Source organism: Dreissena polymorpha, chromosome 6 (assembly GCF_020536995.1).
Source record: "Dreissena polymorpha isolate Duluth1 chromosome 6, UMN_Dpol_1.0, whole genome shotgun sequence".
Taxonomy (NCBI): Eukaryota; Metazoa; Mollusca; class Bivalvia; order Myida; family Dreissenidae; genus Dreissena; species Dreissena polymorpha.
In genome coordinates this window covers 89,506,228-89,775,713 of record NC_068360.1, presented here as the reverse complement: position 1 = coordinate 89,775,713, position 269,486 = coordinate 89,506,228, and the positions used below count along the sequence as shown (strand labels likewise).

Genomic DNA, 269,486 nt, shown 5'->3' with positions numbered 1-269,486 from the left:
AATTACAATTAGCTACACAAATACCTAGATTTGTTCACCTCACCTCTGTAAATATTTAGTCAGCAGCATTATGTATTTGATAACAATTTTATTATAACCAGATTAAAGTTGGTATTCAATGAATTCTGAGCGTAAAAAGGATATCATTTACCGACGAATTTGAATCTTTTCCTAGACAATCGAAGTCCATTAAAAATATCGGAAAGTGTAACTGTCACAATTTTTTTTGCCTACCAAAATCTCATCGAAAAGAAAATTTATTTCAATTTGTAAAACGTATTTGTGTGATTATGGTTTGCTCAAAAAACATATTTATTTTTTTTTTATTAGGTTTCACAATGAATTTAAATCTTGATAAACACTCTCAAAATGCAGAAGTATTGATACCAATATATATTACCTTTTAATACAAAAAGGAACAAAGACCAAACGGATTTTTACAATATTAAGAATATTGTGCTCTTGATGTTACATAAAACGTATTTTAATAGATTCATTCGTGTTTAAATGCACGGGAGAAGCGATAGTATTGTTTTTCATATTTAAAAAGGGAGCGTTGTATTATATTAATCATAAAACAGGTTATTAGGTTATCATTTTGTAATATATTGGGCTGGGCATGTAAACCATAGTCGGTATTGTCTTCTAAATATCACCCGCTTTATTATACAATATTGCAAAGGAAAGCATTATTTTCTACGTTTATGAATGCTGGTCGTGTTATATTACTTCTGATCAATCAGCATTTGAACAAAGACATTGCATTACATAAAGCATGGCATAATGTAAACATGTTAAAACCCAACTTTGATTTTAGCTCACAAACGCTTATTCCGATAAAAATGACTTATTTTGTTTTAAGTTGCCATATTTTCCTGGGGGAAGCGGACAACGACAACGAGCGATACATGGTATTGTGATGCGCATGGAGGTTAGAGGGTTAGGGTAAGGGTTAGGGTTAGGGGTCGGGTTCGGGTTAGGGTTAGCCTTAACCCTTACCTTAACCCTAACCCGACCCCTAATCCTAACCCTAACCTAGCCATAACGCAGGGTTATCTCCCCTATACCATGCCTCGCTCGTTGTAATAGTCCTCTTCACATTTTCCTGGGCATCAACCTTTAAAAAAAAACTTAGGTAAAAAACCGACGCAACGACTTGTGTAATCTTATCAAAATAAATAACTGATAATTCTTTAACCGAATAGTATGGGAATTATATTGACACATAAGCGTAAGGTAAATGCAATACATCAACAATACCATGAAATGATCACTAAGCTATACTTAACGTGCTGTAAGTAATATGTAATACAAAGGCCAACATGAATAAAACTTACGTAAACTGTTGACAACCAAGCCAGTTGAATTTTATTGTGTTATCGGAGATTGCTTTGTTGGCTGTATACAACTTTTGGCATTGCAGATGACCCGGTCTGTGTCTTCACGTTGCTCAAATCTTAGTTCAATCGCTTTAGTGTAAATCACCGAACCATTTGATTAAATCCATGAAATGTTTGGCGTTGGATTTCCAGAAGAATTACATCCTATGTACACAGAGTGGTTTTATATCACCGTAATTGTATTTATAATTGCAGTCTTGTAGAGAATAGTCGGCTTCATAGGAGAACCTATAATCGCCATAATAAGATTGTCTTGTTCTTTATGTCCTAAACATATTGATATCTAAATTCTAAAACCGCGTGCGTATTACTTATTGATACAGAATAATACTTGTTTTGTCATGTTTATCTTAATGATATTTTATATAAAAAACTTTGTATCGGTCTGATATTTACATGTAAACACAAGTCTGAAGATAAATTAATTAAAAGCGATATAGATGCTGAACATTTCTAACAAGGAAATATATTAAATAAACATGTAGTTAAAAAGTACAAAGTTTTTTTTAATGCTTTCTAATTAAAAGAGATATGTGTGAATACATGTTGCAGTATATCACCAAAGCATACTTAAAACATCAAATTTCGGTGTCCTATCGGATAGTATTTTTCCGTATCCGTTTGATGCGTAGCAGAAGATCCACGCTCCGTTATATGTATTGCTAAGTGTAATTGTAAGGATACTTGTCATAACATCAGCCTCTGTTGAACTTCTGCTATTCCTAGTAAGGTCCACGTCATCACTGTATTCAGAAGGCGTTCTGATATCCAGGTACCATGTGATGTTGGGTGCTGGACGTCCAACGGATAATACACAGCGGACGTTGCTTATTGCCAAATTGGAAAGGACGGAAAAATGTGGTACGGTTGGTGTCAATGTAACATGTTTCACTGGAACTTTAGAAAAGCAAACAAATGGAATCAGAGACAAAATTGAATTTAAATGTAGCAGGTATACGTAAGTTACAAAAAGACTTTAATAAACAACAATATTAGGTAAGTTAAAAGTGTCTGCGTTTTCATATTTAAATTCATATGAAAATCAAAATAACAAATGTTTTCGTTGGTTATATTTAACATAGTATAAAAAAGTTTTTGCAGTGAATTTCTGAACATTTTGTTGATGTTAAATAAATTCGGCAAGTTAAGGAATTGTTGTCTGCTTTGCAACTTTTAAAATAATCAATGCCAAATGTTGACGACGGTACTTTTTAAATGATTGATGTGTGTTTTTGTTCTTTTTTGGTAGGGAGGGGTCACATAGCTACTTATTGTAATCGATATAAAACGTTAATATTCAAGCCATTTTCGTCCATATTTTTTTTTAAATATTAATATATAATAATACAAATACTATTACATCTAAAAGAGGTTAACAATTCTATTAGTAAACATATACATATAAAAGTATATGTTTCTATATGTTTCAACTGGACACAATATCATAGATACTATGTACCTGTTTTCATTATTGTTATATCATTGCTGAATATTGCTTGCGATGCGTCGCCGGCAACAGAGCACATCCACTTTTCTCCATCAATTGTTGTGTTAAAAACTTTAAATGTGCAAGTAAATTCTGTGTTGCCCATACAACTGCATGTCGGAAGATCATACAACGTCTCGAAATTAACAGTGGTACATTGTTGATTCTTATATCCAATTGAGAGAAGTAATTCGAGCTTACTATTGCCAGCTTGTTGGACATACCAGTTTACTATCGTCTTCGATGGATGCGTGCATGTTAATTGAAGAGTTTCGTTGATTTTCACCAAAGTTGAATAGGTTGTTAATACAGGAGCTTCTGCGCCTTGAAAATAAATTATTTTTATTGCATGCATTATAATATCGCCCAACTTTCTGTCGTATTCGTACAATGCTACCTCGAGACAATACACTTCTGTACTCCTAGATTTGATTTAAACTGCATGGTCATTCGCTTAAAAAACTGTGCTTAAGAGTTGGCAATTATAAATAATCTTTCTCAAAAATACTGAATACAAACCATGTTCTTATAACATTTATAAACATATTTATCAACCGTGAACATTTATCATTAGCACTTTCCATCGTAACTCAGTACGAAAAAAAGTTTGATTTTTAGACATTTTTCAAACATATTAATGATGGTTCAATTGTTGTCATCTTGGCATACTTTTGTGAAAAACGTTGTACTTAAAGTCTGATAATCTTTCCTCGTTTGAGTTGTTTTCCTGTTGTATTGCTTACACATGTTTTCCTTTGTTATCAAAAACGTCCCAGCGAAGACAATTTTGAAAAATAAAATGTTTTTTTTTCACAAACATATACATTGTCATAAATGCATTCACACTAGTTACATATTCAGCACTCGATATTGATTGTATAACCTATAAGATTTCTACTTCATTATTCATCAGTCCAGAAATATTGCTGACGATAAAAGTATGCCGAAATCGTTTCCTAAGAGTCTCTTTCCTAACAAAAGTAAACAAACACAACTGCATCATAGCAATGTATACCCACGCTTTTTAATGAAATTTAATATGCATAACATAAGAGCTAAATCGGTTGTTCATTTCAAGCATTCGTGCAAATAGTTTTCAAACATAAACATTGAAAAATGGGTTTCGGGACTAGAAAACAGTTGGCGTCTCATTAACATCAAAAACAAATATTGGAGCATGAATATTTCGTTTTATAGCATAAACTGTGTTTTAATAATTGGGCGACATACCTATATTATATATATTTGACATAAATCCTAACGTGATAATCGCCGATTTAAACCACATATATATATTCAAATACGCACCTAAATAGCACATCACATTATAGGGAAGTTTTAAAGCTAGAGACGACGAATAACTCAGTAGATAAAAGTAGAACTACCTGGTGTGCATAGATTTAATTCAACTGTATGCTCCTCGCCAATAAAAAAAACAAAAACATGTTTTATTTATTACACTATCTAACAAATGACACAAAGCAAACCGATGTATGTATACCATTCTGTTATTACAAACTCACTTGTTCTACAAAGACGTCTGCATTCGGGTTATAGCCAAAATATGATTTAAATACATTTGTTGCTTATAATGTCACTTGGTTCCTGTAAAAGCAAAATGGGAACGTAATGCATACGATGAAAATCATGTTTTTAATGTACCAGTTCCTCCCGAGATAATTTCAGCAATGTAATTTCAGATAAACTCATGTTGATGGAACGTTTATTGATGCTCGCTAATGTTGACGTTATTATAATTAATAGAAATCTCTCCGGACAAGGATGACCCCGCTGAGTATCACTCGACACGAAAAATAGTATTTTATGACAGATATAGTATTACGCTATTCATCTGTGTAAAGTTTAGACAACGACATCTAGCCGAGCGCAATCATTATAACATGAGACATATCGCCTATAAACGATGCTTAAATTTGCTATTTTATTTCAAAATTCCTATCGTGCATGATAAAGAGATAGGCTTTAAGATACAAAGAACATGTATAGCAAGTAATATATTTAAGGGCTAAGTTCACGTTACAACCGTGCACTGTGACATTGATACGCAAAACATTTTCTTCAATAAAGCAATAATTTAATCAGTGCTACATCACATATTTGGTAGCATGGGATGCGTTTGACTTTGTTATCGTTAATCGCCAAAACAGTCTGTTATTTTTGTTATAATAAGTATATTTTTTATTGAGGACATTTCGGGATAATTAATTAATTCATAATTTCCAAGAATGGTACAGATTTGATGCAACAAGACTGCAGAGCCTCGTGCTTCAATTCTTTAACATGATTTTAGGGAAAATTACTAAGCATAATTTACAAGCAAAAGGTTGTTACCAAAGAAACGACTCATTGAACATCGTTAAGATAAATGTATCTATGAAACCGATAGTTCAATAATGAATGAATGTAATGTTTTCAGTTGTTAACAATGGTTAAACAGAAGTACATTAACAAACTAAAACGGATCGAATATTAACAATCTACAAGAATCATTGAAATTGTATATAAAATTTGCAAATTCCCCAAGCTACAAAATTAAAAATAGTATAGAACATACTTCTTAATATTAAAAACAATATCATTTCGTTACATTCCCATTAAGTTTCATAGAAAACATGTTCTGAGACCAACTGGTGATTCCATCTAGCAGACCCCTACAAACTTTACATCATGGATATTTAAAGTGATACAAAGGTTACAAAAATACAAAAACAAGGGAAAACCCTATTTAAACCATCAGGTAACATATACTATATAGCCACAGTTGTGTGGCTTTCACGGAAACAATGTGTGCTTGCTATACTTTAATGGTCCAAAAATATGTACACATATTTTTATGAGAAGAATTTCTCCAAAATGTTTAAAGTATGCACAGCTAGAACGTTACGGTATTTGCGAGACAGAAGAACACATAATCGTGGTATTTGATCAAACTATAAATGAATATTTCTAGTTCATAATATCACTTTATAACTAGTTGCTGTCTGAATCTTGCACAACGGCCTCGGGGAGCGTTTCATTCTGGCTTGTGGTCTGGTCGGACAATTTTTTCTGTAAAAGAAACACAAACACTACAGGTTAATAAATAACTGAATAACTTTATCAATCCGCAAGTCCGTTTTTTAAATGGAAGAGCAAACACGCATGTTATTCTGAACACAAGTTAGATTAAACAAATGATTTTGATATATATTTATTTTTAATTATTTAAAATAGCTTTTGATGTTTTATTTTATCACACAAATTATGCTGTAATCCGCCGTGCTGTTATGGTGCTTGTTTTAAGAAATCTGTAACGGTGACTTCTACCTCGGATCTCGTCATGTTCGATACCTTACGTATTCATGTTCGATACCTTACGTATTCCATCTGCAAAGATATCAAAATACAGGTTAAAATTCAAATGTTTGTAACAACTATTTAAGTATACAAAGATGAAACTTCAGCTGCCCCAATGTTTGTCCAGGTAAATGTCAGTATTTCTGGAAGTTTTAAGACTCCCATAGTTGCAATTTTTTCGACAAAAACTGGGGGCAAATAACTACCAAACTTCCTTTAAAGAAATGCCTGGAAATGCATAAATATTAACGATGCATGAAATTAATATTCTATGATTCTAATATTATTATTATTTTCATAATTCTAAATTGTATTTTCACTTCCTATTATACGTTTACAGGGCGAATTGACCGGGTGCGAACGAGTATAAGGATCCAACGGAGTCGTAACCATTATTTTAAAAGTTCAGGTTAACTAAATCATGCCAACCGCGATCATATATGCAAATTAATTAAATCTAATTAAGAAAACGCATGTCGTTTACCTGTAAATGTAATTATTTATCAAACACGTTTTCTGGAATTAGTGATTTTTCGTCTATTTTCACACCACGTCTGTGTTTCTTTGTTCCATTGTTGTGTCGCACGCGCCAAAGAGGAAGCGAAAAACCGCGGTTTCGTATTCAGGATATTCAAATTTATTGAGTTGCAAATACATATTTTTGCGTACAAACCTATATTTTTTTTATCTTGTATGCAATGTTTTTGTGAATATTTAGTATAATTTATTGTTTACAAGTTTATTTTATACCCCCCAACGCAAAAAGTCGCAACTAAAACTAGCTCTAAAAGCTAGTTAAAAATGCTTAAAAAACTGTTGAAAAAGCTATTTCTGTAAAATTATAGATGGGATGGTATTTTTATTTAAATCATTAACCAAAGATAACAGATAATAATTACTACAATAAAAAAAGAACATTATATGGTATGACCAAAAACAACGTTGGTACAACGTTATGTTATAATGTTCGATAAACGTTATAAAATAACGTTCTAAAATAACGTTTAAACAAAGTTATTTTAACGTTATTGCAAAGAAGGTACAAAAACAAAACAAAAACTTTGTTAAACACTTAAATCGGGTTTAAAGAGACTGTCAACCACGAATGACGATAACAGAAACGTTATAAAATACCGTATTTTTTACATTTATTAGTTTATATTGATTAAAATATCACGACTGTTATATTACATTACTGGAAATAAGTTCATATATTCGGTAATACAATTTCGCGATTTGAAATCGAAAGTACATCGCGAAAATAGGTGCAATAACGATATAAGCATAATAAATAACGCAAGTAGATTGTTCATATTATATATAAAATATATTCAACTCACTACGCATGCACAATTTGCATTCCTGGGTTTACCATGCGACGATGATTACAAATCAACTGGCGTTATTTATAGTTAACTGGTAGTTATTTGGTAGACATACCCAGTAAAATGAATTACCGAATATACTCTAAATATGAAAACTTAACAACTTTTTGCAAGTAATGTAATATACCAGTCGTGATATTTTATACAATATAAACTAATAATTGTAAAAAATATGGTATTTTACAACTTTTCTTTTCTTCGTCGTCGTGGTTGACAGTCCCTTTAAATGGAAAAAGTCTCTATGTTTATGGACAATGTTGTATGAACTTGCACTTATATTATTTTTAATAAAATGTAAGATGACCATTCGCTGAAGATCGTTCATCTCATGTTTTGTAGATTTTGCACTGTTTATAAAGCTGGTCAATGAATTACTAATGTTATGCCAATTTATAAGATATCCAATAAAGTTACCTGATTAATGTTTGCTAGCTAAAAGCTGTTAAAATAAAAGTTTATACTGAAATGCAAACAAGTCTCATCAATTGTTTGAGGTGGGCATTATGTACAGACTTTACATGTAAATATCGCTTTATCGTGTATACAATTGTAGGAAACGTTTCAAATTAAAAAACGAAATTTTCATGTTTTTTCGATACTTTCGAAATTTCCATAAATAGTTTCCCACATTTTCTAGCTTACAAGCAATTAAGTTTATTGTTAGAACGTATTGGTGAGTCATAAATAAAACAAAGCGCAGATATGATGTGGTAAGTTTATCAGAGTTGACCGCGCTGTATTAGCCCTCAATATTTCTTGAAAAGTTACATATCATATCAACTTATTTCAAGTAGTGATTGATGACATAATTATCAGTCATGGTTTTGCAAGCTGTATCACGGAAATTAGATAACAGTATAATCATGTGTGTGTTGCTCCGAAATGAAATAGAGAGGTATGTATACGGAACCTCCAGTCAGAGGTTAATCACGAACAAGACCAAAGTGTATAAATAGGAAAAAACAGCCATATCAAATTATTGATTTGCCATTATGTATATTTTCTAATAATTGTAAAACAGAAATGAGCTATTGAATGGTAAGTAATATTGACTTCTTTATTTTGAATGTGTATTTGCTGTTTATTATGAAACATATGTGACGCACGAATTGTGAATTATTGTTGTTTTAGTAAATAAGAAACATGGTTTCGCTTTAAATAGTGAATTCAATTTGATCATTGTGTATGCTTTGTTCACAACAAAATAATCTATATGGTTTGGTCATATAGCTTTATTGGATTTAAACAAAATCGTAAGGGTGATATGCATAATAATATATTTTATTTTTAAAGTTATTATGGACGACTTATATATAATGCGATATTCAAATAACAGCATTACATTTGCTATCAACGTAATTTATTATTAGATTTGGTTTCAGATTGTCATTTTATGTAATTACAAAATAAATAAACTGGGTGTACATTTACAATCACATATTTTGAAAGATTATATTGATTGTGACGTCGGCAGCAATCCTATCGCTCCACTACAAGGTCATTGAAGCGTACTCATTTAACTACGGAATACCGTTAGGACCATCGTGGTTACACATTTAAATCCAGACGGCGACAATGCGATATTACGATGGCGACAATGCGATAGTACGATGGCGACAAAGCGATAGTACGATGGCGACAATGCGATAGTTCTATGGCGAAAATGCGATTATACGATGGCGACAATGCGATAGTACGATGGCGACAATGCGATAGTACGATGGCGACAATGCGATAGTACGATGGCGACGATGCGATAATACGATGGTGACAATGCGATAATACGATGGCGACTATGCGATAGTACGATGGCAACAATGCGATAATACGATGACGACAGTGCGACAATACGATGGCGAGAGTGCGAAAGGGCGATATTGCGATAGTACGATGTTGACAATGTGATAATACGATGACGACAGTGCGACAATACGATGGCGACAGTGCGATGGTACGATGGCGACGATGCGATTATACGATGACGACAGTACGATAACGCGATAGTACAATGGCGACAATGCGATGATGTGATGGTAACAGTACGATATGACTATCGCATTGTCGCCATCGTACTATCGCGTCGTCGCATTGTCGCCATCCTACTATCGAATTGTCGCCATCGTATTATCGCGTTGTCGTATTGTCGCCATCGTACTATCACATTGTCGCCATCGTAATATCGCACTATCGCATTGTCGCCATCTGGATACTATTGTGTAACCACGATGACCCTAACGGTATTTCGTACTAAACATCGCGTTGAATCCATCGAATATAATCCATAATACATTTAGATCTCCAATATTAACTTGGTATTGACCTTTATGCATATATGTAATCAACGTAATGCAATTTAAATTAGTAATTAGATCGATACGTCACTAAGTATGCTGACACGGTCTCATTAAACTCGTGCAAATCGTGCACAAACAAAACTGAATGCACATACAATACACAAGCCAAGCGTTTAATGTTATTCTGAAAGTTTATCATTAGCAATATTTTGATTTCTTAAATCAGGTTCATATTTATTTGAATCGTTTTATTTGGATAGTTGGCTTTAAATATTTGTGTAAACGGTTCAAACTATCGCTTAACAAGTCTTACACTTGTATTAAAACTAAACTCTACAATACCTATTGGTAGCTGATGCAAAGATTATTCAGACATTGCGATGTATAGTCACGCGTTAGTGAAAATGTAAAAGAAAAATGTATTTACAATAATAAACTTTACGTTGTATTATATACTTTGATTCCATATATAAAACACACTTTCATTTTAATTTTATTAAGTTTTTAGTTTTGCGGCACCGATCGTTTTCTTGTATAAGTGCATAGGCGGATCCAGGGGTGGAGGCGGACGCTGCGTACGCCCCACCCCTTAAATCGCCAAAGTAAATCAATTCATTTGATGTTTCACAATTAACTAGATCTAAATCACCTATTTAAACTTGTCAAAGCCTTCAAAATCACTAAAATCATGGACCTCCAAAACTTTAAACTTAGCACATTTTTGGCATTATAAGAAGGTACTTTGATGAAAGTATATAAGGCGTGACATGCTCGAGAAGTGGTTGTCAAAGCCTTTAAAATCATTAAAATCGTGAAGCTTCCGGGGGGCTTCGCCCCCCCCCCCCTGTATCCCCTAAACGATAAACTTTGCAATTTTGGGGCATTATAAGAAGGTACTTTGATGAAAGTATATAAGGCGTGACATGCTCGAGAAAAGGTTGTCAAAGCCTTAAAAATCATTAAAATCGTGAAGCTTCCGGGGGACTTTGCCCCCCTGGACCCCCTAAACGATAAACTACGCAATTGTTGGGCATTATACGAAGGTACTTTAATGAAAGTATATAAGGCGTGACATGCTCGAGAAGTGGTTGACAAAGCCTGAAAAATCACTAAAAGCGTGAACCCCCTATAAGGGCTTTGGACCCCCAGCAAATCTTTCAATATCCCGGCCACCCCACCCAAAAATCCTGGATCCGCCCCTGAAAAGGTGTTCTGTTTTAACAAATGTTATGACATAAAAAATGCTAAATTATACACTATATAAACAAACAAAACAAAAAGTAATTTGCTTGCAATACACCGTTCAATTTGATCTTCAAATGATCTACATTTATCACCTACAGAGATGTTAAATACACTGGACATGAACCCAAATGTGTATTACTCTAGACCTAAACAAACAATCTGATAATCGATATGAACGTTTAACTTGTGTACAGCAACGCATACTCCTGAACCTGTGCATTAACATACATGTTAAATTACTCGACCTGTGTGTTAACATACATAGTAAATAAAGGAAGTGTTTATTTGTTTACTTAATTGACAATTAAAACAGAAATGTCGATAAATATGTGTTACTTTTAAAAACAGGAGACACATGACTGTCAATCTTTGTAAAAAAAAATGGATTTGCGTGAGTGTTCGATTTAAGATTAAGATGTTTATCTTCATTTTTTTTCTTTATAAATAGTCGATGTATTTTTCTGGGTATGTATATTTACTTTTCTTTGATTGTCCTCTTCGTTTGTCCTTGAATCCTTTTTAAGAGTAAAAACATATAAAGAAGTATAAGAATTATAAATTTAAACAAATCATTATAACATGTGACAAAACACTTATGTCTCGTTAATCCGTGAATTTGAATTGAGGTATTTGTAATAAAAATGTCACGCTGAACGTTATATTTCGCAACAAATTTAATATAATACAGCGTTTCAACACTCACTAGCAGATTAACGACATTACTTACATTAAGTTCGTTTTGTTAATTAAGGGTTTGTTTAAGTATGATATTGATTAACAATTTAATGTCTATAACTATATGCACATATATAATAGCAATACAAATGGTGGGCATATACTGCAATTATATGTTTGAGATGCAGACATATGACATATTAAAACAATGATATTTATTTCGTTAATCAACAATGTTACCGTTTTAAGCTCACATAAACACAACATCCTCATTGCGAGCAAATATTTTTAACTTATGTCCGTCGCCCGTCGTCCTCACTCCTCAGTTGTCAACTTTAAGCTCGTAAACTCTCTGGAGGCTTAGTTGTTTTTAAAATCAAAATGTTTAGTTTTTCTGGAACTAAGTTTTAATAACAAACCACTTTTATTCTCAATTGTAGCGCATTTGCAAGCACTTAAACAACTTAATATCCCTATTTTTTTTAAAAGGGCACAATTTTCACATTCTAAATGACCCGACCTCATTTTCAGGTTAGTGGAAAATCACTTTAAAAATATTACAGTGAATTGCAAATCTGGGTTATGTGTTACGAACAATTATGTTACGCGGTCAAAAGTTAAAAAAAACTCTTTTGAGTCCACATGTTGTGTACTTAATATTTTGGAACTTGATAAGAATATTTATTTAAAAAATACTAAAGACACCTTTATATCTGTGTCCATTGGGTTTAAAAACTGTGCTATCAGGTCAAGTCCCCCATACACTCTCAAACATCTATCGATACAAAATCTCTAACCAATCTTATATTCCCCAACCATGTTTCCTCTTTAATTTGTGCAATACTGTTTATATTCTTGCTGGATAAACAGCGTATGTGCATATTTCAGTTGTATAGTAACAACTATCCGTTGATTGTTCTATTTATACATGTAGATTGTGTTTTAAGAAGAACTTTATCAACTTCTATGACACTTTGAAAACATATGGTAATGATATAATTGCATATAAACCGATTGAATAACACTCTTATAAATTTGTCTTACGAAAATATGAGCACCAAATGTTGTTGCTTTAAAGGTAATGTGTACATTGCGTTAATTATTATAAACAAATGAATATTCGTATGTTTTAAAAATATGGCTAGTTTTATGCATATGATTTAATGCTTTGAAATTATACATTTTATCTATTGCAGTTTTGAGATAAGAAATATTGACATGAAGATAATATTGAGCTGATACTTCATTTCAATATGCATAAGAAACTTGTTACTTTGTCGCTTCGGTATTACTTAAAGATTGATTATAAGTGCGAGATTTAATTGAATTTATATCCTTTAATAGTGTATTGTTATTGATTTTTCACTGAGAATTTAGACCGTACTTAAACAATCGAAATAGCGGCGATGCTAACATTATTATATATATATATATTAGACAATACATCTGAATAGGTGCAGAAAACCCGGAATTGACTTCCAATTCAACATTTGTGACGATCAATGAAGTTTTACAACTAGCATGCAAGCATGCATCCAAAAACGTTTTAGACTGGTGGATACAACCCAATGGAAATAGTATGTTTACACACATCCTATCAGCTGGTTTTGTTGGTACAAAATGCACTTTCATTCCTATGACGTTACCTGTTGAAATATTTAGCTGTGAGTGCACAGCAGCGACCACATTTACGTGTACATTGAAACCCATAACGCCAGCTAATTACGGTGACAAGTGGAAATGTTCAATTTCTGATTCAAATGATATCGCAACATTCAGCTATGAGATAACAGTTACTGAACGAGGTAAATTCCATACATATACGATTCATATAAGTAGCACCTATTATCAAACGTTATCTTATTTTTAAACAAGTCGAAATAATCGACTTTCATAAGCATCGTCTTTGCTTAAACGGATATTTTAAAGAACCATTTTTTGTGAAGGAAAAAAACACATACCGAAAGTTTAAATGTAGAGACCAGTTAAAGGGACTTTATATGTAAAACGTTTAGTTTCAGTAACATTATGTAGCTGTGACCCCAGTGCTGCCACTAATATACGTCCTACCCAGTGTGGTAATCAGCTACATCCGCTGTGAGTCATCAGTATGACGTCCAGCACCCAGAATCCTCTGGTACTTGGATAACAAAACGCCCTCTGACTACAGTGATGATGTGAACCTTACTGGGTATAGCAGCAGTTTAACAGTGGATGATGTGGCGACAAGCTTTCTCACGTTGAAGCCAACCAATAATTATCATGATTCAAGGATCTACTGTAATGTCTCAAACGGATACGGAAATATCATGTCCAATAGGACTCTGAAAATCAATGTGTTGAGTATGTATTTGATACATTTAGCTGATCATATTATGAATATTATGTTGCTTCTTTGAAGTGTACCTCCTGCCTTTGATACAATTTTCTTTCGATAATTATATGATACATTTAACGCCGCACATGTCTATGACCACGGCATGCAACTACCGTATGCGAATAAAACATAGTTTTCAAATAGTATCAATACATGGACTGGTGCTAAACTATTCTCATTTCATAATCGAATGGTTGAATACACAATTGAATTGGAATGTGTACATGAAAAACACACCATACAGCTGCAAGTTAATTCTTACTTAATAGTCCTATTTCAAAATAACAGTAACATTTATTCGAATAACACCACTATAAGCATATCATACTGTAACGTAATGTTTGTATGTATTCATTACTCTTCTAGTCTATCCAACTAAGCCGACAATAATGTTCAACACGGCATAAGTACCATCACGTATCTCTGTAATACAAAACAGTACTTTGATGCTAGAATGCTTCTCCTCTGGAAACCAGGCGCCGAGCATCTCATGGACTTTATTTAACGGCTCTCTAATCAGCAGCTCGGCCATAGCACTAAAAGTTGCAACAGTTAACAACCGAAGAACAAATAATATGCAGAGCCACCAGTATATTGGATCAGACGAATGGATTAAGGAAAACAGCTGTAAGTACAGCAGTGTTAACTGTTAAGATTTTATGTAAGTACTCGTATTCCAGACAAAAAGTACATTTTGCGGTAATAGGAAACTAATAGATTCAGTTCAGTATCGCGTCGTCATTAAATTATTCTAACTAATCCATTTAGCATTATTATAGTATCATCTTGTAACAAATAGTTTCAAATAAAACGAAAAGTAATTCTTTTATATTTCTGTCCTCTAAAGTGGAATTTGATCGTATGTTTTTATAAATCACAATGTTCTTCGGTTACAGTTTATAACACAAAAGTGTTTTTTTCTCTGTGTCCGTAGCGAAGTAAGTACCCGAAAATGAATTTTTATTTTACTCATTATCAAATGCCAATTTCATCAATAATAAAAGTAGTCACATTAAACAATATTAGTGCTTTACAATATGATTCTTTGGGAAGTTAAATGAAAATTCAAATTGAATTTAATAGTAAGTTGAAATCAATAAAGTAGAGGATTATTAAAACTTGCAGTCAGAGACTATTGTGCAAAACGTTATTCAACAATCCATGTGACTTGCTTGTTCGCAGTAAAAACGACTTTGATAAATACAGATCCTCCGTCCTCTCCGTCCTGTCAAATCGGAGCATTTCTGTGACAATCAAACATCATACGGACTGTCGTCAATAAACCCTTTACAATGTCGTGTGCCAGTAGAAGCAACCCTCCTCTTTCCCGGTATATATGGACATTTCCACATAATTCAAAACAGACTGGAGCAAAGCTTGTAGTTCAACGTATGCAGCCAATCGATAATAATCGATACACACTTGAAGTGGTTAATGAAATGAATTAAACTTTCGCAGAGGATTGTGTTTACGGAAATATCACTGACTTCTTCACGTTTGAACTTTTGTGTGGGTATGTTTTATGTAATAGATGAACATGATTAATTTAATGGTTTGACGAAAGTTTAACTCTATCAAATTATATCATTCAGATGGAAACAACTATATTTGAAATCTCTACCATCATGGACAAACCGATAAACACATAGCAAGTCCAATTATCAGCGTTATTAGAGGTTGCGAGGTCAGTTTCGGATGCAATGCCTTTTCCTATCCGGCTCCGCGTTATACATGGAAATTGAGTGGTGCTATAGCTGCAAATGGTTTTTACTGGAAAACCACATTCATCGAAAACACTATTATGGAATGTTTTGCAACAAATAACCTCGACCCGACTCGGAAAGAACCTTTTGACTCTTTTAGTTCTTCGAATGTTTACATCCATGTTTTGTGTGAGTAGCTCTTTGCCTTTATGCATAGTAAATAATTGGTAGTTTATTCGCCAAAAAATGTTGAATGTTGCTTGGATTGTAACATTTTTTTAATTTAAAGTATCAGACAGAAATGCATGATTTTGATTTATATTGATCTTCATCCTTCGAATATTGATATTTTACCATGAACCTTCTATTTTTGTCGGACAATAGCATGTCGATATATTTGTATTTGTCCTTTTAATCTCGTATACGTAGATGCTCCTGAGAGGCCAAAGTTAACGTTTCAAACGTGTGCAACGTATTCCCAAACTAATCTTAAGGTGATCCGAGGTCATTCCGTCTCGGGCAGATGTACTTCGAAGAGTGAACCTGGTTCCAAGTTTTACTGGACACCTATCAATAGTGGAAATGTTGATGGCTTCTTAATCACAAATGTCAGTAGATTCCACATTGGCAATTACACGTGCATATCCGATAAAGAAATGAACACAACATTTGGTGGGATTATCAACGGAACAAATCAGTCTAGTTTTTTATCTAGACGTCTTATGTAGCCTGCTATTTGTAAGAAATTTTGTATTGATTTGCATTTCCTAAGAAATCAATCTCTGTGTTTTTTTATTGCAAAAAGTACTTGATAAAAATATAACCCCGCTTTTCAGCACCCGCAGAAGCTCTGTTCATTTGTAATTTTACGGTTTTATTGAACACAACGTTATCAGTTACTTGTCCCTACACGCCTGGGAACCCAGCGGTGATCAGATTCACGTGGTTCCACGCCAATACCTCAGCAATTGGATCTCATCAAAATCCGTCTCTGTTTTATGTGCAGCTCTTAGGCGAAGGATACTATAAATGCAGAGTTAACAACACTATGGATCCTACGGGATGTGCCACGCAGGAGGCATACGACGAAACAACATTTTACGTAGATGTGCAATGTAAGTAAAAAATGAAAATTTAGTACATGAGATTATCACATAGGAAGGATGCATGTAATACCAGTGTCTTAAGTGCGAAAGGCAATATTACGCACATCTGTGTATTATACATTTGTTTATATTTTAGACCTTGCTAAGATACGTAGATTTTATGCCGACGGGTCAGTTTTCGCATCTAGTGTAACTTTCAACGAAAGTCAGACTGTGACACTAAACTGTGAAGCTGACAGCGACCCTTTAGCAAAACTAGAAATCGTTAATATTACAAAAAGTTGTGAGCGCTTATTGGTTGAAGCGCAAAATAACACAATATCCACTCGTGTGGCGAATGCGCGATGTGAATTTGATATCGGAGTCTATTGAAGGAAAGAACATTCATAATGCAGTTCAACAGGTTCGAGAAATAGAGATTAGAATAACATGTAAGTAAAGTTTGTATATGCCCTTTCTCATTCATATCTCTAAACTTACGATACAAACAAGCTGCATCATGTTTGTTATTTACATACAATCAGGTTCACCAAGATTTTCACCCTTTGCTCCAGCAGTTACCACAACATATAGAAGAATAAATTCATCAGCTATTTTATCGTTCACTATCGTGGCCTATCCTCCACCAAATGACGCCTCAGGATATGTTTGGCGTAAGCAGGTAGATGGTGAATGGGTAACACTGCAAAATAACAGCAGGTTTCAAATTCGTATATCAAACGACAGTCTGCAGACGAGCCTTTCCATATCGCAACTGCAAATTGACGATTTTACAAACTATTCGGTCCGTGTGAACAATCAATTCGGATCTTCAGAGAAAATGGGTTAAGAGAAAGAATTCTGAGCTGTACTTATGTACTTGTAAAAGCTCATAGCATTCAAGAAAAACTATTATGTAACTATGCTAAAATAATTATTAAAGACTCTATATGCAAAATCGTCAATTATTGAGAAAAATGGATTATTTATGGATTTTAAAGGATTATTAAAGTTAAGATACTAGTTCGAACGTGTTTTGGTTTTTGTTTGTACTTTGGCGTTCCCTGTTCTCGGAGAAATGATTTTAACATGGGCGCCATTGATGCATCGGATCACACACGGCATACCCATAACAGAATATAAAAAACACGTCCTTAAATTCGAAGTCCGAAGTCGGAAAACGTATTGCCCTGTATAATAAGTCAAATAAAGTGGCAGTCGCTGCAATTGTCTGTTTACTCGTCGAAATTGTCAAGGTCGTCGATGGTTAGCTTTTATAATGTCGCGCGACTTGGCCAATTTCTTTAAGTTACCTCTCGGTTACTTGTACATACCCACCTTGAGAAGCAGGGTATGTTTTAACTAGGTTTTAACCGATCGGTATAACTAACCCAATTTTATACAAACGCTTACCGACCAGTAACCAACAAGTTACCGACTTTTAACCGCCGGTTTGTGGTTAACCGCCGGTTTAACTGTTTATACAATCGGGTGCAGGATTTCATGAGGATGTGTAAACAAAATTAAAACTTAAAAAGTAGCTAATGCTCATATGAATATTAGTGCTTTTTACAAATGTCTTAAAATAAATAAATAACATCACTGTATGTAATATTTAGACAGTGTATTATTGAAAAAAGAAATTCAAACAATTTTAAAGTAAAACCTTTACATTGATTTCAAAATGTCAAGTGTATTTACTATGCTAATTGTTATTGGGACATTCCCGATTCTGCAATTAAGTTCTAAAAGGTCATTAAAAATCCGTGTTATTGCCAACCTATTGCATTATTTGTTTAACGAGAAATTGTATTTAAAAATGACATGAATTTCAGGAGATACATATGTAAATATTAACTCGCACTGCTTATGCATTTAATAAGATAACGGACCATCTCCATCTGCTGTGGCTGCAGTTGGTGGTTCTGTTGCTGGAACTCTCGCGGTAGTCATCTTGGCGGTTATGTGGACATATAGAAAAGCGTTTAAACGTATGAATAAATGTATACTTAATAATCATTTATAATATTATATACATTTCTAGCTTTAAATAGTTTATATACGATTTTTTCTGTTTAACAGTAAATATATTGCTTTATTAAGGTTTTATATACATATTCGAATACTTCCATTTACCCCAATCCAAATCTTTGGTTCGATATTCCGAAGTTCTGTTACCATGCATTGATCTCAGTGAATGCAAAGTGTTTGGCATACTTTCATGGGGCGATCAATACTGTGTTGTAATTGAAACATTTCACTGAACAATTGCTTAGATAAATATGCCGGACAATCATACGTTAAATTGGACCAATACATGCAGCGTCTTATAACCTTTCAGACAACATCTTGACTTTTGTTTTACGAGAATATAAGTCCCATACTTCGACAAAATGCAAAATGCACATAAAAAGTAATTATTGTGAATTGTATTTATTATGTTAAAAGCTAACTTCGCATATTATATAGCGGAATACAAAAAACGAGAAATTAAAGGGTTTGACGGTAGTTTGGTTTATAAAAAACAAACTGTACACGTTCAAATATTTTCAAATGAGTTCTTTTTATTCAAATTATTTTTTAACAAGCTTCCTGTATAATTAACAATTACAAAAACATAATGTTTACAAATTAAAAAGGCCGTTTTACAAATCAATTTTTTGCTACAATAAGTTGAATACTTTTATGTATTATAGGTATGAATTGACATAATTTTAAACTAAACGTTCTCGTTTAACAGATTATAAAAATGATTTAAAAAAAGATTGGCCAAAACTTGGAAGTCATTTTCATAGGAATTGATATGCCAGTTTGAAGTCGAGAAAGCCTCAATAGCCATAACATTAGCAGATCCATGTGGCATTTTTGAATCTTAAATACAATTTTGTAATTAATTCATTGTAACGCAAAGTAATATACTTAGTATACATTTCGTTGAACATTTTCAGGTAAACCTGGTGAAGAAGCCCAGTACGATGACTTGATCAATAGACAATATGTTACCATTTTTATTTGCTTACATCAATAAAATTGTACAGCACGTTGTTATTTTGTTTATGCGGGAAAGAATCAACATACGCAATATGCCATTTCTTGCTCCAGAGTTGATGTCCCTTCGGCCAATACCAGTTCCGAATATGAAGCCTACCGAGTCGGTATGATCTTGAATATGTAAATGCGTGTCATTTTTGCTTATATTTATATTAATAATGAAATTAACACAATGTTGTTTAATTTAATGAGAAACGTAAATGAATATAATAGATAATACAAAATGAAATAGTAACAAGAAATATAAAAACCTCAGATAATCAGCATGGACAACACTATTTAGATGACAGGCTTAAAATGCTTATTGTTTCCTATATGCTACATACATATCGTGGTATTAGTATGTAAAATAGTGTAATCATTCTACGCAAAGGAAGAAATGTACATGAATACAATGTCGAAATATTCGTTCAATGTGATTTTAACTTTCGTTTGACTTGCATAATGATGTCAAATTCTATTTTATAAATTAAATAGAATCTATGTAATAAAATGAAGGAAATGTGCAATTATGCCGAATTTTAAAAATGCAATCACAAGTCAAGAATAGATGATTATCTAGTAAAGTAACTCATTTGGAAGGCATCATTTATAGAAATTATTGGATTCGTTAGTATGTGTACTCGTTTAATAATTAGTGTTTCCCATTTTTCACTTTAAACTATGTAATTGTCAAACAACTCCATGTAAATACCACTGACAGGAAATTTAGAGCTCATTGTGCACTGACCTTCATGATAGACTTCGGCCCCTTTGTCAGCATCGACATTCTTATTCATGCCGCTTATGTACAGGCCATATAAAATACATATTTCATTAAATCGACGTGCATTACTTGCTAAATGTTTTATCACTATCTTAGTGTTATCATTAGAAGAGGAAAGATGTGCTAGGACATGTTCATTTTAAGAGTTTATGATACAATTATGTATTCTAGTTAGTTATTGGATGTGTTTAACAGTCGCAGTCAGTTCTTTTTAATTGGAGAATATCATCATTTTTATTGACAAAACTGTTGCCGCTGTATAAATTATTGCAAGAAATCTACACGAAAAGTGATCTTAATAGAAATATTAGATTTCACATAAAATATACGAGGAAAATAAAATACTCCACTCTAGTGTCTATTGGATTCGATGGCCATTGCCACCAAGCACGTACAATACAACATCAAACATTAAGAATTCAAATTGGAATATTAAATGTAAATCATTTTGTGTCTTCAACATTTGAAGGATAGCGAAACAATATGAAATGAATTCAAACCATTGTTTCATTTCAGAACCCCAACAAACAAACCAGTACGAGACACTTGCGGAAACTTCGTTTCATGAATATTCGGTTTTATCACCTTGTGGTAAACTGGATTATAGTGTAACAAACCGTGGATATAAGGTTTCTGAAAATGATTGTGCAAGTATGAATCAGGAAAACGACTATGTTGATTTGTCATTATCAGAAAGATAACTATTGTGTCGCTTTGTAATTAGAGGGAATTACATTAAACAATACTTATAACGCAAATCAAACTATGCATAAATTGAACGTTGTTTGATTAAAATTTTTAATGATAGTTAGTTGTCAGAGTGTGTAGAACGTGCATTGATACAACATTGTATACAATTAATATTTGAATTTATATTGTTTAACATTTGTTTTATTCATATTTAAACATTTAGAGATAAATTTAATTGACCATAAACATATTTAATCTCCCGATAAGAATGCAACTTTTACATTCAATTAATCAACGCTTGTTATTATCCAACCGTGTTTCGATAACGTATAAACTACTCTATTCTTACAAATATGAACATAAAAGATATATAAGAGTAAAATAATAAGTTTACGATTTTAATTGGAACCTTTAACGAAACAAGTGAATATAACAGTAACAGATAATATAATAAATAATTGCGTATGGTTAACATATGTGTGACGAAACTCCGTTTACTTACTTATATAACTCTCTATTTGACGCCACCTTCCACAAAATAAAGTACCATATTCTTGTCAACATGTTATCTGTTGTGGTCAAAGCGTCAGCTAAGACCAGCTGGCCTATTTTTTCGCATAAATAATTAAAAGTGACTCAATAAATGACAAATCTGAGAACGCATAATACAAACAAGGTAAACTAGTTAAATCTCGATGGGAAGGTCTTATTGAACAAATATATATCTTATAGTATGTGTGAATGAAATTAGTTTATGAAAGCGTTATGGGCATACAATTCAGAATAATGATATGAATCCGCTGTTAAGTTGATTCTATGTTTATTCCACCCTTGTTAAAAATATGTTACAATGTTGAATAAGTTCTTTCTTACACGGAGTTCAGTACGCGAAACTCGCGGAAATTGCATATCACGAGCATTCGGTAATATCACATTGCTTAAATACAGGATTACAATGAATAGAGCCGTGTCTCTGACAGATCAGTAAATGATTGCACAATAGGGAGAGACTAAAACGCATGTGTAGTGGATGTGTGATTATCGAAACCATGAACATCGTACGATTTTGTTCCTTGAATGGTCATCTCAATAACGATTTACTTGTATTCACACTATGCAATGTATTGGATTGCAATGGTCAGTGTTTGTTAGCTTTACATAATCGATTTTTAAAGTATTGTTTGTTGACATATGTACTATGCATACTGCAATATGTTATTGAGAGTTTATTGACCTCATAAAATATTTCATTATTCATCGCGAATGCAGCGTCTACATTCTTTAAGAAAACATTTGTTTATTCCGACGAAATGGACAATAGTTAAGTGTTTGTTCACTCCGTGACCAACGTATATCACATGGCTTAAATGTGAAAATTATCAACTTCATCATTAACGAAACATTTGATGAAAGGATTATTGCAAGTTTTTAACTAAATTGTATCATCATTTACGAAACTGGTTTATTACCGATCAAACCATTTTGAATTGCAGACAATATACATATTCTTTTTAGTGAACAAAATCATTTATTCTTTATTCTTCATAACAAATAAAGGCGTTTATTACCGGGAATGGATAAATGCCGCATATATTTATTCATGAACTTCGATATCTTTATGATATTATGTTTGATTATATTTTTGTTGAGTATAGACATGGTTTATTTTGTGGTTATACATGTTCATATTTAACTTATAAAACAATTGTCTTAACGGTCATTCATGTTTTATTTGTACGCGGGATTTGAACCGTAAACGTGCTACTTATGTTTGGAGGTTACTTAAGCACAAGGATGTTAATTCAATATGCTTGACATAACAAATATGATAAAACTTCAATATTAGTTTTGCTGGTGTTCACTTAGGTGTGTACATTTAATCTAAAATGTGTGTCTTGCATTTCACTGTTAACTTATATAAAGAGGTTAACAAACGCCGTTTTTCATGTTTGTGCAAAATCGCGCAGTAATTTAAGATGTATGATATTTAATTCCCAAATATATAAGTTATGTCATGTTTCAATTGACATACCGTCTGAGTAGCTTAACCAAACTTGCAGCAGATAACTTTAAACGAAAATTGAATCTGTAGATGGGAGGTACATATTTGTTTTTGTTTTTCGTCCATTTTGAAAAGTAAATTCATATAATTATTGTATGCATTCATGAAATTAACTCTGAAAATATTAACTATAAAATGATCTGTAATAAAAAGTTTTATTACAATTAATATTAAAAATATATTTGTAAAACACACGATTGCCAAAGCAGCGTTGTTATGGGTTGCTATTCGTTATCTATATTTACAAACACTGAAAAAAACTGTTTCAAAGAAACATACAATGTCAGTCATCCGTTTATCATTCGATACGGCATGGGATAAAATCATTCATGGCACGGTGTGTTAATTTATCGAAAAAGCTTAATGTTAGGAAAAGAATGTGTAGATGAATTAAAAAATAAACGTAAAAAAGCTCAACCTGCGCGTGAAATAGACACTTTATGCAAATGAACGTCAATTATCGGTGACTTATTATAATTGCCTTCAATTAGTAAAAAAAGCACTTGCATTTTAAAAATGTAATAAAAAGATTATACAAATATACACATGATATAATATTCAGTATACATTTCGAATGTATGTGTTATTCAACAATTTACTATATAAATAGAAGGACACACAATATATGCTTGCAAGTGCACACATATTTTTTCGTAATAATGATAAATGAAGTGTATTGGTAAGAAAAGACTGAATTCTAATATTACACATATAATATAACAATTATCATATAAACACTGTTTATATGTTTCACCATAAATATTGCGTGTGTTCAACACTATCAATTCAAATATCAATCGTATGCTACCAATGCGCTTTTCACATATCCACATTTGTAACTAGCACTTCATATTATATATGCAACTGTTCCATTTGTTAATTTTACTGGTGCAACAAAAAATACGTTACTTTGTTTAATTTTCACTTTTCGATAATACTAAATGAACATTGCATTTGTCTTCTCTCCCCACTGCACAATTATTCTCTGAAGTTTCAGATACACTGTTAAGAACACTAACTCCCTCTGTGCCGCCATTTGATGTGACCGAATACTGATGAAACGAATTGTCTCGTACTCTCGTACTGGTTTCTGTACTTTGATTCTTAAATAAACAATGATTGAAATTGCATGCGGTTCCGATAGTTCTCAAGCGGTTTAAAAATCCCGCGTTTGTTTTGTTCAATAGGCGCTGACTCTTTTTCTTAATCGTCATATATACTGTTTTGCTTCATGTTTATTCGTGGGCTGTGCGGGCAATATATTACTAGTCTTAATTGATATTTGTATTGTATGATTGTATGAACAAACGAATCTCCAATAAATATGTAAACGTTTAACACTTTCAATAGTGTACTTATTTAACTTAAGGTAGCGCACCTCCAATGATTTCCCGCGATTTATTTTACGATCAATGCCGATCTTCAATGATCGGTTATTTCCGAGAGATGCATTTTATTTTTTTCAAACTTCGAATTTTGATATGTGTTTACCTAATTCATTTAGAATACATTATTTTCACTATAAATATTGACTTTGATCCAATTATCATCTGAAAAATACGATTTCGCGATTTCTTCAAAGATCGACTAGCCTTTTTAACTGTTAATATATGGATATCTCATTTAAGATTACACTGATGTGAAGTTGTCATGGCCGAGTGGTTAAGGCGATGGACTTTAAATCTTTTGGGATCTTCCCGCGCAGGTTCGAATCCTGCCGACATTGCAATCCTTTTTGCGACGCGTTTTATTTCTTTTCTAACGTAATTTGATTTAATATAGCATATAAGCTATGTTTATTGTTAAATATGTTGAAAATTGTATACACATCTTTCAATTTTTAAAATTAAAACAACGTTATGGCTAAATTGGGTAATTTACTGCTGAAAATACAAATGATGTATGTTGCATTTTTATTTTTATTTCAAAAAGTAAACGGTAAATCTGTCTATTTCTTGGTATTTTTGCTGTATATAGTGTTTCTATAAAAATTAAGTTTAAACTATAACTTGAACGACACTATTTAAAATTTTATGACACTTTGTTTTTAACCGACCCAATTTTTACTTGGCTGAAATCACTCACATTTCATGGCGCTATTCCATAGATAAAAATTTGTAAAAAATAAATGTCTGTAAAAGAATACTTATTTCATCGTGTTTAAACTTAAAACACCTTTACTGCATCTGTACACACCAACTGCATGCCCATATTTGGAAATTTGAATGAATTATTGAACTTTTATATACCCCAGGGGTGAAAATAAAATGGACAAAAGCAGAGCGTGAGGGTGGTTTTGAAAAAATCGGTATATTTTTTTTTTTAAAAGCATGGAAAGCCTACCTACAAATTGGCATGTAGTTAATAATGATTTGACGCTCCAAAAGTGGTCTATCCAAAAGTATATTATCTGTACATTTATTTGTACATTTATGTAAGCGATTGATGAGTGACATATGTAAATAACAGCATTTGATTGATCCACATTTTGATTGCAGCATGGTACCAGTGATTTCATTAGATTGGAAGTAACCGAACTGGGTATGTATTTCAATTTAGGCATATTTCTTACTATTTACCCGATATATTTGTATCGATTATGCTACACAATAATATCAACTGTAATTGCAGAACATACATACATTCAAACTTGTTCCAAAGACCCACTTAGATGACTATCATAAGAGCTCCGCCTACAGCACCTCCCACCGCAGCTGGCTTCGTTACTTATTAAATATAAACATATTTTAAGTTGATACGCGCGCTTGGTGTTGTTGTGTTGTAGCCCCGTGATGAACAAAATCATTTGGCAGGTTTTCTGCTTATATAATCACATCGTTTCAATATATTGTCTGTATTTCAATATCTGTAGCTCAAAGTGGAATACAAGGAGACAAGACGTACATATTGAGTGCACTGATTCACCTATTAAATTACTTCATTCAATGTTATAATGTTATTCATTCTTAAACCTATTTTATAATTTATTTTATGATATACAATAAAAAGTCAGAATATACGTAGATTGTCTTTATTTCTATGTTGAAACTAACCAAACATTCAATTCACCATTGTATGCCAAAGTTATCAAAAGCCTGGGATAAGTATTGGCGTAAAGGCCGCAGTATCTGGCGCAAAACCCTGTGAGCACTTGGTGTGTTTACAAATAATTTCCTAGACGTGATGGTTACTAACTTGTTCTTGCACGGAGCGTAACTGCGTATGTATACCTGTGCCAGTGACCCACTATATAACCCTCTGGAAGCCACACTATATAACCCTCTGGCATACACCAACCTTTACCGGTTACCCATATATCTCACCAGTAATACCATTTGCCAGTAACCATGACACCACACGCCGGTAAACACAATTTCACGCTGGCTGCTACTGCGGTGCCAGTAACCACCAAACTTTACCAACAGGGTGTAGTGCCGGGACGATCTAATCTACCTGACCCCTGCAAGTCTGGGTAACCAACTAACAATGCAAGCAACCAACCAACCAAACCTCGCCGTGTGCAGTTAGCCTTTTGCTATAATGTTAACGTTAAGAGATGGTTTGTGAGCCCACTGCGTCATTGCGGTGTTATCCCGAAGGAGCCCCAAACAATGGTAGCAGAGTGCTCAAAACCCTTAGAATATACTTATTTATTTATAAAGTTATACTGATTAACGAAAATGAGTGGAATAAACACATTCAACAACTGTACACACAGTATTTTAAGCCACAAATAAATTGAAACAATCTTTATTTCTATGTTGAAACTAACCAAACATTCAATTCACCATTGTATGCCAAAGTTATCAAAAGCCTGGGATAAGTATTGGCGTAAAGGCCGCAGTATCTGGCGCAAAACCCTGTGAGCACTTGGTGTGTTTACAAATAATTTCCTAGACGTGATGGTTACTAACTTGTTCTTGCACGGAGCGTAACTGCGTATGTATACCTGTGCCAGTGACCCACTATATAACCCTCTGGAAGCCACACTATATAACCCTCTGGCATACACCAACCTTTACCGGTTACCCATATATCTCACCAGTAATACCATTTGCCAGTAACCATGACACCACACGCCGGTAAACACAATTTCACGCTGGCTGCTACTGCGGTGCCAGTAACCACCAAACTTTACCAACAGGGTGTAGTGCCGGGACGATCTAATCTACCTGACCCCTGCAAGTCTGGGTAACCAACTAACAATGCAAGCAACCAACCAACCAAACCTCGCCGTGTGCAGTTAGCCTTTTGCTATAATGTTAACGTTAAGAGATGGTTTGTGAGCCCACTGCGTCATTGCGGTGTTATCCCGAAGGAGCCCCAAACAATGGTAGCAGAGTGCTCAAAACCCTTAGAATATACTTATTTATTTATAAAGTTATACTGATTAACGAAAATGAGTGGAATAAACACATTCAACAACTGTACACACAGTATTTTAAGCCACAAATAAATTGAAACAATTTATTCCCCAACAGTCTGATAGCACACCAGTACTAGCCACTTTGTCGATACAAATTGCAATATTTAAAATATATTTTAAATAAATCTGAAGGGTTAGGTCTAATGTACTTTTTGTAAGTGTCTGATGACCATCTCCCAAGTTTCACGATGACTTCGGGAGGAACTCCTTTCCTTGACAGATCCGTTAGGCTTCAAATTCAAAAGCTATGAGTGTTAAAGAAAGCGTTGCCGAATCCAGTGCGGCCGAGGCATTCTGCTAGTACCGCGTTAACCTGCTGTCTGGTAACTGGCATACCCCCTTTATGACAAAATGCTGCTGGACCTACCGGTGACATAGCATTCTCTTGAAAGAACATTGATTCCTCCGAATTTGGAATTTTGAGTGTGAACGCCGCGTTGTATTGAGTAGTTTTTGACTTGGCGATGCGGATTGAGATGTATGACTGGTCTAACGCCAATTCAACGTCGGAGGGTTCTGATTTGGTTATACATTTCTGGTTGTTTAGGTGATACCAACTCGCTTATACGATATAGCCCAAAATAGGCGAGGGAAAATATCGCAGCAAATAGAGTTGCCTCATACGAATTATAGCATACGTTTGGCAATTGCTGTAATACTTTGAAGAGAATTCCGGATGTGATCGGGCGTTTTCTGTCCTTGTTTATACCAATTGATCGCAAATAACCTTCTATAACCTTACTTAGCCTAAATGCTTCGGAAAACGATTTGTGTCCTTGTACTTGTTGCCATTTGTTAATTCCTGATAAGTAAGTTTTGACCGTGCGGGTCTCTACGCCTTTTTCAAAGCAGTATGCTATGAACCAAAAGATAACCTGTTCAGGTACTGGTTTGGGGTATATGGTAAAGATCGCAAAATGCGTTAAAGGCATTAACACCGGTTTCGTACGCTGCGCTAGTGTTTTGTGATATCGACATCCTCATTAAAGAGATTGCTCTGTCTTGAAGATATTCAAGAGGTTATCGGGTACCCTTTGTGGTTCCTCCTCTGCTTCCGGTGCCAAGTTTCTGAATTTTGCCATCTGAAATCGGGATAGTGCGTCACATATTGTATTTGTTGTACCTGGAACGTGGGCTGCTCGGATTAAAATATTAAATTCCAAACATTTGAGAGTAAGGAGGCGCAACAGTGTCATAACTTTGTCCGATTTCGAAGAACATGATTCAAGTACACCTACAACAGCGGCATTGTCGCAGTTGAACTGAATCTTTTTGTTTTGTAACATAAATCCCCATATTGCAATTTGAACCAATATCAGGAACAGCTCTAAGAGCGTTATGTCGCTGGTATGTCAGTCTGTGTGTCAGTCTACTGGCCACCTAGCTGCGCACCAGTGCGACTCAAAATAAATAACAAAACCGAGCCCCATTCCTGATGGGTGGTGCGGTGGTCGAGTGGTAACACTCTGGTCTACCATTCCAGATGTCCCCGGTTCAAATCCCGGCCGGGGCACTGGAAATTTCAGAAATGCTTCAAGTGTTTCCCACCCAACTAGAGATGTACTGGTATGATACCCAGGTAATTCTCGCGTGTATCGGTGCTATACACTGAGCACGTAAAAGAACCAAGGTATCTATTCGCAAAGAGCTAGGGTATCGCACCCGGATTCCTTGTATCCCAATACTGTCTCTTCTGCTTGCTGTCTCTTCAGCAAAAACCAAAGGACCCCATTGGAAATAAGTGCTTGCACTTTCATGGGTTATCCTTGACCGCAAGGTCAAAATAAATACATACATACATTCCCGCCGCGCTATCGGTGAAAATATTGACATCCTCATTAAACAGCCAAAACTGATCGTGGAACATTGATATCCCGTTGTAATTTGCAAAAAACTGCAACCACATGTGCAAGTCCAGCTTAATATCTCGCCTGATTCTAATTCGATGAAAATGTTTGGTTAAACCGCATGTCGCATTAATGAGCCGACGACAGAACGGTCTACCTGCTGGTATAGCCCGACAATATAAGTTAAGGGAACCTTTGAGAGACTGTATATCGCGCAACCTTGCTTTTGTTTTTGACAGAATTTGGTTGATCTTTTCCGTCAATTCATGTATTTTTTCCATTGGTATGCACACTTGCATTTTTGCGCTATCTAACTCTAAGCTTAAGAATGTTAAAACCGTCGTTGGACCTTCCGTTTTTTCAACTGCCACTGTGTCACCTAGTTCGACCACAACCTTGGAAAAGACGGATATCTTATCACCGCACAGTGGGCGTGACTTATCATCAAGATAGTGAATAAGCAGTCCCGAGTTCACTCGGGAAACGACACAGTGTTCTAAAACAATACTAAAACTTTCGAAAGTAGCACAACTAATTGATGCACCGAAAAGTAATATTTTATCAAAATAGCACGATCCGTTACATTGCAACCCTTATAACTGAAAATCTTCAAGCTTGATTGGTATGATCTTTAAAGCATTTTTGATATCCATTTTAAATAAGAAACAATTTTTACCCAGACGTTGTATTAACTCAACAGCTTTATCGAAACGTTTGTACTGGATCGATGTCATAGATTGGTCTACATAGTCATTGACGGATTCCCATTCTGGGTAAGACAAGTGATGTATCATGCGGTACTCCCCGGGGTCCTTTTTTAGAACAAGACCTATTGACGATGCTATGAATGAATTCGTTGAACAGTTGTGAAGAAATTGGGCATGCAACTCACCCCTCCAACAGTTCTATCGAAAATATTTCAGAAATAACCTCTGGTGGTTCGTAAGCCGATTTTAATATTTTTGCGACGCGTATTTATCGCGGCCCCTGATATTGAAGTGAAAAACCGTATTTGAAACCATAAAAAAGAAACTCTGCCTCCGCATTATCATACCCTCGAAGAAATGTTTGTAAAGCGTCTAATTAAACCGGCGACGGAGCGATGTCTACAATGTTTTTGTTTTGACAGTTACTGCGTGTATCGACTAAAATTGCCTCGGTTTTGTCCAAATTGACGCTGCCCGAACCTGTGTGAATTTGGGTTATTTCTGCCACGAAAGGGAGCATCAAACCTCGGTGTATTTGTGCGCTGGGCGACTCCCGAGGCTTCCGCTACGATCTGACAGTTTATTGCTGGATGGTTACCCCGACAACGCACGCAATTGTGAGGAAAACGGCAGTTTACCAGGCGGCAACTTCCGTGGTTAAAATAATTACACGTGTACTGGTCGCGTGATGGGCGTAGAAACTTTCCCAATGTGCGTGCGTTTCCGGGTTGTACAAGCATACAGCGCCACCAAAGGTCATTATATATTTCCTACCAGGGTGAGGGTGAGATGCCCTGACGGAGCCTGAACTGCTCGTCATACGTGCGCCAAGCCGACCCACCCTGGCGGTACGCGGCATCTCTTATGGTCCAAAAATATTTCAGCAATTCTTGTGTTTTTGATTTGTTATGATCAAACGATAAATACACAGACATGAAGATAATGAATGCGTCTGACCATTTCTCGATCGAACCAATCGTGTCTTTGCATTCTTTTTGTTGCGCCACCAGGCGGCCGTCCGCTGAAACTGAAAGTGTTGCCCCTGACAGATGACTTTGGAGCTCTACGGACCCTTTCAACAATAATGCGAAATTGACAAATTCATCCCACCCGATTTGTTGTTTTAACTGATCGGGGATGTGGGCCGCTAAGTCATGCGAACTTATCCGGATGTTTGGCATAGCCGCGCTCGCTGTTGTGATGTTCGACGCGGCGGGCATTGTTTACTGGCTCAGTTGCTGCAAACTAATAGTGGGTACACTAACATTCAGGGGTTCACTTGTAACGATACCGGTGCTTAAACCATTTGGCACGTTCTCGGCCTCTCTAAGTAATTGCTCAAAATCGATAATTTTTTTACCTTTATCCCCTTCGTTTAGCCTGTTGCCATCTGGGCTTACCGACCTAGGCCTCTTTTGGGTCCCTGCCTTTCGTCGCGCGCCTCTACCTCTCATGCTGATTGAGATTAAATGCGATTTTATACAAAAGTTTTAAAGTTTGTCTGAACTTAATTTCGTCTCGACGGAAAAGGAAGTAGCATTCCAGAAAAGTCACGAGTGCAAATTCGGAGAACCTAGGCGTTAGCAACCAGTTAGCGTCCCTTGATACGAGGAAGCGAAAAACCATACCCGTTTTGTATTAACAAATAAATGGAAATTATTCCTTATAGATATACATAATTTGTTTTATTCATTTATATTTGTCAATTCAAAAGGTGTGAGATATGTCAAAATATTACAATATGCCAAATGATACGAGGAACGAGGGTACATGATTCTATGAAACGGATTCTGAAATGTGACCTCGGGAAATGTTTGTAAAACCGGTTAATATATTTGAGACATGGTTATAGGTATCATGTCTTCACTATGAGAGTGCGGCAGGCATTTGATAGGCTCGTAGCAAAACGCTTTCGTAAACCAGCTGCTTGTGAAAATAATGAACTATAAAGAATATGCACAATATTGTGATAGAGTATGCTTTTAGGACACATTTGGAGAAACAATATCGTAGAGTTCATGTGACGTTTGCACTGGCTGACATAAATATTGGATACACAACTCTTCATATTGGATACATTTTTGACATACAATTATGGGGATTTTTTGATAATCAGGTATAAAGAACTTAAGGCTTAACAGTTACATAAACATACGATTTCGTGGTTGAGAGGACTGACAAAAATCCGCGAACATTAGTGTGCGTCAAATAATATAGGTTTCGGAGTATACCTTCAGCCTTTAAAAAACGCTGTACAATTCCATGCTTAATTTTTGTTATTAAAAATCCCTGCAATATGTTATTTTGTAATTGCAAACATTATCTTAGGTGGCAAACTATTCAGTCAACAGAAACAAACCTTCTACGGCTAGGTCGTAAGCTTGTTTTGCCTGTTCATTCCCGGCTTGTTGAATGTGTCCAATGCCAATTCGTGTGTGATCTTCTATCTTGTCGCCATCACTTGTGGTCTTTTCAACGCGCGAGAAAGTATGTTCTGTCTGCTCTAATATTCGGCTGTGTGTGACGTATCTTCTAGTAACTTGTTAAACTGTTGTGTTCTCTCATATATTACATACATGCTATCATTCGTCTTACTTTCTATGTGGTTATCGTAATGAATGAATTTCAGCATGATACTTATCACGCCATTAAAGTCGGATTTCTGAACGGAGGAAATGCCGCTATATCCGTCTGGTGGCAGAAAACATTTTGCAATTTCCCATCAGTCGGTAATCCATAATTCCGCTGAAGTGTTTTTTCCATGAAGGGACTTTATATCGGTGGCTTGCTATAATATTTTGCTTGACTCAGTCACATATTTGGCATTGATGACGTTGATTGGATTTGTGTAATGTGCAAAGATTTCTTATTTTTCTTTTTAAAAAGGTTTTGAGTTGGACATGGCGTAAGGTTTGCTATAGCACACTTTCCACAACTTCTGCAGACTGCTGCATGGACCTTCCGCATCTCCGTTTCTATAAAGTCCTTCCTTTGTAATAGTAAGTGCTATGGTCGCTTCCATCCAATTGTTTGTTTCGCTAAACATGTTGGTGCTACATGCCATTGTTGAGAATTTTATTTCATGTACTAAGAGATAAAAGCCATATGATCTAGCCCACAATAGGCCATCGCAGCCTCGGTCATCTGAAACATGATCAAGAATATTTAATGATAAACATATATACATGTGTCATATAAAAAATAATGCCGTCTTCTTTTAGTTAGCGTTTCCTATTCAAACATAATTATTAAAAGATGTGTATTGATTATCTTTTATAATTTAATGCATATATTTGCTCATTCACGCTAATTTGTTCTATTTCAATGTAGTGCATACAAGTAGAACTTGTTTATATGAAGCATGTTGTTGTGATGCACTCAGATACATTTTAATTGATATTTTATGCAATTATTAATGGAAATAAATAGTTTATGTATATATAGGTAAATACGTTTCATGCCAAAAAAATGTAACAGATTAAAGGGCTTAAAGTGCGACTTTCTGTTGCATTTTAGATATTATAACATGCGGAAGACGCCATTACAAGACACCTTAAATCTGTTAATATGATACAATTACGAAACAACACAAACAATACAGCAAGTCAGTCAGTCGATCACAATAGAAAATTGCACGCGAGGCGTACGACCTAAATACCCGTGCTATTATAAATATCTGCCGGTATAACTAATGGTTAAACAATATCAAATTTTCGTCGGTTAATGTAACGATTAAAGTGGGGAATAGTCCACGTGCTCATTTTTCTCTTTTTAATTTTGGAAAAGGAATTGTTCATATAGTTCTTTTTATACGACATAATAAAATAAACTCTTCCACAATATTGTGACGACTATAACAATCAGTACATACTATTAACTAATTATATTTGAGTTTTAGTTGCAAAGTTAAACAATCAGCATTTTCTGCGTGTATAGACCATTCATGCATTCAGTTCTAGCTGAACACGATCGCATCCTTTATGTGTTTGAAATATAAGTAAAACAAGGTATCTTAAGCGTAATACAGTTTTTGTTTCATAAATTCTTTTTTGTTGTTGTTTACGACAACACCTAATCGCAATAAAAAGTGTTTCAACCACTACAATATGAAGTGGAACAACTTAAATGAAATATTAATATTTATAGTTTTTTATAGAATTCCTGCAACTTACCTGATGGTTAAACGCTAATTATAGGAGTTGATAAATATGTTTGTTATCGGAAGTTCACTAACTATTGGTTAAATGTTTTAGTATTTCGCTATGACACACAAACACACAAATATATATAGCATTATTTTATAATCAACTATACTTATTTAACCGCAATTTTTAAAAATGAAAACAATTTGCGAACAACTGCAATTTTCACTCGCATATCGTGTGATCTCATGGTCCCATGAACAAAAACAAAAAGTATTTCCAACTTAAAACGCCGCATGAACAAATCAAATTTTATAACTCACTTTTACTTATCGTACATTTTCCTTCCAATTTTAAAAAGGCCCGAGGAAAAACGATCTAATTCACACATTTCTAGTTCCAAATTTGCTTTGCTACACCTTGCAAATGAACAACTTTGTCTTACAGCAGTTGATAGGGCGTCTAGGTTGCACGTGGTATCAGTACGGAGATTAGTTTGGTCAATATTTAGGTTCTGCAATTGAATGTTTTTAAAGAATATTATAATTATATGACTGTCACACTTATTTGGATTGCTGGGGCATACGAAATCATTTTGATAATCACCCTAATTTCTAACTGGGTTGTGACTGTTAAAAAGGGTGCACGCGGTTACAATTATATTGGGGCCGCGGCTGCTTTAGATATTTGAGCGCGATCATTATCAATAAACCAATGCACAACGACATGTCACAAGTATAACATGTCAATGAGCTATGGCGATTCGGTCGATAAGTGCTTTAACTTTGTCTGAAACACGACATTATTTTCAATGTTGTTTTTTGTAACCAACAGGTGATTGTCCATATTTCTCGAAATAATGTCCATTAAATGTTTGTTCCTATAATTATATTTGTCCCATGAAAAGGCCTAAACACTTGTATCAATTCTTTAAACACGATGTTTTGCATTCAATGTCCTTAAGCGGCTGCCCCATTTCGAATGTCATTCTGCAGACCAGTCAAATAGACGTTAAATTCTCAGTTAAAACTAGCTTCTTTGTTTTGCGTGATGTGCGAAATATTTATTATAATGAATGAAATGTCAAGATTGAAGCCGTATGTATATGATCGTCTCCGTTTAGCCTTTAAAAATACATAAAAAACAAGCAAACTTATTTCCGAATCTTTGGTACTGCATGTGCGCACATTTTTACTTCATAATTTCTCATTGTTCGAACTCATAAAAAAGACATAATTTGTTTTCCCTCAAACGTATTATTTAACAGTGTTGTAAACGCAACGGTGAAACACAGCTGATATATACCATATTGGAGGAATCGATAGATTTGTAACGGACAGTCATACTATTGACAGTTTCTGATTTTAATGCCTCGCCTGATTTTAAGCACGCTAAGTTAAGAAATTAAGTAATATGTTTTATTTAGGAATAAAAATAACATTTAATAAAAGGTTGAGTATTTCGCTGTTTAGTTTTAAAATTGTACTTTTAATAAATGGTAATGATTTAACCACCATAACGGAAATGGAAACAAACATAAAAATGACGCTTTAAGAATGTTATAATGGACAACGAGCATACTTCATTCTTTGTATACGAATACAATATGCAAGGTTAAACAATCTATTTACATAAATCACTAATGTATAACTAAAAAGACACAATGCAGTCTTAAATAATTACGTCGATATTTTAAACTCACTTGTATTTCAATAATGATCCCCTAAACTTCATCCGTGCTGTAACAAATATATATTTCTGCGTAGTTACCTTGTTTATTTTGGCATATAGTTAGCACGTGATAATAGCTCGGACGTTTGATTTTTGTCGACATGTAGCCACTGACGTCAAAACTGACGTCAGCCACATTAATTGAAAAAAGGGAAGTTTATTATATGGTTAACAAAATCTTAAAACAATTTGTATTTTATCACGGGATCCTTAGTAGGGCATATCAAATAAAATATATACAAATTTATTAAATACAATGACAAAGCTTATAATATGAACTAACTGAACTTTGACCAAAATAATTATCAAGGATATGATGGCATCGAACAACCATTACATAACCAACTTTTGAGAATTAAAGGTTCAACACGATTTACTACTTGGTACGAGTACAATAATGTTATATTCATTATTATTTTTATTAATGGTCAATCACAAAATAGTATCGAATATTGTTTTATACTCAGAATATGCCCCCTTCCTTCAACTGCCCGCTTAGGGAGGAGAGGAACGTTTATCAATGAAAGATCTACGATTTAGAAATGATTCTCAACTTTGTTGATAGTTCGGTTATTAACAAAGTATTGAACAAATTCAAATTGTTCACTTGATATTGATGTTAAATTCATATACCGGAATTTGAATGGATTTTCAAATGTTTATAATTGTTAAAGTATGTTTGTGTTGAGAGTATATGGCGTTTAACTTAAATTGATAAACTTGATGAATAGTAAGTTATCTTAAATGAAGAGAAGAATGGTATTTCACGTATTTGTTGTATGTTTGTTTGCGTTTGTCTCTTACACATGAACATACCCCTAAACTATTATCAGGCAGAAATATTAATTTATTTTATTTTATTTTACATACCGCGCATGTCATAGATCAATGTTTTTTCAAGGTCACTTAATTCAGAAGAAAAAATAAAATAAAAATACCATCGGAATATATTCAAATGAATAACAAAATAATAAGTGAAACATTTAAGATAAACAAATCCGTATAAGTATTGCATTATAGTCGCAACATGTATTACGAAATAAAAGTGTTCGTTACATATACACCATAAAAAAAAACCATAAAAGGAAAGGGGGGAAGGACGGCGAGAGAGGCGAGGCGAGAAGAGCGGAGAGCGAGAAAGAGAGAGAGGAGAGAGGGCGCGAGGAGCGGGGCGAGAGGAGGCGAGGCGGGCGAGCGACGGGGGCGCGCGGCGGCGAGAGAGGGCGGCGACGAGAGGAGGGAGACGAGGAGCGAGAGGAGGGAGAGGGCGAGAGAGGGCGCGCGAGCGCGCGAGCGCGGGCGAGCGAGCGAAGAGCGAGCGAGGGCGAGAGCGCGACGCAGAGGAGAGCGGAGCGCAGACGCGGCGAGCGCGCGAGCTGCGAGCGCGCGCGAGAGCGCGCGCCGAGCGCGGCGAGCGCGAGCGCGCGCGAGCGCGCGCGCGCGAGCGGCGCGCGAGCGCGCGAGCGCGCGGACTCGAGCGCAGCGCCGCGGCGCGCGCGCGCGCGCGCGCGGCGCGCGCGAGCGCGCGCGGAGGCGGCAAGGCGCGCACGCGCGCGGCGCGCGCGCGAGCGCGAGGGGGAGAGAGATAGAAGACAGAGAGAGAGAGAGAGAGAGAGAGATAGAGAGAGAGAGAGATGAGAGAGAGATATAGATATAGATATAGATATAGAGAGCGATATATATATATATATATATATATATATATATATATATATATATATATATATATATATATATATATATATATATATATACAATATGTAACCGCTTTTATCGATTTAACATTTGGTGTTATATCAGATGTACATATTTACGAAGCCTCTCGGTCAGTGACATTATGTTAGAGCGCAATAGTCGTAGCCTAACAGAAATACATGAACAATTATGATTTTTTTTACAAGAATACTTTATTCACATGCATATATGTATAGTTTTTGTTATAGATAAGAACAGTTTTTGATACAGCTAATTGAAAAGATGCGACATTTAGAATATTATCATGAACTATTCTCAAATGTTTGCTACTTTCACTTTTTTGTTGGAATGCAGACGTACTTCATTTTTGTGAAGTGAACACACAACTTACAATAATTGAATTTTTGAACACATATTTTTGTAACAAGTACACAGGTATAGAAATCAAAAGGCAAAAGTGCTAATAAGTATTTTGCAAATTTTCGTTAACTTCAAACGATTGACTTGCTTCGGCATAAGACAAAGAAACGCTGCAAGGGAGATCACTGTGACGATTTTGTAATGAATCAATTGGAATTAGTTGCCTTCAACGTCGATCAAGGCAGAAAGTACCACAGACTACCATGAGCGAGCATCTCATACGTATTAACTACTCGTGCATGGTGTATTATTGAAGATAAATCTTCAAGTTAAAACATATCAAACATTATCATTTAATCAAACCGATATTAGTCATGTACATATTTAATATAGGATAGTATTAATCATTTATATTTCTATAATGCGAATCAAAACGTCAATATTATTATTTGAAATTGCGATGTGCTTGTATCTTTGATTCGATACCATTGATAACTTTATGATATTGAACAATATTCAATTATAAGAATTATTAAAAATCACCGTGTGTGGAAAACAATAAACGGAACCCCCGATTTAAACGCTTGATATACAAAAAGATTTAAGTCTGCGCTCAACAGGAAAACATACAAAATCAAACAAGAAACCTGACGTAGTTAAATGCTTAGTTTTATGATATTTATTTTTACAAAAACAAATCAGTCATAGAATGTCAATTTTTACTCTTTTCTGTGGTTAATGCATTACAATAATCACCACGTTATTTGCCATTCAACGCCGTCTAGACATAACAGTGCTTCCCTTTTTGTTGAGCTATTGTAAAACAGCGTATCGTATCTGTGTTGATGGGCGGTCTGTCGTCGCAGACATGATTCCTATAACATGTACTCTATAAATTATTTAATCGTGTGTGATACCATCCAATCGATTCCGTCTTGTACATCCAGTTTGATATCAAGACAACTAGGAACAACATGCTACGCATATAAAGAAATTATGAGAGCAATATGGCATTTAACGAGCTCTCACATTCTGTCGTTTTTTTGTTTTGTACGAATTCATAGCAATTTAACATATTAATAGTAAAACATATATACATCAAAAAAGAGTTATTTTTAAATAAGTTGTTTATTTTTTTACAAGATATTATGTGATGGCCGATTAATATTCTATGTAGAGAACAATCACCGATCTTTTATGTTCTGAACTGATATATATATATATATATATATATATATATATATATATATATATATATATATATATATATATATATATATATATATTGTAACTTTAAATTTAAAACAAACAGACCGGAATAAGTTAGAAGAAATAATAATACTGATACTGTTAGCAAAATAGTAACTCGTTTTATGTTGGATATATGTGGCCGTGCAGGAAGTTGTATTATGTAAACTAGGTCCTTTCTCTAACGAGTTAGTATAATTTAAGCCGCGTCATGCGAAAATCAGCCTTATGACATATCCGAGAGGTTTGCTTTAGAAATGCCATTGTATCCGTATACTCGGATGAGGAGAGAAAATTACGAGACCACTTAAGCTAGAAAGACATTATATCAAACATAACATGAAAGCTCATGGCCAGACTACGCGAAAGAGCTAGCTGCTCCGGAGGTACGCTGTGCGCAGAAGACCCGTTTTCGCCTTATTTCTCGCCCGGCTTCTTGAATTCATCAATGTGATTTGATTGATGCCTATGCATATATACTTTATATTAATATAAACCTTAACTTAAGAAAAACAAAACAGTTAAAAAAGTAGCTCGAATTTTATAAAATGATATTACTGTTAACGGGTAATTCTGGGCGCAAAAAGCTACGACTTAAACTCCAGATTTATATTTGAAACACTTTTCTATTTTTAATCTTCACGTTTAATTGATGATTTCACATAAAGAAAACGGTACATGAATTACATCATATCTTATCGTTGAGCTTTTTCACTAAATATTTGTAAATAAGTTAATAAGTCTTCATTGAAATGTTGTCAATTTGTGAACATCTCCCTTTAAAGTGTTACAGCTTATTGTGATCAGGAGCACAAAACTGCATACTTCAATATAATGCTGTACGATATGGTTATTTCCCCTTACATGTAAACAAGTTAGCAATTATCAAATTAATTATACACACACGTCGTATATTTAAAATCACATTAAGTGTTATTGTATTATTGTATGGGTATTATATGGGTATACATGCATATAAAATATGATAAATACAAAAATAACGCACTGATCTTCATTTTGATTAACACAACCATAATCATAAGCACTATGATTTGCACTCGGCCAAGGACAATATTTCAATATATTTAAGCTAAATATAGCACACGGAAAATGAGCTGTTCGTATACGAACAACTTTGGTGTAGGGTTTCAAGTATTACGCAGTTAGCAGGTTTTGAAAAGGACGTCCTTGATTGCAATCGGCGATCCTATTCATTTGCAACTACCACAATGAATGCATTCAGCAACGTGGAATAATGCAGCTATTGCTGTTTTTTAAAACCTTTTCAATCATTTAGCTTGTAAGACAGCCAATACAGATTTAAATATTTCTTCCGCTTTCAGCGATCTAAGCATTCATTAAGCAGTAGTTGCGGCGCTGTGCAAATAACTGGTTCATCATTCAGTTCATTTTTAAGTGGTTATTCATTTAAAATCGGTTATGTGACTGAATTAAATGCTAGCCTTACATATTAAGTTTTATATACCTTAAAGCTAGCATTCCTTATAACAAAACAAGAAATGCAATTAATTCTTTAAGAATTTCGAGTCGATTTTTAAAACATTTAAAATACGAACGAAAAGGTCATGTTTGCTTTGATTTATTGCAAAATCAAACAATATTCGTGACATACTTAAGAATGTGCATGTATTAGTGTACCGCAAACTACTTGAATAAGCCATCGTCAGCAACATATGATTCATAAACACGCGCTAGTGTTCGTTTGAACTGCAAATGTTTAAATCACTATCGAAGCAAATTTTGTTTGGCCTACGAGTCGTCGAATACTTAAGAAAATTGTTGAAGTGTCTAATGGTTACAAGGAACACCACTTAAAGCAGGAATGAATTCTCATTTTATATTAATTATATTAAATAGATCACATGCTTATGTGATATTATATATCAAAGCAATATAATAGCTAATATAGATAGGAAGTCGGTATTCCTAGATATTATCAAGTGATCACTACTATGCTTCTCCAGTCCATATTTCAGTTGTGTTAGTGCACATGAATTTTAATCTAAATCACCTGCCTTTGTTTTGTGACAGAATGGCACAAGGTTGGCACGCGCGAACCCGATCGCCTACAAGGTAAACACAATGACTGACGATACTCAAGTGACAGCTCAATCATACTGTGTGTCATTGCAGCTGATAATATAAACTCGAGTGCGTTTTGAACAGTACACACTGTTTGCAATTTGCTAAAATCGATTAAAAGTACTTCCCTTATTTTATATTAAATGTATAGAAATAGCGAAGCTCTATAAATATTATCAGGTGTGTAATTCTTGTCCGATAATTTGTTATGTAAGGCAAATGGCCGATTACCTTTACGATACGCGACATTATGTACAATAAGACATTAAATAGAACATACTGATTAAAGCTGTGGTCCCTGACTTGAAACGGTGGATGTAAACAAATCGGGGGTTAAATCGGTTGAAGGGGTCTTTCACACGCTTACACAAACACATGAAAATACAAATTGATATTTTCTAATTTAAGCAATAAAAGATGAAACATAGTTCGATTGAACAACCATTTAATTACTTTATGGTTTGTATAAACCAAAACAACATAATTAAAGTTTGTTAAAGGATAAAATTAAATAAATAAGTACAAGGATAATTCAATCTCTTCTTGTTAGCAAGACTTATAAGGAACACATTTTAGATTAAAGTCTCAGGATAGTCTCTAGTATAGAGTGTAAATGCAATGTAGTCCGGATAGCACGAAACGAGCAAACGGTTATTGAACACATTGACACATATAAAATACTATTCACATTTGTGCTATTACAATACAAAAAAATAGCTTTCCATTTTGATTATTCAGCCATTTATGTAACAAAGAAACTTCCATCTTCTGTTTTGTAGGTTACTACATAAAAGACGGTATGCAATTGTTATAGTTTACTTCAGTAAATGTATCACCGAAAGGCTGATTGAATTACGGCAGTGTCTAATTTACTACTACCTGCTCAAATCTTGTCTAAAATTTGGACATAAAACATTTGCATTAAAAAAACTGTATAAGTAAGTTAACACCCTGCCCGGAGCGATATTTAATTTGTTTTGTTGATTAACAATATCTATGTTTGAACTTATGGCAGATTTTTTTTTATCCTGTATATTTTATCTTCCTTATTGTTGTTTTCATACATTTATTGTGAGCCAAATGTCAATTTATTACATATTATGTATATCTGTTCATTCAAAACACATTCTTTATACAATATTTCAAAACTGATCCTGTAGAGTTTGTTTAAACCATGAACATGTGCACTTAAAATCAAAATAGGCCAAGGACAAGTGCTAAATATAACAATCAGTTAATACTTGTCGGTGTAGTGCTGCAGGCTTTTTATTTGCATAGTTTGCAGGGTTTGCAAAGGAAGTGTGATTGCACGCGGCGATCCTAGTAATTTGCAACCGCTAAAATGAGTATTCATAACGTTTCGACATAGCTATTATCTTTCTTAAAAAGATTGCAAAACTTTGTCAAGCATTGATTGTGTTCATTAGCCAATATCACATCTAAATATATCACTATCGCGTTATACATGCCATGCTGGGGCGGCGCTGAGTAGATATATCATTTAGTTTCTATCTGAGGACGGTTTCCTGGTTGAAGGTTATTTATTTTTCAACTTAAAAGATCATTAACTTTTATGATTGATGACATTTCAAAAAATGTTGTGTCATGTTAACTTGTTCGATATTTCATAATACCTTTTTTAAATATAAGTAAGACACATAGGATTTAAAAAAGACTATATCTATATTATTTGTAGCCAACGATTGTTTTTGAAAATAATTGTATTAAAATTGTTTGCGGATGATTAAGAACTGATAAAATTACATAAAATCGACCAGCTTAAATGTGAGGCTATTGTACGTCTATATATTGCTTAAAAGAACAGATCGATAACGATAAAGAGTCACACAGATTATGTATTTTCTAAAAGAATTAGAATACTACTTAAAAGCCAATATAACAGAAAATGCGGTCAGTCACTTTTGTCTAAGAAAGATCTAACGGTATACCATGTATGAACGGCGTGCTTTGCTCATGTTTGATCTACATATACAACGAAACATCCATTTAGCCTTGGCCGACCAATATCAGATGATTGCCGCGCACCCAATACAGCTTGCAGAAGTATTGAGGATTCGGTTTCAGAACACACTCGTCAGGTTTATTTTGCCTTGACCTGATAAAGAGCCGGGCGCAAAAAGCGTGCGACTTATCAAACCGAAACTGGTTTGAATACATAAACTTCTTTAAATATTTTTCTTATTTCATGTCGTTGATCTTAAACAAACACTTAAAACTGTCGTGTCACATAATTGTGAAAATAATTGTAAATTAACAAATCGTGCATGTGCGTTAACATCTTCAACAAATAGGAACATACAGCGTTTGCAAGATTTACCGTTAAATATGCATGTCGAATCTGTTAAGCACACTGTTTCGCATATGAAACTGATACATGTAAATTTCGATCTTTGTGGAAAAAAGGTAATCTGACCACTTGATATATATGACTAGAAACATAATAATTAAAATAAAATCATGCTAAGCGACATGTTTGCATAGTTCACATCTTTACAATCAAAGTTTTGTCTTCCACGTTGTATAAATCAAATATAATCGTTGCAAATTCGTAATGTCAATAACACAATGTCAATGAAAACAGCAACGCCATGCAATTGAAAGCCATTTATTAATGAGAATAATCATGTTACAAAAAATAACGATCATAAATAATAAATTATCATAAATTCTGATCATGTATTAATGTTATCCCACTCTATTAGATAAACGAGTACGCATATGAAGTATCTTATTGTATCGAAGTATTTGCCATACATATGCGTAATATGAGACTTGTGTGTTACATGGATACAATTAATATGAACATAAATACACGCTTGCAAGCATCTTATATGAGTAATTTGCATGATTTCAGTAACACGTAACGCTCTCGTGGTAACTAGCACCAATTAGTTTCTACATTAGCAAATTAGAAATTATTAACCAAACACACTGCTTTACACACGGGTTGATTTGACACAACACTCTTCTGAACGATAGATTGCACGATATTGAGACCTCTTTTTATGTAAACCATTATATGTATTTAAAATCATGTTGGCACATGATCTGTTGAACTTCAAGTGAAAAATACAGACATGATCCGAGTGCATAACGCAGAAAGATGATAAATCGTACCATACTGGTCAAAACTAAGCTACCTGCTCATAATGTATTGTATATTTAATCTGCTAGTGCGAGAATAGATCCACCGACCAGATTCATGCCTTGCGTATATCCATAAAAAGTTTGATCACTTTGGCAAAATACATCCATAACATACATAGATATGTACATTTTCACGTTAGAAGTTCAATATAAACAATATGAAGCATAAAACTAATCTGTATGATCATCATTCAAGAGTCCTCTTGTTTTGCTAACTGGATGCCATCAATTAATGTTGATTAATACCAAACTCCGCAACATAATTGAAAAAAGAAATCAGCTGATTATGAAACATACTAGCAAATACATATACAATATAGATACGGCTATTGAATCCACACGATTGAAAAATAATAATGATGTTTTTTTATTGTCATTATTATTACCATCCTCATCGGCTTTTAAAAGTTAAAGTATATATTGTTCCTCAATGGTTTAAATTTTTGTTCTGGTTTCAGTTCAAACAAATATACTTATATGTGTAATATAACAGTGCACACAATAGGAACATAACTAAGGGTATGATAACAATAAAAAAATACTTAAACATTTTACTAACAAACATTTTATACTGAAGTAATAATATTTAAAAGAATTGTATCGACTGTGTCATAAAATAAAGTATAGCAAGCATTTTTTGTTGCTATTTTATGATTGGGTTCAGATGTAAAATTGTTTGTAAAATAGTAAGGAAACAAATGTAACATGTACTTCATTATACACGACCCGTAAAACAGTACACGTTTATTTTAATAAATTAACAAGAAGTTTCGAGGCGGAAGTTTGAAATACATCTTTTCTAGAAGGTTTTATTGGTAGTTTTCTTTTACAATAAAATACAGGACGTAATTATAAACGTTCTCATGCGATTGTAGGTTTAAATCCATTTGAGATTTTTCCGATTTGAAAAGTTATATTCTTAATATTTTGACTAATTTATTAGCTGAACTGCTTTTAATTCAAACCATATGAGTTTGGGTTTTTTATAACAAATTAATCAGCCCTCTGTCCACTATTGTTTAATGGAAAATCCAGACAGAATCTAACAATAGTAAAAAGCTGCTTTGTTTGTTTCTTTCGGTAACAAAACATCCTAATCCCTATGTTGATCAGATGCATACAAGCTTTAAAAACCAAAATCAAACAAACGGAAACAATATCAACGTAAAAGCTTATTGTACAAAAGCATACATTCATACATTTGCATGATCCTTATTATGATCAAGTACATATCTAGTTATTTATATCTAGCCTTGAAAATGCTTTTGTTGACTTATGTCATATGGTTTGAATTAAAAGCAGTTCAGCTAATAAATTAGTCAAAATATTAAGAATATAACTTTTCAAATCGGAAAAATCTCAAATGGATTTAAACCTACAATCGCATGAACTATAGCTTGAAATAAAACATAAGTTCTTATAGATCCGGCGCACATCAATAGAATAAAAAAGGTGTAAACAGAATACGTTTGACAAAAAGCATGTACAAAAACATCAGTTAACAATGATTTTAGTAAGTGATGACTCAACCACAAAGCAACAATTTACAGATTAATCTAAACTTAATTGAATTAGTTATACCAAATTAATATGTGTTTAAACACAAAACTAATATGCATTAAGCCGCCCAAAAGCAGAGCGATGTTGCGATGCACTATTAGAAATCTCTACACGTTAAGCCTCATTCTGGAATTCTGCGAGTCATTTGACTACGCGCTATTGGCTTATTGTGAAAAGGGTCTATTCACTTCTAAATACTTTAAAGAAGTAGATTTTCCATCACTACAGCGGCTGCGCTTTCTTAAAGGAAGTTTGGGAGTAAAACAGATCTACTCCAAGGTTTTGTCACAAAAAACTTCCAACATACAACACTTTCAAGTGGAGAATTAGCCGCATTTAGTGAATGATTGAGAAACATGATTAATTTAAATCACATGTAATAGCTATTGAAAAGTTAAGTTATCCAGTTATTCTTGCTGCAATGTGGATAAGAATAATACAAACCAATAGCTGACAAACCTGATATCACTGATATGTTGACCTTTGAAGTCGAAATTGAGACCTGTTATCTGTCTGTATAGAGTGGCACAATTTGTTTGGCATATCTTCAACCATTATGGGCAAAACACACCTACAAAATTTATAAATTTATAAGATATAAAAAAATAAACTAATTAATAATTTTATTTATTAACTTATGACAAAATGTTTAAATCTATGTCAGCTATAACGAAACTAAAAACGGATTCGAAACAATACCTTATTTTAACTAAAAGGTTGAAAACAAAAATAAATTTATTAATATATTGACGTTCAATTGAACAAATACAAGACACAAGTACATAACATAACAATAAGTTATTATTTGAGTCGGCTCCTGAGAAAACTGGGCTTAATGCATGTGCGTAAAGTGTCATCCCAGATTAGCCTGTGCAGTTCGCACAGGCTAATCAGGGACAACACTTTCCGCCTAAACTTGATTTTCGGTAAGGAGGGACTTCCTTGAAACTAAAAATACCATAAAAGCGGAAAGTGTCACCCCTGATTAGCATGTGCGGACTGCACAGGCTCATCTGAAACGACACTTTACGTACATGCATTAAGCCCAGTTTTCTCAGAACGCGGCTCATTTAATTAACAATTGTCAACATTATTCATTTTATCGGATAGTTTTACACAATATTAAATATGTACAAATACAAACCTGGTAATACATGTAAATAATCGTATGCAATAAAGTTATTGATCCCAATCTGATCTATTTCCGAATTATCTGCGAATGCATCGAGTAGAAACAATAACCATGCAAATCGCTCCGCCATCTTGAAACGTATACTTACTGATTGTGTTGCATTTGTTAGAACGTTTCTGATTGGTTATTTATAAGTATCGGAACCAATCAAATGTTTCGGGTAACTAGGGATTCTAACACCTAACAACCCGAGATTTGTACAGTAATTCAATGCTTAAGGTAGCGCACCTCTAATGGGCACATATCCAAATATTATCTAATTAATTATTTTCTTAATCAGCATCATTTCACTGAACTACATGCAAATTTGTAGGTAGGCTTTCCATGCTTTTTAAAAAAATATACCGATTTTATCAAAACCACCCCCACGCTCGGCTTTTGTCCAGTTTATTTTCACCCCTGGGGTATATAAAAGTTCCATAATTCATTCAAATTTCCAAATATGGGCATGCAGTTGGTGTGTACAGATGCTGTAAAGGTGTTAAAAGATTAAACAAGATGAAATAAGTATTCTTTTACAGACATTTATTTTTTACAAATTTTTATCTATGGAAGAGCGCCATGAAATGTAAGTGATTTCAGCCAAGTAAAAATTGAGACGGTTAAAAACAAAGTGTCATAAACTTCAAACTAGTATCATTTAAGTTATATTTTAAACTTAGTTTTTATAGAAACACTATATACAGCAAAAATACGAAGAACTAGACAGATTTACCGTTTACTTTTTGAAATAAAAATAAAAATGCAACATGCATGGTTCGTATTTTCAACAGTCAATCACCAATTTCGCCATAACGTTGTTTTAATTTTAATAATTGAAGAATGTGCATAAAAATTGCAACATGTTTAACAATAAATATAGCTTATATGCCATATTAAGTCAAATTACGTTAGAAAATAAATAAAACGCGTCGCAAAAAAGTATACGTCGTCGGCAGGATTCGAAACTGCGCGGGAATATCCCAAAAGATTTCTAGTCTATCGCCTTAACCACTAGGCTACGGCACCTAATAGTAGGCTCTTCAACCTTCGAAGAAATCGCGGGAAATCATTAGAGGTGCGCTACCTTAATTTTCGCGGACACTATTTGTGTTCCGCGCTTTTTGGATCTGGTATTTACTGGATCTTCTCTCTTTAATAGACTTCTTAAAATAGCATTCTACAATCTTCGCGCGATTTTATACGCTACTATTTATACAGAGTAGATAATATTAAGGTTCCGCGCGATTAATTGAGCCTGCTTTTTCTACAGGGTTGAAAGATATATGTTCCGACTGATAATATATGAAAGTTTCGCGCTTTTTAGATTTCGATTTGTATGTAGTGTTTTATGGCCATGCTGGCATTGGTTTTTCGCGGAAAGTGAAAGTTCCGCGAAAAATGAAAATCCCGATATTTACTATATAAGTATATGTATTTTAGAGGGGGTCCCCTTTGGCTTTCCATAAAAAATATATGAAAGTTCCGCGCTAGATTTCGATTTGTATGTAGTATTTTATGGCCATGCTGGCCTTGGTTTTTCGCGGAAAATAAAAGTTCCGCGAAAAATGAAAATCTCGGTATTTAATATATAAGTATATGTATTTTAGCGGGGGTCCCCTTTGGCTTTCCATAGCTTTCAGTGTGATTTTGTGTGAAAGATATATCTGCTTATTGAAACAATTAACAGAGGTACCCAACACTGACACAAAGAATTTAGTTTCACTTAAAACTAACGGAGTTTTAACGAATATACAGGTGTTATATTTTGCATCGTACATTAATAGTCGAAAGGAAATTTGCACGCACAAATAAGTAAACAGAAATCATAATGATAACGAGTTACGTAACACGCTAAAATATTAATTAAACAAAATCAATACGCGTTTTTCAAGCATTGCGGAAGACTTCGGACACAGCTTAATATACATGTCAGGTAAATATTTGATAACTTGCTGACGTCAGACAAGGTGTATAATGGGATCAATCGTTTACAAGTATGCGAGCAGGTTTACACGCATGTAATGTCGCTTAATTAGATCGTTCAGCAGGGCCACGTGTCGGTCTGTCTATCGGTCGACTTGGCTGCCAGTCGAGTAGGGGCAAACATGTTTACAACACATCTCTTTCTTAAATACATAAAACAGCATTCCTAGAATCTGTTGGTTCATAACGAATTTCAGTGAATGACCGATAGGTTTTAAGTTTAACGGTAAAAAGTGTGTGTTATTTGTATATTTTGTAGTTGGCTACAACAAAAACAAAAATTGTATACGGCAATTCATTTTGTTGATTTTTTACAACTGTTCTTTTTTCTAGAGCGAAACAAGGTTTTGGGAAGTACGAACTGTGTTTGCGACAAAATGAAAGTGGCCAAAATATATTTTAGTAAATTGTACATGATTTAGAACATAATTTTACTGTTTCTTGGTATGATAGTTTAGAATAATCTGTCCTTTTATACAATATGGAAGCAGAACAACCCAGTGGATGTATGCTTGAAAAGTGTATCATGTACTCTAATTATTGTGATTGACCAATTAACATTGTTATTGCATGTTGTTGTGATTACAAATCCGTTTTTGTGTGTACCTGTTATCCTAGTAACTGTTTCTTTGTGATGTACATGTATATTATTTGTGATGCCATTTATTTCTCTAATTTAATCCTGAATAATCTAGCAAATCATGTTTAATTTAACAAACTTATTCATTATATAAATTTTAAAGTGCATATAATGTTTTGTCAACATAAATAATGTTGATTACGATGAGATACGATATACCTATTTCAACGCCCAAAATGTTATCACGGAGTAATATGTTCTGCACTATGTCCCCTTTTGTACATGGATTGTCGCAACCCCTGGCACATGATGCTTGATAGGTATTTCGATAAAAACCGTGGTTATCTAGTAATGGCTGAATCAGTGAACAATGACACTCTCACAGTAAACGAATAATAATTGATTTTAATTTAAAACTGCAGGGACGTTTCAATAGGCAATACCTTTGTCTTTTGAGTTTAACTGGTTGATCTTGTTCATGCGTGTTTTATATGTTGAAATGAGACTCAGAGTCCTGAACTTTCCATTAACACCAATCGACTGTACACGAGGTGGAATGTCCTGTTTCAATATAAGATAATTTACTCCAATTATAAGGACATTGATATATTATTTACGCTGATATCCGTTGATTCAAATACATTCATCCACGTACACGTACCCATGGTGGCATGCATTAATGCATCCATACACGCACCAATGGTTGCATGCATTAATGCATCCAAACACGCACCCATGGTGGCATGCATTAATAAATCTATACACGTACCCATGGTTGCATGAATAAATGCATCTATACACGTACCCATGGTTGCATGCATTAATGCATCCATACACGCACCCGTGGTTGCATGAAATAATGCATCCATACACGTACCCATGGATGGATGCATTAATGCATCCATACACGTACCCGTGGTTGCATACATTAATGCATCCTTACACGTATACATGGTTGCATGCATTAATGCATCTATACACGTGCCCATGGTTGCATATATTAATGCATCAAAACACGTACCCATGGTGGCATGCATTAATGCATCCATACTCGCACCAATGGTTGCATGCATTAATGCATCCATTCACGCATCCGTGGTTGCATGAAATAATGCATCCATACACGTACCCATGGTTGCATGCATTTATGCATCATCTATACACGTACCCATCGTGCCATGCATTAAAATATACCTACACGCACCAATGGTTGCATGCATTAATGCATCCAAACACGCACCTAAGGTGGCATGCATTAATTAATCTATACACGCACCCATGGTTGCATGAATAAATGCATCTTTACACTTACCCATGGTTGCATGCATTAATGCATCTATACACGTACCCATGGTTGCATGCATTAATGCATCCATACACGTACCCATGGTTGCATGCATTTATGCATTTATACACGTACCCATGGTGGCATGCATCAATACATCCATACACGCAGCAATGGATGCATGCATTAATGCATCCAAACACGCACCCATGGTGGCATGCATTAATAAATCTATACACGTACCCATGGTTGCATGAATAAATGCATCTATACACGTACCCATGGTTGCATGCATTAATGCATCCATACACGCACCCGTGGTTGCATGAAATAATGCATCCATACACGTACCCATGGATGGATGCATTAATGCATCCATACACGTACCCGTGGTTGCATACATTAATGCATCCATACACGTATACATGGTTGCATGCATTAATGCATCTATACACGTGCCCATGGTTGCATATATTAATGCATCCAAACACGTACCCATGGTGGCATGCATTAATGCATCCATACTCGCACCAATGGTTGCATGCATTAATGCATCCATACATGCATCCGTGGTTGCATGAAATAATGCATCCATACACGTACCCATGGTTGCATGCATTTATGCATCATCTATACACGTACCCATCGTGCCATGCATTAAAATATCCCTACACGCACTAATGGTTGCAAGCATTAATGCATCCAAACACGCACCCATGGTGGCATGCATTAATTAATCTATACACGCACCCATGGTTGCATGAATAAATGCATCTTTACACTTACCCATGGTTGCATGCATTAATGCATCTATACACGTACCCATGGTTGCATGCATTAATGCATCCATACACGTACCCATGGTTGCATGAATTTATGCATTTATACACGTACCCATGGTGACATGCATTAATACATCCATACACGCACAAATGGTTGCATGCATTAATGCATCCAAACACGCACCAATGGTGGTATGCATCAATAAATCTATACACGTACCCATGGTTGCATGAATAAATGCATCTATACACGTACCCATGGTTGCATGCATTAATGCATCCATTCACGCACCCGAGGTTGCATGAAATAATGCACCCATACACGTACCCATGGTTGCATGCATTAATGCATCCATACACGTGCACGTGGTTGCATACATTAATGCATCCATACACGTACCCATGGTTGCATGCATTAATGCATCTATACACGTACTCATGGTTGCATGCATTAATGCATCCATACACGTACCCATGGTTGCATGCATTTATGCATCTATACACGCACCCATGGTGGCATGCATTAATGCATCCATGCACGCACCAATGGTTGCATGTATTAATTCATCCAAACACGCACCTATGGTGGCATGCATTAATAAATACACGTTCCCATGGTTGCATGAATAAATGCATCTATACACGTACCCATGGTTGCATGCATTAATGCATCCATACACGCACCCGTGGTTGCATGAAATAATGCATCCATACACGTACCCATGGTTGCATGCATTAATGCATCCATACACGTACCCGTGGTTGCATAAATTAAGGCATCCATACACGGACCCATGGTTGCATGCATTAATGCATCTATACACGTACCCATGGTTGCATGCATTAATGTATCCATTCACGTACCCATGGTTGCATGCATGAATGCATCCAAACACGTACACATTGTTGCATGCATTAATGCATCCATACACGTACCCATGGTTGATTGCATTAATGCAGTTACACGCGTATCCATCGATGCGTAATTGAATGCATTCATACACGTATTAATGGTGGGATGAATTGATTCATCCTTGCATGTATCCATGGTTGCATTGCTGAATACATACATACACGTTTCCACAACTGAATGAATGGATGCATTCCTTAACATATTGATAGTTGCATGCATAAATGCATTCATTCACGTATCCATGATTGCATGAATTAATTAATAAATTGTACGTATCCACTATCCACTATCGTATACCTAAACAAAGTCCTATAGAATACAGTTATCTATAGGTCTTTGACCTAAATTGAGGTTAGTAAATGTGCAAGACAGAAATGATAAAGAGTTATTATAACCTATAAGTGGAATGATTTGATAAAACTTGTCATGTGATTCAAAAACAACTGTATAAATTGGTACGTTACGAACACAGAAGAAACATAACTGCGCAGGATTTTTATACGTAAGTACCTTTGTGTGCCTGCTTCACGCCTCTTTATAGAAATAAATCTTCATCTGTTGATATTATAATGCGAAAAAAACTTGTCATTTGTGCAGCATAATCTAATTGATCTGATTCTATTTGGCTAGTTTTCAAACTTCAGTAGCTTTATTTAGGTACAGAGGATGTGCGTCGCATTTTGATCCTTTAGTCATAGGATTTTTATTATCAGAGAACATTATCATTGTAAAAAACCAACAATGTTAAGTTTTTGTGCATTAACAACTGTTGGTACATTTTTAAGTGAATGACTGCATGTACACTGTGTTTGGCTTAATGATAAAAGTGGCAATTTGTGACCATTACGCTATCTCACTATCAGTCGCGTGATCAGCCATTTTCTCTGAAGAGTGCGTTATATATAGAATGGCTGAGTTGATGTCATTTTCCGTAAATGCACATTAATCGAAACTAGACCTTATTGGTTTAGTTTATATTTAGATAATAAGTATACAACCGCTAATGTATTGTTTGTCAAACCAAACATTAATTATACTTTTAATATGCTGCATATAATATTACGAAGTGGATGTGTGTACATGAGTTTATACGACAAGCCTCGTCTTGTTTAACTGGTAGAATAAAGGCACTAACCCCATATTCTATATAAGGTAAACAAGAATTGCTTTTACAATAAAGGGCAATAATCATATTCAACGTAACGGGCAATGCGATTCACTTTTGTCTTTCAACCGATTGAAATACTAGTCGAACCTCACATTAAGAGTAAAATAAGGCAATTAACGGCCACGCATTAATGCACATTAACGTTATAATTATAATCGAAACTAATGTTTAACAGCAATACACGACAGAGAATTTTAATTCATTCGAATAACAATTTGCCTAAAATGTACTCCATATTTCTCTCTTTAACAAAGCAACATTAGTGCAAATGTATGCGGCGCGATGAAATTTAATAAATGCAAGAATCAGATGAATCCCTGCTCATTAGACAAGATTTCAATAACTAGTATGTTATAGTATAAATCCCAGATCATGGCCGTGCGTCTCCGTAAGTTTTGTGAAAGGCAAAATAAAGTTGTTTGGTGTATATGTTTACTATTTTTATTTAATTTGTTTGAAGCGTACAGTTAATTTCGATTTCAATCCCATGTTCCTGTGCATAGTTTAAAGCTCGTCTGAGTATAAATAGCTCTTGGAAAGATATTAGGATACCGTTATATCCGTGATTCGTCCATTCGTTAGCGTGTCAGTCCATCTACATTTACACGCTTTCCGACGGCGAGCTGGTACCGGACTCCACCTTTATTTTTTACATTTTAAGGTGGTTAATCATATTAAACATTACTTAAAACACATTTAACACTCTTTATAATGGAAAGTGCATAACACAAATCAGTTTGGCCATTTTCTGGAAGAAATTCACGATAATTTACAGGGATTTCGGTAATTCTGCATATCGGAGGTACTTCTCACAATTGTCGATATCTTGTTTCGATTTCCATAATAGTATATATGCATCGCCTCCAACTAAACCGACTTAACGTGCTGCATAAACACTATTGACACCGTTAAAGGGACCGTCAACCACGAATTGCTAAAAAAGAAAAGTTCTAAAATACCGTATTATTTTACAATTATTGGTTAATATTGATTAAAATATCACGAATGGTATAATACATAACTTGAAACAACTTGTGAAGCTTTCATATTTTCAGTATATTCGGTAATAAATATTACTGGGTATGTCTACCAGTTAACTATAAATAACGCAAGAAGATTGATAATCATCCTCACGTGGTAAACCCAGGAATGCAAATTGTGCATGCGTAGTGATTTGTATATATTTTAGATATAAAATGATAAATCTACTTAAGTTATTTATAGTGTGTATATCGTTATGTCACCTATTTTAGCGATGTCCTTGCGATTTTACATCGCGGAATTTTATTACGGACTGAAAATGTGATTTTTTTTTCAAGTAATGTAATATACCAGTTGTGATATTTTAATCAATATAAACTTATAATTGAAAAAAAATACAGTATTTTAGAACTTTTGTTTTTTCGTCATTCGTGGTTGACGGTACCTTTAAACCATATTTAATTGACGTTTTTCGAAGGCAATTGACCCATTTCGTTTAATGTGAACCTTGGAATTAAGCTTGTCGAGGAAAAGTGATAGCAGCCGGCTCTGCGCTTAATTGACCTTAGATTGGTCCATCGGTATTTAGATCAAGTTTAGCATATTGATTTTATTTGATTTTAATTTATTTTAATTGATTGATTGATTGATTCATTCATTCTTTCATTGATCGAACGATCGAACGATTGATTGATTGAATTATGATTAATTCATTGATCGATTCATTGATTGATTCATTGATTGACTCATTGATTGATTCATTGATTTATTTATTGATTGATTCATTGATTGAAACATTGATTGATTCATTGATTGATTCGTTGATTGATTATCATCTTCATTTATTCATTCATACAATTGGCTTTAACTAAATTAGTTAAGTTTTAGTATATTACTTGCATAAGAATAATAGAGAGAAAATAAATTAAAAATTCAATTCACTGATATAAAACATGGTATCAACAATGAATAGGCAATTCAATCTAATTTGATTTATTTAAACATATAAATAAGTCGTTATTAGAGTTAACAGTTCTTATCATGATTTGGCAATACAATCTACTAATAATTGGATTTGTTGTAACATTAAAATGAACATTTTGTAGATTTTACAATTTGCTTTTTATTCAAATTTATTTTTTGCAAATCTAAGACTTGACATGTAGTCTGTTGAAATTGCGTGAATTTTGTACCCCGCAAAAGTGATTCCCCAGTAAAAAAAGTCATGCTTATGTCAAAACTTACCAGGCGAATGGGTACCCAAGTTTCCTTCTAATGTATTATGTTCATTAATTATGTGACCTATAGAATAAGCCTATAAATTTACTTTGCCAATCATAGATGTTTTATCTAATAGGATGTTTTTCACTTAACCAAATCATTGCATTAACAACAGCTATTTTAACAAAGGTTGGTATGTTGTGATCGTTTACTATAGTGTGTAATATATTCAGACACTTGGAAACTTATCCAAATATGCACACTTTTAAGTATACAAAATCTTACTTCAATAAAGACTTGTTTCTTGTTGCATTGGGCATTTTATCCACTGAACATTCTGAAGCCTCTTATAGCAATCCCAGTTTGCACATCGTCAGCCTCGTTCTTGATTCATTTTATTGAGAAAGGCAACTTTGGGAATGTGTAAATGTACTTTTTTTGCGAACCTCAAACGGTGACTCCACTGAACATCGTATTTAGGTCCTCTGCAAAGTTGTTTAAAAAATTCCCCAGAAGTTCAAACTTGTCATAACTGGTATTACACAGGGATTCTACTGGACAAAATTCCCTTTAAAATGTTCTGCTCTAAAATCTCAAGGCCTAGCGCTTTTACATTTAGTATATAATATAAGAGAGTTTTCCCCCATTTTTTTAAAATTACGAACATGGGTTAAAACTTGCCATAGCCCATTGGTTTTTATAACAGCACTAAAACTTCAAAAAAAATCTCTGAAACTTAAAGGAACAGACTATTGATATTTTGTATGAGACAAAAGATCCTGGTCTTCTATGAAGTTTGTTGAAAAAATGCCCATGAATTCAGATGTTGCCTTATCTTAAGGACAATTGGGTTATTATAATCTTTATAAGAATATGAATAAATTATTTTTTCCACTAGATCCATATTAAAAAAATGCTATTTTAAAGATCAAGGGTCCTTGTGACCCATTTGTAATTATATCAACCCTACATCGAGTATTCCAAGGTTATAAGGACTAGTATAATTTGAAGAAGCATAACATTATAACTATTTCGTAGTCTTTCGGAAACTTGGCCAGAACAATTTGAACGCAGCGACACACTTAGGCACATAGGGTCAAAACATAAGCAACGAAGGTTGCTGAAGTCGGTAGAATGCTTTAGATTTGCCTAATATTGTTAAATCACAAAACAGTTATTGAAAAGAGTCATGATGTGGTCAAGTACTATTTCGACGGTAAATAGTTTAAGATGTATGTAACGACTCTAGATTACTTCTCAGCGTATAAATCATATAATATATTCAGTACATTTATTTTGATTATACATTTTAAGCGTACTTTGAAACAAGGAATTAAATGCATCTGTTAATAATATGATGCATTGATCCATTTTGGATGAAAATACATAAATATGTTTTTATAAATAACGGGAATGGATAGGGATATGTGGGAAGGACGGGAGTGAGCCTCTATGTGCGGAATGCCATGCGAAAAAAGAGCCTGATGTGTATTGCAAAGATATCGAGGGAGAAAAAGGTACAGTTATTGAAACATATAAATGCCCAATGTGTCATTTGCGCACGACAGACCAACACTGTTGCTGTGAATCGTTTGTAGAAAAACTAAATGATTGTGTTTTATTGTGTGCGGTACCCTTTTAGTAAGTAATTTGTTACATTGAAACATTTTGAGCGTTTTCATGTTTTCCAATCTTAAAACCTGTATATAAGACTCTAACATTTTATTTTCTTAATCTTTAACTAATATCAAATATGAACGTGGAAGTTATTAACTTGGCATTGTGTAAATTACATTTTGTTCAAAGCAAGGGTGTTCATAATGACAACGTATTAGCCGATAACGACAAGTTCACTCGCATTTGAAGCAGAACCGAGATATTGTCTGTGTGTCTTTTTAATGAATCTACATAACTCTCTCGTCCGCATTTGATCTCGGACACTAATCATCAGAATTTAATTAGACTTTCTGTTGAGCATTTATATCGGGTAGACATAATTTCAGGTCTTTTCTCTCTAATGATTTTCAGGGAGTAATTTTCCGTTGAATAATAATCTGATATTTAATTTTGATTTATTTCGTCTTTTGCGCCAGACCACAGTACAGAATACATGTGAGTGTGCGTATATATGTGCGTTTATTTCGGCTGAGGCTGCAGTATGTGCAGCCCGGAGTGTTTGCTGGAACTTTTACCTCATATGCTTACGATGCTCTTATGATCTCTTATCCTCTTATTATCGTATGAATATAACTAATTAATTATAGTAATAATCGGCGAGCATCTATCTGTTCCACTGATATGCTTGTTTTGGGGATAGGTGTCGGTACATGAAATTGATTAACATGTTGAGTACTGATCGCAAGCAATCTCTGTTTGAAGGTAAACAACTTGCTTTGAGACTACAACTTATTTATTGAATATTAGATTTTTGTTAGGTCAGTTTTGAACACAAATGATACCTCAATTTTTATTTCATGTGCTTTTTAATTAATACACCATGCTTTTAGGCTAAACAATAGTAACACGGTGTTTCCGAAAACTCCTTCTCTTGATTTTATGTACGATTTTTATGTACGGCTTGTTAAAAGTACTTCATATTTGTTGGATATAATAAATATCATAGGCATGTTTCGGGGTATAGTAATGATTGCCCCAACGGCATCTATAGACAATTATACCCCTTGCACAACAAAGCTGATGTGTGTGTGGGGGGAGGGGGGGAGGGGGGATACTGGAGCCGTCGGTCGTCGGATTTGTGTCCGTTTGATGACTAAAAAAATTTATGTCGTATCAACTTGAATATTAATAGTTAATAGATATTTGTTGGGGTCAAATGCACTGAAAATTGACAATAACTCTTACTTTCATATGTTGAGAGTTATTACCCTCTGTTAATTGTATATTGATTTATAAATTAATTAAATTAATTACATTAATTATATTGGTCAGGGGTATAACTATAACACAATTATAAAGGTATCAAATTTAAACTTCACAGGTCCTTATTGTGGCATTGCTTCCATGTGTGAAGAGTTATTGCTCTGTCTTAATATATGAATACGTACCATTGTATGGAGCATGTCTTAAACATTACAATATATATCATCATGAAGCTGTATATGTTGACATATCTTATTGAAGGAAGGTCACTGCACAAGAACATTTATCTTGCTTTCAACTGTTGATTCCTTATGTACTTTTTATACGTGCTCATACTTTACTTTGGTGTCTCCAGTCTTGCTCTTTCCGACGCCGTAAAGATAAAACACACTTTCTCATCGATATCTTATCAATAATATCAAACAAGTAATGCCCTCTTACAAAAAGGAATGCGGGAGTATTTTATTAAAAAACGATAATTACAGTTGTGCAGTTAAACTAAAAATTAATATCAATTCACTTAGTTTAGACATGCTATCGAAAACGAATAGGCAATGTCATTTCCTTTGATTTATTTAAACATTTACATTAGTTGTTATAAGAGTTGATACGGCTTAAAATGAGTTGGAAATGAAATCTACGAATAATTTGATTTGTTGTTACATTATTATAAGCAGTTTGTAGATTTATCAATTTGTTTTCACAAGTTGGCATACTTATTAGTATTATCCAGTCATCCTATGAAAAAAAGCACCTAACCATCAACTAATTGCAACAGAAACGGTTTCACGTGTAAAATCATCTATGACGTATAACAGATGACAGAAAAAAAGTCTAGCGAAATATTTCCAGGGCAAACCTGTTAAAACTTCATTTTATTTATGCCCCTCGCGGACGTTTTTTTAAATAAAGTATATTTTCCATTTTCTATTCAAACAACACATTTCGAGCAAACCACCCGACAAAAACAGTATTCAGTAATACATCAGTTATGAAAACAGTATTATTTTTCTATTACCTAAGTGTATCATGAAGTTTCTTAACATATTTACTCATGTAAATAGTGCATTTATAGGGGTAAACTTACCCCACCCACCCATTAAATACATGTTACTATTAAATCATTGTTATTGTTGCTTTAATATCCTTTATATCAGTTAGCAATAGTTGTGCTGCTGTTTTTATTATTTCAATTTTATAAGCATCAGAATCGCTACTAGACTTTTGGTAAAATGAATGAAGAATTGATGATGCAGTGTTTCTAAATGTGATTACATTCTGCTTTCCATTTAATTCTGTGATGACAATAGAGGACCCAAAATGCTCTAGTAATCTCTTCTTCATATGAGTTAATGTATAGGAGAGTTCTCCACATATTTCCTCCATTTTGTCAACAAGGTCTTTTAGTGTTATTTGTTCGTCATCATTTTCAATCAAGAACTTTGCTATTTCCTGGAAAGCAAATTCCTGTGCCATGTTCACTGGTCTTCCACACTTCTTTCCTTTTTCATTGCCTGACTGTGGTATATTTTTACCTGTCCTAAAATTTACGCTGCATGACTAATGGTATATAGCAACAGCAGCCGCTAAGTCATGTATTGTTTCCAATCTGCTCTTAATATCTGAACCCTGTTTGTCATCCCTATCGATACATATTTGTTCTATGTTCTTTTTAAATTCAACTGTTCTAACAGGGTATACATTATAGCCTCGTTTTCTTCCAACAAATTTGGCACGTTGAGCACAAAATAGACAATTTGTACTGAAGTTAAATCGTTCAGTGTTAGATCGTAATGGTGGAGATAATACAGTCTTTGTTGGCTTTTTATTTAAGGATAGCTTGATTCGAATTGGGTTACAATAATCTTTCCGACAATGTACGTATGAACGGTCTGTCCGGGTATGGAAGTAATCTTGTCCAAGCGAACTTCGCTGGCAGCATTTATGCTATCACTTCCTTCTGGCGTAACTTAACATGGTCTTGGTCATCTGCAAGTGATTGACATCATATCAGGAAGGTATTGCTGAAAGAATATATGAATACATGCTGTTTCAACCATTAGGCAGATTAATCTTTTGTGACATTCCCAATTGTGACAAAAGGAGCATTTGCTCATAACAAGCAATTTCTTCATTTGACACAATGGATTTTAAAGCCGTCTGCTGCAGATGCATTCAAAAGCGTTTAATAGAATGAAGGGTTTATGTTTTCATACATATTGTGTATTTCAGAATGCAAGTACATGTAAATGCATTGTTGAACTTTATGTTTATAAAAAAGCTATTTTTAAGAAACAACAATTATCGATATTCACGCAATATTGTGTTTATTTTTTTTTCAGAAATAACAATAGTGGATATTCACGCAATGTTATTTTTGTACTATGTACAAATGTTCACAGTTCCAGTATGAATCCTGTAGAAAATTTTGTTTTGCACTCATTAATAGTTTGACTGTACTGTGGGGTTAATTTATTAATATGTTTGTCATTGATGCTTTTGAAAAATGAATTATTATTTAATTTTGCCTTCAACTGCAAGCTGTAAATGTTGAGTATTTACTAGCATTGCGTGTAGAATAAATGGCTATTACTTTTCCGATGCAGCTGCAGCAGGTTTGGTGCTGATCAGATTGTTTGGCAGTTCCATATTAGCATCTGTAATAGATGAAACAAATTAAAGTCTCTATAACGCTCAAAATCAACCAAAATTACGTAAAGTCTTTCTTAAAATAAAATTAACACCTAAACAATCTGTGTTCCTTATAGCAATAGCCATGATTTCAACACTAGATGTGGTATGATAACATAGATTTTTGTAGATACAAGATGCTCGTTTTTATTTATTTGTGACACAATAAACTCCATTTTAATATATATTCATAATACACACGAACACCATGTTAGTGTTCATGTGTCGTATGAATAGATATCTTTGAATTTAAAATGGAAAAAACAACGAGCATTTTGTATCTACAAACATCTATTTTACCAGACCAAATCTGGCGTTGAAATATCGGCAATTGCCATAAGGAGCACTGACGTTTAATTGGTTAAGTTTATTTTACGAAATATTGTACGAAATTTTCGTTGATTTTAAGTTGTAATGTTACTTAACATATATTGAGAAAATAGAGAAAACAGAAATGGAAAAATTAAACTTAAGTTTGATCAAAGCTGTACTTATTTACCTTCACATGGTATGGCAGATTTTTTTTAACACACTATCTTTTGTTTATATAAATTTACATTATCCTGTAGCATTTTGTCATGGCATATGAATCATTAATAAAAACACTTTTAAATGAATATATATTTATACCTTTTTTTGAAATTCTAAACCCACACCTTTGACATCGTTGATTGTTGATCTAACATCTGTAATAAATCAAACACATGTATTCAAGAAAATAACTGTTTGATATGTGTGTAAGAGAACAACTTATTTATTATAAACAGCTTTTGATTTTCTGTTGTAATAATACGAAATGAAAGATTTACGGTATAGCTTAACTCAATATTTCGGATTATATTTGTTTATAGTTTAGAATTGTAAATTTAAGACCATAACTTATTATTTCTATTTTATATATGATAATTATTCATCATGAAATCATTAAAATGATTCAAATATGTGGAAAATTGAAAGCTTTTTTAACATTAGGTAAGAACATTCTCAACAGTTTCAATCAGTAGAATATCTTAAGAAGTCTACATCACGGTCAACAATCCCACTGAACAAAATACCCTGCAAGAAGATCTAGATCGGCTACAAAAATGGGAACACACTTGGGATATGGAATTTAATCCTTCCAAGTGTACGGTTATGAACATCCCCAGGTCAAAACGTCCCTACAAATCCACTTACACACTCCACGGTCATATTCTAGAAACAGTTAGTGATGCTAAATACTTGGGTGTTAGCATCACATCTGACCTCAGCTGGAATAAACACATAAACCAGGTTACTGCAACAGCCAGTCAAACACTAAACTTCATCAAACGAAACATTCCCATAAAACACCCACGCATTAGAGAATTTGCCTTCAAAACCCTGGTCCGCCCACAACTTGAGTATAGTAGCTCAGTGTGGAGCCCACACACACAACACAACATAAACAAGATCGAGATGGTCCAACGCAGGGCCGCTCGATGGGTTACAAATGATTACTCATATCACAACAGTGTCACACACATGCTAGACAAATTAGGGTGGCGTTCACTTGAGAACAGAAGGTACGACTCCCGGCTACTGATGTTCTATAAAATTGTCCACGGACTGGTTGCTGTACCAATGCCTCCCTATGTCACTCCTCCGACCCGGCTCACTAGACATTTGCACCCTCTTTCATTCAGACAAATCCCTACTCCAAGCAACTACTATAAATTCTCCTTCTACCAGCCACTATTGTCCTATGGAACTCTCTACCAGCCAATATTGTACAGGCACCTACCCTGGACCAGTTTAGGCTGGGGATGACCAAACTAGACCACAGTTTCTAAGCAGGTTGGCTGTTTTTAACCTTTTATCTGTATATTCCTTCTTTTAACTAACACTATCACCTTTGTTTCTATGTCTCACAAATACATTATGTATTACTTTTATCTCCTATACACTTCTTCCTTAATTTCCTAGCACTGACACGCACCTGCTTGTAATGCTTATTGTTGGCGACTAGCAGTATATATAGATAGATAGAAGTTATAGGGAAAAAGAAGTAATACGAAAACGTTATGGTACAAATGGCCACAACAAAAACGTTATGGTGCAAATGGCCTTCCGTAGTTTAAAAAAATATTAAAATCTCGATCTTTTCTCGTTTATTTTTCATATTTGTTTGTGTGTTTAAAGCATTCCTTAGATGCCTACATATGTATATTTGTGTAAAATGTGTGTTTGCTGCTGACTTTATTGCATATTTGAAGAAAACTTTAAGTTCCTGCATCATCCACGAAAACTAATTACAAAGTGGTACGTAGTCTATTACGTAGGCAACCTTCTATGACTGACGCATTTGTTAGGAGAAAAACATTAATTTCCAAGATGAAAAGAATATTATTCAACAAAGACATCTTAACTTACCTCCAAAAATGATTTAAATCTAGGATCTTTCATCAAAAGCAGACGATCACATCATATCGCGCGAACGCTTGTATACCGTGCATCTGATCATTTTATCTTCTACGGTGGTAATTTAGGGCCATGAAAATCTGTCATATTAAAAGTCATTTTTCGGTAGTTTGCCCTGGCTAGACTTTGCTAGACTTTTGATATGTTGAAGAGGTGATATTTATCTACAATATTATCGAAAAATTATTTCTGTTGCAATTAGTTGTGGGTACAATTACAGATTGACTGGACTATAAGTAAAGGATAAGCACGTCTGATCTATAATGCGTCTCTGAGTCGTTTTTAAAATTAAAAAGATGTCAGTTAAACATAACAATATAAACATTAAATTTGATTTTCGTATTGTTATACAAACCTTATTATTCACAAGCGGGGATGTGAACTTTTGCAAATTAAATGGTTAATCTATTACCGAGTGTTAACTGCGATAAAAAAGTGTCAAAACAGTGCCTTCCATGGGTGTTCTTCCAGTCCCAGAATCAAATCTATGAATTTAAACTATATTACTAAAACGCTTTATTCAAAATCAATTGATTTGCAAATGAATGACTAAAAATGATGGCAGTTGTAATTTCGTGAGTTTTGAACCCCGCAAAAGTGACTCCAAAATAAAAAAGTCATTGTTATTTTGGCAATTCCCCGACTGATGGGTACCCAAGTTCACTTCTAATTTATAATGTTTATTAATTATGTGACCTTTTGTGGAATAAGCATATCAATTTACTTTGTCAATCATACATGTGTTATATAAAGTGATGTTTTTCACTTAACCAAATCATGACATGAACCACTGCTATGTTAACAAAGGTGTGTATGTTGTGATATATACAGACAATTGGAGTTGTGATATATGCAGCCAATTGGAAACGTATCCAAATATAAACAATTTTAAGTATACAATGTCTTACGGCAAAATATTATTTTTTCTTATTGTATTGAACACTGTATCCACTGAACATTCTGAAGCCTCTTAAGACAATCCCAGTTTGCACATCGTCAGCCTCGTTATCGATTCATTTTTTTTGAAGAAAGGCAACAACTATAGAACTCGGGAATATGAAAATGGTCAATTTTGCGAAACTCAAAATGTGACTCCCCTGAACATCGCATGAAGGTCCTCTGCAAAGTTTAAAAAAAAACATTTCACCGGAGTTCAAACTTGGTATAAATGGTATTACAAAGGAAGTTACTGGACAAAATTCCCTTAAAATGCTCTGCTCTAAAACCTCAAGACCCAGCGCTTTTGAATTTAGTATTTAATAAGAATGTTGTCCCTGAAAATTGTGTTAAAATTATGAAATAGGGTCAAAACTGGCAACGACCCATTGGTTTTGATAGAAGCACTCGAATTTCAAAAGTTCTCTCCTTTGAAACTTAAAGGACGACCATTGCTTTTTTGTATAAAACAAAAGTCCTCTATACAGTTTGTTGAAGTTATGCCACTCGAATCAGAAGTTTCCATATCCTTAGCAAAGTAGGGTTATTACAAGCTTTCTTAGAATATGAATAAGTGAATGATTCAACTAGATCCATATTAAAAAAACATTTTAAAGATCTAGGGCCTTCATGACCCATTTGTAATGATATAAAACCGACAACGAGTATATCATTGTAATAAAGTCTAGTGTAATTTGAAAAAAAATATGGATATCCGTATCGCGGCCATATCTTTTTCGTCGTCTTTCGGAACTTAGCCAGACCATTTTGAACGCAGCAACACAATACGGCACGTGGGGTCAAAACATAGGCAACTAAGGCTGATGAAGTCTGTAAAATGATTTAGACGCAAACGTCTTGTCTAATATTGCTAAACCACTCAACAGTTATTGAAAGGAATCATAATGTGTTCAAGTACTATGTCGACGGGAAATAGTTTAAGAAGCATATGCAAACTATGGATTCATTTTCAGCGGACAAATCATCTAACATGTTCAGAACATTTGTTTAATGATACATTGTATGCATAAACATATGTCAAGTTAGTTCAAGCCCTTAGTCATAAGGGTAGTTCTAGTGCATTTTGCGTAATTGGTCAGTAACCACAATTATGTGTCAATAAAATAGCAAGAAAAGGTTCGTCTGTAGTTTAAATAAAAAATCCATAAAAATTACGTTTACGAAATATTTTTGCCTTGTGATGTATCGTTGGTTTCAATGGTACTTTCTTTTAACAATTTAACAGGACATGTCAACATAATAATGAATTGATACATTGTTTGATAAAAATACATACATATGTATTATAAATATCGTGAATGAATACGGATATGTTTTTTACAGTTTTAATTTTCACATTTTTTCCTGAAACGATATCATGTTGTTTTAAATAATTCTGAAAAATATATTTATTGTATTCTTTGCTTTTATAAACATTAATGTCATTTATTACTAGCAGTGAGCTATCGTTAGGGCAAGATATTAAATCATAATGATGCGTTGTCTTTAAATCGTAGTTAACCAAGACAGGCGAAGTAATTAATAGTAATTGTAATAATCGAAAGTTTTAATTACTACCCGCTGTTGATTAAATCTGTCCATATCTTCAACTCAATTCAGAAACAGGGAGAACATATTGAAACATATGTTCACTAGTTCTTTTGCAAATATATGTATATGCAAATAAACAACATTGATGGTATCGTATTGGTGTTTGTGGACAGAATACTTGACAGATGTTTAAAGCATTGAACATATTTGAGTAACTCAATTCTTGACTGCAGGAATTTATTTTACTTGACAAGCACATCCAGTGCCCATCGTTAAATTATTTATTAAAAATAATGAAAGAATAAGAGCATTTGTTTCGCAACCGAAGAATATTCTTATCGGAGTCACTGACTTTTTTTCAAGATAGCGTTCGCAGAAATTACCATATTTGTTGACGTTGCACAAAATTGCGTCTACTAAATTGATAAGCTAAAGCATGACCAACAATCGTCAGAACAGGTGTCACTTAGCAATACTTTTCTTATAATTATTGTATCGAATTTTTAAGATATCACGAATATTTTTATAGATAAACATGTATAATCTTCTTGAACATTACACTTACAAAATATTGCATAAAGTTGATGAATTAATCTTTTTAAAATTATTGTAAATTTGCTCCCAAAAATGTTCTTTCAAGTTTCATAACCGGAGTTTGTTTTCTGCTAAATATGTCGTTGATTTGGAACATATTACACAATTTTTGCTCAACTATATTATTTAGATACAATATGGAACGCGGAATTCCCTTGTACCATGAAGTGCACTAACTGTGGGAAGGACGGGAGTGAGCCTCAATGTGCGGAATGCCATGCGAAAAAAGAGCCTGATGTGTATTGCAAAGATATCGAGGGTGAAAAAGGTACAGTTGAACTTATCAATGCCCAATGTGTCATTTGCGCACGACAGACCAACACTTTTGCTGTTGATCGTTTGTAGGAAAACTAAATGATTGTGATTTATTGTGTGCGGTACCCTTTTAGTAAGTAATTTGTTACATCGAAACACTTTGAGCGTTTTCATGTTTTACAATCTTAAAACCTGTATATAAGACTCTAACATTTTATTTTCTTAATCTTTTACTAAAATCCAATATGAACGTGGAAGTTATTATCTTGTCATTGTGTAAGTTACATATTGTTCAAAGCAATGGTGTTCATAATGTCAACGTATCAGCCGATACCGAAACGTTCACTCGCATTTGAAGCAGAACCGAGATATTGTCTGTGTGTCTCTTATTAATGAATCTACATAATTATCGCATCTGTATTTGATCTCGGACACTAATCATCCAAATTTTATTAGACTTTCTGTTGAGCATTTATATCGGGTAGACATAATTTCAGGTCTCATCTCTCTAATGCTTTTTCAGGGAGTAATTTTCCGTTGAATGATAATCTGATTTAACTTTGATTTATTTCGTCTTTTGCGCCAGACCACAGTACAGAAGGACATGTGATTGTGCGTATATATGTGCGTGTATTTCGGCTGAGGCTGCAGTATGTGCAGCCCGGAGTGTTTGCCGGAACTTTTACCTCATATGCTTACTATATTCTTATGATCTCTTATCCTCTTATTATCTTATGAATGTAACTAATTAATTATAGTAATAATCGGCGAGAATCTATCAGTTCCAATGATATGCCTGTTTTGGGGATAGATGTCGGAACATGAAATTGATTAACATGTTGAGTACTGATCGCAAGCAATCTCTAATTGAAGGTAAACCACTTGCTTTGAGACTACAACTTATTTATTGAATATTAGATTTTTACAAGGTCAGTTTTGATCACAAATTATACCTTAATTTTTATTTCATGTGCTTTTTAATTATTACACAATGCTTTTAGGTTAAACAATAGTAACACGGGGTTTCTGAAAACTCCTTGTATTGATTTTATGTATGATTTTCATGTACGGCTTGTTAAAAGTACTTCATATTTGTTGGCTATAATAAATATCATAGGCATGTTTCGGAGTATAGTTATTATTGTCCCAACGTCATCTGTACAAAATGATACTCCTTGCACAAAAAAGCTGATGTGTGTGTGGGGGGAGGGGGGATACTGGAGGCATCGGTCGTCGGATTTGTGTCCGTTGGATAACTAAATAAGTGTATGTCGTATCAACTTGAAACTTCATAGTTAATAGATCTTCTTGAGGGCAAATGCACTGAAAATTGACAATAACTCTTACTTTCATATGTTGAGATTTATCACCTTTTGTTAATTGTATATTGAATTATAAATTATTTAAATTAATTACATTTATTATATTGGTCAGGGGTATAACTATAACAAAATTATAAAGGTATCAAATTAAACCTTCACAGGTCCTAATTGTGGCATTGCTTCCATGTGTGAAGAGTTATTGCTCTGTCTTAATATGTATATGTACAATCGAATGGAGCATGTCTGAAGCATTAAAATATATATCATCATGAAACTGTATAGGTAGACAGATCTATTTGAAGGGAGGTCACTGCACAAGAACATTTATCTTGCTTTCATAAGTTTTGTTTCCTTATGTACTTTTTGTACGTGTTCATACTTTACTTTGTTGTCTCCAGTCTTGCTCTTTCCGAGTCCTTAAAGATAAAACACTCTTTCTCATCGATGTCTTATCAATAATATCAAACTAGTAATGCCCTCTTACAAAACGGAATGCGGAAGTATTTTATTAAAAAACGATAGTTACAGTTGTACAGTTAAACTTAAAATATATATCAATTCACTGATTTTAGAATGCTATCGGAAACGAATAGGGGATGTAATCTCCTTTGATTTATTGAAACAATAACATTAGTTGTTTTTAGAGTTGATATTGCTTAAAATGAGTTGGAAACGAAATCTACGAATAATTTGATTTGTTGTAACATTAACATGAGCAGTTTGTAGATCTATCAATTTGTTTTCCCAAGTTGGCATACTTATTAATTCAAGGATTAGCTCGCCTGGTCTATAATGTATCTGTATCTCTGAGTCGTTTATAAATTAAAAAAGATGTCAGTTAAACATCACATTATAAACATTAAATTTGGTTTTCGTATTGTTATACAACCTTATTATTCACAAGCGGGGATGTAAACTTCTGCAAATTAAATGGTTTATCTATTATCGAGTGTTAACTGCGATAAAAAAAGTGTCAGAACATTGCCTTCTTTGGGCGTTCTTCCAGTCCCAGAATCAAATCAATGGATTTAAACTATATTAGTAAAACGCTTTATTAAAAACAGATTTTTTGCAAATGTATGACTAAAAATGATGGCAGTTGAAATTTCGTGAGTTTTGAACCCCGCAAAATTGATTCCTAAATATAAAGTCATTGTTATTTTGGCAAATTACCCGACTAATGGGTACCCAAGTTTACTTCTAATTAATTATGTTCATTAATTATGTGTAATTCGATGGAATATGCATATCAATTTACTTTTTCAATCATACATGTGTTATATAAAGTGATGCTTTTTACTTAACCAAATCATGACATGAACAACAGCTATGTAAATAGAGGTGTGTATGTTGTGATATATACAGACAATTGAAAGCTTATCCAAATATAAACAATTCTAATTATTCAATGTCTTACGGCAAAATATTGTTTTTTCTTATTTTTTTGAACATTGTATCCACTGAACATTCTGAAGCCTCTTAAGGTAATCCAAGTTTGCACATCGTCAGCCTCGTTCTCGATTCACTTTTTGAAGAAGGGCAACAACTATAGAACTCGGGAATATGCAAATGGTCTATTTTGCGAAACTCAAAAGGTGACTCCACTGAACATCGCATGAAGGTCCTCTGCAAAGTTTTTAAAAATCATTTAGCTGGGTTTCAAACTTGGTATAAATGGCATTACAAAGAAAGGTACACAGTGACAAATTCCCTTAAAATGTTCTGCTCTAAAACCTCAAGACTCAGCGCTTTTAAAATTTAGTATTTAATAAGAATGTTGTCCCTGAAAATTGTTTTAACATTATGAAAAAGGGTCAAAACTGGTAAGGACCCATTAGTTTTGATAGAAGCACTCAAACTTCAAAAGTTCCCTCCTCTGAAACTCAAAGGACGACCATTGCTATTTTGTATGTGACAAAATCCTTTATACAGTTTGTTGAAGTTATGCCACTCGAATAAGAAGTTACCATATCCTTAAGAAAATGGGGTTATTACGAACTTTCTTAGAATATGAATAAGTTAATGTTTTCATCTAGATCCACATTAAAAAACATTTTTAAGATCTAGGGCCTTCATGACCCATTTGTAATGATATAAAACCGACAACGAGTATATCATTGTAATTAAGTCTAGTGTAATTTGAAAAAAATATGGATATCCGTATCGCGGCCATATCTTTTTCGTCGTCTTTCGGAACTTAGCCAGACCATTTTGAACGCAGCAACACAATACGGCACGTGGGGTCAAAACATAGGCAACTAAGGCTGATGAAGTCTGTAAAATGATTTAGACGCAAACGTCTTGTCTAATATTGCTAAACCACTCAACAGTTATTGAAAGGAATCATAATGTGTTCAAGTACTATGTCGACGGGAAATAGTTTAAGAAGCATATGCAAACTATGGATTCATTTTCAGCGGACAAATCATCTAACATGTTCAGAACATTTGTTTAATGATACATTGTATGCATAAACATATGTCAAGTTAGTTCAAGCCCTTAGTCATAAGGGTAGTTCTAGTGCATTTTGCGTAATTGGTCAGTAACCACAATTATGTGTCAATAAAATGCAAGATTTTCGTCTGTAGTTTAAATAAAAAATCCATAAAAATAACGTTTACGAAATATTTTTGCCTTGTGATGTATCGTTGGTTTCAATGGTACGTTCTTTTAACGAATTAACAGGAAATGTCAACATAATAATGAATTGACACATTGTTTGATAAAAATACGTATATATGTATTATAAATATCGTGAATGAATACGGAAATGTTTTTACAGTTATAATTTTCACATTTTTTTCTGAAACGACATCATGTTGTTTTAAAAAATTCTGAAGAATAGATTTATTGTATTCTTTGCTTTTATAAACAATAATGTCATTTATTACTAGCAGTGAACTATCGTTAGGGCAAGATATTAAACGATAATGATGCGTTGTCTTTTAATCGTATTTAACAACGACAGGCAAATCATTCGATAGTAATTGTAATAATCGAAAGTTTTAATTACTATCCGCTGTTGATTTAATCTGTTCATATCTTGAACTCAATTCAGAAACAGGTAGAAAATATTGAAACATATGTTCACTATTTCTTTTGCTAACATATGTATATGCAAACATACAACATTGATGGTATCGTATTGGTGTTTGTAGACAGAATACTTGACAGATGTTTAAAGAATTTAACTTATTTGACTACCTCAATATTTGACTGCAGGAATTTATTTTACTTGACTAGCACATCCAGTGCCCATCGTAAAATTATTTATAAAAAAATTGATTTATTGAAAAAATAATGAAGGCATAAGAGCATTCGTTTCGCAACCGAAAAAAATGCTTATTGGAGTTACTGACTTTTTTTTCAAGAGAGCGTTCGCATAAATTACCATATTTGTTGACGTTGCACTAAATTGCGTCTACTTAATTGATAAGCCAAAGCATGACCAACAATCGTCGGAACAGGTGTCACTTAGCAATACATTTCTTTTAATTATTGTATCGAATTTTTAAGATATCATGAATATTTCTATCGATAAAAATGTATAATCTTCTTGAACAATACACTTACAAAATATTGCATAAAGTTGATGAATAATTCTTTTTAAAATTATTGTAAATTTGCCATCAAAAATGCTCTTTCAAGTTACATAACTGTTTTTTTTTCTTCTAAATATGTCGTTGTTTTGGAACATATAAGACAATTTTTGCTCAACTATATTATTTAGATACAATATGGAACGCGGAATTCCCTTGTACCATGAAGTGCACTAACTGTGGGAAGGACGGGAGTGAGCCTCTATGTGCGGAATGCCATGCGAAGAAAGAGCCTGATGTGTATTGCGAAGATATTGAGGGAGAAAAAGGTACAGTTATTGAAACATATAAATGCCCAATGTGTCATTTGCACACGACAGACCAACACTGTTGCTGTTGATCGTTTGTAGAAAAACTAAATGATTGTGTTTTATTGTGTGCGGTACCCTTTAAGTAAGTTATTTGTTACATCGAAACATTTTGAGCGTTTTCATGTTTTCCAATCTTAAAACCTGTATATAAGACTCTACATGTTATTTTCTTAATCGTTAACTAAAATCAAATATGAACGTGGAAGTTATTATATTGTCATTGTGTAAATTACATTTTGTTCAAAGCAATGGTGTTCATAATAACAACGTATTAGCCGATACCGACACATTCACTCGCATTTGAAGCAGAACCGAGATATTGCCTGTGAGTCTTTTTAATAAATCTACATAATTCTCTCGTCCGCATTTGATCTCGGACACTAATCATCCGAATTTTATAAGACTTTCTGTTGAGCATTTATATCAGGTAGACATAACTTCAGGTCTTTTCTCTCTGATGATTTTTCAGGATGTTATATTCCGTTGAATGATAATCTGATATTTAATCTTTTGCGCCAGACCACAGTACAGAATGACATGTGAGTGTGCGTATATATGTGTGTGTATTTCGGCTGAGGCTGCAGTATTTGCAGCCTGGAGTGTTTGCCGGATTATTTGCCTCATATGCTTACATTTATTTTATGATCTTTTATCCTCTTATTATTTAATGAATGTAAATAATTACTTATACTAATAATCGGCGAGCATCTATCAGTTCCACTGATATGCTGGTTTTGGGGATAGATGTCGGTACATAAAAAATTGGTAAGCATGTTGAGTACTGATTGCAAGCAATCTCTGTTTGAAGGTAAACCACTTGCTTTGAGACTTCAACTTATTTATTGAATATTAGATTTTTATAAGGTCAGTTTTGATCACAAATTATGCCTTAATTTTTATTTCATGTGCTTTTTAATTAATACACCATGCTTTAAGGCTAAACAATAGTAACACGGGATTTCCTAAAACTCATTCTCTTGATTGTATGTAAATTTTTTATGTACGGCTTGTTTAAAGTACTTCATATTTGTTTGATTTTTAAAATCATTTTAATTTGCTCCCAAAAATGCTCTTTCATGTTTCATAACCGGAATTTGTTTTTTGCTAAATATGTCGTTGTTTTGAAACATATTACAAAATTTATGCTCAACTATATTATTTAGATACAATATGGAGCGCGGAATTCCCTTGTACCATGAAGTGCACTAACTGTGGGAAGGACGGGAGTGAGCCTCTATGTGCGGAATGCCATGCGAAGAAAGAGCCTGATGTGTATTGCGAAGATATTGAGGGAGAAAAAGGTACAGTTATTAAAACATATAAATGCCCAATGTGTCATTTGCGCACGACAGACCAACACTGTTGCTGTGGATCGTTTGTAGAAAAACTAAATGATTGTGTTTTACTGTGTGCGTGTACCCTTTTAGTAAGTAATTTGTTACATCGAAACATTTTGAGCTTTTTCATGTTTCCCAATCTTAAAACCTGTATATAAGACTATAACATGTTATTTTCTTAATCGTTAACTAAAATCAAATATGAATGTGGAAGTTATTATCTTGTCATTGTGTTAATTACGTGTTGTTCAAAGCAGTGTTCATAATGACAACGTATTAGCCGATACCGACACATTCACTCGCATTTGAAGCAGAACCGAGATATTGTCTGTGAGTCTTTTTAATGAATCTACATAATTCTCTCGTCCGCATTTGATCTCGGACACTAATCATCCGAATTATATAAGACTTTCTGTTGAGCATTTATATCAGGTAGACATAACTTCAGGTCTTTTCTCTCTGATGGTTTTTCAGGATGTTATATTCCGTTGAATGATAATCTGATATTTAATCTTTTGCGCCAGACCACAGTACAGAATGACATGTGAGTGTGCGTATATATGTGTGTGTATTTCGGCTGAGGCTGCAGTATTTGCAGCCTGGAGTGTTTGCCGGATTATTTGCCTCATATGCTTACATTTATTTTATGATCTTTTATCCTCTTATTATTTAATGATTGTAAATAATTACTTATACTAATAATCGGCGCGCATCTATCAGTTCCACTGATATGCTGGTTTTGGGGATAGATGTCGGTACATAAAAAATTGATAGGCATGTTGAGTACTGATTGCAAGCAATCTCTGTATGAAGGTAAACAACTTGCTTTGAGACTTCAACTTATTTATTGAATATTAGATTTTTATAGGGTCAGTTTTGATCACAAATTATGCCTTAATTTTTATTTAATGTGCTTTTTAATTAATACACCATGCTTTAAACCTAAACAATAGTAACACGGGGTTTCCTAAAACTCATTCTCTTGATTGTATGTAAATTGTTTATGTACGGCTTGTTTAAAGTACTTCATATTTGTTTGATTTTTGAAATCATTTTAATTTGCTCCCATAAATGTTCTTTCAAGTTTCATAACCGGAGTTTGTTTTCTGCTAAATATGTCGTTGATTTGGAACATATTACCCAATTTTTGCTCAATTATATTATTTAGATACAATATGGAACGCGGAATTCCCTTGTACCATGAAGTGCACTAACTGTGGGAAGGACGGGAGTGAGCCTCTATGTGCGGAATGCCATGCGAAAAAAGAGCCTGATGTGTATTGCGAAGATATCGAGGGAGAAAAAGGTACAGTTATTAAAACATATAAATGCCCAATGTGTCATTTGCGCACGACAGACCAACACTGTTGCTGTGGATCGTTTGTAGAAAAACTAAATGATTGTGTTTTACTGTGTGCGTGTACCCTTTTAGTAAGTAATTTGTTACATCGAAACATTTTGAGCTTTTTCATGTTCCCCAATCTTAAAACCTGTATATAAGACTCTAACATGTTATTTTCTTAATCGTTAACTAAAATCAAATATGAATGTGGAAGTTATTATCTTGTCATTGTGTAAATTACGTGTTGTTCAAAGCAGTGTTCATAATGACAACGTATTAGCCGATACCGACACATTCACTCGCATTTGAAGCAGAACCGAGATATTGTCTGTGAGTCTTTTTAATGAATCTACATAATTCTCTCGTCCGCATTTGATCTCGGACACTAATCATCCGAATTATATAAGACTTTCTGTTGAGCATTTATATCGGGTAGACATAACTTCAGGTCTTTTCTCTCTGATGGTTTTTCAGGATGTTATATTCCGTTGAATGATAATCTGATATTTAATCTTTTGCGCCAGACCACAGTACAGAATGACATGTGAGTGTGCGTATATATGTGTGTGTATTTCGGCTGAGGCTGCAGTATTTGCAGCCTGGAGTGTTTGCCGGATTATTTGCCTAATGTGCTTACATTTATTTTATGATCTTTTATCCTCTTATTATTTAATGATTGTAAATAATTACTTATACTAATAATCGGCGAGCATCTATCAGTTCCACTGATATGCTGGTTTTGGGGATAGATGTCGGTACATAAAAAATTGATAGGCATGTTGAGTACTGATTGCAAGCAATCTCTGTTTGAAGGTAAACAACTTGCTTTGAGACTTCAACTTATTTATTGAATATTAGATTTTTATAAGGTCAGTTTTGATCACAAATTATGCCTTAATTTTTATTTAATGTGCTTTTTAATTAATACACCATGATTTAAGGCTAAACAATAGTAACACGGGGTTTCCTAAAACTCATTATCTTGATTGTATGTAAATTTTTATGTACGGCTTGTTTAAAGTACTTCATATTTGTTTGATTTTTGAAATCATTTTAATTTGCTCCCATAAATGTTCTTTCAAGTTTCATAACCGGAGTTTGTTTTCTGCTCAATATGTCGTTGATTTGGAACATATTACACAATTTTTGCTCAACTATATTATTTAGATACAATATGGAACGCGGAATTCCCTTGTACCATGAAGTGCACTAACTGTGGGAAGGACGGGAGTGAGCCTCTATGTGCGGAATGCCATGCGAAAAAAGAGCCTGATGTGTATTGCAAAGATATCGAGGGAGAAAAAGGTACAGTTATTGAAACATATAAATGCCCAATGTGTCATTTGCGCACGACAGACCAACACTGTTGCTGTGGATCGTTTGTAGAAAAACTAAATGATTGTGTTTTACTGTGTGCGTGTACCCTTTTAGTAAGTAATTTGTTACATCGAAATATTTTGAGCTTTTTCATGTTTCCCAATCTTAAAACCTGCATATAAGACTATAACATGTTATTTTCTTAATCGTTAACTAGAATCAAATATGAATGTGGAAGTTATTATCTTGTCATTGTGTAAATTACATAATGTTCAAAGCAGTGTTCATAATGACAACGTATTAGCCGATACCGACACATTCACTCGAATTTGAAGCAGAACCGAGATATTGTCTGTGTGTCTTTTTTATGAATCTACATAATTCTCTCGTCCGCATTTGATCTCGGACGCTAATCATCCGAATTTTATAAGACTCTTGTTGAGCATTTATATCGGGTAGACATAACTTCAGGTCTTTTCTCTCTGATGGTTTTTCAGGATGTTATATTCCGTTGAATGATAATCTGATATTTAATCTTTTGCGCAAGACCACAGTACAGAATGACATGTGAGTGTGCGTATATATGTGTGTGAATTTCGGCTGAGGCTGCAGTATTTGCAGCCTGGAGTGTTTGCCGGATTATTTGCCTCATATGCTTCCATTTATTTTATGATCTTTTATCCTCTTATTATTTAATGAATGTAAATAATTACTTATACTAATAATCGGCGAGCATCTATCAGTTCCACTGATATGCTGGTTTTGGGGATAGATGTCGGTACATAAAAAATTGATAAGCATGTTGAGTACTGATTGCAAGCTATCTATGTTTGAATGTAAACCACTTGCTTTGAGACTACAACTTATTTATTGAATATTAGATTTTTATAAGGTCAGTTTTGATCACAAATTATGCCTTAATTTTTATTTCATGTGCTTTTTAATTAATACACCATGCTTTAAGGCTAAACAATAGTAACACGGGGTTTTCTAAAACTCATTCTCTTGAGTGTATGTAAAATTTTTATGTACGGCTTGTTTAAAGTACTTCATATTTGTTGGATATAATAAACATCATAGGCATGTTTCGGGGTATAGTAATGATTGCCCCAACGACACCTGTAGATAATTATACTTCTTGCACAACAAAGCTGAAGTGTGTGTGTGTGTGTGGGGGTGGGATAATGGAGCCATCGGTCGTCGGAATTTTGTCCCTTGGATAATTAAATAAATCTTTGTCGTATCAACTTGAAAGTTCATAGTTAAGAGATCTTCTTTGGGGCAAATGCATCGGAAATTTTATATAACTCTATGTTTATATGTTGAGAGTTATCACCTTTGGTAAATTGTATATTGAACTATAAATTAATTAAATTAATTACATTTATTATATTGGGCTGGGGTATAACTATAACAAAATTATAAAGCTATCAAATTAAAACTTCACAGGTCCTAATTGTGGCATTGCTTCCATGTGTGAAGAGTTATTGCTCTGTCTTAATATGTATACGTACCATTGTATGGCGCATGTCTTGAACATTAAAAGAGATATCATCATGAAACTTTATAGGTAAATAGATCTTATTGAAGGGAAGTCCCTGCACATGAATATTTATCTTGATTTCATAATTGTTGATTCCTTATGTACTTTTTGTACGTGTTCATATTTTACGTTGGTGTCTCCAGGCTTGCTCTTTCCGATGCCTTTAAGATAAAACAAACTTTCCAATCGATATCTTATCAATAATATCAAACTAGTAATGTCCTCTTACAAAACGGAATGTGGGAGTATTTAAAAAACGCTCGTTACAGTTCTACAGTTATTTAATCGTATTTAACTGAAGACATATTAACTAATTTGTTAACAAGTCAATAGTTTCATAGTTGACGCTATGGATTTAGAAACCAGTTGTTGTTGTTTTTATGAGAATGATCTATGCCCCCAAATTTTCGTAAACGCGTGCGGTATTTTTTCGCAAATTATAGAGATTATCATGACCATGCGAGAGAATAACCATTGGGAACGATAAAATCTTAGCTTATAAGTGTGTGACATAAAATATAAATGATGCTTAAATAATGCAAGGCAATAAGGTTTATCATATGACATGTTTTTAACATGGTTATAATATACATAATAATGCGATTTTAGTATCAACGCAAGATGGTTTTAGCGTCGAAAATCGGGCGTCTGTCCTTCGGAAAGAGTCCAATGACAATAAAGAAAGAGAACCTCGCACAGATACTAAGGATAACGTAAAAGAAGACAGCATAAAACTTAATAATGACGATCAAGACGATTTACACGGACGTGAGTCTGAGGACTATTTTTCTTGTGAAAGTGATTTTTATGAGGACGCATTATCGGATGCTCTTTCCATATCTTCCGATACTCCGGATACTTACCAATGTGAAGCAATTCACTCAGGAAAGTCCATAGAAGATATGAAAACTGGAACGTCAAAAGAGGAGAAGTTTACTGAACCAGATGCACATGAAATTCCTCATTTAAATAAAGAAGATGATTTGCTTGAACATCCCACTGTTACTCAGACAGATTTCCAGATTAGCGAGCGCGAAACTGATCAATCAGACAAGTCAGTTGAACGTATATCCGTATACAACCGAACTTCAGGAAAAAAATTTCAAACAAATGTCGATACATTTCAAACTGAAGCCATTGGGGACCTACATAATGAACAACGTCGATTTAAAGTAAATGTTTTATTAAACGGTTGTATTTTGTTATATTATTTTTTATATATTATCTATGATAGTTACTTCCTTGAAAAACCTGCAAATCGGAAATAGTAACCAAGCTTTACTATTTAATAGCTTAATAGCTGTGTTTACAACTTTTACTTAATCGGAGCTGAATTATCTATATGCTTTTGCCATTTCGAACATTTTGTATTGATTTTACATCGTCTTTCCAGACAGCATAATATTCGTATATTAATTGTACATATGTAAGCCAATTTTCAGAAGCTCTTGATTTAGACTAGAAAAAAAATAAACTAAAATTAGCATTGCTAAACTTTTTGTAAGTTATCAATTATCGAATTCTTATTAAGTGTTTAAATGCTCTCTTTTATCTTTTTTAGACAACGGAAAACAGTACAGAGAAAAAGTAAACTCTTATTTATTGTCAATTGCCAATTATTAAATCCATGTACTTTAAGTACATTAAATATATATGATATTCTATCTGAAATGTATCGCGATGAATAGACTTCATAGAGTTACTCATGCACAATTAAGTATTCACGTACATATATTGTTTGCATATAACATGTGTATATTATGTCTTTATTTCAGGGCATTTCTGACAGTTAATTTCCATGCATATGTTTCGTCTCAAATGTTTGAAAACGCCGAGGAAAGATTATACATAAAATTTGATTTTGAGGAATTAGGTGGATGGGGAAGCTTTAACCATGAAATGAAGAAAGTGGGTAGCACAAAGTGAGTATTTAATGTAAAAATCAAAACGTATCTTAACCAAGATAATATAATTTATATACGCGTGTGTCGATTTGTTATCGTTCAATAATATTTTTGGCGTATTTATGACACAAACGTTAGATCTGAGTTATTTTTTAGGAAAATTGATGCACAATTCATCGAGTATGAATATTCACTTCCTGTTCAGTGTACGTTATTAAAAAAAAACATACGTTACAAATACGTCGTGTTTAACTGGACGTCTAGGAAGGAATCTTACGAGAAATACAAGTCTGACACAAAATACTGTAACAGGACTTTGAATGTTCATCGTGAATTTGCATTTACAAAAGGTAAGATGTTTATGTGTATACATATTATCAATGTGTTAATGTACGTGGTCGACACTGAAAAATATTTTTGGCATAAAGTTGGCAAACGTTGGGCATACTTATCAGACAATTTTTGTCTTGTCTAGCAAAATAAGTATCCATTTAGAAAGAAATCTCGATGCTTTTGGAGCTTATGTGTATACTTCTAAGATCAATATCCCAGTAAAATTTTAACTCGGAATGTATAAAAAAGTTTTGACTGGCCGTTGGGTAACGATAATTTCTTTTTTTCTGACCCAATAGTTTTTATGAAGTTTGCTTGTGGAACAATTTTTATTGTTTATGCGAATTTGATTTTAATAAAGAAGTCTTCTCTAGGATTTGTTGCATATTTGTGGTGTGGAAGATTTCAGTCAAACATAAGCAATTTGTAATCGTATTTGAACTGGTACTTTTATTACAATACTAAAAACACTGACTGTGACAACGTTTCAAGTTGGCTCATTTATGACTTTTTAAATCAAAGACAACTATTACATTTTAGGCACAATCATCTGCATAATGAATACAGCTTATTACTTTTCTCATTACAAAAAAACAACTGGTGGCTACTTGAGTACAAATTTTCCTTTCAATTTGTTTAATATTTGTGTAACTTACATGAAACTTTTCATAATATAATCTCAAAAGCTGTATTTGAACACTTTGTTTTATGAATTAATTTGTAAATGATGGACGACTAGATATCATAATTGGATACCCGTTTGACTTTGAAATACCTTTTTTGTTCCATGGATATTAAACTCCGTGAAACATTAGTCATTTCATCAACAAACTTACACATCAAATGTGATTTATAAAATTTTAGAGTACTTAAACATCATCGTGGACATTGTAATGATATTTTAAACAATTCATCGCATGATGAGCACAATATCGTTACTTTTTGGTCTCGATACTTTTCAAATGCTCCGACTGAGACTTTTTTTAAATTAAAGTAGGCAACATTTTTTGTTTTAATTCAAATTTCACGAATCTTCTCAAACTGCAAACTCATACGGATAAGATAGCACATACCATGTGGATTTGAATTGATAATTTTCAAAATGGACAATTTAAAAAGTGTTTGTGAATAAATAAATATCTGTATTTGGACATGCGATGCAGCTAAAAATAACTAAACTAAGAAACAATGTTTCGCAACAAAAATCTCCATTGAATGTTAAGGTCAAGGTCATATTTATACAGAAAAATTTAAAATACGTTTGTTAACTTCAACACCTCGATTTCAGTGTAAGAAAGGTAAGCGTGGGTATTAATCAGTTTCAGTAGAAACGCTTTAGCTTTTATTCAATCTTTTTATTACATGTGCATGTTGACAAGTGATAGCAGTCCGTTTAATAGTGTGATTAAGGATAATACCAGATGAGTGTTTTCATTTTATGCTACAATGTTTAATATTTTTAGCAGCAAATATTTTAACAAATGATCATCGTTAATGCGCAGATTGTTTTTACTAAATCGATTATCCGCCACAACCTGATGCTAAAAATAAAATGTCTAAATACAATTTGCTTCGCATATGATATAGCTCACCGTTAACTGATTTTTACAACAAATCAGTTATTATTCTTGTCCACTTCTTTACAAAAGTATGCTAGTTGTTTGCCAAGTATATATACACGGTCTGAATGAATTTCTGCTTATGCGAGCGTTATTTCGTCAAGTATATTCTCGAAGTTTCTTATTAGTTGTGTATGTACTTATGTATCCCTAATCGTGTAATCTTACCTTTCAAAACCTCCACAACTAATTCTGCTGAAGTCATAAAACCATTATAAACCCTTTCTAAATAGTATTTTCTTTTCTTAAGATTAAAAAAAAACACAAGCAATACTTTCACTCATAGACCTGCTATATACATAAACATTTTTGTATTCCGTTATAAAAAACATATTTTCAGTGAATGACTAAAAAGTGTCATATAATATTGTTTAGGTGTCTGGCGACAGTATGATGGAAAAATTGTTCCTGAAGTAGGTAGGTTACACAAATATTATTTAATGGTGTTTAGTTCTGAAAACACTTTTGTGAAAGGATATGTAAAGGATCTGACTCCAAGTCTATTTACTACAACGCTTATCACCGTGAATAAATCATCAATAAGGAATGACATTGAAAACTTTATTATGCTACTTGATGGAGTATGTCGAGTTTTTGTTGCCGACATGAAATGCTGGAAGTCCGATCAAGATTTTCACAAAGAGGTTTGTCACATTATTTTAACTTATTTTAAACTCTTTTATTGAAATCCTTACATGAAATATATAATAATAATAATAATAATATTATTATTATTATTATTAGTATTAGTATTACTATTATTATTATTATTATTATTATTATTATTATTATTATTATTATTATTATTATTATTATTATTATTATAATTATTATTATTTTATTTTTATTATTATTATTTTTTTTTATTATAAGTATTATTATTATTATTATTATTATTATGTATTATTATTATTATTATTTTCAGGTGACAGAAAAACTCCTGTTAACTAATCTCATTAAAGAAATGTCAAAGCCCCTTTCCAAGCAAAGTAGCACAGACCGAGTGCTACAAGCTCTCAGCGTAGTGGTTGTCTGCGAGCGTGTAGGAATTCCTTTAAACAGCTCCAATTGGGAAAATTTGTGTAAATGTCTGATTTTATCTTTGGATTCCAAAAATACACATGTAGTGGAAATAGAATCAGTGCAGTCTCATTTTGAAGAAAGGTACGTTTAATTGTTTCTTTCGCATATCTTGCTTCAAGATATTTATTTTCTGAACGATACAAGAAATACATAATTGCATACATATTATAGTTTAATAAACCAAAGTATTATTTCTTTTTTTCTTGACTTATTTCAGACAAATCCAGTCCGCCCTTATATATCTCATGAACAGCTTTTTAAAATATGACACGAAAGAAGTTAAACCATTTTGGCTGTGCTGCGTCCCGCTTTTCCACATAACGTATGGTATTTGTACACCGTTCAAAGAACCAGACCACGAACTAAGTATTGGTTCTGATCTCTGGTGGGGGACAAATGAAATTTCAGATGTTGCAAAGTATACGTTCCAGGAAAGCGGACGAAGGTAAAATAAATGTATAACGGTTTACAATATTATTAATTTAAATGCATACCTGCAGCGTATTTATACGCGAAACGGACATATAGAAATGTCCGTTTCGGTCTGTTAATCATTCCGGCGACATTCATGTCGCGCGAAGCAAAGAAAGGATTAACGCTGGAGCTTCAAAAATTAATCAGCATTCTAACTTTCGCAATCGGATATAAGAGAGCATTTTATTTCGACCTATGAAAGTCCTTTCCGGGGGAAAACCACAAGTACAATTATATTGCGCTTATATTTCGCTGTCATCGCGATGGAATGACGGTGTTCCTCAAACAGATATGTTTTACAGGGAAATGTCATAAGACTTTTGTGTCTGAAGCTGCGTTAAATAACTGTCATTACAGGACATGCTCATCTGGTTATGTCGGTATAGTGATGAAACTAAGTAAGAAAGATAAAGAAAATCGCGCTTACTTGCGCCCATGAGTCTTTGGTGCCTGTTTTGTCCACTTGTACCTTGATTGCTAACATTACAATTCTGGACTTGTTTCTCGTGTGTACCCGACAGTTTTATTTTGTAATATAATGTTTACCAAAGATATCAATTATCAAGTGATATGTGTGCACCAATCTAGTTTATATTTCTCAAAATGTTTTACTGCCAGAGCGATATTTATTAATGTTCATATTAATTACTATTTGACCCGTTCAAGTTTTTACATGATTGTCAACTATGAGCGTACATGTATTTTTGTAACAAGTTGAATGAAGATGGGACCATCATTGCCCACTCGACACATTTCGTATTGTATATATTTTATTTAGTAAAACACATTTGTTATTCATTTTTCAATGAAGCATTACGTATACGTTGTGTTTCTTCTCTAAGAAGAGTGTGAATATATAATATAAGTATGCCGTAAACTTTTTAGCATCCATCTTGATGTCATAAACTTATTGAAACCCCTGTACAAAATGGATTACTTTCTCCCCCGAACGATCGCACAAACAATTCCATTCAATAATAGTTGTGTGTTATCATGTGATCTTTCGTTGGATTCTGTGTGCGCCAGATTACTTCAAGAAGCCAGGAGCGGAAAGTCACAAACGGTTAGTTTATTTTTCATTTAAATGCAGTCCTTGATATAACTATTAATTCCTCAACCGGTTTTACCGGCTTGGATTACAGGTTTACCCTTCGTAAATCGTGTTTGTTCGTCCGTTCGTCCGTTTGTCATGCGAATACTTTTTAAAACTTGGTATACTTAAAATGGGCAAATCGAGGATTATGACCGAATCATATTTTCACCAGAGGTCAAAAGTAAAGCAGCGGATACTAACAGTAGAACATTAATTAAAGTCGAAATATATCAAAAAGTGCATAAAATAGTACATGTATTATATTATATTCAAATAACTTGGTGTTCACATTTAGCCATATGATAATTGGATTCCTGCACGTAGATTAATTTCACTCTTTATCTGCCTTTATACTTATATACGCTTTTATCACATTTTCATCAACTGTGATCATCAAACCTTCCATATGATTTAACAATAAGCACCACCGTCGGGATTACCGATCTTTTCGATATGTATTAAGTATTAAACAGCAGACAGTGATCCTCTATAAACATTATAAACAGTATGTCCCTTTGTCAAAGCTGGCCACGATTCAGGTGTCTCTTTTGATAAATGGATGGTTTTAGAAAAATAAGTTTAAACAGATTTCTTCTCTAAACAGCCAAGGCTAATACGTGTCATGTTTGGTATGAAACATCACTTAGTGGCCTGTCCTAATTATACCACTGAGGTCACTCACTCGTGTGTCAGTTTTTTCAATTGACCGTTTCAGATCTGCGCACCCCCTTCTTATCATTATATATTTATTGGTTTCAAGTTATTTAAATTTTGCGTCGAACAATAATTTTCATCCTTATAGAATGTCTGAAGTTTCATGGTTTGCTATTTTATTTAGCCTCACATAGCACAATGAAAATTATGTTAAATTTGTGCCCAATGTCTTAAAAAGTAGTCTCGAAACAATGGTTCAATTATTAAATAACTGATAAACAGTGTCTGATGTAAGCGTTCAAGAATAATCAGGGCTTAGAGACAAGAGTTATTGAAACATTTGAATTCATTTATGATATTCCTGACTTGTATTTCAGATTATGGAAGAAGCTTATCAAAACGTTATCATTCGCTTACAAAGTAACTTTGACGAGGATCACAGGTAAGAAAAGCAAATACATCTACGATGCGCGTAAATGTATATTAGATATATGTTGATACCGAAGTGTACACAATTTTTATACAATATTTTAGGTATATGTAGAAGACACATGCATCAATATTGTAAGCGATGTACTTTTTATCATTTTTAGGTCGGAAGGAAGTTGTTGGGTTGCATACCAATTAGCGTATTCTTTGGTTGCGGGCCAATCTGATAAACATGATCCGGACTTGTTGTTGAATTTCTTGCACATATTTCTTCACTGTGTCGCAAGATATGACATACTGTTGAAAAATGAAAACTTGGAATCAAAGATCAACTCTGAAAATACCAAGCAAAATGAACACTTTGAATATTTGATCAATATTGCAGACTTGTGTTTGGGCCAACTGTCTAAAATGCACTATCGCAATTTGGTTGAATATCTGAAGGTACGTAATTTCCGACTTAAACAATGCTCGAAACTATTATTCCTGTACAATGCGTTTAATGAGAATACCATTGAATATCAACGCTTTGATTTTAAAATTTCAATTGAAGTGATATGATTTGATCGCTTCACTTAAGGTTTCTTGAAAGTACGTTTTAAGATTTACTTGCGAAAACTATGCAAACACCTTAACCCCAATATAATCATCGTCGAGCATCCACACACAAGCGTCACCAATGATGTAAAATTTCACATTAATTTGTCGTTTAAAAAAAGTGAAATCTAATGACGTTCAGACATATCCACTGTAGTTTCTTTCTAATAGCAAAACATACATTGAAAAAACATTATTGCAGTAGAAGTTCTTATTTTGATCTCATTTGTGGTTATATAAACAAATACTTTCTCCTCGCCAATCTTCAAATAATAACAATTCATTTGGTAAGCTTTAGAATGTTCCAAAAATTTACGATGAAAAACATAAACAATTAATCTGATATGATATTTCACACAACACACTGTTCAGTTTAGTTCATTCAGTCATCCATTGTGCCAAATTATTAATGAACATATCAATGCAATATATTTTATTCATATCTTATTCAAAATATTTGTGGTTTATGCATTTATAGATTTGGAATCTTGCTTTCCCTGAAATGCTCCAATCTGAGACAGTTCTAAGCATATGGATTAATAAGGCTTCAACAATTTTCAAAGATTCTTTACTTGACCGCGTAAGTACTTTTTGTGTATTTTGTAATGACTTCCTTGCCATTACTTAGTAAAATAAAAGCAAAGTTTGTGTCTAAAATGCGCACTGAATGTATTAATTATAAATTTAAACGTTATTATCAATTCATTTAATTTGATAAGCAAATTAATGGGATTTTATGTTTCAAATTTTTATTTTGACATAATGAAAACAGATAAAGAACACCGAAACAGTCGTTTTTCTAGAGCATTATTGCTCAGAAGAAGGAAAGTACAGCCTGCCAATACAAACTTGTCTAAGCGAAGTTGCTTTCGAGGTAATCATTTTAACGTCTGTTTGCTTCACATCAGCGCGTTTGTTCTTTCACTTAAAATAAAAGTTAACACAAATAATTATTTATGTTTGAACGTGCAACCTGATCTTGTTCATGTTTTAAATGTTCTACTTGACGCTGTGGCTGCTATTTAACTTTAAGCTGACCTTTACCGGCGTTAAGTTTAAATAATTTGATAAAGTCAATCCAGGCGAGGTCTCAATCATATTTAAACAAAAAAATGTTCAAATAATACTCGTCAAATTAGGCCTATTTCGGAGAACCTTTTTATAAAGACTTATATAGCTGAACACATTTAAAATCCGCTTGAACAAGGCTCACAGCTTTGATAACTTCAGCATAAAGATAAGCCCTGTTAACGAGACATTTTAAAGAATTTACGGAAATCATGACTCATTAATTTGTTATACATGCAATCATTATTATGATTCTAAACCTTGTATAATTCTATCATATGCCGCTAAATAATTATTCTTATCTGTACATAACTTTTATACGGCGGTTATTTTTCTTAATATATTTGATTCATTATAAGCCAATAAAGAAACTCAACTTGTCGCAAAATAATAGAGACAGTTATGAAAATTATTTTTAATCTGACAACTTAAGTCAAACAGTATACACATAATTATTTTTGAACTTTTTGTATTGATGGGCAGTCATTAAAATGAAAACAATTCGACGAATAAGAATAATTTTATCATCATGCTTAATATAAACATATTGGTTAACATGTATTTGTTTATTATCTGATAGGGAAGTTTAGTCTTAAGAAATGTCCATTTCGTTTGCTTGTGCAACAGAAGTTTCACTTTGTTTATATTTTAGTAAATCGTTCATCGCGACCACAACTTAACGATAAAGGAATACAAGTTCTAATTAAGTAATGTTATAGTACTCTCTTTAGTCAGTTGCATTTCACACAATTATAATAGGAAATATATTTTATCTGCATGGTATTATTCAAAAGTTATAATTTTTAAAGGTTAATAATAATAATACTTTTGATCTATCTGGCGATAACGTAATGTCAATATGAATTCGTGCACATACTTGAATTAATGCTTTTCCAATAAAATCTAATCACTGATAATATGACTTTCGTTAATATGATCGGAAAATATGAATGTATGTTGAAAGTTCAGTCTATTCATAATTCAATTCAAATATGCGACTTACAAATTTGTCTTATGAATTTAAGATTAATGTTAAGAGTACATGTAGTGCCAATCCCAGGCCAATAAGGTTTTAAACGAACCGGATTTGAAAAATTTAACAGAGGACCAACCGTAACACTCAGCCAACGATTTTATCTACAAGGTCGCAGTGGTGTAGTGGATATGTTGTCCGCCTAGCGAATGGGAGGTCACGGGGTCGGTCCCAACTGTGGGAGCGTTTTTTTGATTTCCCCACATAGACACCACGTACTGGTTCTAGTCCCAGGAAACGGACACATGAACGTTTCAAATAAGCATAAGGCTTTCTATGAAATCGAGCTAAAACAAATAGGTTTAAACTTAAAGGTTTCCAAATTATTAGGAAGTTAAATTATACAGAAACTATTCAATACTGGTTATTTGATCTATGATACAGTGGTATTGCAATATATAAAGTATAACATCTCATCACCTCCAGCAGTCGAACGAATAAACACAGCCCACATTCAGGTTTACGCTTAGGTAAATTTCTAATAACTGCTCGTGTTTGAAAGAATTTCTTTTTTTTTCTTGTTATCGTCAATGACATTCAAAAGCCAAAATGCTTTTGTAGTTAACATTTACGTGTTCATTCAAGTATCAATGCATATTCTGTATTCAACAAAGAAAACTCTAGAATCGCATGTTGGCATAAACATGCTAGATTGTTCTTTGCAGTTTTATATTAACAAAAACACTAATAAGTGTATGAGAAACATAATTTCAGGTTATTGAAAGTGGAAAGATGACACTAAATCACTCCAGTATCTCAAAATCGGTAATTCCAAAGTATGCTGCACTTTTGTCAAGACTCTTTCTGAAGCACTGGGGCTCCTCAAGTACAACCGATGAGGAGAGCGTCCTGGAACACGCCTTGAAATGGGTTCCGATGAAACAGTTTATTGAGAACCATAGACAAATGGGTAAATTTCACATATATTAAAATCGTTTATACAGTACTTAATTACATGCAATTTTGTAGCCCTGCTTTGCCAACGAATAGATTCTTTTTCTTTTCAGATGATCTACTTAACAAACCAGCACGACACAAACTGTCAGAAACGTGCCGCGTTTTAAAAAAAATTGGAAAATTAGTTATAAAGGGGACCGGGACAGTACATTTGCTTGAGATTGTCTGTGCTCAATGCACGCAGTTCTGTGACATCTTTGAATGTTTCTATGAAAACATTGCATTGCATATTGAACTACGAAAGAAAGAACTTCAAGCGTTTAAAAACGAGGCTGGGCTAATGAGCGAGTTTGTCAATACATGTCATCAGGATCAGGGTAAATATGCAAATAGTATCTTGATAAGTTAGAGATGTGTATGTTCTTGTCATTGTTTTGTAGATTATCAAACAAAAAGGAAAGAAATAGGTATTTAGATAGGTCGATCTCAAAAATATAACCAATAAACTATTGATTAACTGATAACTCCATGTGTATGACATTTTACGGTGCAGCATATGTAGTTCATGGTGTTTGGATTAGATATTTATATATCCTGGAGCTTTTGTGATTTATTGATAGCGAGCTTCTGGTATCAGGAAACTACCCCTTTTATGATATTAAATTCACAACCTGTTTTCAACAAAAAGCAATGTTCTTGCAAATGATACAAAAAAGCCTAATGTTGTCGTTCATTAGATTTCATTAAACACATCATCAGCACTGATGCATGGCAAGATAAAGTAATGTACATTTTTAATTGGAAAGGGTTTTCACCCAACCGGTAGGGTATTCGTTTATTGCGTTTGCTACTATCAAATGACCATGTGTGTTTAGTGTCACATGAATAATCCCCCAAACGATTTAAACAGCCAACAAAGTTTACTGAATTTGTGGTTGGATCATACATTTAATACTCTTTTAATTCCTAAGTAAACATATCGGTAAATTCGACTAACCTTTAATGCGTAATTATATCGCGTGACTACCGCCCTATGACTTACAACCGTGAAATTATTCGCAATTGATCAAAAAGATCTACCTTACTTCGTTTCTCAATTCTTTAGTTATAATTACCTATTACCTATGACATATGCTCTATTCACACTGTCTTTCTGTCTGTCTGACATCAGTGTTACAATGTAATTTATTTGTTAATGGCAGAGTTGTACGTAGGGCTCAGCAATCTATTCGATTTTACATTATGTGTGCAATTCCTATCATAAGGACCAATTATGAGTTTACCTTAATTATACGCAGATATAAAATCTTCCTGCATTTCATAATTTGTTCGTTTTTGCAATTACGCATTATCCTTGCATCATTTTGTTTTGTTTTGTAGACATTTTTCGTATCTTAAAAATGAATATTTTATATATACATATTAATATACTGAAATGAAAAATGTATTGGGGTTTTAACAGTGGATGAAATCAAAGACGTTTTGAAGATGGAATTGAAAGATCAACAAATGTGCAAACTTTGTAAAATAGGAGACATAACAACAGAAATTAATGCATACAAACCAGAGGTGATAGCTTTTAATTGCAGTCCACATGTTGTTTTAATATTGGACAAGTTTTATGAATGCCAAAAGAGTTTTCTGTTCAGAAATTTTTGGGAGCAACGTCGTTTGTTTTTGAATACACGTGGTCTTTCAACGGAAGAAATAGTGAATGACGTTTGGAATCCTGTAGTGAAAAAATGGCGGTCGTTTGGAAGAAAAATGGAGTCTGGTGAACTGTTATTTAGAAAATTTGAAATTAACTTAGGACGCATGTTTGAAAACGACGAAGAACGCCTTACAAATGAAATAATGGTATTAGGCCTGGACCGCAAAACTACAATGGACATTATTGAGTCCTACAAGAATCTAAAGAAGATTGAGTCTAGCATTGCAAACGCTAAGCTTATTCTTGATTTCAAGCATACATTTGATCTTCATGGAGATTTTTCAGCAGTTGAACAAATCTCTAACGTATGTAAAACTTGCTAATCTTTGATTCCGTATATCAATGTTTACAAATCAATTTGCGTGTTTCAATAAGTGCATTTACATTCGTTACTTTTTAGTTGTATTTTATACAGTTTGCAGAACAGGAATTTAAGCTAAAAGGTGTCAACGAAAACCTAATGAGATCATGTACAGGGCTCACGGAAATTACGGCCAATGAGAGAGACTGTTTAACGGCTTTCGTACAATGTGAACCACTTATAACTTGGCTGCAAGCGTCAATGGCTGAAGGTTAGCACCAAGTTTTTCAAAATACTACAGATTAAATCTTTCATAAGGAAGGCGAGTTTCTAAATCCGTATGTGAATAATAGTGGAAGAGAACAATATCAGTCTCCATTGATAACTTTGTGTTTTAATAAAGAAGTAGCACGAACTTCGATATAGTATTGTCAAAACAACGAGGGTAAAAGTTGTATCTTAACCCTGTGATATACATGGCGGTTCAAAATTACCGTTCATTGCGAGAATAAAACACTAGTGAGAAAGTCGTAATCATTCTTCAATATCAAAAATGTGATATCGGAAAAATAGAACAATTGCAAAATGGAATCTTCTACTCTCTTCGATAACTTATTATTCACAGCCGGATGTCGCTTTTGGTCTTTCTAAGGTTTATTGGGTCGACGGCAGCCTTTCAATGATTGCCTAATGGTTTTCAAACCTATTTTAGCCATTTTAATTTAAATTTTAAAATATATTGATCACGGTTTCTTCGTAAGCTTATTGATAACATTCCAAAAAATAATATACATACATGTTTACATTTACAATCATTGCCTTGAACTGAATTCTAGGTAAGGCACCTTTCAGTTTTAATTAGTGATTAGTATGCATCGAGACATCTTTTTATTTTGGAATTGTATGTCCGATTACATATTTTAATATTATTTCGACTTATCGATTTACCAATGAGTACACACATACATTTTGATAAACCAACCGTATCACCGATTATTTTCTTATTCTATTTTAACATACTTCAATGCTTATTTTTAAATATTTTTTAAGACATACCTGACACTAATAAAAACAACGTTTTCCCAATAAATGTATCTCTGCGAATGTTTAAAATGAAGGTGGCTTTTGACGTGAGGAAATTGTCTTACCATTATCTACAGTACCAATATCTTGCAAGCAAATTCGCAGGTTTACAGTCAATGGTGGAAAAAACCTGTTTTTTTTGTTTTGACAGAACATATCAAATTATTAACGTGAACCTTCGAACCCAGCTCAACTACTATTTTCCTAAACTTATGAAAACCTCAATACCGTGCAAAACAAGGCTCGAATTAGTTGAACTTGGTGTCATTAACATATAACAATCAAAAGGTTTTGTGAAAGATAATAAAGTGTGCCTCAGTTATGCCACTGTAATAAGAATGAAACTCATGAATGCATTTGTACGAATGTATGTTTTAAATCCAACGTAATTGATTGATGTATGTACAAATAAAGAACGTGTGTAGCACATATTTGTAATAATGTTAGAGCTGCCTTTTAATTGACAATGCTAATCTTCGTTAACTAAGCGTGTTATTTGTTTCGATTAGGATATTTAAAAAAACATGGTAAATCGATTAATTTAATAACGGCACTAGTAAACAATTAACAGTCGAAGAGAACTAATAACCACATAACCTGCATAATTAAATACAATCTTGTAACGTTTGCAAGATGCGAAGACAATACATATTATTGAAGCAACACATTCCCGTGAGTTCTGTTAATTACCAAATTATTATAATAAGATTTTTTTAATAAACAGCGTTTACTCTCTTTTGTTTAAATGTGAAGTGTACAAACGTGGCCGGGGATTTACGAATACGGAAATGTATGAGACCTGTTATGGGTTCAGCATTTCGTTGAAATGAATAAATCAACAACACAGACTTGTTTTTTTAACTTAACTATTTGTTTTCAAATACGATTTATAATATGATATGATTACCCTTGGAAGTTTCTTAGCAGAATCGTAATATTGCTTCGAATTAGTTTTTATTTTACTTATATAACTTATACATGGTTTCGGATTTTCAGACGATAAACCAATACTAAATTATTTGATTTGCGATGCAGTTCATCTTTAACCTTCGGAAAGATTAATACTTAATTTATTTGCCTTATATACTTTATACTCGCATCTAAGTCATTACATCTCGAAACATTATCGTAATAAAAAAAATAACACTAGCGTTGATTCAATTGCCAATTTATTTAATTAAACCGCGTATTAAAAATATCATATTGATTTATGGCGTTTGTTCGTTTGGCTCTTTGTTCTCGACCAATTACGTTTCATGTTGTCGGATATTCTATAATGTTGTCCAAGTGAAATTAAATCAAACTGGCTTATGATAAAGATTGGCATTATTGGTTAATACAGTAAGTGCTAATTAAGTAAATGTTTTGTTTGACATTTGTTTTCATACATAGGTAATTGTACTTCAAAGATCAGAAAACACAATTGATTTTATCAAACGATTGAAACTGAAATATAACAATATCGTGGAATATATCTTTATAATGCAATGATGAACATTCAACAACGAACATATGTTTACTGATAAAGTTTGTAAATCAACTGAACGCACTTCTTTTTTCTAGCTGGGCGAAAGGAATTGAAAGTTTTCACTGACTTGGCCATGATGTCCGCTGGCGACGAGCCGATGAACATTGGGAAAGTACAATGTCTACATTCAGCCGTGACGAGTTATTCGCCGCTTATATTTGAGCTGAACAAAACTTGTGATTACACACAACTACTCGACAAATGTAAATTTGTGTTTGAAGAACTGAAGGCAAATCCATTATTACCAAGACAAATAGTAAGTTCATTCGTTATTTTAGTGACCATCATATTTATAATGCAATCATTTTTATTATATTGTGCTGATACCATTTATATTGGGAAAACCAAGGTCGCAACAAAAATATAGATTGCATGTGTGTGAAAATTCCCTTCCTCATTTATAAAACATTTTGACCTAAAAGTATGTTTAAGAATAGTCAATCGTACAGGGAAACTTCAATGTTTAATTGTATGAATACCTCATGGTTTCTGTTCTGCTAACATAGTTAAGCATTTGTAATGCATAGAAATAGTGCATCAAAAGTAAATCGCCATGAAAGCGTCCCCTTACAAAAATGTCGTCGATAAATATTATAAGTAAATACCGCCCGCACTTGTTTGGTTCATGATATTGTTTTTACATAAAAACATAATTACACTTCTAAAGTAGTAAATTAATAAGTATTACACTATTGAACTTGGGAACTAACTTGTAAACAACCAATAAGTTCACGCGGGAATTTAATGTTAGATTTTATTAAATAAAGAGCACAACAAAATATTTATAAATGTGCTTTTAATTTGCCTTATTCACACCAACTTATGTTTGAAACATCTCTGAATTGTTTCTGTTGGGGCACATTCTGTAATCTCAATAAGAGTGGCAAATACATGCACTTGATTCAAGCCACATTAACAATTACAATGAGCATTATATGCCCAACTGGTGTTGACAATTTCCAGTCACCTTTTCCTGTAACAGTTTGGCAATTTATAAGGTACCGTGTCCTTTAATAGATGTAAGTTACATGGTATCTCGCTATTGTTGATGCATCGAGATGAACCGTAGGTCAATTATGATGAGCAATTATCTGGCTGTCTTATAACTTAACGGTCAGAAACTGGACGATTCCCTTTGTACAATGGACCTAGTATGTTGTTTAGGATAGGACGCATTATATTTGCCATCTGTATTGACTTAATGAATTAAATAATGTTATACTGACGGGCTGATGTGCTGCTTTTTGTTGATTGGTTATTTGGTGTGTTCATAAATCGTGTCCGGTCCATACCTCTATTGTGCATGATGGGATTTTAAAATACAATGGCAAACATTCATACCAATAGCAAGCATATTCATTATTTTATGACGACATCATCATCATTGATAAATGATTATGACTCACGTTTTAAAAATATATCTCACCTTTTTTTCATCTGTCAATATTGTAAGTACGAAAACGCCGACCGCATTTGTATTATCTGTTGACTAGTTTATAGATAAACATGCGTTTTTATTTGAGTTTAACATCATATATATGATATCATTTTAAAACAGAACATACCTCATTAAATTTATGCTGAATATATCGACAAAAGTTGGAACAGCCCAAACAGTCACTTAAAAGGTCGCTGCCTAGTCCATGTAACGCGATTCGACAGAATAATGGATTAACGGGGCAAATATCACACACAATGAATTATAGTCTGCGTGATTCACACTTTTTAAATACGATCTTAGTTTGTTTTTGTTTTTGTTTTTGTTTATAATTAACTTTCTCATACTCATGATTAATATGTATTAGACTATGTTTTAAAAGCAGAAAACGTATTTCAACATCGATCACTGACAAGTGTCTGACGCTATTACAAACAGTATTATATAACCCAAATGCAAATATCAGAGTAATCTATCATTAAAAAGCATCAACAGTTCCATTAATCAGCGTCCACATAAAGACATATTGAATCTGAGTTCTTGTTGTTTGGAGAAACCATCAAGCAAAGCTTCATGTATTTCTTTACAGTTAATGTAAACGTATTTACCTTATTCGGTATTCTCTATGCAAAACACTTAATCTCAATATTAATTGGGTATATGTAAATCATTTTCGACATATTTAATAGCACTGCGATTTTAAATTATTGAAGTTTTGAGTATGTTCTGTATTATTCGACATAACATCAAAGTAAGTCATACATCTCATTCAACAAATCAGGGTATGATAGACGCGTCTTGATTGTATTCACTTCTACTGTTACGTACAGCCCCAATTAAGCCATGAAGAAGTGATAAACTAAATGCAGGGAGGAGATGGCTTCTTTCTTTCAGATTGTATGATAAATTGTATATTAATAAATACAACATTTATCTTGATTTGCGAAAAATGTTTATCTGACAATCGATGAACTCCATCCACGTTGTCTGATAAATAAGAGCAATCACAAATAATTTAAGAACAATCTGTAATATGACAGTGACAAACTGATGAACAGTTAAGATTATATAGGTCAGCAATGACATTTTGAGTGTTATAACGTATATTGTGTACACATTTTAATTTGTGAGAGCTTTAGTTGACTTTCGCCTTAAACGGAATCTTTACCTGTCTTTTCCTTGAATTCACATACGGACCACACAAACACCCCAATCGTATCATTCAGTAAAACAAATTGGAGTAACACTTTAATTGCCATCGCTGCGTCCCTGTTTGTTTGAACATTCGAAAATTCGTCCTTGTACAAAATACAACTACATTCTTTGATTATTCTCACTACATGTACACAATTTATGGTCTGCCACAGATGAGAGTTAAATTATATTTGAATACATGATTTGAATTTAATGACTCGGTTAATGACTCGGTTTTATTAAACTTTTTTCGTTCATGGTTATGTGTTTATTACAGATTTAGACAAAATGACTTAAATTGTATTTGCATACTTTATGCACAACATAAGTATTAATTTGAATACAAGCAACTGTAAAATAGGAATACGTTGTAACTTGCATGGTTCTAAATGTACTTTTAAAGATCTTTTATAACCTGTATCAAAACTGTTTTATTTAAAATCTATCGAATGCATTCGTCTATTGCAGCTTTTGTTAAAGAATTGCCTAAGATAGGTTACGTTTATCTGTATCTTATACTTCTTTTATAACACTGTGCAGATTGACACAAACGGACAACTGGATTGGCTCAAGGATATTAAAAAGGCTCACGGGTCTGTGGAAGTCACGTCACTGATGTTGGCAGAGGCAATTAATTCTGATGGCATGTACATTGTTGGAAATGCTGAAGAAGGCTACAAAGGGGAAAATGAGGTTAGTTTGTGCGATACCTGCATGATGACATAAACATAAAAAGCGTCGTTATAAAGCGTTATAAAAAATAATGATAATATTATGTATTATAATATTAAATATTTGTTTTCACAAACTATATAGTCATCGTGCACAGCTTTTCATGCATCGCACTGATCTATAACTTAAATACTTCTTTTAGCAGTTTCTCTGTAATGTATTGTAAGAGGGTACTTTGCATATCAAAGGGTGGAATCACATGGAAATACACTATGACCAGGCATGACAAGGTGACCACAATCATTATTGACAAGTGCGCGATTTGTGTCACATTAGAACCGATCATTCTAAATAGTGTACGAACAATAACGTTTATTTACTTTTTTGTTCATTATTGTTACCAGAAGTACTCATTTGACTTATCTCATCTAAATTAAAATACAAGATGCATCCATTTATTCAATATAAAAACATTATAGTTTGGGCCTCCATTCTATAAAAGAAATCAATCGCAATAAGATCTTGCATGTTAAGCAAATACAGAAATATCCGGAGGTTAAACACTTACCGATCTTCAATAACACCAATTTGTTTTGTCAAACCATGTTTTGTTTTGGTATTCTATAACAATTATTCGCAACGAAGAATGGTATTTATGTAAGATATGATATGTACTAATCCCACACTACATGATGTAATATTTTATCGTAACTCCACAATAAACGAACAATATAAATTCAATCTGTACAAAAATATTAAAACCGTATTGTGTAATAATGGATTTGCTATAGTTTATAAACAATCACTGTTAAGCGCAAATGGGTTAATAAACCACAGTACAGATTTTTTTTTCAAAACTGGAAAGATGGCTCAAGTTGAACATCAGACAAACTGATTTACACAATTGTAAAACACAAATACATGAGGATGGTACATTAACATATTACCTTTGCTTCTTACTCGAAAACCTAGATACCATTTACACAAAGAACCACATATACATTTGAACAGTAAATATTTCATTAGATATGTAGATCTAAGGAAGTGCCCATTGTGTAATTTCCCAGATAACGAATTTCAATAATTTTTAAAATGCAAATTATTTGTGACTTAAAGAGAAGTAATGTGAGAGAAGGTTGTTTTACATCTAGGTTACGAAAGCGAGAAAAATTCCTTCAATGAGAGCAATGTTTGATGTCAATCTGTGTCAATGGACAAGCTTATCTTTATTATGATACCATAAATGATAAACTAATTAAAACATCATTTATCAACAATCTATATTTTGAAACTGAAATTATATTTGGCACAGGCCTGCCAATTTGCGCATGAACAAAAGGCTTAGAGGTGGGAGACTTAAAATCAATAAACACCTTAGCATTGATTCCATATCATTTAAAATGTTTATTAATTAACATATTTATATATGTATATGTATCTCATATGTATCGCATATGTATCCTCAATCTAAAATTTAATGCATAATTTTTTGGTTTCCAAAGAAGCGTTATTGTCAAACTAGTAAATATTCTATTTTTATTTGATAGTTTTAATTTTAGCAAATAATGCGCCATTAATCAGCGGTTTGCGTTTGTATAACCATATTAGAGCTAGCTTGGATATCACATTAGCTTGATTGTGTTTGAATTAGTTTGTTAAGGTCGGCTTAATATTCAAATTTGGTTAGATACTCGCAGTTCATATTGGTATGTCGATGACAGAGCTTAATCGACAATGAACCTAACTCAATATCCGCGATAGATGTTGGTAATTGTCGATCAGAGAAAGCGCTTAATTTTCGCAGAAACACGATTTTTGCCTTAAGCGTTTAAGTTTCGATCTCAGAGCCAGCTAGATACTCGCAGCGGTTAATCTTTGGATTTGAATGGCCATGCTGGCACAAATTTAAACCTAGCGCGATAGTTGCAATTTATAAAGGATTTTCAATCTGAGAAAAAAACAACACTCGATAATCATAGAACAGTAAATTTGCGGTTCGCGTTAGCGAGTCAGAGTAAGAGTAAAATCGATTTTCAAAGTAATACAAAAATCGCTTCTTCAATTTGAAAGTTAATGTCATTCTTTATCTTGATATTTACATTTTGCAATTCGGTTTTCTTTGTTGTTGCTGACGTCATGAATCATGTTGGTCATTTATTGAATTTATTACTCGTACCTCTGTCGCAAGGTCGATTGAAGTTTAATTGAAAAGTGTGTTACCAGATTTAGGAATTTTCTAGACGCTGATCTGGACGATTTTGGGATCTGCCGTAATCATATATCGGGACGATCATTACAGTTCTCACGTATTTGAATATTGCAAAATTTGAGAACCTCTTCTCAATTCGAAAAGTTCATGAACTCGTTAAAATGAGGTATGGAATGATAATTTGCATTTTACTTTTTATTTTGGTTAAGGTGGATTATGAAATACTAAGATTGGTCGTGCCAGAAAAAGACGGAAAACGACAACCACGAAGCTATACCCTTTCTGAAGTACAAGATCTCCACAGCAGACTCATGCTTGTTTCTGGGGAAAATGCAGACGACACGATAGAAAAAGAAGTTGATGTTGACATGTTTACTTTGGTGAGAATAACTTATAAGATACCATGGCATCTATACATAAACATTAACATTGCTTCTACAATTCAGTTCTATATTTCATGACTATATACATATATATATATATATATATATATATATATATATATATATATATATATATATATATATATATATATATATATATATATATATATATGCGTGTCAATGAAATCATTAAAATGTCGATATGTTATCATATAACAGATTTTCGACAGCGTTTCGCGGGTGGGAAACGTTTACCAAAAATTGTGTGAATCTGGCTGTGTTCTGTTCTACAACTTTAAAGCAGAATTTATGTGCAACACAACACATACTTCTCGTCCAGTATGTGTTAATCTTGAATTCAGTGACAGAAATGACACTCTCATTTTGAAAGTAAGTTTTACATTTTTGATCTTACACTTTGTTTGATAGTCTTGTTATAAAATTATACGCATAATGTGGCATCCATGTTTAATGCATGCATAAAAATGATCTGATCATTCATGATGATGAACTAAACTGAACGTTAAGCAGAGCTAATAACTAGTTTTATGTTATGCTTACAACCTACTGAACTGAACGGTATTCATACATGATAATGAACTGAACTGTATGCATACATAGTAGTCAACTGAACTTCATGAAGACATAATATTGAACTAAACTGTAAATCACGGATTTATTTTTTATTTTTTCCAATAAGGGCCGGAAATCTGAAAAAGAAGGATTGAAGGAAATAATTCCTGAAATAGCTAAATTCATGGAACAATGTCTTAAAACATGGTTGCAGTACATTAAGACAAAGCGAGAAGAATATAGTTATCTTAACTATTTTACTATTGGGCAACTAATAATACTACAAAGAGAACTTGTTAAAATGGAAGGTATGATGTCGAATGACGTGTACCCACTCCTTACGACTGTAAGAAAAGCATGCTCTCCAGGTAAGTGAAAATTAGGTTATATAAATGCATATACGTAAGTAAGACTATTCAAATAGTACCGAAATCTAATATACACACGGTGAAGCATCAGCTGCACCATCAATACAGAAGCAGTGTTAAAGCATTATGTCCTTTATTTAAACTGTGCTGAAACCGGTTCCAAGTGTTCATAACTTCTTAACATCACAATTAAAATAAAATAGTTAATAAAATACAATTCATTTAAATGTCATTTAAATACCCAATTATGCATTATGACAAAGGAACATCTTCAACTTCAACTACATACCGTTTTGATTATATAGCTTAAGTCATATAGCATCACATTCATATCACATTCATACAAGGACAAACACAAGCCATAAAAATACTTGTACATGCGACAATGAATCTTGCATGTAATGGATCCGCCTTATAAAATATATCATCACCTTTATAGTTTAAAGCAATATATATCTTAAAGCAAATTGAAAATGCATACGTATACTATGTTAATTTTTTTTCAAATATTCAAGATGCCTTGAAATTGGCAATGTCAACGGCAGGAATTGAAGCAGAAAGAAAATCCAAAATGCATACCAGCTTTTCAACATCTTCCACTTCTTCGATGCACGAAGAATTAAGTACTATTGAAACTGAGTTTGTGAATAAACTTGTTTTGAACGCGAAAATTTCGGATGTATTGGCAAGAAAGTCTCTTCAACATGTTGATAGGAAGGACATTGAATCCCTAAATACAAAAGCAGGTAATTCGCGATAAATCTCATAATAAACATCATTTCTATTACATTTGTTTTGATATATTAAATTATAGTATAGTAGTGCTAACGTCGAATTAATCGAAAACAATTTTTCGTTCAAACATTTTAACAGCTATGTTATGGTGCATGAAACAACGAGGGATTGAACGGACTGTAGTTGCAAAAAAAGAAACAACACAGGCAATAACCAAAACGTGGGGATTTTTGGCTAATTACCGCACAGTAACAAGCGCAAATGGCAGTCAGACGAAGTAGGTGTTCTTTCTATGCAGTTTGGTGTATTTTTAAATTAATTAAACAGACCATGAGCTATAATTGGTATTGCCCAGTTAATGTTGGCGAGCAATACATATTTCGGAAAGATACTATTATTTTCGATTTTCATAAAGGAGATATGCTTTTCTGTCAAAGAATATCAGATAATTTTCTATGGTTCGTTAGTCAGTGTTTATAATATGTTTATTCCTAAAGATAGGTAATCTCTTATGTATGACGAACAGACAGTCATTTAACGTAAAACCAATGATGAAAAGTATTTTATCCGATTTACATTTAGCACTGCTTCGAAAACGTTATTTTTAAATGACGTCATTTTCAGTATGTCAATAGATAAACAAGGGGACAAAATTGTCACAAAACCAGGTTTTCAAAAAATATATTTATAACTAGAGCTTTGTAACAGACGTGACGTATATAATCCCCACCTGCTGCATTGACACATAATATTTTTCATGCTGTCTTCACAAAACAAGAGAAGTTAATTTATGGCGATTTTTAAGAATTATTATGCGATTATCATTTATGGTCATTTTCATCTTTCAACTCTTGAATTTTTTTGCATGCCACCCCGTCCAATGACTGTTAACAAAATTAATGAATGATATAGTAATGGCCCAGATAAGCTCATTTATGACCTTGTTTTGACTTTTGAACTCCAAGTGTGACCTTAACCTTGGAGACATCGACGTAATAATTTCGAATGACACACCGCCCAATGATTGTGAACCAATATACCGAGTAATTTTAAAATCTCACAATTCAATGATATAATTATGGCTAGGACAGATCATTCATGGCCATTTTTGACCTTTGAACTCAAAGTGTGACCTTGACCTGGGAGATATAGACGTAATTCTTTTGCATGACACACTATCTAATGATTGTAATTGAGTAATTTTAAAAATTCACAATGACATAGTTATGGCTCAGACAAGATCATTTATGGCCATTTTTGACCTTTGAACTCACATTGTGACCTTGTCGATGCATATATCGACGTATTTGTTTTGCATGAAACACCGACCTATTATGGCGAACAAATGTGCCAAATGATTTTAAAGTCTCACAATGAATGACAAAGTTATGGCCCGGACAAGCTCATTCCGCCCGCCGACATTCACCAATCTAATAACCAGTTTTTTTTATTCGGAAAACGTGGTTAAAAAGAGTTGATGAGAAACGGGAGACATATAGTATGATTTCCCGATCTTAATGCTTTATTTTATTGTTTATTAAACTTGGTTTCAAATGTAATATTTTTAGCAACGTCGGTTGTGTCCCACTGATAAGTGATTTGCAGCAATGCTGGGAGAGTTTCCTTGGATCAGTATCTGCACCCAACAGCGATTTCTTAAGTCTTGAACACTTGGGCATCGTACTTCAACACCTTGCACGTAAGAGTGTTTCAACTTATGAATGTGCAGTTCATGTATGTTCTCCAATTCTATTTAGAATAAGCCGCTATATTTAAAACCTTTTAAGTGAACAACGGATTGTTATCCTTTTTCTATCATTTTTTCATTATACGTGATTTTAGTATGCTTGTTTTTTGCGTACATTATCGTGTAAGTTCTGCTGAAAGGCGTTGCATAATACTTTCCTGCGATGATAATGTGCTTCCGATTTGCATGTAGTCGATTTAGAGTGTTAACAAATTTCGTTAATATCAAACGCAAGTTTTATTTATACACTGTACAAATAAGTCATTTGACTAATTGATGAAAATTCAAAATAACCTAATTTCTAAATGTAATTAAATAAACAACATAAGTAAATAGGTAAAAACTTGGACATTCACTTATTTTCTTAAAAATACTCTAAATACGATGTGTTTATTGTTTTGAATCTTATACTTAAAATGTTGTTTAATCACAGTTATTCGTCAATACTGTTTAATATAAGATTTAGTAAAAATAACTACGATCCTGCAATCAGTGCAGTTACATTCCACTAGGATACCAGCCTATGAACAATAATCCATTCACAAGAAATGATTACCTCGAACCTCTGTTCTGTTTATGAATCAATTACATGTGTAGACGTCAATTGAGAAATATGGCCAAAACTTTGATACTTCTATTTATTTTTGTCAACGCGTAGTATATATATATATATATATATATATATATATATATATATATATATATATATATATATATATATATATATATATATATATATATATATATATATTGATAACAAACAAATTGGATCTTTATTAAATTAACCTTCAAACAGTAAGTCCATATTCACAACATTCACTTTCCGACATAAATAGTTCATATTTCCTTGTTCCTTGTTCCTTATGCATTGCTATTGCTTCACAATTACAATAAACCTAATACATATTGGTACATATTGGTACAGTAGACGTGTATTATGATCAAGTACACATTTATCGTCGCAGACAAAATTTTAAAAGACATTTAAAATTATTGAATTTTAATTTTATATAATATAAACGTATAGAAATTCGTCGGTATGAAATTTCGTGGTTTAATAAAAAACAACTAATTCGTTGACACGCTATTTCGTGGATTGCAAATAAAAAAACAACTAATTCGTTGATATGTAATTTCGTGGATTTCAAATTTTAGGGAAAGACAGACCGTCATAATAATTAAACTTTTATTAAAAACCCAAAGTGATAACGAAGCATTATCTGCTAACCTGTGTTGACAGCAAGACTTGAGGTTAATGTGCACTGAAGCACGAAAGTGTTGCCGATAATTGTTGATAAGAGCGATAAAGTGGCACACTTGTTGGTCCCGCTCGCTAATTGACATGATGTCTTATCGATGATCGCTCCGCCCACTTAATCACGTGGCTAAGCGGTTATCAAACCAAGACAAGCTAACACCAAAATGCCTTTTTTGCCTATAGACTGCATATAGATTTACGCGATATTGCTGACGCTTTTTATGGACTTTGTTAACACCCTTTACACTTGTAAAGGAATTGATATCATTAAGTTATTCTGCAAATGCAAAAAATATACGATTTTAGAGAACATCAGCTATTTATAACGTGTAAATCGGTATATTAAACACGCTCTCAAACGCTTGCGCGTTTACCGAAATCGAATCCGTTATTACGTGTCATGGTGGTATTAGCAATAAATTTACACTTCACCGGTATTTGCCCATGTTATTTACAAATATATTACCGAAACATTTCCCCCTCCCCGTGAATTTGACACGGATAGCGCTCCATTCCTAATAATTCGGTGAAGTTTTACGCGCTTTTCGACGCCGAGTACTTGTGGGACATTTATCAATCACTTTAATTGAAAGCGCAAAACAACACAATAAGTTTGGTCATTGTCTGATATAAATTAGCTTTGTGCGAAGGGAAATTCGGTCATGCTAATTAATAAAGCTACCAATATCAGACGCTCGCGCAGGTTCCGACTTCCACCAAGTTACCGCATTTATTGGTTAACTAATATCAGTTATAATTAACTCTTTTACAATAGCATTTATCGATACGTCTTTATTAAAATAGTAAAAAGGAGTTTCCACTTGTTTTTGACACACAAAACTCGATTTTTAACGGGGATTTAGTTAAGTTACACGAGGTGGGTACCAAAATTCTCTATTATTTTACATGCACACGTGACATAATTCATACTTAAAAATGCTAAGTTATTGCTTTTATGATATTTCAATTAAAAAATAAATAAATTAATGTTCTATAAGGGGTATAAGCGGAATCTCGTAAATTCTTGAAGCTTCACCTCGCTCTTGTGAAGACCGCATTTCCGCTTTGGAAACGGTATAAATTTTATTCATCTTACTTATCTTTCTGGATACCAAATGTCAGATTTGCATAAACCCTATTTACACCTTTTTTGCCATATTTCATTTCCGTTTTTATCCGAACAAATTAAACGAAACTCGTTTTAAAAATGAGAACTATGCATTCGAGCTCCGAGTGTGGATTAAAAGCTTTTATTGGTGACACCACTTGTCTGCACATGTGTAGATACCGTTAATAAGATAAGATATCATGTGTCACCTTCAAATAACATGTATGATGACAATTAAGGCAATTACTATCAGAGTAATAAAACACAGCACGAAGTAGGCTTCATGCTCGGTTTTATTTCTTGTAAAGTAATGCAGATGAATATTGCTGCTATTAATCACCTAGTAACTGGTAAAACTATTAAAAAACATGAACTGTTATGCGATGATCAGATCGATAATATTAACTTTTTAAATCTGCTAGCATATTCGATAAAAAGATATTGCCATTGTCTTTTACAGAGTTGACGTTCAGTTGTTCGTGGGGACGACCGCATGCATTTATCCATCACTTACACTTCTCAAGATCTCTTTCGGCTTTGGGAACGATATAAATTCAATGTCACCAACAAATCTTTCAGAATATCGATTATGCAAGTTACATAATCCCCATTGACACCCTTAAACCATTTCTTATCTACGTTTTAAAAGAGGAAATTAAAAGAAACTCGTTACAATAAAAGTGAACCTAGAGATAGCTTGTCTAGAAAATAGCGGAAAGTTCGTTGCTAACTCGCGCGCCCGATTTATCGATCGCTGATTGGTAGATCAATTCTTAGATAAGGATTTGATTGACAGTTGGCGTCATGTCAATTGCCATCAATGTTGTTTTGAAAATATTTGTAATTCTCAGCGCAATCGGTTCCCAAGTAGTAACAATTGAGTAATAAGGTCCCCAAAATAAAACTGTTATCTCTCTCGTCTCTTTTAACTTTAATTGGCACTAATTAAATAGGTGATAAATCTGAAAACTGCGTAAACAATGATATTTAATATTAACACACTACTTGTTATTCATACTAAGTAATTATTAACATCGTATTTCTTATCATACTAAGTAATCATAAACATCTTAGTTTAAACATATATAATTTACGCCAAATGAGTGGAATATAACAACACCATTTTTAATTCGGAACTATTTTAATTAGTCAAGATATAGTGTAATGTGACGTACTGAAGTGAAGTAATTATATAAAAAAAATAAATAAGTCGGATTACCGACAACAAAAGACAATGTTGGAAATGACATACGGAAATGATCGATTTCGGATTTTAAATGTATAAATAATCGCTGTTACTTGAATTCGTGGTTCAGCGGACCAACGAAATCCACGAAAATTCGTACCACACGAAATTTATTGATTTTACAGTACATGTTTTGTTCCTGGCCAAATATATACATTTTAACTGAAGTGTAGTTTTTTTTCAAGTGCCTGCAAGAATCTTAACTACACCAAACGTCTTTAAGAAATGTACGATTCGTATTGAAAGTATGTGCTTACATAATCGATTGTTTTATTTATATATAAGTTCTCTTATGATTTGTATTATTACAGAAGGAGACGATTTGAACCGAACACTTCCAGGACATTTAAATGAAGGTCATCCGTATCTTATTATGTGCAAAACAGGTAAAGCGCTCGTATCTTAGACTAAAAGTATTTAAATCGGTTTTCATTCAGACCTGCTTCAATTTAAGTAACTATCATTCATAGTTTTCAAAGGAAATAATTTCCTCGTCATGACCGGTAAGCTGTGAGATCTGATACGACGCTCAAATCTAAACAGCACGAATTAACACATATTAAAAGACTTCAAAACGCCTAGTCTTCTTCTCGCTTTTGTAAACACTCATTCGTCGAATCGACCCCTGTGATTCTGAATGGTAGTTGATCACGAGTGGTACAAAGTTTTAATCTTGGTCCAGTGGGTCCACAATCTAGGTAACCAGTAAGAAACTTACGTAAACACTGTTGCACTTTAAAAAAAACATTTATCACTCCAACTTGATTAAACTTCGACAAATGGTTATCTCAACAATAGTAATGCCAAGTTTGAATCTGTGCTACATTTTGTGTCTAAAAACTAGTTCCATAGGTCTACTCTTTTATAAAATGTGTATTCGTCCACTTTCAAGTAATCTTGAATCCACAGTGATGATTCAATCTGTGTTGAATTTAGTAGGAATATTGATCTTGACGATACTCATTTCTAAATTATGTTCACGCTTTTCGTTAATCTAGGTCACCAGCTGAATCTTAGGAAAAAACCTAATGACCAGTTTTTATGCCACATAAACTAAATCTCTATGAAACTTGGTCTGTAATGACAATACCTCGGCCATGTTCGAGTCCGGGTAACTTATATACAATATCAAAACAGCAAGTTAAACTTAAAAAAAAAACAATGCAGGCCACTCTTGAAGCCACTATAATGACATATTATGGATTAAACCTGTCAGAATGTTCATCTTGACAACGTCTACCCAAGTTCAAAATTGTATCACTTGTGCTCAAAAACTATATCGCCATTTCAAAATAAAATAAAATATCTTCGTTCATATTCTGGAAGCGAAATTTAATACTTAATCTTAATAAAACTTGTTCAAAATATTTATTTTGACAATATCTAGGCCTAGTTTGAATCTAGAGCAATTATTTAACGGTTTAGCGAAAGCGGTAATCGAAAACATAAATATAAGGTCAATGTAATGATTTTAATAATATAATATAATAAGCGCCCGCGAAGCCTAATCAAAATTAGACGAAAGAAGGTGCGTTATTTATTTTTAACTTTAAATGGTAATGGGATAAAAGATCATGTGAAGTAAAAAAAAGCAAATTGCGAATTTTTTAAAATTAAAAATGAATTTCAAAATCATTCTTATCTGTAAACGCAAGACTCGATGGTTTTGTTCAAAGTGTGTTCACACAATGTATTTTTTTAATAAAAACAGGCCCCAATCCTCGGCTATCATTTGTTCAATATAGATTTAATGAGATATCTTGGTCGAAGCACATAAACGAAATTGAACATGCCCAAGAGTATAATGGTTAACTATTACATGTATATTTACGTAACCGGGTAAGAACCTTTTATCCTTCGAAATCATATAATACTATTTTATAAGTTTTTGTCAGGACCCAGTAGCAAGAACACTCATTAAATTAGATTTGCGTATCCACTCAACTTAGTATCAATGCATTTTTAATAAAATTGCGGTCAGCTCACAATCACAAATCTAAGCAACAAGAATATGCAGATATTCATTTTTAAAATCCGGGTTGAGTCATATTTAAAACGCAACAACGCTTTTATTAACAACCGATTTAATATGATTGTCAAAGCAATCAAAAATTCAGAAAATCAAAACTCAAACGTGAGTCAGAATATTGACTAAACATTTATAGTGATACTAGGCTCCAGATCATACACCTGGCGTCTCAATTGTGTATGATCCCCAACCCGCAATGATTAAGGTGGAAGGGTATGTATGATTACCATGTTAAATTGGCTCGTACCTAGATTTGTTGTCGCGCGTAAATACTATGCCGCTTTCTAAAAGATCTAGGCTACAGTGGACACTCGACGTTTGAGCATATTGCTTTTATGAAAAGAGTGACAATATACTTTCGTTCCCGATGTTACATTTTATAATAACCAGGCATAATTAATCTGCATAGCATGACGACATGTAAAGCGTATGAAGCATGTTGCTTGCTTTAAAGTCATGGTAATATGTATGCATCTTCGTTATAAAGATAAAATGAAATTGTATGTTATTTTATGCTCATTTTTAGAGTTCATGAAGAAATTATTAAACAATGTGGTAGTCTAGAACATAGTTATCAAGGTAAAATTGTGCGCGTAGCCACTATGGCGCTTTTTAGTTTGTCTTCGACGAAATTGTTAAAAACGGCTTAATGTGTCACAACAGTTATCTACCTAGATACCATACGTACACAGACGCCTTTATGTATGATCAGAGCAAAGCAGCAGTTTGGTTGTGTCAATTACACGTTCTATGTTAATTGACACTAGCAGGAAATTGCAATACTTCCCCCTTCAAATAATCCCCGCAAGATTAATCACAAATATACCTCGAAAGTGCAAGTCAGCAAATTAACGAACATAAGTTTACTCTAACGTTATCCTTAAATGAAACAAACGTTCTTAATAATCTCTAAAATGCCTAATTATATTAAGTGATAACACTTCTTAATGACACGTCTTAATGATATTAAGGTCAATTACTTTCACTTTTCCAGGGTACTTGTGTATTACTAGTGAACACATAAGGCAATACACTTTATGATCATTAAACTCCCGACACAAATATTTATGATACTTGTTTATCCTAAACATGTTTGATCAAACACTTGTTATGACTATGTCTGAATAGGTAAGCATCTTAGCGTTTGAGGTATAGAAATACTTGGATCTAATCGCTTATGTTATCGATATCGGGCATATCACTAAATAAACAAACTTATTTATAGTAATTCAACACCGAATGTCTATATCAGAGAACTCCCTTTTCACAAAGAGTGTTTGTTGTGCTGGGATGTGTATAACATTAATGAAAAACTATTAGCTAATTATTCACAGATGAATTGCTGCTTGTAACGATTTCAATTTATATGCACGAGGACACCAAACCATTGCCATGCTCCGACGAAGTGTTGCTCTGTACTGAATACACATCTTCAGACGAGGTAGGCTATAAAGAACGTCAGAAAGACACATTTACAACAAGATTAGAACATTAAGGTCTGCGTTCAAATTTTAACGACAAAAATATTCAGCCAAAATGAGGTTTTGACGAAAACTGTATCTGACATGTATCTTCTAAACCACTAACACGCACGCACCATGTCTTTAAAAAGACACTTTATAATCTTCTTCTCTGAAACCGCAGGTTGAATATTTTGTATGTTAAGTCATACAGTAGAACGTTTCCAAGATTTCTCAAAAATGGTAATGCCCAAGAGTCACATGATCAATACAGACTTATGTAGTTAAAATATCTTATCATCAATGAAAAGACACGCTGGTGTAATATTTGGAATATAATATCATACCGTGGTCTTTTACCACGTTTGTTTAAATGATGTCCCCGGTGTAACAATTCGAGCCGACCTTGTCTTCACTTGTTCGCATAAATGTTTGAAAGTCTTATACTCAGCAACCTTAATACTCATGTCTCTGAGTAAACAAATAGTGAAGCCCTGGGGATTACATGCTTCACTATTACCGCAAGGCCTTTCATATCTCTGGACCATGCTGCTGAGCTATATTTAATTGTGGGTCTCACTGTGCCCCGTCCTGAGTTCACTTGTTTCCATCTAATGTAAATAGTGAAAACTTTACAATTAGTCTTATTTGAAACCGCATGGCACATAAGATTTACATTTGTTATGCAATATTATATGATTGCTCTTTTCAAGTTTTGGTCAGATTATTGCCCTGGGGTCGGCTATGGCCCTGTCCTAGGGATAAACTGGTTTCCTATATATGTTGTAATCAAAGTTTACAACTCTTCCCCTCCCAATTTATTAGGCTGCTTTGGATGGTAGAAATTTGTATTAGTTCTGTTCGTTGATTTTCAAATTTTTGCCAATAAAAATCATTTCAGATATAGCAAGGTTCAGGGTGAGAATTGTGTATGTAATATTATAAAGTGTTTCCTTGCATTATGTATTCAATTCTTATTATATTTTTTAACTTGGTCCCACCCTGCTGGAACTTGTTGAATTATTGAACAAACACAAAACACTGCGTAGATGATTCCAGTATTACAGTCTAAATATTGGTGAGCTATGCATGGCTATAATGGTCCTTTTATTTATATATGCATGTAGTGAACATGTTTTCTTGAAAACAGACAACTTATATATTTCTCCAAGCAATACAAAACTGTACGGGGATTATGTGTACCACGTTTTTCGTGTAACTGATTTTTTAAATTGTGATTTGGCCAATAAGTAGAAAAAGTCCATTGAAAAGATACATGTGTATGGCCATTATGTTTGTCATAATTGTTTTATCTGTTGTTAAGGTTGAAATTTTCTTACGGCGTTCAATGCTTTCCGCAAGTGGAAAAATACATTGTCTCGTGAATGCGGATGCGTTGGGATACGAAACCAGTGCCATGGCGATTCAGTTTATAAATGAGAATGTGCAAAAAGCCATCAAAACAGGTAATTTTGGACTTAAGCAATAATGGGGGTATTAAAATTGCAATTAATTATACGAACGCTAGAATTGGTTATTTATTCGGTTTTTAAGTAAACAGAAAAGTGTGATTCACAACGTTTTTTAAAAAAAAATGTCTTCATTAAATGTTGAAAGGAATCATGTAAAGCTGAATGCTTAATTTTTAAATAACACAGGGATCAAATTTAGGTACCCGACCTCATGGTGCATGTGTATGAACAATTATTGTTTTTATATTTTGACCTTCAACTACTCGTAATGATACCTTTTCGGTTGTATTCTTTGGTTACTTTTGAAAATTGAATAGTAGCAGATAGAAAATGTTTTTACAGCTAAAATGCTTAGTTATAAGCACATTTTGTAAAGTTATTGCTTAATATGACATGTGTACACATAGGTGTGTGTACGAAATTGCATAACGAAATAATAACACTATGTCTTGGATGTTCAGTTGGTTGATATACCAATAGCAATTTTATATTATTTGCCATTGTACAAATTAGATTATACGTGTACGTATTAAATTACAAAAACTAAACCATTTAAGTTTTTTCTTCTATCTGTATATGTATTTCAAGAAGGTAGCTGATTCTGACATATCGTTGTGGTCACGGGTTAGAAAGTCATCATTATGACAACACACACGAACGAAAAAAAGAGCGAAAAATATCATATTGTCTTATTAGCGCCCTTTAACTCGTTCTGGCAGGTTTATTTGTCGTTTTATAGTGTGTGCGCGTAAGCGCATTTAATGGCCATCAACACGAAATTGCTCAAGAACGACACATTCACCCGCCAAATTGACGAAAAGTTTATATTATTGTCGTATTTTTCGTCATTTATTTGCCCTGGTGGATAAATTGGTCGTTCATTCGGATAAGTTTGTTGGCAGGTATAAAAGTCGCCTACAAGATAATATGACAATCAACACATATACCCATCGGAATGAACAAAGAGAAACACGTATCATCGGGATCGTTTTGTCGTTCTGATGTGTATATTGATCGTACTTTTTGTTTTGCGTTTTTGGTAGTTTAAAATTAAAAAACAAAACACGAAAGCATTCCAATACGACACATATACCCGCCCGAATGACAAGAAGAGCGACTTATTCTTCTTCTTCTTGGCGTTCAGTTTCGTACAATTTTCTGTTGAGGGATGTGTCTTCGGACCACTTCGCAGCTCGCTCCTGATCGTGTCTTTTGCATCTTTGAAGAACGTGTTCAGCAGTTTGTCCCTCATCTCCACATGTACAGAGTGGTGAGGGTACCAGCTTGTATTTTCTGTAAAAGTGGGCATTCAGTCTGTTGTTTGCTGAGCGTAGTCGAACCATCACTACTTGTGCTGCTCTGTTAAGCAGGTTATAAGCATCTTGCTCTTGCTGGGGCCTGGTGATTGCCTTTATGATGGCGACTTTCTCTCTGTATGTAACCTGGGTATTTGGTTGCTCTTTTTTTGCTCCCTGTTTGGCTAGTTGGTCAGCCTCCTCGTTCCATGAAACTCCACATTGGGAAGGTATCGACTGGAGTGCTATGTTGTGGTAATTGCTGATTCTTGTCATAAGTTTAGCTAGTTTTGGGGAGGTGTCGTTTATCAGAGCTTCAAGGACTGATCTTGCATCTGTGAGGAATGCTACTGAGGTGGTATCTTTTGGTGAGTTATCAATCATAGACGCTGCCTTCATGAGTGCTTTTGTCTCAGCTTTGTAATTGCTGCACCTCTTTCTTGTGGCCATGAAGTGTGTTTTATTTTTGCCTGATGGATATCTGATGAGGATCCCAGCTCCTCCGTCTTTTACGGCTCTAGTAGCGGATTCGTCTGTGTATACATGTGTCCACATATCTGATGGGAAATCATCGTTAATCATGGCTAAGGTATGACTTCTTTTAATGATTTCATTTTGTGCTTGTTAATCAAGTAATGGGACAGTAAGTCAAATTTGTACTTTTGACAGATCCTTTTTCTGTTGGATTTGCAATGTCTTCAGAGCTGAGTCAAACTGTCTGTTAATTGTCTTCACATAGTGTACAAAACTACCTCTCTTCAGCCGATGTTAAATACCTTCTGTAAGTCAAGCTTTTATTGGATGGCCAGGTAGGGATTTGAACTTTTCAGCATGTAGTAGTATTTTAGTTTGTCTTCTTTCATGCAGTGGCTGCATGACGGTAAGTTTGTCCATGAAGGGAATGGGCGTCGACTTGGTGGCCCCTGTTATGATTCGCCGTGATTGGTTCTGTACCTTGTCGAGGGCTTTCTAGTTGGTCTTGGCTGTAGTGGACCATGCTGCTGAGCTATATTCCATTGCGGGTCTCACTGTGCCCTGGTATATGGTTTTTAATATTTGCTCATTAGCACCCCATGTTCTTCCAGCAAGTTTGCGCATCAAAGCAAGTTTAATTCTGGCTGTTCCTTCAATACGGCTGATATGGGGCTTCCAAGTTTGCCTCTTGTCAAATGTGACTCCTAGGTATTCTTCCTTCAGCTGTGTTCCTTCCATCAAGACCTTTCCAGCTCTTTGCTTTGTGGACATGGTAAATAGTGTTGTGGATGATTTTTCCTTGTTAATGGAACCACACAAGAAGAGCGACAAATTTCATAAATGTTGTACTTGCGTCCTTTTTTCGTTCTGTAAGGTGTATTTGTTGTAATTTTGTGTGTGCGGCTTTGAAAGTAAAAAAAAAACAAGCCAGAAAAAATATCTACAAGGGTTTGACAAATTATAAAATTGTTTTAAATGGCAACTTTTTCGTTGTTATTGCGGGTGTATGGCTTTTCTTTGGTATTGGTGTGTTCGCGACCTTTCTCAAACCTGCCATTACGTAACAACATTAAAACAGAAACCAGCCATTATAGATCTTATTTTTATGCGGTGTTTAATAGTTTGATTTAATTTTTCTTGTTTGCACTTTCAGGTCCTTACAGACTATTTATTATTTGCGATTCAAGGAACGAAAACTGGTCTCGCTTTGGGATAGCTCTACACAAATATTTACATCGAATGCAACCGGTCGATACACAAAAAGTTAAGTTGTATGTGACAAAACACTTAACCGTTGCAAACAGAAGACTAGATTGTGCTGCATCTATGGATTTTAATAAGTATGCTCGTTTTAGTGCTATTCCTTAATTTCAATAATCCTGTAACAAATGACAACATAAAAATAGTATTAAGTATTTAGTTTTTTAGCAATGTGCAACATATTTTTGATTCATGTTATTAACTTAGTTACGGCTAGGCAAAATTTAGTTTTGAGCTCGTTGACATTTTACTTTTGTAGGTGTGTAGTCTTTGAAAGCATGTTTGACCCTACACTGATATGCATCGAGTAATTACAATCTGTGTACTAATCCTCACGGGAGCATTGTAAACCCATAACCGGAAATTCGAAAATATGAAATATTTGACAGCGTTATTCCAAACAATATTGTTATGACCGGATAATTATTTAAAATTAATAGATGCCATGGTAGGATTAATAAAGACCTTTGTCGGAAAATATTTACAGTTAATTGGATGTTTGATCGCAATCGCGACGCCGAAAAAAAGACGTGTTCGCAAGTGTTAAACAAGGCATAATACACATTTCAAAGTTTTTTTTAATAAAGCGGCTTTCTGTTTTATTTATGTGATTGAACGCGACACACTGCTTACTTATTTTTCATCACTATCTTTATATGGCGATCTAAAGCAAGCGAGAAAGCAATTTTGTTATAATTAGCGTTGTTAAGACAATAATCCCATATCAAGTTCTATATTCGCAATTATCATCGTGCTCTATAAAACCGGTGCATACAACATGTATTTATATACAATGTAATAACCACTAAATAACACGTGTTCTCACGTACATGTACCATATAACATCTTGTCATTTATATAAAAAATATTGTGTATTTGTCTAGTGATAAGTTGTTAAGCTGCGATTATTTATACTTATCTATATACATCTGTATGATTTGCGTACTTAGTTCGTCAGAGCTCTCACTTTGTCTTGTGTAGGTCGTCGTGCGTCGCGCGTTATAGATGAGCGTCGTCTCCACTAGGTCACTTGGTCAACGCAAACAAAAGCCCTGTTAGCAGAAGCCACATTTATGACTACATATTGATTAATTTTACAGAAAAGTTTATCTTAACAATATTTAGACCAATTTAAATTTGGATCGCGTTCGTCCAAATACTAGCTCTAATATCTAGGTCAAGTCCATCTTAAATCTTAATGACCGGGTCAAATCTTACTTGTTAACGCTCTATTGGCCGTATGTATGATGAAATCTTGATGAAACTGTCAGAAGTTATATCCTGAGGATGTCTAAGAAACGTTTGAATCTGGTCCACGTACAGTCAGTAAATCAGGTCATTAGATAAACTCTGGTAAAAAATCTTGTGACCACTTAAAAATCCAAATGTATTTCTCAATCCTGCAAAATATATTGTATATAATATAACATAATTTAGAATCTGAGTTACCTGTGTGTGAAAACTAGGTCTTAATACTATAAATGTCACATTTATGACTATATCTTTAAGAACTTTTGGTAGGAATGATTATCGTAATCAATATCTAAGCAAGTTAGATAACTGGTAACGCGCCTTAAGGCAATATGTATTATCACATAAAATCTTTTTACGAATTCAATATACTTTGTATTTATTTAATGTGTTTTTTTATTTAACGATGTATTATGACATAAACTCTTTTTACGAATTCAATATACTTTGTATTTATATAATCTTTACATTCATTAATTTTTTCCATTTTGCTAGGTATTATTTCATTAATTGTCACAATGGTATGGTTAGAAAATCGCAATCATTTTTATTAATATGATACATATATATTATAAATATAAGTCTCTACTAGTTTAATAATTTAGATTTTATTCATAATTGGACGGTTTATCTTATACGTTTTAGCTTATCAAAATAACCACAAATATTGATTGCACAATTAGTATTTAAATACCATGAATACTTATGCAGCGTTTTGACACTTCAATGAAACGGTTATTACCAAAGTAAAATACGTTTAATAAACAATTATTCATCAGTTAATAAGAGGTAAGGATCGACGTAGTATTTAGCAAGCAGTTATAATTCCCTCAGGCGTCGTAGCTTTTTATAGTCCCTAGCCAGACCAAAAAAGGTCCCAAGGCGCCCTGTATGCGGTATGGCATTTGATACCAAAATATCAAAAATGATTTATATACAACACCGTTGTTTTTTAACATTGTTTACCAATCACTATACAGCTCAGTAGGAAAGATTTTTCTGAAAAGCCCATTGAAACTAAATGAATTGCATGCAACGTCCAAGGTTTGTACCGCACGCACGAGAATGCTCGCACGGACGCCGGAAGTCGTATGTCTCCATAAATAAAACATATGCCGTACGGATGCGGTAAACATTTTACCACAAAATGTTTGTAAGATTTGCGGATGCCATTTAACATAAACTGTCCGTAGAAAGTTGAGACCATACGGCCGCCGTGACAAATGTGACAAAGCTATATACCGCCGCTGTATAAGGTCGTTGAAAGGCTCAATGTTAAAATGCGGCTTCATTTCTGCAGCCGTGGTACTAAAAACACTCGCATGGACGTTTCGCAAAAACCTTAGATGATCCTTTTTAAAAGCCATATGTCAGCCTTAAATATTCGGTCTATATCAGTTTATAAATACGTCGCATGGTGACAATAATGCATGTGACAACCACATTATAAATTATTGGAAATAATGCAGTGTTCGTACACAAGTGTTTGTTTAGAAAGTTGCGGTCGTAGTTGGAAATGTGACTCGGACTTATTCTTAATGACAAACCGTGGAATGATTCACACCTTAAAGCTTTATCGAACCTTATTGGAAACGAAAATAAGACTGGTTTACACTTGTTCACAACGACCTTCCCATTACGATCTTCCCGTTCTGAAACAAAATTCAACAATCAAGCGTAATGTGTATTTGAATGTAAACAATATTGTTAACAAACGCTATTCCTCGTTTCAGCAGATAATTTAAAAAGAGCAAGATAACTACAAATACATGGCTATGCTTGAATGCCGCATACGATTTTTATTTAAATTCAGTTCATCAACGCGATTGATCAAGTCCAGTCGGTTTGGAGTTGGCAAGTCGCTTTACGTGAAGAGAGTTGGCGAACGTTTAGTTTCTGAAGCCGCAAAGCAAAACGTTGAGACAACAATTGTTCGTATTCCTTTGCAAGAAAAGCGCATTAACATTAACGAAATTGTGCAACTTTTGCGGGAGCACACACCAGTACCGGGTAAAAAAAGTGCCCGATTGTTTCATATCGATATTTCAACAAAGGTATGTGCATATTACCGTTCAAGTCTTCATGAATATATAAAAAAATTGAGCCGATAATACACAATATTTTAAAATAAACATTTGAGGTTTATATAAAATACCGTTTGAACCAGCATACTTAACAATGTTTAAATTTAAGACTAAAAAAGATCGACTCCCTATAAAGGCTCTTTAATATACTTGCTAGAATATCTGCAAAAAATCTCTTTAAGGTTGAAGAAGGAATCGACTTCTTACTGTTCAATCTCTTGATTCTGAAGTGTGTTGTTGACAAGCAAGGATATGTTTGGAGAAGAGAAGACAACGATTTGTACCTCATAGAAGTCATACCGGAGATGCAAACATGTGACAAAAATTCAGTAAGAAAGCCCTAAGCAATGCCCAAAGGGTCATTGCCGACCTGAAATGGACCACAAGTTAACCGGGGGTGACTAGAAGCCGATTGTTGTCACCCTATGGTTACTTCAATCCAACGCTAATCACCCCCGGGTGATATGAAGCCGATTGTAGTCACCCGGGGGTGACATGAAGCCGATTCTTGTCACCCGGGGTTGACTTCAAGCCGAATATAGACACCCTCGAAATCAGCATTAAGTCACCCTCGGCAACAATTTTACCTTTTCAACAAAAAAATACACGATTCGTGTGGTCGACATCTCTTGCAAATAATTTCATCCGACTTGTATCGAAATATGTTGAACACAACCGTCGTGCTCGAATTCATCACTCACATACTCTTGAATTAAATGCATAAATGCATTTTATCACAGATTCCTATATTTTTATCCTTACACATACTCTATGATTTTAAAATTCTCTTTTTTTCTATTTTTATTTGCATAATGTTGTTTTCGGAATTAGTCGCTTTCTGGTCGAACGGGCGCGCGGTTTTTACGACATCGCAATGTGATGTGGTGCCGTTTGATAAAAAAATGCACGGGTGACTAGAAACCGATGATTGTCACCCGGGGTGACTAGAAGCCGATTCATGTCACCCTGGGGTGACATGAAGCCGATTCTTGTCACCCGGAGGTGACTAGCGTCGGCTTGAAGTCACCCCAGGGTGACATGAATAGGCTTCTAGTCAACCCCGGTTGACTTCTGGGCCATTTCAGGTCGACGATGACCAAGTGAGCATAAACAATCCTACATGGAAATGTGAAATAACATATGCATTTATTATAAACGTCGTTATATATTCTTTATTATAAAGTAAGTAAATTCTGTTAATTTTAGGTGCCATATTACAAAAACTCAGTGTATGGCATATTGCCCGATGTGGCATGCAAGTCACCAAAGGAAAGCATGGATGTGTACGAACATGATCGAAACAGTGAACAGAAAGGTATTTTGTTATAGATTAACAATGAAAATAATAGGCAATATATGTATTTAATATAACATAACCTTCCTTCAAATTACAAGTAACATTAACAATATTTGCCCTTACACGTAAAAATTGTGTCAGCATGTAAATTATTTATGAAAAAAGTTAAGTATTTGAAAGGTCATCTATACAATATTTTTATTTGATACACGCAGTTTTGGATACTTAACAATCAAAATTGCCCATATTTGACTTCTTTATTGTATTATTTGTAAGCTAAAGGTGGCTTAAACTATTATACCAAAACAACCAATAAGCGGGAAAGCTTTGGAAATGTCTTACCCATACGCATGTCTGTTCGACGGCAAGATGTATATGCCATTTGTCCGTACTATATGTTCATTCTGGTGTTATAGAATATCTTAACAAATATCATAAGTTTTTGATCATAAACTGCTGCAAGAAACTTTGTTCTCTACTAAACCACCTATACCCCTTAATTAATAACTACATAAATAAATAAATTCAATTTTACACTTTAGTTCAAAGCTCATAAATTATCGTTGAAGGAATAACTGAGGCAATCTGTTTTTACGAAACTGACCGCAGTATATTTCATCATGAGTTGAATGATTGCAAATTAAGATATGTTATCACATTGTTTAATATGATGGTATTACGTGTAGCGTTCGACACGTTTTCTTGAAAGGTAGTTGCTAAGATACACGATCAGTTAATTGCACAGCAAGTTTGTGTGTGTGTGTGTTTGTGTGTGTGGGGGGGGGGGGGGGCATAAATCGCCTTCAGTGTAAGTTCTAGCTTCATATGATCTTAACATGTTAAGGATAACCTACCGGCAAAACAATGTTAAATTGCATTAAAAAGTATACCAAAGAAAACAATTGATACGAATTTAGTCGTGCATAAATTTACATAAATAGTTTACATTACTTAGGAAACCCACCAGACCAAGTATTCGATGACACAGTCTTCAGGAGTTCGGATTTTCAACGCACATTCCAATATTTACTCAAGTTAGAAAAAGAAAACAGCATGCTGGAAGTGGATGCAACGAAAATTGTTGGCTCGCCAGCCGATTGCTTAGCGGTTTTGATGAGGTACGATTCAGAAGTAATGAAGCTTTATAAAAACGATTGGTTTGTTTGTTTTAAAATCTACAGTTAGATACTTTAAGGTTGCGATATATTTTTAGTATTACATTTGTGGCATTATCGTTTGCTCAGAGGCCTAGTCGAATAAATATCACGCCTATAATCAATAGTTCAGGGTATTTAATTATATTGGGCATACAATATCATATTACAAACACGTTAAATTTAAGTTAATTGAGACAGTAATCTGACATTTAAAAAAATGCAATACACACGATGATATCATAATGTTAAAACAGACATACGTAAAAGCTAATTGTATATCATATTATAACAACACATTTAAAAAGACGAAGGAAATAAATTCAGTCCAGAATACTTAATAAGCGAATTATATCGTTTGATAAACTTTTGTAAAGTTACACTATAAGGCATACCGATCTTTCCATGACATCATCAATTTCAAAAATTAAATATTCCGTGTGTCATGCCCATGTAGGTCTTTTTTCAGTACGTTGCGACTGAAAATATAATGAAGAAAAAAGTATTGTTATCTATTGAATCATGTTTACATAATTAACGTTCTACAAGGTAAATTATTGTAATATTTTATTTATCGAAACAGCTTTGTGTCTTAAATGGGCCTTTTCACAGATTTCGGCATGTATTAAAGTTTTTCATTAAATGCTTTATATTGATAAATGTAAACATTGGATAAATACAGCTCAAGTAAAAAAACAAGAATACAATTAAAGAGAAAAAGGTAACCTGTGTCTGGGTTCGAACCACTGACCCCTGAAGTAAAAGTCTAACGCTTAGACCACTCGGTTATCCGTGCTCATACAATGAATGATGTATTCTATACTTTATATGAGTAATCTTCGTAGTGTCACAATAATATAACGACAACAGAACTCTCCAAATTATTCAATCGTTTCGCGTTGCAACGCTTTATAATTTTCAGGTTTTTAAATCGCACAAAGATTCATAGAATGGATACTTTAGAGCATGGTAAATGTTCAGTATTACTGTTTCCTCACAAATGTTATAACTACAACGAAAATTTGCGAATCTGATTTTTGTTTTAATTTTGTTAATGTACCAAAACGTGGAAAGGCCCCGTTAAACACATATCAATATACCTTTAAGTTTAGTTTAATTGTATAAATATCATTTTTATTTTTTTATAATAAAGCCTTATAAAGCAATACCTAAATAGATTCACAATCTAACTGTGTTACGAATACGAATAATGTGTTGAAATAGTTTACCAATCGCAACATGCAAGTTATTATTTTCCCATAGTTTACATTGGAACAGATGAGTGTTTGTTGTAATTATAACTTGTGTATTTTGTAATTGGAATGTTCGTAATGATGTTTCACTTGTGGCTTTGCATTCGATTGTGTATACTTTTTTTCCAACGGAATTCACTGACTCTGAAGTCAACATTTTAGTATCATGGTTCATTTAACATGTGAAATTAAGTAATAACTTATTAGATTTTCTGTTGACTACACTTTTTGTATGAAGACGTTCAAAAAATTATGTGTGTTTTTACGAACATTTGATATTTGAAAGCCAACGGCGATTGCTTTTTTCAAAACAGTTCTGAACACTTATGTAAACGCACTACCTTCGCGAGGGCAATTTACTGGTTAAAAGCACAGCTCGTGTTGAAACCCTACTGCCGTGAAAGAGAAGGGATGATGGTCGAAGCAAATTCAATTGTTATTATAAAATGATTTGTATTCGGGTGTGTTTTATTATTTATTGAAGAGTCGTTTATTGTGACCATATGTATAATAATCATTTCTCTTGTAAGTGCACTGTTTTCATAAAATTAGAAACAATTACTAACCGATAATCCTGCCAGAACTGGAAGTTGCTGCCGTAAACATAAAGGGGATGTGCCCATTACGAGGAGTTTGGACAACCATTTACCGCTATGTGCTTGGAAGGCCTACTTAAATGGTTCAATTTTACTTGCAGACGATGCGGAGTAGTAAATCCATCTTGGTCAGAGCTTTACCACTTTGTGCTGTTCTTGAACACACAACTCGTAGACTACGAACAAAACCAGTTTGTTACACGTGCCGCAGAAGAAGATCTTCCTGGCTTTTCTACGTTTGTTCTTCGATCACTTATTCAGATGTCAAAGGTAGAAACAAATCGATAATATTGTGAATATAATGATATATGAACAACTAAAGTAAAACGTATAAAGCCTTACCAAAGTAATCACATATAGTGTTTCACGATTTATATGTACACCTTTTATTGTTTAAGGATTTCTCAACACGATCACTCGCAATCGCAGAAGAGTCGTTCGATGATACATTTAATATTGAATCAAATCATGATAGTGACGACGAATCTGATAACGACGACATAAGTTCTTTGCATAATATCATGGAGTTATATAATATTGACGACGACTCTGATAGTGATGATAGTTCTGCAGATAATAGCATAGAACCATCGTCTGACAGTGACGATCTTGGAGCTCGCGATGACATACAGGATGTTGCTGAACAACAACCTGTTAATGGAATATTGTTTGAAAACTCTAGTGAAAATTCTTCAGATGATGAAGGAGAACAATCAACGGGAGGTGAAAACAATGAGCTTAGTCGATATGAGCTTAGAAGAACTTGGGAGACCAGGCATGTTCTTTAGTAGACCTTCAATGTAAACTCGTATCTATCATAATAGAGACGAACATTTTATTAGTGTGACCCTATGTTATATTCGTATGATATCTTTTCGAATACTAAGCAATATTTTAAGTATACGTATCTCTACTTCAGCCCGCATCCGTATATATTTTTCAACTTTGACCGTCTGTCATTTACTTTCCTGGGATTTAACATCGATAATAAAGGCAATTTAATCGATGTTCAAACCGGTCATGTATTGGAAAGGCGTATAATGCGAAAACGGCTGATGATATCATTGATTGAAAATGATGTGCCGCTATCCGAAGAGGCCTCCGACGATGAAGATAACGATCAAAGGTACATACACATTTTTGTCCGGAATTTTTGTTGAATTTAAATACACTCACATAAGTTTAATGTTGTTTGAAATTTTGTCAAAATATTTACATGTTTCAGAATGGAATATATCAAGAGGTTATGCAGTGTGATGGGTGTACAGAATATTCATGATCCTGACCCAACGTATGAGCTGACCATGGATAATATGAAGAAGATACTAGCGATATATATGAGATTTCGGTACGATAACGCTTCATTAAACATATGAGGGTTTAGTGTCTATGGTGACAACGAGTGATTGCGTTGTGTTTCTCGTCTGTCGTGATTCATCCATGGTTACCCTCCGAACACTTTTGTGACCAAGTGTATGGGTTTATATTTGGTAATCTCGGTGAAAGGTACAAATTTGGTGACGTGGAATCAAAAACTCAGTGATTGGGTATAAGTGAAAATAAAATTAAGTAAATCACTTGTTGCCCGAAAATCCCCGAAGGATTTCAAACAAATTTTTCTGACTTCGAAATTATTACGTTTCATCAAAAAACATGACTGAGAACGTGCGGGGAATTTTTGTTATGTATATTTTTAAAACAAACATAATGATAACACATTAAAAAGATTTTACCTATAATCAATAAACTTGCTTTAAACAAGTTCATATAGTTCGAAAATGATTTCGGTCCGTTATTCACACGTTTCATCATGTTTTTCTCACTCAAAACTAGCTGTCAGCTGTCATTTATTTAAATTGTATTGCGAAATATCAACTGAGTTTTACAATATTGCCTGCCGGCAGACAAAAACGGTAGGAAAGATCAGTGAATTTTCTATTTTAATGTTTAAACGTGTGTTCACTGTAGAAATACCATGACAAAACTCTTCATGACACTTACTCTTAACAATTGTTCTAGTTACTGATAACGCCGCTTCCATGTTTATGTTATAATGCTATGTACAGAAAGGTTGAGAACAAAGAAATATAATCAAAGTGAAACTTCATCATCAGGAAAAATCCGTATTAAAGCGTGTGGAAATTTAGTTATATTCATAAATTTTACTCAACTCATTTAAAGGTATGTTAACATTAATACAATCATCAAACTTATAATAATGACATTAATCCGCTGTCTAAAACAAATGAGTATTTTTAAATATAAGAGCACTATATCTTATGATATGTTTTATATCTTATCGTATTAATATTAAACTATTATTTCTATGAAAAGTTCCTTTCGGAATATAACAATCCATGAGAAACAGTTAAAGCGGAGGATCGGTCATATTTATTATTAATGGTATACGTTTAAGTTATTATTGTTTGTGGATAAAAGTTTTCTTGGAATTGTCCATTTTAATGTTAAACGTATGTTCACTGTAGAAATGCAATTGCAAAACTCTTCATGACACTTGCTCTGCACAATTGTTCTAGTTACTGATTACTTCGCTTCCATGTTTATGTTATAATGCTATGTACAGAAAGGTTGTGAACAAAGAAATGAAATACAATCGAAGTGAAACTACATCATCAGGAAAAATCCGTAATAAAGCGTGTGAAAATTTATTTATATTCATAAATTTAACTAAACTCATTTAAAGGTATTTAAACATTAAAATAATAATCAAAATTTTAATAATGAAATAAATCTGCTGTCTAAAACAAATAAGTAGTTTTGTATATAAGAGCACTATATCTTAAGATATGTTATCGTATTAATATTAAACTATTATTTTTATGAAAAGTTCCTTTCGGAATATTACAATCCATGAGAAACAGTTAAAGCGGAGTAACAGTCATATGTATTATTAATGGTATACGGTTAAGTTGTTATTGTTTGTAGTTAAAAGTTTTCTTGGAATTTGCTATCATAATCGTTTGATAATTAAGTTTCAACAAATGAATTTTCCGCCATGTCAAATTTCATGACCCGGATTAAGTCTGGCATGGGAAATGTTCAAACACCTTCTTCAGAGGCTTCATATAAAGCATGTACCCAAATATCAAAAACCTGTTAGTTCTTACGGATCTGTTGAGAGCATGATGTCCCTTTGTTTTTAATATGAGCGAAAGCAAAGTTGTCATGAGTAAAATATTTGATCCTGTCACAATAATAATGTTCGTACATTAAACAGATGCGGCATTCCGGTCATTATAATGGGCGAGACCGGATGTGGTAAAACACGACTCGTGAAGTTCATGTGTGCTCTGCAATGTCCTCTAAACGTACCGGCAACAAACTTAAAACTGGTGAAGGTATATTACAACTTCCTTATACCTATTTTATTTAAAAGCTTTTTGCGGAATATGGTTTACTTTTGTGGTGTTCTTTTATCCTATCGATTTGTTACTTAAGTCCTTGACTTTACGTTTTTGTTTTATCTGTGAAAAATGTTTGATGGAAATCATGTTTATCTTACGTCGTCTGTGTGAAACTTTGAGCTTTTGACGTGGCCACCTGTAACTTTTCCAATCTCCATTCAACACGTAATGTCTATTGCTTTTTGGTTATAAGTGTATTCATACGCGCCGGATAACACAATGACAAAACATTAAAATCAAACGAATTTTCAACAAGTCGATACTACAGTAGCTCAACTAAACGGATTAAAAAAACTTACACGTCTTCAGCATTTCTAGTATTGTAATAAATAACAATTACTTTCATTCATAGTAAGAATAAGGGGACTATTGTTTCAGTTGAACGCATATAGGCAAGAGGATTTAGTTAGGCATTCGTCGTTAAAACTATTATTTCAAGCTTACATATAAATTAAGTTATTTGAACAATGCATTATGATCATACTTCATAAACAGAATAAACTGTAAAATTCGATAGAAGAAAGTCTATCCTGTTCGGCTTTAGTCTTTCATGTTGGTTTTTGTTCTAAGGTACATGGAGGAACAACAAAAAATGCCATTAAAGAAATAGTTCATCAAGCCGAAGCGATTGCCAAGAAAAATGTTAAAGAATTTGGCGAGCAAATGTATACTGTACTTTTTTTTGACGAAGCAAATACAACAGAAGCGACTGGAATTTTTAAGGAGATAATGTGCGATCAATCAATCTGCGGTAAAAGCATACAGATGTACCGAAACTTGAAAATAATTGCAGCATGCAATCCGTATAGAAAGTAAGTTTCAATGTCATGTTTTGTCTTTTTTGTTATCACATTATATATTTTACTATTAACTACGATGCAATAAAATCTATGTATAATCAATGCACGTATTATATATCTGTAATAGAAAGTGCATTCGTTATAGTAAAACCGATATAAATTTGCTGACAGAAAAATAAACATTTACTTTACCCTTATATCTTATTAGATGAGAGGAATAATATGTATAAACATGTAGAATGTATTCGACCCATGTCATTAGTAGTACACAGTTAATAATTGGAAGACACGGGATGGTAAGAGTGTGTTCATTCTCAAGTCGCAGTCTAGATACGATATAGCGTCAGGCTAACCTAGTAAGACTGACACACAGAAACAATGAATTGACATCCATCTAAAATCCACTCAAATTATTATAGAGGTGCCAGTTATGGTGATGATGAAGATGACAAAGAAACATATTCTCTAATGATACATGATGCATAGTTACTGACGATAACGATACAGCTTGAAATTTTAATGGTATTTTCGATGTAATCGCCATGGACAAGTACCTATGATGTATTAAAACACACGTATAAACACAAAAACAAACTAAAAGATGATTGTATTTCCTGAAACAAAATCAGGGCAAAACAAAATAGTCAAACCAAATATGCATTATATGCCAAACAAATCATATACCGATGTGAGATTCGAAATCACTCTAAATGAACTCAAATAAATGATCATACGTCCATCTATCTTTCCTTAATAAACCATTTTACCGAACCAATAGGTGTAATAAATTCATTTATATTTTCTTCGCCGTCGCTTTTTGCGTTTATTTTAATGTGTGACATATTTGGCAAAATATTGAAATTGTGATATTATTAACACTACATAATAAATACTTTCACATGGTGAAATTTCGACACCGCTTTAAGTTCTTCGAGAATTTCGATAAACATGTTACTGCCAAGTAACTTTAAATGTGTCCAGGGAATAAAGTTTAGTTGTGATTGATTGGACAGATGTTTTTACGTCCCATTTTCTGTGGTTAACTTTTAAATATCTTAAAACGATATGTCGGTGGAAACAAATTATGAAACTTTGTATTTTGCGGCACTTATAAAGTATGGAAATAAAATTGCGATGGTCTTCATTTTTAGCTGGATGGTAAAATTAATAGGTTCGCAACTAAATACTCACACTATTACGATTTTTTAGAATAAGGTTCTTTTTGACCATTTTTGCAATTATCGAGTAATGTAACAATGATTGTTGGTGTCCAAATATGTGTCGTTGGGTAATGGATGTCTCCATCGCATTATATCAATGTTTAATGAAACCAAGTTCATTTTAGGCATTCTGATCGGTTTGTGAAAAATCTAGAAAATGCCGGTCTCGGATACCACGTAGATGCAAATGAAACCAGGGATACACTTGGAAAAATTCCAATGCGCCGATTGGTAAGAAGCTCCCTCTTAAAATGCCATCATTGAACATTTGGCTTATTTAATGTTGAAATATTGTGAGTCATTGAAGATGTTTAATTTTAATTTGATTGTTGTCTTAAAGTGTGCAATTATAATGATATAATTTTTTTTTAAATATCCTGATTTGTTCTGAAACTAATATAGCGTGTGATTATATTGGGGTGATGTGTAGTTATAAATAAGATATTTTTTGGTAGCATGTATGTGTATGCTGACAAACGTTAATGACATGACATATTAGGTAGTGTTGTTGTATAGTCTGTTGTAATACAAGAATGCGTTGTCTTTTAAAACATGTTCCGGAAACAAATCATCGTTAATACATATATTTTAAATTTGGCAAGCACAATTATATCAATTACTTACTCTAACAAATTCAACTGCATATATAGTAAAATTGCATCAAACAAATGGGTTCCAACGGAGCGAATGCCTATGAAGTGCTTTAATCACCATGGCTGATTGTTATATTTGGAGCAAGATCATTTTGACAGTCGAAGAAAATCTGATAATAACCCAAATCAATGCCTAATTTTTAAAGTATACCGGAAGCAGACCGTTAATAAAACGGACATTTATCATGTTATCAAGCATCAATTCATTGAACCCATGCACACAGTCATATAAATGATATTAAGCAATATATGCTTATACACATGTAGGTTTATAGAGTCCAGCCTCTTCCAGAAAGCCTACTGCCACTTGTGTGGGACTTTGGTCAACTGAACGCGGAAGTAGAGAGATTATATATATACCAGATCGTCAAACGATTTGTTAGTGTATAGTAAATAAATATACATAAATAAAAAGAATACATTTTAGAAGAATAAGAGTACAAGAATACAGAAGAAGTTTGTTTAGAAATTTGTTTGACGGTTATTTTTATGACGTTACGGACTTTGTAATCTTTGTTATTTGCTAAAAAATGTCTTCAGATTTTTTTATTTTGTTCAAGATCATGCTCAACCATTTTGTGCAGGAATGCGACGGAGAAATAAAAGACGATGTCATTGAATCACTTTGCGACATGCTGGCTTCTTCACAGCAGTTTATGAGAAACCAAAAGGTATTCTATGTATAATAATGTTGTTGTTCTTAATGTTGGGCAATAATGGTCAAGGTCAATTAGAATGATGCTGTATTGTCCTGTAAATTACTATGCTAAAACATGTTGATAACTCCGACCTAGTTTAAGGGTCAATACTTGTTTGATCGCTTGCTCAAAGTCATGATTACTAATAGGAACTTAAAATGGCTACTAATGCCTCTCTAGAATATACAAAAAATTAAAAATACAAATATGAATTTGAATATTATAATTGTCGCATAAGTCTGTGGAACACAATGATGTACACAAATCAATATAGGTTTTCTTTGAGACTTTTTTTATTTATTGACGTCGCACTGAAGTGCGGCGACAAGTATGTAATATGTTTTTTTTTCGCTTATTGGAGGAAAAGTTATTTTACGGATCAATGTATATATTTTTGTTGTCAGAATACCTTGCATAGTGGTGCTTTTTGTGTAAATAAGTGTAAATAAGTATTGCATTTGTGCCTATTACATTTACTACAACATTTAATGCCAATAATGCAAACTAATTCTTTAATTTATAACTAATCACGGGGACTGGGTAATAATAACAGATCACAAGGACTGGGTAAATACGCGAACCGGTGAACTTTCTGGTTTTGTATAAAAAAAACTTCTTTGTTACACTATCCTAGCATCCACCTAGTTACTAATAAAGGCGCTAAAGAGCGCGAAGCGCCACACGTATTATTAGTTGTAATAATGAGTCTTGATAAAGGAAGCAGCCGCTTATAAATGAGGAGCACCATCACAGCACCCCAGTCTCATTACTATAAAGTCCTCCTACAGGGTTTTTTTAAGAACCACATATAGAAGGCCGCAGGCCTGACCCGTATCTTGCCAGTTGTATGGACCCTTTGGTATGGGCATTTAACCCCGCTCACTATCCAGCGTTTAAACTGCCGGGTTTACATTTAAACCGACTATTAATAGCTTATTAATATCTTAGTTAGAAGGTGATTTTTCAAGCGGTTCCGTAGTGTAGTGGTAACACGCTCGCTTCACATGTGAGAGGCCCCAGGTTCGGACCCCAGTAGAATCAAATTATTTTATTTGTGTTCTATCTTAACATTTTGTTTTGATGTAGACATTTTAGTGTGAATAAATATGCTGTTTCATTGTAACCATTTTTTGTTATTATTACGCCCATGAAATTTATGTGTGAGAGGGGGGGGGGTCGTAAAAACATTAAAACTTTAACAGTGTTTTCATATCAATAAGTACTGAGACCCTTTCGTAAATGTGCAACGTGAGAATAAGTTCAGAATCATTTCCCCTTGATGTTGAGCAAAATTTGAAATTACGCTTACAAGATGAAGTAGATTCTTTAAAGCCTACACAGTTCTGTTCCATTAATGAAAACTGCACACGGATGCCAGTAAAAAAGTAAACTTATGTAAATAAAATGAACTATGAAATAGTTGGGGGTTACAACACAAAATCATTGATAATGGTTATTTGGGAGTAATAACACAACATCATAGAGAATGGTTATTTGGGGGTTATAGCACAAAATCATATAAAACGGTTATAATCGGCCAATATTTTAATTTTTACAGTAGAAAAAAATCGTTCCATGTAACTTCATTGAGTGTCTTTTACACCGAAATTCCCGACGCCCTTTGATGCTTTGCACCAATAGTTACCTTGTCTTTAACACAAACGCTTTCCAATGTTCGTTATCTACAAGTTCACCCATCTGCCCTGTGTATAACGTTTACTGACTTCCCTACTGAAGTTAATATTCAGATCTACATGACTATCGAATAAACATAGCCACATTCAACTATTGATTTAATAATAATGTCAGCCCTCTCATGTGATCAGTGTTGATTGGCTGACTCGCTCATTTACCGATTAAATCACGTGCCCTGTTTGACGATATTTGATTAGAGATATTTTATCATTCTCTCGGCAAGGAAATTGCACTCTGATAACTAATCATTTCGGAATCGATTATGTATAATGATCCTTTTGGCATCTGTTAGACATACTTTTACCTACATGACACATTGTTGGTCTGAAACGCAATAACATATATGCGAATTAAGGTATCAAATTTGCGTTTTCTTTTAAATGTTTTTCGTGTTTTTTTACTCAAAGATTATTTTATTTATATTCTTAGGGATTAAACATCTATTTATAATTTTCAAAATTCAAGTATCCCATTTCTATTAGTATTTATGTTTCCAGAATTTTATTGTTTTATGTACACAATGATGCCCCAAAATGTTAGTGACGATAGTCGTTACATATTTTAATGTTATTTGTATTATTAGCATTATTATTAAATTAGTATTTTTATTACTATTAGCATTACTATAATAAGCATTGTTATTAATAGCATTATTATTATAAGCATTATAATTATTATTATTGTTTCAGTTTGAACATGTATCAGTCATACACTGTATAGACAATATCTAGGCAGTCAATACAAACATTCTATAGTGTTTTAATTTAAACAAACATACTGTAATCAATAATTTCTATCTTTTAGTCATGTTATTTCTCCAAAACTACCAACAGGTCAGTTTGCCTTGTCAACATGCAAAACAAACACGGATAAATTAAATTGAAAAAAAACAACAACACATGTTCATTTGTTTTTCAATATGTTCTACCAATATTTAATAATTGTTACGAACGATTCTCGACCCAATTAATTACAAACTTGGTTAGGCACAAAAACATGTTATTTTCTATGCAAATAACATAGAACTTATGTTCTTTGTGGAACACTATGCTACATAATCGAAACGATAAAATATTAAAATAAACTTTTTCAATTCCATATATGTTTTATAAAATGCAAAATGTAATTAAGTAATGCTTCTTCGTTTGGGGACAAGATTTAAGTATTTATATTTTCTTAATTAAGAAATCAAAGATTGTCATGTACTCCTCTCTGCTGCCACTCCTATGTTATTCGGGTAAATACATATTTTTTAATTAAATTTAAATTGACAGGACGAGTGTGGCTTTGTTTCATTGAGAGATATAGAGCGATTTTTACGGGTGATGACATGGTTCAGCAAAATAGGTGAACACCTGTTTCCGCTCATGGAGGCCAAGTTATTGCAGAATGGCGTAATTGAGGAAAATGTAAGTATATTAAAAGCACATACTTAATTTCTTCTTCCGTTTTGATATAAAATGTAGATACAGTTCTCGATGTATTTAAAATCAGATCAATTTGTCGATGTTCTCTTTTTTGACGAAGGGTTTGAAATTTACTATACTACTTATTTCGCAGACTTAAATGATTAAATTATAACAATATTTGATTCAATCAATATTAGTAGTTTAAAATTCCGATATTAAAAGATTTATTTCAAATTGTTGGTGAGGGCTCTTAGCCGTCACATCTGTTTATTTAATTAAATGGAATTATAAACAAGAGGGCCCAGATGGCCCTAGATCGCTCACCTTTTTCTACAAGGCCTTGTTAATTGCTAAGTTGAAAATTCAGTACTCCTGAGCATATTAGATTGGTTCTTTTCGGTTTACTTTTGCAATGTGAGCATATGATTAATTCTGATTGAGGACTGTCTATTTGCATGGTTTTTGTGCATGCAAACATTTGCAAGTAACGGTAATGCTAATTTTACATGTGTTTACAAGGTTTTTGTAAGATTTGGACCTCCTGTTAAAGATTTTGACCCCACATGACCCAATTTACAACTTTGCATAGATATCATCAAGAAAAACATCCTGGTCAAGTATCATTATTACTGGACCACATCTATGACCTCTAGTGTGTTTACAAGGTACTATTCGGACAAATCTTCTGACCAAGTTTTATGAAGATTGGACAAGAAACGTGCCCTCTAGAGACTGAGTGTTACAAAGTTTCTCTATAGCCAAATAAGTAAAACTGCCCGCCCACTAGTAACCATGTTTTTAAATGGAACGGAACAGCTGTTGAATTCAACCAAGATATTATTAAGACAAACATTTTGACAAAGTGAAATGAAGATTGGGCATGACATGTGACTTATACAGTGTTTACAAGGTTTTTCTTTTTTTGACCTAGTGACCTAGTTTTCAACACAGCATGACACAGTTTCGAAATAAAACGAGGTATCATTGGACAAATCTTCTGACTAAGTTTCATGCAGATCAAACAAAAAATGTGGCCTCTCGAGTGCTTGCAAGGTTTCTCAATAGCAAAATAAGGAAAACTGCCCCGCCCACTGGCGGCTATGTTTTTCAACGGACCGGAACCACTTTTGAACGCAACCAAGATATCATTATGACAAACATTTTTGACAAAGTTACATGAAGATTGGGCATGACATGTGACTTGTACAGTGTTTACAATGTTTTTCTTTTTGTTTGACCCAGTGACCTAGTTTTCCACCCAGCATGATCCATTTTCAAACTCAAACGAGGTATCATTTGGACACATCTTCTGACTAAGTTTCATGAAGATTGGACAAGAAATGTGGCCTCTAGAGTGTTTACATGGTTTCTCTATAGTAAAATAAGGAAAACTTCACCGCAAACTGGCGGCCATGTTTTTCAATGGACCGGAACCACTTTTGAACTCAACTAAGATATCATTAAGATAAACATTTTGAAAAAGTTACATGAAAATTGGGCATAAAATGTGACTTCTACAGTGTTTACAAGGTTTATCTTTTCTTGGACCTAGTGACCTAGTTTTTGATCCGGTAAGATCCGGTTTCGAACTCGACCGATATATCTTTGGGACAAAGCTTCTGACCAAGTTTCATGAAGATCGGACAAGAAATGTGGCCTCTAGAGTGTTTACAATTTTTCTCAATAGCCAAATAAGCAAAACTTCCCCGCCCACTGGCGGCCATGTTTTTTCATCTGACATTTATTTACCTAGTGACCTAGTTTTTGACCCGGCACGACCCAGTTTCGAACTCGACCGAGAATTCATTAAGACAAAGCTTCTGACCAAGTTTCATGTAGATCGGACAAGAAATGTGGCCTCTAGAGTGTTTACGAATAAATGTTAACGGACGGACGGACAGAGGACGGACAAAGACCGGTCACAAAAGCTCACCTAAGCAATCAGGTGAGCTAAAAATCATTTAATATTTAAACGTTGGCTTGACTTGGTTGGGCCATGTGCTATTTTTATTTGTGTGTCATTGCCATTTACTATATAAGAATACATTTAAAACACTGGTTCGAGAATGGAAACTTCAAATTTGGAAATGCTCAAATGCAATTAAATAATTTGAATACATTTTTATATGCAAATGAGTCTCAAAAGTATTTTCAAGTAAGAATTATAAGTAGATTGTAAAATATTTAATGCATAAGAAAAGTAATTTAATGCATTTGTAAAACATATTACTCCACAACATTAATAAGTCATCAACATAATAAGTGTATTATAACGTTGTGCTATATGTCTGATATATTTTCAAAGAATGTGTCAGCTGTTTAAGCATTCTGATCAATGAACCGATGTCCGATGCACTTTACAAACTTCAATATAATTGTTTTAATTTTATGTCCGGCGCTGTGTGTTCTAAGACGTACTTCATGTGCGCAATCTATAAGTTCGGTAATTCTATATATTGCACCTTTTTTCTTCAAATGTTTATGAAACTTAATCAGAATTGTTATCTGGACAAAATCCTGACATAGTTCAAATATCGACCATGTACGTCCAAAAATAAGGCCGCAATGTAATATTTTAGCAAAACTTTGTTAACACTCTATGGAATACTTTATTCATTAGCTCTTCATTTACCTTAATACGAATGATTATATTGACATTATATAATTAGAGTTTTAATCTGGGTTACGGGAATCCAAAAACAAGGCCACAATATTAAATCTTACAAAACCCAAATATCAGCTCTTTAACATTTTAAAGGCCACAGTTTTCACAAAATCTTTATGAAACTTAGTCAAAAAGTTTTTTGTGACAATATGTTGGCCGAATTTGTATTTTGGTCATGTGCGTTTTTTATTCTAAGTCTAGGTCAAATTAAAACAAAAATTCTTTAAACACTGTAAACGCAACATTTTTGAATCAATATTGAAGAAACTTGAAAAAACAATGTAAAGCATTTGCCAACTTTTAATCCGGCCAAGTGCGTTCAAAAACTGTGTAACCTGTGCAAATCTTACACAAATCTTGCTCTCATTTGTCCACAATTAAGATCACGAGGGCAATCTTTTTTAAATTGCCACGACACTAGAAGCCACATGTGTGACTGTCACTCGTGCAAAATGTTATGTGAAATCTATCTAAGCCGCGTTTGGATCTTGGTCTTGTGTATTCCAAAATAAGGTTTTAAGATTTACTCTTAAAAACACATTGTAATCTCTCTAAAGGCCGCATTTATTGCTCAATGTCGGTGAAACTTAGTGTTTGTTTCGCTAATAACAAGGTCGAGTTAATATCGTGATCACGTGCTTACACAAACTAGGTCATCGAGTTAAAATGTTTTGAAATTTTTGTTTTCACTTGAGAGGCCACATATAATACTCAATCTTGATGAACCTATGTCATGTTTGAATTTGGATCCGGATAGTTCTCTAAGTATGGTCTTCGACGAATGTGAACTGATATGCGCGTTTAAGAGATAGCATGACCATTTTGAATATATTTTAAGTGTAAGCATTTTAATATGAATCATATAATAAAAAGCGAAGAAGTTCTCCACTTCTGCTTCAATACGCCTTGTCATTTATTGTCCCTGAACTGACGCTCATAGTGCTAATTAGATGCACAGAAGCATACTCAAATTCAAGTTAATTATTCAAGATGAAAAAGAGATAGATTTAGCGATGAGTCGATGGAAGGATAGATGGATGGATGGATGGATGGATGGAGAAAAAGACACAGGCAGGAAGAATAGGAGGAAGGGAGATACTTTTATGCTTTTAACTTAGCAGACGTGATAGCATGATAAAATGAATAGTCACAATCTTTATCCTTATTCTTAAATACAATTTTAACGTTGTTCTGCATGGATAGGTTTTCAAAGAATCGAAAACGTCAAGCTAATGAGCCTGGTCAGTAGGTCAATGTACAATTTCGAGAAAAAAAAGTAAATACTATAATATCAACGACACGTCGTCTAGCAATGATGAACGTAAGCCCAATCTAAAGTGCGCATGGCTAACAATTTTGGTCATTCTATGTCCAGGGTCCGTCGTCGTTTTTCATGCGTCATTCGATGTAATAATTCAATATGTATTGCTCAAGAGCCCCCATTTTTCAACTTATTATGATGAAACTTTGTCAGGACGTTTATCTTGAAAAAAAGGGCTATGACCGAAACCGCGTTTCCAGTGTAAAAAAGGACACCATATATTTGTTATCGATATTTCCAAATTGTTTAGTCAATCAGAAGAAACGATTTCAGAGAGTTTATCTGTATAATATCTAGGCCAAGTATGAAACTCGGTAACGTATGCATAAAACCAAGGGACTCAGGTCAGATCTGAGGAAGACATTGTTTACCCAAGCTTTTAAGAATTTTCATCTGGACGATATAGAGTTTAAATTCGAATCTAGATAAAGTTTGTCCGAAGCTTGGTCGTCATTTCGATTCGAAGAAAAACTTTGTAATCGATGTAAAAGCTTCACTCATAACTCAATCCTGAAACATTTTTATCAGATTGTTTATCTAAAACAGTATCATCATTAGAATATTAAAATGATTTGCAAAACAGTTATAATATACTGCTACATTACAAAATATCTTTCAGACGAAAAAAGTAAATCTTGGTTTCCTAGCAAAAAGGTGTATTTGAAAGGTCAGACATTAATCGATACTTTCCGAGTTGAACGTCAAACAGAAGTTATCGAGAGGCGTATTTTTGTTATACTTGTATTATATAATATAAAGACATGCGACCACATGGACCTTCAATTGTGTGCCTGTCAAACAATATAAGATCTCTCTTAATTGCATAACAATATAAGAGACTCATAACAACATGGCGCAAGATGATGTGGACGAAGAGGAAACAACACAAGCACAAGCCTTTGTGTATCCTTTTAATTATAAAAAGGGTTTTGTTTTAAATACAATTTTTTAATATCGTCTATCCCCGGGTCCTTAAGCTGGAAGAAATATCAGCAATATAATTGTGCGGATAGTCTGCTGTTTTGGGTAATATAAAACGTGTTTTATTTTAATTTCTGTAATGGTTCTGAAAATTCGATTTATTAATTCTTTACAGAAAGTCGATTCATTTGCGAGAAGTGCTATTCTTGCACTTGGCGTTTGCTACCATGCATGTTTAAAGGACCGTAACGCATTTAGAACAATGATCACCGGATTTTGTAACTTACCAGGAGGCGCAGACAGAATGCTTCAAGAAATCGAGAGGTTTTTTTTTTAATACAAAATGTTGATGATTATTATTGTGTATTTTATTAGCAAAGGTGCATCGTTAAGTAGTGTAGGTGTATTTCCATTTAAATAACCTTTTTTAACCAATATTGTTTTCAGTTGCCAAGATGTCTTCCTTGATAATGTTTCACTTGATAAAAATATCGCAAGAAATACTGCTCTGAGAGAAAACATATTTATGATGGTTGTCTGCATAGAGCTGCGCATCCCACTGTTTCTTGTTGGCAAACCTGGCAGTTCTAAGTCTCTCGCAAAGACAATTGTCGCTGATGCAATGCAGGGAAATCTCTCCAGATCGGCATTATTCAAACACTTTAAGCAGGTAACATAAATAAATTCGGTATATAGTTGTTCTTAATAATATTACACTTGAAAAAAAACCCATATCGTTATCGACGCAGCATCTTTCAATTAACATAACGTATGTATTTAAACATACTGTTTTTGTATGTAATGCATGAATCCTTGAGAAATGCAGCTACGTAAGTAACGTAACTAACTTATACAATGATTATTATAATGCATGAAACAGGTCTAATTATTCAGTAAATACGTGAACGCTTGGGTTGAATTTGATATTGGGCTAGTATATAGAATTTCAATGACAAATACAAATTAAGTCGATCGCCGATTTCAAGTATTATGATTATAATTTCTGACCTGTGTTTGCATAATTTTATTGCCTACCTAATTGAGAAGAAAAAAATGTCATTTTTCTTACTAATTTCAAAGGTAAATCATCAGTAAATTAACAGAGAATGATCGCATTGAGCATGCAGCTGTTCGTCTGATTGTGGTATAGGAAGCTAGTTAAAATGAATCGATCGAGAGGGAGCGAGTACTAAAACTAATTTTGATAGAATTTAAAACTTCTGTTTCTGGACATTATGCATGTTCTAAGTCTTTTCCGATATTTAAATCGATCTTATGATGTATTGCATTCTCGTGTACAGAGAGTATTGCAATTTAATCAATCTCTAATAAACTGAGTTTGTAAAGATATCCAGAACATTTGTTATTGTTTGTACACAATAATTCGGATTCAAAGAGTGCTGTATTTTATGTTTTCAGATTAAGTTTGAATTACGCTTGCTTTGCTGTGGACAAGAAAAAATTCAATGGCACAGTGTCTTTTGATTTAACTAGTTAATGTTTTATTTAATTTAATTATGACAAATTGGGTTTAACCAAGATATTAATAGAATTGGATTATTTGATACGTTAAATATCGCTACCAAGCAAATACAACTATATGTAATATTGTGTCTGTTAATCTCCTGTATAAACCCTTTTTCAAAATTTCTCATTAAATCTTGCGTTACTCTTATAGTTTAAAAAATAAATAAATAGAAATGTGTTTTGATTAATGATTGAATGAGTCACGTTAAGTACGCCACGATCTCGATAGCGTTTCAGTTAAATATAATGCAAATCTGACAGTTTTTACACCATCAAGACAGCAAACCTCAAAATAATCGACATTCTTTTATTGTCTGTACTTTTGTTTGTACAAGTCTTAACACTTTCGTGTCATTACACATCTTTCGAATTGCTTCGTACTTTAAACAAAAGTTATTGATTAAAAACAACACTTAACATCAAATGACTTCGTTAAAGTGACTTAAATGACGTCAACATATGTTAATCTTTGCTCTATTTAACAAGGTTTAAATACATACATGTGGGTGTTCTTTTGTTGTTACTGGTGTGATTAAATAACGTGAGTATGTACGTTAAAGTCCGGATTAAACACATGAAATAATCCCAACGTATCAACCATGGACGTTATAAATATAGTAAACGAAAGTACACGTAATGTTTATGCAAACATAAACGAACAATACTAATACAATCGTAAATATCGTTTTTATGAAAATACTGTTCGATTTCACTCAAATGGTATTTGGTTTATTATTTTTAAAACTCCTTCTTTGGTGCAATCAATTTTCCATCAGTATTTGTTCGGTATTTTACTATATAATTAATAGGGTTAGGTAAAAATGTTTTTTCTTGCAGTTCTTGTAACTTGTCTTTGATATGACACATTCCCTTGTCTTACCGCTTCTGTTATCATCGTTTCTTGTATCTGTATTGTAATTAAACCAATAAACTTTAAATTCTTAATGTTTATTCCCATTGAATAAATTGATGTTTACATGTTATTTCATAATGCGCATGCAATCATTATCATTATTTCTTTCAGGTCCAGATGGTTACTTTCCAATGCAGCCCATTAGCTACTTCTGAAGGTATAATTGGCACATTCAAACAATGCGCACGGTTTCAGAAGGACAAAGATCTCGACAAGTTCGTGTCTGTGGTGGTACTTGAAGAAATTGGATTGGCAGAGGATGTTCCACAAATGCCATTAAAGGTAAAGCGATATTGTGTGTGATTGTTTAAACCAAAATGATTGTTAATCATTCTTTTCAAAAACGTGTTAAATATGTGTTTGAGCTAAGCAATAGCCAGACGCTTCTCCACTCTTGTTGATTTTTAACTGATATCTCAGTTAGACCATATTAATGACAACTTGTTGCTTAGACAATACGTATTAAAAACAAATATAAAATAAAAGAAACACATATTTCGCTATGTTTAATAAATTACACTATATATATATATATATTTCCAAAACGTTTCGTGCTAGATTGCATTTGATGGTTGCGTTGCTTATTTTTGCTTACAAAGTATGCATTGTAGATATTTTATTGTATGTGTCTAAATTACACTTTGTAGACATTACACCCACTTTTAGAAGATGGATGTGTAGAAGATGAAACACCTGAAAATTATAAAAAGGTACCTTATAGTGATGTAAATTACTTATTATTTATTATTAGTCTTTTACTATGACATACTTTCCTTTAATTAAGAACTGCATGTTAGTTACATTATTTCTCACATGATAACTGTATCGGTAAGTACTAGTATGTTTAACTATATGTTACATATAAGAAACCGACATTTGTAATGTGCGCTTATAGGACAAATTTCTTTTATAAATGGCAAGATGCTTGTTGTTCAACTAACGTGTGACGTTTTTATTATGTTATAACTCGAGTAAGGACAAAAAATATCTCGCTTTGGTGTTCATTCATACATTTAGTAGCTATAAATGGTTATTAAATTGTCATGTATTCTTCTTTAATGGCGTTTTATTCAAAAGGAAATATGAGGATGAATTTGATTTGACAATGTTTGGTTAATGATTACTTTGATGAAAACATTACACATAAAGTCAAAACGTTTATATACCATCTGTTACACAACAGTAACTCGTAACTTTGTATTTATTTGTATATCTACATGTGCATCAACATCCATTTGTATTTATATGTATTCGTACCTAAAAGTAGAATGTTTGTGTGTATTGTGTTTTTTTGCCGGTAGCCTGTGTGTACTCAAATGGAATTGTTAGAGTTGAGTTGATTTCATAACGCTGGGTCAAGTTTTACATGTTTAATAGACTAGTTCAAACATTCACACATTTGCACTGACTTTTCGGTTAGTTTGTGCATTTCAATTATCATTTGTGGTATATAATTGTTTGTATGTTTTTGACATGCTATAAAAGGATGTGCCGATGTTTCACGTTTTCTCCTGCTTGAGCAGCTGTAGGTTATACGTTTATATTTTGATTTGACTGACTGTTTTCAAAACATACGATTGTCATTTCATTTAAGGTTGCATTTATCGGAATTTCGAACTGGGCGTTGGATCCTGCGAAAATGAACAGAGGTATTTTAGTTCAAAGGGAAGTTCCAGATTTGACCGAGCTTCAAAACAGCGCAAGGTAATAAAAGCGACGTTAAAAATAAGTATGTCATTGTATTTCTCGCACTCAAAGTATTATATACGCAAGGAATTCTAAACGTTACTTTATATTTGTGTGGGCCAAATGTAAATAATCACGAGCAAATATGCGAACATTCTTGAAAATCGACATTTAGCATGTTTATTGTTTTAACGGATAATAATATGACATTATACAAATAAATAGATTATTTGTTTTGCAATAAAAACATATTTCACAATGAATGATTGTAAAACTATTCATTTAAAGAGCATTTTTGTAAGTAAAACAAATTGATTCTATGGGGATATAAAACATACAATTAAATATTCTATAAAAAATATTATTTGTGCATAATTACTCCTATTTTAGAGGGATATGTAACGCGACGGACGACCTATATCAGATTTTTATCAAGCAATGGATAGAACCTCTTGCAAGAGGATACGATGATGTATTCAAACTGGCCTCAACGAAGCGTGAATTCTTTGGTCTTCGAGACTTTTACAGGTATGTCGTAATGGTACAATTAACATTGACACATCTGCACCATGATAAAACATATATATTAATACACATCCTAGCGCAGTTGAGTCAATTCATGAAATTGCAACTATATATTCCAATATGTAGATATACTTTCATTTATAAATGTAATTGATACTATATCACAGTTAAATTAGTTTTCTTTTCCAAAACCACATGTACAATTTAGATGTTTGTTAGTGTCTGACATGTGCAATACTTTCTTATTTGAGAATCGTAATTAGTTAAAAACATAGTAAATCGTCATGAATGTCTATAATTTCAGTAAAACCATGGAAGCCAACATTTTTTGTTTTAATTTGCATTATTCATTTAGAAGTAGTTTATGTTTAATAATTGATATTGCAACAGGAGCTGTCTTATAACATTCGGACTTTTTCATTGAGAATGTTGAGATGTTCCAAAATGCCAGGCCTATTCAGTATTATGCTGATCAATATTAAGTTCTCTTTTTGTGTAATCCTTCGTATAATTTTATTGGCATGGTTTCATTTCTCATATGGATATACCATCGTTTGTATGTTGCACAGGCCAATCCATAAACTGTATTATAGTTTAGCCATACATGTCCAATGATATCCGTTAAAAGGTTTTATATTTTATGGTTAAATTTTCAACAATTATAATTTTTTAGTTGGAGAAATCACTAAAATAATAAAAATTAAATGTTCAAAATGTAAAATGTAAATTAATTTGTATTTAGATATCGAATACACAACGCACACAACATTGTCACAACTCTTACACTTCTTTACCAAAGCGAATGCTTAAGTATGCAAATTGTCAACAGTAACTTTAACAAACTGCCAATTTTCACGGTGAGCGTGTAAACACGTTTAGCTTTGTCAACGTGTATCTTTCCATCTTTCAATGTGACATGTTAATATTTGCATAAGTTGTTATTGAAAGCGACTAAATTACGTATCGTCTGAGCCAAGAACCAATGCTACGCTAACAGGCTGGGAACCTTTGTGACTTTACGTCACACGAAATTGTAATCCCGGATAAAATGTTGGAGGGTAACATTCGCTATAGGTTATTCCTTATAATCGGGTAATGTACTACAGTACACTCTGAAAAAAGGTTTTACAGTTTAGGCTGTTGTTCTGGTTTTATGTTTTGGAGATATTGATAGGATATTGATAGGATATGCAACTATGTTCACTACTTAATTCCTGCCATATGATACAGTTAGAGATAAGAGTAGAAAATTGTGCTGGAAAAGGTCACATTCCACTAGAAAACCGCCGACAAAAAGAAGGTGCAAAAACAGTCGATTTGATTTGTGTCGAGTTTTGTCTTGGAAAGAACATAACATATCCATGTAATTGCTTGATTCAGTTTAGAATGCCAATGGAGAAAATTTATGGTTATGGGGGTCTCTATGTGCAAAATATTGCATTTGTTTTCGCTTAAAGTCGTCGCTTTTACAGTCAACTATATTTGAAAAATAGTTGGCATATTGTGACCGATATTTCAGTTACCCATAATTAATTTCTTCTTGACAAATTTATTACTTTCGATTTATTGTAAAGATTGTTTCTTCTGATGTAAAAACGACATTATTCAACTTCGATGAATTAAGTATGTAAAAAAGTTCTTGTATCAGAAATTGTGGAGTATTTTACCAAACTAATATGAGATTTGGTGTATGTGTTCTCAAGTTATTGACTTTATTTGGGTTTTCAGTTGATTTTGATTTTTAATTATTGCGTGTGGTATGTATTAATATTAGTGTATGTTTATGGATGTTGTTTCTATGGTATTACTGATATTGATTGTATGCATCTAAAATATGATTATGCATGTAAATACAACGGTTCATAACAAATAACCATATAAACCCAATGATGCTTGTTTGTGTTTTATTAAAGTTTCTTTAGTTTCCAACAGTATGCCCATACGGGATTCTTTAGTAAATCTAAATAAACACTGCATTAATATTTGCATTTTTATTAGCATACAAATCTAACATGTTAAGTAAAGTAGTTATTCAGCATCAACTTCATAAAGAAGAGCAGAAGTATACACACGGTTAAATCTGTAAATTTATGAATTTGAAAATCTTTCTTTACAAACAAATAAAATCACAAATTCAAAATTAACAAATTATCATCATCAACATTCATCAACATGCCTTGAAATCGGGAACAAACAACCATATTACATTGGGCTAATACATGAACGCAATTTCAAATACAATCTGAATATCTGGAAATACGTTAAGATGCTTAAGGCAAAGATTCAACAGTCCCAGTCATAAAAGTGTGTTACAAGATCTTATTACCACTGCACCAAGTACTTTTCATGAAATGTTGTTCGATTTGTTGCACTGTTAAAATCTGTGATTACATTTTATTTCTTCAATGTTTACGTTTATGTCTTTCTTTCACGGCAATACTGACACTATCAGATAATTAAACAGAACAGTTTTATGGTTTCTCAAGACTGGGCAATAAAAAAATGTTTAAAAGAACATTACTCCATGACACTTTTGAAATTGTACTATTTTATGTTAACTGTTTATTTATCAAGATATCACTTCAAGCCTCTAACAGGTGCTCCTAAATTACAGACCAAAACCACAGTATTACTGACAAACAATCAAATCCATTAAACAGAATCGTTTTCTGGTTTCTCAAGACTGGACAATAAAAAAATGTTTAAAAGAACATTAATCCATGACACTTTTGAAAATGTACTATTTTATGTTAACTGTTTATTTATCAAGATATCACTTCAAGGTTCTAACAGGTGCTCCTAAATTACAGACCAAAACCACAGTAATACTGACAAACAATCAAATCCATTTTAATATTAATAATTAATGTATATTCTTACAACCATGCAATTATTTGATGGTAAATTAAGCAAAGCAAAACAGTTTGAATTTGAATGACCTGACTAATATTCTGGTTTTAAATATTTTGCTCGTGGCACATATAATTTGCATAATCAAATACATTTAAATAGAATTTGTTAAAAATATATTATTGTGATAAAGAAAAAAAACATGTGTAAACAAAAAACAGTAAATTGAGTAAGTACCTCAAACAAAACATGCTAAGACACCTCAAGAACTAAGCTTTGGATGGAAAGGCACATTCGACCAAGCTTGTGTATCACTTTATATGAAATCATGTCCAGCAAAAGATCTTTTCTTGACTACATGTCTTTTTGGAGTACGTTGACATGTTTATGACTGTAACCAGAATCTTTTAGAAATTCGGTGTTATTGTTTGCGTTGTGGTACGCAAGATAAGGCCGGTTTGATATGTGGAATCTTCTAATGAGTAATAGTGGCTGGTAATCCATTCGTGGTGCACATGTCATCCGATATCTTAAAATAGACATTTATCTTATATCAATATAAAACACTATTTATTATAAGGCATATGAATTTTAATCTTTGGTATAGTTTTCTTACTACACAAGTGTATTTACGTAGATACAAATATCAATTACAGATGCACAGTGACAAAACTTAAATAATATGTCAAGCATATGTCAAATGCTGTTCACCACACAATATAGCCCAACATGTAAAATGTAACATAATCTTCAAAAAATCATCAAATACTTAATAATGCATTGTTTCAAAGCCGTTTATCTATAATAGATAAATTCTCCTCACATATCTATTTTTTCAATAAATCAACACCAGTATACTTTACCCTACCCACCATTAACATTGTTTATTGTATATTAAAAAAAACTTGGTGTTCATACGGCTGACAACACATCAACATTAACATTAAAAGCTTATTGATATTATAACCTTGAACGCTAGATTGATATATATATATGAATGAGTCCAGCATCCGATCAGCCTAATCAGTCGATTTGTTTAAGTCTCTACACATCCAGGATCCATTCTGGATTAATCTGATCTTTAAGGGATAGCTTCGACCTGAAAACATATATAGGTAATTATAAGTAGATATACATGTATACGATCTGCAATATTGTTAACAAATCAATGTTATAACACTGCAATGAAAGTTCAGTGGTTGAGCATTTGTCTAGAGTGAATGAGGTTGTGAGTTCAATACATGGCCGCATCAGACCAAAGACGTACAGAAACGGTACCATTGGCTTCATGTGGTTAACGCTCATAAATATGCAAGAAAACACTGGTTTCTTCTATAAAAATAAATTCAAACCCTCGTGGTAATAAAATTCATCAATAAGTTGTTGTAGAATGTCATTTATTTAAGTTTTCAAACCTTTTTTCACAATCGACCTGAAACAAATTACTATAATCTAACAATAAAAGATAATAAAAAATATCATACAGATGCCAAACAGTCTATTTTATAAAATAAACATTGAAAATGAGATCAATAGATCATTCCTTTTTCAACTTATGTATCACACAAATTATCCGTCCTGTTGTCCCTTGCACTCTCATACAAGGTGAAAGCCCCGTCTATATTGTACGTCTATGTTAAGAGAAAACAAGATTGAACTAGGTTAGATGGTGAAAATACATAGGGCATGAATATCCCATCAAATGGCAATGTTATGAACGTAACTAAGCTGAGTCTGTAATATTTTCAAAAGATACTTAGGGCAGACTTCCATGTCAAATTAAAATTTATGTTTAATCCTAAAACGGTAAAGAAAAAATATAAATTGATAAATTTCAGGTGTATTGTACATTTGCATTTTCTTACACAGTACATTGTTTACGCGTGCAGATGGTTGAGAACAACTTATTGTGTCATCCAATACACCTAAGGCCATCTACATCCATAATAATATAACAATTATGATGATTATATAGCGAACTCTTACTAATCTTTACCTGGGGCCTATCAATAATATGTAGTTAAGCTGGACAGCAAGTTTTTCCACGATAATAGAAGGGAGGCTGCTACTAAGAACTTTTTGTACCCTAACACAGGTTGCATCGCATGGTTGACTTGATTCCAGCTTGGCGGTTCCCTGCTTTATATGAAAATGCGTTGTAAATAGTTGAATTAGGATTCAGCAACTTTTATTCTGTACAATTGTATAGTGTACATGTACACTTGTTAGATACCGACTTCAAGCAGATTATTGAAACTTATCGTACAGCTGCAAGTATTCAAGATGCTAATTTGTTTTTTCATCGACTTACTTTCAGATTGGGCTATTATCTTGTATTCATTATCATAATTTAGAATATTAGATATGTTAAGATGTATATCTTCAGTTTCAGATCTGTAGTTTAATCATTCATGTGTTGTTTTGTTAAATATTTAAACCTGTTTAAGTTTAGAAAACTGTAAATTACCTTTATATGCCACGTGTAAATATACACATGTGCTGCGTTGACATCGATAGAATTAACATAAATATATCTCTATATCAATAATTGATTTATTTGCAGATCGATTGTGTAGAATCGGAAACCACAACGTTTTACACTTTACAATTGTACAAAACAGATAATATTTGCTGTATTAAAGCATTTAAAAAATGCTCTGTTAAGCACATGAGAAGAATATTTAACACTTGCAACTTTTCTGGTGATGATATATTATTTGTGGACTTTCCCGTCCATAGTTGTGGCATTTGCAATATGAATATAGGTAACAACTTCAGTTAACGCGCATCATGCAAATTGCATTTATATAGACTTTATTGTGGCCGTTGAAATTTGCATTTATTTTCTGATGTTGCAGTGTGGTGAAGATGGTCTTTAAATTTGTGAATGAAAGAAAAACACAGCCATCACGGTTCCAAATTGTGCATGCTATTAAACGCAATTTTGGTGGCCTCGACACTCTAGAGCCAGATCATTATTTCATGGAGTACTTGTGTAAAGATTTTAGAGAGGTACTGATAAATAAAATCGTATACTAGTTCCTTTCAAGTTGGACACCGTTTAACAAATTATGTGCAAATGACATTAATGAGCGTTTGTAATTAATAAAATGCAAGCAATAATATTTTTGAATTTTAGCCCAGCAGTGATGATCCTGATTGTAGTGCTAAAGGATTGGTAGAAGCAAGTCTTTCCGAAAGTCGAAAATCCGGAACGTACGTAATATAATTATTGGACACGTATTTTCACATTGTTGATATAAAGTATGTTTATCTTTTCATGTCTGAAGTCATGTTGTGGTTAAATATGTGAAGTAAAATATATTTATTTTTTATTGTATTCATATCTTCCTGAACAAAAAAGTTTTCTACGCACATTCCACAATTAAGGAAAATTAATAAAGCATACATATATTTCATTTGATAATACGAGTGAAAGATTTATCAGATTCATCATTCGATATAAGGTTACAGTTTACATATTATCATCAATATTATTATTATTATTATTATTATTCAACTTGTTAATTTAAATTTTATGGAATCACATGATGGTCCGCATCCTTTTCATTGTAGATGTTTTTCACTGTTATGGCAAAATGATGACTTTGGATACGCAATTTGGAAATAAATTTGTTATCATGTAAGAGTATTGCTATTAAGGTTTTAGCACGTACCCACTTGTCCAAGTGTACAATAAAATAGAATCGTCAACTGGTTTTTTAGGGTGAGTCGCTATTTGCTGTTATTAACGGAAAACTACGGTGCATTGTCTATGATACGACAACAGTTCTTTAAAGATGAAGACAAAAGACCAGTCATTATATTCGGGAGTAATTTCCGCTCCGACCGGGAATACACACAGGTATGGATGTTTGCTTTCGAAGTAAAAACATACTTAAAAACAAACGTTTACTTTAAAGTGAATTCGTTCGACGCTATAATGTGAATATACACGCGCTCGGAATTGCGCAGTTAAATACTAATTATGACATTCCCAATAATTCTTGTTAACTAGAAGTTTTTACTTCAGGTTTGTCGCAATATAAACAAAATTAAGGTATGTATGGGAACTGGTAAAACCGTCATCCTGCTAAATTTAGACAATTTGTACGAAAGTTTGTATGACGCATTAAACCAAAACTACGTTTACTTCGGAGGCGAGAGATACGTTGACCTAGGTCTCGGAACACACAGGGTGAAATGTCCTGTACATCGGAATTTTAGGTGAGATGTAGCAGACAATGGTTAATGTGTTTTGTAGTAAATTGTAAATAATATGGTAAATTCGTACACTTTTTATTATTAATTATAGGAAGCGTAATACTAAAAGTTGACTTTTGTTCTATTTTTGCTTTAAATAGGCTTATTGTTGTTGCTGAAAAGCAAACTGTCTACACAAAGTTTCCTATTCCACTTATCAACCGATTGGAAAAGCATATTATAACAGGCACCACGATGCTAGATGAACGGCACAAGTTTTTAGCAAAAGACCTTCAAACTTGGACAATCAACGTATTGTAAGTGTTTATGTGTTTGCAAGATACATTATTCATCTGAAACGTTCTATTAAATATTATCGAATATTCCTTCTGAGTTTGATCAAAATAACTACTTTCGATAATTCAATCATGTATCAAACACGTTCAACACGTTAATGGAACATACCGTCCGTATTTCCCTTGGTTGACCCAAATGATACACAATTCATATTATCAACGAATTAAGTTTTGTATTGTAAATGTCAGTAAATATTCAGCTTGTATAACAAAACAGGGGTACGAACTCATTCGATAAAAGCATAAACACCGACGTGATTATTGGATTTCACGACGATGCATGTTCTGCAAGTATCATGTACGTTATCGACCAGCTTAAAACACGTAACAGTGAGGACAATGAAGTCTCAGAAAGTGAGGTATATTATTTTTGTATTTTAAATTAATAATAAAACACGCATGTTTGATGCCATTGTCGTATCTTTGTCTTCACATACTCATACAAGTAACGCATTGTTGTTTTTTACTTAGCGGATTTCATAGTACACATTTTATCAAATGATTTGGGTTTTAACCGGTATCAGAAATACAAATACTATTTAAGTTCGAAGTATGTGTGTTGAAAAGTCGATATATATTAGCTAGAGAGATGTTTAAAACAATTTTGCTTAATCATGCACGAAATCACAATTTGGGAGTTTCTCTGTAAAATGAGTTAGATATCATACACGTGCCACAATATATTAAATGTTTTACTCCGTTATGACATGATGCCTTCGTGCGACTAGATTAAATTGTTGATAACTTAAAATATAAGTGACAGATTTATAAATGCATATTTCATATAAATTTAACATTACCTGTCAAAGCATCGGGAATACCAAACTTACGCATTGGCGAAATACAAATGTCCGTGAAATTAAATGTTAGTCACCGGAGAAGTCAAATTGTAAGGTTAATTCATTAAAATTGAGAATTATTAACACTTATTAGTGGTGTGAATTTGCTAAATCAGAAAGGTGTCGTCGAAGTTGTCGTCGGAAGTTTTTACAAAACTGCTACGCATCGGTCAACGTTTTTTAAACAGAACAAAACTAAATAAGATCGCGTGAGATGTGTGTCACATAAATATATACTATAGGATGGATCTTTACTATTTGTTAATGCATTAAAACTATAAACTAGAAACAAACAGAAACGGCTAATAATGGATGTTTTTTATTTACGTCTGCCATATAATTATACAATATTTGAAATAACGTGTAGTCCCTTATACCAGCTTTAAAGATATTTTTTCGTTTCAGGGCATGCATACATATATTGAATTGACAACATTTTAACAACAACTATTTTGTCGCTTTCAATGAATGTGCCTGCCGTTTTCTGTTCGTTATTTTACCTGAATAGCGAACGTTTGATAATGCGATTTGATGTGTTTTAGTCATTTCAATACTGCAATATCTTTCAGTTTTTAATTATGTTTTAAAATATTTATAGGAGTGAAATAAGGCAGCCTCGTGTATGTTTTAGTGTCATACTTTAAATCAAACATTGGCTATTTTGGTGTTGAAATTATAATATATAGATCGATATTTCCGATACAATTAACTTGTATAGCCCAACATATTCATCCAGAAATATCCCAGGATTAATGCATATTCAATTGTATCAACAATATCGATTACGTGAAATTGACAATAATTAACGAATGTATTTCATAGATTTAGTGTAATACGAGAAAGATAGTATTAAACTGTCATTAAAGCCCAAATAGTAATCAAAATGTGTTGTAGACAAAACAATGTTTGCACATGTACAATTCACTCCCCAGATTTCAGCTTCATAAAGTATAATACGTTTTACCATAAATAATTTAATTCAATCAGTCAGGCTAGACCAAAAGGTCGTTGGTGATAAATAATGGAAGTTATTGTTTTTTGGGCTTTTGCTGCTAATTTTTGTTGTTCATGACCATGATCATTGACTAAGGAGCAATAACAGAATATACCTTTATACATAAGTAATATTAAAGGAGTCTCTTTAAAATTCATCACCCCTTTTTATCGATGTGACCCTACATATCTTAAACAGGAATGTATGTTTTATTGATTGTAACTTTCCAAACTGTCTTATTGCAAAATAAAGAATGAAGTAATTGGGTTCGTTTCATTTAAATATAGTTTCAGCACATTTTGCAATACAGTTTATAAAATCATCTGCGAATGACAAACACGTTCAGGGTTAGTGTAAAAAACAAGGATTACCGATCCACCATGTTGTCGCACAAGTATCATTAATTAATTTATTAACATATAAAAAGAAAACCGTTGTTATATGTCCTTGCTTGGTAATTTGTTTCGTAATTGTAGCCTAAATTTAGAATAAGGCAAATTATACTTTCGCATCAATCCTCCGGAACTTGGCCAGTATATAATACAAAGTTAACTATTATTCGTGAAACTGTTACTAAAACGACTTTTATTTGCTCATAAAAATCGTTATGAAAGACATTCATTTAATACTTCGATTGCATATATATATATATATATATATAGTCAACTGAAGGTATAAAATGCAAAACATCTTTAGTCTCATCCTGGTAAATCTCATGCCCAAATAAAAATGCATTTTGGATATTCAGCCATGATTGTGTATTAAATTGGATAATCGATATATATCATTTTATTCGCATTTTTATTGTAAATTGGTGATTATTTGGTGTCAAAGAGAAAACAATATCATAAACATACAAACTCCGACGCAAATGGTAAGCGCTTGAATACTTCTTTTGATAATGTTTATTTTGTAAACTTTTTCGTCCAAAAATACTAACACTCCACTATATTGGACTATGACTATATTTAATTTCCAACTTATTTCAAAATGATTATATGTTATACACCTATTATCAAATTATCCAGTAAAACATCTTTCAGTTTCATAGAAACACAGAAACACACAATATCAAACTAAGATAACACATACTAGCAAGCATATATTTGAAACTACACAGGAAATAGTTTCTGTGTCTTTTTAAAAGCTTCGACCAGTGTTCAAAAGCTCGTCACTGATCTTTCAAGCTCACCCAAGCGTTGATGTAATCAGGCACTGACGAGTTTCAATGTAGAAAATTGCAAATCAGGTGATCACCGCTGTAGGTTCTGGATGCATTGATTACTGATGTACGCGACGGTCCGCCTAGGCGATGACGTTGCCATTGTAGCTGCTCATGTGTATTGTCATGATGACCTAGATTTTGGGGAAGAAAACAAGAATATGTTGCTTCAAACGAAGCTGCAACATGTTCAATCCTTTCGACCTCAAATACTGTATCAACCTTTAATGGATAAAATGAGTTAGCGTTATAAGTACCTACGCATTATTTGCCTAATTCCAAAGTTTAAAAATCTGGATAATTCATAGCCTAGTGAGTGTCACATCGTTTTTTGATCATGGATTGCTGAAAGATTTATCTTTTTTCTAAAATGCTCAGTATGAAGATTAAGATAAAGTTTTTATATCCGTGTACATGATTTGCATTCGATTAAGGACAAATATAAATGTTGCAATATATGGGACTGATTAAATGGTTAATATTGTTGTTAAAAATGGTGTTTATTTAATTTAAAACGCGGCCAAGCATTAAATAAATTTAAAATACGGTTCTTGATTGATTTGCTGTAGTTTTTTTTTTACATTTTACTTCATATTTGCATTTTGTATAACTATACTTTCCACCCTACGTGTTAAAAACATGATAAATCAAGTATCCATTGTAATTTTTCGTGTGAGATCAGTATTGTCTATCCTGCTAGGAGTTAGGGCATATGCTCTCTTAGTGAATGAAGGTAATTAGATTGTCATGCAATAATAATGCATTGTCTAGATGCAGAACGCAAGCTCTGTTAAATGAGACTTCAAATGTGAGTGTACGATATTCAACTTGAATTATAGCTGTTTAACGAAATTTACCAATGAAGATTAATTTTCCTGATGTCTTCAATAGTTGATAATGAGTGTTTTCCACTTTTGGCGCTGCAAGTAAATAAATTTTGATTGCTATTTAATTGTAGATACTTGAACAGGCAAAGCAGCTCCTTTTATGGTGCGCAACACCCGAGTCCTTGCTGCTGAACAATCAGTCACAAATGGAACAGCTAAGAGACGTGTATTATTATCAACAAGAGCATGGCAGTCTATTATCGTATCTATACAACATGATTGTGGAAAAGTCTGTAAAACCACTATTTGCTCAGGTAATTTTGTATTATATTTGGCAACTGTTGAGTACCCTTTTGGTCTCCCTAGATGGGACTATATATATCTTCCCCATGTCCACGATACTTGTCCGTCCGTCAGTTTGTTAGTCCGTCAATCTGAAATACTAGTATTGGTAACTGCTATTACCAAAAACGTACTGCAAATATGTCGATGAAAATGTGCATATTCAAAAAGGGCACTGTAAAGATTATGTATGACCTTTTATCACCAGAGGTAAAATGGCAGTCGATGTTACTAAAAGTAGAACACCACTTAAAGGGATCTTTTCACGCTTTGGTAAATTGACAAAATTGAAAAAAGTTGTTTCAGATTCGCACATTTTCGTTTTAGTTATGATATTTGTGAGGAAACAGTAATACTGAACATTTACCATGGTCTAATATAGCCATTATATGCATCTTTTGACGATTTTAAAACCTAAAAATTATAAAGCGTTGCAACGCGAAACGATTGAATAATTTGGAGAGTTCTGTTTTTGTCGTTAAATTTTGTGAAACTACAAAGATTGCTTATATAAGGTATAAAATACGTCAACTATGTGTACTCGGCGGAATAGCTCAGTAGGCTAAAGCGTTTTTACTTCAGGACTCTGGCAGGACTCCAGGGGTCACTGGTTCGAAACCTGCTCCGGGCAATGTTCTTTTCCTTTTTTTAATGTTATTCTTGATTTTTTACTGGAGCTTTTACGATCCAATGTTTACATTTATCAATATAAAGCATTTAATGAATAAGTTAAAAAATGCCAAAATCTGTGAAAAGGCCCCTTTTTAAGCGGGGCTGAACGATTTTGTCAAATAGTTATGTATTTATATAAAATGTGTAAAAAACTAATTATGCATATATTTCAATATAAATTAAAATAAAAGTTAAGAAGAACATGTGTCGAAAAATGCGAAATAAGCTAGTTATTAAAAAATCTTAAATCGAAAATTTCTGTTCAGTCGAATTCGCAGGCATGTATATCATGCATGTACGATATGAATCTAAATTTAGTTTTACGGATCATTTTAATTTCCTGCAGTGAGATTTATTCATACGACACACGGACATTAACACTAACTCCGATCCTAATAGACGGACGAATGCTTCGGGAAATATGTTCGACATATTTTTGTCACAATCGGCTAGGGCGCTTATTTGTCTTTGCTGCATTTTAAGAAATTCGTCTTCAATGTATAATCTTACTTGCTTATTTTGTGTTATTGTAACATATTTTCATCAATATATAACAATTTCACACATATAAAAATCGTGAAGTCCCGCTTTAAGGACTTTTGTAATAACACAAGATGTTATCACCATTATAGGTTTAGCATATGCCTGTCTGTTAATCCATCTCTCTGTAAATTCGTCCGTCCGGCTGTTTTTCCGTCTTCAAAAACTGATATAACTGAATCTTCAATACTACTAGACCCTGAATTTATCACGAAGGACTGAAGATACTTGAATTAAATTGTGTATTTGTATTAATGCCGAAGCATTATAATTTGCCTTTTTCTACAACATTTTGTTTGGTCTTTTAAGGTTGATAGCATCGCATAGAAAGGAAACATATGTAAACATAAATCATCGTTTACATATATAAACTGCTGCGAAATAAATTTTGAACGTCAAGAGAATCTAGCAAATATCATATATATGCTATGAAAGTGCAGAAAAAAAACAACAATACCTTAATGGCAGCTCGTATTGCAAACAAAAGTTATTTTAAAATTATAATTAAATATTTGCTTATACAAAAATGAATCTTGATGTAAACTTGATAAACTGTGCGGTATACTATTCAAAAGGTTCTTACATAAGAAATCGAGGACAAATAGCTTGATACTTTTACGTTGAGGACTTTAAAAACAAAACCCTTTCTTGTTCAGTTGTAAGTTGTAGGGATGCACATTGTCTTTAGAAAGTAGTCAGTTAAGCCGGGAAGTGGCTTTAACTTTATAAATGCAATATAATTTGGGATACTCGTTCATTAACTGGTAACACCGTAAGGTGTTTTAATTGTTTATGATAAATACGAGCCGTTGGATGAAGATCAGAATAAATTGGACCGACGTGTTCTGTAAAACATGTGGTTTAAGCGATAGTGTTTACCAGCTGCACACTTACAGTGTAATTTCTTATCGTTTTTGTGTATATTTTTTACCATTAAAACTGTTTTTGAATCAAATAAGGTCTGCTCCTTTTTGCCTACCACGAATGACGAAAGAAAAAGTTCTAAACTACCGTTTTTTTTACAATATTCGTTTGTGATTATTAAAAAATAACGACTGGTATATTACATTACTTGAAAAAGTTGTTAAGTTTTCATATTATAATATTTTCGGTAATACAATTTTATTGGGTATTTGTACCAGGTAGCTACCAGTTAATTATAAATTACGCAAGTAGATTGTAAACCCGGAATGCAAATTGTGCATGCGTAATGAATTGTATATATTATATATATATATGATATTCAATCAACTTGCGTTATTTATAGTGTGTATATCGTTATATCACCTATTTTCGCGATGTACTTTCGCTTTCACAACGCGAAATTTTATTACCGAATATACTGAATAGATGACCTTTTTTCAAGTAATGTTATATACTAGTCGTGATATTGTAATCAATACAAACTAATAATTGTAAAAATTACGCTATTTTAGAACATTTCTTTTTCATCATTCGTGGTTTACGGTCCCTTTAAAGCCACACACATTGAAATGCAATACATGGCATAGTAAATTTAAGTATAAATAAGAAACATATCTGATATATGCCAATTAGAATATATCGGGTGGTTACAAGGTAGAAATCCGCCTCTGTTGCGCTTTAAAACTTGAAAATAATCACGTTTGTCGAAATGGACGTATACGTCTAGAAATCTTACTTTCGGTTTTAAATGCGGAAATGTTTGAAAAATAATAAATTACTTGCTATCTAGGCTATACATTTAATTTTATCTATTTCAATTAGAATATACCTGGTGGTTACAAGGTAAAAATTAGTGTTTTGTGCGCTTAAACTTAAAAATAATCGCGTTTGTCAAAATATACGCACACGTATAGAGATCCTACTTTCGGTTTTAAATTATTATTATTTTTTACATTACTTGCAAACTAGGCTATAGATTTAACGACAATTTTGCACACTTTCGAATTGCATCTATATGTATTGATTAACATGTACTTCGATTCAAGGTGTGTGACTTTAATGTAAAGAGAGTATATTGCATGTGCAAAATTGTGTACTCGTCCGCATATATTTCTGTATTGTACGTTATAGTGTGCATAATCTTGAATATTTCATTACTGGATATCGCGGCGAATAAAGCTTCAACATTATGATTTTTATAAAAAATCTATTAGAGAAAAATTCTTAAATCATCGAATTTCTGTGATAAGTGGTACACATCCATTATGGACATCGTTTTGAAACATAGTAATTGAAACACTTAAACATATTAAAAAAAAAACACTATCGTAGAAAACGTTGATTCCGATGTATTGCGATTGATTTACAATTAAAGAAAGCGATAGCGTTAATTGTATGCTTTCCCTTTTTCTCAACTGTGCATTCCACAAGCGGAGCTTTCGGAGTCACTTTCTTTCGAAGCAGCGCGAATAGTATTTGGTTGCACGCGTTTAGTCTCATTAGAAGATCTGTATAATGAGTTAGGATGGGAAAGCATTAGTCAACGAAGACGCAAACATAAATTAATATTAATGTATAAAATGTTCTCTGGAAATGTACCAAACTACTTACAATCCCTTTTACCCGCAACAGTTGGATCGCGTAGCAATTATTCATTAAGAAATGCGTCTAATCTCCAAACAGTTAAAGCGCGAACATCACTGTTTTCGAATTCGTTCTTACCATCTACTGTATCTGAATGGAATAATCTTTCTGATGACGTTAAGAACGCTGAATCGATTCATTCCTTCAAAAGGCTTATTAACACAGATCGACCGATTCCAAACCCATTATTTTCCTACGGTGAAAGACGCCCTTAAATGTTACACACGCGCTTAAGAACAAAGTGTAGCGCCTTAAATGACCATCTCTTCAGACGCAATATTATTTCCTCTTCGCAATGTATATGCAGACTTAATGAAACGACGTCGCATTATTTTCAGTATGAACATATTCGCGGTGAACTTATAAACTCTATATCGATGTATTCCTTCCCCTCCATTGAATCTATATTATATGGAGACACCACTCGTGACTACTTAATCAATACTAAAATAGCTGATGCAGTTCATAAATTTATTTTCATGAGTAAGCGATTTGATCCGTAATATGCTGCAGAACGACTATAAACCCTTCTTCTCCCCTTTCACACAAAAAAGCCTTTCAAAACATCTCCTTTCTTTCTTAACCTCTGCTACATTCTCTCCTAAATTGTTCACGTGTCAATCCGTCATCTGTGTTGCACACTTGAAACTATATATACGGAGTCTTTTGTTTTTTTACCCTTATGTTATTATTGTTTAACTCATGTACATCCAATTATGTTCGCTTGACAACATGAAACTATTATTGTATAGGGAGAAGAACACTATAAGACTTTGTATTTCGTTCCTATCCTATTCGAACATGTACGTATTAAAAACATTGTTGTAATCATATGAACAAAAGTGCATTTTTGAAATAAATATGTTAAACTTTCTTTCGGGTTATGTGTCATTAGCCTTGTGTCGTAAGTATACGTTACATTCAACATCTCCTTGTTATACGCTTGAACGATTTAAACGAAATTTCACCATTGGGTCACCCTTTTTGAGCATGAACCAACAAGGGATGCAACTCGTAATGTCAGAAATAGGCAATGAACACACAGTGTTACTTTACTATCTCGCTTAACATGGGTCTAAATAACGTTTAAAAGCTCTTTTCTGATTGGATAAAACAGTCCGAAATCATACAATAAAGAAAGACGACATATTTATCTAGCAGAACATTAAATGCGATGCCGAATGCAATCTATTTAGAAAATAAATATCGTAATCCAGAAATTTTGTATATGTTTTATCGCCGTCATAGACAGTGTTCCTGGCTGAAAACAAAGACATCTTACTTTTGAATCATTAATGTATTATTAGTTAGCAAGGAAGTTGTAGAATATTTGTGTAAAACATAAGACAAACGTGTGTCTGCTACAATTTAAAGATTGGTAACGGAAATTACCGATATGACAGATCTATCGACAGACATATGCCAAGCGACAGAATAGCTTTCATTTTTCACGTTTATCAGTCTTGAAATCAACAATGTATCATCTGAGAGTCAATGTAATTTAATTTATCAACCAGTTATAGTCAGAAACACCAAAATCTCAAAAAGTAGCATAAATATGTTAGGCACACAATTTCAATGGAAGGTCATTGAAATTTCACGTTAAATTGCTCCGATAGCACTTCTTGGACTTGTCTTGCATATCAACATCCAATGCAGCACAATGATAACATTGATTTAAGAAAAAAGTACAAATAATATTACATGTGCCATTTAACAAAAATAAATATTAAAACATGAAAGCCCTCTATAATACAAAATACGACCCTAGTAAAATTATTTGACACTGTAATTACGTTATACCTGTTTAGTGATTTTACCTACAATATCAATATCTAACAAAAATAAACATAATAGCATGATTGATCTTTAAAATATAAAACAATTTATTTTTTCATATATTTTATTGTTAACAATATACCATATGCAATTTAAGAAATCATTACCGGTATATATAATTTCAGATAACATGCCATTCAAAACTTTTGCCGGACAACTATAGCTGTGAAATTACAAAAAGGATTTCATCCATTGAGCACGTAGTGATATTGTCTTTATGTGCCTTTGATAGCGAACACGAGTTCTGTACGCATATAAGGTTGGTTCTCATGAATGTGTTAATTTTTACATTTTACATTTTATCCTTAACCGTATTTGTAATTGTTCACTTGTATGGTAAGATTTTATTTAACCTGCTATTCTTATTTAAGGCGCTTTCTTGAGAGTGCTACAACATATCGCCTTTTGATCATTCAATGTTACTCCGGTGACAAGAATTCTGAGCTCATTGCGTGTGCAGAAAACTGCGTTTTGGAGGAATTTGAAAAACAAAGAATAAATCCCCTAAAATCAGATATTCACATCGCATTTATTATACAGCTTCCACGAAAAGTCGATGGATGTTTCTCAGGCTACCAGGTAAATATGTATGCATATATCGAAGTGTGTTGTTCATTTTAGCATTAAATTGCAAGATAACTAATAAGTAGCATATCAACTCGAGGAAAGAAAGTGATTTGTGATACAGTAGTTTGAACAGTTTTGTTATCGTTAATCTCAATGGCATTTAGCCAAATATGGGTAAATTCGAAATTCATAAATCTTTTTTTAAAACCACGGTTCGTGTTTTGAAATAATTCCATACATTATTGTGGAAGTTTTAAGGTATTTGGTGTGCATTTAGTTTTGCTTTAGATACGAATGAACATTGCGTTGTTATAAAACGTCACACGTTTTTTTCGCTCTAATAACCTATAATACAAATAACAATCAATGTTTAATTTGGATTTACAATTCAACAACATCGATTAAAAAGGAGTTACAATCGGAGTCAAATATGAGAGACACGACCTGTCTTTTTTTAAATATTAATATACAAAGAACATGCTTTTTTCTTTATATATTCACAAAAAACACTTAACGGCAAATATGTGTAGCCCTGTTAAAGTATTGACTTAATAATTGTGATTGCTTCGAGTTTGACTCGATGTAGAATAAATTACTTGAGTTGAAGTATCAACTATATAATCAAGTCCTTGTTTTGTCAAGAGTTAAAAAAATAACTCAGAATGTAATCTACTTTATATTAATAGTAAAGTCGTTTATTGTCAGCCATTATCAGCCATTTTCAATATACAAGGGCCATATTCGCATTCAGACCATAACCTCAAAGTCCTGTGGACCAATCTGTACAATTTTTACAGATTTTTTTAATAACAAAATCTACATTGCGCACAACAACCATCCTCCTTTTTTTCGAGGTAAGTGTCACACTCGGATTTCAAACAAAGAGTCGCGTTACATTTAATTGTTTTATGTATAAGAAAATATGTGGCTTGCAAATGTTCGGTCACCACAGATCAGGTCAAGGTTGACGTCCAAATGCTTTACGTATCGTGAACTCGTTTGCATATCCAGACTGTAACAATCACGACCTAGAACCTTTCTTATTGTTCAATTTCAAGTAAACATAGATCGCAAATGGTCATTGATCCGATGTGTTCCAAACAGGTTTCAGTGCCGTAAATGTACTTTGATTATTTATCAATAGTATTGGCTTTATTTGATCTAATCATGACACATTTACAATGCACTCTAATTTCAAATGTTTTATATGAATTTACATGGTTTATAGTTTTTTCCTGAGCCTAAATATTAACCTAAATGTTTTTCAAACATGATTATTCATACTTGGCACAAATGATAACCCAAATCTGACAATTAGGCCTTTCTAGGTTTGGTCCTTGATATCAGCAAGTATATACACGCATTACTCAATGCTTGTAATGTTTAATTAGTAAATAAATTTAGTATATACGAAATGCTATTTTGTAATTTGTTTTTACAAGTCTCTAATTTTTATTATTGACAATATTTACTGCAATCAACTTATTTGGGGAAGTAATTAAATTTTATTATTCTTCACATTACACCTAATCAGCGCTTGTTTTGTGACGTTTTGATATTAGCTACTAAGATCACGCAGATAAAGAGCACTTTTCGAATTCCAGAAAAACTTCAGTTACTCATAAGTTGGTTGAAGCAATTTGTTCGGATTTTCTTTAATAGCAAGCCTTGTTGCAGATTAATGATGTTTTTTTAAATGAATATTTATGTTGTTGCTGTGTAGGTTTTGTTGTTGTAGTGGTTGATTATGTTACAACAATGTTGTATTTCAAATACTTTAAGGATAGCTTACATCATAGTATAAAATCATTATAAGCAGAAAAAATAATAAGCACTTATGGAAAACATATTCTATGAAAAATGTAATGCTAAGTGATATTTAAAAATGATGTACTTATTTAACCATTTTAGTAACAATGGCTCCATTTTAGTGTGGCATTTGGCGCTGCGTGCACATTGATGACCTATACGAAGCGGAGCAAGGTTTTCCAAAACTGACCGATTTATTTGGTAAAACCATCGGTCAGCTTTTATTAAGCACAGTGTCTAACAAACGTCTGAGGTAATACTGCATTATTTGAGAATTATGACTTCGATGTCGATTCACTTTTTACTAAGCATTACATGCAGAAAAATGCATTCGGATTTTTCTTTCATAGTGTGGAATATGAAGACTCGTCAACAACGGTATGTGGAAAGCGTTGTGTACGTATTGATGGGCTGATTAAACAGGCTGTACCATTGGCATTGTCAATGATCCACGACAGACTACAGGAAGAGCAACGAGCGACCAAACGTTTGGATGTCGTGCTGAAATGTTTACAAAGTCCCGACGGTATGATTAAATTTCTTTGTTTCACTTGTTTGAACAAATGAACTGGATTCAGGTGTTTGCCACAATGTTGCTCTTAATAAAAAGTACACAAAACAATACATCTTACATATTTCAGTTTCCGAGTTATTCATGAGGGCCATATCCAAGACCGTTGCGAATATCATTACAACAAAAGAGGACCACCAAGAGGGTTTTAAAGCAAGACAATGGATTTCACGCGTTGCGAATTCCAAAGAAGCGATTTACCAAAATGGAACATTCAGGTATTATACTTGAAATATGTGTATCAGTTGCTCCACACTTTTGATTAAAAATGTTTACAATTTTCGAAAAATAGCACTTTCTTTATACTCATATATATTTTGAGACTATAACTTTCCTACAGTTTACAAAAAACCACGATTTATTTCGCCGATTGAACTTTAAAAAATAATCTCATTTATTGAATTTTCGTTTCGCCGCAGCTTACTATGATCACTGCTGTCACATGTTTTTCCGATACTGTATGAAGCGGAAAAAATGAACGCTCAAAGAATTGGACATATACTATACATTTCAAGAAAGCACACTTGCAGACTGTTTAAATCAATTCAAATAGGTGATGCATTGCTTTTGGTATTACAATTCAAATTATACATAGTCATGATGAAACATTCGAATTGTTCATTTAAGAACAAACCGAAATTCAAGGCGAAACATGTTCGATTAAATACGTTTCGTGTGTATATGCACAAAGCAGTAGCGTATTTTATTTATATGTTATCATGATTATTTATAAATGCAGGTCATCAATGAACAATTATATCGATTTGTGAACATGTTTCATTCGGCTTGTTTTCCAATAAAACACATTTGGGATAGCTTTAAAACGTGTTTCTGTGACGATTTATACTATAATAGAATATGCATAATCAAAAGTTAACTAGCACACATATATGAACTTAATATTAACCTTTGAAATAGATTCAGTTTTAATAAATCAAACCACATCAACAAAATCTAAATAGAAACTTACGCTCGAGAGTTGAACAGCTTTGAACACTTAGAGCAGTGCATGATTCAAGTGTTATATCATTTCATATTACAAAAACACTATTTTTCTAGTCAAGTATACGCCGTATGCACGATAAAAAGCAATTATAAAGACAATGTCGTTATCCAGACTAGATAAAGTCGATGACAACGCATGTTGATCGATGAGCTCACGTCACGTCTTATTTCACTAGTGTTAAGCTCAGGCATCGATACATCGTCGTAAAATATCATAAACCTGAGAATTTTGATTTTAAACAAATGATGCAATTACAGATCATTCAAATACAGTGCATATTATCAATGAAATTCTGGTCGGGTTTCATTAAAAATCACCTTAAACTGGGAGGTCACGGATTCGATGCCCACCATGGGAGCGTTCTTTAGATCTCTCCCAAAGACACTACGTACTGGTTCTAGGGCCAGGAAACGGACTCGAGAGCGTTTATATAAGCCTTAGGCTTTCGATGCAATCGAGCTAAAATAAATAGGTTTAAACTAACTGGGAACGCAGATTTCCATAATTTATGCAATAGATGATATTCATTCATTAAAATTGTAGTTTAACATATAATATGGCAGTATAATATGACGTAACAAAATGTTTCATTGCCGTTACTTCCCATAGGTAATCGGGTAATGATTTACTTCATTTGTGTAGCATGATTATAATGTTTGCAATACTTAGGGCACGTGTATTTTACTTTGGAAATTGAGAAGACATGTAACCACCAATGTTATTCTATTGTATAATTATTTTATATATCGCAAGTAAGTAAAAGGGGTACACTGAAATCACAATTGAAGTCTGTCTGTCTGTCTGTCTGTATGCCTGTATGCCTGTATGCATGTATGCATGAATGCATGCATGTATGTATGTATGTATGTGTGTATGTGTGTATGTATGTATGTATGTATGTATGTATGTATGTATGTATGTATGTATGTATGTATGTATGTATGTATGTATGTATGCATGTATGTATGTATGTATGTATGTATGTATGTATGTATGTATGTATGTATGTATGTATGTCTGTATGTATGTATGTATGTATGTATGTATGTATGTATGTATGTATGTATTTATGTATTTATGTATGTATGTATGCATGCATGCATGCATGCATGCATGCATGCATGCATGCATGTATGTATGTATGTATGTATGTATGTATGTATGTATGTATGTATGTATGTATGTATGTATGTATGTATGTATGTATGTATGTATGTATGTATGTATGTATGTATGTATGTATGTATGTATGTATGTATGTATGTATGTATGTATGTATGTATGTATGTATGTATGTATGTATGTATGAATGTATGTATGTATGTATGTATGTATGTATGTATGTATGTATGTATGTATGTATGTATGTATGTATGTATGTATGTATGTATGTATGTATGTATGTATGTATGTATGTATGTATGTATGTATGTATGTATGTATGTATGTATGCATGCATGCATGCATGCATGCATGCATGCATGGATGGATGGATGGATGGATGGATGGATGGATGTATGTATGTATGCATGCATTATGTATGTATGTATTTATGTATGTATGTATGTTACTATCAGTCCGTCCGTCTGCCTGTCTGTCAATCCGTCCGTATGCCTTTCTGTTAATTGTTCTGTTATTCCGTCCGTCCGTCAGTTAACACGATTGCCTGCATACAATTCTTCTACCAGAATGTAAACTAAACTAACCGTAAAAAGGTCCCTTGAATATTGTTGCGTAATCCCGTACTGACTGACGGACTGTCACACGACGGACATTGCGTCCGAAGAATACACCCCCCCGACTACACATGTCATATGTGTAGCTAATTGAAACAAAAACATGTTTCCTCCTTGGCGAGGCCAGCACATTATTTTGAAACACTTCAACACGTCCAATATATATTATTAACCAAACAGTATACATGGTTTCATGAAAAGTTAATTTAATTATAATATGGAGTATGTTATAAGACCATGTTTGGATTATATTGGTATTGTGAGCGTATTCTGTATTATGTATGTAAGTACCAAATATTAAACGTCAGTTTAGTTGTGGTTCTTTATAAGTTTATTAGGCTTGCGACCATATGACGTGGCTTGTTGTTGGCACACACACAAAAATGTTGACCTTGTGGTTTCAAAATGTTATTTTTGTAACAGTTAATAATGATAATCATGATGTTCTAGAATGTGTTAGTTAAAGTTTTTTTAAAGCTTGTATATACAATACGCATATGAAAGACTTCATAGCATAAGAAAAGCGTTTTCAAGTTGTAAAGTGAATTATAAAGGAGAATGTCCTTGGGATATTTTGTGTCTACGTAAGGACGGACACGTGTGAGTCGTTCAACTTTTCTTCAAACGACCCTGTATTGTGTTGTACTGTGTTGCCTTATGCGCAGGTAGTCGTCCCTAAACTTGTCATTCAAACGATAACTCAACATTTGCTGGGAACGATTTAACTGAACTTTGAAGGAAATATCTGTAGATGGTTCTCTTTTAAAAATGTTCAAATATTTCCAGTCCGCTGCATGTCAGAGATGAAAATTAATTTTAATTATTGTTTAATATTAACTGAATCATAGAGGGTCAGGGATTTACTATTTAGTATATGTAATATTGTTAATCGGTCATCTAAGTTTATTCAAATTGGTCTCTATGTACAAAACTTACCAAATGATCTGCATAAAAAATATCTTCTTAATAAAGTAATAAGTCTTCTCTGAAACAAAAAGTTCCAGAGCTTTGATATCTGGTATTTTACATCAGATAGGTGACCCGTATAATGTTATTTACATAACTCACCCAGTGCTTAAATCTTAACATGCCCTATAGTGAATTGTAATAGATGTACGTTTATTTAAGAAATAATATTTTTATATGATGGTTTGTTGTCGAATAACCCACAGTAAGGAGCATAGATGCGTAGAAATTAAATAACGAGTGCGAAGCAAGAGTGATTTGATAAGTCGCAACTATACTCCTCACTGTGGGTTATTCGACAACAAACCATCATAGAAAAATATTATTTCTATTCTTACACGATTTTCTTTGATTTTGTTCCAGCTTTTGGACGTGAACTATATTTTTCAATACTCCGCCCTTAATAGTTAAAAGTTCACTATTATTGACGTCATTGAATTGCACAAACATATGACGTCGTTTTCATTCATAAATATTTTGCAAATGTCGTCACTTTCATGGAGAACAACAGTCATAGAGACTTAATGACGTCACATTTATTGATGCTATTGTAAAGCTTACATGCTTAAAATGTTTTCTTAATTACGTTTCTTAACAAATAACATTCTTTGCAGGCGTGATTATGCCATTTATCAACAAATATACAAATTGTTGTTTTATGACATTTATATACATGCTACATGTATTACATTTCGTTTAGAGCGGGTTTAAGCACATGCATTTTATTGCAATATTTTCTTTATTTATTCGGAACTATTTTCAAAACATTAAACTCCGCCCATAATTTTATTGCAGAACAACCCACACTTTATTCCCTTCTTTGTCAATAGAAAACAAGTCGCGTGCCGTGTTTGAATAAAAACTAACTTTAATATGCATGAATGCTGCCAGCACTGTACTCAATTCAGCAAGCGTCATCCAAAAGTGGTTCTCTAAAAAGTACCCGCAAATCATAAACTTTGGTTCAGAACTGTGGCCACACCAGGGTTCAACTATTTTGAATTGCAAATTAACATTAACTTACCTATAACAAGTTTGATTAAATCCATTAGGTCAAAACTTGCAAAGCGCCATGGGTCAATGTTTGAACATATATGTTTAACATTATAAACAAAACGCTGCCATGTAGTACTATCTATCACATAAGAGTAAGCCGCTGCTAAATTGGTCACAACATGAGATTAAATTACAAGAACGAATTTGGAAGATGATATCAGAGCATGGTCATCTCAACAGTTTGTTAAAATCATGATCTTTAGTTCATAATTCACAACGCCATCGAGTCATATTTTTAATGTAGAATTTATTGGCATAAAACTTGTATGTGTTGTTCTCTGAAAGTACTAGATTCAAAAGTGTTATATTTAGAATGTAATCCAGTAAATTCGTCCTGAACTAAATTAAGTCAAATCACGTCAATTTCTATATGAGACGTACATGATGTTCATTATTAAGCAATTGCTGATACTTAAAGATCCAGAGAAAATCATTTTGATGATCATCTAACATGTTCGGGGCGTTCGTAAACGTTTTATTTAAACGTTTTCAATTATCTGGTCCGTTGAATGTTTAGTTCTCAAAAGCTAAAATATTTTTCAAAAGGAAAAAATCGAAAACATTCCGTTATGAAACCGCAAGGGCCCGAGGCTTAATACTTCGTGTGAACTATTTTAAGTGTTATTCTACAAAGTGTTGTCAATTTAGAACCAGGGATCTAAACTGGCCACTCTCAGGATGTCACATGAAGAATTAAGAATTATGAAGTAAATACCTTACAAAACCTATTTAAAATCGTGAGGGTAAAATATTTATTTGTTATCATTGTCAACTGATCATCTACAAAATTATCCCGTCCAAATTATACCACTGGAATTCAATTGTCCAAGCCTAAATGAGTAGGACTAGAAGATGATTTTGATAGAATAGCGATAACCTATTATTATGATTTCCAGGCAAGCATGCTATCAGACGACAAAACTAAAAATCGCACCCGTGCTTGCGCATATCATCGCCTTCTTGGACACGAATTGCAATCTAGAACTAGCGCTGAGTGAAGTGCCTTGGAAAAGGGACTTTTGGTTGCGGTGTTGTGCAGACAGCAAGATTGTGCATATAAAGGTTTCTGTGATGAATGCCTTTTTTTATGATATTTACCGGCATAATATAACCTGTTCTATTGTATATTGAGATTTTTAAGGTTATTTAATTACCTACTGGCGAAAAACGTCCGTTGAAAGTAAAGATTCCTATGATATAATCAACTACCTCAGTTTATGTTAGACTTGAAGCGTATATCGATACATATTTCTTGGGTGTGTTAATATGTGTCTTAATGATAATCAATTTTGAATAACTGCTACATGCTTAAAATGTATTGTGGAGGTAAAAATATGAATCGCTTTAATTCATGCCTATTTTGGGGGAAATACCATTTATATCAGAAAGTATAACTTAATATCATATCAAAGTAATGTCAACGTTCTTCGAAATGTTGTTGTAAAAACGGCTTTAACTCTGAGCTACGATTAATGTTGCAAAATTCAAAACTCGCACATTTTTTTTTCAGTACGATGACCTTTTGTCACCCCATGAAAGAAAGGAGATAATGGAAATTGTTGTCCCCACTGTCGGATATGAAAACCATGCATTTAAACTGCGCTTCCCATTCTCTTGGTTGATCATACATATGACAGAAAGTCTATTTCGAGATTCTTTGAATGAGAACAATAGCGGTACCAAATACACTTATTTTTTGGAATTGTAAATTGTCTTTCCGGTTAAATATGTATTCATAATATTCGGTATGTAACGATAATTAATTGTTGCGCTCCTGGACTTCGTTGGTATCAAGAATATTTCATAGCCATCCACCCACCCCATCTACTAATTAAACAATTCCATTTTTGATTGCAATTATTGAAAATAAGCCAGCCTTAATTTGGAAAAATGGGTAATTAACAATAGTATTGTATGTTCGTTTACAGTGTTACCCGAAACACGTTACCAATGCGTTGTGTTTTGTTTGCAATTTTTCCTTGAGTACTTGCTTTGCAGAACGCAAGACTTTATTCCATTATTTATGCATGCACTGCGGTTCTTATATATTTCACATCAGCCCTTTATCGGAAACATCGAAATTCTTTCATAATATTTTGAACTTGTTTTTACAAACACAGAATCGTTTCTAAATAAATGAGCATGTAAGTCATTAATATCACAATAAACCACAACTAAAACACACAGCAAAGTTTCAAATGCAGTGACTAACCAAATTATTCAATTTCTGCGTATCTGCAGAAGTTTCAAAAGACCGCATCAACTTGTGCTCAAGATTATTAAATGGAGGAATATTTGGCCAAGCACTCACTTCCCTGGACAAAGAACAACACCAGCAAGAAATATTAAACGATTTCATTCATGATTTTGTCCATGTGGTGTACAACCCTAAAAATGGAGAGAGCGAACAAACTGTAAGATATTTTGGTAAAATCAAACAATGTCAATTAAGACTGATATGATTTACAACAATACACAATTTGCTATTATCAAATAACATGTATGACCTTATTTATAGCTTGTAGAAGACGTAATCAAATCAAGAGCTGAGCTTTTCAGGAAAAGTTGCAAGCAGACCAAAGATGTCCCTTATCTCATTCAATGCATAGTTTGCGTTCGCTTTGCGTTTGAGACTGAGTCAATCAGATTAAAAAACTTCAGAGGTATAAACGAAATCTGGCCTAGTTGCAGCATAGAAATAGCCACGTTGCAAATGTATTCACCGGAGTTCTTATACAGCGATAATAAGGTATTTTCTTTTTCTTTCAAACATTTTCCTATTACGGATAACGCATACTTATAAAGACAAGTTATGAATAACTTTAAAATCTTATATATGAATATTTGTGTATGTTATTGATGTTACTACTTGTTATTTATCTATTTAGTTTCTCGCTATGTTTTGAGAAATTGTAAACGCATTGAAACAACATTAAAATAAGTGCGTTTTATTGTATCGTTAATAAGTGTGGTTCGTTTTTAGCTCCACTGGTCAGAGGCCAGCGGAGCTTATGTCACGTCCTGTGTCCGTCGTGCGTGCGTGCGTCCGTGCGTTAACTTTTTCTTAGAACATTTTCTTCTCCTAAACTACAAGTCCAGTTCTGATAAAACTTCTCACATATGTTCCTGGGGTGAACCTCTTTCAAATTTGTTCAAATTATGCCCATGGGGTCAAATTTGACCCCGCCCCGGGGGTCAATAAATTGAACATATGCTTATATAAAGCCTATTTTGTGCACACTTTAAAAACTTCTTGTCCACAACCATTGGGCCTAGTGCTACCACATTTGGTATGTAGTGCCATTTATATTCCTCTACCAAATTTTTTCCAATTATGCCCATGGGGTCAAATTTTACCCTGCCCCGTTGTCACAACAAATGAACATATGCTTATATAAAGCCTATTTTGTTCAAACTTTAAAAACTTCTTGTCCATAACCGTAGGGCCTAGGGCTACCAAATTCGGTATTTGTGACATCTAATAGATCTCTACTTAGTTTGTTCATAACCGTATGGCATTGGGCTACTAAATTTGGTATGTAGTGACATCTAATAGTCCTATACCAAGTCTGTTCAAATTAAGCCCCTGGGATCAAAGTTGACCGTTCCACTTGGGTCACAAAATTGAACCTATGCTTATATTGGGCCTATTTTGTGCAATCTTTAAAAATTCGTGTCCATAACCATTGGGTCTATTTCTACCGAATTTGGTATGTATTAAAATCTTAAAGTTCTCAACTAAGTATTTTCACATTATGCCCCCGGGGTCAAATTTGACCCTCTCCCGGGGGTATCAAAAATGAACATATGCTTACCGGTAAATAAGGCCTATTTTGTGCAAACATTTAAAATCTTCTTGTTCATAATAATAGAGCATAGGGCTAATAAATTTGGTATGTAGTGACATCTAATAGTTCTCTACCAAATTTGTTCAAATTATTCCCCTGGGCTCAAATTTAACCCTGCCCCAGGGGTCACAAAACTGAACATATGCTTATATAAAGCATCTTTGGTGCAAACTTTAAAAATCCTCCTGTCCATAACCATTGGGACTAGGGCTACCAAATTTGGTATGTAGTGACATCTTATAGGTCTCTACTAAGTTTGTTCAAATTATGCCCCTGGGGCCAAAGTTATATATATAAATACTCACCTTTCCAACTTTAAACGACCAGTGGGACGAGGGATAGAAAGAGAAAGTCACATGCTTGAGTACAATTCAACCCATGCGCCTTTCACGCCTTTTTTCGCATAAAAAACAGTAGAGCGGTACAGGGCCATCATGGCCATCTTGTTTTGATTCACAATCTAATCAATTCAGTCTGTAAATATACTTATAAGTTGCTGAGAACAGTAGGTCAGTTGATAGCTAACATGGAGCCACAATTCATTCAAAACGACTACTCGTCGAGATCGGAGTGGCTGAGTAAAGTATACCGAAGTCGTCATATTGTGGAGCAGGTTTTTACATTATGTCAAGAGGATAGTGATGTACATTTGGAAATGTACTCACAGACAAGGTAAGTTTTATTAACATTTCTTACACAAATGTAACATTATAAGTCAATTCGCAATCCGTTATATAGCAGTGTCAACAAATAAATAGCCGACCGTTTAAGTTCATATAGGAGTTACTGTTCGTTTCCTTCGTCATACATCTCGGAAATGTGCTAAATGGTAGGAATCATAGCCAATAGTATACGTATATACTTATGGTGGTTTTATAGAAAAAGAAGAATTAATAGTATTTAACTTATCATAAAAACGACCAGCATTGATGCTTTGCTTAAAGTGATATTATGGGCATTTTTAACTGTTGAATTGAACTGGAAAGAATTAACAGACCAAATGAGTTAGTTAAAATGTGGTTTCTGACCAATGATCTACAACTCATCTTGCTACCAGTTGTTTATTAAAATATATTTATTAAAATATATTTTATATTCGATATTATACATGCCTTACCCAGTCCTCTAAGCCGAAATGATCCGTAAAACAAAAGTGAGTCTTTGTATCGTATGAACGAATCTGCACTAAAACTTAATTTAGGTTCACATCGTACTCGCATGATCAGTTGACAAACGTAAGTACGGTTGATATTCAAATGCATTAGTTTTCTCTTTCCGGGATATTGTTTTCTTATGTTGATACTGCATTAACAAATGTGAATGTATATTAAGTGAAAACACCAAAAATAAACAACGGTTGCTAAAGACACCTATAAACTGTTAGATGCCCATAATATCACTTTAATTGTTAAGAGCAACGTCTATTTGAATGCCCTTCACTGAATTCGCGTATATTGTGTAAATTCCTTAATATACAAGATTACCGGCATATCTTAAAGGGGCCTTTTCACGTTTTGGTAAATTGACAAAATTGAAAAATATTTCAGATTCGCAAATGTTCGTTGTATTTATGATATTTGTGAGGAAACAGTAATACTGAACATTTGCCATGTTCAAATATTATATGCATCTTTTGACGATTTAAAGACCTGAAAATTATAAAGCGTTGCAACGCGAAACGATTGCATAATTTGGATAGTTCTGTTGTTGCCGGCATATTTTGTGATACTACGAAGATTGCTTATAAAGTATAAAATACACCACTAATTGTATGATCATGGATTGCCGATTGAAATAAGCGATAGCCTTTTACTCCAGGGGTCAGTGGTTCTAACCCATTTGAGAGTTACTCTTTTTCTTTCTTTTTTCAAATTTAATTCTTGTTTTTTTGTGTGAGCTTTTTAACATTTATCAATATAAAGCATTTAATTACAAACGTCAATACATGCCAAAATCTGTGAAAATGTCCGTTTAAATTGAGAGTTGTTTATTAACGTATAGAGCTGAAAGTGTGAAAATTACATAATTATAGCTAATAAATAACCGAGGGAAAACTCAAAACTATACATACATGTTCACACTTAACCCATTTTTGCTGATAATACATACTCATGGATATATCAAATATAGGTTCAGCTGTTGTACTCACCCAAGTTAATTTATATGCTTATGAATTTCATTCACCGACTACATATGAATGTCTATAGCAGTGGTATTCAGCTTAAACGTGTGGCTAGCAACTTTCACACAAATTTGACCCTTTGTTCTTATAGTAATCATACTTATTTCGCTGTAATTTTGCATAAATGTAGCTTACAAGCAGAAATAGTGTGAGATTGCATTTGGGGCACTGCAACCATAATTAAAAAATAAGGTGTCTGCTCAATATCTTGAGTTTAGGATGGAGATGATTCCCTGATATTGAAAGTACCTTTTATGCAGATCATACATGATCTTTCAAAATGTATTAACGTTCATTAACTAAGTTGCTAAAACGTTGAATGAAAACTTTTTGCGTGACATGGTCACGTTGTTTGTTAGTATACTAAATAAGCGGACGAACATACTTAAGACCTCTCAAAGGGTTTTCAGCGAGGTTGTGTGTCATAGTTATTTGCTACAAAATATATGCTATTATCCTTTAGTTTTAAGATCTATAACGTACCCATGAAACCTCGGGTCATTAAATTCCTGGCCATTAATAAATGATTATTATTTTTTAATCTAATAGACCCATTCAACTGTAAAATAACTGTTCAAAACAATATTCTAATAGGTCGCATTAAGCTTTTCTTTTGTCTCAGGTCAGCATGGAATCGTGTTTTAACGATGAAGCTGTTCATAGAAAATTTGTTTCCGAACGATAAAGAAGACATTCTTACAAACGAAGAGTGCAATGTTATGTGGAATGTAAGGACGACATATAATATGATTGTCTGTTTTGTAAACAACTGTACAAAGCTGTTACTAACAGTTACTAATGGTTTCATTATTGTTATAAGATTAGGTTTTCAAATAAAACAGTTACTTTGTAATCCATTGAAACCATGTATTATTTAATGTATTTGTTATGCCTTTAAAGCTATGTTTTGTAGATTCTCGATGAAGATGTTGATATGAAAGAATTAACATCTTTTAAAACCTTGCAAGAGTTTTTGAGAGAATGTAACGAGATTGCGCTTTCAAAGACCATTGGGTAAGTTCATTGTGCATTTACAGTAAATGTTCATTATTTACAACTGTTAGTTCTAATGAATCATGTGTGTTTATTGCTGTCGTGTTTTCAAAGGATGTTTTGTGTAAAGTTTAACTAGTAATGGGATGTTGAATTTAATTCTGCGTTTTCTTAGTATTCCTATTCCGCACTAATTATTCCGGTCCCATCTAGAGTTTGTATGCCTATTGATTAATTGATGATTCGAAATGCTTATCTGCGAATTCAAAATCTGTTTCACACACAGATTTACTAATACTAGTTTCATATCATTTAAGAACAAAACGTGTGTTAAATTACGACTTGCTCTTCGTTGATCGTAAAATATATAATGATTACACAACTATTTTACTTAATAACAATATTAAAAAGTATGATAAGTTTAGTAAAACTTATTAACATATGTCGAAACGATATTTTTAATCTTGTTACACAAATTAAAAAAAATGCATAAGCAGTTTAACATTTTCACAGCATATTCACGCGTGCATGTGAGGTTTAATGCTTATTTAATAAAAAAAGTCATTTTGATAAGTTTTGTCCTGTTATCTATACACCGTATATCAAAAAATTGAAACATCGGTGATCTTTTGTAAGAGTAAATGACGGTATATATTTTTGTGTATCGCATTGAAGCATGGAAAATAAGCAATAAATAGTATTAATATTCTATTTTGTGTGTTGTACATGACAAAACAATCCATCAATATCTAGCAATATTGTTATTACCATATCGTACAAGTGTGTGATCCTGGTGGATGTACCGTTAAGTTTTAGATTCCGGACGTTCCAGACCGTACTAAATCCCTCTGCATGAAATTGTACCAGGCCGCCTAATAAACGTTCAGTGTCGGACGAAACCCCGTTCGAACAAACATTAAAACATTTTATTTTATTGATTAATATTTATAGTAATTATACAGAAACACATTCTAAGGTTGATTGGTAGATATGAGTTTCGTTATAATAGTTTGTGATTAAAAAGAGCATAGCATTGTAAGAACATTCAAGCCTTCATAGTCTGTAACAATTCCTGTTACATGGCATAAACAAGATATTATATCAATACTATCTGAATTTAAAAAAATATCGCAAACGACATGATTGTTTAACAACTACAAAACAAAATAGACCCATTCTTAAATCCTTAGTAACAATTACAACAGCTTGTTGGTTACCTTTGTAATTATAATACTATCAGTGTTTATAAATTGAATTAATATTTGATAATTTTTAAACATCTTTTATGTAGAATAAATAGTGACCAAATTACCTATAGATACCCCCATTCGATGTATTATGTGTCCACTATTAAAATCCGTTAAATAATTTTAGGTGTATTCTCTCTCTCTCATTAATTCGCAGGAAATTTATTTTAGAAAACATTAAGTGACTTTGTAGCTTTACCTCTAAATTTTGTTGACTATATTAAAATGCCCAATTTATTTAAAAAAAAACTTTATCAAGATAATTTAAATCATTAACTCCCATGAAACTTTGCCATCGTAACTTTGTTATATATCGGTCAACATATTTATCTAAAAACGATTGATTTGCACTGAATCCCATTTTCACAATGTATTAAATTATTCTAAATTGATACTGGCGATTTCGACGCAATAATCATTTCGTCCGAACAGCATTTACACAATATGATTAAAATTTGACCAATTGCGCAAATGGAGTTCATGCAAAAGTATGAACATAAACTCGGCGAGACGACCTTCCCTTTTCTTAAATGAACAACTTATTTAAAGGAATATAAATAAATGTTACAGGATTAAACATATGATTTCGCTTTCTGGTACATGTAGCGTAGGAGTGTTGATACTTCAGGGCCTTCATATGTATTGCGCTTACCATCTTGAACTGAAAATTGTTGCAAAATAGTTCCTAAGTGTACGCAAAGAAGTTGAACTTAAATGCTTGTTTTATATTAAAAAAAAAAAACAACTTATAAATACGTTGCATCTATATACATTAACAATCTAATCACATTGTTAAGTAAAGCCTCAATTATTTCAATTACCATTGCAGTATTTACAACAGTAATTCCTATCAAGATTACCTATAATGTTTTAATTTATTTATGTATTTATTTATTCATGTATTTATTTATTTACTACTAAAATCAAGTTAAATGGATGTCATTCAACACAAAAGATTTGTGTACTCATTCTTTCAATTTAAACGTTTGCTTTATTATACGACAGTTGAAAAACATTAACTGTGTGTATTGAACTATTTCATTTCAGAGTTGGACGGACATGTTCTCGCTGCGAAGTGGAAGTAACGATGCCTCCTACTGTTTTGCCTTGCAGTACAAATCACGTCCTTTGCGAAAGATGTTACTTAGAAATAAAAAAAGATCTTAAACAGTGCCCACAATGCAAGGAAATGTTTAAAGACAAACGTGAAACTTCAGAAATCGACAGGTACTAAACATATATATGTGTATCCTTTATTTTGCTTTATTTATTTTATTTTATTTATTATGTAATTTACTTAATTTTGTGATAAGTTGATCGCAAAATCTTCTTCCTATTTGAGGTTTTATTTTTTACTATAAACATATGTATTGGAATAATTTAAGTACGGCATGTTATTTGCTGTACAAACACTTCAATTATGTTCTAAACTCACTAATGCTCGTGTTGAAGTGAACATTTGTTTTGCGAAGATTGAAGCAACTTGATAAACTTTGGCTCGAACATATTGTTCATACATCTTAAATTCTTATTTTACAGAAATCAAGTTGCGAGATTGGAAGTATTTCAAAAACGATGCAATACATTTTTTGTGGACGTTGTTACCCAATTGTGCTTTTCTGATGAAGTTCCACCATCCCGAGATGTTTTAACTCAGCTTTTTGGCCATGTAATATGTTCATCAGAATCTGGCGGCAAAACGTTTACAAAAGATCTTAGTTTATATGATAGTGGACTTGATCCGAATCCGGTGTTTAGATGCTTTTTGTTGCAACTGATATTCAAGTTTAGGTATTGAAAAAAAGTTCATATAAATAAAAAAATAATATATATATATATATACATATATATATATATTTATATATATATATATATATGTGGAGAGAGAGACAAGACAGACAGACAGACAGACAGACAGACAGACAGACAGACAGACAGACAGACAGACAGAAGACAGACAGACAGACAGACAGACAGACAGACAGACAGACAGACAGACAGACAGACAGACAGACAGACAGACAGACAGACAGACAGACAGACAGACAGACAAACATACAGACAGACAGGCAGACAGACAGTCAGACAGACAGACAAATAGACAGACAGACAGGCAGACAGGCAGACAGACAGACAGACAGACAGACAGACAGACAGACAGACAGACAGACAGACAGACAGACAGACAGACAGACAGACAGACAGACAGACAGACAGACAGACAGACAGACAGACAGACAGACAGACAGACAGACAGACAGACAGACAGACAGACAGACAGACAGACAAACAGACAGACAGACAGACAGACAGACAGACAGACAGACAGACAGACAGACAGGCAGACAGATAGAAAGACAGACAAACAGACAGACAGACAGACAGACAGACAGACAGACAGACGTGTCACATACAATATCTCTATATATTTTCAATACAATTTGGTTTTCTGTAAATTGTGACATACGCAACTACTTTAAACAACGTTTACAGCGAATTTTGCATTTACAAACCATGACGAAAATACGTATGTCGTAAGCTTGCATCAAGACCAAATATATGGTTTCATTAAGGGCAAGATGGTTCAATGTTCAGATATTTATAATAAAACATAACAACTTTTTCCACTGAAGAACTAGATTTGTATTGAATTTATTATGTGCATGTAGCTCGCACCCATGCCTGGCATAGGGTTGGATTTGGGTTAAAAAAAATAACTATAGATATAATAAATGTGTGTTAATGTGTAAATGTTATGTGTTCATGTGACATGCGGACCTAAGCTCGACTTAGCAAATTGTATTATTGTAACGAAAATCTAGTGGTGACATGTTTAAACTTCGGTTTCATGGCATAAACATTTTCGTGCTTTCTTTAGTGTAACAGATAGTGTTACGGAGTACATACATCAGTTCATAAAAACAGCTGGCAATGAAGACGCAAATTTGATGGAAATTTATCTCATTATTGTGCAATGTTATGAGGTATGAAAACATATATTGTATCTATTTATTATTTTACGTTTTTAGGTTTGCCGTAGATGTTTGAATTTATTCTGTTGAACTTATTAAATCGAACAAGTAGCAACGATAAAATATATTTTACAATAATATATAATTGCAGAATTTTCGGCGTGGTATTTTGAATAAAGACGAAAACTGTAACTACATTGAAGTTTGTAAATGGATGGCGGAGTCCCAATATCCCTTTCTTGCAATTGGAAATCAATCTAAAAACGAAACAGTTACAAAACTGTTGTGTTGTATAGCAGATGTGCGTGTTGGCCTAGGAATCGCAGCGGAATGCATGGCGTATGGAGTTTTGAAAAAAGACGATTTCCACATGGGGCATGTACCACCAATTATACACAAAGTGCGGGAATTTTGTGAAAGTATACATACAGACTGTCCAAGGTATACTAATGTTGTTTGCTGAAAGTGTCCTTCACTGAGAGTAACATCAGTTTTAATCTGTTCAAACCATAATAAAAAATGAGTATATGTGTCTCACAATTTACAGTAAATGATTTTGGCGTTCAACGGGTTTATATTCAAAATGTATTTAATGGATTGTAAGAATATAAACACATACCATATTTCATTCAAATATCATCTGTTATTATTAGCGAAAGAAACTCGTTTTTTTTAATCATGTTTATTCAAATATACCAACACATTTGACGAATGCGTTTCCCCACGCATTAAAAAGTGATGGAACTATAATTGTATTATTATTTTCTTTGATCGTTCCGTCTCTCCGCCTTAAATTTGTCCGCACTTATAATATGACACAGAATTAAATCTATCTCGAAAAAATGACCATGCACATCATAAGGAGTTTATATATTTCACGAACGATATTTATAACCAATGTCATATTTTAAATACAAATGTGAATACATAGCATTGTGTCATGAGGAACTATATTTTTCAAGCTCCGGCTTTCTCGTCCTTTTAAGGATTTTCATTACTGTTATCTCTAGATGAAAGGGTAAAAACCTTAAATGGTAAAATGTCTAAACCATGTCTTGAAAGTTGAAAGATATTTACCCCCACGTTTTGGTCAATGACTAGTGCAACTGTTCATTGTCATAATTATCTTGTATTTTGTTCTTCCTTGAAAAGTCCCATTCCTTGTAATAAATTTCATGTCGTCAGATTATTATTGGATCTCATTATTAGTTGTGGGTCGGATTATCAACATTTTGTTTGTATGGCATAAAATCGTTACATCCCGATTAGTTGCGAAACGCTTTTTACCGTCGATATTAAAGCTAGCTCAAATTGCAAAACATAAAAAGTATTTAATTATATTAATATCGTTATATAGCACAACTTCTTTCACGTGTTGTTTTGTTAAAATCCTTAATATAAAATATTTAAAGCCACAATATATATTAGAGATAATTACAGTAACGAAATAGGTTTTATGTAAATGTATTAAGTAATAAACTAACTATATTCTGATGTAAGAAGAGGTAAATGAAGCAAAGTCATATAACGGGGTACCCGCTTTCTTATTATTGTATATGTTTTATTTAATAAACATATCAATGTCATACCATTCTTTGCTTGGAAGGTTAAATAAGTATTGATAAAGTACACAATAGTTTATCGAAATATTAAGTTTAACCAAGAATTTGAAGACAATTCTTTATTTGTCAATCGATGGATCTTTTGAAAGTAGAAGTAGCCCGTAATTTTCTTGTACAATTTGTTTGTCTGAATATGTCTAGTTATTATACAGAACGAAATTGATTCACTGCAAAACAATCTTAAAACAAACAATTTACTTATGAACACAAACCAATAGAGTGTTATCTACGTACTACACATATTGTTTTGTCATTTATATTTTCCAGGGTATTCCTTGCTAAGCAGTTGTGTCATGGTTTTGGAATAGAAGTATATCAACGGGTCTGTAACTCTCCAAATGGAATGCTGAATTGGTTAGCCTACAATTCAGAAGGCAACCTGGTTTGTATATATTTATTTGCAGCCCACTTCCTTTGAGATACGGTAAACTAGATAATGTCTGTGAATACATTTATTTTTGCGCATTTCACGTTTCTTTCCTACATTCCCGCATAAAAAATTAAACAATGGCAACTACTTTAACGACGACGGTTATACGGGTAATACAAAACAATCTTTTGAGTGTTAACACATTTATAAGCGTTATAAATTTCTTCCGTTCTGAAGGATTTTTAATTTTTAAATAACAGCAATTATCTCCGTCTGTTAGAATATAGCAGGTACATTGTTTACAATAAGCGTTTAACAAAATGCAAACTACTTTCGTCAAAATTTGCCAGTTTGCAGCACATGCCTAAATGACTATTTGCGTCATAATATTCCATTTTTTCAGCGCACGCTACTTTCATCAAAACGCTTTTAGTAAGATTTTTTTACTCAAGCTCGATTGCGTCGTAAGCCATGGTTTATAGAAACACTCCCGACTCCGTATTATGGAAAAACCCAGTACTTTGTTGCTGTTGTTGCTGTTTTTGTTTTTGAAAGATCGTGATACCGCTTTCCAGGTGGATATCGAACAAGTGACGTATCGGATGCAAGGGGGACACCATATCAACCACATTATTTCGAACTTAAAAACACGTTCCAAATATGCTTTTGCTAAGAATTGATTAAGTGCATCATTCATTTGCAAAGAAAACAATAAAACAATATAAATGTTATGTTAATGGTAAATTATTTAATATGAAATGATTTATAGCTTAAAACGATTTAAATGAAATAAGCGGCAATATAAATTGCATAAGAAAGACGCATGACGTTACAAACGAATGTACACACATTTATACGAACAAAAACAATATTCATTCCATACTTTGAATTGGGTTTTATATATTTAAAAAACGCGCTCGTGAGAATTCACCATAAACGTGATGAGGGGAATAGATGCTATTTAAAATTTTACCTTGTAAGCATAGCAGGCAGTGTTAGGATGATAAAAACTAAATGTTTTGACACATGTCATAAATTTGCAATTAAATGGATCGCTGATATTATTTTCATTCATATACAAGATAATACACCTTTTTGACTGATGTCTGTAAAGTTTTGCTTTTTAGGCACTAAACGCATATTGTACGGAGTGTAGTGATGTGATAAACAATTGTAAAAACACGTTTACATGTAACGGAGTAGTTCCATTTTTCTGACGTTTGTTAGGTGCAAACCATTGCACAAAAACTGTACTGAAGTAGTGCTCATTAAGTACGGAGTTAGTTCCTTCCTTTACTTGTCCGGAAATCTTATAAAGAACGAGTTGAAGTTATAAAGCATAATACAATTGTAGATAAGTGTTAGGTGCGTACAGTTCCAATAGGTAATAACTATCTTTTCAGATGGCAGACTGCGACAGATACATAGTGTGCGGCTCAACTTACTCAGATATTCGAGAAGCAGTTTCAAAATGCCTCCTAAATTCTACAGAAATCACGAACCTGAAATTATTATTAGAAGTATGACGTAGGTTAATTATGACGTCAAGTAACTGTATTTGTTTATTTTTATTTATTTTGTGCTGTTGTGTTGTTGTTGTTGTTTTTAATTTACAGCAGCTGCAAACAGGCGATAGTACTTGGGTGCTGTTCCTATTATTGGCTGTTCACAGGCTTGTAACATGCGCCAATGTTTGGAATACAAAACAGAACTTAGAGGTACTTTATGTTTCTCATTCACTTATTTTTTTTTAAATATTGTGTGAAACAAATATTCAAAATGTATATATACATGTTAAATGTAGATCTAAAAATTATATTCATTCCATTCCTAATTGAGGAAAACATATTATGACAACGAAACTTGAGTAACAGCAGCTTGCCTTTGTGTGATCATAAGAAAGAACGTATGCAATGTTGATTTTACATTACAAAGGACTTATGTTTAATGCTGTTTCCTATTGTTGTATTTACTTTATGTGTGCTTTTGTATGTCCTTAGAACAAAGACAAACTATACCAGTTCTTCGATCACGATCTTTTTTCAAATGATAAGGTGTGTATTGTAATTTCTCTTTTCATTAAATGAAATAAATAAGTCAGTAATTTACAAAGGGCATGTGTTTGAGTTCGTTTTACACCGTACAATACAGCGTGGAAATGAATGAGCTATTGCGCGAGTAACACTGCAAACGTTTTCTCACTTCACAGATATACTATTTCAGGGGATTTGCCCGAAACCAATCAGATTTTCTTTTCATTGGATGTTTTTGAATAATATTTTCATATTTTTAACTTTCAAGACGTTTTATGCTTGGACTATTTCCTAATTGATTGTTTTTCCTTAAAAAATTGGGTTAAGAAATAAACATTCCACTGTCGTGTTGGATTTTAATGAACATTTGCCTTGGATTTCCAACGTTATTGATTGGAACGGCAACTGGCCTTAAAGCCCATGTCTCATATAAGCACGGACGGATAGAACAGTCCCGGATCAGACAGGGTGACACAAAGGATCATTCCATATAATCCATATTGCCTTGTTCGACCCCGACTTCCAGTTCTATTCAGGCGGAAATAGGCAGCAATGGAGCAGCCGGTGATGCTTAAGTGTTTAACAGCAATGAGCTGATGGAAACACCATCGACAAGGGAGCCTACCTTATCCTGAACCTCTACCGAACGACGACAAACACATTCCGTTCTACATCGATCCGTATGACAAATTCGCCTTAAATTAGTGGCTCGTGAAATGAAAAATGCTTTTTTATATTCCGAGAGAGTCTTCAACTACCGACTTTCCAGGGGGGGGGGGGGGGCGACGGATGGTCGAAAACGCGTTCGGCATTCGTGCACATCGCTATTGATGTCTACTCACTACGATGATGCAATATCCGGAGACCGCTACGTCTATAGTGATGTCATGTATCTGCTTACACAAACTTCTGAGACTGCGCAATCGAATACGCATGTGAATTTAGCTCATCAGAAAGTCAACAATCACAACGTTATACTAGTTAATGACGAAACGACAACCCGCTCATAGATGTGGTGTCGCAGCTTTATTCCAACTCAATCACAAAGGCAGCAAAGAACAAACGTGGACCTTCCTCAGCTCAGACGCCGGATCAGTGCTTGTAAATCTACTTGTGACGGTGGTGAGGACCTTGATTTGGATCTCAAGGTTGATCCTTCTTGCTGCTGATCTTCAAACGTAGCGGATGCTGCTCGTGACGATCTTTTTAAAAGAAACTAGAAGGCCCACTGTATTAGAACGTTTCATTTTGGCTAGCATTTTGATACTTAAGCTATGTTCACGACCTATATGTTACACCTTCGAGATCCGATTGCAGATCCGGCACCGCCCTATCCATCCGTGCTTCTGTGGGACTGGGGCTTCAAAACTTTGCCCCGTCCTTCTTGGATTGAGTCGGCTTTACACGAAAAGAAATAAGATTAACATTAAACTATACACTTATTATAGCTACGAAAGGTCACGGTCACCTGAGATGGAAACGCATATTTTTTTTCGTAAACAAGATAAGCACAAACATGTATGGTCCTTACAATGCAAAATTGTGGAAAACGTACTGTGGCTTACTTATTAGTTTAACTTGTTGTCACTTCTTGATTTCATTATGTCAACAATATTGATTTGGAAATGAGGTCTCGCAAACACTATGGCGGATAATTGAACGATGAGAAAATAATTGAATGAAGAAATATTATGTATTTGGAAGTGATGATTTATTCAACGCGACAAGATCCATTTTCTGATGGGTTTAATTAATATCCTCCCGACAGTATAGGATAGTTACGTAGGCTCATGATGATTTAGGAAACCGCAAAGTAATAATTATAAAAAAGCCATTCCAACATTTTTAAATTTAATATTGAATGTGAATACTTATTTGTGATTTGTAACTGTATGTTTAACATGTGCTGCCTGTTATCTTCACGTTTTGATGATTTAATATGATGCACAACAACATGACATGTATCAAACGTACATTAGACATTACTTTGAAATATAAGAAAAGAAGCCGCAAGTTCGTCCAGTGAATGTGATATTATTTCGCCCATACTTTTTTCTTTTAGCATTCTATAAAGCAACATAGCCAAGGCATTTTAATAAAGTAACATATTTATATAGATCTTTTGAACATATATGCATCGAAAATATTAAATTATTATTTCTGAATCTTTTCAGGAATTGCTTATGCAACTTTTTCACAATGACCTACAACCGGGTTGTCTTAAGATTGTTTCTCGGACAGATACGTTTTACTATGGCCTGCAGTGCTTGCTTACACACTTTAAGTTTGTACTGTTGGCGTGTAAAGAAAACGGCACACATTTGATGAATCCGTTTGTTGAATTGTCGAATGGAGATGAGGATATAGAGGTATGGTTATGGTCTTTTTATATAACGAACTTCTGTACATTTTTTTATATTTAAAACGTTATAAACATAAACTGAGCATTCCAAGCCGAAATTTATTTTTCATTTGCACAAGAGCGTTTTGTCATCCTCAGCATTTATAGCTTTTTAGATGCATATTTAGCAAAACAATTATAGTGTTTCCTGTAAATCTTGAATTTAACAAACATCGCATCCGCCTACAATTCATATAAATCGAAAATGAATTCGATGATAGCATGATGTCGTTAATTAAAGAGTGTATGTTCAATTAGAATAAGAACAAAAAATATACATGCTTTTTGCAGTGATCAACAAAATACACTATAAATAAGGCATCCTTTTTTAATGTAAATACCCGTTATCGTGTAATTTTGTATTGCTACCCCTTGGTAAAAACAAATGCTCCAGCCTACATACTGCACATTTAATGAATTTTACAGAGTATCAGCATCTATCAGCATAAACATGATAACACATATACAAAAACAATCGATGTTATACACACTTTTTAAGTGCATCATACAGTAGCCATATCGATGTGTCGAGACTTTAAAGTAATTCATGGACATAACAATTATGCACTTGCGCCGTCGGAATATTTTTATCAAATGTTTGCAACTTAAGACTTAATTGTTGGAATTTTAAATTCAGGACAGTGGCCTGTCGAATATTGTTTTTAATACATATAACGACAAAAAGTGACCAGAAACTTAAACTATTTAGCTTTATTGCTTTATTCCTCTCCTTCGAAGAAGAGAGGGTTTATTGTTTTGATGGATGTCGGTCTGTCTGTTGGTTGGTCGGTCGGGCTGACAGTCTGTCTCTCGGTAGATCTGTTTGTTTCCGATCAATAACTCGTCAACAAATTGAACAAATTGAACGATTGGCTTGATACTTCAAATTCGCATTATATTTGGACAGTAGATGACCCCTTTTGAAATTGGGGCCACTTGGTCAAAGGTCAAGGTTATTGTCACAATATGTTTGAAAGTCGTTTCATATCAATAACTCGTCACCAAATTCACTGATTGGCTTTATAATGCACATGTTCATTGGCCTTCGACAGTAGATGACCCGATTACAATTCGGGTCACTATTTCAAGTTCACTCTCACAATAAGTGTGAAAATCGTTTTCGATCAATAAGTTGTCAGCAAAATTGACCGATTGGCTGGATACTTCACCTGTGCATTGGCCTTGGACAGAAGAAGATCCCATTAAAAGTGGGATCACTTTGTCGAAGGTCAAGGTAACTGTCACAATAAGTGGGAAAATTGTGTCCGATAAAAACTCGTCAACGAATTGGCCGATTGGCTTGATACTTCAAATGCGCATTGGCCTTGGACGTGGATATGCTAAATATTTTAGTATCAATAAGTATTAAAGTCATTTGAAAACAGAAAAAAAATCATTAGCAAATATTGCAGCATTTATGACCAACGACATCTGATAACTGAATAAAAAAGCATACCACGTTAACATCTGATTAAAGCAAACACATATGCAGATTGAAATTATGATTTTGCGAAAATGCAATTACTTGAAATAAATCCTTTCAAAAAACGTTGTGCGTAGTTAAAACAATTCTTTCTAAAAAACGTGTTTGTCGAGATTATGTATATTTGAATACATATATTTGCTTTTAAACGTATTTCACAATAACAATTACAACAGTCTTATTTACACTTAAGATTAACAACTTTGTAACGTTATCGATCCTATGTAACTTGTTAGAGTCTCCCTTTCCCGCAAAGACATTACACGTGCTTTGAACTGCAATGTAAATAATTAAAATGTGTTCAAGTGCTACAGGCCAGTATTGATAACGCTCTCAAATATTATAATATTATAATATTTAATTGCATTTTTAAAAGCAAATTGCAGTCGACACTTAAAAACATAATTTTTTTTATATATCGAGATTGCAAATATAACATGGTACAAACTAAATAGAATTTTACTTAACTGGACATATGAGTAGTTGAAGTACACTTATTTAAATCCCTTTAAATCTCCCTTCCCACTGACCAATGAGCATCCGGCCGTTGGAACTACATCCTTACTCGACTCAAATAATATTTTCGGTAAATTGGCTGTTGCTGAATAATCTGAGTTTCCGGCTATATCTATGAAACAACGAGTCAGATTTCGTAAAAAAATCATCATTATTCATGCTAAAAATATATATATATATATATTGGCTTTAATAATAGCCTAAAGCCCGCAGTGTACACAGGAGATGGTAACCCAAATTACAAGTAAAATACGACTACAACTAGTTAACGAAAATGCAGTACATTGACTGTAAAATATAGGCAGCGTATGCCATTGTTAATATTTATAGCATCGAATAATTTCTTTAAAATTATTAAATTGATAACAATTTAAAATCCATGAAAGCTGAAGAACAACTAAAACGTTAGATCACATACAGGAAAATGTAAATCCCTTTGTCAAATTTTGTCTTTCATGCTGTAAATTTAGTGTTTCGTCGAAAGAATTCAGCTCAATCATCTCTTGTCAAAACGCTCAAACAACTCGAAGATTAACGTTTATTTCTGTCGTTCATCCTACGAAAATATAATAAAAATATAAAATAATAAATTATCAAATTAATTACAAGCTACCAACGGTAGCTTCAATACCGTTTATACTCCGCTTTAAAATACATGTATAGTCTGTCAAGCGCATTTTTACCCCCTTTACACCGTTCGGGACTTGGTTCAATGAACATCAGATCAAGTGTGATTTATTTTAATTGCTGACTACAGCCCAATCAACGATATCACTCTAATATTTTGACAAACTGTACAAGCGTAAATACATTTAAAGAAACACTCAAATATTTTAAGGCGTGTGATATATACCCATCAATGGAAGTGCGAATACTGATAACAATTTACTGATGACATTTTTCAAGTGCTTTGTTATGTGGAGAAGAGTGTTAAATTTTAAGTATGAAAAATATATCTATATACCCATTGTTTATTCAATTGGGTATTAAGGGGCCGTTAAAAATCAGGTAATTGAAAGTATTTTTATTGTAATGTCCATGTAAGAAAATTAAACTGATCGAATAGTCGCTCGATATTTTGCAAAGAAAAATATTGTAAATTTCATATTGACGGATAATAATATGTATTTTGGTGTAATGCATCGTAAAAGGCTGAAAATGAATAATCAAATCAAAACTATGTTTAAAAAGTGTATATTTATACAATGTACAATATTCTATATTATAGTTAATCTTATGTTTATTATAGTTTTCATCACGTAACCGAACCATACACTTGTTCGGTTCAGAGGGGTTCCACAGTACACAATGTCAAAATTAACACTTAATGAGTTCAGTTAATTTATTAGATCTTAGTATGCTGGTGTAAGTTTTTATTTGGACAATATCGTTATCATTTGAACATAATCTGCGACATTGCAATTCATATGTGTTTTTTTGCAGCGTCACACAAATTTATGCTTAAAATTTCTTCTTAGTAATTGAAAAATCCTCTTCGCAGGAAAAACATAAATTTGCCACTTTCCAGGAATAATGTTAGAACACTGATATTTCACGAATGACCTTGAACTGCGGCCTTATCTTTGAATGATTTTTTGAATGCTTTTCATGCTACACCAAAAAAGGTTTCGGACAGATTACCATATTATAAAAATGTGTAAATTGCACGTTTGCATTACCATTTAAATCAACATGTTTTTGTTAATATGTAAACATGTTTGTATGTAACACATTCTATCCAATTCTTTTAGGTTAGGTTGAACCTGACCCTAAAAGATGTTTTTGCGAAACCGTTGATATTCGTACCCGATTTAAAAAAAGAGACTAAATTAAGATTTGAAATGGAGATTGAAATAAAACTGTACATAACGCCCATAGTTCGTTCTAAATACAATACTATGATAACAGCATGAGTCAATTTATAGTTGTTTAGTTCATAAATGAAAATTATTGTTGGAAATGTTTGTGAAAAAGAAAACTATATTTGCTTCGTTAAAAAATATATAATGCAACAGTAGACAAGAGTAAAACACGAATATGAGAAAAAGATTAAAGATAATGTGCTCGAATTCATAAACAAGGGTTAACGAGCTTTATATTGTTCCACTGAAAAACATGCGTGTTACGTTATGCGATTGTCTCAATGTATAACTGGTAGAAAAAGTTTTCATTTAGAACTACCATCGTTTTTCGTTCGGAAACAATGTTGATAAATGCATTTAAATTAATAAGAGCCATACACAACAAGCGCAAACTTTATTATTTCACATTGTTATTTTTAGATGATGTTCCTGCCTGCAATGGAAGATCCTATTGAGAATCATCCTATATTGCATGCGGCAGCATCAGAGGAACACGTTTACCGTAAGCGGATCAATAGTTGATTAGTAACACAATAACAAACAGTTAAATTTTACTACATTTACATTTAATAAAGCAGCGTGGATTGGCTTAAAACACAAATAATGAAGAAATGGGGTCCCGAAACGAACATGCTATAAAATATATAATCATTGTCAGTTTGCGTGACGGTGTATCATTTCTAACATTTGGAAAGTCAAGAAAGTTTGCTTCATTTTATTTAGCCACAACTTAAAGAGAAAAGCACGCTTGAAAGGGCTTACTTATGACGCCTTTTCAAACATTCGGAAATTTACCACAATCAAATCCAGTCTTGGATAGTTAATTGACAACTAGCAAAATACATTTTAAAATACATTGTACATGTATTTATAATTGTTCAATATCGGTAATGTATGTTTTAAGAATATTTTGATTAAAAAAACATCTTTTTACTTTGCAAAAAATATTTATTTTTGCCATATAGTAATACATACATTCATGTTAAATTCATCTAACATACATAGAAAGTCAAACACATACTTGTATACAGTTTCACGTGTATGTACTTAATAAATTAATGTTTCATATTTATGTATATAAACATAGCTGCAATCATAACCCATTTATGTATAACAGTTTACATATATATTTTTCATTTTTTGCAGCAACAAAAGAAAAAAATATTCGTTTGTTTATAACAATAAAGTAACACCTTTGTGCATACATATATCTTTTCTACAAATAGTGTGCACATAAGAAAGATGAATTAATTGCTGAGTTTCGTTTTGTATATTACAATAATAATGCAGAATAAAAATATTGCAGATATAATGGACAATATTAATGTTATAATTAATAAGGGATGTCTGAACATGTTTTGACAAATGACCAGTTTCTCGATTCGTCCTCTGTTTTATTGTACTTTTGTATATTTCAAGTGTTTGCTTCATGCTATTTACAAGTTCAAAGTTTTGAAGGATTTCTATTTTCTTTTGAACACCACAAACGTACCGTTCAATTTCCAGGCACACGATGTTTATATAAATCACTTTTGAATTTGTAATTCTAAGTAGTATTTCTTGATATTCCAGCTTAGTAAATATACTTGGTCTACTTCTCTCTGGATGATTTCAAAAGCAAAATTTTAAAAATTTCTTTGGTACAGGAGCAGTACCAGATCAAGTGTTTAATGTTTTCTATTTCATTATTACAAAATGTATATAGATAGTTGGCGACGATTTTCATCTTAAACAATAGAGATTTTGTTACCAAGATTTTGAGGATTATTCTACACGGGAGCAATTTGATATATATATATTCCTAGTTATATTGAACAAAAGTGTACATACGTTTTACATATCTATATTTACAAGTTTTGAATTCCACTTTACTTGAATAGTTTGAATATTACTATTTCGTATTTATATGTTATAAATATGTTTGTCCTCTTTAGGGCTGGTTACTATTTTCTTGATATAAGTTGACAATATAGGCCCTTGGGTTTTATAATTTAAATTTGACATGTCATGACAAGTTTAAATGTAGAATCTTATAACGCTAGCTAATCATATAATAGGAAATGTGCATGTGTTCCAAAATGAAATTCCAGAGATACTTTAGAAACAAAACAATTGTTTTATCATTATGTCTCTCACAAAACGGATATCTTTTTTGTGTAAAGTATTGCTCATTTTAAAGTTATGATTCTATAATAGCGGAATATCTAGAATATCATCGCTATGTGTTATTAGCATTTTTTCGACAAACAATATGTATGTTTTCAATATATCAAGCACAAAATTAGTTTTCAGCTGTGGACCTACTTTTTTGGCTAACAATTTACCAGTGTTAAAAACATTTTGAATCTTTTATCGATTAAAAAAGTGTGTATAAATTTCCTTCGCTAGACACTTATCTCTTAAGCCATGTTTGTTTCAGTTATTTCTCGAAAGAACATATATATCCATTATTAAAATCACTTTCTGCTGGTGTATATTAAACAAATAATTGTTGTTACAAGCAAACAATATGGTTTGTTAACACCAAATACATGATTTAATAACATATATTTTTTTCACATATTTTTGTATCAATAGTGATTTATAACAGATACGTTTTAAACATACTTTTGCACTAGTAGTGTTTCACTTTATTACATCCGATTTTGGACATATAATAAAATAATGATAATGAGAAAAAGCACCAAATTCTTAAGCATAAAGAAGCATATATATATATATATATATATATATATATATATATATATATATATATATATATATATATATAATACGGTCTCAAATCAAAAACAAGTAAGTATGGAGTATTTGCAAGTTATTTACAAATATTTACATACATGTACATATATATAAATACTCACATACACAATCACATATACACATACGTACCCATATGCGTCTAGATTTATGTCGTAAATAAATGCGTCTTCAAGTATGCATCAAAGAAATATCATACGATTGTTATGGTGAGCAACAAATGAGCAAACTTTAGGTTATTAAATGTTTTCAATCTCCATGATTGCTAAATAAGCCAGCAGTTAGATGTTTGTTTTTTTATAAATATAAATTACTTTAATACAATAGTTTCGGGTTAAAGGGTGCTAAAAATTAACAAACAAATGTTTTTTTCTTAAATCAACAACATCCACACACTCTTTTAATGAATACTTGTATTAAAAATATAATTAAAGAAAGGTACAACGCCTCCTCTGATATAATTAAACAATTGTTATCAATGTTCATGTGTTGCAAATATCCATTTCATTCATACATTAACTAATCAAATGTATATACAACTACCATATTATTAATCATTAAGTAATGTTTACATAACCCCTTTACAACGGAAAATAAATAGGTATCAATAAAACAAGTATTACTACATGCAGCTTGAAATTTTCAAGAATATATATAAAAACAAAGACGTTCACAAGTATAAGAAGCTGATTAATTATTTAAATAAAATAGTGTGAATTTTTAATTGTTTAAATAATATCTAGCCATTCAGCTGACATTACCATTATTATTTTTGCTTAATCATAAAACGTGCAATAACAAATGTATGATTTTTAAGGGACCGTCAACCACGATTGGCGAAAAAAAAAGTTTAAAATACCGCACTTTTTACAATTATTAGTTAATATTGATTAAAATATCACGACTGGTAAATTACATTGCTTGAAAAAAGTTCATATTTTCTGTATATTCGGTAATAAAATTTCGCGATGTTAAATCGAAAGTAAATCGCGAAAGAGATGACAATACGATATACACCATTAAAAAACGCAAGTAGATTGATCATTTTATATATAAAATATATACAATTTACTACGCATGCACAATTTGCATTCCTGGGTTTACCACTGACGATGATGATCAATGAACTTGCGTTATTTATAGTTTTCTGGTAGTTACCTGGTACCTGTACCCAGTACAGTCTTTTACCGAATATACTGAAAATATGAAAACTTAACAACTTTGTTCAAGTAATGTAATATACCAGTCGAGATATTTCAATCAATTGTAACCCCTTTAAAAACAAAACAATGACTTTAATGATTACTATATTTACATTAATTGTTAATTTTATTTTTAATATAAAATAAAATGAAAATTATATATTTTATATATAAATAAAATTAACAATTAATGTAAATATATTAATCCATGAAGTCAGTGTTTTGTTTTTTTATGGATTACACAATATCAATCAATGATTTATAAATAAATACGGCATTTTAGAGCTTTTATTTTTTCGTCATTCGTGGTTGACGGTCCCTTTAAGACAATAACCACTTTTCTTGAAAACAAATAATGGCATGATATGAATAGCAATGACATATAAGGAGTGGCAAATAAACATCAGCATTATGCACATACAAATTTAAGTTAATTTAAAATATTTATTTTTAGTTATTATTTCTGACAAGGTTTGTATGTTCATTTTTCAAATTTACATATACTTAACACATGTTGACTTCAGTTAAATAAATAAAGGACTTATAATAAATATATTCTTATATTTTGGTTTATAAATCACTAACAGTTATATATCCTTTGATTTATAATTGTTCTTCCTTATAAAATAAACATTTCAAAGATACAACATAAAAAGGAGATTGGATATGTTTCAAGACAGAAAACGCAATTTTGGTTTTATGTTGGTTCCCATGTTTTATATTTAAGGTTTACGTGACACCAAATTATTATCGGAAACGTCATTTGCATTTTATAAAGACACCATATAGTCGCCCTATTTTTCGGAAGTCTGAATTCTTCTACTGACGGAATTGAGTTTTCGTCGGTCTAAAACAAACGTCCTCAATAATCTTATCAGTTTTTACTCGATGTCAGTTAGTTCGTCCTTCTTTACGTTCGCCCGTATTACCATTAAACTTCCAATTTCAGCGTGAGATGCATTTGTTGAAAAGTCTTATGCAGCATCCTAATAGGGTGCACATGCATAAATTGTTAGGTTGTTCCGATCAAATTATTTTACATATATCTTTTACAAAAAGATTACGAATACATTCAAGTTGATTGTTCGTAACCGCTTGAGAACGCTGAACTTATTAATCCGAATTTAATGACACCCTATATGCATTTTCGATTTAGAGAGAAAATACGCTTATTTTGACGTTGTTCCGCTCCATTAAATCATTCTTGCCTTTTTTCCATTTTAATAATCATTCATTCCGCATTTGATCTCGGACTCTAATTATAAAAATGTATATGCAGCGTCCATATGGGACGTTATTGGTGTAAATTGGGTGGGAGCTAATGCACATGTATTAATTATTTGACATTGTCTAATGAATTTTACGTTTCTTTGTCAGATCACAGAAACTAATGAACCAAATTTGATTAAACTTTACATGAAGAATCCCTACAGGGGGAAAATGCGCATATTATAAGGTCGTTACTCACAGTTGATTTTGTTATGTAGTTATTTGCTTTTAAATAATAATTTCTTTTCGCGTTTGATCTTGGTCACTTATAATCTGAATTTTAAGAAACTGTTTATTTGCATTACCCAGCAATAATTTGACATTGAATGTAACATTATGTGGAATAATAGTATAAATGATTTGCTTATTAAAAGGGATTTCAGATGTTACATGATAAATGAATCTTACAAAACCGCTTTCAACAACAAGTGGATATTTAAACCGTTGTTGCGTCAATTATACGCCAACTCGCCTATTGTTTCGTGTATCATTTTAACGTGGACCTTATAAGAATCTAAAATACTGACCTTCATAAAATTGATGAAACCTACCGAGGAATGTGTGTTTATACAAAGAGTTTCTTTTATTTATGTTGCTAACGGGAACTCGGGAAACACACTTGTCAAATCGATTGTATGTGTGTCGATAGAATTTGCAAGTGGCATTGTCCGCTTAACATTTAGCTTGCCACCTTTCCTTAACTGACAGACAACTTTCATATCCAACTGCTCTATCGTTCTACGCTCTTCAGCTATTTCGTCCGACTTCCGGGCCCATGTATTAATCCTATCCTATCACATGAGGCCCCAAACAATGTCAAAGGCGACTGGCTCACGTTTAGACGACAAAACATTACAGGATAACGTAAATTGTATTTTGTGAAATTAAGGTACATATAGTTGTCAACAAGTTTAATAAAAGCCGCACAATAAACACTTAATACATGTGTTCGTTTCAGTATGCCCCAACGGCCATCCCTATTTAATCGGAGAAGTGAGTACATTTTACCTTTCGGTAGAAGTTATTCTGGTAACAGCACTTTTAGGTTAATGTGTGTGCATATTGCAGTTGCAGTGTTTTAAAATATTGATACAAAAAACCTAGTGATTTAATTGTATATCCAAAATTCAATTTGACAGTGTGGCCGTCCTTGGACAAAAAGCAAATGCACAGATTGTGGTGCAACAATTGGCGGAGAAAGTCATCGGAGATATAAAAATAATAAACACGACACAAGGTAAGATTTTGTGCTTTTTATTTTAACTTATTCACTGTGTAAGCTTATATTGCATGAGTGACCATACATTAGTAATTACACGCTTATTTATAAAAGAATAAATGTATATGTTAGTATACTTTGCAAAAAGGAAGAAGCGGAACGGCGTATTCAAATGACACTTGTCCATCGATTCTTTTCTCCTTTTGTCTGCAGCATTTACAATTTGGTCGGTCTATATTTGCTTAACACTTTTAATGATGTTCATACAACTTAACTGCAACATTAATCCTATCGGTTGACAGGAATCATAAGTCTATCAGGCTTTCTCAGACTTGCGATCACTCACTTAAATGTCAAATATATCTAGCCCCTAATGTCTTTTGAATAATTATTAGTTTGATACTTTGTTTAAGCGTTTGTTTAATTGAGGAGATTTTTATCATACACGTGCCTCTAACGGCAGCGAAAGGTAAAGATTATCTGCAAAAAAATATAGTCTGAGCATGTACTTTCTGTATTACGTTTGCACTTAAACGCAATTTTATGGAACCTTCCTCAAATGTTTATCATATATTGTTTAATAAGGCAATCACGCCATCATAAGGTCAAGATAACACTGTGTGGTTAAAATGACACATGTCGCGGCTGGGGATAATGTTTTCGAAGGAATGTTTTTTTTCTACATGGGTAGATTGTTAGTTCGCTATAAGTTTTACCATAGGGTACCACAGGATTGTCTGCCATTAGTCGTGTTTATCTGTCTGTCCGACATGCCGTCCTTCCGCGTATACTATGCCATTATTTTTTGCCAGATGTCAAATGTCCAATTTCTGTTACGTACAATATAAAGCAAAACATAATAAATATTAACTCAAAAAGTAAAACCGATATTATGTGTATTAAGTTTAAACCAATTTATTTTACCTCGATTGCATAGAAAGCATAAGGCTTATTTGAAATGCTCTCGAGTCCGTTACCTAAAACTAGAACCAATACTTGTTGTCTTTGGGGGATATCTAAAGAATGCTCCAAGAGTGGGGATTGCACCCGTGAACTCCCGATCGCTAGGTGGACACCAAATTCACCGTGTATTACAAGTAAAGCAATATGTATTGTCAATATCTTTCTCCTGAAATTGTCAGTCTGTCCGTATGTCCGTAAAAAAACTGTCATAATACAAAAATAACATAATCTATGATCACATGGTAAACATATTTTTATTATCTATTTATGTAGAAGTACAGTTAAAATGCAACTACATTAAATGCTGCAAATACATAAGAATAATCGTGAAACTTGTTTTGCACATTAAGAGGTCTATGAGAAAGACTTTTTACGTCAGAAGTCAAACGTCCTTTGGTTGTTTAAAGAAAACTCTCTGGCACATTTTGACATTTTATTGTTGTGAACCATCACATGTGAACAGACAAATGGCATTATAAACATAAATGATTTTCATCAGTAGGCGACCTCAGTATCGAATGCTGTTGAATTCTATTTAACTATTGTATAATATATTTATCTATTACAGCGCAGTTGGTCACACCCTCGGTAATGCGGATAAAAATACCGGTAATTCGACGAGAGATTTAGACCCTATTTATTGCAATGTTATCAGACTGTTAGTGCACATGGCGATGTATTTGGGTCCAGTCGAAATGGTAAGATAACAATGGTTAATGGTGAATATGCATTTATGGGTTGCAAATGACCAACGATTGATGTTGTATGTAATTCCGTATGGATCATGTTTCAAATACACATGTTTTGTTTTATTTACAGATTAAACGAATTATACGACCTAGTCTCCAAGATGATGAGGTTTCAGCATTCGTTTTAGAACACATAACTAGAAATGTTCATGATTTAGAACAACTTCTTGCTTGCAGAACTGATGATGTGTTTTTACTCATACATTATCTTGTTGATAAAATGCTAATACTAAGAGGTTTGTACAACATGCGTTGGTGTTAAGTAAATATATATATATATATATATATATATCCTTAGTTCGTCAATGCTATTGATATGAATGAAGAATTAATATACTTTCTTGACATTGCAGTCCCTGCTTAAGTATAACAGCATTTGTGTTTTACAGAAGAAACGCTGACTTATAGCGATCTTAGTACAAGAACAGAGCGTAACGAGTGGGAGAAAGAGTTCTCAGAACATGTTCTTCATGATGTTTTATCGGTAAGTACAAACGTGCATTTGTCTATGCCATATTTGCTGTAATATACTACAATATAATATAATATAATATTTTATTTTATGCTTTCCGATGGTTTTTAGAGAAATATCAGTGGTATAAAACTGATATTTCAGTGTTTTAATCAGTAATTGATAACGGTGAAAATTATCGATTATTTTCATTGTTATACCGGAACTATTTTTAGATATCTTTGGTGTGTGTCCCATTGTGATTCACAATTAAAGGCAAATTTAGAAAGGGGGACTACTCTGCATTGATGTTTATAAAAACATACTGAAGAGCTTCCTTTCAAAATACATAGTCGGCGCCCAACGAGGAATTATATTGTCTGGAATTGCAAAAATACAAAAAAAATCATTTGTAAGCATAAAATAAAAAGAACAATTGTTGGATTTGTAATATATCGATTTTAATTCACTCGAGATCATAGAAAAAATACATTTCTAGGATCACTCTTGAATTAAAATCGATGTTCTACCAAATCCAACACATATCCTCTATATATTATATTTTCAGAACTTTAATATCCTCTTTTTATTATATTTTCAGAACTTGGGTATTTTAACCGATCTGAATAAAAAGCTGGTCAAGGACCTCCGTCCAGGTATTCTTTTTTATATAGCTGACAATTCATGTTATAGTCTTGAAAATGGGTATCTAAACGATCGAGGCAGACAGATATCGTCATATCTAGTATCAATAATGACCACTTTACATTACGTATCTCTAGATAGACGCACTATGTTATTATAAATATCAGGATAGAAATTGTTCTACCAGTTTAGTCGTTTATTAAAGCAATTTACCAAAAAACTATAAAATGCATGTACTATGGGTTTAAAAAATAAATAATCTCACGCAAATAACAGGTGTATTTTAAATTCCTCTACAAATTAAATTTACAAGATTTAATTGTAATTCATTTGCCTTATAGCTGATATTCATCAGATAATCACGATAAGTACTGTTTACGCTAGATAAAGTCAAGAAAATAAACACATCAAATCCAAATCCTCGCAATGCGATAAGAAGTCGCATCGCAAGGTGGATACCTACTGCACATCCATTAACTTGATAGTAACATGGTTCATGAAAATGTTCGAAGGTTAACGGACGTATGGGGAGGACACAAAATGGAGGATCTTGAAGTATGACGTTGGTATTGAACTGACATGACTGACTTAAGTGTTCTGCGCATCGTCTCAATTACTTTAACATCTTAGGATTGTTTCATGTTAATACACCAAATGGTATATCAGATAGGGAGCAGAAACGAACATGAAGGCTCATTTTATTATTTGAAGTGTGATCTCGACCTTGAGTCATTGAGATTTATCCATGTTTTTTTTCCATCTCAATAACCTAAAATTCTTCATGCCATCATAGTGTACAGGAGGTATACTGCCGAAAGGAAAATGAAATTAAAGCTTAGTCTTTTGACCTTGGTTTGAGACCATGATCTGAATCGGTCTGGCAGATGGATGCCTTCTGAACATTGTCTCAGTAACCATAACTTTTAAGGCAAGCTCCATGAAAATCCTCTAATGAGAATAGTACATATTAAACGGAAACGAAAATGAGAGTTGAATCTTTTGTTTTGAAGTATGATATAGTTCGCGTATTTTGGGTTTTTCCATTATCCTCCTCTCGACTTGAGGCGGGGATTAAAATGCCTGATTACATAGCTTACATGTATAAACAAATGTTAATAGTCCAATAAATCAAAGAAAGATCTATAATGATTTAAAGTACACACGATTACCAGTATGTGCATGCAAAATATGATTACTATTGAGTTGACTAAAGTTTCGCTTTTCGTGAACTGTAAGTAAGCCAATTGTAAATCATTTCCGTACAATTTTAGTTGTCATGTGTAGTGTAAGTATATATGATGCGGAGAAATCTTTAAAAGTGCAATAAGAGACATGTTAAAGTTATGTCTATGAAAATATATTGTGCAGATGTTACCTAGATGGAACAGATAAAACAGTAATAAAGGAAAGTAACATGATACAAAAAACAATCAATGCGTAGTGTAACGGCATAATTTTATGAAACCAATATAGGTGTATTATTTTGTTGTACATTAATTTCCTTTTTTAAATAACTAACAACTACAAAACTACACAACATATTACGTTAGATAAACATAAAGTCAATAGTATGTGTTGATCTGTTAATACCACACATGTAACCGTGTATGTTTAACAAACATTACGAAAGACCAATTAATCATCGACTTGAGCCACAAAAGTTGTTCTATGCGAGATGTATGCACGTTCAATGGTACAATCTGATTGTACTTTGCGTGCGCTTTATATTTGTGTGAACTCCTGTGTTTGTGTTTTGTTTTTTATGTTGGCAATTGATAACTTGTCAAAAAAAAAAGAAAATCGGGCTTGTAAAACATTAACAAACATATCGCCGTTTCGATATGTTTGTAATCTACATTATACACACATGGAAACTTATTGTAAATCATGCTATGTCCGTTCTTATAATTAAAAGGTGACCCATTGATGAGTCGAATTTACGAAAGAGACGGATCCGAACATGATGAGCTACCTAATAATCTACTCGAGGATTCCAGGATGTGGATGTATCGAAAACCAACTACAATTGAAGATATGCGTCAGAAGCTTGAATATGTTTGTAGAAACGTAAAACGATACCCGGTTCTTCAGCTCTTCATGAACGAGGTACTACAACATAAAATATACGTGATTTAATATATTTACTTTATATATAATACATACAATTAATGATTATATTCAAACTACTTAATACAAAATCTCTATATTTTCAGGATGAACATTTACAAGCTCTTCGTTATGTTCCCAACATTATAAATCTTGTTCGCGCCCTTCTGAATCGATATTTGAAAAAAATTGACAAACTAGAAGCTTTAACAATGACTGTAAGGACAATTAAAAAAGGTTTGTGTGCATTCATTTATTCCATTACAATTATCCGTGTTTTCAATTGTTGTCTGCCGGTATATTTATGCATGCGACATATAATGTTCTAGCAATATACTTAGTGTTTTTTACTATTTACAGATTTTCCTGCTCCAGAAGTGCAAAAATGGCTTGATGATTTTGCAAAGGCATGGGAAATAACACGAAATAATCTGCATGTGCATGGTAATAACTGTTTAGCGATATTAATTACACGAAGCAAGTTAAGCGAATTAAAATAAGATTTTATAACACTTATATTGATTGATTCAAAACAAAAATTTGATTTCAGGTTGCCGTACGGAATTTGGAACCGCGAATTGTCAAAAATTTTTATGTGATCAAAGCATAGATGACAATACACCATTGGCTATATTTCTTCCGACAGTGGATGGACCTGGATTGTGCTCCTATGCGATGCTCGACTTTCTTTTCCGAAAGCAGAATGCACTTCTTGACGATTACATTCGCATGGCAGCAATGTACGTTCATGATAGATTTAACTAACTACAGATGTTCATATGTTAATCATGGCTCAGTGGCCTGTCGGGTTATTGTTTGATTTATGCATCAAACAAGTTGTTCATTCTGGCAGTGCTATTTTGTCAAACTGAAATGCTTTCTGCTCGCTTTAACATCACAGTGGCGAATCGATGTTGGTTTGAGCATCCACGTTTTCCCTCCAATGTTTCTGTTTAATGTGTACACCCCCTCCTCAAAGACTGATCCTGCTTGTGTACTATAAATTGTAATCACGATTGCATTTCTCTGAAGGTTCCTTAAAGGTTTTCTTTCAAGAGACATGCATAAGGAAATATGTTATCGTATGTATGAAGAAATGTTTTTCCGTATTCTAACGTTTTGCACAAATTCTGAAACTATTTCGTCCGTTGCTTTAAAAGACCTAAAAAAGACCTTAAAAGATGTTAGAAATTTTACATGAGAAACTGGAATTTTGTTACAGAACCGACATCAAACACCCGTTTGTGTCACCTATGGCCGTGTCATCGACACATTTGATCAGCTATGACCATGATCATGACATCATGCCACTGGTTCTCGCAAATTGCCGTTACTCCTTCGAGGTAGGCGACCAAACTAAAATAGAGTATGACTTTGATGGAATGGAGCGGCAGCTTATGGATAGACTTCTTAACTCCAAATCCAAGATTGTCATCAATAAATACTTGCAGGTATTTGGTTCAGAAAAAGTTTGACATTACTGTTCGCCTTAGTGTTTGATTAAATTGCTACAGTTATTATGAACATTCCCAGAATTGCACTTTTTGTAATACCCTGAAAGAAACTCATCAACTTGAGGCAATATTTTGCGAATGGTGTTAGCGTTTAGTTTGTACAATGTCGTGTTATTACTCGATTATTTGTATATTAAATTCGATATAAACACAAAATAAATATAAACACAATACTCAAATATATGCAATTATATTGCATTTCAGATCGATACTATGGTCTACAGAACAGAAATATCTAATAGCGCAGTCATGAGGAAGCTTCATTTCAAAATTCCACAAGTATGCCTACGCAATGTACATGATATTGAACGCAACTAATATTGTCTTCTCACGCAATCGTTTGTCAGTTTACGCAAACTATAATCAAGCATTAGCATTGTGTTTCAAGCCAACATCATTGCTAAAGATCGCCAATTTGGGCATTCAGCGGATATGTAAATGCAGACTGTGTTTGTCATAACTCGTTCTTGACGATGCAAGTCGGTTCTTTACAAGGAAGCTCAACAATTTATGTTTGCATGATTATTGCCAAGTAAAAAACAGTTTAATCATAATGAATTTTTTGAATACATATGTGGAAGAGCAGTTTAATTATATGATATTAGTAAAGACATTGATGAAAGTTGGCACATAGAGTAGAGTGGACAACTTTTGAACTGCAAAATTGTTTTGTGCAATCAGAAGCTTACTATAAAGCTATTGCCCTAGGGGTTCATTTGTGATCATCTCCGGGTGTATAATAACGGATTTAACAGCTCATATGTATTTTTTATTAATTATCATACATGCACCAATGAAAAAGAATGTTTAATTGAAATGTGCCAATGAATCGACCCGTATTGTATGTGAAATTGTTATATTTACATTGCCGCGTTTGAGTCTTTTACTTTTTTTGTATTTATAGCTTGTATCCTGATGCGCATTATTTCTGCTTAAGCAACGGGTATTTCTAACCGAATAAAAACATGCTTATACATTGAACATTTAGTAACACAAAACTCTCTTTGTAATGTACTCCTAAATACATTAATAATGCATTCGAATACTTCGAGTCTCTTTTAGTAGATGTACCAGGAACATTTCTAAAACTTTTAAATAAACGAACATTGGCACTATAATATGACAATTTGCTGTTTTAACTAATGACTATCATACCAAAAATTAAAATCATATGCATGTGTCTCTCTTATTTATGTAAAAACGGTTCTTGTTAACTACACAAAGTATGAGAAAGATAGATGACAAGAAAATGATTCACATAAGTGCATATAAAAACTATTATATTCATACAAATTACTTGTTGTAGAGTTATATATTTGTTTCAGGAACCACTGAACATTACTGTTCGTAGCCAAATATTGGAGGAATTTTCTGACGTTACAGATGCATGTACATCGATTGACAATTTAGATATTGCAATAAGCTTCTTGAAAACGATTGGGGGTGAACCGATAGTGTCTCTGACAAGATTTATGACAGATACCATTAAAATGCAAAACCCGATACACGGACAGAAGGTATCAATCAAATGATAAAATATATATAAATGATGATAAATGATAATATATATATATATATATATATATATATATATATATATATATATATATATATGCATTCCTGAGTCATTTACAACGCATTCCTAGATAATCAGCTTTGCATCAATGTGTTCTTTATATGATCTGCTACCAGACCCGCGCAAACGGGTTTGATTCACCGACCAAGACGACCTCATCTTAAAAATAGTTTTATATATAAAAATATAAAAGACTTAACATATTTATTAATTTGAAAACATTAATAGTCAAGTTTTTGTTTAATGTTGACAATCAAGGTTATTGCACAACTATGACATTGATCTTAAAGCAAGCACCATATTTCGAGAACGCAAAATAATCTTTAATGTTTCTACTTCCGGAATCACATAATGCAAATAAAAACAAAAACCTTACTGTCACCTTACGATCTAGTGTATACATAACCATTAAGGACTGCGTACAGAGTGCAAGTGTTTGCTGTTCCCTTTCTTTAAGTTAACAACATAGTGGATGCAGGCACCAAATCGTCTTGATATGATTATATATAATTTCAATGTATTGTGAAACCCAAAACAATAAAAATACATGTAGGCCAAATGCAATATCTATATGCCTAAGACTTCAAGTCTCCACCTTGACCTTGACCTCTTGATAAGATCACTTGCGTCAATTTATTTCGAAATTATATCAGACAAAGCTCATCAGGGCATATACAATATACACAATAACGTCAAATTGTCAGAGTAACAAAGTCAAATAATTACGTTAATTTTAATGTAATAATTTGACGTTTGACGTCATAATTTAAGAAACGTTATTAGACGTTATTACTCTGACAATTTGACGTTATGGTGTATATTGTATATGCCCTGATGAGCTGTGCGAAACCGGTCGGCATATTTTAATAAGTGTTTCTTACACCCCTTTGCGATATTCGTTTACTTTTTTTCTCTCTCCGTCTAGAGGGACAAAACAACCAACAAGAGAGAGCGAGAGAGGGAGAGAGAGGGAGAGAGCGAGCGAGGCGAGAGGAGGGAGAGAGAGGAGGCGCGCGGAGCGCGGAGAGCGAGCAAGAGCGAGAGCGCGAGCGCGAGCAGCGCGGCGCGGAGGCGCGCGGGAGGCGCAGGGCGGGCGCGCGGCGCGGCGCGCGCGAGCGCGCGCGCGCGAGCGCGCGCGCGCGCGCGCGCGCGCGCGCGCGCTGCGCAGGGCGCGCGCGCGCGCGCGTCGCGCCGGCGCGCGCGCGCGCGCCGCGCGCGCGCGCGCGCGCGCGCGCGGGAGCGGCGGAGAGAGAGAGATAGAGAGAGAGAGAGAGAGAGTAGAGGTATGATGGAGAGAATGATATATATATATATATATATATATAGATATATATATATAGATATATATATATAGTATATATATATATATATATATATATATATATATATATATATATTGATTTAATTAATTTATATTTATTTATTTGATTATTTATATATAATAGTCTCATTTTGTTTTTTTATTTATGTGCGTGTGTGCTGCGTGCTTTTTTGTGTCTTCCTCTCTTTCATTGATAAAAATGTCAATACCTTAAATATGTTTTATGAATAACACATTTATTAATTTAGGTACATCAGTTTTGTCAGTTGAAACATGCAAAGGCATTGTGGTTGCTGCTCTCATTCCAACGAACGCAACTACTGATTGATTGTCTACAAGGTGTAAAGACAATAGAAGTATGTGCAACTTAACATATTTATACAACAAAAACAATTATTTACGGATTGATTATTTCCTGATATTTTCGCTTATTCTTGACAGACAACAACGCTGTAAATGTATAAGGACAGAAATCCTTATTTGTCTGAAATATTCTTATTTAAAGAGTGAGAAGGTTTTAAAATTGCTGTAAAGAAAATAGTGGTAATCATTTAAGTGACGCACAGCAAAAAAACTGTCAGTTAACACCAAGTGAACATTTGCATTGTCGATGATATAATGGCACGTGGCCGTGTTATTAATTATATTTACATAAGAACCGTCATATTGCTGATGGTTTTAATTCACATTTTGCACACAAATGCACAAAATATTCCCACAAAAAAGGGATAACTTAAAACTGCTACTGAAGATATATGCACGCGCTGCAAACGAAAAAGAAAATGAATGCATTGATTATTGGTTATTAGCTGCACTTAAACTGCTCAAACGATTATTGAACAAAGTTATATTATCAACATTCCCAAAATAAAAGGCGTCGATGTCTGATTTTCATCAATACATTGAAACAATTTACAATATATCGTAAATTAGAATTATTAAAAATGTTGGCCCGTAAAAAGTGGATATGTTTCCACTTATAGTTATAGCATGTGTTTTACTTATTTACAGAATGCGTTTAATACACTGAGACCTCAACATTTCAAAAAAATACCAGCCGATTCAAAGGCTGCCTTCACGAAATACCTTGAATCATTTAGCTGTGAACGTCTTTTCCATATCATGGAGATTCTTCACGAATTCTTGCTACTGAAGGTCGCAGTTAAGGAAAACGCGGATAGCGAAGATTATGTGGAAACCGACAACTTTGGGTAGGTCGCATTGTCCGTCCATCCAAACAACTGCAATATGGTATTGTAGTAGAATTTAGAAAGCAGAACTACACTCATTTGTATTACGTACGTTAGATTTTTGTTGACTTTTATCCAGTGCACTGATCATATGATCGTTAGAAGTTATTTGACTCTCCTGCATTCACATAAATAATGACTCCTGTTTAAGATACACTTATAATGTTGTTTTAGCTACATACGTCAATTTCATGTATCGTTTTGCTTGTGACAGGCTTTTCGACGGCCTGGTGGCTTATAACAATGATTTAGAGACGACCGATTTTGATTCGGATCTATTAGAAGGCGCGCCATCTTATATTCTGTACAAGCACAGTGCGGCGGCATGGGAAGAAATTTATAATACTTTTAAAAAGAAGAAAGATGGAATTAGACTCTAAACTATTTATCACCTACTCGAATATGTCGAGACATACGTTTGTGTATTTGTGTAGTCATTTTGATTATACATTTTTATATAATATAAGGTTATGTGAACATGTCAGACATTATAAGTATGTATCATAAAATTGCTTTCCAAAATAGTGACAGTGCATAAAATAGATAAGTAAAACATGGTATTGATTTTTAGCATTTACATCAGGTTGCAATTATATGTATGAATTATTTGTCAACAAGACAATTATGAGCAGAATGTTTTATATCTAGTAATGTTATCCATTTTTATACCAATTTATAAGGTTGATTAGAAGGCTTGGTGTACATTGCAGAATATGAAATCGTATTCCGATCATGAATACACATAAAGGTATCATATATTCATTTTATTGAGTTAGTACACAGTGACTGTAAATTACTAATATACATGCTATCGACGTGTAAATGTTAATAACACCGTCTTATCAGAAACTGAGTAACGTGTATGATATATTGGACAACCGATGAACGTGAAGTCGTCACAGTTTTAAATACTTTTGTTAAAAGAAAATGGGTGTATTGTGATTTATAGTTTTACTCATATGTGAGAAAAATAAAAAGACAATCACTTTGCACGCATAATTTCTTTTTTCCCAGTGTTCAGAAATACATGTTTATTTGGGTTACACACTTTGGCAGGTTTGAATGTTGAGTGTTTATAAAGAGATTGTATAAAACGAATATTCTTTCATCTTTAGATGAGCATTTTTAATTGAGTGTTAACGTTATGTTTATGTTTTTACTTTTAAAGAACACATTCTTTATTTGTAAAGTTTGTAAATGTGGATATGTTTTTATTTCGTGTTGCGAACACTCAACCCGTGTTTCATTTTGCATAGTGTGATATATATTTATTTAAGAAGACACGAGATTTGTATAAAAGCTCATTTGTTGTAAAGAGCTCATTTGTGCCACAATTAAAAATGTTTTTGTGATTTAATAGGGAAGCTTTTTTGGTTGTGTATTATAACAACGAAAGAGACATACCGTTTCTATAAATTGAAAAGTTAAAAGGAGCTTTGTGTGTTTTTGCATTAAAAATGTGTTAACAGTGTTCTGATAATCAATCAATTATATGCGTGCACATGTGGATACTTTTAATGCAGTATTTATTTGTATATATGTCGAATTCGTCTGTGACCTCGTTCTATTTAAATGTGTACACTCAAACGAGTGCATTTAAGTTGCAATGTGTAATAGGATTGTGATTTTACTATTTTGTATTGACGAAAAATATATATAAATTGTAACAGTATAAATGTAATATTTTACGTGTGAATATATATAGAAATAATGTACAATATCTTTGTTTTATAATATCTAGGTGAATGCTGTTTGTTTCTGTTAATAGTTTGCGTTCATGCAATGTTGAAATATCCCATTGGTAATGAATGTAAGTTCGTTGAATACTCTTACATGCCATCTTTGTTAGTAGTGAATTTTAGTATTGTTTGGTAAGAAAAAAAAAATTCACAAATCCGAAATTGTCATTTCAAGATCGTGAGTTTTACAACATTTCTTTTCAATTGAATTTAATATTGATGTGTTTGGATGTTAAAAAAAATGAACCCGTTACTTACTTTTTTTATTTTTAATAATATTGAAATACATTGTAAGTCAGCATATTATTTAAAGATCGCCTATTTTCAACAGAGTGAACATTCGTGTCCATCGGTAATTTATGTATTTCTTACACGATTACCTATAATTTCTTTATTCAACATTTTCATTGAACCAGCACGAGTAAGTCTTTCCGGTTTTGGAAAACATTTGTATCTTTGAGATGATAGTGTGTTAAATTAATGTAGTCGTTTGGGTAGATATTCTTGTCTATTTTGATTATTTTATTTTCTTAAATAATTTTCAACATATAGACTGAATATATGTTTTAACAGCGTGTACTTACTTCGCCTGTACATGTATTTGTTACCACGTGTTATAAACACACTTCATATTGTCCGATGTTTTGACCTGCATGTCCATATAGGGTACGGCATTTGATTCTTGTAGTCCGGAGGAAATTTTATGAACGAGTTACTTGTAAAAGCTGAATGCGTAATATGGGTAATTATGGTATGGTCACTTTCATATTTATAGAAGAGCATGACTTTTGTGTATATATTGTTAAACTAAAGCAGACATGCAAATCCTACATATGTGTTTCAATTAAGAGAGGTGTACATATGCAAAATCTTGCAAGGGTTAATACTAATGTAATCTTAGTTTTATGTTTAAATGATTACCTCCTTATCTGCAACTGTGGTGCATTTGAAATTTGTTATATTTACAACGTGTTGAGACACATTGCATAATGCAATTTTGTTGCTGTTTGGGCCAGTGAGTTGTTCAGTTTTCGACATACATATTATGCAAGCTACTTCTACATCCATATTTTCTTGGGAACATCATGATCCATTTTTGCGACTTTGGAAGTTTTATTTAAGAGAATGTCTCTAAAAGCAAATAATTGTTTTCTATTTTTGTATTATATAGACACTTGACATTTTATGTTTTTATTATTCTTGATAAAGTCATTCTGTATTCTATTTTTGTATGATACTGTTAATGGATATTATGATTTAATATCAAGTATTTACTTAATTATGTATAATTATGTAATTAATTATGTATGCAAACGTATACACATGCATTTTTCTATGCTTTATCACATGATTTTAAATTAGAAAGATAAAAAAACATTGATAGTGAACTTTCGTTTCGTTTATTTTGTTCTGAAACAACCTGTCGTTGTAGTTAACCTTATATCATTCTATATATTACATAAACATTACTTGGACTCTGAATGAATTTTTATGTGAATATGCATGATTTTCTGTTGTTGTTGTGTTTTTTTCTTTTCATAAGTAAATCAGTTTGTTAATAATTCGTAATGGTCTTGTTATTATATTTTGCAAAAATATTTAAAACGAATTGTCAATATGTGTGCATACAATTTTTTTTGATTCGCAAAACCGTAATAGTGCAAACGCATGTCTGAATGCAAGTGATGATGTTATGAAAACGATTTGTGTGTGTTGCTGTTTCTCTCATATTTACAATTTAGTGAAACAAAATAATGAATACGTCTGCTTACATAGTTATGTTTGTGTGAATAATTATTATTGAAATGTATTTTTCTATAACAAATATCCAAAATGCAGCGTTTGAAGACTTTGTATAAGTATATTGTATTGCTATTAAATTGTGTGTTTATCTTATAGTATTTACTACGTATCTTGTCTTGATGTACTTAAGTTGTACGTAAGTTGGAAACGCTGTTTACCGGTTTTGCAATATATATATATATATATATATATATATATATATATATATATATATATATATATATATATATATATATATATATATACATATATTATTGGCGTGTATCCTATTTGATTACATTATATGATTGAATTTACTCACTATAATAAGTCACTTATATGTATAACAATAATACTTTTTTTGAAGAGCTGTTGACATTATATGGGTTTGATTCAATTTGTTAAGTGATATGCCAGGGACAAATACGTGATTACGCAAAATTGGTGTACATTAATATGACATTGTTAAATCAAATATATCTTTATATAAAATATCTTTTCTTCATTGTCCTGGTTTTGTTATGAAGTTATGATATGCCGATTGCCACATATGCTTTGTTTCTTACGTATAAAAATTAAGTTTTATGTTTTTGTTTTTTTCTGTCCAAATGAGCGTTTTTTATATTAAGCATATTTGAGTATGTTTGATTCGTTTGATGTTGCATGAAAATTCCGTAAGTATGTGAGTGTGTTTTCAGTTAAGTGAGTAACTCGCTTCAGGTGTCTTTTGCATGACATCAGGCTCTTCAATGACATGCGCAACTGCTGTATCCCAATACATGTAATTATGCTGAGCGTATTTGTCTTTTCATCCTGTTTAGAACTACATTGCTAACATAAATACAATCAATATAGTATCAACACTTATGTTGAATTTCGCTTAGAATTCATAACGTGCTGGCAGATGATCAGCATACGGTTCACTTAAAGATGGGCACCTTACGCCAAATTAAATGCAACCTTGTACAAAACTCAAGAAACATCCGCGTTTTGGTTTTAACAGTTAAGGTTAAAATGCTATTGTTGCTAACTTTAATTTATTCAACACATAGCGGTGCATGTAATATCCATTTTAAAACATACATTGTATTGATTTGTAGTGTGATAGCATTCATTAAAATATGTTTTATCATTCAAAGCATGCGTATCTACGTTCATTATAATTATTATTTATTGTAACTCTAAACGGATTGTTGTTATATTGATTGTTTTCTCTGCAACTTGTTTGTGTTGATTTCATTTTTATTATTCAAAATACTTTTCATTCGAAAAGTGTAAAATAGTTGTTTGTTTCCACTTATGCAACTGACTTTTGTTGTTCGAGGCGACCCTTAAGTTTTTATCTGGTGTACCGTGTTTTAATATTTGTTTTCGCTCATTTTTGCTACATTCGATCATGTTAACGAAAGAAAGAACTGATGCAAAGATAGTTAGTCGATATATGTCATTGAACATTCTTATTAGAGTGAAAAGTAGCTCTGGTACCCTATAAGTCGTGTTAAGAGCAAACGGTTAATGAAACATAATTTGCCAACCTACGTACCCTATTTTTACTAGTGGAAACAAACAATGTTTTGGCCTAATTATATTACTAATCGCACAATAATTAAACTTATCAAAACGTATGATATTGTTTTTTGTATTTACTTATTAAAATGATTGCTTACTGTGACTGTGATTAGTATACCTATGCAAAAGTACAAATATACTTATGTTTGTGTTCAGATCAATATTTGTATATAATGATGGGAATACAAGTATACTTATGTTTGTATTCAGATCAATGTTTACAGATTATATTCAGAATACAGTATTTTTTTTTATCTTATTGTATTATTATACTCCATTAACTCGATAAAGACAATTAACAAAAGTATCGTTTTAAAAAAAATCCAATAAATACGCAAAAGAAGCAAAACCGTAAATATTTTCCACATTACAATTTATTTTTCAATCAATGAGCGTGTTAAAATTAAAATCTTTTCCGTATTATGGTTGTTGTTTGGAGATATCAAAAAACAATTTGATAAATTGACAATTAGCTTTTAATTATAACGTTATGTTTTACATTGATAATATTTTACACGCAATTGTAATCAGGGTGCAGGATCGCGTGCCTTTTTGGGGTTCAACCTTTTAACTTTATTGGATGTATTGGGCAGTAAGTGATGCTTTATTTCAAATAACTTTTTTAAACAAGTTGTCTTAAGACTTTCAACAAGTGCATACAATACAGATTTGTATGCTGCTTGTGGCAATGTGAAAGACATCAGAATTATATTATTTAATAAGCGTGTGTTCTTGTTCAAAATTCCATTTAAACTGCATTCATTGTACGCGATAAAGTTTCACGCAACGTGACATTTTGTCACCGATTTCAGACGTTTTCAAGGATTTATTCTTATACCTTAAAATATCGGCACAAACTGCAAGAAAATCTGTCTTATATGCATTAAAGATTTTTGCAATAACTTGAGATAGTTGCAAAAAGAAAGTTCTTAACGATGTTATTACACTCTGTCCATCCCGTGTAAAGCCCTGAAAACTCCGTTGATTCTGCACCTTGGTAATGCAATATAATGTTGTTATGTATTAAGTATAATTAAGAATAAATAAATAGATACATTCTACATCAAAAAAGAAATTATATATTAGTCATGGACTTAGTGTAAAAGATTTCATACAAAATGTACAATAATAATAATAATAATAATAATTATTATAATAATAATAATAATAATAATAATAATAATAATAATAATAATATTATTATTATTATTATTATTATAACTTATGATAACTTGTAAATCACAAACTTCAAAGAGAGGCTAATCATGTGACAATCAAGATGGCTACTTCCATGCAAGACATGTATTTCATGTATTTTTCGTCGTTTTCTACCCTTTATAACTTGTATTAATTGTTTAAATGCCGCTCAATTCCCAGCCATATCGGCAAGAGAGTGATTAGCATTAACATTGCATTAATTTTCGCTCTATATCTCGACATAACTACCTGCGAAATGTCTGAGCGGGAGCTGTAATTTTATGAAAGTAAAGCTTTACTTTAGCCCGTCTTTGCCTATCTAATAAAACTTCTTCATAAAAACGTGCGTTGGTTGTTTTTTCACGGCATGTGTGTAGCTCCGGGTAGTTTCGGCCCTATTAATGAGTGTCGAATATGGAATACTTACGTATAAGAATAATAAACCCGACGGTGTATTCCTGACACATAAGAAGTTCCTGACACATGAGAAGTTGTACCGTCAGCAAACTTAACATTTCACATCAATTTACTGCAACAACAAAACCTACACGTCTGCTGTTGTAATTGCAATCAAGTACCGCACTTGTCGCACATAACATATTACTGATCAGAAACAAAATACAAAACTATACTGCAAAGCCAAGCATTCATTTTAACTTACAAAACAATACATTTGACTTCCGAGTTCAGTAAAGAACATAACTTATTTATTTTTAATTAACCGATGTTACTACAGAAGATTTTGCCGATGATTGCCCTTTACAAGTAGATTGTGCTCTTTTCGCCTATCAGAGGATTTTGATCATTTTTTTAATTTTTATTTAACAGCATAGAAATACGAAATTCAACTATAATTCTTAAAGATGAAGGTTAGATTGAGTTCCCAAAAGCTTAATAATTTCACACAGGTTGTCAAAACACTGATTCCGTTAGGTTTGGTCCAATGATTTAAAAATAAAGTTAAATGGTTCTTTTGTGTCATGAAACTTTAATAAATACAAGGCCTAGACAACTACAACATTTTCGAACGTATTTCCATTTTTAACAGTTATCTCCCTTTTCCCGTAATTACGTCTAGACGAAAATATGCGCAATTCAGTTTAACGGTTTCATCAGTACGAGTAAAACCACATAAAATGCACGTTCAAGCTAGTAGTTATACTAAACTGCAATCAACACAAGTTTAAATATCCATTTTATTATTTGTGATTCCGGGGTGAAGATTATGGATTTAATGGTCACATTTTCCATTATTATTGATTAACAGGACAATATATCATTCCGAGTTTTGTTTCTGAGATAAGCTCATTAAAACGAAGAAAATATGTCGAAAATATTCAAACAGTAAAGTTGTTGAGCTGCACGCACTTTTGGAAGCTAGCTAGGTACGAATCGCTATTAAAAGCGATATTTGATGTACGTTTGGAAATAAATTAAACTGTGTCGCATTTTAAGGTCAATCTTGTTCTGTTAATTGTAAACTATTGACATACAGTACCGAGTACTAATTGTATAAAATCTCATACGAAAATGGCATGCCGATTGTATTTATTGTATGTAATCATGTATGCATTGCATTAAAAAATTCTTCATTGTATCACATACTATCGAGGAGAAGTTTTGTGACGTGTTAATGGTATGAAATAAGACGAAAATGATTAAAATATTTGTTTTTAGAAAATATGTATTGCATTCACCAAACATAAACTTGACCGCTCTCTACGACAACCATTTTACCCCAAAATATTAATGCGTGATATAACTTTGAATGGTGTTGAAATTGTGTTTATTCCTTCAATGAAGTAGTTAAAGTAAAACTTTCCTTATAATTTGCTGCATTAGATATTCGTTTGTTAGCGTGTCGACGGATCATAATGTTTTTCTCATTTCCATTAAATGTAATACAAAAAATATATTACATTTTTTAACAGTCTAAATTAAGGAGAATATCAAGTAAAAAGGTAAAGTAAAATGCTATAACTTCACTGGAATTCGATTGCGGAATCTTGGGATCAAAAATTTACGCTCTACCCCTTCGCTACGACAGAGGATTAAAATATATCGCGAAACAGAATGTATGTAAACCAGTAAATAAAATGAAAAAGAGAAACATCTAGGTCAGAAAAAGGGCTGCCAGAAGACCAGACCCGGGTCAGTACGGGTGGTTGATGGACGAAATAGAGAAAGACTACGCAAATGGCTTATTTAATTTCCTGCTCATGGACTATAAGATCAAGAGATCTAGACACGCATTGAGCACACACTCAAGCCAAGAAGTCAAACTACAGGATGCCTCTGACAGCTAAAATTAAGTTGGTAATAACACTGCGATACCTAGCATTAGGAGACAGCTATAACTCACTGATCTATGGCTTCCAAGTCGCCCATTTTAAGATCATCCTTCATGTCTGAGATGCGCAACGTGTTAAACTTGCCGAGAAACTACTTCCCTGTCAGTCAAATCATCGCCAACCAGTTCGGCGACCAATGGCAGTTGCACAACTGTGTGGGTGCCTTGGGCGGGAAGCATTATCGATATACAGTGTTCTAGGCGTTGTGGTTCTTTTTTCTACAGCTACATGGTTTATGTTTTCATAATCCTCATGGTCTTAGTCGAGGCCGACTACAAGTTAAATCTGGTGGAAGTATACAGCAATGGATCTACCGGTGCTCAAGTGTTTAACAACAGTGAGGTGAGAGCAACCATTGACAAGGGAGCGTTGGACTTTATCCTGAACCTTTGCAGAACGGCGAGAAACCAATGTCGTTATAAATAGCTACGTGTGACGCATTCGCCTTGAGGTAGTGACTCATGAAACCTTTCTCGGAAAAAAATTTATCATTCCGAGAGAGTCTTCAAATACCTCCTGTACAGGGGGGGGGGGAGCCGCTTTTGGAAACGCGTTTGGGATTTTTGCTCATCGCTTTCGATGTCTACGCACTACGATAAAGTCTACCAAGACAGTTAAGTATTTAGGATGTATTGTATCTGCTTACTCAATCTTTTGAGACTTTGCAATCAAAATAAGCATTTGAGTGTATCTGACCATGAGGACTTAAATGGCGGAATGACAACTCCTTTATGGAGGGGCTGTCGGTGCTTTCTGCCAACTCATCCACAAATCAAAAATCACCTGCTTAAATACAAGTTATTGTCAGTCCGGGAAAGATCGTGTTTGGTCCGAATCGAATGTACTGTTGTCGTGTAGGTCCGGGAAGATCCGTGTAGATGCAGTGTTTATCCGGTACAGTACCTAGCTCTGCCGGAACTTTCCGGGACAGTACGTGTGGGCGCCATGTTGTTCGGGGTGATAGTATTTAGCACACTGTCGTCGAAGCTAAAACATTCCATAAGTTCATAGACTGATCCGGGACTGTCGTATCAATTCGTGCTTATATGGGACTAGGGCTTTACCAACTGGCCCTGACCGTCTTGGTTTGTTTCGCTTGACACGAAACTAACAACAAGGTTGACATTAACCTATACAACAATCTAGCCACGAAAGGTGTGTTCGTAAACGAAGTGAACACATACATGTATCGTCCTAACAACGTAAAACGTTTAAAGATGAACCGTAGATGAGGTTTCGATATGGGAATACCCATCAGTATACCTTGTCGCGTCTTTTTGTTTCGTTATGAAAACACAATGGCGGATAAGTGAATGAAAATAATCGAATTAATATTCTGCATTTTAATCATCAGTTGTACCAACGTGGCAACCTCCAATGCCTGATGGATTAATCAATATCCAAAACACAAGTCATATACATTTAACCCATAAAGCATGATTATTAACAGGCATTCTTATATTTTGAAATCCAATATGTGAATATGTATTTGTGCTTGTAACTGTAAACATGTGCTGCTATTTATCTTTACTTGTTTGATGGTTTAATATGTTGGACTTATAATACATTTTTGAAATGCTTTTCATGTTAATCGAAAACATGCTTCGAACAGAAAACCATGTTATAAAATTGTGTTTATTGCACGTTTGTTTTTCCATGTTAAAATGTGTTTATGATATTATAATCGTATTTAGCACAATGTACCCCATTAATTTACAAAAGTTTTAACCTTACCCTCAGGGATATTTCTTTTTAATTCGTTGCTACTCGTAGCCGATCAATAATAAACATATTAAATTAAGATTTAAATGGACATTCAAATAAACGTGAAACGTGCGTGGCAAGTTATGCAATTGTTTAACAGTATAATCGATTGAAATCGTTTCATTTAGAAATATCGTCGTTTTCCGTAACGAAACATGTTGTTCAACCGACAAAAATTTATGAGGGCATTTTTTTTTACAACAAGCGCACGTTATGTTCAGTAAGAAAATATCAGGAGATGTTCTTGCCTGCGATGGATGATACTATGGATAACTATGCTGTATTAGATGATCAGAGGAACAAGTATATCGTAAGCAGATCAACGGTTTAATAGTAGCACAAGATCAATTTTACTACATTCAAACAATCAATGCAAATTTTCTTAAGACACAAATATTCAAATTACAATATGATTTCTTATATTTGAAAAGTCAAGAAAGTGGACCACTTTTTATAAAGATGAACAGAAATGCACGTGTGCTAACAAATGGCATTTTCAAACTTTCGGAAAATAATCACAGTCATATCCGGCATTGCGTTGCTTAATGGCAACACGCAAAATACATTTTGAAGCATGTTGTTCACGAATTAAGAAGTGTTTAATATCGACATTGTATGTTTTAAGAATCTGTATATACACCGATATTTTTATAGACAGAAACCCATTTTGGTCTAACTTTGGTTTGCTATTTTATATTAAGGGCTTAAGCGGCATGTAATTATTATCGTTTACCCCGTTTGAATTTTATAAAGACAGCATATAGTCGCCCCTTGTTTAGTAAGTCCGAATTCTTATTCTGACGGAATTGAGTTTGCTTCCGTCTAAAACAAACGTCTTCAATAATCTTTTCCGTCCACTTGATTTCAGTCCGTTTGTTCAGTTAATCATTATGACCATCGCACTTTCCGTTTCCGCGCGAAATTTCATACACGATTGGTCCGCATTTGATATTCAGCAATTCGATAGGATGGACATACAGACAGGTTGTGTGAATCAAATAATTTTTCAGAGATCTATTTCAGTTCGATTAGCAATTGTTGCAAAGGGATTATTCTGTACCGCGCCAGATCAGAAAAGCTTATGATCCGAATTTGATGAAACGTTGTACACATTTTAGATTTAGAGTGGGGATACGCATATTGTTATGTCGTTTACCTAAGTCGATTTTTTTTGGCAGTTATAACCGCTTTATACATGTGTTCGTTTCAGGATGCCCCAACGACCATCACTACTTAATCGAAGACCTGAGTACTTTTTTCATTCCTGTAGAAGTTATTGGTTACAGCATGATTAGGATAATCAGTTGGTATATTAAAGTTGTTTTGTTTTAAAATATTAATCCAAGAAAAATACATACTTTCAAAATATATCTTAAATTCCATTTGACAGTGTGATCGAGCATGGACATAAAGCAAATTAGCAGATTGTGGTGTAACAATCGGCGGGAAATGTCATACAATATACAAAGATAATAAACAATACACAAGGTTTGGTTTGTGCGCTTTAAATGTTTAACTTTGTTTTTAACTGTGTCAACTTATTTACTGTGTCAACTTATATTGCAGTTGTTGACATACATATGTATTGGTCCACTGTGTTAATGCCGCCGCAACGATATTGTGGTAGTTTGTAAGTTGGTACTGTCGATTTGTAGCATTTGCTTCATTGGCGACGGGAACCATACTGTATAAGGTTCTTGTTGGTAGTTAATTTTCCTACGGCCCCGATACGCTCTTGGTATCTTCCCTTTTCCTGCATGCTCGTTTTTGGCGCCGTTCGTTTGCCAGACATGGCATACATTTATTAGCCCCGTGGAGCTCCAAAAGATGTATATATTCGTTGTGTATAAGTAATTGCCTTTGCTCTTTAAAGCGTCTTATTGTAAATGTCTAATTTCCTGTTCGTAAGGCGTTTAACTTAATAGTTGTTTTATGTTATCAGTTTTCGCGACTTAAATATACATGACTTCCCCGAATTAACGACATTGGAATTACCTATTATTCTTTATATATGTATTTGCCTGAATTAATCAATATTTAGATGTGTCATAAAATGTATGTATTTTCCTTTAATTTGTTGTTCGACGTAGAAGATTGTCATTGACATTGTTTAATAAATTCGATGTCAAACGTGACAAACGAATTTGTCTTCAGTCAACTCCCCGTGCTAAACTTACACGCTATGTTAATAAAAAAATAATGTATATGTAAGTATAATTTGCACAAATAAGGTTTGTTTACTCCGCCTCTAAGCGGGACGGCAAATTTAAATGCCGTTTTTCCGTCAATTATTTCCTCCATACGTCTGTAGCAATTTAGGTTTAGTCGTTTTATACTTCTTTTCCAATCGTAATGATTTTTCATAAACAGGAACTGTAAAATTAATCCTAGCAATTGGCAGGAATCATCTATCACGTTAGTTGCGATCAGGCACTTACATGTCAAATATTTTAGCCATATATGTCTTTGACGAATTATTTTGAAAAATTGCTAAAACGTTTGTGCAATTAAAAAGATTTTAAGAATGCGCGTGCCTTTCACGTTAGCTCAGATTAGTATGTAAAGATATTATAGAGAGAAAAAAAGTTTTTTAGCATGTATTTTCTATATTACATGTGCCTTTTAACGCACTTTTATAAAATTTACCTCGAAATTTGTATTGTCAAATTCTTCTTCCTTATATTGTTAGTCCAAAACATGTAATAACTCGATAGGAACATTACATATAATTGCAAAGCGTGTTAAAAAAATATTATTACTAATTTAGGCAGAGGAAAAGTGTAAAATGCCATTTGATTATAACTATAAATACGATAGCACTAAATGTTGTTATTACTCGCAAGAAGTTTATTAGTATCTTTATTCAGAGTTGTAACGATTGAAAAAGAAAAGTTTAAATTCTTTTTTTTATTCAATGCAAGACATATAATGTATACATGTATATGATCACAACAAAGTGATTATACAAAGCAATAATGTTCAGACATGTTATACAATATATGCTTATATATATATATATATATATATATATATATATATATATATATATACATTTTTGGGGGGGTTTCTTAAGGTTACAAAAACTAAAGAAAAAAACGGGGGTAATATGTTGTTGTTTTTTTGGTTGTTTGTGATAGGTGTTTTTTTAAGAGAAAATAAAAAGAACAAAATAAGAATAGTTATGAAAAATGATGAGTTGTATAAAGTGGGAAGAAAGCAAACTGGACTTGTGTATTTTGCTATATATTCACAATGATCTTATAAGATTGAAAAAATATACAAAAATATTTGAGAAAGATATACTAACATTAAAGTGAAATGTATATAAGTGGACAAACATTATGATAATTTAATCCGATTCCATTTTTGTTCAAAGATTTGTAATGTGTCTTTACTGAGGGCTATTTCTTTCTCAATCTGGATTTTTAGTTTAAGACTATGGACAAAACAATTAAAATTTGGTATTTGTTTTCTGTACTTCATTTTACAGATAAAATATTTCATCAATATAAGAATAAAATTCACAATATTATTACAGTCTCTTGTTTTCAATGAGTAAATTCCGAAACTTACATTTAAGAAAGATAGTTTAACTTTTAGTTGCTGTTGTTCAAGAAAAGATACTAATTGATTCCAAATAGGCTGGATGTGTTTGCACTCCCAAAAAAGATGTTCTATAGTTTCAATGTTTTCACTGCAGAAGTCACACAGATTTGAGTTAGATAATTTGCATTTAAAGAGATATTTATTTGTAGCTATAATTCTATGGATGTATTTATATTGAAAATTTCTCAGTGTGCTTTCAATAGTTGCTTTATATGGCATGGTAAATATGTGTTCCCAATTAAGTTTATGTTCTCCGAAAAAGGCTTGCCATTTATTTTGGGTTTTGGAGTTTTCTGTAGGGTTTTTAATTTGTAGTGTGTAAAGTATTTTGTTCGTTTTGTTTTTTCCTCCAAGTATGTTTTCTACGAATGTTGTTTGAGAACGTGGTGTATTATTTGTATTGATTACAGATTTAATATGTATGGGTATGCTTTAAATTAATGTGTAGTACTTCAGAAAATTGCTTGCAGGTATTCCGTATATATAACATATATTCTCGAAAGAATAGATGTCCTTTATTCTGTAATCGTACAATTGGTCGTCATATTTAATGTTTTGTTCAAACCAATGTTTATAGAAAAAGGTCTTATTGTTTGAAGTTATGTCTTTATTGTTCCATAAAATAGTTTTACTGCTGGTTTGGGTTTCTAGATTATGAGTAACATCACTCCATGCTGATTGCACATCAGAAAGAAATATGTTTTCGTTTGCAATTTCATGTAAGATAGTAATGCTGATGTCACATTCGAGAAATAAGGAGTCACCATATTTTTTTAGGATTTTCTGGTAGAATAATTTCCATTTACTCGTATTGGTATTATCTAGGTATCTTTAAACCCAGCTGCATTTGATTGCATTCAAGAATGAGTCAATGTTCATTAATTAGATACCTCCATTTTCTACAGATTGAATTAAGTGAGTTCATTTTTTTTTATTAGGCTTACCGTCCCATATGAAATTAAATATTTTATATCGTTAATAACATCATTTGGTTGATTTGGGAGAACTGTTAATATATATATTAATTTAGGAAGTGCATACGTTTTCAATACTGTGTTTTTTTCCGATTAGTGTAAGTTTACGGTGATGCCATGATTTTAAGCAGTTTTTAAAATTCTGTAATTTAGGTAGTATGTTTTTAAGAACTGTATCCTTTTCATTATTTGTGAAAGTAACTCCTAACGTTGTGGCTTTATCAGATGTCCAATTAAATTTAATTTCTTTTTTATATTGGACGTTACTCTGTTTCAATTTACCTACTCGTAGCAAAGTACACTTACTTTTGTTTAGTCTAAGACCCGATGTCATTCCGTAAAGGGTTAGCGACTCTATTGGGTTATGGAAAGAATCGTAATTGTCTTTACAAAAATAAGTTGCATCGTCAGCAAATAGGGACTGTTTGATTTCTTCGTCAGGTTCTAGTGATATGCCTTTTATATGTTTATTTGATTCGATGTGATGTGATAGATACTCGATGCAAATACTAAATAGCGATGATGAGAGTGGACATCCTTGTCGAAACCCTCGTTCGATGTTAAAACTGTTTGAAAAGAAGCCATTTTTATGACTATACTGTTAATATCGGTATAGAATAGTTTGACCCAATGAATGAGACTTTCACCAAAGTTCATATTTTCTAAGCAAGAGAACATAAATGAATGATCAAGCGAATCGAATGCCTTTTCAAAGTCTGCAAAGAATATTAGACCAGGATTATTTGAATTGTTGAAAAAGTTTATGCATTCTTGGATAAGGCGAATGTTTTCACCAATGTAACGTCCTTTTATGAAACCAGATTGAGATTTTGAAATGATTGATGATAATATTTTTTTTTAATTTTGTTTGCTATACTTTAAGTTGCAATTTTATAAGCATTGTTTAGTAAACTAATTGGGCGCCAGTTCGATAAGGATTCTAAGTTTTTTGTAGGTTTTGGAATGAGTGATATTATACCTTTTTTCTGAAGCGTAGTTAGGTTTTCATTATTATATGAATAGTTTAGTGAATTTATTAAATGTGTTTTGATATCATTCCAGAATATTTTGTAAAACTCAATAGTGATGCCATCAGATCCTGGAATTTTGTTATTTTGCATTTCTTTTAGTGCTAATCCACATTCATATTCATTTAGTAATCCGTCACACAATAGTTTTTCTTCTTGATTTAAAGCGTGATGTGTATTTTTAAAAAGGGTGTGATTTGAAACATTTTTTCGTTTATAGAGGGTTTTGAAAAATAAACGTTGTTCTTCTAGTATTTGAATTCTGTTTGTCATATCATTGCCATTGACTACTAATTTGTGTACAGTTTTTTGTTCACTTCTACTTTTTTCAATGTTTGCGAAGTATTTTGTATTTTTTTCATTTTGTTCAACATGCTGTGCACGCGCTCTTAGTATTATTCCATTAAGATGTGTATGCAAGATTCTTTCTAATATTTGTTTTTTTAATGTTATTTCATTTTAAATGGTTTTGGTATCGTTTCTGTTTGTTTCATTTAATTGCTTTTCAAGTGTTTCAATGGTTTTGATAGTTTCAGTTTCAAGATCGTGTGTTTCTTTTTGTTTAAATGATGTGTATTTAATTGTTGTGTTACGTATATTTCCTTTAATAGCTTGCCATAAGGTGTTTAGGTTCGTATCTTTATTATGTTGAACTGTATTTAAAATTTCTTGTTTAATTTGCGTTTGATACTGTGTATCTACTAAGATGCTGTTATTAATTTTAAAGTATCCTGGGCCTCTTTCAGGTTGTATTTTGTGTAGTTTAAGTTCAACTAGAGAGTGGTCAGTCATAAATCCTGGTATTATGCTACATGGGTCAATAATGTTGCAAAGTGACTCAGATATTAAAAAATAGTCCAGTCGACAGAAAATTGTTGGTTTTGTGTTTGAGTGCCAGGTGAATTTGCTTTCGTTTGGATATACTGTACACCACATGTCTATCATATTGTAGTTTTCAATTATGTTATTTAAAATGTTTCTATTTTTAGGATGAGTATAAAGGTTTCCCTTCTTTGTATCTAATAATGGGTTGAGAACAGTATTGAAATCACCACCTACTATGATGTTTTTATCTTTGTTATTAATAATAAAGGATTGTAATGTTTCGTAAAAAGTGGAATCATCTGTGTTAGGGTCGTAAATGTTGATTAATATTAATTGTGTTTCGTGTATTTTGATATATATACTTGCTAGTCTGCCAATTATTATTTCGTTAAAGCTATCGACTGTTAATCCTATATTATTTTTTATCAGAAAGGCAATGCCTTGTTTATTAGTATTTTGTCCACTGAGATAGATGTCTCCGTCCCATTCATCTTTTAAGGTTTGTGCTAACGTATGTGTCAAGTGACTTTCTTGTAATAGGCATATTTTTTTTTTCGTCTAACCATTTGAAGATTTTTATGTGTTTGTCTTTATTGTTTAGCCCTTTTACACTCAATGTACATAATTTAATCATTTAAAGGAGGGTGATGTAAATGATGATTTGTGTGTGTTTGTCCAGTTAGTTTCTATTGTAAGATAAGATATGTCTCTACATACAAACAAAATATGGAAACAAAAATGAGTAGAAAAAAAGTTATGTTTACACCCCGAAAAGCAACAGGTATACATGATAAAAGGACTGTTTACAATGACAGAAAGGAACAAAGGGTTCCGCCAAAAAAAAAAGGTGTGTTACAAACACTTTCATTAAACAAGTGAAAAAATGTTTGGGAACGAAAAACAACACACAGAACAACGCAAACACAAAAAAAACACTGGCATGCAAAAACAACAACAATGTTTGCGTGGCTTTCGCGTACTAGTATTTAAACTGTACTTGTTTTTGTTTTCTATGCCGTAATCTCAAGTAATAAATATGTTTAGTTTGTACGCCTGCTCGTTGAGATAATGTGATTGTTAATAAGTATATGCGCAAGTTCGTGCATGTGTGTGTGTGTGTGTGTGTGTACATTCATGCGCGCGCGTGTGTGTGTGTGAGTGTACCTTCATGTGTGTAAGTGTGTGTGTAAGTGTGTGTGTGCGTGCATGTGCGCGCGCGCGTGCGTGTGTGCGTGTGGGTGTTTGTCTGCGCGGGCGTGTGTGTGTGTGCGTGAGTGTGTGTGAGTGTGCGTGTGTGTGAGTTTTTGTGCGTTTGTAGGCGCGCGTATATGTCCCGGTGTTTTGTGAAAATATATAAAACATCTAATGGGACAAAGAAAAAACAACAGAACTACATTACACATAGTTGAACATACATAAGATACAACAACCAAACATGTTGAAAACCCTTTTGGACAAAAAGAATAAAATTGGTAACTCGTTTGTATTCGAGAGAGCGTGGTTGCATGCATGTAGCCATGCATTGGTGTGTTTTACTGTGTGTTTGTGTGTGTGTAGAACTGATTAATTTTTCACAAAAAAAATAAAAATGTGTAGTTTGTACGCCTGCTTGTTGATGAAATGTGATTGTTAACAAGTATATGCTTACTTTCGCGCATGTGCGTGTGTGTGTGTGTGTGTGTTCATGCGTTAGTGTGTATGCGTGTGTGTGTGTGCGTGTGTGTGTTTTTTGTGTGCGCGTGTAAGCGTGCGTGTATGTCCCGGTATCTTGTGAAATATATAATACACATAAAGGAACAAAGAAAAAAATATTAACAAACAGAACAACATTAAACATAGTAGAAAAAAGAACATAAGGTACAACAACTCAACATGTTGAAAACTATTTAAAAAAAAAGGTAATTCGTTTGTGTTCTAGATAGCGTAAGTGCTTGCATGTATGCATGTATGCATGCATTTGTGTGTTTTACTGTGTTTGTAAAAGGTGTTCATTTTACACCAAAAAGGAAAAGGCATTACAGCAACAAAACAATATACAAGAAAACAAATCCGAGCGTGACATATAGTTTTGAAAGATATACAACACATTTTTTAAAGATGTGATTGTAAACAAGTATATGCTCACTTTCGCGCATGTGTGTGTTTGTGTGCGTGTGTGCGTGCGTGCGTGTGTGTGTATGTGTGTGTGTGTTTGTGTTTGTGTTTGTGTGTGTGTGTGTGTGTGTGTGTGTGCGTGTGTGTGTGTGTGTGTTTTCTTGGACTATGTGCAGAATGCCGTTCGGACACCGTCAGGTATCGTCCTTTCACTTGTGAATTTAGTATTATCAATTAAATGACGATCCCATGTTTCTGCTCCGGTGTACCAAAGCCCCGGTGCCGCTTCTCGCTCCTGCTTTACGAACATCAACGGTCCGTTGCCGTTGCTCGCACCTACACAACAGCACGGTTCCGCTGCTCGATTCCACAGCACATGTACTGAATACTAAGACAACATGTGGCATTTGCAGTTTTGTAATTGTTTGCTAAAGGGTTTCATTCCACCAGAAATAGTTACTCAATTATGATTGTTCTGTACGTGTATTTGAAAAGAATTGTTTCGTTTTTAATTAATTTGAAAACATGATTAAATGGTATTTAATTTACTGCAGAAAATCACAAAATTAATATCAAAGCAACGTTTTGCATAACCAAAGAGCAACACATAGACGTCATATGTATCAGTTACAATAAAATCTAAATCTCAAATGAATTGTAAAGGATATTACAACCATTTAATACATTTTGAGGAGCTCGAAAAAAATGCCACGTCAAATTTTACGTCGTAAACGCTCATTTCGCCTTCAAATAAATAAACGGGAACGGATATCATTCAACGTTTTGGTTAGAAATGTCCCTTTTTCACGTTTATCAAACAACATATCAAAAATAACAACGATATAGAACATTTAGTAAAACAAAAAATTGAATTCGTCATAAATGCTGGTTTTCTGATAGTAGCATTTATATGTATATTTTTATTTTGGTAAATAATAGGATTGTCTCGAAAATACATTTAAGTAGTTGTCTTTTCAATAACACGTAACATGTTGCATACTGTAAGTTTTTTTAACAAACATCATATGTTAAAACTAAGAAACGATGCAATGCCAAAAATGTTATTACAAAATCAAGCCCTGCGAGAATCCATGTTTTAATTTAAGTAACCGATTGCCTACACATATAGGAAAACATGTATTCGTTGTGACGGACATACTCAGTTAGCGTGTGTTACAATATTGCTTACTGTTACATGTTTTCTGAGTGAGTTCTGCTTTGATTGAACTTAAAGCGTCGACGTTTGCGTCCAGTAATATGTGATTGGCATCACTAGCGATAGCAAGGAGCTCATCGTAATCAACAACGTCCCCAATGCCAATGCAACCACGGTGACGTTTGGGTGTTTCTATTTACATAAAAGGATATTATCAAAAAGTTAACAAAAACACGCAACATTAATATATTCTCTCTCTTCGCATTTGATACAAGTATACTATTTGCTAATTTTCGCAAAAAAAACCAACCACATTTTACTTTATAAAACACGAAAAAAGAACATGCGATATTTGCTTTTTTCGTAATTTCATAAAACTAAAATAAGAAAAAGAAGTCGTTATTCTTGTATTATTTATTTTTCAGGATACCACTTGAGCGTGTTTTTCTTGGTGTTAAACTTATTATAAACAATTTAACACCCGTAAGCTATATACTTAATTAACCATATTATTCTTGAAAAATGAATATCGGTTAATATAAATAATAACACATCTTGGTTGCTTATTGTACATAATTCGTAAGAAAGGAATTAACTATACAGAGAAAGTGGAGCGGCAGTGAATATTGTGAGTTTAAATTGAAATATCTTATTAATAAGCACCTTCAGTTGCATCGCCGCCGCTCTTGTTGCATTAGGTTCAGTGGACCGTCTGTCCGTTAGAATGAAAACTAATTTTGGAACGTTCCTTTCAGCGCCGTGGTTTGGTGACAAACTGTGTCATGGTCGAATGCTAGAAATGAATAAAACTATTGAAATACAAATATTGAAATGCTGAAACATCTTAAAAGATATATGTTAATTTATTTATATAAATAAATAAACAAATATCAAATGAAATAATATATAGGCTGTTAATAATCAAGATTACATATATAGTATTCAAATACTTGAAAGCGTATAGAATTTGGAAGAAATCGAAAGCAGTACAAACTTACCTTAATTGGTGAATTTCTCTCGACCTGGATAATCCGTATGCGCGAATGCATTGATAAGGCTAACGTTATCATGGTACCTGTCCAAGTAAAACTCATTTTATACTTGTAACGCAAACGTCCTCAAAGACACGCGAGTTGTGTAATGTCCGATTTCGAATTCGTTAGTGAAATTCGAAACGAAGCCTAATTGTTTGTTGAAGTTTGCCTGACATTCGCTGCCTGAGCCATCAAGGACGAAGATAAGGTCCGTAAGCTTGAACGGACATGCTGCAATAGAAATATGTTCAGACGGCGGACATATAGCATCACACTTTCTGTACAAAATAATGGGAATATTTAGCGTTTGGTAACGCAAATTTGCATAGTAGTTATGCTACATACAAAGATGCTATCACGGCAATTCTTTTCTTTTAAATGTTAAAGAACCGTATTATTTACGGTGTTTATTCATTAAAATATTATTTATTGCTTGACATAAGTTCACTAGAACTCACATGATGTTACAATCGTGGTTTGTATCTATTGATTTCTTAAATACAGCGAAATTTTTATCTATGTGTAAATATATTTCTTTAGGTTTTCATAAACATTGCTAGATTTTGCTAGACGTACATCCAGTGCATGTGTCCCACTCGAATAAATAAGCAACGTCAATAATGTGAGCATTGTGAACATTTAATTCTGATGTCTACGAAGTTATGAGACCTATGTCTGTTCGTAAATTCTTTGAGACCTGGTATATGGCGACGTTCGAAAGGAATCCAGAACACAGCCCCATTTGCGACGTTCTAAATTTATTATCAAAAGCGATAAAAGCAAACGTTTTCAAATGATAAACTATACTTTGAAAGTATACTTTGGATGTGTTTACATTTGTTTTACTACGTACAATATTATCAAGTCCTAATGCTTCTTCAAACTAAATGCCTAGGTAAGTTACGTTTTTCGTCTTACATCAAACAATTTAAGTGTGATTTGGAATGTATTACGCATATATACGAATTAACATCCAGAAGTTAAACAACACACCGACAACATTAATGCATATCGAATGCTCATTGAAAAAACACCCTTTAACACTATAGCTGACAGGTCAGACATACACCATGCCTCAAATGAACAAGAATTTTCTATTTTCAGTATACATGCATTTTTTGATTATGGGACTGTTCAGTCCTTGTGACTTTAATTAGTCGCAAGGACACCTTATCTAACTTTAAAACAGGCATGGAGTGCGAGCTATAGAATGTTTTGGTTTATGCTTCGTCAATGTCAAAACGAGTTGAAACTAAACAACAATTTGAATGCAACTATAATTTATAATTTAAAACACAAACATAATATAATCACATAATATCATGCTTAGTATGAAAGGCTATTGTATCATGTTAAATAAGTGTTCATGCAATGAATATCTTGTACAAAAATGACCGATGATTTCATGTATGTAACATCGTGTATTCAATAGCAAAATACATGTCAGTGATCAAAAGTATCTCGGGTGTCCTGCAATTTTATAGATAAAACAATTCCGGAGCATTTATGACATTGGCAAGTGCTCACGTCTTCTTGGATAGTAAGGACGCAATCTCGCCATGTCCAAAAGCATACCGACCAGCACATGTGCAACATACAAATTGCAAATTGTATGTTACACTTGTTTCTCTAGCAAACCAAAGATAATGTACAAAACCGTGAAAACTACAAACTGTTGTAGCACTCAGATAACAAATCATCTCATTTTAAAAGGAAACTGTGTGCGCTGCGAAACTAGATCAATAGATAGACTTTTATTTAGATAGAACGGCGAAAAGTTGTGTACTGGCCCTTTTAAAATATTTAAGATAAATGAATACTTTATATTCGTCATATAGTTATATGAGTATGAATGTATATTTCAGAAGAAAAAAGTGTGTTCTTAAACAACCATGGGGTAAGTTTATTCCTATTTTATTTGAATTCACATTTAATCCACATTAAGATAAATAAGGATGACAACGTAGACAATTAAGAAGATTAAGTCCCACAATTACGATGTGGACAGGTACTTGTCAAGACATCAAAACGATTCTTTGCCCAAGATATTGAAATCATACTCGAATAGATTCAATTATGACATAATGAAAAAAACTAGGAACATATTAAATCAGTTGATTTTCTTTTTCGAGTAATGCTTCATACATTGCCCGAACACATTCAATAAACATAGAAAAATAAAATAACAAAACACAGGTACAACAGATTGTCAAATATTTGGTTTATTTACCTTCTATTTAAAAGCATGGTCACGTGATTCGATCGGGAATGGTTGTCTTTTTCGCGCTCTCGCAAAAAATGAAAAATTAAGGTGTTTTGTGATAATTTAGATTCTTAAACAGGATATGTTCATTCAAAGTGTTGAAATATTATGTGGTTGATAAGATATAATGCCAAAAAATCAAGGATATAAACGAAAAGAGCGTAACAGCAGTGGGACTAGTGACGGTGTTACGATAAAGAGCAAACAGAGTAAACAAAGAGGCCCGTCAGGTGAACTGGACATATCAGTAAGTCGCTTACTAAACCAAGTTAACTCTGTGCTGTATGGCAACGATACGGAACTAAGTAAGCCGGTTGATTCGGTTGATGCTTGTGAGGTGTTTGTTTGCGGTGGTGACAGTGTAGTTCGTGGTAAAATGGCGAGCGAAGGGGGGCAACCCTGCATCAACGCTCTAGTTGAGACAATACAGTTGCTGGTTGAGCGCATAAGTTGTATGGAAAAGAAGCTAGATGGAATTCAGTCGCTGGATAAGAAAGTAACAGATTTTGAAAAAGAAATTAGAAAAGTGTGGATAGCGATTGAGGATCGTGCGAAGGCTACGGAGGAGCGGGTTATTCGACTGGAAGACAGGGTAGAGCTGGTTGATATGGCTTTTACCCTGATGTCAACTAGGGTCAGCGATCTGGAGAGGCAGCGCGACGAGCTGCATGCAGAGGTAACATATCTCCAATCGCAGTCCATGAGGAACAACCTCATCTTCACCAACATCCCCGAAGATAATTCCACCGGTAACGAGCCAGCGGAAGTGTCCGAACGGAAGCTGAGGGAGCATATTCAGTCAGCCCTTAAGCTTTCGAGGGACATGGTGGACTCGATCAGGTTTGAACGTGTTCACCGGTCACCAGGCCAACCGATACCCGGAAAAATTAGAAATGTGGTCGCCAAATTTACCTTTTTCCAAGATCGCGAGCGTGTTCGTCGGGAATGGAAAGAACTCAAGGGTACCAACTTTTCCATGTTTGAACAATTTCCCAAGGCTGTATCTGACAAGCGCCGGAAACTAGTAAGGCAGATGAAGGACGCGAGAGAACAGGGCAAACGTGCTTGGCTGGTGTACGATGCTATCTATGTGGACGGTAAACCGGTAAGGGACTAGGGGGACGCCGAGGGTGAGCTCTCAGTCCTCTCATGGAACGTTCATGGACTTTCTAAAGAGAAACAGCAATCGCATGACTTTGTTAACATTTAAGCTACTTCTGACATTTGCTTTTTGTATGAATTATGGACTAACTCTAAAAGCGTAATTTCTTTAAATGGTTATAAATCACACAATTTTTATAGAAAGTTTCAAAACCGTAGAGCTAGAAGAAATAGCGGAGGCATTATTTTGTTGTATAAAGATCATCTGAAAGATGGCATTAACATAATTAAAAATCACCATGACACTATTATTTGGATAAAATTAGATCACCTTTTTTTAATACTGCTGAAGATGTTTATTTATGCGGTGTATATATTTGGGGTGAGGAATCGCCGGCCAATAATTTTGTTGATATTGATTAGTTTGATACAATTGAACATGATATTTCTGTATTTAATTCGCTGGATGTGTAGTTTTATGTGGTGATTTAAATAGTAGGATTGGTAATAAATGCGATTTTATCCCTTTTGATTGTATAAATAATATATTAGATGATCCTGACTATGATCTCGAGTGTACCCCTGTACGGGCCTCGGTTGATAATGTTCAAAATAGCAACGGTATTAAATTGATAGATCTGTGTAAATCTACGTCACTGCGTATTGCGAACGGGCGTACATTTAATACTAGTAACTACACGTTTTGTTCGAATAACGGTTGTTCTGTTATTGATTACCTTTTAATGAATGAACGGCATTTTTCACTTATCAATGATTTCACTATTGATCCATTTAATGAATGGAGTGACCACGCTCCGTTGCGTTTTTCATTAGCATGCCCAAAATCTGTTCAGAACGATAATCCACAGTACGAAATTAAATGCAAGTGGAGTGATGAAAACACGGAGCTCTTTCGTTCAGGCATTATCGGACACTTACCACGTTTTAACAATATTGTTCAAAATATTGATGTATCATGTAGAGATTCTATTGATAAAACGGTTGAAGATTTTTCTGAAATTGTTAGATCCGTGGCTAATCCATTGTTTTCTAGGTGCTATTTTGTCAATAATAAGCCTTTTTTCCATAAAAAAATACTGTTTTAAAAACGCAGATTGGTTTAATGATGCCTGTAACTCTGCGAGAGAATCGTATTTGCAAGCACTACGCCTTTTCAATTCAGACCAAAATAACGCAAATAGGGTACTCTTAATGGAACGCAAATCTACTTATAAAAAACCACAAGGAAATGTAAAAATAACAGTTATAGGGCAAAAATGAAAGAAATTGAACGTCTGAAAAAATGTAAACCAACATAATTTTTGAAATATTTTAAAAGTAAACCAATATCTGACAATGCTGGCATTTCTATTCATACATTTAAAGAATACTTTGCCAATTTAAGTAACGATTTATCTAATTGTTACAACGAAGAAGCAGAATATTTTTGTAGACAACATGATTTTAATAATTTATCTAGTTTTAACACTGAACTTGACCAGCCTATTACCGTAAGTGAAATACGCTGTGCAGTTAAATCGCTCAAGCGTAATAAAACCCCGGGCAATGACCAATTATTAAACGAGTATTTCGTGGAATGTATTGATATTCTAGCCAGTCATTTATGTGATATTTTTAACGGTATTTTAAATTCTGGTTACTACCCAGCAAGCTGGATGGAAGGCTTGATAATACCATTACATAAAAAAGGCGACAAAAGCGAGGTTAATAATAATCGTGGTATTACACTTTTAAGTTGTTTGTCAAAACTATTTACTACAGTCCTAAATAAACGCATTGAAAAGTTTTGTACGGACAATAAGAGTATTTCGGATGCGCAGTTCGGATTTCGTAAAGGGCGTTCCACAGTAGATCCAATTTTTATTTTACATTCTCTTGTTCAGAAATACCTCAATGAAAATAAGAGGCTCTATGTCATTTACGTTGACATGATGAAGTGTTTTGATTCCATTTATAGAAATGCACTGTGGTTAAAAATGTTTAAAACTGGTATTGATGGAAAATTACTTAGAATTGTTAAAGATATGTACCAAAAACTTAAATCGTGTGTTAAGGTATGCTCTTCTTATTCTGAATATTTCAATTATGCTGTTGGCTTACGACAAGGCGAGGTGATGTCACCTCTTTTGTTTTCACTATTTGTTGAAGATCTAGAGTTATATTTGCAGTGTGACATTGATGCCGGCTTAAGTATTGATGATTTAACTTTGATTTTGTTGTTGTTTGCTGATGATATGGCTATTATAGGTAAAACTCCTGAGGAAACCCAGCGACATTTAGATCTTTTGTTTTCATATTGTAACACATGGGGTCTTACTGTAAATACATCAACAACTAAAATAATGGTTTTCCGAAAACGTGGGGCGTTATTAGCAAACGAAAAATGGACCTATAATAGCCAACCAATAGAAGTAGTCGATGATTTTAACTACCTTGGTACTGTTTTGAATCACACAGGAAACTTCTGTAAAAACATTGAACATCTCAATGGAAAGGCCTTGAAAGCTTTAAATGTCCTATTTTGCAAATGCGACGACTTTGATCTTTCGCCAAAAACCCGTTGTCAACTATTTGATGCATTTGTGACACCAATACTTGACTATTCGTGCGAAGTTTGGGGTTACACCAAATCTAAGGAACTAGAAAGGATTCACCTTAAATTTTGTAAAAGATTACTAAGAGTAAAAAGCAATTCGTGTTCTGCTGCAGTATATGGTGAACTGGGCAGATATCCTCTATATATACACAGATACATTAGAATAATTAAATATTGGTTTAAAATTAAAGACAGTGATAATATTATACTAAATGTTGTTTATAATGAGGCTCTTAAAGATTGCATTAATGGCAAGAAAAATTGGGTATCAAATGTGAAAAAGCTGCTCAACGATTACGGGTTCGCTTACGTGTTTGAAAATGGTCACTATGTTAACACAAGCACATTTCTAACTGAATTTAAATGTAGAGTCATAGATTGCTTTAAACATCACTGGCTTCAAACACTTGAAAGTCCAGTTTTAATATTGTACAAAGAATTTAAATTATCGTTCGAGTATGAAAAATATTTAGATGTCTTACCTAAAAGCCTCAGATTTAATTTCTGTAGATTAAGAATGTCATGCCATCCATTAAGAATTCAAACGGGTAGGTACATAAATAATCGCATAGCAAGGGAAGAAAGGTATTGCAGTTGTTGTAACTCACGTGATATAGAAGATGAATACCACTTTATGTTAATCTGCCCTTGTTATAACGATATCAGGAAAAAATATATGTTACATACCCAACATTTGTTCAATACAAAAAAGTATTACTTTTTTCTTTCTTTTTTTTACATACAGATGTAAAACAGACGTGTCTGATTGTTTAATTTGCTGCCTTTTGGAAACTATGTAATATATGCAAAATATGTGTGTTATGTCTTACTATTATTATTAACATAATAATACACATTTTATGCGCAAGATAATCAAATTCCAATTTAGTATATTTCCGTAAATGTTGATAACTAGATAGCCACCCTGCCACATAAATAGTTTGTAAAAATGCTATTTTCTTTTTTCCTCAAACTACTTGCATGCATTACGTTAGATTGAATGTATATTACTTATAACTGTATGATCACTTCCTATTCACATGACCTGTTGATGTATGTATAATTACAAGGTTAAGACTGACGATGTACTATGTACAAGTCGTAATAAACTTCTGTTCTGTTCTGTTCTGTTTAAAGTTCGCTAATTATCTTGTGCACTCCCTGGCCCGTGAATGTTATAAAGGTGCTGATAATTACGTGACGGCTTGTTCAAAATATGTGATATAACAATATTTGCCTGGCTTTTACCATTTTTACAAAAATATGCTAATATAAATAAAACTAGTTATTACACAATTTAAGTTCACATTATTGCAATTAAAGCAATCAGAAGTCATTCAAGTTATAGATTAAATAATACATTTATACATACCAACCATACAAATAAGACATTTTTAAACGATACTATCAGTGACACAAACATACCACTGCAAACATTAAATCTGTTTGATAACTTAATGAGGAGTCCAAATGTAAGGCTAGGGCATGATATACAAAATGGATTAAAAATTAACCAGGAAGGAATATGTTTAAAACAACCATATGATAACAGTGGATAATATGAAAACAAGAAATAGTGAAAAGTTACACTTTCAGAGCGGTTAACAATCGAACTGTGCTTGGCATAAAGGTACTTAATTCTTGTGTTAGTATTTTTTATGCCAATTAACCTTTTCGTGTATACATATATATCTACAGGCACGCGAATGAGAAAGCCACTAGAACGCTTTGCAAATTTAATATAACTTGAACGGATTTTAGTTTTGTTTGAAATCGCTCGCAAACGAATTTTTTTTAAACATTTCAAAGACCGAAAATTAAATGTAAGCACTATAGTCAAAAAAGCAAAGGAAAACACCTGAATAAGAAATATGTTAGAAATATATGTTCGTTTATATATAATCATACGCCAAAATCGGAAAATATAGTCGAATAAATATTTAAACGCTTTTTTTAAGCGTTTCATTGATTATTAAAAAAATCGTGTATCAATCACGTAGTGTTTAAACTACCAGTCAAAATCAAATGTCTGATGTGAAAAGTAATAATATACTCACTTTCCTTGTAGAGGTCACGGTTACAAGCCCCTTGGCAGTAATATTGTTTACTTCATTTTTTTTTCTAATAGTGTTAACTCAAAACAATTGCAAAGAAAGAAATTCCGCTAAATTCATTGAATGACATTTTCAAAAGTACGAAAAAGACTAAATAAATCATTTATTTTAATCACGAAAAAAGTTATACTTTATGAAGTTCGCGTTATTTTTATACTCCAGCTTATACAAATGTAATGTGCATGCTGTAATTTTACTGGAATATGCAGTGTTCAAGAGCCATAACTGTTGATACTAGAATTGCATGGACAATTCATTCATTAATGCTTTATACTGAAATGATGTTTACATATTTACATCTTTGACACATAAAATACGTGATTCACACCTTTCTCTCTAAAACTAACTTACGGATACGAACTAACAAAACCCATGTAGTAAAGTGGTATATTGAAATAAGTGAACAGGACTCAAAATGAATAATGATTTAAAGGCTATTTATAACAAAACAACAAAATACTTTGTATGCATTTCTAAAGCATTTATTAAACAAGAACAGTATGATATTCAGAAAAAGCAGTAAATCTTGTCCGAACCTTATTACCAAGTAGTTAGTTAACGAAAGCAGTTCTATTCCACCATAAACTTTCATTGATAAATAAACAAAGATGATTAAATGTGTTGTCAACTATACGTCCGCCATATAGCAAACTGCCATGAGACATTGAACAAAAGAGTAGTTAACATCAGACTTACATATATCCTCAGATAATTTAAAGTTTTACTTTTTGCTATAAATTATAACCCAAAGATACCCAAACCTTGTAAGCAGTGTAAAATCATTTAATCAGTGCTCGGTATTTTACTGTGTATTAACATTGATAACAAAGGTATTGGCCTACATGTAGAAAAATTCCTGACAAATTTCTTAAAAAATAAGCGAAATGTGGCTCCCTGATGAAGAAGGTCGGGCAAAATGGGCAATGTTCAGGCATTGAGGGAATAAAAAACTACTTTAATTTGCAATATAAAGAAGTGAAACTCCAGCTGCTGGAGCAGTATTGAATTTTCATTAAAAACAATTAGTTGGTCCTTTATTTAAGGCAAATGACCGATTGCCCAAACAGTACAAAACAGCACAATACAGCACAATACAAACCAACATAAACACAAAATATGAATAAAGCTGGGGTCACCGCCTTGGAACGGTCAATGCAAAGCATTGGGGGTTTAAACCGGTTATAGAGCGCTCAACCTCACACTTGGCCCAACAATATTCATAATACATTTAAGTGTAAATAAAATTAACGTCATAGCATTGAAACTCAAATCAAACAATAATAAAAGGGAATTAAAACGCATTCAATTTAATTACAATTTAATTACTCAATGGTATTGAAGATACCAGAGCAACAAAGTTACAACTTTTTGACGAACGATAAAATGAAACTACAAACAAGTGTCAACTACATTCCTTCTTTATAGAAAACGATTTAAAAATATAGCGTCATTAAGTAAATATTTCAGATAATCATCGCGCAAATACAGGAAGAAGCAGCAATAATGGGTGTAAAAATTCCATATTACACTGCTTGGTTGTTTATGTTACTGCTAAAAATTAAATTAATAATAATTAAATAAAAAAAGAAACGCCTATCAGAGAGAAAATATAGATAAAATTAAACATTATAAACCCAATGACATATGCATGTAGCTTACATGTACCCAGGAACAGAGAAAGAGTTATTACGTAATTGCCAGGCGAAGACACAATGACGTGAAAAAAATCCAGGGGCGGTACTGTAAAGTAATAATAAAACTATTAATGGGGGGCTACTGCAAAATTGTACTACTAATAAAAGAAGTTTAGTTGAGCCACTACAATAATTTAAGGATTTATACCAACTTACACATGTCTGTTATAACCTTTCGGAAGTGTTTCTCCAGGAAAATATTTCTTGTGGAGAAATTTGCTTTTTTAATAGGTAAACATGTAAACCATCTGGAGAAGACCAGGAAACCTTATATGAGCAGTGACTTTATAATTCTTTTGGTGACAAAAATCCTAATTCCCAGCCATTTTGTGCAACTTCTTTGCTTTGTAGAGGCCTACAGTAAGTTTGAAAACAAAATGTGGAGAACAACGCCTTAAATACCAGACTCAGGTTGGGGAAGAACGCATAAAACGAATTACATAGATTGAGAGACAACGCAAAGCAAAACAAAAGTTTGTAAAAAACGCATAAGAAGCATGATTAATGTTGGAAAACAACGCCTTTTAAGTGCGACAATAGTTTGGAAACAACACCTTCAAAGCAATACTCATGATGGGGAACAACACCTTAAACTAATGACCAATGTTGGAGAACAACGCATCGAAAGCAGGAGACAAGATACAGAACACGACATTGAAAGCAAGATACAGGATGATGGAACAGAACGAATCAAATGTAATTAACAGAATGGAATTGCTCGCATTTAAAACGCAGCGAACAAACCACTGCGAGAGTATGTCATGAATAAATGCACTGTATTTGTTCTTATTGTTTAATGAAGGAAGATTATTTGTACTTTCATCGACGATAAAATCTGAGTTCAATACACTAGTTGTCATTTCTATTTTCTTGTTCAGAATAATAATGTAAACCTGCTATGCGTCTGGTAATAACAACCGTCATTGATCTTTTGATGAAGTACTCATACTCACAACACACACATTTATGCATTCGTGTATTTATTTAAAACACATGTTAAAAACACGAATGTTGCAAATCGGGACATGTTCATGAATATTCAGTAAATTTGTAAGTGTATTGTTTATGTAGTGGTCCGCCGTGCCTCATCAACCTCAATACAAAAACATCATGTTCAATGTGTGACTATAAAAACATATCGGATTTCACGATTCACACATATAAACCTTAAACAATGATTGCAAATGTTTCCAAATCAATAAAAAAGGAACCTTGATTGAAACGGTATTTCCACGATTAGTGTGGTCACTGTTATGCTCCCCAACATTTTTCGAGGGTTCTGTCCCTGCTTTGTCACTGTTTCATCTAAACAACTGGCTAGCATAAAATAAACTTAAGTTTACCGCCCATAGATGCTCCTAACCACTCGATTGTCTGCATCGTGTGTGTCATTTGTATGATATCTTATATTCATATTGTTTTATTGTGTATTTTTTATATAATAAAAGTTGTTACATTAGTCAATGTTTGGAGGTAGGTCCTTCTCCTTGGAAGCAAGTCATCATTTCAGGTACACTATAATCATATCCAACAAAACTATTAAACTATTTGATACAAATATGTTGTTTATAAGACACAAAGGCAACAACAACAGAAACCCCATTTTTTACAAATATTAAGCCAAAGTGCTCATGACGTCATTGAATCGTTAAACGTCAAGCATCGGCAAGCCTCATAGTTCTTTTATAACAAGCCTAAAATGATATGGTACACAACGACATGGCAGAAACGTGTTATTAAACACATATAGCACTTCCCGGACATACATTATGTGTTTAATTCACACAAAGGCTTTTTTCGACGGCTGGTTAATAGTATTCCTCAATACTTTTATCAACCAACGTTTGCAACATTGTAACTTCATTTTGATCACATTTTTCCTATTGGTTTACAACTTGTTCCTTATATTGTATTCGCTCTTTTTTAGCATTTTGTGTTAACAATGTTTGTATATTCAGTACAGACTATGATTGTAGATGATAAAATAATATAACACAATACAATTGAGTGATACAAATATTGAAACAATCTTATTTATTATGTCAGGTCCTTCAAAAATACAAGCTCAACCAGTGTATGCAAAAATCATCCATAAAAAAAGTTTCTTCTTTTTATAAGTTGTATGTTATTTCTTTGGAATGTGAGCATTTATATTTTAGCAGAGACTTGTGATCAGCTTAAATCAATGTAAAAAAGCAATTCGCCTGTATATATTTTGAACAATTCACAAAAATCTAATAGGACTGTAATAAATATTTTCAAGAAATTCAAAACCACATAATGGCCAATTGTCAAAATATGCACAATAAACAGAGTCATTTACCAATTCAGTTAACACCTTCAATGTTCTTACTCTCTTTATACATATGTTTAATACATTATGCAGATATGCTAAATCTGCCAATGTAGGGATGGGGTTGCTGAGGTGGGGGTGGGGGTTGGGGTTGGAGGCACAAGTAGGTCTGAAAAGTGAAAAGAATTACAAAGATGTATACTAAGTATTTTTCTCTGTTAAGAAGATCTATAACATTGTTAGATTTAAATTCAAATGACCACCTACCTAAGAAGCTTGTATTCATTTAATAACAATGTACAAACAAAAATATCAATGCACAATTTCATAACGAAACTAAATAAGCTTATACTTATAAGTTCCTTTGCCATGGACGGGGCTTTCTACACTATATCCTGCAGTTAGTAACAAATACTCAAGCAACTTTGGTGAAACTTGGCATGCCAATGCTCTGCATTGACCGTTCCAAGGCGGTGACCCCAGCTTTATATTTTGTGTTTATGTTGGTTTGTATTGTGCTGTATTGTGCTGTTTTGTACTGTTTGGGCAATCGGTCACTTGCCTTAAATAAAGGACCGACTAATTGTTTTAATGAAAATTCAATACTGCTCCAGCAGCTGGAGTTTCACTTCCTAATAATGCATATAAAAGGCAATGTAGGGCTTAAGTGCAATCCTTCATTTTTCACCTTATGTGATTGATCAGGTCACTGTTACTTAAATAAAAACAAAAAATCACACAAAATGGATCCTACGATATGTACTAAGGGTGCTTTGATGAAATTTTGTGCACGTATAATGAGCATTATGGAGATTATGCAGTACCATATTTCTTACTTTAGTTGAAATCACTGTAACTTGAAAATAAATAAAGAAATGTACACAATCTGATTTCTATAATTACCAAGAAAATACTTAAGGTACTGAAATACAACATGTAATTGAAATTTTCTTTCAAATCATTCGTTCAATTAAGTACTTACATATTTTAAGAACAACTTCATGTAATACTTGTTAGAATAAGTGACTCAAGGCAAGCCTTAAGCATTTTTGAAAATGAAAACATCACGTATTGCATCATCACCACCCCTGTTATTAAGCATTTTCAAATATACATGTGTTATACCTGACCCAGCAATATTTTCAGCGGCGTATGCCTATTCATTACACTTCATGAAATAAGTTGGCTCAATGTTGGACAGTTCTGGGCTTTAGCACAGTTGAAAGCAATTTTTTGATACAGCCAATTGGGAAAAGTTGTGGGCATTAGATCTTTAAAAGACAAATTCACAAATTGGAGCAACTTTCTAAGTGCTGCCACATCTGCCATAGCATCGTGTGCATTGTATGTTTCACCAAGCAATTGTAAAACTTAATTTACTGGCTTCAATGACTGCTTTGGATATATTTTTCTGAATATTGATACGAATCGATAAAGCGCATTTATACAAAATATCAAATGCACTTACATTTACCAAGATTGAAACAAAAATTGTTAAATCAAAACGACGACAATTATGAACAACTAAGCACACATTTCGAATCTTTTCAACCAATGTATAATTATTTCGATAGCCACTCATATTGACACTGGCTGCACAACTTATCCAATGATTGTCAATGTCCCGACACTGCATGGCTGCACAACTTATCAAATGAATGTCATTGTCTCATCAGTCATTGAAATGCCTGTAACTTGTAAAGCCTCTTGACTTATTAGAACAGTTAGTGTGACGTATGTTGCGAACTGACTACCAGACTGGACTTCCACCGATGCATATGTGTAACCTGCGGGAGTTCCCTTCCTTAAACTGGCAAAATAGTTGACATTGCAAGCTAGTAAAATATTGACATGCAATATCACATTTAGAATGTAACTTAACTTAACATAATATATTGGAATTTTATTAGGTTAATAATCATACTGCTGTTCTACCAGCCATAAAATGTGTGAACTGCCATGAAATTTGTTTAAAGAAGATTATTGCTATTTTTGACATATTATTTTGGCTATTATTCTAGGATTGGGAAAATGTTCAGCTAAATGGGCGAAAATACTTGCATTTTGAAATGAGAATGGGTCAGACATTCTAACCCGCAGGATTTGTATAAAAAGGCCTGCCAAACGTTGCCTTACTTACACTTGTGAGATTGGCGGTCAACAAAGATACTTGGTTTTACAACACATTTTATATAGTTTGATGTTTTCCATGTAATGATGCAAAAATGTATTGTTACCGCTGATCCTCCAAATAATAGATTCTTACGTCATTTCCTTTAAGATAGCATCGCTAGCTGCAATCCTAACTGATTCAGTCGCAACTTGCTCTATTACCTCACCAGCTGGCTGTTCCATTATTTTTAAGTTGGTGTCCGATATTGTTTTGAGGTTTATATGGACAGGCTCACAGCATATTGTTTACAAGGGATGGTGCACCCAGGCTGTCCACGATTGCTAAATGCAGAAATAATATAGCAAAGATACAAGTGAGTAAAATATCTATAACAAAATAAACATTTACTTCTGGTTATTGTATCTCGATGTTTACAGTAAAAAGAGCATAGACAAAGACCATAATATAATGATAACAATGCCCGTAATTTACATCTTTGAACTAAATGTCTATATAAATGATTACCGTATGTGTATTTTATATAAACGCTCTGATCATTTATCTGTGACCTTACCTGGTTCAAGTTTTGTGTAGACAGCAAAGCAGGTATTCCACTTTTCCAGGTCCATTTTCCGCATTGTCTTTGACTGTGTGGGGTTTACCATACGCTGCAGTGTTTACCAACTGGCAGTCAATGTTACTGCACTCTACGTACAGATTTTTTTTTTGCTTCTTCTTTTTTACTCGTTAACCGTCTTTTTGGTAACGATTCACGATTGTTGTTTTTTATATCGTCGCGAAAATATATTACTTCAGGTTTATTTTTGACACAATTTTTAAAGAAAAATCTATTTTGACGTCGTAATATATTTTACTATGCATATCATCGATAAATCTATTACTGAATTTTATAAAATATGTTTTTATACTTTGTTAATAATAAACCGAACATAACGGACATCTCACGACTTCAGTTACGATGTTTACCGACATTAGCCGACGTCAACCGATCTTACAAAAAAAACGCGGGAAATGATTACAGTTGCACTACCTAAAGTTCAAATACAACAACAACAATACCAAAAACAAGTTTAAGATAAAAACACGACCATAACGAAATATTTTCAAACGGAATTAATAAAGAAATAACAACACAAAAACAAAAAAGGATATGTACATATATATAAAATCATTTATATCCAATGTAAATTAATGTTATACATAGTACGATATTAAGTTACCTTTTTCGACAAAATCTTGTTCGCAGAACAATGTAGAGAATGAAAAAGTTCACCACCAATTTTTTTAGCGTATTAAACTGTATATTCATCAATACTAATATTTCCGTTATCTTTCTAGTTTAAAATGAGTCAAAACGTATGATGGAGCATAGTATAAAGGCACGTGCATAATATCTATCTATATGATGAATTTATCTTTTACAAATAACTCAAAATAATTCCATATTTCGTCATCCTAATTGGACATGAATACCAAACAATAGGAAAACATGCATAGTAATGATAACACGTGTTACTTATAAACTGCAAGGCAAAAAGTAAATTAAAGACATTGTTTATTTTTTTATGTAACATGATTTAACAGCATGTATATATTAAAATATATAGGAATATCCACCCACATCAAATTCATTAATATAACACAATGTCATTGAAATCATAAAATACCCAACGTTCTTCCATAGCAAAAATTATAAAACGTTCTGTTTTAAAGATAATGCTATATTCACATATAATAGCTAAACACCCAATTAAATAATAAAACACAGAATACATAATAATGATAATATACTTACTTGAATACAATGCTGATTTACATTTTAATTACAATTTAAAAGACACCATAAGGGAAGTGTTCCGGTAGCGTAACATCCAATAATTTAAACATCAACTTCAATTGAAAAAAGTATAAATAAATCACGAGCTGCAAATGACTTCGTTGGTATGAATATGGCCCTTCTTTATTTATTTTCAAGTTCGACATCAATGCTAAAACGACGACGTGTTTGCATTCGAAACAAAGAGAGAGAGAGAGAGAGAGAGAGAGGGAGGGAGGGAGGGAGGGAGGGAGGGAGGGAGGGAGAGAGAGAGATAGAGAGAGAGAGAGAGAGAGAGATTAAACTCTGAAGCTGAATTTTACTCCCTCGAATATACAAATCACTATTATTGCTGTAAATAAAACGAGTCCACATGTCCACATGCAATGCCGATATAAATAAGAATACACGCTGCATTAAAAAATCACTATTTATACGCCTGTATAGCAATCGAACACACAATTTCAGGATCAATTTACCTAATATAATACAGCATCATTTTCGTCAGAGTAAATATCGTATATAAACTTGCATACTACGAAGTATTGTCTCGATAAAAGAGTATGTGCTAAACATATATAATAACACCAATATACCACACAGTATAAGATAAGGCTGTGCTATTTACATTAACATGTCAATATACAAGCAAGCAATTCTTGTTGGCATAATTTATTTACAATTATCTAATTCAGATACAAAATAGTATGTCCATTCCATGATCGTGATATACAAAACCCCAAAATCGCAATGTATCCTTATCAATGCACCGTTCATAATTCATTTGTATCACACTAAGCAATCAATATTGCAAATTTTCTGTTTTACCTATACCGCGTCAAATTAATCAACCTTAAAAAACATCTTACACAGCATATAACGCGGTTTCCTTGTTATTTACATCGAAATCACATTAACATTAAATAATAACAGCAAATTATCTGTGCATATTTTGCTAAAATACATTATTTACACATCTCAAAAGAAATTGCGTGCACACATACATCTATATACTTTTTATAAAAAATAACTATATACAAACTAAAATACATATGTGTATCACTGTCCTTTTAACAATAGTATAAAACAACAATGTGACTTAATGGTCATCTATAAAAGTTCTAATCACTTCTTTAAATAGAACATGGAAAGGCGAACGCCTAAATCAACTGTATACATATAAACACAGTAATTATTTAAAGGGACTGTCAACCACGACGACAAAGAAAAGACAAGTTGAAAAATACCGCATTTTTTACAATTATTAGTTTATAATGATTGAAATATCACCACTGGTATATAACATTACCTGAAAAAAGTTGTTTAGTTTTCATATTTTCAGCATATATGGTAATACATTTTATTGGGTATGTCTACCAGGTAACTAACAGTTAAGTATAAATAACGTCAGTAGATTGATCATACTCGTCACGTTGTAAACCCAGGAATGCAAATTGTACATGCGTAGTGAATTGTTTATATTTTATATATATAAAATGATCTAATTGCGTTATTTCACCTATTTTCGCAGCGTACTTTCGATTTCTCATTGCGAAATTTTATTACCGAATATACTGAAAATATTAACTTTTTCCAAGTAATGAAATTTACCCTTTCGTGATATTCTAATTGATATAAACTAACAATTTAAAGAAAAAAACGGTATTTTAGAACTTTTCTTTTTTCTTTAATTCGTAGTTGACAGTCCCTTTAACATTTTCGATAAGACACTGCCACGCACATTCATGCGTCGACATATACAATATGTTCATTGACCATGAAGGATACATACTTAGCAATCAATAAAAAGAAATGGCAGCTTTACATGTGTACATCGTCTCGGCACATAACCATGCTATACTAGAAGTATAACCATACAAGCTTATCAATGAAATTGACTGTCAGTGGTCGCGAAAATACAATATTATGTTTGTTGATATCTCACTCATACATACCGTTGTAATCGAATTGAAGCTATATAAACGGTTGCCCGTTTGTTCTTATTCAAAACGTATAACTGACAAGACCATTCCTGTTTTCGAAAAACACAATGATAATACATAGTTCTAATTGCACACCCAATAACATAGCTTAACATATCTAAAATAGTTCTTTAGACGTCATTATAAACACAAATGGATGTCTCGACATACATGCAAAGGTGTGAACTTGTTTAATGTCTAATTCCACCCTTCTTCCTTTTATAAGTATTATATATTTCTTCCCAGGCCGCAGCACTGTGCTTGTATAGTATATCAGAAGGCGCGCCTTCTAAAATACCTGAAATTAGATCTGTCGTTTCTAATTCTTCGTTATATGCCACCAAGAATTCGAATAGCCTGTCAGAATTAAAATGATGAGGGACAACGCGACGACTATATGACCCACCGTTCGTAAAGAATGAAACTGTATTCGATATATGAAATTTAAAATTGTGTTAAGTACAGTAGTTATAAGGCCTTACCCAAAGTTGTCGGTTTCCACATAATCTTCGCTATCCGCGTTTTTTTTAACTGCGACTTTCAGGAGCAAGAATTCGTGAAGGACTTCCATAATATTGAAAATAATTTCACAGCTAAATGATTCAAGGTATTTCTCAAAGGCAACTCGCGAATCTGTTGGTATCGCCGCGAAATGCTGAGGTCTCAATGTATTGAATGCATCCTAAATATATAAAAAAACACATTCTATTACCGTAAGTGGACACACATGCATTTGTTTGGTGTAGCTGATTTTCGAGTCCAATGCTGCATGCTTTCAATTGACGATATACCGATGAATATAAGAAAACGAATCCTTTCATTTTGTGCATTCCAATAATATAAAATGGTTCTATATTCGTTTAAAAAATTCAAATGCAGCAACAAACCGATGCATTAATTTTGTTTTTCCTTTTCAGCAAGTGTTTAAATCTTCGAAAGCGGTTTTAAACTACCCCTTTCTACTTACTTGAATATTCAAAATAGCATTTGAAAAGTGGGAAACAAATGTATTATTTGTCCATAAGTCACAACCTTTAGCCATATGAAGGTGCTTATTAAAATGTACTATAGCAAGAGGGCCACGATGGCCTTATGCACTCACTAAGCACAAAGTGTTATAAATAGTAACTTAAACACCTTAACAATCTCGTTAAAACAGAATTATTCAGACATTGGCGTCACCAATATCGAGTTGTTACTGTAATAATTGATAAGCATTTAACTGATTAAGTATTTTATATATACAATTAGTATATGTATCAGTTAACAATTTCTGTATTTATACATTTACAGCGCTGTTTTCAGTTAAGAATCAGTAACAACAGTTAGGAAATTATCAATATGTAAATACTTGTGTCTGCTGTATACATATGTAAAGTTATTCACAAGTTCTGTGTTTGTTCAACTAAACGTTACACCTTGAAGATAATCAATCAGCAGTTTTTATCTTTGGAATGAAAGCAGCATCCACAATGCCTTGGCGTGATTCAACTGGCAAAACTGATGTACCTAAATTAATATAAGTGTTATGCAGAAACAACGTTTCAGTTATTAAAACCTAGGTTAATGAACGCACGCACGCACGCACGCACGCACGCACGCACACACACACACACGCACACACACACACACACACACACACACACACACACACACACACACACACACACACACACACACACACACACACACACACACACACACACACACACACACACACACACACACACACACACACACACACACACACACACACACACACACACACACACACACACACACACACACACACACACACACACACACACACACATACTTGTAAAACCTTCCAACCGGGGAAATGTGTTCTAAACCTACCAACCGGGGACCACCATTTCCACATATTCTAGAAAGCTGAAAGTGATAAAAAACAGACAAGTTTCGAACCTAAAATACGATTTTGACATAACAAGTATGATAAATAGGGTAATAAATCAAAGAAAATTTTACATGCACACCGGGGAATTATGTGCGTACCAAATGAGGAACTGCGATGTGTGCCAACTGGGGAACGGTGTATACCAACAGGGGTACTAAGTGCGTACCAACTATGGAACTTCAATGTGTACCAACAGGGGAATGGTGTATACCAACAGGGGAACTTAGTGCGTTCCAACTGTGGCACTTCAATGTGTTCCAACTGGGGAACGGTGTATACCAACAGGGGTACTATGTGCGTACCAACCGTGGAATTGTGTTTACCAAGAGAGGAACTTAAGCGCGCTATCCCTGTGGAACTTCAATAATGTCCAACGGGGAACTTGCGTTTACCAACAGGGGTAATTGTGTGTAATCATGGTACCGTTGTTGATAGGACAATGGCGTGCACGTTCATGGACAATATTTAAGTTAGTACAAAAATTGAATAGAATATGTATGAAACAATATTTAAATTAAATATGTTTATTATATGACCTTATATAAGTTCTGCAAAAATGCCGCATTTGATTGACTCAAATATTATTCACATCAATATAAGCATACTAGACATAACGCAAATCAAACAATACATTTATGACTTTATTAGCTATAAGCCGACTACAAACATGCAAGTGCTGCATTATACCATATCAATCATGGTGAATTAATCAACAAATGAATACAATTCGTTCTTAAAACTAAAAAATAATGTTTTTGTTTTAGGCCACGCTATTTGTCAAACCGAATGAAGGAGAGGGGGAGGCGGCTTATTTGTTTAATTCCTTTTTTCCATCAGAAAAAAATATTCACGATGTTCACGTACTATGAAGTTTTTTATCCTAAAAGTAGAACTGCCCATAAGCATGTAGATTGAGTAGTGTAAATTTACTTTGTCCTTACTCTGACATTATAAAATAACTCATGCATTTAATCCCCTGAAACAGGTAAACATCAGAAAAGTCATTCACACGCAGGGCAACTTCCACTTCACTTAAATTGTCTTAAATACATTTATTGCATTTTCAAAAATAATAAAATCTGTAACTTTAAACAATCATGAACGTTTCACAACGAATGTGGCGAGGCCTGAGAAACAAAATAGTTTAGTAAACTAGCAAAACGACTTGATAACAATGCATTTTGATGCGCCAGTGACTTAGTCTACGGCGGTAGGTCAATCTGAATAATGATCAGTATTTATTGTTATAATATATGAATTCCAATTCTACAACTGTGATACCATTACACATGTGCTGTATTAAAAAAATACATTATGTATGCACTTGTTTAAGTAGAGAATGCCAAAAACGGGTTAACGTTAATAATGAACTTACATTAAATTCTACCTGTCGAAATAACAGATTATATTTTAAGGAAAATAGTCACTGGCAATCGCTTAGTTTTCCCTTGCAAACCAAACACCTTTTTTCAAGATTTGAATTCACGTATTTTGTTCAAACTACCTTTATGTAAACCAACTTATGTACCTAATTTTTGCATAAAATATAAAAGAAAGAGTGTATTTTAAGCACTGAAAATTTATGCCGATGTGTCAACCATATATTATTTGTTGAAAACAATATAAAAGTTATAATTAATGTTGTTATACACGTATAATCATCGCTGCTTTTGACAGCATTATCATTTTATAAAAACACTAATAATTAAATATGTACCAAAGCAAACACTTATCAAACACGTAGTTTAATATTATTTTGCATCACTTACATTTTAGTATATATACTTACTGGGGATAGCACATGTGAATCAATTGTTAGACCCTTGTTGGTGCCAACTTAAAAATAATATGTACCAACAGGGAAATTATAACAGTGTGACTCAATTCTGAAAATAAACATACCAATTATATACACAAAGCAAATATGTGAATTGATAGTTAATGTGAATATCTACACGCAAAACAAATGCACAAAAGTCTGTGTAGGAAATTATTGTAATATTTAACAACTATTTAATCAATTCTAGTGCGATATTTACGCAATAATTTACATATTGGTAAATTTTTACTTTAAAATAACTATTAAGTACTCAACTGCAAGTCAGACACCTGTCATTCAAAACAAATTTTGTAAAATTGACAAAATATTCATTTGTATTCTTCACATTGTAGCAGTAGTTTAGCAGTAGTTTTTTTTATGTTATTTACATTTATCTTATCATATCTAAAAGTGTTTGTTTGTTATGCTTGAACAAAATGTTTGTTTCCATTTATCCGACTGAATTTTTTTGTGCCTTCTCTGAACGTTTAGCCTTCTAGATTGATTTGTTATCATAATTGCTATATTCATTCATATTCACCAAGTTTGGGGTAAAAAATAACTTGTATAGTGAGTAACTCGTAGAAACTCGTAATAGAAAGTACAAAGAAACACTCTTTGGCCGAACTATATACCAATCCTAATTTGTTCGGCGATATGATTATGAACAAATATCGTTTTTGACTGAACCGTATTAATAAAACATTCAAATACAATAAGCACACATATATCGTTTTCGAAAAGAGTATATAGAACAAGAAAACACACAAAACACATGTGGCAACTTCATCCTTTAACGTATTCTCCTAAACGTGCATTATATGTGTTATATTTTTTTAAGTTAAAAGTCCCCGTCGCGTTTTTGTTTCAATTAAATTTATGCAAAAGTCTTTGACATTTTTCCAACTTCTGTTGTGAAGGTCATTCTCACTTTCAATACATGCAAGTAATGATTTTTTCCCTGGTAATTTACCAATTATCAAAAAACGATCTAAGTGTCTGTGAACAGCTCCTGGTTTCGTCTTCACTCCGTTGCTTTTTGGCTGTTTGTTTTGTTCTCCTGGTATTTGAAGTACCCTTTTCTGTACATGGATAATAAAACACCATATGACGTCGCTAACTGCCATGTGTAAGATATCCATATTAAATATATATACTTCAGTACAATTTTTCATAGCAAAATTACGACAAAAGCGTCCAGGTACTTACGGCACCTGATAATGACATCGATGTCACACGACAAATTTGGAAACATTATTTTGCCTAATGAATCAAACAATTACATGTAAGCAAATCATGTTCTAAGAAACATAAGAAACTTGGAGATACATAACTTAAATGCATTCACATGTGTATGCATACCTTTGTCTGTTATTTTTGGTTGACTGGTGCTGGGAAGCAGAGTTTCAAGGTCTTCAGTATTTTCATTTTCTGATAATTCAGAAGAATATTGTTCATCTGTCGTGTAAATCACAAGATCAAAAATTATATATAGTTTATAATATAACAATGATGGAAACAACCGAAGCACACCAAATAAATATGCAGTTAGTGCATTGAAATTGAAAAATTAGAAGTAGCCAATGTAAACCTTACTGAGCACAAAATGAGTGTAGACTTTAAATTCCGCCTTACCTGGTCGTCTCCGATAAAAAAGAATTGCCTTGCATAACACAAGTATATTTCAGAAAATGTTGGTAATTCTTTTTATCACTTTAGGTAATCAAGTTCGGTAATGAGCCCATTAATAACATTAAGTTTACTGTATGAATTTAACACTAAAAATGCGACATACCTACAATACATTCGTCGTCCACATCAATATCGTCTAGCGAATTGACAGAATTTCTGGTAATTTGCCCATTTTCCATCATCATGAGCAGCTTGCTGACTTTGGCAACCTGCATGGTTCCATCTGGTTATCTGTAGAATTCTCTATGTACCCGAATGTCGTGACCAAGAAATTTAGCTAGAATGTCTATTTCATTTTCAGACAAGTTAAAAAGCCTAGTCATTGTAGAACGAAGCCTTTTCGGATGTTCAGCTCCACAGTCAATTGCAATTGAACGTAATACATCTGTCCCACGAATATGCGATGATGCAGATTTTGTTGGGAAAAGATATTTACTATTTAAACAGTTTGTTAGAGAATTTCTGCTGCGTATGAGCAGGTCGATATTTTCTTTCACCTGTCTTGGAAACAGTACTGCAGCTATTCGACCTCGTTTTGCAATAATCTCTGTACGGTAAAAATAACGGCACAGGTTTTTTTCCAGTTTTGTGAAACATCAATCTAATTCTCCATCGTCATTTGTCAATTTGTTTTTTGAATATTCTTCGACTGTCATTTTGACACATCGTCTGATCGTTTCGATTAAACACAAGCAGATTTCAGACAACTTATGCCATGCTTGCCTTTTCTCGCAATCACTTGCTGATTCTTGTAAGGTATTTGCATGTGTTTCTGCTTCATGTCGTAAGTATTCAGACATTACTTTGACATCATTTGCCAATGGCAACAGTTCTTTCTGACTGTTCTGCTTAGCCTCATGAAGTGTTCTTAAGGCATTGGAAGACACGTCATCCGTCCAATTAATTTCAAATAGTTTGGAAAGCTCCTCAGCCCTTGTTTGCAGATCCTGGTTGTTTGTTTCGATTCCTTTCAAAATTAGAATTTTTAGACATTTCTGAAGCGTTGTGCCAATCTTTAAGGCTAATGATGGTGTAGCATAAGTATTGGTGTTTCCGTCGAAGCCTGCAACGTTTTTGCAAGATTGTGTAATAAATTTGAAAGCATCTGGATACATGAAATTCTCCAAAGACTTTTCAACATTGCCTGGACAAGATCGCATGTCTTTCAGCAATCTACCAACTTCTCTTAACTTCTGTCTAATATAATTGTGTTGCTTTTCATCATGGCCCCTTTTTGTACAGAGTTTTTCACCGAATGCAAGGATTGTATTATCACTTTTGACTTTGCGACTTATTTCGTCGTTTCTCATGGACTCGATTACTCGTCTTAAAATAGTGCTTCCTTCTTTTGATTTTGGTAATAGCAGGCTGCTCTCTAAAGCGAGTCGTTTTCTTGATCCCGCCGCATTGTTAACTTACATTTTTGAGTGTGCCTCCACAGGATTTTCTTCGGGTAATACCCGTAACAGTAAGGACAAGGTCCATACTCGTCTGCAGCTACGCGTTGATTGTGACTTTGTCTGTATGACACAAACAGCTGTCCTTGGCCATCTCGCAATACTTTAACATTATGGAGATGGTTCCCTACGTTCCTTATTTTTTCATACATCTTTTTATTTTCTGCTGAATTTTCCGTATTTAATAGATCTTTCACATCTTGCCCATCTTTATGCTGCAAAAGCAAATGTTTTTTTTAGTTTTATTTGAGCCTTTTCGCAAAACATGCAATAAAATCTCTTATCGTAATGTCTGTATTCACTGTTATTTGTTTGAGCGATGGTGATGTTGGTTTTGTGTGCCTTTGCGGATGATTCGTCACGTTCACGAGATTGCAAGGATTCAACAGGAGGTAGTGTTGACGCTGTCTTCTTTTGAAATCTTTGAATGTTTGGTATGAGTTCGACAACTATCGACTCATCTGACGCTGCATCGCCTTCTTCCGGAATATAGTCTTTGTCATTGTCACTATCCTGTAAAATAAAGTTGCTTTCCTGTGTGTGAGATCATATAAAAATATGAAAATATCACAACATCATAATTTGTTGTTGGTGAACTACATCCATAAAAATGTGTAAGTGTAACATAACACTTACCAGAATGCATGTCTTAATTACAGTTCGATACTAGAGCTTGAAAAAAATCGGAACTATATATAATCTTAGATAAAATGTTAAATGTGTGTACTGTATTGCAATCACAAAATCGTTATAAGTTTACGTACATCGATATCCGATGATTCACTGTTCAACATATTTTCTGCTGCATCTTGTGAATTGTACTCGTGTGCAGTGTCGCTATGTTCTTTAGTTTCGGTACTCTGCAACACAATTCAATGAGACAATAATAGAGTAAGATTCATACATCCACGTTACTTAGTATCAGTTGAAATTGCAATTCTTTAGTAGCAGCATTTTCAATTGATATCATCACTCATGTGGCTTTTTATTAAGATGTAGAAAATCTAAGTGACATGAGAATTTTGTGTAAATGTTTGCAACCGATGGTATAATACAAGTTTAATTCACCTTCGTCCAAAATAGTTTACTTTTGCTGATCTTACATCACATGTTTTATTTTTTGCCGTTCACTGTCATTGGGGAAGATTTGAAACAGATTGATAGCTTGTTTTGTCGACATAATAACAAACTGAAAAACACCCATAAAACATTTTTAAAGGTTGCATTTAAATGATCAATTTCAACAAAACGGTTTCAAATTTAACATATCTTTGATTATTTATCTTGAACGTATCAAGCTTGTTTAAAGATTGGCTGAATACACCGACGTAGCAAGTCTTAACATATACCAGGTTGTTTCAAACATGTTATCAAAGTTCGAAAAAGTATACAAGGAATATTTTTTTACAGATACTAATAAGACAAAATGTATGCACGGTTAAATGAAAGGTATTGTACTTCTCTGGACAAATGTGTTGGAAGAAAAAAGAACTGGTGAACGGACTGTGGTTCACGGTAAATCATGTATGTATTGTGCGGTGGTTGGTGTAAAATGAACTATCTTTTCTTACCCATGTCAGAATGTATCGTATAGCAAAATATCGAGTAGACGCTATTGTTTTTTTGCCGTTAAGATGAAATATCAACCAATGACCATATGTAACACGCAAGTTAAATTTCTTAATGTCTCAGAGTTTCATACACAGTAATTGGCAGCGTATAAGTCTTACACTGAAAATTAAAATTAATGATATTACACTTCTTGGATAAGCGATAATTAACGTTTTTGTGATTATGATGAAGTCGATGTTTATAAACTACAGTGGTTAATACACATGCGCACCAGTTTCATTGACAGGTGTATATTCTAAATTCTTTGTGTATATGAAGATTTTGAAAGACAAGTAGTTCAAAGTCACTACAACTGGTAAACAATATTTTATTCTTTTAAAATTCGCATAACATGTTAATATAATGATCATCGACGTACGTGTTATGTTAAGCCCAAATACCAATTAGCATCACCCGGAATAAATATTGGCACAATATAATTTAAGGCAAAATTACGCCTATTTCACTGAAGACTAAACCAAACCAGAAAATACGCCTTAGTAGCTTCGACATAGTGAAATATTACAAACCGTCTCATCGACTTCTCCCGTGTGTACGGATGTTGTTTGTCCTGGTTCCTGGCTGTCCGTAGATCTAGTAGTCATTGTGTTGCCTATTTACAACAACAATAAAAAATGGTATAACACATAATCTAGTCAGAGTTAAAAAGTTCGTTATTCATAAAACCATTTAGTACAACACATTGACATTAATTCCTTGTACACAAATTACATTAATTTCATGATATACATAATATGTATTTAGGCATGTGTAGTAATAACAAAATCACTAAGGAGCCATAATTCTTACAAAATGCTGTTTACAGTAGTCTGCTCTTGTTTATAGATTGGGGTCATGTTGGTAAAGAAGTACGCAAAATATAAAAGCAATATGTCAAGGGACATAGAAAATATTTGAGGTGGTACGTAAACTTTAACAAAGATTTATCAATAATATGCATATTTTAAGTGGAAAAACGGGGCCATAATTGTTACAAAATGCTTGTTACAGTTGTCTGCTCTTGTTTATAGATTGGGGTCATGTTGGTAAAGAAGTATGCAAAATATAAAAGCAATATGTCAAGGGACATAGAAAATATTTGAGGTGGTACGTAAACTTTCACAAAGATTTATCAATAATATGCATATTTTAAGTGGCAAAAAAGTGACCATAATTCTTACAAGATGCTTGTTACAGTTGTCTGCTCTTGTTTATAGATTGGGGTCATGTTGGTAAAGAAGTATGCAAAATATAAAAGCAATATGTCAAGGGACATAGACAATATTTGAGGTGGTACGCAAACTTAAACATTCCAACGCTCACGCTAACGCTCATGCTAACGCCGACGCCGGGGTGAGTAGGATAGCTCCACTGTATATATATAGTCGAGCTAAAAACTGCCTAGAGCTCTACTTTGTTTAACGTATATTTATAAAATATATTCTTGAAATATGCACCGTAAAACAAGCTTTGTAATCAAATTATGTATTTATATAAATCGATCTTTAGAATTCGTCTTCCAGTATTACTTTAACGTTTACAAAAAAGCGCTTTTTAATAGTAATTAAAAATTATAAACATAATTAAAAAACTTACCTTAGTTTAATGCGTTTGTTCGCTCGAAACTCCATTTTTCCAACTGACTTTCACTAAATGATATAAATACCGAGTGTATGATTTTTAAACAGCGCAACCGGGGAACTGTTATAAGCCTGGATACACACTCGATTGTAATATGGTGAAGATTTGTGTATATTTTGTGCATGCCACAAACCCGCTAATCGGGGAAGGCGTTGGATTTCTAATTTAAATTGACAGTTTGGTATTTCATTCACGTAGATTAGAGATTTTCGCCTAAAACCAACCGGGGAATTCCCCGGTTGGAAGGTGTTCCCCGGTTTGTTGGTGTGTATTCATACGATTTTCCCCGGTTGGTAGGTTTTACAAACTCACACACACACACACACACACACACACACACACACACACACACACACACACACACACACACACACACACACACACACACACACACACACACACACACACACACACACACACACACACACACACACATTTAAGTATTATGTATATTGGTAGGCTTACACAAATTAAGTTGAAATTAATATTAGAATTTTCGAGCGAAAACTGCCGGGATTCGATTTGAGATGCCTCAAACAGATAAAAATATCTTCCGCTATTCCTCCTCATATATTCTAACATATTAAGTACAACAATTTTTATTATGATGTATTGTAATTCAGACTTCATTGTTTGTATATATTATATAGTCATAGAACAATAGATGTGTCTCCTTTAAAAAATGTATTATTGATAATTATGAATAAAATATGACGCCAAAACGACAACTTTAACGTACATTTAAACAAACAATTAAATGTGTTAAAGCTTAACTACAAGTGCATACACATTTCGGATATGTGTAGGATTGTTTTTGCGACTATATCCTGAAGACTATATTCTAAAAGGCGCATTTAATCCTTTTAATTGCTGATTAAGTGCGAGAAACAACGCATAGCATAGTTCAAAAATAAAAGCATGATTCACAAGACTCTAGGAACATTATTGTTCCAGCTACTAGTTCGAACAAACATAATACAATGTACATTAATATAGTTATACTGCTGTTAAATAAAGCTTGATAACAATACCGTAATGTGTAACGTTCCGAACGATATTAAACATAAGCGGAAACAAACTTCTCAATCACAAATGCAAATAAAACTTTCGCTGAAAAATATGGCATACTGAATATGACGATTAATCAATGACGTCGTCAATGTCAATGATGCTGGTTTTCTAATGGCGCTAGTCGTGTTCACGATATATGTATATGCTTTCAGTTTCATTGTTTGTCTTCCCATTTAAAAAGTTATTATATTTTACTTTTAGCCGATGGTTCCTGGTCGTCGTGGTCACCATGGTCACAATGTGACGTCACGTGTGCACACGGTCTTATACATCGGACACGCACTTGCACTAATTCAACTTCCGCCCTCGTGGGTCAGAACTGCTTTGGAGCGAACCAAGAAAATAGAGTTTGCAATCTTTCCGAATGTTCAGGTAGATATTTATATGCACAATCTCTTTGTTTTGAGATTTATTCAAATGCTGAGAAATATGAAATAACAAAATAGATATTGTAAATAACACTTTAATTAATTAATTAAAATTATTTCGTGCCTAATGTAATGTATTATGAATCTAAATTGTTGTATTTGAGGTACTTGCACATTAAACTTTGGTTTAACATAATATTTAATTTCATACAATGGTCATTATTGAACACTATAATGTGTTGTTAAATCCAATAATTTAATTTACAAACATTGGTAGTTTTTCATTAATATAATACAAAATGTCTGAAAACGCAAACACAATTCAAACGTACGCTTAATTACTCAGTTGTTCGAAATGACAAATGAGCCGTCTCTTGATCACATAGTTAATCAAGCATATGTATTGCAGTATGTGTTTTAATTAAAGGAGTAATGAACTAATTGATATGATATGTCGACATTGGACGGACGCGGTACACATTACGAGAAACAAACTCAGATGCAAGTCAAGATGTCGGAACTGTCACATTCAACAAAACCCAAACGCTCCGCAATACGTCGGAGTTAAAATGTTTAAATATCCAATGAAATATGGCGCGATATTCAGATCATATCTAGAAGTTCGATACACACTAGCAAAACTACAATGATAATACATTTAAAACATCTACATTTGAACTGACCTTAGTGACTTTTGATCGATTTCATCATAACTCATGCCAACAGTTTGGGATTTTGCGCAAAAGAAACGTCCCGTTTAGTTGAATAATTGATTAATTATTGATCCTATGACATTTCAGTACTTAACTATAATATTAAGGTTAGTTTTTGTTTCAATGTTACTTTGTATTTATTTCATACGTGATTAATCTTATTTTAGCATGTAGCAATATTTGCTTGTAGAGCGCCATGTGAAAATATTTAAAAATTGATGACGTGTCATATAACATCATGCCATCAATTTATCATCAATTTCATTTTGAGAAAGATATTTATCTATATATTAATACATCTTTAATTGAAAATAATATGCTACTAATCGTATGGTTTGAATTCGCACCACATTTATTTGCAAGTGAACTACTCACATTAAATCAGTCAGTATGTTAGTCGGTTTTCATCAAATATTGATAATAATTATACGAAGTGAAATCCAGTCATTAGTTGTTTGCATTCCTTCGTGTGTTATGAAACTGCATTATTTGAGCATACCATGCACATATATCAATTTCCAGAAGTATGGTCCTCGTGGTTCAATGACCAGTGTTCTGTGACATGTGGAAACGGGACCCTGACACGTGTACGTCGATGTTCCATTGGTCACGTCGAGGATTGTGTGGGAACAGCAGCGAAATAGTTCACTGTCTGGAAATGCCTTGCAAAGGTACATTTATTTTGGCAAGAATCGTCCATTGACTGACTTTAAGAACGTTTCGGTAAGAAAGACGACTTGATAATTTAATGCCGTCAATCAAATGAAAGTCATTATTTTCTGTATTGCTTGTTTTGTAATGATACTGAGTTATTTGAGCGAACAAATCACATATTTCATTTTCTAGGAGTTTGGTACCCGTGGTTTAATGACCAGTGCTATTTGACATGTGGAAACGGGACCCTCACACGTGTACGTCACTGCTCCACTGGCCACGTCGAAGATTGTGTGGGAAACAGCAGCGAAATAGTTCACTGTCGGTAAATGCCTTGCAAAGGTACATTTAGTTTGGCAAGAATCGTCTATTGACTGACTTTAAGAACGTTTCGGTAGGAAAGACGACTGAATAATTTAATGCCGTCCATCAAATGAAACGTCATTATTTTCTGTATTGCCTTATATGTAATGATACTGAGTTATTTGAGCGCGTAAAGCACATACTTCATTTTCTTTGAGTTTGGTCCCCAATGGTTCAATGACCAGCGTTCTGTGTCATGTGGAAGCGGGACCCTGACACGTGTACGTCACTGCTCCACTGGCCACGTCGAAGATTGTGTGGGAAACAGCAGCGAAATAGTTCACTGTCGGGAAATGCCTTGCAAAGGTACATTTAGTTTGGCAAGAATCGTCTATTAACTGACTTAAAGTACGTTTCGGTAGGAAAGACGACTGAATTATTTAATGACGTCCATCAAATGAAACGTAATTATTTTCTGTATTGCTATTTATGTAATTATACTGAGTTATTTGAGAACATAAAGTACATATTTCATTTTCTATGAGTTTGGTCCTTATGGATCAATGACCAGTGTTCTGTGACATGTGGAAACGGGACCCTAATTCACTGATCCACTGGCCACGTCGAGGACTGTGTGGGAAACAGCAGCGAAATAGTACATTGTCAGGAAATGCCTTGCAAAGGTACATTTAGTTTGGCAAGAATCGTCTGTTGACTTACTTGAAGAACGTTTCAGTACGAAAGACGACTGAATAATTTAATGCCGTCCATCAAATGAAACGTATATAAATATATTAACACAAGTCAGATGCTAATGTAACTTATTGCTAAGGACAGCTATATTTAAGTGGATGGGTCCTGGTCATCTTGGTTACCATGGTCACACTGTGACGGCACATGTGCACATGGTAACATACATCGGAGACGCACATGCACGAATCAAGCTCCCGCCCCCGGGGTCAAAATTGTTATGGAGTCAACTATTACACCAGCACGTGCACAATTGCGGAATGTCTAGGTATCATTTAAGATTTCGCTCGACAGCAGGCTCGACATTCGCACCAGCTCAATGTTCATGACTAGTATCGAATGTCGAAGTAAGAGCTGGCTCGACATTCGCCCAAAGACAAGTCCCGAATGTCGATGTCAGAGCTGGGTCGACATTCGCCCCATTTTGATATTCGTGACTAGTGTCTAAGGTCGATATCAGAGCTGGCTCAACATTCTGACAGATCGATATTCGGGAGCAGTAAAAAATGTTGGTATCATAGCTTGCTCGACATTCGCCCAGCTGGATATTCGGGACAAGTGTCGAATTTCGATATCAAAGTTGGCTCTACATTCGCCCCAGCTTGATATTCAGGACTAGTGCCGAATGTCGATATGATATCTGACTCAACGACCATATATATAGTTCCAGCTCGATATTCGGGACTAGTGTTCAATGTCGATTTCATAGCTGGCTAGAAATTCGTCCCAGCTTGATACTCTGGTTTTTGCCGAATGTCCATTCCAGAGCTGGCTCGACATTCGCCCCAGCTCGACATTTGTAACTTGTCGAATGTCGTTGTCACAGCAGCTGGTCATTCACCCCAGATCGATATTCATGACTTTTGCTGAATGTCGATGTCAGAGCAGGCTCGTCATTCGCATCAGCTCGATGTGCCAGTATCTTGTATCGAATGTCGATGTCAGAACTGGCTCGACATTCGCCCAAAGACTAGTCCCGAATGGCGTTGTCAGAGCTGGATCGACATTCGCCCGAGCTCGATATTCGGGACCAGTTCCGAATGTCGATGTCAGAGCTGGCTCGACTTTCACTCCAGCTCTTTTTTCGGGACTAGTGCCGAATGTCGATTTCAGAGCTCGATCGACATTCGACCCAGAAGATATTCGGGATATTTGCCGAATTTAGATGTCAGAGCTGGCTCGACATTCGTCCCAGCTCGATATTCGGGACTTTTGCCGAATGTCAATCTCAGAGCTGGCTTGACATTCAACATAGCTCGATATTTAGAACTTTTGGCGAATGTCGATGTCAGAGCTGGCTCAACATATCCACCAGCTCGATATTCGGCACTTTTGCCCAATGTCGATGTCAGATCTTGCTCGACATTAGTCCCAGCTCGATATTTGGGACTTTTTCCAAATGTCGATGTCAGTGCTGGCTTCAAATTCATCCCAGATCGATATTCGGGACTTTTGCCGAATGTCGTTGACAGAGCTTGCTCGACATTTACCCGGGTTGATATTCGGGACTTTCGCCGAATTTCGATGTTATAGCTAGCTCGACATTCGTCTCAGTTCGATATTTGGGACATTTTCCAAATTTTGATATCAGAGCTGGCTTGATATATGCCCCAGCTCGATATACGAACATCGACTGTCGATGTTCGTACCAACTACACGCACCATTTAGAGACGCCATTTTGGAGAGGTGTTTTGAAATTGACATTTTTATAATGTAGTCAATATTGACATAAGCGTGTTAAATCGTTTGTTAAGTTAATCAGGATTAGCATACTGTTATAATTTGTCTTGACTTTATGTGCAACACTTGCGAGTGAAATGATTATATTGATATTAAAGATTCATAGTCCCATTAATGACCTCATTTAACTTCTGTAGTGCGGGCTGTGGTGATTAAAAAAAAAACGTTTGATTGAGCATTAATTAAAAATAGAATATAATATTTACGTTAATTGTATAAAATTGCTTGTTTTCCTGAACCTGATTCGAGTTGATAGAAATTGTTGACTTTATTGCAAATCCGACGTAAATCCAAACATTGACTGATATAAGAAATTCCTGTTGACCATGATATAAAAATATATCAGTCAGCGTTATATCAGGCAGATTCGAATGTGGTGGTATGATAAAACTTCAAATCTAAAATGATACATGGACATTCCGCAAGCGTGCACGTGCTGGTGTCATGGTTGACTCCATAACAATTTTGACCCCCGGGGTCGGGAGCTGGATTTGTGCCTGTGCGTCTCCGATGTATGTGACCATGTGCACATGTGGATTTCAATCAAGCTCTGAAATCGACATTCGGCACTACTCCCGAATATTCAACTGGGGCGAATGTTTAGCCAGCTCTGACATCGACATTGGACACTAGTCCCGAATATCGAGCTTAGACGAACGTTGAGTCAGCTATCATATCGACATTCGGCACTAGTCGAGCTGGGGCAAATGTAGAGCTAGCTTTGATATCGAAATTCGACACTTGTCCCGAATATCCAGCTGGGCGAATGTCTAGCAAGCTCTGATGTCAACAATTGGCAGTAGTCTCGAATATCGAGATGGGGGAATGTTGAGCCAGCTCTGACATCGACCTTTGACACTAGTCTCGAATATCGAGCTTGTACGAATATCGACCCAGCTCTGACATCGACATTGGCTTCTAGTCTCTACTGTATAGCTGGGGCGAATATCGAACCAGCTTTGATATAAAAATTCGGAAAAAGACTTAAATATCGAGCTGGGGCGAATGGCGATCCAGCTCTGTCATCTACATTCGGCAAAAGTACCGACTATTGAGCTGGGGCGAATGCCCAGTCTGCTATGATAGCGACATACGGCAAAAGTCCCGAATATAGAGCAGGGGGAACGTCAAGCCAGCTCTGACATCGACATTCGGCAAAAGTCCCGAATATCGAGCTCGGGTGACTATGAAGCCAGCTGTGATCTCGACTTTTGGAAAAAGTCCCCAATATCGAGCTGGGACTAATGTCGAGCAAGCTCTGACATCGACAATAGGCAAAAGTCCCGAATATCGAGTTGGGGCGAATGTCGAACCAGCTCTTACATCGACATTCTCCAAAAGTCCCGAATATCGAGCTGGGGTGAATGTCGAGCCAACTCTGAGATCGATTTTTCGGCAGAAGGTCAAATATCGAGCTGGGGCGAATGTCGAGCCGGCTCTGACGTCTACATTCGGCAAATGTCCAGAATATCGAGCTGGGGCGAATGTCGATCCAGCTCTGAAATCGACATTCGGCAGAAGTCCCGAATATCGAGCTGGAGTAAATGTCGAGCCAGCTCTTGTATCGACATTTAGCAATTGTCCCATATATCGAGCTCGGGCGAATGTCGATCCAGCTCTGACATCGACATTCGGCACTAGTCTTCCGGCGAATGTCAAGCAAGCTTACACATCGACATTCGATTCTAGTCCCGAACTTTGAGCTGTTGCGAATGTCGAGCTAGCTCTGACAGCGACATTAAGCTAAGGTCCCGAACATCGATATGGGGTGAATGGCGAGCCAGCTCTGACAACGACATGCGGCAAGTACCAAATATCGAGCTGGGGCGAATGTTCAGCCAGCTCTGGCATCGACATTCGGCAAAAACAAGAGTATCAAGCTGGATCGAATTTTGAGCCAGCTCTGAGATCGACATTCGACACTAGTCCCGAATATTCAGCTGGGGCGAATGTTGAGCCAGCTCTGACATCGACATTGGACACTAGTCCCGAATATCGAGCTGGGACGAACGTTGGACCAGCTGTCATATCGACATTCGGCACAAGTCCCGAATATCGAGCTGGGGCGAATGTAGAGTCTGCTTTGATATCGAAATTCGACACTAGTCCCGAAAATTTTGCTGGGCGCATGTCACTAGTCCCGAATATCAAGTTGGGGGAATGTTGAGCCAGCTCTGACATCGACCTCCAACACTAGTCCCGAATATCGAGCAAGGGCGATTGTCGAGCCAGCTTTGAAATCAAAATTCGGAAAAAGTCCCAAATATCGAGCTTTGAGGAATGTCGAGCCAGCTCTGTCATCGACATTCGGCAAAAGTACCTACTATCGAGCTGGGGCGAATGTCCAGTCAGCTCAGAAAACGACATTAGGCAATATAAAGCAGGGGGGGACGTCAAGCCAGCTCTGACATCGACATTCGGCAAAAGTCCCGAATATCGAGCTGCGGTGAATATGGAGTCAGCTCTGACATCGACTTTCGGAAAAAAGCTCAGAACATCGATCTGGGGTGAATGTCGAGCATCTTTGAAATCGGCTTTCGGCAAAACTACCGAATATCGAGATGGGGCGAACATCGAGCCAGCTCGGACATAACATTCGGCAAAAGTCCCGAATATAGAGCTGGGGCGAATGTCGAGCCAGCTCTGACATCGACATTCGGCAAAAGTCCCGAATATCGAACTCGGGTGAATAACAAGCCAGCTCTGAAATCGACATTCGGCAAAAGTCCCGAATATCGAGCCGGGACGATTATCGAGCCAGCTCTGTCATCTCCATTCGGCAAAAGTCCCAAATATCGAGCTTGGGCGAATGTCTAGCAAGCTCTGATATCGAAATTCGGCGTTAGTCCCGAATATCGAGCTGGAGCGAATGTCGAGCCAGCTCTGACATCGACATTCGACACTTGTATGAGGCGAATGTCGAGCCAGCTCTGACATCGACATTTGGCACTAGTCCCGAATAAAGATCTGGAGCGAATGTCGAGCCAGCTCTGACATCGTCATTCAGCAAAAGTCCATAATATGGAGCTGGGTCGAATGTCGTGTTAGCTCTGATATCGACATTTAACTAATTTATTAATTTAATTAATAGTCCCGAATAACCAGCTAGAGCAAATGTTGAGCTTACTCTTATATTGACGTTCGGCACTAATTCCAATTATCGAGCTGGGGCGAATGTCAAGCCAGTTCTGACATCGACATTTGGCAATAGTCCAGAATATCGAGCTGGAGCGAATGTCGAGCCAACTCTGACATCGGCATTCGGAACTAGTCCTGAATATCGAGCTGCGGCGAATGTTGAGCCAGCTCTAACATCGAAATTCGGAACTAGTCCCGAATATCCAGCTGGTGCGAATGTCGAGCCAGCACTGACATCGTCATTTGGCAAAAGTCCCGAATATCGAGCTGGTGCGAATGTCGAGTAAGCTCTAACATCGACAATCGCCACTTGTCCCGAGTATCGAGCTGTTGCGAATGTCGAGGCAGTTCTTATATCGACCTTTGGCAAAATGTCCCGAATATCGAGCTGCGGCGAATGTCGAGCCAGCTCTGACATCAACTTTCGGACTTAATAGCGAATATTAAGCTGGAGCAAATTTCGAGCCAAATCTGACATCGACATTCGGCAAAAGTCCTGAATATCGAGCGATAATTGCTTTGATTCGATTATGTGTCATTCAAAATTATGTTTTTACGAATTAATATCAATCCACACACATATCATGGATTTTTTACTTGGAAAAATGAGGAATTAACCTCTGTATTTGTCCGATGCGTTTGTATTAAATTCTGGGATATTTCAATCCACGAACTCATTGAACATGACTGTCCCATTAAATAAAAAAACATACTTACAGTATGTAATTCAATACGTATTGCTATAAAATTCTTCTTAAAACGACGAATGTTGTGTATGTGAATGACATGTCAATGTTTACAGCTTTGAATAATAAAAGCATCCTTTTACAATTGTGAAAACTATGAGTGAGAGTTGGATAAATATCCAGTAATTTCCTGTAGCATTGACACGTTCCGATAGTTTTTGTGGAATTATACAATCACACAATTTGTCTCTCAGTCTGGAACTGCACATTTGACAACGAACATTTTTGCAACTGGACAAATGTGAACGGGGGCGAAGACAAATTGAATTGGAACCTGATACATTCGACAACTCCAACAGATAATACTGGACCTTCAAACGACCACACGTCTGAAAATATTGATGGTACGAAGTATTCAATTCCATTTATTTTAAGTCGGTGCATAGCTGTATATTATGTGAAATTGCTAAGCTTTCGAACAGCATACCCGAATAAGTAAACGAAAAAAAAAACAAACTCAATTTGTATTGCTTCTCAGCACACTCACAAATCTTGTTATATATAAAGTTTCTAAACATTTTAACACAACGTCTATTAAAATATCATTATATAATCGAATGTTTCGGTGACACTTATTTTTAAATTTACAACGAATGAAACTAATGATACAAAGCTGTTAAAGTCAGATTTCGAAATCCCAATAGACCCACTGACCTTATAATCGACATTCAGCAAATATATTCATTGTACATATTTTTGGAATCAAGGGCACTTACTGAGCGAGGTGACAATGCGATGCTGCATAGCCCCGAAATCAACACTACGGGGTCACTTGGTATCTGTCTAAACTTCTGGTACAACATGAACGGCGATTCTATCGGAAGTCTCAAAGTCTACATCGAGGAGGCAGGGTCCAGACGTTTGATATGGTCTCTTTCTGGACACCAGGGAACGGAATGGCGAAACGCGAGTGTTCTGTTACATTCTAAACAGGAAGTCCGCGTACGTATGGACCAAATCATAATAACTATGCACTCCCTATTATTGATTGAACAGCATTGACTATATTATAGAATGAACGCTTGTGTGAATAGTGACTGAATACGCTAATGAATAAATACTTTTTTGTTTATATTATATCAGAGATTTATTTACCAAACAAATAATAAAACAATGTCATAATATTCATATGGCATTGTTTATTTACTTAACACATAATGTGCCACATTATATCAGCAAAGTTGATTATTAAGAATATATATATATATAATATATATCTAAATAATAACATTTGATTAAATAAATAATGTTTAATAAAAATCGAGAAACATGAGTAGGATGAAAATTATTATTCAACGCCCGATAGTCTTTAATTTAAGGTAAGTAGCCAATTGCCTGTGTAACATAGGAACTTAAATGCAGACGGTTCAGCATAAAACAGACAACCGATGAATAAAGCTAGATTCACCACCTAAAAAATTATTAATATGAATGTCCAGTTAACGCAGGAACATAACTCGTAATTAAATATAAAGAAGTTAAACTCCAGCTGCTGGAGCAGTATTGAATTTTCATTAAAAACAATTAGTTGGTCCTTTATTTAAGGCAAGTGACCGATTGCACAAACAGTACAATACAGCACAATACAAACCAACATAAACACAAAATATGAATAAAGCTGGGGTCACCGCCTTGGAACGGTCAATGCAAAGCATTGGGGGTTTAAACCTGGTTATAGAGATCTCAACCTCACACTTGGCCCAGCAATATTCATAATACATTTAAGTGTAAATAAAATTTAACGTCATAGCATTGTAACTCAAATTAAACAATAATAAAAGGGAATTAAAACGCATTCAATTTAATTACTATTTAATTACTCAATTGCATTGAAGATACAAGAGTAACAGAATTACAACTTTTTGACGAACGATCAAATAAAACTATTAACAATTGTCAACTACATTCCTTCTTTATAGAAAAGATTTGAGAATGTAGAATCATAGAATTAATATCTCAGATAATCATCGCGCAAATACAGGAAGAAGCAGCAATAATGGGTGTAAAAATTCCATATTACATAGCTTGGTTGTTTATGTGACTGCTAAACAAATTAAAAATATTTAAATCAAACAAGAAACGCCTATCAGAGAGAAAATATTAATAAAATGGAACATTATAAACCCAATGACCTATGCATGTAGATTACAACTGGGAAAGTCGGTCGTATGACGTCACAAAAATCCATTATGACATAATGACGTGAACAAATTCCAAGGGCAGTCCAAATAAAAATATTAATGGGGCTGTGCTACTAATAAAACAAGTTTACGTGATTTAATATTAAGAAGCAAATGAATACAAATGATAATTCCATTAAAGCGACATTATTGGAATCAAACAGTATATAGGTGTTTTGACAACTGAAGACAGAAATGATTTGATGTACGATTTGAGTCCAAATGTAGTTTACATGCAGATTTGTTCATACGACACAATGACACAATTTTATTCAACAGTGAAAAATGCCTATAATGTAGTATTCATGCATATTTGTTCATACGACACAATGACACAATTTTATTCAACAGTGAAAAATGCCTATACTATCACTAATGATTCCAAATTTTAAGGGAAGAAAGATATAGTGAATCGAAAACCATCAAACACGTGTTTTTAAGTACATAAGCATCGTATCCTTTTGATAAAAACAGGTTAATTAAATTGAAAAGTTTAATATATATATTTGGTTTAACATATTTTAATTTGCGGACACGCTTCAAAACATCTCCATAAAATGATGGATGGGAGATTCCATTATTCAAATGCCATTTTAAAGAAACATTATATTTTGAAATTAAATCACCATACTAAGAGTAAAATCTAGCAAATTTATTTCTTAGGTTATGATACAAAAAGCCTTGTTTTAGCAATTTTTTAGTTAATATTAGATTACGATCATTAAAATCTTTAATACACGAACATGCTCTAGCATAACGTACCAACTGCGAAATGTAAATACCATAGGAAGGTCCTTTAGGGATGTTGCCATTTAGAAACGGAAAATTCACAATTTCAAAGTTAAAATCGTCCCGTTTGTAGTATAAACTAGTTTTGATCAAATTATTATTAATAGTTAAATGTAAGTCTAAATACGCAGCGTCTGTATTGGATATACACGATCTATTTAAGACTAGTTCTTTTGGGTAGATTTTGTGAATATATTGTTCAAATAATGGATTATCTAAATTAAGTATGTCATCAATGTACCTACTAGTAAGGTTAAAACAATTAATCAAATCTACTTGCTTAGTTTTAGATAATTCTAACATAAATTCGCTTTCATAACAATATAAAAAAAGGTCAGCTATAAGTGGCGCACAATTAGTACCCATAGGAACGCCAATAATTTGTTTAAATATTTTACCATTAAATTCAACAAACAAGTTATCCAAAAGAAAAGTAAGTGCTGCACAAAAGTCAAGACCAGTCCAAATGATGTAATTATCTAATATCTGATTAGTAAAAAAAGCTGTTTTAGTGTTTAAAGCTAGATACAAACATTTCTCTCTAGCAAAAGTTTTTTCAATCAAAGAAACAAGTTTGTATTTTATTAAAGCGCGAGGAAGCGTTGTATATAGTGTCGAAAAATCATAAGTACTTACCTGTGACACCTTATATTTTTTATTTTCAATTTTATCAATAACTTCTAAGGTGTTTTTCATTTACCAAAATAGGTTAATATTACTATTTTCATAAACTTCATTACAAAATTTAGCTATATGATATCTAATAGCACTCAATGCAGATGTAAGATACACTGATAATTGTGTGGTGGTACAATATAAAGAAGTGAACTGAATTAGCGATAAAACGACTTTTATATGGCGTCTTATGTAATTTAGGTATCCAATAAAGTGATGGCAATTTCTTGTCAGTAATATTGACTATTACATTTAACTTTATGCATTGGGCAATATGGTCGGTAATAATTTCATTAGGTTGCTTATTGTACTCACAATATGATGTAGTTTGTGAAAGTTCTTGTGAAATAGTTTGAACATAAAACACTCGTCATATTATGATAACATTATTAGCAGCCTTATCAGCAGGAACTAAGACGAATTTAGATTTTAAGTCTTCAAGCAATTTACAGAGATTTTGTTTATTAAATTTGTGGTAGGGCCAAAGGATGTGTATCATAAAAACATATTTTATTCATGGCCATACTAAATATTTTTGTTTTCCAATCATTGAGTGTAGTAATTTCAGCATTTTCCTTCCTGCACCATTTAGTGCAATAATCATGTAAGGATGTTACGATATTCTTAATGCAGTCATCAAAATCAACAGGAATAGGCAGTCTGTACTTAGGGCCTCTGCGTAGCAAATTTCTAAGGTTTTTATTTTGAATGAAATTAAGGTCCCCGGTAATAATATGTCCAACTGGACCATATATATATATTTAGAACTAGTACAGTCACATAATGTAGGACAATTTCTTATTACATTTATATCTGTGGAAATAGAATTATAATTAAAAACGATACTTCTTACAGGTTAACTATATTTGTAGCAAATAAGTGGTGATTCAGTATTGCGGAAATAAGGGGGAATCAACCGACGTACATTTTTATCATTGAATATTTTAGGAAGGTCAATTAAATCAAGACCTTTGTTACAAAACTC

At 33.4% G+C, this 269,486-nt stretch overlaps 2 protein-coding genes and 2 long non-coding RNA genes across 11 annotated transcripts; 1 reads left to right on the top strand and 3 right to left on the bottom strand.

Moving 5' to 3' along the window:
* Positions 1-32,289: 32,289 nt before the first annotated feature.
* LOC127835171 (uncharacterized) lies at positions 32,290-47,827 on the bottom strand. The gene is made up of 3 exons (XR_008028398.1): positions 47,708-47,827; positions 47,023-47,134; positions 32,290-33,700 (listed from the first exon to the last, which is right to left on the bottom strand). It is a non-coding gene; the product is annotated as an uncharacterized LOC127835171 (long non-coding RNA).
* Positions 47,828-53,689: 5,862 nt separating this feature from the next.
* LOC127834427 (E3 ubiquitin-protein ligase rnf213-alpha-like) lies at positions 53,690-211,446 on the top strand. Of its 7 annotated transcripts, XM_052360258.1 has the most exons (98): positions 53,690-53,782; positions 67,872-68,009; positions 73,049-73,186; positions 75,734-75,871; positions 77,075-77,212; positions 79,377-79,939; positions 80,329-80,354; positions 80,543-80,689; positions 80,828-81,021; positions 82,999-83,267; positions 83,549-83,787; positions 83,924-84,151; positions 85,066-85,243; positions 86,305-86,369; positions 86,521-86,800; positions 87,432-87,533; positions 87,726-87,827; positions 89,769-89,964; positions 90,062-90,328; positions 91,414-91,967; positions 92,078-92,234; positions 94,610-94,830; positions 97,747-97,899; positions 100,297-100,467; positions 100,690-100,860; positions 101,171-101,411; positions 101,927-102,157; positions 102,285-102,423; positions 103,715-103,845; positions 107,817-107,891; positions 110,869-110,975; positions 112,319-112,460; positions 115,389-115,575; positions 118,560-118,800; positions 119,013-119,159; positions 120,037-120,145; positions 121,083-121,245; positions 123,232-123,400; positions 123,529-123,905; positions 124,050-124,256; positions 124,356-124,478; positions 126,369-126,489; positions 127,126-127,367; positions 128,701-128,806; positions 129,496-129,606; positions 129,789-129,899; positions 132,896-133,030; positions 138,113-138,261; positions 138,385-138,607; positions 140,489-140,659; positions 141,025-141,087; positions 141,972-142,081; positions 142,454-142,591; positions 148,297-148,450; positions 148,578-148,654; positions 149,165-149,303; positions 149,472-149,665; positions 149,803-149,958; positions 150,215-150,356; positions 154,011-154,193; positions 159,966-160,099; positions 160,212-160,419; positions 162,339-162,469; positions 162,567-162,742; positions 162,858-163,005; positions 168,448-168,613; positions 169,062-169,227; positions 169,793-169,965; positions 170,070-170,300; positions 171,893-172,071; positions 174,204-174,309; positions 174,495-174,595; positions 176,869-177,048; positions 177,361-177,612; positions 178,700-178,805; positions 178,945-179,234; positions 180,683-180,797; positions 182,189-182,305; positions 182,402-182,503; positions 182,786-182,839; positions 184,993-185,187; positions 189,501-189,582; positions 195,267-195,301; positions 195,448-195,545; positions 197,059-197,188; positions 197,310-197,475; positions 197,629-197,723; positions 198,292-198,346; positions 200,251-200,441; positions 200,549-200,678; positions 200,802-200,885; positions 200,992-201,181; positions 201,664-201,892; positions 202,160-202,234; positions 203,281-203,472; positions 205,101-205,208; positions 205,864-206,063; positions 206,317-211,446. In XM_052360258.1, the coding sequence occupies exons 2-98, from the start codon at positions 67,904-67,906 to the stop codon at positions 206,480-206,482; spliced, it is 15,873 nt and encodes a 5,290-aa protein (XP_052216218.1). In that variant the 5' UTR covers positions 53,690-53,782; positions 67,872-67,903; the 3' UTR covers positions 206,483-211,446. The 7 variants fall into 7 exon arrangements, with proteins under 7 accessions (XP_052216218.1, XP_052216220.1, XP_052216219.1 ...); XM_052360260.1 differs by lacking the exon at positions 75,734-75,871; XM_052360259.1 differs by lacking the exon at positions 182,786-182,839.
* LOC127834429 (uncharacterized) lies at positions 60,371-63,998 on the bottom strand. The gene is made up of 4 exons (XR_008027935.1): positions 63,398-63,998; positions 62,852-62,907; positions 62,124-62,187; positions 60,371-61,554 (listed from the first exon to the last, which is right to left on the bottom strand). It is a non-coding gene; the product is annotated as an uncharacterized LOC127834429 (long non-coding RNA).
* A 38,888-nt stretch (positions 211,447-250,334) lies between the features above and the next one.
* LOC127836158 (zinc finger and BTB domain-containing protein 41-like) lies at positions 250,335-255,703 on the bottom strand. 2 transcript variants are annotated; one of them, XM_052362588.1, is made up of 5 exons: positions 255,329-255,703; positions 254,263-254,345; positions 252,886-252,981; positions 250,768-252,634; positions 250,335-250,430 (listed from the first exon to the last, which is right to left on the bottom strand). In XM_052362588.1, the coding sequence occupies exons 2-4, from the start codon at positions 254,335-254,337 to the stop codon at positions 252,332-252,334; spliced, it is 474 nt and encodes a 157-aa protein (XP_052218548.1). In that variant the 5' UTR covers positions 254,338-254,345; positions 255,329-255,703; the 3' UTR covers positions 250,335-250,430; positions 250,768-252,331. The 2 variants fall into 2 exon arrangements, with proteins under 2 accessions (XP_052218548.1, XP_052218547.1); XM_052362587.1 differs by lacking the exon at positions 255,329-255,703 and having other exon boundaries at positions 254,263-254,557.
* Positions 255,704-269,486: the final 13,783 nt, after the last annotated feature.

Coding starts and splice junctions, on each gene's coding strand:
- LOC127834427 (XM_052360258.1), top strand. CDS start 67,904: ATGAAGTGCACTAACTGTGGGAAGGACGGGAGTGAGCCTCAATGTGCG. Junction 100,861..101,170: donor ATGACACTCTCATTTTGAAA/GTAAGTTTTACA, acceptor TTTTCCAATAAG/GGCCGGAAATCTGAAAAAGA. Junction 205,209..205,863: donor AAGGTGTAAAGACAATAGAA/GTATGTGCAACT, acceptor ACTTATTTACAG/AATGCGTTTAATACACTGAG.
- LOC127836158 (XM_052362588.1), bottom strand. CDS start 254,337: ATGACTACTAGATCTACGGACAGCCAGGAACCAGGACAAACAACATCC. Junction 252,982..254,262: donor CGGGAGAAGTCGATGAGACG/GTTTGTAATATT, acceptor ATTGTGTTGCAG/AGTACCGAAACTAAAGAACA. Junction 252,635..252,885: donor GTGAATCATCGGATATCGAT/GTACGTAAACTT, acceptor TTTATTTTACAG/GATAGTGACAATGACAAAGA.